Source organism: Ochlerotatus camptorhynchus, unplaced genomic scaffold, assembly GCF_037179485.1.
Source record: "Ochlerotatus camptorhynchus isolate MF236.1 unplaced genomic scaffold, CSIRO-AGI_Acam_v1.1 ptg000379l, whole genome shotgun sequence".
Taxonomy (NCBI): domain Eukaryota; kingdom Metazoa; phylum Arthropoda; class Insecta; order Diptera; family Culicidae; genus Ochlerotatus; species Ochlerotatus camptorhynchus.
Genome location: NW_027040867.1, coordinates 3,941,573 through 4,192,169, shown reverse-complemented (window position 1 = coordinate 4,192,169; position 250,597 = coordinate 3,941,573). Strand labels below are relative to the sequence as shown.

General features: G+C 37.0%; 5 protein-coding genes and 1 long non-coding RNA gene across 8 annotated transcripts in view; 4 read left to right on the top strand and 2 right to left on the bottom strand.

Annotated features, from left to right (window-relative positions):
- The first annotated feature begins 14,668 nt into the window (after nucleotides 1-14,668).
- LOC135710374 (START domain-containing protein 10-like) lies at nucleotides 14,669-81,844 on the top strand. 2 transcript variants are annotated; one of them, XM_065232932.1, is made up of 5 exons: nucleotides 14,669-15,265; nucleotides 45,210-45,557; nucleotides 73,508-73,646; nucleotides 73,732-74,002; nucleotides 80,064-81,844. In XM_065232932.1, exons 2-5 carry the CDS (start codon nucleotides 45,266-45,268, stop codon nucleotides 80,457-80,459), a joined length of 1,098 nt encoding a protein of 365 aa, XP_065089004.1. In that variant the 5' UTR covers nucleotides 14,669-15,265; nucleotides 45,210-45,265; the 3' UTR covers nucleotides 80,460-81,844. The 2 variants fall into 2 exon arrangements, with proteins under 2 accessions (XP_065089004.1, XP_065089005.1); XM_065232933.1 differs by lacking the exon at nucleotides 14,669-15,265 and having other exon boundaries at nucleotides 44,864-45,557.
- On the bottom strand, nucleotides 49,464-212,701 carry LOC135710379 (uncharacterized). The gene is made up of 3 exons (XR_010518416.1): nucleotides 212,308-212,701; nucleotides 157,647-157,683; nucleotides 49,464-49,500 (listed from the first exon to the last, which is right to left on the bottom strand). It is a non-coding gene; the product is annotated as an uncharacterized LOC135710379 (long non-coding RNA).
- Nucleotides 117,713-164,700, top strand: fusl (fuseless). Of its 2 annotated transcripts, XM_065232924.1 has the most exons (5): nucleotides 117,713-118,229; nucleotides 133,412-133,566; nucleotides 163,459-163,611; nucleotides 163,732-163,915; nucleotides 163,979-164,700. In XM_065232924.1, exons 1-5 carry the CDS (start codon nucleotides 117,812-117,814, stop codon nucleotides 164,350-164,352), a joined length of 1,284 nt encoding a protein of 427 aa, XP_065088996.1. In that variant the 5' UTR covers nucleotides 117,713-117,811; the 3' UTR covers nucleotides 164,353-164,700. The 2 variants fall into 2 exon arrangements, with proteins under 2 accessions (XP_065088996.1, XP_065088997.1); XM_065232925.1 differs by lacking the exons at nucleotides 117,713-118,229; nucleotides 133,412-133,566 and adding an exon at nucleotides 151,447-152,275.
- On the top strand, nucleotides 189,379-212,306 carry LOC135710378 (acylphosphatase-2-like). Its single transcript, XM_065232945.1, has 3 exons — nucleotides 189,379-189,778; nucleotides 200,072-200,198; nucleotides 211,700-212,306. Exons 1-3 carry the CDS (start codon nucleotides 189,709-189,711, stop codon nucleotides 211,812-211,814), a joined length of 312 nt encoding a protein of 103 aa, XP_065089017.1. The 5' UTR covers nucleotides 189,379-189,708; the 3' UTR covers nucleotides 211,815-212,306.
- A 17,511-nt stretch (nucleotides 212,702-230,212) lies between the features above and the next one.
- Nucleotides 230,213-234,256, bottom strand: LOC135710343 (fibroblast growth factor receptor substrate 2). Its single transcript, XM_065232864.1, has one exon. The coding sequence runs from the start codon at nucleotides 233,957-233,959 to the stop codon at nucleotides 232,199-232,201; it is 1,761 nt and encodes a 586-aa protein (XP_065088936.1). The 5' UTR covers nucleotides 233,960-234,256; the 3' UTR covers nucleotides 230,213-232,198.
- Nucleotides 234,257-241,993: 7,737 nt separating this feature from the next.
- The window catches only part of LOC135710366 (TBC1 domain family member 20), a 14,812-nt gene continuing 6,208 nt past the window's right edge, over nucleotides 241,994-250,597 (top strand). Inside the window, exons 1-2 of the mRNA XM_065232922.1 lie at nucleotides 241,994-242,526; nucleotides 242,592-242,711. Of these exons, the coding sequence (XP_065088994.1) occupies nucleotides 242,259-242,526; nucleotides 242,592-242,711 (388 nt within the window). The 5' untranslated portion in view covers nucleotides 241,994-242,258. The remainder of the gene's footprint in view (nucleotides 242,527-242,591; nucleotides 242,712-250,597) is intronic.

Below are 250,597 nucleotides of genomic sequence, written 5' to 3'. Positions count from 1 at the left end.
TATGATGATCCATAATTTACTTTTATTTGTTTTAATTCAACTTCTTACTATAGCTAATCCTAGTACTAATCCTTATTTTATTAAAATACTGTCGTATTATTTTTCGGGCGATAACAATACTTCAATCTAAAAAGTTTTCTTTTCTAACCATTGCCTTGTTGTTTGGCGAAACATAATGCAACTGATCAGTAAAAAAATCCGCGAAAGTTCATTTACTGTGATTATTGTGAGTAATTTTTTTTTTGCTTTTATTTCAGCCAATTTAATTTTTCCCGAAAATTTTCAGCAAGCCATTTTGCTGGACGGCGTTTGCAGAATTTGGCATGGACATTAACTTATTATTATAAATTATATTCAATAGAAATTTACCTGAAATATTCTTCACAATCGTCACGGCATAGCCTCAAAACCACCTAAAATTGTACTCAGAACTCTCCTTACATTTTACTTAATGCTCTTCTCACAAACACCCTGGAGTTCTTTTCAATATTGCCTTGAAGTTCTAGTCAAAACTCCCATGTCCGTAATCCAGAAATACCTTGCTGATATCCGTAGAATTCCTTATAAATGCTTAAAATTCTTCAAAGTGACATAATCCTAAAAATTCAGTTTAGCCCAAGGATATACTGCCGTTCTACGCATATCAGTCCCATGTTTAAAAAGTTGCTTGTGAGAAAATCGCGAATAATGTTTCGAATCATTTCTGCTCATTGGAAGAAATATACGTTAAAATAGGTTACCGCATTGTTCACATTTCAACAGAATCAATATGTTTAAGTGAAAACTACAGAAATTACCTTCAATGAAATCAGTTAAGCCTATTTTTATACGAACAATATTTAATGGGACTGTTATGCCTAGAAATTTGCAATGAAGTAGGATATTCCACGCATGTTTGTCCCACTAGAGACTGTAACTTTCAGTGTTGCTTTGATGGCAACGTTGCGTTTGACGTCTTTACTCTTGTGCTTGCATGAGCGTGCTTGCGTTCTTCGCGAAGTTTTGGAAGATCCTGGATAGTTTGTATAGCTTTCCATCATTAAATTATACCAACAATAAATTTATTGACATTGCTACTTGAGCTTGAGCTTGAGCTTGATTGACCGCCCACGGTTGCTACTCTGTTATTGCCAGATCAGCTGTAATTACACAGAGAACCAATAGATAATGCTTGGGACTAGCAATCATCCTCAATGTGTAAAAACTGGTGATCTTAAATTAGGCAATACCAGCGCCGGCCGAGCCCGAACACAGGTCAAGAAAGGAATGGGAAGGGTTGTGTTGACATGACACTCGTTTTGATGGAAGCCGAGAACACCTCTGCACTTCCACGAGGAATCACTGGGATGTTGGATAAGAGGGTTGGGTTTGCAGCAGGGTTCGTTTTGGTAAACGATAAGCTGAATTGATGTCCTAACGATCATATAACGCGAAGGAGCTTGGGACTAAACCCACGGTCTTCTGCTCAGTAAGCAAAAACGTTTGCCACTAGGCAGACGAGCACCTTTTTAATCACCGAGTTGCTGTTATTACCATGTAGTCATATTAACAAATAAAACGATTGACGAATCTTGAATGTGGATGGGCCTGAGATTAGACTCATGATGTTCTGCTCAGTAAGCAAAAACGGTTGCTCTAAGGCCACCGAGCCCCTCATATCACATAATACCGTTGCTCAAATTTTTGTATCCATTCAAACCCGGAACTAACGACAACAACGAGTTTCGCAAAATACACGATACACAAGCGATTTTACCATAAATCTCTTTGATATGTAAGGACATGGGACCGCGTTTTCCTGCTCAGTAAGCAGGCCACTGTAACCGACGATCTCTCAAATCCGAAAACTAAAAACTACGAAAAAGTACTTAGGCCTTCATTAAGTTCCACTTTCACGCGATGTTCAATGTTTCAATTTGCTCTTTACGTATTGTTCAGGCTATAAATAGGCCCTTTTCAAAAGTTACGCGAGAAATACGCACAATCGTCGCCTACCTCGCAAAACTGGTTTCAAACGACAACAAAGGCATAAGCAACGATGGATTGTTGAACTTTGCTGGCTGGTGTAGTGCACAGCAAAAAAAAAAAAAAAAAAAAAAAAAAAAATGTAACATCGATCAACGCAATTCAAGCTGATGTATGAAATAATGATGTAATTGTTATTTTGTAATTTATCAGCACACACCCTGGTCGACCACTGTAAACCAATCTGCCGTTAAGCGAGTGCGAGTACGAGTTAAGCGAGTTATAACGACCTTCTTCCACTAGCAGATCTGTTTCTGTTTGCACAGACAGTCCCACTAGTTTCCGATACATTTATAGGGGATAGTCGGAGATTAAAAGAATGGAGAAGAGTTATAGAGGTTTTTTTGTAGTTGTTTTGCTGAAAAGAGAGAAACAGAACTAAACGAAATTACACCTGCTGAAAAAAGATAAGTCTATTATTTTGGTTAGTGATTGTTTGGATTTGGGTCACCCCACGTTGTGTTTAGGTTAGTATAAATAAATAATACTATATAGTCATATAAATCACCACAGCTCATTATCTTCAGCGTTATCGGCGTTTCTGGATCTTTAGTTGCCTCTGTGATATACTTACTTGCGGCATACTATTTTGGGAGTGTATATGAGCGTGTACCATGTACGGTAGCTCATCTCTCATCGTGATGGTGGGACATAGTAGACAAATTAGAGAGAAAACAAGAAGGTATTAGTATTAGTTATATGTAAACAAACAAAACAAAAGAAGAGAAGAGGAAAGAAGAGCAGAAAAATAAAAAGGGGATAAAGTAGATAACAAATAAAAGAAACGTAGGCAGATTATTAGAAAAGGCATTATCCGAGACTCGGCAATCAAATGTCACTCCCGCCGAGATCTCAGCGAAACCCCCTTCCCGCCGAGACCCGCACAGCCGAGCTCGGTAGAAAAAACTAAGTGTGTAGGGTAGAGAACTAGTTCGGCCTAATCGCCCATTTTGGGCCTATCGAGCAGAAAACTTAAAATAAATCCATGATTTCAGAGTTTACAAGTCAATTATGCGTTTGGTACGATACTTTACTTAATAAGCTACGGAATGAAGCCAATGAGAACGCGTGATATGAAGATTTGCACCCATTATTCCCAAAAACAAAAGAAGCACTCCGATCGAATCAATTTTTATCTTCATCCGATAGGTCGAAGTGAATTCATTGGCGTTTCAATGGCGTTCCAATGCGTTAGGCCGAGTTTAGAATCCATAGGCCGAGTTTGGCGTCAAGAAGTAGTGTTAGACTTTTGACAATATCTCAACGATTGGTTTCTCTTTATCAAATCTTACACGTACGGAAAGGTAAATAAATTTGGAAGCCATCAGTAATAATAATATTCCTTTTGGTGATAAACTGCGCTAGATTAAGAAAGACTAAGTGCGGGTTGTGCTTAATAGGCCGTAAATGGGATAGTTAACCCTAGATAGATTAGTAGGAAAATAAATAAAACTACTTTATGACTCAAAGTGCAATGAATGAGAGTTAGTTTCGGGATCATTTCAGTGTTAGAGTTATGTTAGTTTTGATCCGTAATCAGCCCTGCCGACCACTCAACATTAGTTGCAGGTAGTGGTTGTTAGATAATGCGGCACTGTAACTACTACTATTTTAGAGGTATGATTCGTCAAGTTTATACAACTGAATGTTTCAATTGAGGCAAACTATCTATCTTACTATTACAAAAGCAAACCTAAACTTACAATTATATGCAAATGCAAAATGAAACTTGACAAATCATCGTCAATCCCCTTATTACAGGGCAGGGCCTGACGATTTGAATCTAATTTTGATCAGTGAACGGGCACCATATGGTACATTTTCTCACCATGAACCTATCATTTCCAGCCTATCTGAACTATTTAATAAATGGAAGCCATAACATGGGTTACGCTCCCCCTAAGCAGGCCCTCCGCATCCTGTCTCTGTCTTATCTCAAATACAAAATGCCAATGGTATGAATGTATCTATATATAACTTGGAAATGACGTACAATCAAATAAACCCGTAACCCACTCACTTGGTCAGGCTTCAGAATCGTCCAGTGGGCAGTGCGCTCTACACGCCAAGTTACCTTTTTTTTTTCAAATTTACCGCAAATTTGATATTTTACCCATTAAGTGTTGATTAGTCACAATGAAACATTGTGAGAGAAGTTGAGGTTACTAGTGTATTAAATAATCTAGGCTCACCCTAATCCTAAACCTGTTCTAATCCACCTGAAATGACTAACGAATGGAAGACTTTGACTACCCAGCCATGCAATAGTCTCATTCCGTGCCTTATGGCAACTTGATGATTCTATTGCGCTCATCTTCTGGCACCACCCAGGGGAGACTTGGTCCTGTACCCAATGCTTAACTTATCTCCATTCCACTCAGCTACTCGCAATTTCTTGTGATATAGTGGGCGGAATATTATTATATGAGACAATTCAATGCAGACGTCTTTCCAAATTTGGCAGATCGACAGGTAATCGGAGTTACCACGATAGTTGCTATTGAACAACTCGACAACGTTCCATCGTCAACGCATGCTATGAGAATTTCCCATTGCAGACGCCAACGAAATGACGTCATCGAGCTATCGATCAACTACCCTGGTTATCGCCTGGTACCTTATAGCACGATGCTAGGAGGCGAACCGGAAGAATCGATGAGCTACCTCCCCCAATAAATTTGTTGACATTGCTACTTCTATAAAACTAGAAACTAATGATGAATGCACTATTTAGAACATAAACTTCTTAACATATTGTACTACTCCTTAGCAAGATGAACGTAGGCCTAAAGGAGATTGTGCTTAATCATTTTGAGTCCAACCATAGATTTATGGCGGCTGACATGCTGTGGACAAAAGATCAATACGCTACACGATCGTGGATCGTGGGCTTCGATGATTTCAAGAAATACTTTGGATGAGTTGACATGCACATGCAAATTTCTTCCGTACGGAGTTGACCTTTATGCTGCGAATTATCATATTATAAAAGGGGCTTATCATGAAACACGTAGACACTACAGGGGGAGTGTGGGGGTGGCGAGTGTCTACGTTAGCGTCTAATAATGCAGTGTTTGAAATTAGAAACTGGTGTTTTAATATGAAATCTCGTTTTTCTTAATATTTATCAACATAAAATAAAACTTCCACTTCCTAAAATGGTTCATACCGTTTCTTTTGATTATATAAATCCTGTTTCAATAATTTGTGTACACAAATCGATTCGTTAATGATAGATTCAGTCAAGAAAATCTTTGTGGGACAATTATGCGTAGAATTTCAACATGGGACAATTAGGCTTGATATTGTTTTTATACAAACCCAGAACAAATTATATGTTTTTCTATTTTCATTCCCAAGTCTACCTAAAAAAGTACTGTTTTATGAACAAAAGTGAAGAACGTCCAAAAATAACATGGGACAGATATGCGTAGAACGGCAGTATAGGAAACATTCATAGGAACAGAATCTAATGTTTACTCCCAAGTGAGGACGTTTTGAAACTATATTTCTTCCCAATTTAAGAATTAAAGAATTAAAGGACTTTTCCCGGGTTTTCCCGGTGATTTCGAATTCAAGGATTTTTCCCAGTTTTCCCGATTTCCTGGTTCACTGGTCACCTTGATGTAGTTAAAACATAGTGGGGGAGAACGGATTGTATTTTTTTCAACTGAAAGTTTCACAAGTAATTCCTGCTCAAGAAATGACTATTTAACACTCTATTTAATCCTTATTTTAGATATGAAATAAAGAAACAATAATTGAAAATATCTCACTCCTTTTTGTTCTCAATGTACAGCTTATGTTTCTTTCAAGTGGTGCATTTTACCCCAATGTTGTGGTGCATATTGTACTAGGAATCCGGTGTTTTACCCCGCTGTCATTTTGGAATCGAACCAAAACATGTTTAAAATATCATGAAAAATCATTGTTTTGGAGTTTGATCACTTGATCTTTGTAGAAACCATGTTATGAACCATACCCCAATTACATTTTCATTAATTTTAGCAGTTATACACTAGCACTTCACGATTTTGCTTAAACGGTGCCATTTGCATTACCGTACCCTACTGAATCAATAAATTTATTTGTAAATTTTAAAGTTTTACCAAATATATTTTTATACGTATCAAACAGTTGAATACCTGTATTCGAACACTAGCATAGCACATTCAAAAACAAACGACAGGATTAATTACTCTCACTTTCAATGAGTTGACTATCAGTTTACGAAACATGTTGACACAATCGTAATAACAGCTGTCGACGAAGACGTTGTATTGAATAACATCTTGGCACTTGCATACTTGGAATCAAACTTTGATGTTTGCTTTTCGTAGCACAACGAGAGAGAAAACGGAACAACAATGTCATGGGGTCACTTGTGCAAACATTTTATCACCATAGCTATCGAATAATGTAACGAAAAATTTACTCAATCTAGCCATAACTACAACGTTCAAGTTCAAGATCAATGCACCATATAAGAACTCTGACAAATATCTTACTTGTATCGTCGGAAATCACTAGGCAAATTAGTACTGGGAAGACCAATGGAATAGAGTGTTTTCATCCAACTTATCGATCAAAATATACTAGCACTGAAAGGTGCACAGAGCACAGAGCGTGCGCCGTGTAGTCTAAGCAAAATTGTTTACGAATGACCGTGAACTGACAACCGGCGGCATATGCACGGTTGCCAGGCACTTGGAAGAAACTCTTTCTTTTGTGTATCAAAAAATAAATTAAGCATAATACGGCGTGATGCTGGTACACAAGAGCCGTGATTATGATGTCTTTATGAGTAAGCAGTGAGTGGCATAAATTGCCACTAAATCTATAGCTGACCGAGCGTCTCCTCCGCATCGCATCGGTACAACGGTTTTATATGGCACTATAGCTATAGCTGTACCTCGTGCGAGCGTTGCTACGCTTGGAACTAAATGAACGAAAATTTAATAGAATAGTTATGCAGAAATTTCTGTTTCATTTGTATGCCCCCCCTCCTTACAGAAGACAGACAGAAATTCATTTATATATATATATATATATATATATATATATATATATAGATGACGTAAAACCTAAATATGTGTGACACATTCTACCAGGCTGTATTCACGTTTTTGTCTGATATTTTGACGGATTTTGAACTGTAACTGAAAAAATAATAAATAATCCCACAAATATTATTCCAGATGGAAAATTTTCTAAAAGAATTAATTAAGAGTTTGTGATATGAGTAGCTCAAAATGATATGGGGATCGGATATGTTGCGTGACGTTACACCAGTGTACCAAAATTGATGAAATTTTGGATTTCGGTTCTATTTGTGATGCAGATTACATTTACCTCAATACCCCTAAAAAACCCAATGGATCACATCATTCGAGCCGTTTAAAATTACTTTTTCTACCATTCAAACTTTGCAATATTATTTTGAAAAAAAAAAAATCTAGAGCTTCGAGAAAATATGGTTCCATTTATGCTAAGTTTGTAAAATCTGGAATTTGTTGCTTCATTTTCTCACAATCGTAAGGTCGTCCTAAAACTGCTCGACAATATGAGTAACACTAGAAATACTGGGAGCAAAATACTAACGCGGAATACCAGGTTCACGAATCACTCGGTCCTAAATGTTCAACCAGCAACCAATTTTCAAAATTATTTCAACAATGTCTTACCCATCTCATCTAGTTTAAAACTGATCATTTGTAGTCCTTAAATGAACCATTAACCATATTGGCAACTCCGGGACCATCGTGATGCCCTCAGGAGAACCTATAATAGGGGACAATTGAAATATTTCTCCAAAACATGCCTTTCCACGGCTCTATCTTCATATCTTATTTAATAATTGAGCTTTTTAGGTATTCTTATAATTAGACCCGACGAAAAATTGTAAAACTCTCCATTTTAACATCAAAACATTACAGGCGAGTGGATATAATGTCCGTCTACTGTATTCAAATTGGGTCTATAAATGGATGCAACTTCGGCCTATCGTAGATGACCCTCGATCTACAAAAGTTCGGCATGTATAATCGCACTTCTTTTTCACTCCTTATCATTCATACGTAAACACATTGTAGACGCCACCTACACTTCTCGTGTAGGAACTGATGAGGATGCAAGAGACAGTGTTTTCTTTCCGGTTGAACCAGATAACATAACCACGATGCTTTTATAATCAAAAGCCAAAGCCAAATAGAACATCTCAAGACCACACATGTACCGAACTGACTAGTCAAGAGTTTTTTGAAGGGTCTAATCAGAATTGTAATACATGGCCGATGAGATCGACTCAGAATTGTGTGATTTTTCCTCGCTTTTCCTGAAAAATCTGATGAGGAAAATCATTGAAAATTTTACTCAGTCTAGGAGTGTACTAATAGACTTAGTGAAACCGCTCTCGATTTTCCTCATAGCATGAGCATGAGCATGATTGACCGCCCACGGTTGCTACTTTGTTATTGCCAGATCAGCTGTAGTTACACAAAGAACCAATAGACGATGCTTGGGACTAGCAATCATCCTCAATGTGTAAAAACTGGTGATCTCAAACTAGGCAATACCAGCGCCGGCCGCGCCCGAATACAGGTCACGAAAGGAAGGGTTACGGTTTTCTGCTCAGTAAGTAAAAGCGTTCGACACTAGGCAAACCAGCTCTGTTTTAATCATTGAGTTACTGTAATTTCCATGCAGTCATTATAACAAATAAAATTATTGTCAAATATCTAACGTACGTCATATATTATCTAAACAAATTTTTGTCCGTACCATTCAGCCCGAATTATACCAGTATTGGTTTTTTACAATAGAGGCCCGGGATAGATCAATTCAGGCTTGGGTGCTAACCCATGATCTTCTGCTCAGTAAGCAAAAACGGTTGCTCTAAAGCCACCGTGCCATTTACATTACACCGCCGATATATCAAGCCCGGGTAAAAAATAAAATGACGCCGCCGAAAGCAAACAACAATGCTTTTCAAACCGGATGAAGCAATTAAAACATCCTTTCCCAGCAATCTAATCTAATCTAATCTAATCTAATACAAACTCAGCCAGTACGAGAAAGCATCCTGGAAAACGATTAGGTTAGATGAGGTCTAATCATTTTTCTTGTCTAATTGATGTTTACAGCTTATCTGAGATATCATATAAACATCAATACGGCCAGGTCTACTGCATTGTATTTGCCGCAAAGATGATTCTTGGAAATGAATTGGAACATTTCTTGAATCTACAGGGGTGGAAGGATGCGTGGACATACCGTACCAAACGCTCCGAGTTACTAGGTGTAGTTGTGTGTAATGTGTAAATATTTGTACAATATTGAAGAATCATAAAATAATGCAATGGAAGGATCTTACAGAATTTTTTCCTATGTTGGTAATGATTCTTTTGCGCTTAAAAGTTTCGTTGGATGCATCCGACGCTTTTTGTTTATCATGGGGTTTGGGATGCAGTTCCTCGTCATTGCTCCTCGTGGTTATGTTTAATGATGTGATAGTGATCATTTCTTTCACTAGAAACTACTACTCCTGGCTGATCCACCAGCCTTGCATCGAGCTGGAACCGCAAGCAAGCAAATCAATTGCCTCCTCGCTTGAATCCTTCGTTGTGAGTGGTTCCGATAGATACGCGCCCATTTTGCACGAGAAAATTTGCACGTTCGATATCACCGTTACCTCCTGGACTTATTTTGTAACTTCCGGCTTCCGTATCGTTATGCACTTGTAACTAAACCCAAACGGACACGATTCAACAGCGTACATTATAAAATTCAGCGGAGATCTGCTTGTTCGCAACGTTTCACGACGGCGGCGAAGGAAGAAAAACCCGGTTTGTTCACTCGCGGTAATCTTAAAAACTCGATCATTTTTTTTAAATAACCAAACACAGCACTAATAAACACACGCGAAAGTATTGAAAAGGTTTTCAGGTGTCCAAAATGCACCAGCTAAAGGACTAAGTCTTATTCCATTAAATTTTCAATAAACATCTCGGAAAATAAAGCAGCTGCAAATTCAAAACACGTTAGTTTCAATGCACGGCCTACCTCGATCGACCAATTGAAACATCCTTTCCCAGCAAGACTCAAACATGTGTATGAACCTGGGTCGAGCAAAAGTCATATTCTACCGAAAATATGTGGAATACGGTTTTGTATTCCACATTTTTCCAACAGTTTGTCCGCACGTTCGAAAGCAATTTTATACCTCATTAGTACAATAATACATTATTAATGAAACTTAAAACTAAGCCTTAATACAATTAAAGCGTAGCACACGGATCACACGCGACTGAAAATTTACAAAAAAATAATACTACACAACGCCCTACAACGCATCGAAATCTAATCGACCGAGTGTCAAACCTGCATGTTCGATGGCGGCGATCACGACATCACACACGTCAAATTTTACAAACCGATCAAACGCGCGCCGGGAAGCAAACGAAAATCATGATACAAACCTCAACTGGAACACACTCATCAAATCAATACATGTATGTATCCCGACCACATTGGGGAAACGCTCCCACAGCTGCGGCACGTCGGAAGCGCTAGGCTCCTACAGTTGTGTACCGAGTCTCCATACACAACTACAGGAACCCAACGCCTCCAACGCACCACAACTATAGTAGCGTTTACCCTACTGTCCGGGAGCGTATTCCAGAAGCATATTTTCCTCCAACCAAATTCACAGCTGCACAGCAACTTGGTAGATCAAACCTTTTTTCCTCTCGGCACGCACACCTTTTCCAGCACACACCACAGCACCGATCAATCAGATCGGCTCCCCTAACACAGCATCGACAAATCTTCACCTCACGCCACCCTCACAAAGCGACATGAAAACCATATTTTTTTTTCGTTCGACTCCAACCGCACAATCACATATGATAAACTTCTCATCCATATAACTTCATTTCTCCCGACTGGCATGCTCATCACCGATGAGCCACACACACTAAGATTTTGTTTCCGTGTTCGGTAAATTTTACCGAAATCAGAAAAGCTGAATGTTCGGTAAAACTTTAACCTTCATTTTAAAGGCTATTGAATTTGAAAATAATATCAAAACATGTTCAACCTTGTTTAAATGAGCAATTCTTGTCATTTTAGTGAAGATTTAGTTTCAAAGTAGCTGAAAAGCAATTGAATTGAATTGCATAAATTTTACCGAAAAGTTCAGCTGTTCAAATTTCAGTAAAAATTACCGAAGTCGGCGATAATTTCTAAGTGTGCAGACCAAGCTCAAACAAGAGCATTTTATTCCATTTTCCCTTCAAACCACTCCGTGCACAAAAACAATGCTTATCGCAATAACCCAACAATAGATAAGCGCGATCGAGTCACACCGGCAACAAAGAGAAGCAAGAGCACACCAAGCACCCAAGCAACAGGGGGAAAACAGCTGCACAAATCTTTCCAAATCAAATCACCGCGCCCGGGACACAAAACCAACAAAATGCGAGCACCGAAAAACTCCACGCCACAAAGACAGGCTGGACTAAAATAATTTTTTTTTTTTTTGTTTATTAATTTATTTGATAAGGCTCAACCGAATTAACTTTACAGAGCCGAGGATTCTTGGTCTCTATACAATACATCTTAAAACTATAGTCAAAAGGTACAACACAATAAACACTTTATCTTCCGCTATCCAAAAAGCCTCCTCCATCAGAACTGGAGCCGCTTCCAGTAGTTTCATTGTATGGCAAATTGTTGTACGCCAACGAGGGTCAGAGCGCGTCCATTGCAGCCATGGACGCAAAACGTAGTCAGCACTCACACACTCATCACGAAACGGTTGCTTTCCAAAGTCGACGACGCATCGACCGAAAGAACTGCTGATGAAGAACAATGAGGAGGACCACACAATGGTTGCTGCCGAGAAAACAGACGATCGCGTAGCACACATCAAGAGTGGCTTGCTTTTGTCGACAGCCGAGTGAACACTGAGGACTAAAATAATAAATAAAACAAAATAAAGGCATTAGCGGCGCCGGTGGTGTAGGGGTAAGCGAGATTACCTCTAACCCAATTTGAGTAAACGGAACGCAAATATGAGGCAAAGTCAACGACCATGTGTCTAATGAAGTTAAAGAATATTTCGAAGACACATTGATTAATTCTACATCATGTAAAGTTATGTTGAAAATATCGTTCCTTTCTGCCGGCGCCGGTGGTGTAGTGGTAAGCGTGACTGCTTTCTAACACCCCAATGGGTCTGGGTTCAATCCCAGCCGAGGTCGGTGGGATTTTTCTGAGGCATAAAAATCTCTGGTCACGTCTTCCTTCGGAAGGGAAGTAAAGCTGTTGGTCCCGGCCCATGTGTGTTGAATGGGTGCGATATCCTACGCAGGTGTGGAAGCTGCCTTCCTGCACATTCGATTGCCGTCAATGGATGGCAATCGATGTCCGTCGGTGATTGGCACTAGATTGCAAAACAGAGACCGACGTTAAATGAAAAAAAAAAATATTTCCTTTCTATTAATATTAATTTTTGGAATAAACATCACTGTTACGGTTACCCAGTGAGTGGCAATGATAAGAGGGAAAAGGATTAATATGTTTTAACAGAAGGTTAATCTTTTTGTCCTTAAAAATCAACCGGGCAAGTAGGCCTATTAAGCATAACCCGCACTTAGTATTTCTTAATCTAGTTCAGTTTAGCACCAAACGGAATGTTATTATTACTGATGGCCTCCAAATTTATTTACCTTTCCGTACGTCCCGTTTGATTTGAAAACGAAAAACCAATCGTTGAGATATTGTCAAAAGTCCAACACTGCTTCTTGACGTCAAACTCGGCCTACGGATTTTAAACTCGGCCTAACGCATTGAAACGCAATTGAAACGCCAATGAATTCACTTCGGCCTATCGGATGAAGATAAAAATTGATTCGGTTGGAGCGCTTCTTTTGTTTTTAGGAATAATGGGTGCAAACCTTCATACCACGCGTTCTCATTGACTTTGTTCGGTAGCTTATTGACTAAAGTATCGTACCAAATGCATAATTGACTTGTTAACTCTGAAATCATGGATTTACTTGAAGTTTTCTGCTCGATAGACCCAAAATGGGCGATTAGGCCGAAGTAGTTCTCTACCCTACCCTCTTTTGAACAGCAATAACACACTGTGAAACTCTCCAACACCCTTCCACCAGTGATGATTACTAGAGGCGCACAGGAATTATAGTCATTAGGTATAGTTCATTTTACGCGATGACAACAGTTTGCCGGACATAACTGATAATATTGTTGTCAATTCTCTCAGCGGATAGGTAGCTAGCCTCAGTGTTCACTCGGCTGTCGACAGAAGCAGACCACTATCAATGTGTGTCACGCGATCGTCTGTTTACTCGGCAGCAACCATTGTGTGGTCCTCCTCATTGTTCTTCATCAGCAGTTCTTTCGGTCGATGCGTCGTCGACTTTGCAAAGCAACCGTTTCGTGATGAATGTGTGAGTGCTGACCACGTTTTGCGTCCATTGCTACAATGGAAGCGCTCTGACCCTCGTTGGCGAATCTGCCATAGAAGTAAACCACTGGAAGCGGCTCCCGTTCTGGAAGAGGAGGCTTATTGGATAGCGGAAGATAAAATGTTTATTGTGTTGTACCTTTTGACTATAGTTTTAAGATGTATTGTATAGTGAACAAGAATCCTCGGCTCTGTAAAGTTAATTCGGTTGAGCCTTATCAAATAAATTAATAATAATAATAGGTAGCTAGCCTCCTGAAAAATTTCATTCATGAATTGAAAAATCAGTTGATCGAGTATTTTTTCCCTAGAACCTATGAACTGAATCATATTTCAATCAATTTGCAAAACATTGCATTACTTCCCACAGTGCATTTTAGCAATTCGTAGCTTGTAGCAATTTTGTAACCACTACAAATAATGTTTGCATTAGTTGGTCATGTTGTTTATTGCGTCAACAGCTGTCGATCAGCTGCATGCATACATGACGAATGTACACATATGTAGTTTTATTTGGGGCTTGTCACGGTCACAGCGCTTCAGAGGAAATTTGAACACCACTAAAAACACAAATGTTTAGTAAGTTTCATCTAGATGAGATGGGTAAGACATAGGTTAAAGAATTTAGGAAAACTGGTTGCGAATCCACCGAGATCCAGCTGGTTGGTCATTTAAGACCGAGTGATTCATGAACCTGGTATTTGGAGTTAAAGGCGTTTGGTTGGATTCCTGTAAACTAGGGGAAATGGATGTAATGTCGGCCTAAATGCCCCTAATTTGGGCCCATACATAAATTCACCAATCGACTAAATTTTCAATAGCGACCAAAAATATCCATTAGTATCGTCCCGATGACGCGTTCATCTAGATAAAATTGATAGATAGCCGATTTGGATCCATAGGCCAACATTAGAGCCATTTCCCCTACATCTGTTTTTATGAAAATCGACCAAATATTTTTCTGTGTAGAGTTAAAAAAAATTCTAGCCATAATTTATTTGTTCTTCTGGTCACTCTAAAGTTCTGACAAAACTCGATTCTGGCCGCTCGTGTGACTGTGTAGTGGTGTGCCAGAATTTTTCCACCGCCCCAAGCAACCCCCCACGCCATAGCGTCGAGCGGAAAAGCGACTCCGTGCAAGTGAAGATATGTACCTACGTATCTGAAAAGTGCCCACCTCGTGCTCGTTGTGTTCGGTTCCGTTCGTTCAGTATCAATCCAGCTTCACTCCTTGCTTGACGCGCCGATCCAGGCTCTCTTTGGTTGATAATTAGTGGTATACTCGCCCTGTGCGCGTGGCAGCTGTAATAGCTTTTTCGGTTTTCCCTTGGTATATCGTTGCCAGATTGCAAAAAAACTCATTTGTGATTGCGTTAGCGAAACTTTCCCCAAGCGTTGTTATTCCCTGCGTTCGCGGTTTGTTCACGTCATGGTAAATTTACATCGTAATCGTAGCGCCCGCAAGGAGTTTTAAAGTTCAAATCGAACCATGCAGCATCAGCTGGATGCCTACGTTGAGGAGTTTTTCTCGAACGATAAAGTGAAATCCCTGCAGAGAAAGCTCGTTGGTGATATTGCATAGTAATGTAAAAAGTTGAAAAATACGGCATTGGAGTGTACGACACAGTGCATTGTAGTGCAGAAATTGCAACGCTTTGAATGTGTTGGTGTTGCGCTTTACCGAACGAAAGAAGAGAGTGAAAATTCAGATCGTTCGAACACCTAGAGAAGCAGTTAAAAATATCAAAGGTAATAAAAATCTCAGGGAAGTGGTTCTTCTTAGTCATACTACAAATATTAGGGGAAAGTCGCATACTCATTGGATTGCTGCATAACAGAAAAAATAGAAAAAGCATGGTTTGTGAATGAATAATGTGAATCTAGTCTAGTGTTAGTGCTTTAGTGTCGTGTTCGGCAGAAGAGGTGCACACATGCACGTTCACGCACTGAGCTGTTGTGCTATTTCGCTATTTTCACAGAGCAAAAGCGATGAGGCACGAAACGACCGAATGTTCACGTGGTTTGTTTTGTTCTTGCTTCACACATCTTTCCGAACGTAGGTAGAACAGGGTAGAACCTTTGCGCTGGATGTGCTGCACAGTTCCGAGTGAGAAGAGACATCAACAGTGATGTTCGGAAAAGTTTACACATGTGAACGAGGAAAAACAATGTTGTTAGACGCATGAGCTGGACTAGACTGGAGAAGCGGTCGGTGTAGTGCCTTGTGATAATCAGTATGCAAAGTAAAGTGCTCAAGAAAATATAAAGCGATTGAATTGAAAATAGGTCTATGGATGCTTGCAACGGAACGGAGACAGCGACAGAGGAACATGTTTATAGCAGGCAGAAGTTAATTGATATGCTAACGAATTCATAGCTTTTAACATATACTTGAGACACGAAGTATATTGATTTAATTTAAAGGGTAGTATATATTAAAACTCATACATTTAGCTGCTCTATTATATGACTACAGACTTATTTTCTTGCTATGAATACCGTCAGACTAGTCTTATTTAAAAAAAAATGTATGTATCTTTACTGTCTACTATTAATCATACCTAGAACATAGAACAAAGTAAATCTTGAAAAGCGAGTATTTTGTTCTCTTTTGACGTGGTTACTTTGAAAACTCATGGAACAAGAGTGTTAAAATTGAGTGTTTATAAACAGTTCCTTACCGTTTTTGGCAACACATGATTATTATCTTTATTGCTTTTCTATAAAATCCATCCATATCATGAATAATTGTCCAGATTGCTCTACAAATAAATGATATTTTTGGATATTAAGTGACAAAAGCTATTTTCAATCTATTTCACACAAAACTATGCTGTCCATAAATGCATAGCAGTTATGCTTTTATGGGCAGTATGTAATGTATTAATTAATGAGCGAGGGGGAACGGGCTCGGTGTTATGGTCAGCATCATGCCACTCACGTTAAAGGTCACGAGTTCAATTATCATCTTCAGACAACTTACCAATGACCTAAAATGTGAAGTGACTTTAATAATAATAATTATAATAATAACCATGTTAAATCTTATGTTTCCTTGAGATATTATTTTTTGGTAGCATGTTGCATTAAAAAAATGCTCCGAAAATCAGTTATAATTATACAGGTTATGGTTGTTTGAAATTTTCCAGTGAACACAATTAAAAACGTTTGTAAACCTCATATTTCATATTTTATGATCAACTTTTAAACATGAAAATAATAATTAATATTATTTTAGGTGTAGGAATAAGTACCACTACTGCACTAGACTGATGCAAAATTTGAAATTTTCGCTCCACAGTGCTCAAACGGTGTCAAATCAGGTCCTGATTAGCCTCCCAAAATGTAATTTGGTAAGAAACTGACTTGGCACAAACTATTCGAAGTTTATTTGGAAATTACTATGGGAAAACCAAACTTCTTGTTCATTGTCCATTTTCCATATTGCTTTTTCGAACTTTTTCTATAACTATTCTTACGGGAAATTTTCTAAGCTACAACTTTGCGGAATATCGTTTTTAAATCAAATGTCAAATTAAATTGTTATTAATTGTTTAAGAGATTGCTAATCTTATGGCATGATCGAGCAGCTGTTCTGTGGGCAACACTGTATTCTACAGTGTGACATAGTAGCCATGATATTTGTGCTCTATTCTTCGCACCAGAAACACCAATGTTGCCTGCCGAACAGTAGAATGAGCATGATCATACGACATTAGTGACTTGATTCATTAATAACTTTTGTTCCTTACATTTGATTGAAAAGTAATTTTCAACAAAGTTGTAGCTGAGAAAATTTGCTACAGTCACTGCTATAATTTTTAAAACCAAAGGTTGTGCCAAGTCAGTTTCTTACTAAAGAAGTTCAAATTTTGGGAGGCTAAGCAGGACCCAATTTGGAACCTTTCAAGCTCTGTGGAGCGAAAATTTCAAATTTTGCATCAGTCTAATGGGCACCCTAAGCAGATTGATCATGTTTATGGAAAACATAAGTGTGTTCTGGGTATCTCCTTAGACTGAATGTTATTTTAAATTGCGTCCCTTGATACCAATCACAAATATTAACATAGAAATAGCATAGAGTAGAGTGCTACTTCATCGTTATTGCCTACATACCTTCTATCGAGTAGAAAACATCAATAATATCAAAGATTTCACCGTTCTCAAAACATTAATACGTTTATTCCGAAACTTTAGTTCAAAAGCTTCAATACAAAGCTTATTATAACGTCTAGTACGAATAGTTACACTAATTGTTCTCAAAAACAAAAGAAGCACTCCTATAAAAATTTCCTGCTTTCATACGTATGACGTTTCAACGAGTTTGAAAGAAACTGAAACTTGTAGGATGAATTTGGAATCACGAAGCAATGTTATATTTAACAAAATATAAACAACTTGTGATTGTATATCAAATCTAACGGTATAAATCCAAAAGTCGTATTTAGTAGAAATATTCAATTGTTATGTTCAAATTCATTTGTAAAAGAGAAGGAAAGTACAAGTTGTAGTAGGACGGAAATTATTATTTTTTTTTATTTAAAACCAAAAATGCTTTCTTATTGTACATTCAAGTCTTTTTTATACGAATTTTTGCGTCGTGTAATTAAACGGGTTTTTTTTAAAGTCGTTTGCACAATATACAATTTACATGATACGTTTTAACGATTCCTCGGAAATGATACAACTTATCGAACTAACTCTAATCATATTATCCCTTCTGAGTCATGGATAATACTATGTCATGCTTAAAAAAAAATCACAATTTTTGGGTTTAATACATACATTTAAAAAAAATGAGTATATGAACCTCGCATGCTAATATCAAAACTGGCATCAAAATTGAAGCGTTTAAAATATTGAAGCATGTGAATAATCAAAATCTTGGTAGGTTTTTTTTTTACACGGAAAAAACCTGAGTGTATTTTCTTTGGCAGCAACCACCTAAAGGACGGAAAACTCCCATAGTTTAAAACAAAATTACCAATAAACCTGCTTGGTCAGGAGCAATAAACTTTTGAAAATAAACAATAGACAAGTGGAAAGTAGCAATGAAAATAAAAATTCACCGGTAAAAACGCGAAAATAAGTAACAATAAATTTAAAAGTTGAAACAGAAAGTTCAAAAATAGCAATAGAAAACATATGTTTGAGCAATAAAAAACTTCGAATGATCCATAAATAATTGATGAATTCTCTATTAAAATAATAAACAAAAACTGAAGATGATGTAACTTTTGAAGATATTTGAAGTTTTTTTTTTGTGGACAACCCCGCAGCATGAGCATAAGCATGACTGACCATCTGCGGATACTACTCCGTTATTGCCAGATTAGCTGTAATTACACAGAGAACCAACTTATGATGCTTGCACAGTTCGAAAAAGTAGTGAAATTTTATGTTCAATATGATACACATAAATGGAGCGTCGCATATCATACAAGTCTACATTGTAAATCGTGTAAAGTTCTGAGACATTTCATGAAATGTTGCAAATATTGTATACAAAAGAAATGAAACACAAGTTTACGTGAATAAATGTGATGTAACATTTAAAATTCAGAATTTTCTGCTGTGTGGGACACACAATCATCCTGAATGTGAAAAAAAACTAGTGATTTAAAATTATACAATGCAGGTCAATAAAACATTTCGTAGGAATGTGTTGACATGATACTCGCTTTGTTGGAAGCCGAAGAGTTCTCTGCACTTCCACGAGAAATCACTGGGATGTTGGATAAACGGGTTGGGATTGTAGCAAGGTTCGTTTTGGCTAACGGTACGCTGAAGTATAGAACAATCGAAACTTAGACCTTTGTTTCGTTAGCGCTCAGGACACTGCTCCAGTTATCTCCACGGCACCTTATCCACAAGTTCCTAATCATCCTCTTTTGGTTGTCATTGTCCAAGATAGTCACGTTCGGGATTTTGAAGACATTTCCACAAACGTGTCATACGATTTTCGGAAAGCTGATCATAGTAGTATCAGCGACGTGCTGTCTAGTATAGACTGGGGAAGCGTCCTGGACTCTGATAACGTTGAAACCGCTGCGCAAACTTTTTCACATGTCTTGGCGTATGTCATTGACAGACACGTTCCAAAGAGAGTTCACCGAAAAGGGTCACACCTTCCTTGGCAGACGCTCAATTGCGAAAGTTGAAATCGACCAAGCGAGCGGCACTAAGAAAATTCACCAAGTATCGTACGCTGTCGCTGAAACATCATTACGTTAGGCTCAATCATGAGTTCAAGCGAGTTAGCCATCGATGCTATTCGCGATATCAACGTGGGATTCAGCGTACACTCAAGTCACACCCGAAGTCCTTCTGGAATAACGTTAACGAGCAGCGCAAAGAGTCTGAGCTACCATCGTCAATGATGTTCAACGGAGAAGTTGCTTCCACCTCTCAGGAGATCTGTCGCTTGTTTTCAGACAAGTTAGCCAGCGTATTCTCTGATGAAATATTAACCGACGACCACGTTACCCTAGCAGCTAGTAATGTACCACTCTCCGGTCAAGCGTTGGGTGCAATTGACATCGACGTTGAGATGATTTTCACTGCCGCACAACAACTTAAGTCGTCCTTACCCAGGACCCGATGGTGTCCTATCAGTATTTTTGAAGAAGCATATTGCCAGCTTGCTGACACCGTTGCAGCATCTATTCCGCATGTCCATCTCGAGTGGTATATTTCCATCTTGTTGTAAATTTGCACATATGTTTCCTGTTCACAAAAAGGGAAACAAACGGGACGACGATAATTACCGTGGAATCACATCGTTGAGCTCAGTTTCGAAGTTATTCGAGTTAGTCATCATGGAGCCCCTGCTCTCTCATTGTAAGCAGTATCTAAGTAGTGATCAACACGGCTTCGTTTCCGGTCGTTTTACTACCGCTAATCTACTTTGTCTGACATCGTATGTCATGGAAAGCATGACAGAACAGGCTCAAACAGACGTAATTTACACCGACTAATCGACCGTATTCGATAAACTGAACCATGCAATTGCGATTGCTAAGTTAGATAGACTCGGGGTAAATGGCAACCTCCTGCGATGGTTTCGCTCATGAATCTGGTCCTCGAAGGCTCTCGTCTATCGTATGCAAATGATCTTAAAATCTATATCCGGATCCGTTCTATCGATGACTGTCACTTTCTCCAATGCCAGCTCGAAGCGTTTGCTAACTGGTGCAACTTGAACAGAATGGAGGTCAACCCCGTGAAGTGTTCAGTTATCACCTTCTCTCGCAAGAAGATACCGATCATGTTCAATTATGTACTTCAGGAAACAACTATCAGCCGTGTCAACCACGTAAAAGACCTGGGAGTTATTCTGAATTCCCAGTTAACCTATAAGCAACACTTCTTCTTCTTCTTCTTATTCGCATTTTAAACTTATTGCTCAGTGCATATTAGCTTATAGCGTGCTCTCAACTTAGTGTTCTAAATGCACTTCCACAGTTATTAATTGAGAACTTTCGATGCCAATACCAATGCATGAATTTGTATATTGTGTGGCAAGCACAATGATACTCTATGCCCAGGGAAGTCGAGAAAATTTCCAACTCGAAAGATTCCTTCGACCGGACCGGGTATCGAACCCGCCGCCTCCGGCTTGGTAATACCATGCCTTTACTGACTAGGCTATAAGGCCCCCTGTAAGCAACACATCTCGTTCATTGTGGACAAGGCGTCAAGATCTTTGGGATTCATTTTCAGGATTGCAAAGATTTTTTCCGATATATATTGTCTCAAATCGCTATACTGTTCCCTGGTGCGGTCCACCCTGGAATATTGCTCTGCAGTATGGAACCCAAGCTATAATATTGGTGCTGAAAGAGTTGAGTCCGTTCAGCGTCGATTTCTTCGATTTGCTCTGAGGAAGCTGCCTTGGAGAAACCCTTTTCGTCTACCCAGTTATGAAAGTCGATGTCAACTGATTGATCTGGAGCTTCTACGTACTCGGAGAGACAATTCGCGGTCCCCCCCCCCCCCCCCTCACAGCGGATAGTTTACAGGGTAGAATTGATTGTTCTACAATCCTGGAAAAGATCAACGTGAACGTGCAACCCCGAGCGCTGCAAAATAACACTATGTTAAGATTTCCTCCTCATTGCACTAACTATAGCATGAACGGTGCTATAGACGGCCTTCAACGTGTGTTCAATCGAGTTTCTTTAGTTTCAACCTGACACGAGAGATGCTACGCCGGCGCTTTTCCCGTATTTTCTCTGACGCAGTAAACCGTTGAATGACCATGTATTTTATTGTATTGTGAATTTTAGTAAGCTGGACTATGTATTTTAATGTTATTCACTTAAACGTCATTGGGGCTACATTCAGCCTGTTGATGTAAACTAATAATAAATAAATATAGTAAAACAAAATAGGCAATAAAAGCAACTGCATGGTGAAGGGCACGAGATTGAACTTATGATGTTCTGCTTAGTAAGCAAAAACGGTTGCTCTCAGGCCACCGAGCCCCTAGTATCACGTTACACCACTTATTTATTTATTTATTCAGTCTTCGACGACTTCACACAGACTAATATTAACCTATCCTATTTACTCTTAATCTATGTTCAAAACAGAGCCTAGTAATATTAAAATCGAAGTCGTCACAAACAGCACTACAAGCTCTAAGGCAGGAACATAGTGGATTGTTAAACCCATAACTAGTCATGTGGTCATGGTGTCCAAACCAAAGCAGCAAATTCCAGAACCTTGCGCACTAAAGAGTAAATAAGTGACTTCAATGCGTACACATCGGTTAGATGAGAAGCATTACGACGAATGAAATCGAGTACGGAAAAAGCGCGGGTTTTAGAGGCCTATATGTATAAATTATAAATAATATTCGAAATCTCGAATTCGAAACTCACCCCATTGAGGCAGTCTCTGCGGTGATTTTCATTGATGGTTCAAGCACTGATGCCGATGCACGAGAGAGCATTTGTATTGCACTCGAGTGAGGTGAGCTGTATGCGTGAGTGCAATGTTCTTTTCATCTCCATACTTTGCTTAAACTGAGGAGAATAGCAACTCTGATTGTAACACACCATAATAGCAACCTATAGTCATAACTGGTACACTTACTCTATTTATATTGAAATGATATGATATGATATGGAACTACCACTCACTGTAGCAAGACAACCGTCGGTAGAATGTGGGACTATCCTCGCCGTTCGACTTGATCAAGTTTAATAACCTCTAATTGTTCAACCTGCCATTGTATGAAGGGCCAAAAAGGGTTTCAGTTAATCCGAGGGCAACATCGCCCACGTGCATCCACGGGATAAATGAGAATCTCCTTCCAATAATAGGATCATACAACCAGTCAAAAACCAAGCCATCCAACAGGAGGATGTTCCAATGAGTGGGAAGAAGAGCCCGTCCTCTTTTCACGAAATTTTAAAGACAGGGAGTTGGCATTTTCACTCTTCCCATCCATTTTGCTTCAATCGTCCCGTACCCAGCATATAATGTTTCAATTAATAATGGAATGAAATTTAAGAGAAAAATAATGGAAAGATCTCACCCGAAATGTTGCAACGGATTCCATGACATCCCGATGATTTCGAAGAGCTCCCATAGATATGCTGCTACTTCTTCAACCTTAAAAACAGCACGCTCACCTTTCGTTCCTCACACATCAGCGTAAACCTCCATCAACCACGAAACACACTCTCACACACATCATCAACGCCATCAAATGCACACTTCAATTGTACTCCATTTATATTAGGCCAAAACTAAAAACCAAAGCTTTGTCCCTATCGACCAATCCCCCGTCTCCGGGGACTAGCTTCCCCTTTATGCCGATTTTTTTAATAATTACTTATCTCTGGAACCAATAAAGCTACAATCAACATTCGGTACCCTTTATGAAGGATTTTGAACGTACAATCAAATTTAAAGATAGTTATCTTAAAATCAAATATCTCAAATTGTACACACTTCTTTTTAAATTTTATGGCGCCAAAGTGTTCAGAAAACATAAATAAGAATCACTTAACGAGAAATAACAATATGTTTAGTTTAGAAGATCATGAATTTCAAAGATTGCAAGTTTTTTTTTATATGTTCCATTACACCAAAACACTTAGATTTAGAATGTTATTTAGAACGATCAAATCTGTAAGTATGCTGAAGATCTGACCTTTATATCTTATGGTACCGGAAAACGGGGTAACTTGGATAGTTTTTACAACAATTAATGTTCTTCAAATATTATTTTTGAAAAAAATAAGTACTGAGGATCTGACTCTACGATTCGCTAGTAATATGTTCATCGAAAATTAATTCATTTGAATTATTTTTGTTGTTTTGTTACAAAACATCAGTTTTTTTGTTATTACTCGATAAATGTAGAATACTTGATGAATGTAGGAAAACATCCGTGAATCTCAAACAATTTAGGTCAAGAAATATTAAACATTGAATGAGTATATAATCAGAAACATCATAAGCAATAAAAGTGCAACATTGAATTTGTGATGACTATGTCGCAAATACATTTAATGAGTGGTTGTTTGAGTGACAGATATTTGGAAAATATGTAAAACATACTACACAGACAAAAACCTGAATTTTACTGGTCATGTAAACATCTATGCATGCATGTAAACTTCCTTTTCACGTAAATCAGCAACTTACAAGAAATTTCTAAAAATGTGTTGGTTTAAACCATCCAAGAATTTTAGAACCTCGAAAAAACAGAATTATTCGGCTGGTGCAGAATTAGTCCCCATAATTGTCATGGAAACTAATTAAAGGGTGATACGGTCAAAATTTGGTCAAGGGAAAACGCGTGTAAATCGGTGAAATCGTTTATTTAAAAAATCAAATTAAATTTCTTTTTCAAGTTCAATTAGTATAAAATTCAGGAAAAATATTCAGTTAGGCTTCCGCTTTTCCAAATCCGAATTGCCGGGCCTTACGCTTGACCCCTGCCATCAGATTTTGTACAGCCACCTTGTCCACCTTCTTCGCCGCAGAAAGCCAGTTTGCCTTGAACTGCTGCTCGCCCTTAGCAGTTTTTTTGGTCTTCTTTAGGTTCCGCTTGACAATAGCCCAGTATTTCTCAATTGGGCGGAGCTCTGGCGTGTTGGGAGGGTTCTTGTCCTTGGGAACCACCTGCACGTTGTTGGCGGCGTACCACTCCATGGCCTTTTTACCGTAATGGCAAGATGCCAAATCCGGCCAAAACAGTACGGAACAACCGTGTTTCTTCAGGAAAGGCAGCAGACGTTTATTCAAACACTCTTTCACGTAAATTTCTTGGTTGACAGTCCCGGAAGCTATGAAAATGCTGCTTTTCAAGCCACAGGTACAGATGGCTTGCCAAACCAGATATTTCTTTGCGAACTTTGACAGTTTCATGTGCTTGAAAACATCTGCTACCTTTCCCCTTCCTTTTGCCGTATAAAACTCCTGTCCCGGAAGCTGCTTGTAGTCGGCTTTGACGTAGGTTTCGTCGTCCATTACCACGCAGTCAAACTTCGTCAGCATCGTCGTGTACAGCCTCCGGGATCGCGCTTTGGCCGTCGTATTTTGTTTATCATCGCGATTTGGAGTCACTACCTTCTTGTAAGTCGATAGTCCGGCTCGTTTTTTGGCTCGATGCACGGTTGTAGACGATACACCCAGCTTATTTGCGGCATCTCGGAGAGAGAGGTTAGGGTTTCGCTTGAAACTACCGGCAACTCTCTTTGTCGTCTCAGCGGCTTCCGGTTTTCGATTTCCCCCCGATCCAGACTTCCTGGCTGTCGACAAACGTTCCCCAAACACTTTAATTACATTTGTAACGGTTGATTTGGCAACTTTTAGCGATTTTGCCAACTTTGCGTGCGAGTAGCTCGGATTTTCGCGATGCGCGAGCAAAATTTTGATACGCTGCTCTTCTTGCTTGGACGGCATTTTGACAACTGAAGAGTGAATTCCAAAATCAAAATAGGAGCAACATTCTACACACACACACCTTCAAAATGAGGGGTGTTCAGGTTTTTTAAATGCAAAATTGAAAGAAATACGTCAAGTTGATATTGACCAAATTTTGACCGTATCACCCTTTATTACTCAAAAATGTCGTAAAATTTCAACTTCTTTGCTATGTACGAATGTGAAATCCTGAGTGGTTAAATCCAGACAGAATAAAAATTACAATTCATATTACCACATATGTGAAAAATTTCTCACAGGTATGTCCATTTTACCCGATCGATCAGACAACTCCAAACAATCAAGGCACGTTCAATATGTCCAATTCTGTTAGAGATATTCCCCTCAAGTGAGCAAAAAGTAAATACGAATTACCGTTTTTCTTCATTAATGAAGCAGAGCCATTTCTCGAACACCATTTCCATAGGGATAGTAAATACCTCTGGATATCGACACTGAATGACAACGACGGCATACGCACGTTGCTCTTCAACCGCCCCCACACGTTTCCTGCAGTACGAGGTGACATTGAATCAACAACCTCCCACCAGGAGCCACACAACTGTGACTAATTAGTCACCATTCACCATCAACAGATAGTCAGGAAAATTTTCAGAAAGCAGAAAATGTGTTTGACGTGACAGCAAGACAAATACCAATAAGGAGCTGGATGAATTGTTGAACCGCTGTGCCTATTTACTGTCGATGGTGGTACGGTTGTCCGAGTGTCCGTTCACTCGCCGGATCACATTGAACCGAACGATGGGTACATGAAGAGGGATAATCGAATTGGTAAATAAGGGAAGTGCACCAGTTTTGGCACTGCGTAAAATTTGGCCATGTTTACATGTACCAGTTATGGCATATGATTTAAATGGGGTAGGGCCAAAACTGGAAGCATTGCGTTTATAAGAGATTATGCCATTACTGATACAGGTGCCATAACTAGAACACTTACCCTATGGATATTTATACAATGTGTTGGCGGCATTGTTTCGATTATTGAAAGGACATAAGTAGAGTCTAGGGACGATGGGGGAAAATTTCCCAGGCTATTGCCATTGGCGTAAACCTTCGTTTACGAAGTCTTGCCCAAGCTTAATGAAGTTTCAAAGTTTCAAAGAAACAGTATTACCAAGCCGGAGGCGGCGGGATCGATTTGCGGGTCGGTCGAGGACTTGCCACAAAATTTACAAATTCGTGCATTGATTAGCATAGAAAGCACTCAATTATTAACTGTGAAAGTGCATCGAGAACACCAAGTTGAGAGCCTTCTAAACGCTCTCAAAAGAAGCGTAAAAATCCTAGCAGAAGAAGTTAATGAAGTTTCAAACAATTCATCAATGTTTCAGCTGATTAGCATTATAAATACTATTATTATACTAGACCAAACTAGAACATGCCTGCCAGCAACCGTCGAAACAATTGATTGGATTGCAATTTGTGAGGTGACTCCATACAGAAGAGACATACATAGGACAATCACATCGAAACGGAACTGCTGCCAGGAGATATTTATTGAGAGAGTCGAAACCTTCCAGAAGTAGAAAGATACCAATTTACAGCGAGTGTTAGCGAAAGCTTGCTTCAACAAAACTTTGTCGTTCCGAGCGGGAAAATTATCGATTTTGTATCCCTAACGCAGTTGCTTATCATAGCCCCGCGCTGAGAGCTGGGTCGAGGCCACCATGATCAGTTTATCAAGCAACACGCCGCGCCGGTGGGCAGACATGCATGCATGGAATTCACGATAAAGCCTTATGTATGTTGAACGATTTATACAAGAGTTGAAATGTTGCAATGTGGAAGCAGTTATTCATGAGCTATAACATTGGATTACTGGGTGTAGAGAATCATATGAGAATAAACGTGGAACCATAATTCATGCTCGAAATTATAATGGTCGTACCAAGCTTGAATTACAAACTGACTTGATGAGGGCTGCATCAAAAAGTAAGTTCAAACATTAAAAAAAAGCAAAAGCGTCCTGAAATATCACAAATTCTTAGCCTTACTTTTAGATTATAAAGTTTTTATAATAGTCCAACAGAAAAATTAAATATATCCAGATAAAGCTGAAATAAGGGCGTAACAGAATTTGTAAACGATTACTTCTCTCGATATTTTTTTGGAATCCAAGGCACGCCCACACAAAGCACAAAGTCTTCCCCTACCCGGTGGTGATGTTGATTTGCGTAGACACACGGTGCACGGCACGAATATGAATAAAGACGGTCAAAAATATTTTCTACACTTTTTCGACGTTTTAGAGACCTGGTGTCTTGGGAGAAGTTGCTCAAAATTATATCCCGCATCTTTTGAAACACACACCTGAATAATCTTTAACCTAGTATTATACATCCAAATTCTAACTTTTTCCAGTTACGAGATAATGGTTCCATGTCTTGGACAAAGTTGCAGAGCAGCTGATTTTATGAACATTTGCTAAAGACACCAAATTTCTACATTATAATTCTGTAAATTTTTTTTTCAATATCGGCGTGCTCAAAATATCAAAGTTCAGAATATACAATTGATGAACAAACCCATTGATTACATTTCAAGATAATGCATTTTTTACATAGTTGTAAATTTTAGCATGAGTAAGTAGCACACTCGTAGCACTCATTGGTTTATAACTTGAACTAAATATTTCTAAACGAGATTTGACTAGGTTCCCCTCGGTACCCAACGCTCAAATTTTCAGAAGTACTATTTTATAAGGTGATCTTCCAAATACAATCAGTTTTCGGCAACATCAGGGCCCACCTACCCTATTTTCGGGCCATTGAATATGACGTCACAAAAATGCAGGATGGGCTACATATAACATTGACTATTTCGACTCGAGATTTGACCCCTGGAAACCCAGCGCTGAACTTTTCAGGAGTACTATTTTATAATGTAATCTTCGAAATTCAATCGGTTTTAATCCCTGCCAGGGGCCGCCTACCATCTTTTCGGGCCGTTCAATATGGCGTCACAAAACCGTCCGATGGGCTGTATATAATATTGACACTTTCGAATCGAGATTTGGCTTGGTACCCAAAGCTGAAATTTTCAGAAGTACTATTTTAGAAGGTAATCTTCAAAATACAACCAGTTTTAGACCCCGCCAGGGCCCGACCACCCTCTTTTCGAGCCGTTGAATATGACGTCAAAAAAACGCTTGATGGGCTGTATATCACATTGATGTCAATGAATAACATTGGTGTATTCATCAAAGTTGTATATTTTAATGATGCCAACAATTTCTTAGAACATGATAAATTGATCAAATTTGAAAAAAAAAACACTAAGGCCGTTCGCAATGCTGAGTTTCAAAATTGTTTTAAACTACTCGTCAATTCTATAATTTGAAACTGTCAAAAATAAAACTGCAACACGATCAGCGCAACGCACAGTTCTAAAAGATGTTTGTAATCATCAAGTTCCATAAACTTTACTCTATGAAGTTCTCCGTTTTTTGTTTGTGAAGCTCTTCGAAACATCTTTAACGCATCCAAAGAAATTTGAAACAGAATTCCATTCGTGTTTCAAACTCGCTCAGAAATAAAACAGAATAGTCGAGCAGTTGCAAATCTGGTGCAAAATAGTGCTCGAATAATGAAACTGCAACCCAGCATTGCGAGAGGTGCGTTTCTGTTCTAGTTTCAAATTGAAACAGTCCTTATAAAATACAACAGCATTGCGAACGGCCTAAATAACGCAAAACACACAGTATTAAGGTAGTCTTAAACAGAAAATCTATTGTAGCTCTAAATAGTTATGATACAGAAATTTGGTGTCTTTAGCAAATGTTCATAAAATCAACTGTTCTGCAACTTTGTGCAAGACATGGAAACATTATCCCGTAACTGGAAAAAGTTAGAATTTGGATGTGTAATACTAGCTTAAAAATTATTCAGGTGTGTATTTCAAAAGATGCGGGATATAATTTTGAGCAACTTCTCCCAAGGCACCCGTCTCTAAAATGTCGAAAAAGAGTAGAAAATATGTTTGACCGTCATTATTCATATTCGTGCCACTGTGCAGTGGTGAGACCACCCAACCTTCTAATTTGAAAGTTCTGATTGACCATTAGCGGCGCCGGTGGTGTAGTGTTAAGCGTGTAGTAGGCCTGGGTTCAATCCCAGTCGGCGCCGCCGGAATGTTCTGAGGCATAACATCTCTGATCAAGCCGTTGGTCCCCGGTTCATGAGTTGATGGGTCGATAGGTAGGGTCCAGGTGTGGAAGCTGCCTCCTTGGCGTCGGTAGCATTGCACCTCAGCACGGAAACAAGATCGCCGGAAAACAAATCAAGAAAAAATATAGATGAATAGCTATAAATAAACAACAATAATATGGATTTATTATTTCTAATAGGGTAAATGACGGCTTCGACAATTCCTTTATCTATTATTGTTTGAGCACCCAAATAAATAAATAATTGGAACACCCGCACCGATTATCAATTTATGTGTTAAAAAGCTAAAAATACTCTAAGCTGCACTTTAATTTATTGAGATAGAAAAATAATATTGATCGGAGACCTTAACGTATGTATGGCTTTCCTAGGTTGTGAATCTTGGTGTTATTTTGGGACACAGCGCTATCATGGCTGTCATCGCCGCATACAACCGAATTATCACCTCAAAGGTCCAATTTTTAATTCAATTGAAAACTTTGTCACTGTAATCGGATTGAATGGAAAGTTTCTTCTCACATTCCCTTCGAGGTCTGATATGCAGTCCCGATACCTGAAAGCAATTAAACAGGGCATAAATCAAAAATGGGCCAGTATACGAAATTAATACCTTCATGCCTGCACACTTGTGATGTGGGCCATTAATTAAATCACCATGCTGACATTGGCTGTAGCACAAATAATTAATATTATCCTGGAAACATCTGCATCTATGTAACCCTCCCCGATGCTTTCGTTCGTCTCATACCGCAATAGTTATAGAAAGAAGCTGAATGGAATTGCTCGCACATAGGCCTATCTTTTTTGTACTGTCCATCTCCGGAAATCATGATGTCTTCTTATGTCAATGTTACTTCGTATGGATAGAGGATATATGTTGCGACTTCAAAATACCACCGATAGCCATAATTGTGAAGTGATGTGTTATAATTATCAAGCTGGTCGGCGGATTAAATTTCCCGTTTGGTCGATATGTTTTACCATTGGGAATTATTTTCGACTTACCTGAGATATTGTGCAGCGACGTAGGGAGGAAAGTGGCCCTTACCAAGAGCGATAAGACTAAGACAGAGGAATGAACTACAAGAATTTCTGCCCAGCAACATTTTCACGATACTAATTTCGTTAAAATTTATTCAACCATGCGCATTCGGCAGGGAGCTCCTAGAGAATTCTGGAAAATATTCCGTGAACTGTTTCATGGTAATCCTGAAAAGAATTCATACTATGGTTGCATCGCCTGCTTAAGCGAATCCTGATTCATCTCCTACCAAACTATCCAACTCCGTAGCATCTATGGGGGCGTCGGTGAGCTGGCCTCCCGTTAAGTAGATGTTACATCTACAATATCCTTGCTTTCCCCGTAATTGAGAAGATGGGCGTGGTCGGCAATGGTAATGTTCATGCTTTTCCTGTTCTGAACTTTGATTAGAGAATTATTCACTCCCAAATAGTTTTCCTTAAGCAATCATAATAAGAACGTTAAAGTTCATACATGACAGTTGCCAGTTTGCAATATATGAATTACTCCGTTACACACGTAACGCACGCTCGCACACAACGCATCAGCATATTTCCTCATGGACTAACCAATGTTGAACTTCAAGTATAATATGAATAATCCATCCATTAAAAATCCAGAACGTACTTGAAACAGTGGATTTATCGATAAAAACAACAAAATTACATCACATTATATAAATATATATATTTTACAGGTTATTTATCTTCATGCAGGACATAATTTAGATGAGATTGGATTCCCATTTTATTTTTAGTCATGTTAGTTATGCATCATTTTTTTTTTCATTCTTGAAAAATATCAAGTATCATTCCAGCTAAAAATATTTATTTGCATAATATAACCTGGAAATGTCAGTGTCCACCTTATATTGGGAGCTGAGGAGCTGCATCTTATTGTATTTAAAATAATTATTATTTTCATTGCAGAATACCAGTTTTTTATACATATAAATGTATTTTCATTATTTCGTATTTTAATGTTCTAATATATTTCATTTCTCCATTACATATAGGGGAATTTACGTATTCTCGGCAACCTAAGCAGCGACCTTCTTTCTATAGCCTTTTTCTCTAAAGAACGCACACATATGCAGTATTGGTTTGTATTCAATCTTTTGCTGCCAGCTGCTCTAACAATTTCAGTCGAAAGAATTGTCAAAAACTGTTTTGAAACGCTTTTACAAAGCTCCAATCTTCTCTAGTGAGAGCGAGTATTGTCGGCAACCAGTTTTTCTTCGGCAATCGTTCCATTTGAACTGCATGTAAATCTGCTGTTCTATTATTGGCAACTCGAAATCAGCTATAATTTGTAGTGCGTGTGTTGCATTTCAAGAAAACCTTGCTAGATTGCTTTTTCTCAGTGGTAAAAATATAGTCAAATTGAAGCTGAAAGCATAAAGAATCGTTTGCATGCATTCTGCGAAGTGTTTTCGTAAGAAAATCCAGTGAAAATAGTGTTTCAATTTGTGTTGCCGAAAATAGTCTGCCATGCCGAAGCCGTCATTTCCCCTATTTACTATATATAAATAAATACTGGGTTGAGAGGGAGCATCATTTGACCTGGAACTTGACGATGGAGTGTTATGACAACCAAAGTCTAGGAAGGAATAAACACTATCATTTTCTATATCCTACCGATTCGATTGTGATGGTGTGAATTTTACTCCAACACTTTCAGGGAAATTGACGCGCCCTTCTTAAAAAACCATTCTGTAGGAAGTTTAATAAGTATTGCGAATTGCGTTATTCGATTTGTTGGAATGTATCGTTGGAAGGAGATTCTTAAATTCCCGTGGATTTCGCGTAAGTGCCTCTGCTTACGGGTTCACCCCTCCGTTTTTGGCCCTTCATACAGCGATATTGTGAATTCAGATCGATAGCACAAATTGATCTTGCTGTTAAGTGGAGCTGCATACAATACAAGATCTTTGAAGGGATGGTCGATACCTTACATACATTTTGCTATCATGGTGCCTTTTTACGTCTATAATGTTGCAAAAAATAAAAGTTTCATTCACTCCAAGAATTTTCAGCTTGCAAAATATAACACACGAATTTATACACATCAATAACATCATCGATTTGAAATCTAAAACTAAAGAAATGTCTTATCCTAAGCTGACATTTGCACACACTTTAAAACAAAATTTCTAAGACTGCGACTTGTAAAATCTCAAACATGGATAATTTTCGAGACATTGGATGTACAAAAAGATTATTGCATTCTTCTAACAAAGAGAAGAAGACAATTGTGTGTTTCTGAGATACACCAAAACATTTTTTAAACATTTAAACAAGTCGAGAAATATTGGAGAATGCGATTTAATGAAATATCAAAGATTTGTGACTTAGAAGTAATCTCATATTTTTAAAAATTGTCTTCAGTGTCAGAATCCTTAGGATCTACGGCAACTTTAGGTTATTCAAGCCTCAATAGAGAAGGAGTGTTTGGACTTCCAAAATCTTTTATTTTCCCTTGATTTGTTTTCCGTCGATCTTGTTTTCCGTACTGAGTAACAATTCTACCGACGTCAAGGTGGTAGCTCCCACACCTGGACCCTACCTATCGACCCATCACCTCATCGATCGGGGACCAACGGCTTACTTCCCTTCCGTAGGAAGGCGTGATCAGAGATTTTATGCCTCAGAAAATCCCGGCGGCGCCGACTACGATGATCACCTTAACTCTAATTTATTTACATCCTATTTTCTATTTATCTACACTTATAAAATCTCTTGAGTAGGTAAATATTCATTAATAATTTACCTCCAGAAATCATACTGATAACAAAAATGAATTCGTGCGTTCAACCTTCATGTCCATTTTCTTCAGTGACAGTTACTCCGCGTCATCCTGTACACGGGAAAAAAAGAGTTCCCATATTCGTGAACCACAGCCGTGAACCATAGTTCACGGTGTATATTTGAGACAATTTTGTTCTGGATAGCTGGCCGTGATTTTTAGTTCACGGTCCGTTCCCGTTTTCGGGAACGGATTTTTTTTCCGAGTACATATCGAACCCATCAACACATGGATCGGGAACGAACGACTTTATCTCCCTTCAGGAAGAAGATGTAGCCCGAGATTTTTCGTCTGAGAATATCCCCCAACACCCGACGACCAACGACGAGGATTAAACCGCGACCCAATGGGATAAGAAAGCAGTCACGCTTACCGCTCAACCACCGGCAACTTCGAAACCTGGCTATTGATTTTATTTTAATTAGGAAAGGGCCATCATTTTCACTAATTGCCAAGGGTGCAGTAAATTCTCACCACGCCACTGGTAATGTGCTATCCAAATAATTTACAAATTCATCAAGAATTTACAAATTCATCATGAATTTACAAATTCATCAAAATTTTACACTCAATGCCATTTTTACTCATTATCAAGCGCCAGAGCTGGTACCGGCTTGGAAAAAGTGCTTCTCATTTATGGAAATTTAATATCGCGCTTTCGTTTCGCAAACTTTAGGTACTTGATAGGACAGCGGATCAAGAACCGGAGTGGAGTGACCGTGTGGGACGAAAATTATGCTCTACGTCGCCGGTCGGCTACTGGAATGAGCTTCCCGTTTCCCTTACAGCTATAGCAGGCAGAGACACATTTTAATATGATACACAAATGGAAAGCCTTGGGTACAGTAAGATCATCCGCTTTGTATCATGCTATCCCGAGGGTGGAAAATGTTCAGCCGTATGCTCGTGCGTGTGTATGTGTGCGTTGGGTACATTGGCTACGGTAAAACTGACAACTACTGTGGCTGGTGTGTTGAATTGAAACTGCTGCACAAGTCCGCACGATGACAACATCAGACGGAAGTTAAGGCGTTTGTCTGTGTTGGCTATATAAGCCAAGCCACCCCCTTCGCATAGCTGCTCGCAAATGCAATATCGTCGTGCTAGCTACCGTTATGACTCAAATTCCGAACACTGAATTTTTATTTATGGAAACCTATATTGCAATATTTTTTCGGAATCATTTCAGTAAAGATTATAAGTAAAGTAAAATTTAACTGTCACAAATCATATGCATAAGTCAACTGCCCATTAGAAATTTGTCTCAAAGCGGTACATGGGACCGAAAATGCATAAAATATCAAGCTAGATGGCGCGGCGTCTGTCAGATCGGGGCACTATTAAAACAGACAGGGTGGAAAATTAAAATGAACGGTTATGGGCATGGGAGTACAGTTTTATGGAAAGTAAACATTTGTGCGGTATAATCCTTTGTGTCTGATGTGGATTTTTGGGTCGTCGAGGATTCGGTACCTTGTTCAGTATAAGTGAGAGATTCACAGGCAGAATCCGTAGCAAACAATGAATGTTTTCCACGAACTATTGGGAAAGGGCGATCTGTGGTAATATGCTACTTGCGGCGTCACCTGTTATTCAGGCGTACTGTGAGTGCCACCAAGTGATGGTTTGATTCCCGCGCGAGCCGTGTGAAACTTTTCGCATCGCGAAAATTTCTCTACTGGTCTACTGGGTGTTGTACATTCTCCATTGTCTAGTGTTAAATGTTCAGTCTGTGCAACCTTTAGGTGAAGACACTGGATGTATAGAGAGTCAATTATCTTTTTGACGTAGGACTACGTCTGTGTTTTCTATATGGGGGTACACTTGGTGAAAACCGAAAATGGAACATGTAACGAAATTATGAAAGATTTTGAATGTTAATAACTAAGCTGCCCCTGGACCAATTTCAATAATTTTATCACTAATCGATCAGAAATATTTCTACAGATCGATAGCAATGCTTTCGACTGTTGATTTTCAACAAAAAAAAACTATTGTCCAAAAGTGTCGAAATAACTAACAAATCCACCAACTACGTACATGTAAATATATGTTGCTTCCCAACACAGTTATCAGAGAATCGTTTCTTGACGTCTAATCATGTCGATGTTGCATTGCTGCTTCTCCAACACTGTCATCAGAGAGTCGTTAGTAGACGAAACAAGTCGAAGTGGCGTTCGCTTCCGACCTCCGGCGTATGTGAAGAGGGAGGAAGCAATTACGTAAAAGTACTAATTTATCTGACCAGGCATAGAGAAGAACCATGGCGTGAAACAGGATCACAAATTCGCCGAAAAAAGTGTTAAGCGTCTTTCTGCTAAAGGCTAACTTGTTGAGATAAGGAGTTTAACGAGAAAAACTAAATAGGAGCTTTAGCTGGGTGGACACTTATATTCTGAGGCCTTCCAAACTGTCGCAGACACCAATTCAACCCTTGTCCAGCGAAGACGGGTCGAGACTCTTGCGAGTGCCCAATCATTAAACCGAAGAATATGGGATTGTCCGGTCCGATTTGCTGATCCAGCTCCCAACACATTATCATCTTCTTCCAAAGGCTTTAAGCCTGTACTATCATCGACACTTTTCAGGGCCACCAAGATTTTTCATTAGTTAAATTTCTGAACATGTCCCAACTAAAATTCATATTAAAAGGTTCTTTTCAGAGCAACCATAGTCATACTAAATAGTATAAACAGAGAGAACCTCACTCAAATTCCTAATCCTACACAAATCACAAGATCCTGCTGCAGTTAACTAATAACATATATTATATAATACCACGTAGTCCTACGTCACCATTGCGTACAACCCTATAGGGCTGTCCCTTGTAGTTTTTTATTTTTTTTTTTTCTCACGATGGGATTTGACTAGTGACAGCTACGATCTACGTAAACACTAGGGTTTGGTACCATAATAACATCATGGAACAAAGGGCCTAAATAACTGAGGGCCTATCACACAAAGGGCCTCACACTGTCTACGTAGCTTATGGATAACCTCTTAACTGATTAATAAATTTATGGGTCAACATAATTAATAACTTTACCAACAAACATGCTGTGTATTACAGGGTCCGGTTATTGATATGAAACTTAATATTATGGTCATTACTTGAAAAATGTGAGGGTTTCCATAAACTATTTGAAACTCAAATCAAATTTTAAAAAAATCCCGTGGTCAATAATAATTTAGCACACTATTAAATTAATGTCAATTCAAACCCGTTATAGCGGCGCCGGTGGTGTAGTGGTAAGCGTGATTGCCTCTCACCCCAGCAGGCCTGGGTTCAATCCCAGTCGGCGCCGCCGGGATGTTCTGAGGCATAACATCTCTAATCACGCCTTCCTTCGGAAGGGAAGTAAAGCCGTTGGTCCCCGGTTCATGAGTTGATGGGTCGATAGGTAGGGTCCAGGTGTGGGAGCTGCCTTCCTGGCGTCGGTAGCATTGGTGCTCAACACGGAAAACAAGATCGACGGAAAACAAACCAAAGAAAAAAAAAAAAAAAAAAACCGTTATAATTGTGTTGATTATTACTAGATGACTTCAAGTTGAATTTATTTCTACTTGTTCTTCTTTCCTTTATTTAACGTCGGTCTCTGTTCCGCAATCTAGTGCCAATCACCGACGGACATCGATTGCCATCCATTGACGGCAATCGAATGTGCAGGAAGGCAGCTTCCACACCTGCGTAGGATATCGCACCCATTTCAACACACATGGGCCGGGACCAACGGCTTTACTTCCCTTCCGAAGGAAGACGTGACCAGAGATTTTTATGCCTCAGAAAAATCCCACCGACCTCGGCTGGGGTTGAACCCAGACCCATCGGGGTGTTAGAAAGCAGTCACGCTTACCACTACACCACCGGCGCCGGCTAACTTGTTGACCATTTGAATTACATGTATGCTCTATTTACCTTAACGCGGCGGTAGTGAGCATTTGATCTTCTTTTAAGACCTATATCACTAGATCCTGGCTATCTGGGAACTCTTCGGATTAAATGTCTTCGGTCAAATTAATCGATACGTCAATGCCTTCCGGATGGTGAACAGAAAAGTTTGAAATTCTTTCCCAACATGGCGCCTGTGTGCATGTGATTTTCTGAAACATTATGATCTCCTTGAACTCCTGATCATCTAGAAAGTTGCATTCTTCAGCAAAGCTTAATCTATCCAAAGTAAATCACTTAGGATGTAAGCAAGCCGGCAAAAGAGCTCCATATAGCCTATCTTTGGCATGAGTACAGTCCGCAGCAGGTGAAATTATCCAGCAGGGGAGGATTTGGCAAGTATCTACGATAGTTTATGAACAGTATCACATTTCTTAAAAGTGATAAATTAGGACTTTCCTTTGGTATGTTCAAAACGTTTGACGGCCATATTTAATTTCCACTACACCCAACCGGGGGATGTAAGATTCACTTAAATTATGTGGGATTTATCATCAGAGGATGTTAGTGAATGTTAGTGAAGACCGCCTGAACCGAGGATGCGATATACCTAGCTGCGGTCCAATGCAAGAAAATTGGAGATCGAAAAATGTAGAGTGTATTAGTGAGGTAAATTAGTAATGTCGAAAAAAAAAGGGAAACAGATTGCCGACTGGACACGAACCACGAACGTTGCGATTATCAGACCTGTGCTTTCTCCACTGCTCTCTCCATGCTTCTGAATATGGATAGCCTAAAAGCAAACATGGAGCGCTCATTTTCTCGCATACTCGACTTCGTATGCTTTTTTTGCTGGAGAGATTCGAGGCAAGTGTGTGCGTCGTTCTACAATATTCTAAAATGTGCGTCGTTCTACAAGCTTTCTGTTATAGTCAAAAGCGTAGATAGAACACGAAATAAAAAAGACAAAAAACCATTACATCGCCTGCATGGTCAATTTCTAACATTCGTCACGATGTTCATGAACAGAGGATGATAGGAAATCGAACTAACATTCATTGTAATAGATTTTTGGTTTGCGTGTGTATTATGGATTTAAGAAAAATGCGTATTTCGTAGGCTTACCTCCTACCGGTTCTCAAAAGAAGCACATTTTTGGAAAGGGCGATTTTTTTTGTGTTAGGAAAATCATGTATCATGTATTTTTGCTTGTGCTTCTATTCCTGCAATGAAGTAATATTCGATGGACAGTTCACACATTTGTTTTAGCATATTTTAGCATTTTAAAGTACTCAATCTTGACATTTTTACAAGGCCCATATCACCCGCTTATGAAAAGACCTAAATGTGAATACAGCCAACCTTTGCTAAAAAAAATTGCTTTATTGCAAATTTTACATGGGGTTATTTTTTAAGTTCAACTATATTGAAAACTAGTCTGGAAATTAGTTAACATCAATTAGACACATCAGTCTCCCGTCTACTACATTACAGACTCTGTATTAGCGGTTATTTATTACAAATCTTAGAATCTTGAACAGCCCAGTTAAGTGTTTTCATATATTAATCATTGAATACTCAGTTTTCCCCGAAAATTACCAGGATTTCTCGGGTCACAAACCACCCTGGCAACAAATTGTGAGCCCCGTATCGTGGGTAGATCACCTATGCCTTGTTGATAGTGACAATACTCGGATTTAGCGGCGCCGGTGGTGTAGTGGCAAGCGTGATTACCTCTCACCCCAGCAGGCCTGGGTTAATGGCGCCGCCGGGACGTTCTGAGGCATAACATCTCCGCCTTGTCGTCCAAAATTAGCACTGAAAAAAATCCACGTTTGCTGAATTTCTAGCGTAAAACCGAGCGTAAAACACACGAACAGCAAACCAATATAGCAAATAAATGCCGTCGAACCGTAGAACCCCTTTAGATTGAACAGCTAAAATGGCACTTACACGGCGCTCATTTAGAATTTGTTTGACTGGCCGTTGGTCCCCGGTGTTTAAAGCCGTTGGTCCCCGGTTCATGAGTTGATGGGTCGATAGGTAGGGTCCAGGTGTAGAAGCTGCCTCCCTGGCGTCGGTAGCATTGGTGCTTAGCACGGAAAACAAGATCGACGGAAAACAAATCAAGAAAAAAAAAGACTCGACTTTGTCCACCGAGGATGATCTTGAAACAAGGAAAAAATGAGTTAGTTAGTCTTCATCTATGTGATTCCTTATCTTCGTTGTTCCCTAGATTGAAGTGGTTAAGACTATGTTTCTGATGCATGGTCATTATCGGTGTCATTCCTTAATTTTGTGGCTAAGAAATCCAATTTTGACTTTCAAAGGGTGCTTCAACACTCCGAAGGGTATGAACAGCGGGACCTTTCAATTAGAGTCGGATCCTTGCGATAAATTTAAGAATGACAACTGTAAAAAAAATCGAATACTCCATCATTTCTCAATAGTGATGGAGTAATACGACATGCACTAAACTAAGGACACGGTATAAACTTACAATAGATCAAATTACTGGTCGCAGTGGTGTTAGGTCCCGAACAGAAGAAATTAACAAATTGGGAGATCTGACCCTTCATACTTATTCAAATTCCGACAAAATTTCTCAAGTCCGCATTTAGGGAAGAGAAGTATGATAATTCTTAAATGAAAGAATGAGTTCATGCGATACGTTTTCACTCATGCCAGATTTTTCACCATGGAACCATAACACATCACATGCCGGTTATTACACTATTAAATATCCAAACAGCTCAATATGATTTTCTTCAGCAAGCAATGCCTCAACTATTGATATGGTCTTCAATGATTCATGTCAACTTTGTAGACAATTGGTTACCCATGCTGACGGATCTGATCACCTTCGAGTAACTTTAGAAATTTCCCAACAAATAATTTCTAATCCAAACAACTCTACTTTCAATTCCAGAGCTGATTGATCTGACTACTTCTACACACTAAGAAAAAATCATGTAAATTTCGGTGCTCTGAGAGTGATATACGAGTGTCAATTTTGACATAAATTTATGTCATAACAGACGCGAAATATAGCTCAATCAAACGTACTTTTCATCGAGTAACGAACTTTTCAGTCTCGGAGCACTTAATATTACATGACATGTTTGTTTACGTCTCATCTTTTATGTCAAAGACGGATTCCGTCACGTGTAAAATTAGTTATTTCTAAGTGTGTATAGTTGAAGCAAGAGCTGCTTCAGTACCAAAAAGCGAGGTTAAATTCGATTCACTAATAATAGACGACGATCTTCAGCTCTTGATCCGTCTGAAAAATGTTCGTAGGAGGCAATTTCAAGGAACACACAATCCTGCCACGAAAGATATCTGGCGGGATTTGCAAAAACAAATTAAAACGCGATTCTCTACCCTGAGGAACATAACTTTTGAAAATAATGTTTCAAAATTATACCCAAGTTCCAAACCCTTTTGGAAGTTCACAAAAATTAATAAAAAAAAAACAAATTTAACCAGCGTATGTTCACAAATTACGTATCGCAATTGGGGGAGGACGGTAAAGCAGAAGTGTTACAAATTGTTACATTTTGTTGAGAGGGAAGGAGGTGCTTGGTAGAGTTACGCGTAACAATTATATTTTAATAAATGTTGTATGTAGGCAAAAAACTGATAAAGCGTTTGATTTTGAAGAATTTCTTAATTTTTTTGCATTTTGTAGTAGCTCCTTCGTGATTGATCATAACTCTTTTTTTAAATTTCAAAAGCTGATTTATGTATTTTATTGTTTAGACTTATAAAGTAGGTTTCATAAGTCAAATTTTTGACTTCCATGGTAAATCAAAACATCATAAATGGTTCTAATGTTTGTTTTGCTTAAGGTGAAAGTGGATCGGTTTAGAATGACTCACTTCATTGATTTTATACAAAATAACGCAGTGCTCAATCGAACAAACTCTTCCGTGCAATATTAAATCACTAAAATGTCTGAATATCTCTAGCAATTTTTACAAGATTGATTTTTTGTTTAAATTTTCTAAAAACCTTTTCAAAGTTCAATTTTAGTCCCACAATCATAGTGGTCGCTAACTTTTCTCATCAACTACACAAGTATTACGTTTGAAAAGTCACATTTCACTCCCACACCATGCAAACCATTTTTTGTAACGGAATTCCAAGCATTAGATTTCGTTTTCCTAAGCAATCAACTGGCTTTTGCATGTATCTGTGCGTAAGCATGCTCCAGGTTGAAGAACAATGTGATTTGGAACCCTCGCAAAAAACAGAGAAGTGAAAAAAAAGCCACATGACGGGGCGATCCATGAATGAATTAACAAGAAAAACCATCAGCACCGTCAGCAGGATCATGCTCGCACGTTTTCCATTCGCAATAATTGATGCATATTTAACAATTGTATTAGATTAACGCCTCATTGGGACGGTACTAATGGATATTTTTGGTTGCTATTGAAAATTTAGTCGATTGCTGAATTTATGTATGGGCCCAAATTAGGGACACTTACGCCGACATTTCATACATTTTCCCTATCTATCAATTCGAAATACTTTGCAAAAATTATCGATAGTTGAAAACGGATGCTATTCGGCAATGTCATCTATGAAAGTGCATGAAAATAAATAGTAAAAATATTTCTAAATTGAGAGCAAGTCGTGTTGAAAACGTGTGTATTTGTTAAATAATAAAAACAATTCAAGTGTGTGTATGTGTAAGCTAATTGAAGGATACTCTGTGAATGTTTCAGCCTATTTAATGGAGGTTTTCTGATATATCTGGATATTTTTAAAGATAAATGGAACTATTTTAGAATCACCCACCTTTGCCATTGCTAAAAGTAATTTTTTTTTTTCAAATCCAAAGGTTCCTCAATTTTCACATGTTGTTTCACAAGTATTTGAGGATATTCTGCGAAAATTTCAGCCTATTTGATGAAGTTATGATGTTGATGATGTTATATCTTGGTATTGTTAAAGATAATTAGATAAATTGAACTATATCTTCAAATATTGTAGAAATCATCCACCTTTCCCAAGTAGCACAATTCTGTCCCAAAAAGTCGCTGCAACTTGTTTATAACTGAAATAAGTCGAATAGAAGTTTTCAAGACCAATTTATAACACGGGTGCTGCAAGTGTTGCCATTGATCAATAAAATGTTTTTTAAACCAATTTGATCTTATAATTTATCAAGTTATATCACAAGTATTTGAGTATATTTTGTAATAATTTCAGCCTTTTGATCAAGGTATTCTGATATATCTTGGTATTTTTAAAGATCATTAGATAAATTGAACTATATCTTCAAATATTGTAGAAATCATCCACCTTTCCCAAGTAGCACAATTCTGTCCCAAAAAGTCGCTGCAACTTGTTTATAACTGAAATAAGTCGAATAGAAGTTTTCAAGACCAATTTATAACACGGGTGCTGCAAGTGTTGCCATTGATCAATAAAATGTTTTTTAAACCAATTTGATCTTATAATTTATCAAGTTGTATCACAAGTATTTGAGTATATTTTGTAATAATTTCAGCCTTTTGATCAAGGTATTCTGATATATCTTGGTATTTTTAAAGATCATTAGATAATTTCACGAACTTCGGCAGAACTTCCCTGAACTTCGGCAGAACTTCTCTGAACTCCGGCAGGACTTCACTGAACTTCAGCAGGAGTTCCCTGAACTTCGACAGGCCTTCCTTGAATTACGGCAGGACTTCCCTGAGGTTCGGCAGGCCTTCTCTGAACTTCGGCATGAGTTCCCTGAACTTCATCAGGACTTCCCTGATTTTCTAGAATTGAAATGAAAGGACTCCCTGAACTTCAGCAGCCCTTCCCTGAACTTTGGCAGGACTTCCCTGAACTTCAGCAGGATTTCCCTGACCTTCGGTAGAACTTCTCTGAACTTCGGCAGGAGTTCTCTGAACATTGGTAGGACTTCCCTATAGTTCGGAAAAACTTCCCTGAACATCCGCAGAACTTCCCTGAACTTCAACAGAACTTCTCTGATTTTCCGCAGAACTTCCCTGAACTTCAGCAAGACTTTCTTGAACATCGGCAAGGCTTCCCTGAACTTCAGAAGGACTTTCCTGAACTTCGGTAAGACTTTCGGCAGGGCTTCCCTGAACTTCATCAGGACTTATTTATTTAATTGTACAGATATTTTCTAGGCTAGGTGTCGAATTCTATGTCTGTAAGTAGACTTACTAATGTTAAAATCATATACATAAACGTTTCATTAAACACACGACAGCACAAAGTCCACGGTTCGTTGAATCCATAGTTGGTCCGATGGGTAGGTTGCCACAGAAGCAAGTAACTACGTAGAACTCTTTGAGGAGCATTGATGTAGATTTGGCTCACAAGAGAGTTGCAATCCACGTCACCGTTAAGCAATCCAAACACGAAGAGTCGCTGAAGTAGTTTCCTCCTTGCTGCCAACGTGTCCAGGTCAATCAGCCTTCTTTGTAAGAATGGTAAAATAAGGGTGAGCTAAACTTGTACACTTTTTCATGTTGGTTCATTATCTATCTCGCCATTTGTCTGTTTTCCAAAATTCATGTCTTTAAAAAATACTAGATCATCCAGCAGAACATTACCATCATGAACCGCTCTAGGCGTTAGCTAAACAGAATCATGAAAAAGCGTACACGGAAAAACAAAACTTACTATTGAGTTGTGCCTTCAATTCGCTCTCACGTTTGGTGTGAAAAAAGGAAGAGCAAAACCTCCCAATAGGGATCTTCAGCTCTCACGTTTGGTGTGAAAAAAGGAAGAGCAAAACCTCCCAATAGGGATCTTCAGCTACGGGAAGTTAATTTTAATTAAGTGATGCACAACGCAACATTGAGTAGTTTGAAGTTGACTACTTCAAGCCGTTTAACTCAAAATTAACTTCCCGCGCGCGAATGGAACGGGTGAATGGAACTCAATTACAGGTACTCTATTTGTTCCGTGTATGAATGCAAATGTAATTAATATAAATTGCCGAAATTCCATCACAATCTTCCGATATCCAAAGACCAGCTTGCTAGCCAATACAAACGATGCGAAGCTTGGTTACCTTTCTTGTCATCTATTCCTTCTGTTATTATCGTCATACATATTTATACCACCTATTGAGTCTAGGAGGATTTATGCCTAAGCAGCTCACGAGTAAAGCTATAAGGATATTGATTTCCAAAACAGCTTTCGGCAATTCGAGACCAACGACATGGTAAACATGAATGGTATATTAACTATGGCACCGTTGAGTAATAAAATCCGATTTATGGAAAAAAAAATATTTATGAACCATGTGGGTGAAAGTCGTATCATATGTATTCTTCATGTAATGAAACGCCTCATATTTTCCGCTGCGACTGTAAATATGTTGAAATAAATGGTAAAATTGAATCAACACACCATCATCAACAAGACATGTCAGTCATTTTCCTTTACAAAGTAATTACATAATTTCAATCAAGTAGCCATCAGACTATGTTTTCAGCTTTGTTATTAGTTTTCCTCCCTAAGCTAGCGGCTCCATGCTGCTCTGACATTTCGGATGTCCAAAATTCATCGAAGAACAAAAAAGTATGTGTAAGTTTGATGAATCATGAAATGGTCTTTAACTACGGCCGTCACCGAACCGGAATATGATGACCGTGCAAAAAGGCCAGCAAATATTCGAGACCTTTGCCTTCCGGGGGCAGTGTTTATGTTTGTATGAATTTGTGTGCGCGGTAACACTCGTCCCAAATCACGTTTTTCCGGTTACCACCATAATTTGATTTCGTTGTAATACCCTGCGGATGTCGTATAAACGAGAGTAATCACGAAGTAAATGTTTGTTGTCGTCTCCCTATACCTCTTTTGCAGTTTACCGAGACCAAATCTCTACAGTACAAACGGAAGAGTAATCATCTGGCAAAGGAATGGCACGGGTAGCTGAGGACAGTGACTTTGAGGCGCTGAAGCGACTAGTGGACGATCACGAGGGTTGGACGCTGGAGCTTTCAAAATCTGATACGCAGGTGTACACACGTCCGGTTCCCGGATGCAACTTCAACATGGTGAAAATTCATACCGAGTTCGCTGACGTAACGGCGGATATCCTATTCGACGTGCTGCACGATCCGGATTACCGAAAAGTCTGGGACTCTCACATGCTGGCTAGCGAGGAAATTGGCATTCTCAACGTGAACAATGACGTGGGATACTATGCGAGTAAGTACCTATTTATGGTCCATATCTATATGCTTCATGCCCGGTTTACACTTATGCTGGTTCAGTAGCGACGATAATTTTTCTGCTGCCAAAAAGCACCATCAGGATGAAGTAAGTGTTGACACAATGCGAGCAGCTGACCATGCTGGAAACCAAAATGTCAGTTAGCTTGCAAATTCAGGAGCGCCTAAAACTGGCGTGAAGATAAAAATAATTTTCCGGCAACTGCTGAATTTTGCTGGTGACCATTTTTGCTAGCAGCTGGCACTAATGTAGACCGGGCGTAACGAAATTTTATTGAACTGTTATAAGCGAGTGCTGTACTGCCGTTATACGCAAAAGAGTCCCACGGTGCATAAGGATTGCATGGAACATGGGACAGTTATGCGTAGAACGGCAGTGTAGAAGGTGTTGGTTTTGCGTTGGGCGTTGATACTACTAAAACACTCCTTTCATTTTCGTTCGTCAAGGACGATAATCAAATTATCTGCCTGCTACAAATCAATCACGACAAAGATGTGTAACAAACGATGATAACAATTTCCGGATACAACGTGTTCCGACACATTACTGGAACCAACTCAGAAGAACGAGACGCAGGGACGTGGCAGTGTAAAAATACGACGGAAAATTCCATCGAATTCCGAGAAGAGAGTGAACTTCTTACGTTTGATATGCCTAGTAGACTATTGAGCATTAATTTTGTTTTTCGTTTTCCTATGAAAACACTTTCTACCAACTCTCGTTTCAACCGGTCTCGCGATGGTATTTATATGAAATTTCACACCGTTAAGGGTATTCATAGGAACAATTAAATTTAGAAAGCCACTCGAAAAATGAAAACAAAGTATCCACTTTAGGAAGCACACTCAGTCCTGAACCTGAAAGTACCACTTTCTCTTGAACTGTGTCGTGTGAACTTCGCCTTCACCACTTCTCAGACAGCGAAGAAGAAATGGAGAATGTGAAGGACACTGGAAACGGCTTTTGATCAATCCTCGTTGCCTCCCATGGGATTCGAGCTGCGCTTGTTAAAAACACAGTGCCCGTCAGTGCTATATGGTTGGAAAATGTTTATCCACCTGCCTGACGGTGATCTGGCTTCTCAGAAAAGCTAAAAAGAATGAAATATACCTTACAAAAGTGCTTCAAGGCAGTCTGCGAGAGGAGTTGGTAAGGTTTTCCTTGAACCAATTTAAAAATTTAAATGAAGTACTAATGCAATGAAAACTATTCAGATAGTTGTATTGTTTACTAGGAATGATTGCAATTCTTGTACACCCAACGGTTAAACGTAAGATTATATTACAGTTATGTACCATCTACAGAACTGAAAGGTTTCACCGCATGAACAGAATCTGTATTTGTGGTTGGCGGAAGGGTTTTTTTTAATAATTTCGTAAATTTATGTTCGGTACATTTTCGAGTGAAGTATGTTTCTTTTCAATGCACTACAACTGGAAAATATAGATAGAGCTGGAATTAGGGCCCAACAGTTTTTGTAAACAATGACTTTTATAGATGATTAAATCATTTTAGAAATTTTCTAGAAATTCAAGGCTTGCCCACGCAAACTAACATCCTCATCAGGTAGGGAAAGACTTCCCCTATCCGATGGTTATTTTGGTTCCTAGAAGTCATTGTTCACAAAAGCTGTTACGCCCTAATTCCAGCTCTATCTAGACTTTGTATAGGTTTGACGAGATCCGGGTCGTTTTCTGCCATTTCTGAATCAAATTAATGCAAAAGTGGAGCAATTTAAATTCATAATGTATGAATTCGCTACATTGGACATCGATCATGAATAAGTTGGTGAGTTTGTTCCAGTTGAAAAACATTCTTATAAACTTATTATCATTGTTCTGGATTCCCGTTTGTTACCTGGAGGGATAACCTCAATCGCGCCTGATCTGTTGTTGCTAGTAGGTACGTGCTATGAGCAAACCGAATAAAAAAAACCCATAAACGAACGATAACCTCTATAATAGTACTATTCCACAAATGGTTTGGATGATACTCGGAACACGTCGTTGAGAAAAATAACCTAACAATTTTATTAGGGAAGGAATCAAAAATATCTCCAAATGACAAGCGATCAACGAACCGAATGATAACGCAATGTCAGAATTGGAAAGCAATAATGATATAATATTCTTCCTTTTTTCATGACAAGCAGCCCGTGCGACACAGCTCACTCGGGGCGGTAGCTGCTTCACGAAGTAAAGCCGAAGATGATACACGTGTGTTAATGGTTTTTTTTTTTTTTTTTGTCTTTTATCGATTCAGGTCAAGCTACCTATGTCCTCATCCGTGTATATTGCAACAAAGCAGGCAAGCAATATATCATTATCCTTCTACCACTAAGATCGAGCTTTGTTACAGAGCGAGTTTGTCATGGTAGTCGTAGCAACCTTTTTGGCTGTATCGTTGGTTGCTTTATGTGTTTGGATTAGCTGGTTATGAGTTTAGCTTTTGCTCATAATTCGAAATCCCGTAGAGCGTGGGAAAAGTTAGAAAAATTGGTTTTTATTTTAGTCAATCCTCGATCAAATGATGGTAAAGCAGGTGGTATTTTAAGTCGATGTGTTTGAATCTGCATCATTAGACTTATTAGACGCCATTGATTTAAATTAGTTATGTTTAGTTTCAGCTTTTAGATAAAGGAAATCAGTCATTTAGTTGATTCATTGTGCAATTTTACTAGTTTTTATCAATCACGTAGTAGCAAGTCATGGTATGTCTCCAAACAAGTTGATGATTTTTCCCATACAAATTTCAACCTGCTTTAAAAATGGATATATGTTGACCAATTTGACTCAAATTCGAACCAGAGACTCAGGTTCGCATAGGTAACTGCTGCTGCTCTGTGACACAGATGATTGTTAAAAAAAGTGTCAAAATCCTGGGCACCCTACTGTTCAAGCACATAACGATTAAGGTATATTTATGATCTTAGATTTTGCTCCTCTTATAAATTTTGCACACTGTGACAACATAGTTTTTCGAATTTTCTGCACCCACAGTACGATATATTTTTACACTATTTCATGATCTCAGTAGCCTTAGCAATCTTGGAAAAGGTTGTGGAGTTAATGCCTCTTTTAAAAATTGTTTTGGCCTAATTTGATATCAAATTAATTAGCGGCTGAAAATTGGAATTTTCGATTTTTCTGAAAACGACATCAAGTCAACTTACTCGCAACTAAAAGTTATTGAATTCTGACTGCCGATACTGAGCGTCAGTTATAAACAAAATATACAAATGGATATTAAGACTTCTAGAATTATGATATAGTTAAAACACAGTTGCTTGATCATGTCATAAGATTACCAATCTCTTAATTAATTAATTAATTATTAACTATTTCATTTGATGTTCTAGAATGTTCTAGATCGCTATATTATGTCCAATCGATGCTCTGGATTATGACGTATACTAATGCAAAAAATGAGCGCTCAGTGACTTCATTGTCGATGTCGTCATTTATCATACGTTTTTATTTTAGCTCCATTTTACGTCAAAATTTTTAATTCAGATCTATGCACTGAAATCCAGACACTTAGTCTTTAAAAGTTGATCATATATGCCTACCATGCTCAAAGTAGCACTTAAATTGAAACATGTCACCTTATGTCATCGTTCATAATCATCACACATGTTTATTATGTTGCAAATTCTTGGCCTAAATCCTGTGATCCATTAATAGCTAGCCAGATACCCATATATTGAGCAACGTTTCACAGCTTGAGGCTATATATAATGAAATTAACAAAGCGCTTATAAATACCGTTACTGCCTTTACTTGCGCAATGTACAGTGAATATTAGAAACCCATTCTTTATTTAAGTTTTAAGTATTTAATGTTTGCTATACGCGGAAAATTAATAAATGAAAATACAACTAACCGTTTTACACCACGAGACGGGATAAGTCCTTTACAACCTGTAACGAAAAACAAAATATATTTAAAAAATATTCTTTTCCATATAAGGTACACCGGGGCAAGTTTAAATGCGGGGTAAGTTAAAATGGAAATCATAACTATATGCAGAAGTGAGTTATCACTGAATTATTTTAACAGTAAAATATAAACTTAAACGAATCCTATGAGTGTGAAATTGAGTAGTTACAATTCATAACTTACAAACAGCTAAGCGTGCTCCTCAGCTTTGCTTATTTTAATTTTATATGAAATTTACAACACATTATTTAGGGTTGGTGTTCCAGTAATAGTGGTGTACCTTTAGTTACGGTATGAAGGTTGTGCCTGAATAATGAGGGAAAACTGGATAACGTTATATTTCATCGATAGCTCACCTAAAATAAAGCATATTTGCATTTATCAAACATAAAATTACCCCAAAAATCACGGAAAACAATTGATTTCCCTTAAGATTTTGTCTCCTTTGCACCTATAGTTGCAGTAGTGGAACCCATAAGAAACCAATTCGTTCCACTATTATAGGAACCAAAGTTAGCAACTACCACTACTACTGGAACCGTGTTCCCATTAATCGAGGACAAGTTTTCGAAAAATGTATACAATTTAATTACGATGTGCTATTTTTCTAGCAAAATAGAGATTGAAATCTATAGTTTGACGTATAAAAATTGTATGTACATCGTTTATTTTTTTTTAAATAAATTGTCTTAGTTCCTCCACTACTGGCTCACCCACCATACGCATTGCTTCGATCTTCTCAAAAAAGTTGACTTTTCTGTATTTTACCCATCTAGGGAAGCAAATGGAGGCTAGTTGGAGTGATGATATAGAAAAACCAGGGGACAAATGAAGTTCCAAAAAATATAGTCAGCATTTCAGCTTGCCCCCCATTTTTGCACGATATGGGGCAAGTTGAAATGGTGTATGTTCCATTATCAGTGAAATAAATCATTTCAATATGTTGAAGCACATTAAGCTTCTTTTTTTCCTTTGGTTTGTTTTCCGTGCTGACCACTACTGCTACCGACGCCAGGGAGGCAGCTCCCACACCTGGACCCTACTTATCAACCCATCAACTCATGAACCGGGGACCAACGGCTTAACTTTCCTCTGATCAGAGATGTTATGCCTCAGAACATCCCTGCGACGCCGACTGGGATTGAATCCAGGCCATTTGGGGTGAGATTCAATTACGCTTACGACTACACCACCAGCGCCGCTTAACTTAATAATGTAAATGTATAAATAAATTGACTACTAACCGAAATTGATAAACTAATGGTATTAAAATCAGCGGCTACGTGTCTACATCGTTCTTCCTGATTACTTACCATATTCATGATAAAAGATCCTTTTACGAAACTTTTGGTGCAAAAACATCCGGCTCATGTAACTTTATGATTATTCCAGAGGGCCTCAAAGTTCAGCTTTATTAAAACCGTTTCAACTTGCCCCATTAGTTAGGTCTATACATTTTCCAATCAACCGGCCGATGACGATTGAGTTATCAGAAATCCAATTAGGCACGCTTTTCAACCAATCTGTCTCAGGCGATCTGGCTTGCGAGTGAAGCGTTTTTGAAAAAAATCAATTGATTTCAACCAGTCATCAGTGACAGACGAGTGCACCATTCGTGCATTATTCATGGTGGCTACAATGGCTATTCCGTGATATTGTATTTCGACAGTGAGCATTCATAAGGGCGAATACGCGATGATCGATTCTCTTCATCGATTTTCTCTTTGCATTGCTACAGCTAGGCGAAACAATTTTCTAGAATTTGTTCAATGCAGAGTAATAACAGGTTGTATTGGCTATCAAAAGCAACAGCAAACGCAACGAGAAACGTTAAATCTAGCTAGTTATTAACAAAAGAGAAAATTGACGAAGAGAATCGATCATCGCGTATAGGCCCTTATGCATGCTCACTGTCGATTTTATCTCAACACTGTCCGTTATTAGTTTCAAGCTTTCCGATAGCAGAACATAAGCGGCGGTATAAGTCAGGAGAATTTACAAACGTACCAATTGACAAGATGAAACCATACCATGATGACCATTGTGCATAGCCCCCGAAGTGGGAATACGCAGATATGGAAGATTACGTTCTCTGTCAACTGTACGCTGTTAAATGGAATACCCATGACAACCCTCAGACTGGCATGGAAGAAAAATTGAAAATTCCATCATTTTAAGTGTCTCTTGTGAGTTTGTTATCTACCTACCGAAGTCTTTCGAATATTTGAGTAGCAATATATTTGAAGGCTACACCGGAGGCAACAAGTCACAAAACTGACAACTCCATTCAAATAGCCGTTCATCGCATATAACAATGAGCAAACCCTTGAAGAGATTGACATTAAATTCGCTCGGGTCTTAGAGCAGTAAGTGACCAATTTGTGTCGGTCGAAATTATGATTAACCAGTTTTTTTTTTTAACTAGTTCATTTATTTGGAAGGCTCAATCGCGTTAGCTTTATGGAGCCAATAATTCATTGTTTATTGTTTTTGCCAAAATTCTATCTATTTCTAGTAGGAGTTGGGCCCAATACTCGCGGCTTACCCGAGGTTAAAGGGGTACATTGTTGAAGGATAGGAGAGGGTAGCTTAGGGGTGGGGTTTCGTTGTCTCATCAGAGCGTTGTCAGTATGAACGGTAGTGCGGTTCTAGCTTCGTCTGGAGTTCGACCAGGTATGGTGACCAGTGGGCGACGATGAGATTCATCGAAACGGTGGGGATGATTAACCACTTTAACCATAGTTTTTGGACAAATATGAGTTGGCAACTGAAGTGTACCAGATGGTGTCTGGTTGATTTTCCGATATGTTTGAGCAAATTCAATCAACTATCACAAAACACATTATTACTGCCCAAGCGACATGATTTTACGGACAAATAAAATGTAGAGGTAAGGAGCACGCGACATAAGATATATATCCGTTGCTTATATATTTATTTCATTGTTTATGGGGGTGATGATGCCACTAAGAAACTTTAATTTGACCGTTAAATACTTGTTCGATGAACAACATGCGAGTGTTATGTATGTTTTTCTGTGTCTGAAGCATAGGCTACCCAAGCATCGCAAAATAGCTGATAGATCCTCCCGGAAATTGGGAAATATTTTTATCTAGCGACCAAGGAGTTTCTTTCAATGTTCTCCGCAAGTTTCTTCAAGCTATCCTCGGACATTTATATCAGCTAGCCACTAAAATTTATACCAGATCTTCCTAAAAGTTATTTCCAACTTATCCAGAAAGATGCATCTTATTTTCTCTATTCTGATATTCCCCGGAAATGTCCTCCAGCTTCCCCGGAAATTTTAATATTTAATTTGGGATGTTTTGAATATTTATCTCTATTTCGGGATGTTTATTCCAAGTTCCTCCAGAAAATATATCCAACCCGAAGTTCCACAGTCTCTTCTTACGTTACGTTAGGCCTGAAAGTTTCAACCAAGCTTCTCTGGAAGCTTTTACAGACGGCATCCAAATAACCAAGAAATACCTTAGTTGCCTTCTTATCACCCTTTTTGCAATGTATGCAAACATTATATAAGCCGTATGGTAGAGTTCAAGACCAACAATTGAAATGGCCTTAACTCCATTTTGTAAACAAACCTTGTAAGGCCATTTTCTCGTGAACCGAAGTCCGCAAAGGCAAACCAACATAATGAACAGGTAGGGGAAATTCTCCTCAACCCGATTGTGGTTTAGGTTTGCGAATGAAGGTTTCGGTTCGCGAGAAAATGGCCTTACAAGGTTTGTTTACAAAATGGAGTTAAGGCCATTTCAATTGTTGGTTGTCATGATAAACTCGCTCTGTTACATATCAAGACTTACAATTTAAATAACCCTAACTCCATTTTGTAAACAAACCTTGTAAGGCAATTTCGCTCTTTAATAAAAAAAAAAAAAAAAAAAAATGAAGATAAAGATATAGAGTTATTACCACGTTTTAGAGACACTGTGCTTTTAGTAAGTCAACTTATGAATGTTATGATTTCAGCAAGAAATATTATGTTAATGGACAGTAACGTTTACCAGTTTTAGGCCTTGGTAGTCATTGGATTGGCCCTATCTTAAATTTAACACTTTTACATTATTTTCGAACATATGTTTTGCCATACATCGATGAAAATAAAACCATGCCAATTTATTTCAAATTTGATGATCTGGTGGGGGCGACCCCAGCGTAGTGGTTAACATCCATACCTCTCACGCCAAAGTCACGAGTTCAAATCTCACCCCGGACAAGTCACGAATGACCCAAGAGTGTTAAAGTGACTATAATAATAAATAAAAAAAAAAAAAATTCAAATTTGATTAGGGTCCTAGGCCTAAAAATTGGATCACTAATGTCAAGACTAGTACACTAACCCTACGTAAAATATATCCAAACGATTACTTCCCCATCCAAGCCTCTTTGGTGCGAGTTCTCAAAATTGAGTAATGGAACCTTACTTACTTTTGGCATCCCACACTTTAGTACCTAGGTGGGTGAAATAAACTTAATTTTGGGTTGTTTTTTCTTAGAACTTCATGACTCGGGGAAGTCTTCCCCTACCCGATGGTGATGTTGGTTTATGTGGCGCTTTTTCCAGTCTAATGAATTGGATTTTTATTCTGTACATGTACAAGATTGAAGGGGTAGAAGATACATCGATTGAAAGGCCTGTGTGTTAAATTTGATGATTGACATTTTGATAAATAAGCCTCAAAACACATCTATTGTTCATTTTGCCCTCACTTCCTCTACCTATTGATTATTATCCATGCTGAAATGAATACAATCCACTGCAGACATTTAATGATTCAATTAAGAAAATGGGAGATACATATATCTGAACGAAATAACTGAGCTTCAGCGAGAAACAATCTTTGATAAATTATGACAGCATCTGGAAAATTTACGAACAAGCAACCCACGCGTCAATATGATTGAATTTATTTTATCATTTGTCATACTGTTCAGATTGATCCCTTGGGAATGAAAGGCACTCTTTTTCTTACTCGTTCGTTTTTGTTGATTGTATCTACACTTTGTAATGATTCTTCTGAGAAACATAAATGAAGGAAGTTTGATTGTTTCTGAAACTTGAGCTTCGTTTTCGTGCATACCTCTAGCGACAGTATATTAAAGCTGAGAACTAGGCACATACTCATGGTTAGATTTGCAATACCGCTCTGCTCCGTAATGCTAAACGTGATAGGTTGATCGTTGAAGAGGCCTACCAGTCTCCAGATTAAAATGTCTTTTATAAAACAATAAGTAATAAGCTTTGACGTGTTTTATTAGTACATGCCTTTTCAAAAAGTACTAAAAATAGACTTTACACGAGATAACTTCATCTGACTTGTATTCTTACCAAACTTTGAAATCCTTGAATATCTAGTTCGTTTATTTGGAAAGCTCAATCGCGTTATCTTTAAAGAGCCGATAATTAATTGTACATTGTTATTAACAAAATTCACTTATTTCTACATATGTCTAGTAGGAGTTGAGCCGAAAACTCGCGGCTTAAGAAATCCTTAAATATTTTCTAGCTGAGGAATAATTTCAAACCAATTTTGAGAATATTTTTTTCCCTTCAAAAATACATGTCCAACTGACCAGACTTTCCTCGTAATTTTCACTAAATCACTCAACATTGCTCTCATCGTGCTAGAAATGAAATCCCACTTGCAATTTATACACGCAACTACGCTTGATGGCTGAGGAAATTGAATGGACGCTGAAACCATCCCTGACGGAAACCGCAAAAGAAAACCATCTAAAATGAGTGATTACCACCTCCTGTGGATAATCATTCTTTTTCGGTACGTCCCATTCTGTCAGGAGTCAGGACTGTCTGTGATGCAAAACATTAATGAACTTTTAACTTTTAATGGATGTACAGGATAATGTCGCCCATCTTTTGAAGTGTTTTATTTAAAATCAATATAAGCGTCGTTGTTACATGTTTAGTGAACTCCACTCGATTAGTGCTGTTTCCGAGAATCTAAAAATGTAGATAGCAACCAGTATCGATCTTCTCCGCCAAAGTTCAAACAACATCTTAAATTGAATGTATCCAATCGATGCCAGGACCGGAAGCTATCTCTACCAAAACACATTTCCATTTCAAAAAAATAACGTGCACCATATTACTGGAAAATCCCATAAGAATCAAGCCCCAAAAGCACGAAGATACGCACTTTGAGTAAACCCTCGTCAAACTGTTCACCAAACTTGACACAAAACAAACTTGTATCCTGGAAAAAGAAGTGGACCACATCACCAATCCATTATGATGTCGGTCAAAAGCTATTTATTTTGAATGCTTTTCGGTTCTTTGAGTACCCGGACCAGACGCATCGTTCGGTGACCTCTTGATCTTTGATGCGAGAGGAGCAACTTTTTCCGGCTATTTTTTGTGGCTTTGATGTGATTGGAGGAAAGAATTACGACAAACGGCTCGAAGTTGACGGTGCGGATTATTCCAAATATGTTCGGCGGCAAAGTTTCGAAATATTTCACTTGAATAAGTTGGTACACAATGGCAAACGTATAGAGGTCAATCCGCGCGAAGTGATCACGGTACGTGCAATCGACCTGGGTCAAAATATTGAAAGTTTATTTGATTATGCTGGTTGGACCGCCCCTCTGACCAGGCACTCATACCTCATTTTCTTAATTTACAGAATAAATTGAGCTGCCGAAAATTTTAGCGGCTATTTTCAGCTTGAAATTTAGCAAGGAATCTTAAAAAATATGGTCTATTTTTAGCAGTGTGCCGGCCCCGTGTGTGTCACGAATGGTTTTGGTCACCTTTCTCACCGAGAGAGGGTATAACTGTTGCATCTTTTCTGAAACATATGGGGATTCGGGAAGTGACTATATTGTTAATTTATTATATATGCTTTTATCCAACGGGGTCCCCTGAGGATTCAAGAAATGCTTTATTGTTTGAATGTTTTTATTTGAACACGAATCATTTCCAAGAATCATCTTTGCGGCAAATGCAACGCAGTAGGCCTGGCCGTTTAGATGCTTGTATCATATCAGGTGTAACATTTGATAACGGCACAAAAGCATTTGTAAACAAACTTTCTAAGGCCCTTTACACGCTAATCAAAGTACGCCCACGCACCAATACTACTTTCGGAAAGGTGAGAGTTGGTCCTATCCGATGTTGTTGGTTTGCATGAGCGTACTTCGGTTCGCGTGTAAAGGGCCTTAAAAAGCTTGTTTACAAAAGCTTTTGTGCCGTTATCAAATGTTACGCCTGATATTATCTCAGATATACTGCCAACATCAATATTGACAAGAAAAATTATTAGGCGTCATCTAACCTAATCATTTCCCAGGATGCTTTCTCGTACTGGCTGCGTTTGTATTAGATTAGATTAGATTAGATTAAATTAGAGATGCTTTTATCCAACGGGGTCCGGCAATTTGGCTCAATGCCGTACACTAACTACGTAAGGGAAAGGGAGAGGGAATCTTGTAAAATCTTACAAAATATTACCTGAGGGGGAGGAGGTGGGTTGATTCCTTCTTACGTAATATTATTTCAAAGAATGACAAAGTTGTATGTTTTATAATGGACAGTTGTTCACGTTTAGTTTATCAGCTTTACATCGATTATTACAAAATTCTTTTAAAAAAATCACGACTGTAACATCTAACAGGTATTTTGCACTCAAGCGGCTGGTGGTGTAGTAGTAAGCGTAAAGCCTGGCTTCAATCCCAATCGGCGCCGCCGGGATTTTCGGAGGCATAAAATCTCTGATCATTGGAAGTAAAGCCGTTGATCCCCGGTCCATGAGTTGATGGGTCGATAGGTAGGGTCCAGGTGGCCGTCCTGGCGTCGGTAGCTTTGGAGTACCAAAGCATTGGAGTACGGAAAACAAGATTAGCAGAAAAAAAAATCAAGTTAAAAAAAGGTATTTTGCATTTTGCGTGGAATTTGCGTTTGGTGCGGATTTCGCAGAAAGCTTATCAAAAATTTCAATCCTTGTTTACATCTATTTTTTAAGTCTACAATGTTTCTGAAACTGATTTGGGCATATTTTCATTCAAGCTTCAAGCAACTATCAGTAGATGTTATCAGTAGGTTTTTTATGAGATTTATCTCCGGAAAAACTCCATGTTTAAATAAGTTTTATGAGATTTTAATGTTGTTTTTTCGTCTTAGCAATCTTAAAGAAAATCGTTGATTACTGTTTTACGTTTCATATTTTATTAAACGTTTCACAAAATTTACTAAGGGAGAGTTGTCCACATATAGTTAAGAGTAAGGAACGTTTTCAGAAAAATTCATACAAGGAATGTTTAAAGCATACAGTAATCAATAATGGTACTCGTATAACTTCGTAAAAGTTCTCAATTTTGAAAGATTATTGAAACTTTAAAATTTTATATTTGAGATATTTCCGAAGCTCTCTATATCGAGTTAATTTAACAGATATTCTTGCAGCAGAACTCTAAAATCCCCGCAACTTCTAAAAGTGCTGGGCCGTAAAAAATTAAAAGTATTAAAAATTTAAATAACTTCCAAAAACTCTTAATGTTTTTTTATAATTCCGATGATGCCTTCATGTCAATATGAACCCCGGTAATTTTCAAAATCTTGATTATCCATAAAACTTTTTTTTTGTCAAGGCCGATTGTACCTGGTTATGTCTAATTGATGTTTTAACACTTATTTGAGACCTTTATGATTTTCATTTAATACACGTGAAGAAATTTTTCATTAAAATTCGCTTGACTGTTGACGTATAGACTGGTATTGCAAAAGTTTCCAGAATTTAAGTAATTTTATCTGGATTATTTCAGAAATCCTGGAATTTTGTGAGGTGCTTGAAGTTTAAGAATTCCCAAACAAACTATTCCTCCGGAAGATCTGGAACACTTTTAGTTGAGACAAAAGAGTTTAAAGTTTTGATCAGAATGTAGATCCGAGACCAATCCCGAAGATCTGGGATTAAATAAATTGATTCTAAAGCGCAAAAGGTTCTTTCTTAAATTTCATGAATTCAGTTGCTCATTCCCAATACACTACACACTACGAAAACGGCATGTAAATTTCAGTGCCCTGAGACCGACACATGCAAGCGGCCCATATGACATAAGAATCAGTTCAAAGAAAGGAGAAAATCAATTCAATCAAACGCAATTTTCGTCGAGCTGCGTATGTTTCGATTTCAAAACATTTAATTTTACATGACAATGTTTGTTTTCGTATCATAATTTACGTCAAAGATGCATTACGTCTCGTGTAAAAATAGTTATTTCTAAGTGTGTACATAACCAAGCAATATTCAGAAGACGTAGAATGGGAAGAATTAAAAGACGTGGATAAGCTTTCTATGACCATATTCCGACAGTTGATGGAGATTATCGTTCGACACAAAAAAAAATATTTTCTATATTTGATTGTACCGAATTCGTTTCTTTTTTAACATGGCGGATTTCAAGATTCTTACTGCACCAAGATATTTAAATGATAGCTGAATACCATTGTACTAGTCACACCAAACTTGTTTGCTTTATGTTTCCATATCATACTGGTAGCGGTTAAATATTTGAACTAATTTTTTTTTTTTCAAATCTTGGTTTTAAACAAAATTTGGAAAATCTTAGTAAGATTTTGAAGGAAGGGTATTCATCAAAATATTGCAAAATCTTATAATGGGAAAAAAAAAATGATAAAATCCCTTACGTAATTAGTGCACGGCTCCTTAGCCTACTTGGCGGAATAGTTGAGAAGAGCTTATCAATATTCGAACAATATTTAAATTTATGAATTGAAATATAAACCTTTCTTATGAACAAAACCTGAGATTCAATAGCCCTGCCAATTTAGAATCGATACGTTTTCAATCGGAAGTATCTCAGAATCTGCTTGGTTTAGAATAAAACGTTATTAGAAAAAAAAGTGATGTGTCGGGGCGACCTTGGCGTAGTAGTTAGCATCCATACCTCTCACGCCAAAGTCACGAATTGAAATCTCACCCCCGGACAAGTCACGAATGACCCAAGAACGTTAAAGTGACTATAATTGAAAAAAATATATATGTTGGGTAAATGACGGTTTGCCCCGTAACGTGGGTAGATCAACTTTTCGTGGCACGTTACGGGATGTAAGATCTACCACCGATTCCTAGTCCTGACTACTTCAAACTAGGGGAACAGGATTTTTAAGTAATCCAAGGAACACATCTTAGTCCTTGTTACTTTTTATGCCTTGTTGATAGTGACAAGACTCGGCTTTGTCTACCGAGGATGATCTTGAAACAAGGAAAAAAAAATGAGTTAGTTGTCTTCATCTATGTGATTCTTAATCTTCTATTCATTGTTCCCTAGTTTGAAGTGGTTAAGACTAGGGTTCTGATGCATGGTCATTATCGGTGTCATACCTTAATTTTGTTGCTAAGGAATCCAATTTTGACTGACAAAGGGGCGCGCCTTTGGAGGGTGTTTCAACACTCCGAAGGGTATAAATAGCGGGACCTTTCAATTAGAGTCGGATCCTTGCGATAAATGCAAGAGTGACAACTGTAAAAAAATCGAATAATACTTCATCATTTCTCAATAGTGATAGAGTAATACGACATGCACTAAACTAAGGACACGGGATATACTACAATAGATCAATTTACTGGTCGCAGTGGTGTTAGGTCCCGAACAAAAAAAATGACGGCTTTGGCAATACCTTATTCTATTTTTTGCGCAGGATTTCAAGAGAAAGACATTTTAAACCATTTTCTGTCAAAAGATGCCAAAACCGACCACTACTGTACAAGACAAAAAGGAGTGTACCGATTCTAAATTGCCAGGGTTTTAGATTCCAAGTCTAGTAAAATTGTACGATCCGAGACATAGAGACATTTTAAAGTTCCTTGACTTTTTACAATTCTGGTTGTTCGATCGCACCATCGGCGAGGGGGTCTACTGCATTTGAATATGCCAAGCAAACAGAAATCAATGCCCCCGGTCAGATGGTAGTAAAGCCCGTCATACTGTAAGAACAGTAACTACCGTTTCGCTCCCCACCGTGGTATTGGTAATGTATGCCATTCAATGTTATTGTTTACATTTTGTAATGGTTTTTTTTGTAATTGAAATTAGGGGTCGTCCATTAATTATGTCACACATTTAGGGGGAGGGGGGGTTTTGAAAACTGTGGCGAGCTATACAAAAAAATTAAGTGAAGAATGTGACAAAGGGGGGAGGGGGGTTGAAAATGGGCCAAATTTGCGTGACATAATTAAAGGACCATCCCTTATAGTAATTGTTCAGTGTCAGCTTTTAAAGATGAAATTTAATGTATAGTTTTTAAGTAAACGTACTACCTCCGAGCAGGCAGGATACCTCTCGGAGGCAATAAAAAGTAATATTGTAGTTCCGCCAAGTGAAGTTTGTAGTTTATTGTGTGCTCTGAAACAAAATCCTCCACCGCCTTGAAAACACAACGTAGGGCCGCATCCTGGCCAAAACACTGGTATTTTACAAAATTGAGGATTGGAAATTGAACACTCTATTGTGTAAAAATTAAAATACATGAATTATACTTCTAAAAATTTAAAAATTAAGTTTCATAAACAGGAGTACTTTAAAAACGAAACTGCTGTCAAAACTGACCACTACGAGTGCAGCTTTAAAATAAAGTTTGCGTCAGATTTTAACTGAACCATGCTTTAGTCACATTGAGTTCGATAAGTGATTATTTTCACGTCTACACCGTTCAAAAAATTCATGTAAATTTCTGCGAAATATAGCGCACATTAAATTAACGCTAGATTTGGCATAAATTTATGCGATATTTCGTGTAAATTTAAGCGCAATATCGCATAAATTAGCAATATTGTTTGCAAGCTTGTAAACGATTTCGCTGTTTATGCCAAGTATAGCTCAAAATTATACGAAGGAAGATTTTACGCGATAGTTAAAATTCAGAATTTTTTTCTTCGCATGGTAGAAGTAAAATGTATCAAATGCCGAAGTAAGCACAATAATACAATTTCGTTCGAATAAGATCATCTATAAGTTTTAAAATTTTGGACCAAACATATTCAAGGTATTGTCAGAATTTCGTTGGATTCTCGAGAGTGTTGATTACAATCTCACGAGATGATTGTCTGCTCATTAAAAAATTCTTAAATCCATCGAGATAGTATCAACTACAATAAATATTTTCATATACTAACACTAGAAGCCTTTCGTCTTCTTCTACTTAAGAAGATTGCTTCTTGCACACATCACTTGATTTCGCTCAAATGTTTCAACAGGTACGAACAATTCCACCATCAAGGCCAATTTAACACATATTTTCATTATGTCATTATCCCATCTGCAGTCACAAAGTGGAAGGATTCTGACGCGTGTCTGATTCATGACTTCACGTCCGTCAGCCTGAATACGATGTAGTTGATTTGTTGGCACGTGACAAAACGGTTCTCTCCATTACAGCTTTCACCTTCGCTAGGAACTATTTATACTGACGGATGTATAACTTGCAGGTTTACATATATATAAACCGTTGATTGGAATGAAGGCAGCAGGGCCACATCAAGTAGCTCAATCCACTTTAGTCATGTGTATACCAAAAGTTGTTCAAAGAAGCCCGGCACTAAAATGAAGAGGCAAAGCTCGCATTCACCAGTAGAATGCCTTATGCTTGAACTCCTTCGATGCTAAGCTGTTACTGTTTTGTTGTTTTTGCTTTTTCTTACATGGCAGTTCAACTACAGAGCCTTTGCTTCCCACTTGTCACAGTATGTTGTGCATCCTAGTACATTCTTAAAATGCGTACATGTTCATATGAGGAATATCAGGAGCAGTGGATAGAAGTACTGGAGGGCTTTCAAAAATCTAATATTCCACTGATGCATGAGACTAACCGGATTTGTGTATGTGATATACAAGATTGTTGCTGAAGGTTATGGCTTCGCTGAAGCGTTAGTCAATCAACAGATAACTGAGGTAATCCATGTCGTGTTCATGCTTTCAGCAAATAGCAAAGCATATTTCAATATACAGTTTTATCGAAAATTCGTTATTAAAATTTTATTGTGGATGAACTAACTTGAGATGATATTTTACGATGTGCACTAATATTTATTTGTTTTGTTCAGAAAGTACCACAACTAGGCTGCAACATCCATCAGAAACGAGGGAGTATAATCAATTTTTCAACAAAATTCATCTGTTTTATCAGATGGCTGATTTTAGTGAATAAATAATGCTCTATAAATTGGCATCAACTCTCATATAGTGTGATATAATCAGGGGCATATCCCAAGCAACAAATCTAGAGCTACTTGACTATATTCAAAATTTATAAAGGTTTTATTGCAGCTGCAACCATTACCTACAGCTTTATGACGGTCATATACAATGCAAGTCATGGAACATTCTCATAGCTATCTACAAAACCCCTATAAAGCTAATAGCTATTTTCACTTATGAAAGGTTTTATGATTGCCTTGAAGTATAAAAAAATCAATATTAATTGCCCTTATAAAACCCAAAAATAAATCCTTTTATTGCTATATAAGTAAGCGCAATAAAACTAGTTGGCCATGAAACAGTTATTTAAAAACAATTATAAGCATTCAGTTGCAACTTGTCAGAAGTGTAAATGGGCGGTTTATTTTTACAATATAGAAAGTATCAAAACTTTCCGGTTGTTCCAAGCGGAGCGCAAAGAAAATCAACAAAATTTTTAGCATGAGCCCGTTTATTTGCTACAGTCAGCAGCAAACCTTCGTGGATAACGCCAACCAAGAAAAAAAATGCCGCTGCATTTTATGCAGATGTCACAAAGCAAGCTGTAAAGAGTGTGCCTCCTCACCATTCTGAACCATCTTCACTTCGAATGGACACATTGCTACACCAAAAATGACTCATGAAGAGGAAATATATAATTATCTGATGTCGGAGGATGATACCTATGCCAACTTGCGTCTCTTATCAGATTAACAGTCTCCATGATCACAACAATTCCACAATAAGCATTGAAAATTTTCTTTCCATTTCTTTCCTTTTTTATGGGGTGACACTGTCGAATCTTGGTCGAAAACATGGAATGGTGACAGTTCTAGGACAAAAAAGTTGAAATCACGCATAACTTTTCATAAAGTTTAATGTACCATTCAAAACTTTTCCAAATGTTTGTAAAATTCATCGGTTGCACCCGTAGAATAGGAATATACGTTTACCCTCAAATAAAAAAAAAGTGAATTGCTCTTGTAAAAAGAAAATAGTGCTCGAAACAAAATCATGCATTATGCTTTTCTGTTCTGCTTCCATCCAATGTAAGCATTAGGGAAAATCTCTCTTAGACATTTTAAGAAATTGCGCTTGGTGTTTTTCTTGCCTGCTGTCCTCTGTCGCCATATTGTCATTATGAAAATCCCATTAGCCTTGGAATAAAATCCAAGAAATTGCAATAAAATAATGGCTAAATTAGAGATCCGAACTGATTTCCAGTGTGCATTGGTATGAATTTATTTATTGAGATCTATTTTCTGTAAAATTAAGATGTTTCCATCAAATTAATTTGATTTCTTAAACAATCTTTTTTGTTAACTTGAATTATTTTTATACACGAAAAAATTTCAAGCGCATATGTTTTGGAACTTCTAAAAAGTTATATATTTTCTTTAAGATTTTCACTAATGTCGCCATGAAACAAAATTGATTGCATGGTGATCTTAACACCAACACTCAAACCTATTTTTACAGCTAAGAATTACCATATGGAAAAAAAAGTTTCAGCAGAACAGAACAAGAACAAGCTAATTTGTGGCGGTTTAAATTAAATTGGATAACTGATTTTCACCAAAGCGTAATAAAACTGCTTGGATACAATATTACTCTTAAAGAGGCTATGAGAACCTTTTGTAGAGTATGGGGCTTTTTTACAAAAGGTTTTAAGACAGCTTTATTGTGATTCTCAAACATGATTTATAAACCTTATCAAGAGTGGTCCACTAAGCTGGAAGACGATCTTATAGCGGTTATCAAAAGGTTGTGCTGGAGCTATTAATTTTATTGACGGTTTTATAAAATTGATCTCAAAAACCACTAATAGAGTGCAATAAAACAAGAAATGATACAAAATTTTATAGTGACAAACTTTTCCACAAATTCATTAAATTCAGTTTCAACAATTAATAGTACAGAAATTAACAGTGTACTGATGCTAACGGCGAAAGGTACGTTCCTTGCCTCCTTTAATTTGCCCGCCTTTTTTAGGCCCATCGATGCTCAAAGTCAATGTTCTACTCTCTACAGCCATTGCCTCAAGCGCCCTATATGAGAACGAATGCGCCACCCGTGAGTATTTGTTTATGAAATTATCATTAAATATTGCATCGATTTTATCTGGATCAACTGGACTGTCAGACAATATTTTACAAAAACTGTAAAACGACGCAGTGAACATAGCTGATTGCCGTGGGCAAAGTTATGACTACGGTGCTAATATGGCGGGGAAAAAGAATGGAGCCAAAATTTACCAAATTAACAATCTAGCCCGTTTTGATCCTTGCGCTGCCCATAGTCTAAATCTTGTTCATGCAGCCAGTACTTCACCTACAATGATAACCTTCTTTGGAACTGTACAAGAAATATTCAAATATTTGGGTAACTCAACTACGCGATGGAGTGTTCTTAAAGAACATTTGGAGGCGAACCAGCCCAAGGCTGAAAGCCTCCCTAATAAAGAAAAATTAATTAATTCTTAAAGAGTATTTGGGAGTACCGTTGAAAGGGCATTCCGATACAAGATGGTCGTCTAAGCGACAATCTGCTCTAAAGCGATCTATTTGTTTCGTGTTTTCCGTCCTAACCGACTAAACTGAATTGACAAAGTATAATAGTGCCACGGTGCACGGTGCTCAAGTTCTTTTAAAACAAATAGATTTTAAGTTTCTTTGTCTTCTCGAACTATGGGAGAAAATTTTGAATAATATCGACAAAGTAAACGATAAATACCATTACGATAGACATGGCCAGTAAACTTATCAGAGGTTATCATTTGAGGAAATGAAAACAGCTGGAGTCGTGCATGCGAAGGAAAAATCCATTGAACTTGGCATCGAAAACAACTTCCAGTTGACACGACAGCGGAAAATGTAAAAGATCGGTGGACATGGAACCACAGATAATCGAGCTCCTCCATCGATTGAAAACAGCTTTAAGCTGAAAGTTAGTTCCGTATTCGACAAAATACTCCAACAGATGGAGCAGCATGGAGAAGCAATGGCGGATATAGCTTTGGAATTTTCATTTTTGACAGGACACGGACTCGCATCTATTAAAGAATGAAGGCGACATCTTATCTATTTGACAGGTCTTCTGCTCGATTGGAACAACTTTTTATATGTCTTTGACAGATAAAATTCAGCCTCTTTAGCATCTATGACTATACAACAATTGAAGCAGGTCGCGACAGACTTAAGGCTAAAGTAATCTACTGACAGTGATACAGTAAAGCTGGTATCAGAGGTAGTAATTTTTAAAACGCAGATTAATGAACTGTTGCCAGACCTGAGCTTTTCGACTCCCTTACACATCATGGACTACTTGGATATTCTGTCGAAGAAGTTTATCCTAACATCGAAACGGCTCTTCGATTTATTTTTTTATTTTTTTACGCTTCCAGTACAGTGGCATCGTGTGAACGTAGCTTCAGCAAGCTGAAAATAATAGACTCTCTGGCTTGGATATTCTTTCGATAGATAAGGAATCTCTCCCAGAACTTGATTTAGATGTTATTGTGGATCAGTTGGCTTTAGCTAAGGCCGTAAGGCGAAATTTTGAATTGATTTTAACTGACAACTGATAGTGGTTCAACAGTTATGAGTTTAAAAAAATATGCCATTTTTGGAAAAATAACGATTTTTTGGATCACCCTTACATGTAAATGGTCACCCTAATGACAAAATAAAAAAATAAAGGTCTAATATTTTGCGATAAGGAACAAAACTACCAATTTATATGAAATTCAGAGAACCACTATATCGTTTGCTATGAAATGGATGCTGTAATATGTTTTCTATTGTTGCATATTGTATAACACAGAATGTTTTGTAAATTTATTGTGGGACCAATATGATAATTTGACCAATAATATACATTCATATGTAATAGGGTTAATTGTCAACAATAGAATGTATTGTATTTTATTGCTATTCCTTTGCGATTTCAGGATTTTTTTCTGAGAGAACTGCACTACCCAACGCGCAATTCGGTGGATGTCTGTGTTCCTTCAATTGGATGAATAAGAAAATTTATTTTATCCATAAATATAAATTAAAATGATTGAGTATTACTATCGGAAAACTCCTGTAATATATGTGTTTCAACTTACCCCAAGACGCTTTAACGAAACTTAAGATGCGAAAGCATATAGTTTATGTAATTTTATAATTTTGTTCTCAGAGCCTTAAAGTTCATCTTTGAAAAAAGAGTTTCAATTTTTTTATTTATGTCGTCAATCAATCGTAGACCAATTACAATGAGTACTTATTAACTATGTCTTATACATTATTGCCTGCCTAACCTTGAAAAGAATGCTTTTTTTAGTATTATTTTATTCATTGTTACATTAATTGATTGGGAATATGCCTTATAGCAGGACATAATTCTATTCAAACTGGTTTGTCCCGGTGTTTATATGCCACTAAAATCTGTCCACTATGAAAAATAAGTTGAAAATCGTGTGCTTTACAAAAATTACTCTAACTCCATACAGGCTCCGCCAATAAATTCCAAAACTATACCGATAATGTATATTTAGTTAATAGTTAATAAATAGTAGTTCAACCACCTACCAAGATTTAAAAAAAAATCTATCTATTCACAGCGTTTCAATCCAGGTGTCCGTTAAATTTTGCTAAATACTGTATATCGCAGAAATTTACATGTATTTTTCGAACCGTGTGATTGCAACAGAAGGAGCATAATAAATAGAATGATTGTACGAATCAGTTTTCCCAGAACGCCGGTCAGTTTACTGATGGTTATGATATAATTATTTTATGTATGGGGAATAATGGTTTTGTGTAGAAAAATATAAACGAAAAGGGATTTAGTTTTACAAATAAGAGTACATTCAGTAAGCCTTGAGAAAAATATAAAATTGCCTTTTCATACCAAATGTTAAAATTTAAATATTCTAAGGATTAATTTGAGCGATTTTTTCTATGGGTCACTTTTCGTTCAATCTATTCATACATAATTTTGTATGAAAAATATCGGTAAAATAGTACACTGGTGTAATTCACCGTCAGTACTAGGATTAATTACTTACACACGTAGGGCCAGCTCGGTCGGTAAAGGCGTAGCTATAAGGCAAGACCATGCGGAAGACGGCTCGATTCGATTCCCGGTCCTGTACAGGATTTTTTCGGGCTGGAAAATGTTTCGACTTGCCTGAGTATGATTGTACATGCCAAACAATACAATACTAATGAAAAAATAGTATATTGGAAGTGATCAAAGAACATAAAGCTGAGAGCCGACGTCATGTCCCAGTTGGGACGTAATAAAGCTAAAGCAGAAGCATAGAGATCATTTCTACATGCAATACTTGAAAAAAACTGCACTTTTCTTGCAATTTTTCCAATTTTTTTTCTCTTACATCCAATGTAAGAATGGATTTATTACATCCACTGCATATATTTGTACAAGCTAGTTTTTTTTCAGAAACTGTTCATCATGCTCCATCACGAGATTATTTTCTAGGCGCAATTCATTTGCATAATGATTAAAAAAACATTACAGAATCTGTTCATGTCACGAAACATTGCAAATTCTGCATAGTTGTCATGCAAATCTGTAATAGAATCTTACATTTCGCGAGGTTTATCTAGTGTGTTTAATTAGCTAAGGATCCAGTACTTGCCAGTAAGGACAAAGGAAAATCTAATCCATTTCCATGTAGGGGAAACAGCCCTATTGTTGCGGTACGTTAGCAGCGTTAGAAGCCTACCCAAGTAATATTGCAGGTTTTACAGCATTCTACAAGCCTAAATAATGAGAACCCTCATAAAACCAAAATTGTTACTTGGGTATTGTTGTGTATGGAGACCTCCATACACAACAAAAGGCTTCTAACGCTGCTAACGTACCGCAACAATAGGGCTGTTTCCCCTTATATAAAACCTGCTATCTACATACTTCATTACTGCTAGTGTTGAACCATATTTATGCAACAGTGGTAACATGTACCTATACACCACGTTCATGTTGCTCCAATGACTAAAAAGAGACCGCTTCTTAGCGCTGCTTTTATTATTCATTCAATTTGAAAACAATTTACAATCGATGATAATTTCATGTACGTACTACAGCAGTTTGAGATTTATATAACCATTAGTTTTAATTTACTATATCAGTTTTTAATTAGCTTAGACCCTTCACAACGTTGTTCCAATTGGATTAGTGTTTTCTTATCATTTTAAAACAACCCATATAGACTAAAAGGATAGTGTGGCAAATTTCATTGTTTCGGTAAAAGCGATTTTCCGAATATCTGCTATATCTCAATCACAATTTTAAGCTCAATCAATCTCACGACCTGGTTTTTTGATGGTGGGAAAGATAAAGCGCGATTAAATCGAAAATCTAATGTACCTAGTTCCTGGCACGGAAATAAGCAAAGGAAAACCGCCGCTCGTCAATTGTACTAAAGCCTTGTAATAGTAGACTGGTTCAAAACGATAGAAATCATTTTCAATAATCGAATGCCCTTTTTAAAAAAGTAAATTTGTTACACATACAATGAAACAAAAAGCAACAATATTTTTAGAACATTTAGCGACATTTATTCATTTTCGTCAATCAGTTAATCGGAGACTACATTGTTATTATCTTATTATCTAGTGATTCGCAGAGTTTTGAAATACACAGATAAAAATTCTGAATTTTATTTGTCATGTAAACATTCATTTACGTAAACTTGTATTTCATCACACGCAACCGAGCAACTTGTAAACAATGTTGTTTACAAAGATGGGCTTTTGTATACAATATTTGCTACATTGCATGAAATATGTCAGAACTTAACATGATATATAATGTAAACTTATATCATATGTGACGCTCCATTTATGTGCATTATATTGAACAGAAATTTACACTACTTTTTCGAACTGTGTATGTTCACAAGTTTGCCTTTGACATGTTTAGATCCTGATGAATGTGGGCGTCTTAGTGGAATACCTGTATAATGAGAGAGAGAAGGATTAGTATTTTCCATTTAATTCCACTACTTTATTTGCTTATCCTTGACAGATACGCGTATTTCGTCTACAATGTGCAGACTTCTTCAGTGTCTTGTACTTATACTCGAGTATTAGTTCAAGACACTGAAAAAAGTCTGCACATTGTAGACGAAATACGCGTATCTGTCAAGGATAAACAAATAAAGTAGTGGAATTAAATGGAAAATACTAATCCTTCTCTCTCTCATGTTTAGATCGATCATTTCGGACTGTTTGTTATAGGCAGACATTATCTGGTTAAGCGGTTCAAATTCAGCATAATTAGTGCGATGGTGATCTACTGTGAACAATTTTTGGTTACATAATTGTCGAGAGGGTGCGCAAAAATTTAATCTAGACAGCAAATATTCTGAGTCAATGCGGTGTGAAATAATATTATTCACAAAAGAAACCATAGCATGTTCGCAACGCTCTCTCAGTGTTTGAAAATCAATAAATAAACATTGCGCTTCATACGACGGGAGAGGGAATACTGTCCATCCTAACTTGCGCAAAGCATATAACAAAAATTGTTTTTGGATTGACTCTATTCGTTATTCATGTTATATGTGGTGACCAAACAATACTACAATATTCTTATATTTGCCTCACGTATGTAACATGAAGGGATTTAATCGTATAACGATCTTTAAAATCGAAACTAAAGGACTTTATAAAACTAAGCATAATGCCTGCTCTATGTATTGTTATTCTATTCACAAATGTTAATTTCACTTTAACACTCTTGGGTCATTCGTGACTTGTCCGGGGGTGAGATTTGAACTCGTGACTTTGGCGTGAGAGGTATGGATGTTAACCACTACGCTGGGGTCACCTCACCTAAATATCTTATTTTGTTACATCTCTGAACATATTGGTTTCCTAATATAATAAGAGTACTTGGTTTAGATAATTTTCTACTATACGTTATGAGATTACATTTTTTAACGTTCAATTTCAGCAAATTTTTGCAGCACCATGTTTGGAAAATATGAATTTCATTCTGAAACACATTCAAATCATTTTCTTTTTTTATTTCTTAAGATAACTTCATGTCATCGGCATATATAAGAACCCTGAGATTTCTTATTATTAGTGAGATGTCATTAACATATAAAAAATAAGGGGTCCTCAATGCGATCCCTTGGGGGACTCCTGATGTAACATAGCTCACTGACGATTAGTTAAGTACGATTTGAGTTAAGTAAGTTTACCTCAATTCCTAGTTTTTCAAGTATGAAAATTAACATGGGAATGTCCAGCTTATCAAAAGCCTTGCTGAAGTCAGTATAAAGAGCTCCAATTTGGTTACCTTTATCCATCATTTAATGATAAATGAACAAACTCCAGTAGGTTTGTGGTAGTTAAACGACCCTTAAAACCCCCTATTGTGCTGTTGTTATTCTGTTTTTTTTTTTATTTGAATGAAGATATTTTTGTTTATTACAGATTCAAAGAGATTGTGTATACACGAGATAAAAGATCCCCCGGTAGTTTCTTATATTAGATTTATTACCAGATTTATAAATGGGAATTAAAAACGATTTTTTTTTTCATTCTGTTGGGAATATTTCAGTTTCAAGTGACATATTGAACAACTGCTGAGTTTTTTATTAGAGCTGGCGGCATTCCGTTTGCTCCTGAGCCATAATGGAGTCAAGATCTCTCAGGCCTGTCAGTATATCTTAAACATGAATGTTATTGATACCAATATTTCTTGAAAAATCAGGATAGTATGAAAAATATGCATAATCGCGATCTTCGTATGTATAGTTTGTATATGTTTCTTGAAAAAAAAAATGACAAAAAGATTACAGATATCTTCCAAGTAATTACCCTCTTTGCCATCTAAATTCATTTTTGATGATTTATTTACTTTTAGTTTTGACATTATTGAAGAAGTTTCTTGGGCATGTTTTTATATTATTTTCCGTTTCAATATTGTAATCCAAAAGTGCCAAAGTGTATTAAGCTGAACGTAGTTGGCTTTAGGTACTTTTCCAAATTAATTTGAATCATGTGTTTTTTTGTAGATTTTGTGAGCCTTTTGTATCCGATTTTTTAAGGTTATAATTTGTGTATTGTGCCAAACAGAATTTTTAGAGCAATAACTGCGTGTTTTTTTTTCGCTACAGGAACTTCCTCCTGAATTACTTTCATCAAGTGTGAATAAAAAACCTCTATCGCACATTCAATATTTTCTTGATTCCTCAAAATGCATTGCCAATTTACTCTACCTAATTTATACTTAATGTTATCGTATTTGGCTTTTCTATAATCAAAAACATTCTCGAAGTCGTAGTCGTTGGGATAATGGCTTTCGTGTACAAATATAGAATACTCGATTGCTGTGTGAAACGCTGTATTTTTCCAAAGTATGTTTATTAATAGAAAATCAAGGAAGCAATTCCGTTCATTTTTTACATAATTAATTTGGTTTAGTCCCAAAAATGCAGTTTTATCATAAATGAATTGTCAAGTTTCATTACCGCCAACGACAGGTAGTAGAATACTCTCATTTGCTGAGTCAGGGATGAAATCAGCATTTCGTTGATTATAATTGCCATAAATATATGTTTTGGATTCGGGAAGAAATCGAGACATGATTTCTTCATTTTTTTGAAATAGGATTTCATAAGAAGATTTGCATGCGTTTGCTGGAAAATATACTGTTGCGAAAATATGCGTTTGGTCCGCTAAGTTTGTTTTTACCCACACACGCTCAAACTCTTTGAATTTCGATGAAGTTATAAGTTCCGAATTAAATTTTTATGAAATTGCAATAAGAACTCCACATCCCGATGTTCTATGGGACAAATTTAAATCTCGATCACGTCTGAAAAAATATGTTTTTTTTTCCCTTGATTTGTTTTTTGTCGATCTTGTTTTCCGTGCTGAGCATCAATTCTATCGACGCCAGGGAGGCAAGCTCTCAAACCTGAACCCTGCATCGACCCATCAACTCATGAACCGGGGAGATGTTATGCCTCAGAACATCCCAGTGGCGCCTACTGGGATTGAACTCAGGCCTGCTGGTAATCACGCTTACCACTACACCACCGGCACCACTAGAAAACATTGTATTCATTTCCAAAAACTTCTTCACTCCTAACGGTTTCGTTGCAACGTTCCCAAAATAACTGAGAAAGATGAACTTAGAATATTTTTATGAATTTCTATTATTTTAGATGCACTCTTCATGCGATTAAATTCAGACAAAAGATTAGAATTTCGGTAGAATGTGCTTCAGAAGAAGAAGTTGGAAAAGTTTGCCATACTAGGCCTAAAATGAGCATTTCAAAATCAAAACCTGTTAAAGAAAAGCAATCAAGTTTTCATCCCTTAAGTGTCTAATATGAAGCTTAAAATTAGCTGGAAGCTAGTTTCGACTGCAATTGTTTGTTTCTATCTCACTTCAAGCCAGTCTAACTTTACGTGAAAATGCCACAGGTACCGCGAGAGCGGAGTAATACGATCAATTTATGTCACCTTTCATCACAGGAAATTCAAATCATTTTTCACTACGGACGGTGTGATCATAGTGTTCGCTGTGCTGTAGCACTTCGTAATCATTTACCCTAGGAGGGGGAAGCTCTTGTGGTAAACGACTCTAGAGGAAAAGGAAAATTATTGAAAAATGAAATGTTTTCCAATCAGAAACGAGATTTTTATCGATGACAGTCACTACATCATACAATCATGATTTTAATGGGTTTTCTATTCTTTCCTTTTATAACGCTTGCAGTGTCCTGCCCGCCGCCGCTAAAACCGAGGGATTTCGTGCTCCAGAGGTCATGGCTCGACACAGGCCCTCGAGGAGAACAAATGTTACTTTCCCGCTCGGTACCGCACAGGAAATATCCCCCCAAGAAGGGATACGTTAGGTATTTATTTAATTATTTCTGCTGCCACAAACATTGCAAGATATTCCCCAAAACCAAAATCAAATAACATTTTTGTTGTTTACAGGGCAATGTCCTACATTACAGGGTTTGTTCTCAAAACCGATGAAAACATAAAGACTGGATGCACACTGAAGTACGTGGCACACTGTGATCCCCAGGGGACGCTTCCGCCGTGGCTAGTGAACAAGGTTACCCACACTCTGGGCCCTCGGATGGTTAAGGATCTCAAGAAGGCGGCACTGGGATACGTTACCTGGAAGCAGACCCAACCACATCTGCGGAAACCATGGCGCTACCCAGAGGAGATTAGCTGCCCTAGAATAGCGATGGAAGATGTAAGTATTTTTATGAAATTAAGGAATAGTAAATAATCAAGCCAAAATTTTGAGATTTTCGTAAAAAGTTGTACATTAAGTGGAAAAATGTTATTGCCTTGAACATTTTTCCGAATCAGTTGAATGATCGGAACAAAATCTATGGCACTTATCGACTAACAAAATGGGATCGGTTCTGTCATCTCATATAAAAGCAAAGTATATACTTTGGGTCAAGGTTGCAAAGACTCACTTCAGCTAAAACAATGTTTTTCTAAATTATGAAATAATTAGATGCCATGATCAAATTTTGAATTGGTAGGATACAAGAAGAGGTTGCAAAGAATGTGTTTGACATATTAAACCTGTTTATTTCACTTCATGAGAGTCACAATCAGCGATTTTTCACAAAATCACTCACTCACTCACTCACTCACTCAGCGATCAGCAAATCGCTGATTGTGACTCATAGAAAGCAAAATTTACAGGTTTTATGTTTCCAACGCATACTTTGTAACCTCTTCTTGTAAGTTACAAGTAAAACATGCCATCATACCATCTTTTGGTTTTATTATTCCGAAAAACATTATTTTAGCTGAAATGAGTCTTTGCAACCTTGCTTTGGGTCTTGCAGATAAAATTCTTTTTTCGAGTGTTCTTATAACCTGACAGTATACCTAGCTATACGAAAAAGGCAATCTCGGTTTCCAGATTGAGAAATAGCTAGTTTTTCAAGCCATAGAGTGAAGTGGGACTTGGCATGAAGTGTGGTCCAGTTAAAATCAGAACGCATGAAACCGTTTCATTCTCGCGATTGATTTGACGTAAAAACAAATGTTAATACCGTGGTTCTCCGGTAATCCGATTGTTTTTAATCTGACGACTTCTAATTTGAACCCCGTTAATCTAGACGCCGTACAAACTAACACAGCAAAAAATAATCTTAATATAACATAAAAGTGGATGTACTTGAATCGAGTCGAAAATATGGTATGCTCAAAATGACAAAATTATCATTAATACAGTGCATGAACTGACATTACTGCTTTTACTGCATTTGTTTATTGTTGTGGTCATAAAAATACATGAGATTTTCGACAGGATTAAAGTGCATCCTCTTGGATGTAATAATAAAATTTATTTATTGCTGTAAACATATGCTCGTCATTTACCACATGCGAAATGAAACGTTATGAATCAAAACACCAGCTAAGGCTACCAGTCATATGTCTTAATGAAGCTCATAATGTTTGGGTAAGGTGGGGTAATACGTGCCCCGCAATTGCGCTTATTTAAGTGTTTTTCAAAACAAATTTTATGTATTTTCACCCAGAATCACTAGAAGAGCTGCTAAACTATCACCTGGGAAACTGTTTATATCAATTAGTATTTTAATAGTACCAGAAAAAACGCAGTTTGTGATATTAGCCCGGGTCGCGTATTACCACACCTTACCTTACCTACTCTAAGATCAAATTGAAAATGACACTTCGTCGGGGGTAGTCAAACGAAGCACTTGCGCTTCCATAATATCAGATCAATTATTCCAGCTCGACAAAATCACGAACTTTCTTTAAAATTCGTACCATAATCCGCTGCACAAGAGTCTGATGGATCTCAGAGGACAGTTCCCACAATTGCATCCCGCGCTACCTTACCGGACTTATTTAGATATTAAACTCTGCTAATAGTTTAGTTCGTCATACTGTCTTGGTAAAACTTTAGCATCAGCAGAGTGAGTTATCGGTTGGTCTGGTAATTGTGCAATTTTTATGTTATCGTACTTGGTTCAAAGTCTTCATCGATGTAGACTCCAGGATTAATCGGCTTAATTCCACGCGCTTTGAATGCTTGAACCGCTGTACCCACTAAGCTCATCTTCTACCGCACACAGTAACCAATTGTTCTACGCAGTGATGCAAAATATCACGCACTCACGCGATAGTCTCCAGCGCATCAACCAACGATCAAAGCGAGAACGTTTCATCACGCAAAACGAGCGCAATTGAATGCCGTGAATCTCGGAAATGGCCAGAATAGTGAGACTCACTGTCCAAGGTGACATTCACCAGTTGCTCTTTACTTATTTCATCAACTAGATAGATGCTCGTGGTTGGAGCTTAGTTATCTTGAACTACTATAACGTGTGTTTTTTATGCAGACAGCGTAATACTCATCTAAAACAATTTATTTCATCTTACCGCTTTGATCTACAATTTTGATGATGTATTATGAATAATAAAAATATAAAAGGATTTCACCAAATGAATTCCTTCAGAAACGGTTCTAAAATCTAACACCACTTGTCGATTCCACCTACCATACATTCAACCGAGCTGCACAAGATAAATTAAGATGCGATTTTTCTCTTGGCACACTTTGATTCGAAGATATTCCATTGAAACTAGAAATACTCAGAGGGAGAGATGAGTGGAGAGAATGTTTTGAGCAAAATGAACTGTCTAAATCTGAGCCAATCGAATATTCCCATTAGAATTTTTCCTAGGATTTTTTATTCTTACTTACTAATTTGAGAGTATTGCAATCGAACAGAAATTCAATCACCTTTATGTTTTGTGTGCTTCTCAAATTCAACTAGTTTTTGGAATCAAAAACAATATTCTAACTCTCTTGATAAGTTGATCTTCGTTGGAAATGTGCAAAATATTGCGATGCAATCAATTTTTATTTTGCAGTAATAGAATCAAAAATAAAAGTCATGTGAAATGCTAGCTTCTAGCAAGGGATGTAAGATAATTAAGGTACAAATCCCTGCTGCCGAATTGTATTTTGTTTTCTTAGCCTATTTCTCCCTCTGAGTATTTCTAATAGAAACCAAACCACTAATACTATCACATCCCTACAGCTCTTTATACCCCGTACAGACTCAATGTCATTTATATAAGGTCCGAGCCAACAGGCTTATTGGTGTTAGTAAAATGTTCAAATGTTTAGTGGTGTTCGTATTTCATTGCAATGTTTATCTTTTTACACGAAACAGCTGTTGTCAGTGACGTAAATCTTACTGTGCGCAGTTTGGAATGTTATGGTAGAACATAGATGCCAGATTTACAGACATGTCTGTGAATTTACAGACTTTTATTGTTTACGTAGACATTTTTTCGTTACAGACATTTACAGACTTTTTAGTTTTTTCACAGATATTTACAGACTTTTGTAATCAAGAAAAAAAATTTAAAATTAATTATTTTACACTGTTTTACATCTTTAATGTATTTTGCAACACGCATTAAAAATTCGTACGTTTGATTTATATTGATTCATCCGATATAATCGTGCTTAAATCTCTAAAAACAAATAATATTGATTTTTATCGGTCATATCTCTTATATCGGGTCATATCTCTATAAGTATCATGACAGGTAACGATGACACCCGTTTGTTTATAAGAAAGGAACGTCGTCGTCAACCAACAATTCAAAAAGACGGATCAGCTTTTGTAATCAAATCTTGTAATGGTCTTTTCTCGCCAATCGAAGCTCACCTTGCCAAATCAACAACACCGTCGGCTAGGGAAAATTCTCTCCTATTCGATGGTGGAATTGGTTTGCGTAGGCGTGCTTCAGTTTGCAAGATAAGGTCATGTTTGCTGATCCACTCTTTAGTATTGTTGGTTGATAAATCTGTTCGAAAATCATATGTTCAAAAATCATTTATTGTGACTCCTTGAAGAGTCCACAAATTGCACTTCAAGTGTTCTAGAGAACAAGTTTCGGACACAGTTGTGATATCACTCATGAAGTTGGAACTCCCTGTCTGCTGCATCAGATGTGAAGTTCCAGTTTCATTGTTGTATGTTTTGTGGCAGCTGTGCTCTTGAAATTTTGAGATGATAGTATAGCGCATTACACACATTATAGGAAGTACGGAAACGCATATGTCACGAATGGGAATTCTCCGATATCTCCAAGGACATTACTGATTTCCATCACTACCTCAACAGACTTCCCCAATCTCAGGCATTCGGTGACGATCAGCATCGATGGCACCTATCGTTTGGTCTTGCGTTTGGCCATCAATTCTGTTGCCAAATCTCCGGGCAAATATCATTGCTTCCTACATTTTGCAAAATGTAATGAATATGTTGCGTTTCAGCAACCCTGATCTTGATTCATCAACATTTTTTGAGCACGAAGTGTTTAGAATCGTACTAATAAGCTTCTAAATTTCTCTTTTGATTGTCGATTTTTCCATATTTAGGTGGTGAAAAGTTAAATCTCTCACTAAGATGTGCTCGTTCCCCCATTGCTGGCGTGCAAAAGGACCAATAATAAGTAACTAACGGATTTCCACACTACATAACATATGAGAGTTTAAGATTAAATTACTCAAACTTGTAGAATGAGTAAAATTTTCTGAGCCTCATATTTTTTTTCGAATATGACAAAAATCGACGAAAAATTTACTCATTTTAGAAGTACACACTCAAAGAATAAATCACATATCCAATGGAAAATATTCATTAGAATTTCACACAACTTTCTTGGGAATTGTACCACAAAATCACATGAACATTTTGTGTCAAATGAAATTTAAGTGATTTAACATATAGAATTCATGTGATCACATGAATGTTATGTGAAATTCAGATAGATATCATTGGTTTTGTTAATGGAAAAATGTAATGTGCATTCTCAATGGAAACTACATGAAAACTTTTTTCCGTGTACTAATTTCATATGTACATCAAGCTGTTGATCAACTTAGAAATAAATTCCTGTAATATCTCGTAAAGTTTTACTCAGTCTATGAGTTTACTACGTTTTCAAGAATATGAGTAAACTAATCTCAACTTTGAGTTGACCTCATTTGTCGTGTAATCGCAATTTATATTTTTATGAATTGCTTTTAACGTTAATGGATGCATTACTAATTACAATTAGGTTCAATTCGTTAAAAGCAGGTCATTTTTGCTCGAACATGACTTTTACAGACACTTCAAATTTCGCATTATACATTATACAGTTTACAGACATTTCTGAAATTCACAGACATTTTTCGACTACTGAAAAAAAATCTCTGTGGTAGAGTGACGTCGTCATTTGAGTGCTCATTGGTACAGACTATGGCTTATATCATGAAATATAGGCTGTCTTGCAATGAGCACTAATACATCTAGTTTTCACTGGAAATTGGGTGGAATTGCAATTGACTTGAAGGATTTCAAGCGAGAATGGAATTTGGCAGCCAAACAAGTGGGAACAGGGCTCGTGCAAAATATGATGGGCCGTGTACGAAGAAAATTTCGGACAATCTATGGTAAGAAGGAAGACTAACACAATGGTGTTACAATAAGCATAATATTTACTAATGTATACCTGTTACATTGAACTATGAAAAATAAAACGCATTTTCAAACCCCAACAACATTTTCGTGTCCGGATTTTTTCGTGTTTAGCTAGTTTGTAACTGGTAACCGGAAAACGGCCCAGAGCACATCGGCGGGCTGGTGAGCAAGCGAAGAGTACATTGAAAGTCGAGTCTGCTAGAACAAGATCGATTTATTCATCCAAATGGTTTATCTTAAATACTAGTGTTTATGTCGCATCCTAGATGCAGCAATTATGGCGTACAGCTTTGCCTTAATTTCTTTAGTCTAACCTTATGTCGGTGAGACGCCTGGAATATATTAATGTATTTCTCTGAATCTGTGGAATGACATGGAAACAAAGTAATGATTCTATAGCGGCTATCGATACGAGCTACGTACGATGCGCTCCGGCATACGGTGAATTAAAATGGATCCTTACACACGAATCGGAGTTGGGAGTGTGGTTATGTGTTTTACTGCAAGTAGGTAGACGGCTTATCATATTATGTAACAATTGTGTGCTTTATGCAGTGGATTGATTAATTAAATTAGGGAACAACTGGGTACTGGCAGGCCTACGACAGTGATTTAAATAAGACAGTTTCCAATACAATTATCAATATACTCTAAAAGGCAGACGCAGTGCTCAATTGCGTTCCATTTAATTTAAGAATTATATGTATTTATTATTTTGTTAAAAAATCAAGCCTGATTTCAGAATTTACACGATTTTTTCCATTTCATTCTCAGTGCCTGGACATCGTTGAAGTTCCGGTTGCACGCATGCTTCCACAAACTCCAACTACACAATCTGCGAATGGAAAAGTAACGAAACCCACATCCGCCACGACACCAAGCTCACCAGCACCAGCACCACAAAACATACAAACCAACGTTGCCAGCAGCTCCAGTAGTACCAGTAGTAGAAAGGAGGAAAAGAAGGAAAGGAAGTTTTTTGAAAGAAAGGAAAAATCAGATTCGAAAGCAAGCTTAAATAATGCAAATGGTTGTAGTGGCAACAATATTAGCAATAAAAAGGAAGACAAGAAAGCCAAAAAGGAGAGTAAAGATGATAGCAGTGTGAAAGAGAAGAAGAAAGATGGTGGTTTAAAGAAACGAAGATCGTTGTTGAGTTTGAAATTTTAGATAGTCATTATATTCAAATTCTATAGTTATGCGATACTACAAAAAAAAATTACATCCACGCACACACAGTGTGAAATGATAAAAGCAGTGAATCACTTTCGAGTGATTCCAAAGGTTACAATTTTACCAATGAACACAAATCAATCATATCAAGTAACTAGATATACTCTCCAATATGTTTTATGAAACGTGCAACCATTTAGTCCCCACTAGCGCATAGCGGTAGAACAACTAACATGATCTATCAAAATGCACAAAATCTGTTGAAGACTTATCAATGGGCTGCATCGAAAGCAATTTTTTAATAATTGAAGTAATCGTGATACGGTTGTGCTACATTATGCCGAATGCCATAGCCCCAAATGTCACTTCCTCGAACGCCATTACCCCGAATGATATTCTGCCTTCTTTTGACTGTGCTCGTTCTTTCCACTTTCGGGGTTTCCTGGTAATGGCGTTTGGGGAAGTGACAATCGGTGGATCGGCATTTGGAGTAATGCAGCACAATCCGTGATACTTGTACAATGTTACGATTTGTGCATAGGAAACCTGTATATAAAGTTGTTGCCAGACCTATTTCGAGTTGAAATCAGTAGTTGTGTAGTTTTTTTTAAAACCACACCCGAACTTCCAACTATGTTTCCATTTTTAAAGAATAAACACAATCTTTTCCAATAGACAGCTAAATACTTCAGAACGAACAATTTGATACAGTGATCCGTTCCAAACAAAGAAAATGTATGAATTCTTTCAACTTCCGCTGTACTTATTTGAAAAAAAAAACTCTGAACATTTAATCCTGAGGCCTTCCCTAGCTATTTCTCTAATCAAACAACAATCGACTTAAAGATCAATTGTATGACGTAGAATAGTTTAGTTATCAAATTCGTACATACAATAAAGAAAGAAAATTTACAATCAATTATAGTAAAACCGAATAACTATTAGTTAGAAATTGACGCTCCTTTTGTACCTATTATGTGTTAAGCAGTATGCGATTAACTAATGAGTGTTGTGATTTATTCCTACAAATACGAGCAGTAGAATGTAAGTAAATGGTACAGTAATTATTTGCTGCGCGTATTTATACAGTCTCAATCTGGAAGATGTGCAAAGCACGAACAAAGACTATCCTAATTTAAACTCAAGCGTTGCGAAAAACCGATCGTTAGGAAGAAAGAAATATTACTACTTAGTGTGTTACAGTTACAACATTGGATGAGCTTGCAAGGCAGATTCGTTTACGGTTTTAACGGATGAAGGATGAATTCTAGGATAGAAGGATAGAGTTATTATGTCAATAGTTGTAGCGTTGATCTTGTGCATTTAGCATGATAAGTGAAAAAAATATTTATTGGAAGTTGAATCAACTTATTTCCGTTGCTATTGGCTGAATCGTTGAATAAAATGTTTTATATTGAAAAAAAGCCTTCCCTTTTTAATTGTCACAATTCCACTTGAATACCAGCGTTTACTACACATTTAGAATAGATCACGGAATTCTGTGAAAAAAGTACCGAAGTTGATCTGTGAACGAAAACTTTAAAGATTTTTCAGTAAAATCTATGTTTTCTACTGTTTTTTTTTTTTCACAAACTTGCCGGAAGATCGGTGAAAACAAGCAGGTTTATAAAAAGCTGTGAAATAATTACGGATAGTTCGGTGACGTACCTATTTTTTACCGAATACTGTGTTTTTATCCGAACTTCTGTAAATACAGTACATTTATAATGTCATCCGTTGAAAGTGTAATAATATGGAAGAAATTTTGGAAACTATACAGGAGCATAACTAAAAACTCGTCAGTATGTTTAGTAAGTATGATAAATTTGTATTATTAACACTATGTTTTGTTCAGGTTACCGATAATCTGGTTTACTCCCGCGTCAAAGTTCCCGGTTATGTGAAGCGTTTTCATCGTCACATAAACGATCATTTGAAGAAAAACCACTTCTGCCCGAGGGATACCTTTTCCAAAATAAAGGTTTTACAAGTGATTCTTTATCACAAATTTTTCATTGCAATAAAAAACGTTTTGATTGCTTGTAGAAAAAAAGTATTGTTCGAAATGTTAAGACTGCGTTGCGGAAGTAAACGTGTGTTTATCATATATGTACACACTAAGATTTTTTTACAGGGGTCAGTATTTTTTTACTGGGTTTTTGAATTGCTGAAAAAGTCGGTAAAATTCAAATGACCGTTATTCGTAAGGAATCAATGAAATCTAGAAATTTTATTTTCAATCATTAAATGGGGTTAACAGAACTATGTATGTACAAGTTCAGAACAAATTTTCTCATTATTAATTTTCCACAGATTTTTAAACTTTTACCGAACAGTTCCGCAATTCAAAAACTCAGTAAAACCGTACTGACTCGATTAGTGTATACTTCTTACTTTTGGACACCAGTCAGAAAATTTTGATTTTCAGTATTTATTACATTATGTCAGGGTTGCTTCACATGCTATAAAAATATTTTTCGGAATTATAAAATCATTAGATGTTATTATGATATTTTAAAAGAAGCTGCAATTTCCAAACGTACGACTGGATGCCTTCCTTCAAATAACAACTGGAGTGCGGTAAAAATCGGTGAAACACATCGTTGGTACTTGAGCGGTCGGCGATCATCTCTTTTTCCCAGTGGTGGTGGGGGGGAACAGCAGCAGCAACTTTTAGTGTATTTGAACAATGTGTGCAGTGATAGTAATTGACACTATTTTTTTTTTTTTTTATGATCATTTTAAACTCAATACATAGTGTTGCACAAGAGAAGTATTTTTCGAGTATAATGCTTCTATTCCACGTTCTATACAGCTCTTGTCAATCGGTTTAACTGAGGCGCTATAAAAGGTATCGTAAGTCTTATGACTATATAGTTAAACCAAACGCAAACAATCATTCAAAAACGCTCCACGCAGTTTTTAAAGCTTTCAACCAAATGGCAATGCAACAATATTCTTGTTCTACTCTAGGAGCTATTATTTAACGTTTGATCAACTCAGTTGTTTTATAAGTGTTCTTTTTTTTTTTTTTTTTTTTATTAGTCTATGAGCCAACTAAAAATCGTTGATTTCGTATTGATTGCTGATAAAACCTTGAATTTTTTATAAAAATCAAAATTTCATCCACAGGAAGTTAGTATCTCAATGCTGTTCTGAAAATTGTAAACAGAAGTGAAAACAAATGAATATAATTATGTATATTAAAAAACAATATTGATTCCATGTAAAATTGCAAATTTTATAAGGGTTTAAATGATTCTTGAAGACCAAATTATGGCCTACAAGACTATGATAAAACCAAAATTGTTACTTAGGATGAGTATACAATAACTTTCCCGGTGCGATTTAGGTTTTCCAGCATTTTTCTCGGTTTTTTCTCGGCAAATCCGAATTCATGATTTTTTTCCCGGATTTCCCGGTTTTCCCGGATGGATGGACACCCTGTGTATGCCTACGTTGAAAAATTTTGTTAACTTATTTTGAACATGAAGTAGGCCATATGGCCAATTCAGGGAGCGCTAGTTCCATAACTGGCACACTTCCTAGATTTACATTATCGATCATAAGTTTGGGTCACCCTTTAAAAAACACAGCAAAAAATTCTGAATTTTAGTTGTGATGTAACGATACATTCACGTAAACTTGTATTTCATTTCACGCAAATGAGCAACTTTGTACGTTGTATACAATAATTGCATCATTTTATGAAATGTCTCAGAACATTATACGACTTATAATGTAAACTTATATGATATGTGACGCTCCATTTATGTGCATCGTATTGAACAGAAATTTACACTATTTTTTCGAACTGTGAATATGTAAATATGTTTTGCTCATGTCTCTGCCATTTTACGACCGATTTTTGATCTTTATAGGTAATTTGAAATGCATTGACTGAATTATACATTTTACATTTTTTTTGTATTCGTTCGTAAAACATCTCCTAAAGTTACAACATTTTCCAAATTTCACACTGAATATTCATGAATGATTTTGGGTCAGCCAAATTTTGAAATGAATGCGGTAGTAGAACCCTTATTCTATACCCATCGAGATACGTTTGTGAAAGTCTGGTTGATAATTTTTGAATATGCTTTAAGTCAATACAATGGTGGTGTTGAGTAGTTGGCACTGATGAAGTCTGCAAGTAGTAGACGAAATATGCCTATCTGTCAAAAGATAAGCAATTATTCCGTTAAGAGGTTCACCAAAATTAAAAGATCAATAAAATAGTTATTCAAGTCATCGATCAAAAGTTTGGGGTCACCCCACAGTATGGTTTGCCGCTGTTGCAAGTTTCATTAAAGTTCCCTTATAATATACTCCATAATACTCTTGAAAATCCACAATTCTCATCAAATTATTAATAATTCATGCAGTATTACCTAGGAGATCCCCGGAGATTTCTTTTGGAAATTCAATTGGAGTTCTCCTCAGCATTCACTTTGTATTCTTCAGAAATTCCTATGGAATGATTAGGAATTCCTTTTTCGTGCTACTCAGGAGTCTCTTAAAACTCTCCTTTGAATTCTCTAAAATTTATCACCGGAATAGCCTTGCAATTTCACTGGAACTATCCTGGGCAGCGAATCCAAGCACATAAAGCAACCAACGATACAGACAAAACGGTTGCTACGACTACCATGACAAACTCGCTCTGTAACATAGCTCGATACGAGTGGTAGAAGGATAATGATATATTGCTTGCCTGCTTTGTTGCAATATACATTGATGAGGACATAGCTTGATATGAATCGAGAAAAGACATAACAAAAAAATTCCCATTAACACACGTGTATCGTCGTCGGCTTTACTTCGTGAAGCAGCTTGCCAACAATTTGCTCGTTTCCTTCTACCGCCCCGAGTGAGTTGTGTCGCACGGGCTGCTTGTCATGAAAAATAAGGAAGATGATTAAATCATTATTGCTTTCCACTACTGACTTAGCGTTATTATTCGGTTCGTTGATCGCTTGTCATTTTGTCATTTGGAGATATTTTTGATTCCTTGATCCTGGGAATTCAAATCCGTTTAGATTTTCCTCGGAATAACCTGAAAATGCTACTCACTAAGAAATTCTTTTGAATTATTCTCAGAATTTTCATTGAATTCATTTCAGAATGTCCTTTGAATGTTCCTTCCATTGCAAATCTACTCCTTTTGAAAAATTTCTAAGAATGCTTGCAGTGAATTCAGAAATTCATTAGTTCTCTCATAAAAAAATGGCATTCATGTCAGACTTCTCCTGGAATTCTTTTCCTTTCATTTTGCAGCGTTTGGTGGGGCAATGGGAGCGCAAGTCAATCCAAAGCCGATGATAAAGGACGGGTAATGGCTGAATAGTCTATGCGGACCACTTGAACGCCATGGGAAAAGGAAGGGATTGAAGAGGCCGGTTATTGGGGGGTTTTGAGGAAATGACACATAGTGATGCTAAATGTAAAGAAACCGAAAATCCATCTCCCACTGATTCATCCTTTCACATATATACCAAATTGATATTTTAAAGCAATAATAAAAAAAAACAGCCAATACATGAAAAGGCTAGTTGCCAGTTGCTTTAAAGGATAGTTGCCTCCCTAAGCGGACCCTCCGCATCCTAACTCTTCTGTTAATCCACTTAATGCTACTAGGCTGTCTAAATTTTCTTATTTAAGTTCGTTTGATGATTATGATATCTCTAGTCTAATTTAATAAATAATTGAAACCTCTAATCTACCTACCATACTTTATTAAGTACCTGCACTTGTGAATGTAATCTAAAATGTAACGTGTTTGAAGTTGTTTTTGACTTTGACCTATATTTAATATATATTAGTTCGTCCCAGGTGACACCTTCAAGTGACTAAAATGCTTCACTTTGAAGTTAGTTTCCTAGCTGATTTTTAAATTACATAGGGTATATGCTGCAACTACGCTCACACGTTTCCACTATGTCGCACCACAAAAATAAATATGGGTATGTCACAATAGAAGCACGCCACAGTGGAAATCCCGAGCCATAGTTCAAACACTTATCCCAAATCAAAATGAAGCACATATAAGATTAGTTGCAATACCATGTACAAAAATGGTGTTTAATATTGTTCCCTGAGTAACACCTCAATGAAAACAACAACGAAAGCTTGTCACGCAAGTAGAAGGAGCACTGTTGGGCACTTTCTGAAATATTTTAATAGTATAATTACCTTGCAAACCCAAATAAATCTATCTGCGTAAAAATAAATGAAATAAGAGTGATTTGCGGCAAAACCCGCCAGTATCGCACCCAACGTCAGTGCCTATACGTAAGCATACTACAACGCGGCTTTTAAATAAAGGAGTAACAAGTGTGATACTATCACTTCAGGCTAGAACTTTGGTTATCTTATGCAAATGTTCATCAGAGAGGGGAAGCTCAGTAATCCTCATCGCATGCTCATGACGCTATTCTGTCACGGCAAGAGCCAACGACGCCGGACCTAAACCAACCGTCTCCAACGCTCCACTATGAAGCATAAGATTAGGCCCGCCCACCAACGTCCAGGTTAAAAAACTAGCCAAGGGGAGGGAATTCAGAAATTCCTTAGTTCTCTCATAAAAAAATGGCATTCATGTCAGACTTCTCCTGGAATTCTTTTCCGAATTCTTTTGAAGTTCTCCTGGTATTATTCTTTTATATAATTGTAATTCTCTTTTTTGCGTACTCCGAAGTATTCTCCGAAAATTGCCATTGAATTATGCTCCGGATTCTTTTTCTCCACGAAACTTCTTGTAATTTTCCTCAAAATATCTTTTGAAATTCTTCTTTGGATTGTCTTCGAGTCCTCTTCATGATTCCTACGGAATTAACCTCAGAAATTCCTATGATTTTTCACTATAACTTCCTGCGTATCCTCTTCAGGGTTTATTTTGAATTCTACTCAGAACTACCTTATTAAGGGGTTACGCCTACCTGCAAGACCGAAAAAAAGCGGATTTTTTTTTCTCGAAAACGACGCAACATATTGAAAATCGGTTTTCTGCCGTTTATTGAACACACATTAAATGGTACATTTATCAGTCGATGCTGTAAAAACGAGGTCCTGGTGCCCCGCACGGCTGCTCCCCGTGGACGATGTTCTAAAAAACGCTTTTTGCGGTGCCAACTGCGGTTTGTGAGGTAAACCATACCAAATAGTTAAGCATGTGTTAAACTAGTCCTTGATCGTTCGGTTTTTTTTTTAATTTTTTTGACAAAATGGCGGCCTTGCAAAGTTGAAGTGCCGATTTTTGATCCTTCAAATTTGTCTTTGATCGGCTGTAAAAAATCGAAATTAAATGATAGACGAAATCCGAACGATCGTGGACTGCACAAAATAGTACTGAACAGAAATCAAAACGAATCGGACGAATCGGACGAATCGAATGTATACATTTCGAGAAATTTTTGGCACCGGTTTTGAAAATATGTTTCCGAGATAATCGCGTTTAAAGTTTCAAGTTGGGTTTAGTCCACTATAAGTGAATATTTTTGTACGTCGCATAACTTTCACAATTTTCATCGGATCAACTTGATCTTTTGAGGAAATATTCTTGACTTTATATAATTTCGATTAGGACAATAAAAAAATCGATTTTTGAAAGTTTGCAGGTAGGCGTAACCCCTTAAAATCCACAGGATTAACATAGTTCTGGAGTTCCTCAGAACTACTTCTAACGCAAATTGCACTTGATGTTTCCTAACTGTTCTTCCCAGAGCTCCAAAGGAGTTTTAGGACAAATTGCCGAATGACAAATGGCCGAATGGACGAATGGCATAAAGAAAGAATGGCCCAAAGAAAGAATGGCCCAAAGGACAAATGGCCTAATGTAAAAATGGCCGAATGGACAAATTACCGAATTGACGAGACTGGACAAGTGAACTTATTTCAATTTATCGGAATGATAGATTAATTAAATTAATACCCTTAATCAACTTGACAATTGCTAAAGATACATTTTATTTTAATGTTGTACATTGAATTAGAAAACAGTCTCAACAACAACTGGTTAAGTTTGTTTCCTAATTAAATGAATTAATTTTAGATCTTAATAAATAAATAATATATATTTTTAAATAGAGATTATTCCTTCTTTGTTCTTCCGAAATATGTTTTTGTTGTTATTTTTAGCCTTTCGAATTAATATTTTTATAGAGATATTTTCTGCTTTTAAACATGAGCTTTTCTTTTCAACTGTATTATTAATATCAAATAATAATACAGAACTTCATATTGCCTTCACGGCCTTTAAGGTTTGAAAGAAAGTATGTAGACTCATAACAAAAATTTGGGCATTAGAGGGTTTATAGGACAGCATGAATTTTTCATCTATTATGCAATTATAAAAATTAAAAGTGTAGATTTTTTTTTTAATTTCATAAAAATACACTAAAACCTCAGTTTACATCCCTCTTTTTACGAAGTAAATCCCAAATAACGAGTTTTTTTTTTGCGTAGTAAATGCTTCATAACGAGTTTTTTTTTACGATTTTGGGAAATACTGTGAAATATTCCACAATTTGGGTATTTTTTGGAATCGGAGTGACATGTATGGACCGGAAATAAATGTCTGACGCCATTTTGAAATCCAAGATGGCGGCTTCCGATTAAAGAAAAACATAGAAATTCTGTCATATACCCCACAATATGGGAACCTCGTTGACTTCACGCAGAAGTAATACAAAACATATAGTCAAAGTACATAACTCTGGATGGGAGCTTACCATCAATTACTGTCATTGGTCAAAAGGTACAGTAGCAGCACCTACCCTACCCGTGTCCCTCGAGATCGTCAAGTCGACGATGACAGAAGCACATACAATGGTAGAGGTAACAATAGCTGCAATTTCCAAACCTTCGACTGGATGCCTTCCTTCAGATAACAACTTGAGTGCGGTAAAAATCGATAGAACTGTTTCAAACACATCGTCGGTTCACGAGTGAGTCTGCGATCATCTCTTTTTGCCAGTGGTGGCGGGGGGGGGGGGCGGATACCTCTCACCGCCCCTTACCAACGGGGGAGTTTGGTAAAGAGAGATGATCAAACCGATTTGCACCATCCTAAAGTTGTCCTTGCTCGCTTTCTACTCTCTATATGTAATTTTCACACTACCGTACTCTAACGGAACTATAAATTCTATGCTTTCATCTCCTCATCTATCGTATAAAAATAACCACTTTAGTCGGTTATTTGCAATTAGCATCTTCAACTATGTCAATCGTTAACTTTACGCAGAAGTAATACTAAACATATAGTCAAAGTTTTTTTTATGTTTTTATGTAACCGGAAGTCGCCATCTTGAATTTCAAAATAACTTCAGACATAGTTTTCAGTTCTTATACGTAACCTCAATTCTAAAAATACCCATATTTGACAGTATTTGGGTATTTGACAGTATTTTTATGATTTTCTAAAACCTGAAGCCACCATGTTGAATTTCAAAATAGCGTCAGATATCGAGTTCCGGTCCCTGCACGTCTCCCCGATTCCAAAAACATCCATATTGTGGAGTATTTGACAGTATTTCCCAGTTGTTCTGTAACCGGATGCTTTAATATTAAATTTCAAAATGGCGTCAGACATCAATTTCCGGTACCTACACGTCACCCTGGATCCAAAAATACCCATATTGTGGGGTATTTAGCAGTATTTTGACACCCGAACTTCCAACTATGTTTCCATTTTTAAAGAATAAACACAATCTTTTCCAATAGACAGCTAAATACTTCAGAACGAACAATTTGATACAGTGATCCGTTCCAAACAAAGAAAATGTATGAATTCTTTCAACTTCCGCTGTACTTATTTGAAAAAAAAAAACTCTGAACATTTAATCCTGAGGCCTTCCCTAGCTATTTCTCTAATCAAACAACAATCGACTTAAAGATCAATTGTATGACGTAGAATAGTTTAGTTATCAAATTCGTACATACAATAAAGAAAGAAAATTTACAATCAATTATAGTAAAACCGAATAACTATTAGTTAGAAATTGACGCTCCTTTTGTACCTATTATGTGTTAAGCAGTATGCGATTAACTAATGAGTGTTGTGATTTATTCCTACAAATACGAGCAGTAGAATGTAAGTAAATGGTACAGTAATTATTTGCTGCGCGTATTTATACAGTCTCAATCTGGAAGATGTGCAAAGCACGAACAAAGACTATCCTAATTTAAACTCAAGCGTTGCGAAAAACCGATCGTTAGGAAGAAAGAAATATTACTACTTAGTGTGTTACAGTTACAACATTGGATGAGCTTGCAAGGCAGATTCGTTTACGGTTTTAACGGATGAAGGATGAATTCTAGGATAGAAGGATAGAGTTATTATGTCAATAGTTGTAGCGTTGATCTTGTGCATTTAGCATGATAAGTGAAAAAAATATTTATTGGAAGTTGAATCAACTTATTTCCGTTGCTATTGGCTGAATCGTTGAATAAAATGTTTTATATTGAAAAAAAGCCTTCCCTTTTTAATTGTCACAATTCCACTTGAATACCAGCGTTTACTACACATTTAGAATAGATCACGGAATTCTGTGAAAAAAGTACCGAAGTTGATCTGTGAACGAAAACTTTAAAGATTTTTCAGTAAAATCTATGTTTTCTACTGTTTTTTTTTTTTCACAAACTTGCCGGAAGATCGGTGAAAACAAGCAGGTTTATAAAAAGCTGTGAAATAATTACGGATAGTTCGGTGACGTACCTATTTTTTACCGAATACTGTGTTTTTATCCGAACTTCTGTAAATACAGTACATTTATAATGTCATCCGTTGAAAGTGTAATAATATGGAAGAAATTTTGGAAACTATACAGGAGCATAACTAAAAACTCGTCAGTATGTTTAGTAAGTATGATAAATTTGTATTATTAACACTATGTTTTGTTCAGGTTACCGATAATCTGGTTTACTCCCGCGTCAAAGTTCCCGGTTATGTGAAGCGTTTTCATCGTCACATAAACGATCATTTGAAGAAAAACCACTTCTGCCCGAGGGATACCTTTTCCAAAATAAAGGTTTTACAAGTGATTCTTTATCACAAATTTTTCATTGCAATAAAAAACGTTTTGATTGCTTGTAGAAAAAAAGTATTGTTCGAAATGTTAAGACTGCGTTGCGGAAGTAAACGTGTGTTTATCATATATGTACACACTAAGATTTTTTTACAGGGGTCAGTATTTTTTTACTGGGTTTTTGAATTGCTGAAAAAGTCGGTAAAATTCAAATGACCGTTATTCGTAAGGAATCAATGAAATCTAGAAATTTTATTTTCAATCATTAAATGGGGTTAACAGAACTATGTATGTACAAGTTCAGAACAAATTTTCTCATTATTAATTTTCCACAGATTTTTAAACTTTTACCGAACAGTTCCGCAATTCAAAAACTCAGTAAAACCGTACTGACTCGATTAGTGTATACTTCTTACTTTTGGACACCAGTCAGAAAATTTTGATTTTCAGTATTTATTACATTATGTCAGGGTTGCTTCACATGCTATAAAAATATTTTTCGGAATTATAAAATCATTAGATGTTATTATGATATTTTAAAAGAAGCTGCAATTTCCAAACGTACGACTGGATGCCTTCCTTCAAATAACAACTGGAGTGCGGTAAAAATCGGTGAAACACATCGTTGGTACTTGAGCGGTCGGCGATCATCTCTTTTTCCCAGTGGTGGTGGGGGGGAACAGCAGCAGCAACTTTTAGTGTATTTGAACAATGTGTGCAGTGATAGTGAAGCGCCCATACTCCGTTGCGCATCCATGTTTCACCCCCGTGTTGAAGTGCCCAACGTAGAGCAACAACTCGCGTGGTCTTTCTTTCTCCGTAAAATGAAAGACAGTGTAATTCCATTTCTACTGTATGGAAAAAGCTCTTTGATGAATCAGTTATCCTGAGGTTGGAACTGTGCTCGTCCGCACCTAGCAAACCTCGGATAATAACTCATCAGAACAACTGCCCCGATTCTTTATTATTCGAAACCTTTTATACATGAATTTGTTACTTAAACTCTACACAATAGTTTTTCTCCAGTATGTACATATAAAGCGAGACAGATAGTTTTTCTCTTGGAAAGAAACAAGAATTAATGCTCCTCGCGGTAGGAACGGCTATGTATGATGCTTACTCACCAATGTTTACTTTGACCTTTCTCGAAGCACCTAGTTAAGCCAGCGCGCATCGCTGACGACGCGGTAGCAACTGTTTATAAACAACTGACCCTGGAAATGTGCAACATTGTCACTGCTGCTGTTAAGTTGTGTATTTTCTACTACCGTATGGGGGTCTATTACTGGTTAATTTCTTACTCAGATTGATATTGGATTTTGAGGCCTTTGCATCCCCTCTTACTTAACCAGCTTGAGAATAATATCGAAGAGATTCTTCTCAAGGATATGCGCTGGTAACTATTTTATATTTGCTAAATTTTTTTTTTTACTGGATCTTCTTATTATGGTTCTTATTCCTACTGTGCCTTTCTTAAGACACTACTTTGTACTATTAATAAACTTATTCAGTCGTTCATACTTTAACTAAATTTTGTCATTTAACAAATCATCTGTGTCTACAAGTTTTATCATGTTAGCCTCTAAGGACACCTTATGCAACGTTTGTTTGATTCGAAAAAAACGCGTTTTGCTGATATGAAAATTTGCCTAACTGACTTACGTTAATTATGCGTTTAGTTGAGTTATACCATTCTTGTTGCAATTGATATTTAATGTTAACATTGTATAGAACCATTACGAATAATTCAATATAAGGATTGATGTTAGAATTTGGGGTTGTTGCATCCCCCCTTACTTACTGAGCTTGAGAATCATTTTTCAAAAATTATTATCAATAAGCTTGAGTTGGTAATCTTCGATTTGAAAATTTCGTGCTTTCTTGTTGCCATATTACTCCTAACCTTAGGGTGATCCTCAATTGTACCTTTCGTAAAAGCTCCTTCATTTCTGCTCGTTCATCCATGCAATTGAAAGCTGTTCCTGACTCGTCATTTGGTTGATATCAAATATCAGGTGTGGGTGTACATATCTGCCATTCCCCGCCATCTATGATTCGTTGTTTGCCGCATTCAGGTTAATCTTCATCGTCTTTCATATCTATGTCTTGTACTGATCGCATCTCGTCATAATGTATGTTTCTGTTGGAAACTTTTTTAGTGCTTATTAGAACTTCAACTTTCTCTATGGTGTAGTTTGATTCCACATCTTCGATGATTTTCGTTATAAGATGTAAACTTGTTTTGGATTATATCCACGACTGTTTTCTATCTGTGTTTATATATGCAGCTAGTCAATTTATTGTTCGTGCCATACCATGCGTTAGTTGTGTACTTGATTGTGCTTCATTGCCATTTTTGAGTTTGATGTTTAATGATGTCATATCAAACGTTACGTTGTATGTTCTGTAGTTTTTTGATGATGTTTGCGAAACCGTTGCTGAAGTAGTTTGTCATTTTAGATGCTGTGTGATGAGCTTATGCCAAAGATCTCATCTATACAGTATAATGTGTTGATCAATTCTGTTATCCTCGATAAACCATTCGATTCCATCTTCCTGTTCCTTGTACTTTTCCGATCATCCTACCCAACACCGTCAATCTTCAATCTTCCGCATGATTTGTCTTTCGATTGTCATCTAGCCATTGTGAATGTGACTCTTCCTTCGCTGTTGACGGTCTCTTAGATTCGCCACCTGGTACATCCAAGGATATCCAAAATCGATTTTCCCTTTCTCACTGTATCACCAATAATTATCTTTTGGATATTTTTTTTTTATCAATTTCACTCTAAAACATTAATTAAACTATAACTTTGGTATATTCAAATTATTTTCTACTCATCTTTTGAATCAACTATAATATTTTTTTTTAACTTGGTTTACATACTTTGATATCATTGACATGATATGATTAATAATATTCTTCGTTAGTTGCTTGCTGCTCTTATTTTTTTCAATTTCATATTTCCATCCACACAATAAATAATCAGTATGCTATCTATTTTCTGCAAACAAATTCAGAATTAATTACTTTAACTGAACATTTTTATCTGATTGTCGATATTACACTTCTTGTTTTACTCTTAACTTTGTTCCTTTGTGTCATACTTCTTATTCTGATATCTTTCATCATGTTTTGCTAGTATTTTTATTTTATTACCCTACTTTTTCTGTTACTTCGTTTAACTCTTTTTGTCTGTAGTTGTAACTCACCAATTAATCAAAGCATCTGAATGGCTACGTCATGAAATTGCAGCAAGTACTCTCTTTCTTCTAATGAGGTTTAAAACGGCATGCATCTGTAATTCGATTCATTTATGCTCGGTTCCAGGTTCCTCTGGCCATACGTTTAACTTTTTATTTAGTCAATTCAATTAATGTCTTGTAAGTGGCCAAATTGCTGCAAGTGCTCGTCTTCGCTAATTGAGTGGAAACGGTGGGTATCTGTAAGTGAACTTAAATTTCAGTTAACCTCATTCATAAATTCTCGTGCATTCTGGATTCCGAATGCCATTGTTCAATTGTTCATCTCCACATCTGTAGCGGTCTGTAAAAAATAAAACGGCCTTTAATAAATTGTCAACCATAACATCATTTACGACTCTGGGATCATTTACAGTATATTAATTCTGTGTTTTGACGGTATTTTCCGTTCAAAATTGTTTTGTATTCAATCTCGCTGTGAGATTCTAGTACACAGTTAGTCCAAAGCGCTTTGTAGGTACAATCTTCTTGTCCACTTTGATCTTGTTTGTCACCGTTTTTTTTCGTCATTGTCATTATTTTTCAACGTGTTAATTTTTTTTATGAAATAATTGTATAAATCTGTAACTGTTTTTCAGTTATTTAACCCATATTGTGTGCTGTAATGTCAATCCTTAGCTCTTCGATCCATTCAAAATCGTACTGCAAAATATTTTGCTCTTTTTTGATGAATACATTTGTTTTATTAGCTGAATCATTCAGTTACTATATGCATTACATATAGGTCGAAATTTTTTGTATCTCTTTGAAATGTTTTCATCACATTACATATAGGTCGAAATTTTTTGTATCTCTTTGAAATGTTCTCATCACTTTCAGATTAGAAAATACTGTTTACTATTATTAACTATATATGTTTTTACCTTTGTTTTCATTTTCTTGAAACTTTATCTGAAGCTTCGCTTTTATGTTTCCATCTCCATATATGCATGTTTTGAACATTTTGTTCAATTCCTTATTAATCCCAATTGAAATTTTATATATACTTTTTCTTTACAATTTTCAATTGTCTCTTATTATCATTCTGGTTATTCCATAAATTCATTTTCATATAACAATACTTAATTTTATATATACATACCCCGGGGTCATTATCATTTAGTCAATAATATCCATTCGATTTTTATTCTTATTATTTGTTTATATTACTATTCAATTTAATCATCACCATATACATCATTCGTTCCGGGAACGTCTTCCCTTGTCTAACGCATAACATGTATCCCTCTTATACATTAGCTACAGTTTATCACTTCTTTTTTTTCACTAATATTTTTATTATTTGCTCGCAGTATTCTTTCCATTTTCATAGCCATCTCCTGGAGTAACATCCAAATTTTAATTGTTATTTTAATATGTGTGTCTCTCTGTTCTTAATTATAATATAAATATTATGTATATAATAATCGATAAATAAATAATTATTTGTCGGTACTGACGAATTTGTTCCGCGTACTTTTCATTGTTCATTGATTAATCATTGTATCGCTTTATACGATTGACGTGGATTTTTTCTAATTTCTTCCCATTCTGTATTACCACGGTTTGTTCACTAGGAATTTCCATTACTGTGTATGGGCCACGCCACATACTCTGTAGTTTTTGTCCTACCCCCATAGGGTTTGATTGCACTAAAACTAAATCTCCCCACATTGGTTGCCATTGATTTGAATTTTTGTCATATTGAACCTTCCGCTTTTCTTTCGATATTTTCAAGTTTTCTCTTGCGTTATAATGAATGTTGCTCAAAATACTCTTCATTTCACCAACGTAATCATGATAGTCCATTGTGGAATTACCTTTTCTATAAATGGATGTGGGAATTTTTGCCTTTCGTCCATATAATAACTCAAATGGGGTGTAATTTGTTGAAGAGTTTATCGTTGTATTGTATTCAAAGTTGAAGTATGGTATCAATTGGTCCCATGTTCTTTGATTCCCTCCAATAAATTGTCGTAAATAGGTTTTCAACTCTCTGTTTGAACGTTCCACTAAATTAGCCTGTGGATGGTATGCACTTGTGTTGATTTTTTTAATTTTCAAAATTTTACATATGTTTTTCGTGAGGTTACTCATGAAGTTCGCACCTTGATCTGTCACTATTTCTTTTGGACACCCGAATTTGCAGATCACATTTTCGACAAAAGTTCTTGCTACTGTTTGTGCTTCCTGATTTTCCATACATGCGACAATTAAATATCTGGTTAAGTCATCTTGAACGACTAATCCGTATTTATTACCCCATTCCGATTCGGGTAAAACAACGATATCCATAAATAATTTTTCAAACGGCTCTGTAGCTGTTGTAGTAATTTTCATTGGTATTTTGTTGGACTTGCAAATTTTGTTTTTCTGACACGAATCGCATTTTCTTACATAATCTTCAATGTCTCGTCTCATATTTTTCCATGTAAAAAGAGACCCAACTCTCTTTCGCATACGTTTTGCTCCTAAATGTCCACCTAGGGGTGCGTCATGAAATTCTCGTAAAATTGTTTCGATTTCTTCACCCTCTATTTGAATACGTTCAGAGTCTGCATTGTACAAAGAAATTTTCTTATCAAATTTCAATGATATGAATTGTATCATTTGTAATACTTCAAACTGTTTTATTTTGCGAAATGATAATATATGGACATGTTTTGCTTGCTTTAGATAGTCAGGACCTTCCATAAAGCTCCTATTGAGTTTCTTTAGGAAACTTTTACCATTGAGCAAAGAGTTATTTTTCCCCTCGATAATCAATCCTGCAATCTTTTCGTTTGGTATATTTATAATTCCATTTTTGTCATAATCCTTCAATCCATGTGGTAAATTACACAGAGTTGAAATTTCCTTGTAGGCTGATCTACTATTTAATATAACTAATGTAGCATCTGCTGAGTCATTAGTTAATTTCCCTGAAATCAAAAGTTCATCTGTGTTTACTAATGATTGCTCTACGCTTGCTTTAAAATCATTGTATAAGTTGTGGTTATCATCTTTCTTTGTGGTGTTTCCATTGTCACTTATATCCATGTTAACTAATTCATTAAAAACTGAGTTCCTTTGAGGTTGGTCAGTTCTCAAATATTGGTCAGTGGAATCGCTTGATCGCTTGTTGTTTATTTCTGTTTGGGTTGTCTGCCTCTGCATTCTTTGCTGCTGTCGCGTAACGACTGCAACTACCTGCTCTTGTTCTACCGACGTATGTTGTTGATTCTTAATGTTTACGTTACCTTTTTTACAATTACAACGTTGTAACCTTGATTGCCCCTGACAATAACTTGTTGGTTGAATCTGGTTGACGTTTTTGTTTTCCTTCGTGCATGGTAGCCTTGACAAAAAGTCTGCAACAATGTTCTCTTTCCCTTGTTTGTAGCGTATATCACATTTAAGACCTTGCAGCTTAAGTCGCAGTCTTGTTAATGTGGGTGACGTTTCCTTTAACCGCCAAATTGAAATTAGAGGCCTGTGATCTGTGTAAACAATGAATTTTTGATCAAATATAAAATGTCTAAAATAGTCAACCGCCCAAACGATCGCTAATAATTCTTTCTCGATTGTGTGGTATCTACTTTCTGCACCTATTAATGTCCTGCTCGCAAAGGCGATCGGTCTATCGACAGTTTTCTCATTAGATAACACCGCTCCTATCGCGTAATTGCTAGCATCTGTGGTGATGACAAATGTATCCTCATAATTAGGCCTTACTAACAAAGGTTCAGATATGAGGCATGTTTTAAGCATTTCGAAAGCTTCCTCACATTCACGTGTCCATACAAATTTTACATTCTTCTTCAATAAATCGTTCAAAGGTTTCCTGTACTTTGCAATGTTTGGAATGAATTTTCCATAAAAATTAATTGTACCTAAAAATGATCGAACATCTTTCACTGTAGATGGACTTTTCATCAATTGTATACTTTCTACATTTTCTTTGGTTGGTTTGATACCATATTGATTTATTATATGACCAAGATATTTGATTTCTGTTTTCAAAATTTTGCATTTTACCGGTTCCAATTTTAAATTATGTCTGCGTAGTCCTTGCAACACTTTATATAAGTTTTCATTATGTTCTTCGATTGTTCTTCCTGAAATGATGACATCATCCAGATAAACAACGGCTCGAACATCCCATAGGCATTCTTGTAAATTCAAAGTGTCCTTTTGGGGTTGAGAAGGCTGTTTTAGCGGCATCTTTTGGATCGATTGGGATTTGATAAAATCCTGATTTTAAATCCAATGTTGAAAAATATACACTATCTCCAAGATTATCCATGATTTCATTGATGAGTGGAATTGGATATACAAAAGGCTTGGTTATCAAATTTAAAGCCCTAAAGTCCACTACAATTCGATATTTCTTATTTCCAGCTGCATCCAAGTCCCTTTTTGGTATACACAAGACTGGTGCATTCCATGGGCTTTTACTTGGTCTGATGATACCTTGCCTATACATTTCTTCGATTTCTTCATTAATTTGCTTTTTTGTTGCTTCTGGGAATCTGTATTGCCGTTTGTTAATGGGTACGTTCGTTGAAGTTTCTATTTCGTGCACTGCCGCATCTGTGTGGGTCAGTTTATCACCCTCAAGAAAAAACACATCACTAAAATTACTTAAAATTGATTCAATTGATTCTAAAGCGCTTCGTGATAAATGATCAAGTTTGATCTGTCCGAAGATTTTATTATATCGTTCGTGTCCTTGAAGCATTTTAATATTTTTGTATTTGACAATATCGTAGTCTATGTCAGCATTTAAGTCCAACATTTCTCTGTCGTCATATTCACTTTCTTCTTCATTATATTCTTCATGATAAAAATCATTTTCCGACGGGTCATCTATTTCCATTCCATTGAATGTATGGACTTGTGTAAAATCTTTACACTCGTCTTCTTTATAGTTTTTCTTGCAAGTGTCAAGCTCAAAAATGGCGTATTCAAAATTTCTTCCAATTTGTGCTACATGTTTTCGAAGGAACTCTCCTCCGAGTATACATGGTACTAATAAATGTGTCATTAAATGAAATTTTGCTGGGAATACTATGTTTCCTATGATTAAACCTATATTAACTGATCCCATTGTTTTTGTATTTCCACCAATTCCTGCTATTGTTATAGTATCATTTGTATTTACTTGGTCTATTCTTAGCGATTTGACTGCTTCATATCTGAGCAGATTTACTGATGAACCTGTATCGAGTAAACATCTCAGCCTATATGCGGGGTTATTAGATGTAGGTATCTCGACAAAAAATAAGTTATCTCTAGAATAGATTTTTTTAAGTGCTATTTTATTTGATATTATATTATAAAGGGGTGATTCGCTGTTATTATATTGCTTATTTTTATTTTGTTTCCCCATTATTGCATGAAAATTAAATTCTATTTCATAACTATTTTTACTTGAGAGCTCCTTATTTCTCTCAATTATATTTTCATCCGCTGTGATTCCTACCATGTCCTTTTTAAAAACGTATGGTTCAATTTCCACATATCGTTTAATGTCTTTCACACTACTTTCTCTATGTATATAATCAATATATTTTTTATTTATAGGATGAGAGAAGCTTTTGAAGATTGCAAATCTGAAGCTCCCACCTATACTTTCAATATGATCTCTTGCGAATGCTGTGCCTATCGTGGCTGGTACAGCTAAATTATGAACTAAGTTAAATTTTATTGGTATGTTACTTCTGCCTATTTTTAAATTGACCCAAATGTCTCCAAATGATTCTTCTTCTTCTCCGTCTATTTCTGTATATGCCACACTAAGTGGGTTTATCAGTTTTGCTCCCACTTTTAATGCTATACTTTTATGCATAAAATTTTCGGTTTTACTTGTGTTAAAATAGTATCTGCAAAAGAACTCCGGGTTTTCTGCTGTTGACATATACCAGTAGAAATCCCCGTTATTTCCGCCGAACATTGGATATTTATGCTTTGTTGTAATGATTGGGTCAAATTTTATCCCAGCGTGAAAACATTGGGAACCTGTAACATGTGTCTTTCCAGGATTCCCGAATTTTAGTTTTTTATGTCTTGTGTTGAAATTATCTCTGATACTGAAATTCTCTCTGCGGTTTTCGTCATTGTATCTATTGCTGTATTCACGTTGGTAATTTCTGTTGTAGCTTCCGTTATCATTCCTGTTGTAATTGTCTGACCTATTCGGTGAATTATTGTTGTTCATATTTCTGCTAAAATTATTATTTTTTTGGTATTCGTAACTCGTGCCCCTGTAAACAGTTTGATTTCCATTGAACGGCCTTTCATTAGACCTAACGAAATTATTCGGAAAATCTCTATGAGATCCGAATTTTCTATCAAACGAATTATTTTGTTGATGGTTTCGTTGATACTGGTTAAAATATTTGGGTTGATTAACATGATTATCCCAATTATTTCGGTTCCTTTGTGATTTTGATTTTTCAGCTATGTGAATACACTGAAGTCTTTTTTCGATATCCTCAATTTGTTTGTCGTAGATACACTCTTCCTGTAAACATTTGACTAGTTCATTGAAGGTGTTATTTTTCTGTGATTTTGCCATATTTTTCAAGTTCCTATTTTTCAAACCTCCCAAAAAATGTATCCTCAAATTCCGTAGTGCATATGACTCTCTGCCTTTGGCATTATTTTCTTCATATTCATCCACGTGTTCTTTTAATGTTAATGCCCTATCTTTGTAATCTTGAAAGGATTCGTTTGGTCCTTGTTCCAAAGTTTCGATTTTCTGAAAAATTTCTTCCAGCTTAACATCTGTCCCAAATTCTCTTTCGAGATTGGTTCTCACTTCGGGCCATGTTTCCGCATAAATGCGTTTGAAATACCCTGATGCCGGATCTTTCAATTTCATCAAAATTACCTGAATTAAAGGTTCATGCGATTCTTCTACAGGCAATTTCTTAGCGAAGAAATCGCACTGGTATAAAAACGATCGTAATTCTGAGGCCGCGCCTCTGAACTCTGGAATGCATTGAATAGCTCTTTCAGTTGGGAACTCTGCCATTTTTTTGTTTGTTTTTCGAAGCAAACGAGAAAAAATGCGACTGTTTCTCAGTCCCTTATTAAATTATCGATATTGCTATTATCTTGCCTTTTCGCGAATTTAATTGGATCAAAAACGCTTTCAGCGTAAATTCAAGACAATTTTTTTTTCATGTTTTGTGTTTTGTTGATCAAATTTGCCTGTTGGACTTTTAAATTTGTTTAAGTTAATTTAACGTTTCTTTAAAGTGGTTGATTAAGCATTAAGCATCTAGCAATAAATGTTGCTTACAAAGATGAAATGTATACTATTTATAATATTGTATGCGTAAGATATTTATAATACGGTAATGTATCAGAACTTTACACATTTTTTTTTTTTTAACTGTGTACTCACACTATCAGGAGCAGGATCAGGGTTATTCCTTGTTGAGTCTGCGATGAAGTTCCCAGATGAAGTCCCCATATCTTTATAGTGGACCAGATGTGCACCAATGTGCTGTACTCTTTATTAATCACTAGTTCACTTTTTCCTTTTTTTGTAATTTAATCAAAGTCACTTTTTGGTTTTTTAACACTTACTGATTTTAGCCAGTCGAAATTTTGGCGTTCCAACACTTGAAAATAGCGGTTTAGTTTCCGCTGTCACCAGATGAAGCGCCCATACTCCGTTGCGCATCCATGTTTCACCCCCGTGTTGAAGTGCCCAACGTAGAGCAACAACTCGCGTGGTCTTTCTTTCTCCGTAAAATGAAAGACAGTGTAATTCCATTTCTACTGTATGGAAAAAGCTCTTTGATGAATCAGTTATCCTGAGGTTGGAACTGTGCTCGTCCGCACCTAGCAAACCTCGGATAATAACTCATCAGAACAACTGCCCCGATTCTTTATTATTCGAAACCTTTTATACATGAATTTGTTACTTAAACTCTACACAATAGTTTTTCTCCAGTATGTACATATAAAGCGAGACAGATAGTTTTTCTCTTGGAAAGAAACAAGAATTAATGCTCCTCGCGGTAGGAACGGCTATGTATGATGCTTACTCACCAATGTTTACTTTGACCTTTCTCGAAGCACCTAGTTAAGCCAGCGCGCATCGCTGACGACGCGGTAGCAACTGTTTATAAACAACTGACCCTGGAAATGTGCAACATTGTCACTGCTGCTGTTAAGTTGTGTATTTTCTACTACCGTATGGGGGTCTATTACTGGTTAATTTCTTACTCAGATTGATATTGGATTTTGAGGCCTTTGCAATAGTAATTGACACTATTTTTTTTTTTTTTTTATGATCATTTTAAACTCAATACATAGTGTTGCACAAGAGAAGTATTTTTCGAGTATAATGCTTCTATTCCACGTTCTATACAGCTCTTGTCAATCGGTTTAACTGAGGCGCTATAAAAGGTATCGTAAGTCTTATGACTATATAGTTAAACCAAACGCAAACAATCATTCAAAAACGCTCCACGCAGTTTTTAAAGCTTTCAACCAAATGGCAATGCAACAATATTCTTGTTCTACTCTAGGAGCTATTATTTAACGTTTGATCAACTCAGTTGTTTTATAAGTGTTCTTTTTTTTTTTTTTTTTTTATTAGTCTATGAGCCAACTAAAAATCGTTGATTTCGTATTGATTGCTGATAAAACCTTGAATTTTTTATAAAAATCAAAATTTCATCCACAGGAAGTTAGTATCTCAATGCTGTTCTGAAAATTGTAAACAGAAGTGAAAACAAATGAATATAATTATGTATATTAAAAAACAATATTGATTCCATGTAAAATTGCAAATTTTATAAGGGTTTAAATGATTCTTGAAGACCAAATTATGGCCTACAAGACTATGATAAAACCAAAATTGTTACTTAGGATGAGTATACAATAACTTTCCCGGTGCGATTTAGGTTTTCCAGCATTTTTCTCGGTTTTTTCTCGGCAAATCCGAATTCATGATTTTTTTCCCGGATTTCCCGGTTTTCCCGGATGGATGGACACCCTGTGTATGCCTACGTTGAAAAATTTTGTTAACTTATTTTGAACATGAAGTAGGCCATATGGCCAATTCAGGGAGCGCTAGTTCCATAACTGGCACACTTCCTAGATTTACATTATCGATCATAAGTTTGGGTCACCCTTTAAAAAACACAGCAAAAAATTCTGAATTTTAGTTGTGATGTAACGATACATTCACGTAAACTTGTATTTCATTTCACGCAAATGAGCAACTTTGTACGTTGTATACAATAATTGCATCATTTTATGAAATGTCTCAGAACATTATACGACTTATAATGTAAACTTATATGATATGTGACGCTCCATTTATGTGCATCGTATTGAACAGAAATTTACACTATTTTTTCGAACTGTGAATATGTAAATATGTTTTGCTCATGTCTCTGCCATTTTACGACCGATTTTTGATCTTTATAGGTAATTTGAAATGCATTGACTGAATTATACATTTTACATTTTTTTTGTATTCGTTCGTAAAACATCTCCTAAAGTTACAACATTTTCCAAATTTCACACTGAATATTCATGAATGATTTTGGGTCAGCCAAATTTTGAAATGAATGCGGTAGTAGAACCCTTATTCTATACCCATCGAGATACGTTTGTGAAAGTCTGGTTGATAATTTTTGAATATGCTTTAAGTCAATACAATGGTGGTGTTGAGTACTTGGCACTGATGAAGTCTGCAAGTAGTAGACGAAATATGCCTATCTGTCAAAAGATAAGCAATTATTCCGTTAAGAGGTTCACCAAAATTAAAAGATCAATAAAATAGTTATTCAAGTCATCGATCAAAAGTTTGGGGTCACCCCACAGTATGGTTTGCCGCTGTTGCAAGTTTCATTAAAGTTCCCTTATAATATACTCCATAATACTCTTGAAAATCCACAATTCTCATCAAATTATTAATAATTCATGCAGTATTACCTAGGAGATCCCCGGAGATTTCTTTTGGAAATTCAATTGGAGTTCTCCTCAGCATTCACTTTGTATTCTTCAGAAATTCCTATGGAATGATTAGGAATTCCTTTTTCGTGCTACTCAGGAGTCTCTTAAAACTCTCCTTTGAATTCTCTAAAATTTATCACCGGAATAGCCTTGCAATTTCACTGGAACTATCCTGGGCAGCGAATCCAAGCACATAAAGCAACCAACGATACAGACAAAACGGTTGCTACGACTACCATGACAAACTCGCTCTGTAACATAGCTCGATACGAGTGGTAGAAGGATAATGATATATTGCTTGCCTGCTTTGTTGCAATATACATTGATGAGGACATAGCTTGATATGAATCGAGAAAAGACATAACAAAAAAATTCCCATTAACACACGTGTATCGTCGTCGGCTTTACTTCGTGAAGCAGCTTGCCAACAATTTGCTCGTTTCCTTCTACCGCCCCGAGTGAGTTGTGTCGCACGGGCTGCTTGTCATGAAAAATAAGGAAGATGATTAAATCATTATTGCTTTCCACTACTGACTTAGCGTTATTATTCGGTTCGTTGATCGCTTGTCATTTTGTCATTTGGAGATATTTTTGATTCCTTGATCCTGGGAATTCAAATCCGTTTAGATTTTCCTCGGAATAACCTGAAAATGCTACTCACTAAGAAATTCTTTTGAATTATTCTCAGAATTTTCATTGAATTCATTTCAGAATGTCCTTTGAATGTTCCTTCCATTGCAAATCTACTCCTTTTGAAAAATTTCTAAGAATGCTTGCAGTGAATTCAGAAATTCATTAGTTCTCTCATAAAAAAATGGCATTCATGTCAGACTTCTCCTGGAATTCTTTTCCTTTCATTTTGCAGCGTTTGGTGGGGCAATGGGAGCGCAAGTCAATCCAAAGCCGATGATAAAGGACGGGTAATGGCTGAATAGTCTATGCGGACCACTTGAACGCCATGGGAAAAGGAAGGGATTGAAGAGGCCGGTTATTGGGGGGTTTTGAGGAAATGACACATAGTGATGCTAAATGTAAAGAAACCGAAAATCCATCTCCCACTGATTCATCCTTTCACATATATACCAAATTGATATTTTAAAGCAATAATAAAAAAAAACAGCCAATACATGAAAAGGCTAGTTGCCAGTTGCTTTAAAGGATAGTTGCCTCCCTAAGCGGACCCTCCGCATCCTAACTCTTCTGTTAATCCACTTAATGCTACTAGGCTGTCTAAATTTTCTTATTTAAGTTCGTTTGATGATTATGATATCTCTAGTCTAATTTAATAAATAATTGAAACCTCTAATCTACCTACCATACTTTATTAAGTACCTGCACTTGTGAATGTAATCTAAAATGTAACGTGTTTGAAGTTGTTTTTGACTTTGACCTATATTTAATATATATTAGTTCGTCCCAGGTGACACCTTCAAGTGACTAAAATGCTTCACTTTGAAGTTAGTTTCCTAGCTGATTTTTAAATTACATAGGGTATATGCTGCAACTACGCTCACACGTTTCCACTATGTCGCACCACAAAAATAAATATGGGTATGTCACAATAGAAGCACGCCACAGTGGAAATCCCGAGCCATAGTTCAAACACTTATCCCAAATCAAAATGAAGCACATATAAGATTAGTTGCAATACCATGTACAAAAATGGTGTTTAATATTGTTCCCTGAGTAACACCTCAATGAAAACAACAACGAAAGCTTGTCACGCAAGTAGAAGGAGCACTGTTGGGCACTTTCTGAAATATTTTAATAGTATAATTACCTTGCAAACCCAAATAAATCTATCTGCGTAAAAATAAATGAAATAAGAGTGATTTGCGGCAAAACCCGCCAGTATCGCACCCAACGTCAGTGCCTATACGTAAGCATACTACAACGCGGCTTTTAAATAAAGGAGTAACAAGTGTGATACTATCACTTCAGGCTAGAACTTTGGTTATCTTATGCAAATGTTCATCAGAGAGGGGAAGCTCAGTAATCCTCATCGCATGCTCATGACGCTATTCTGTCACGGCAAGAGCCAACGACGCCGGACCTAAACCAACCGTCTCCAACGCTCCACTATGAAGCATAAGATTAGGCCCGCCCACCAACGTCCAGGTTAAAAAACTAGCCAAGGGGAGGGAATTCAGAAATTCCTTAGTTCTCTCATAAAAAAATGGCATTCATGTCAGACTTCTCCTGGAATTCTTTTCCGAATTCTTTTGAAGTTCTCCTGGTATTATTCTTTTATATAATTGTAATTCTCTTTTTTGCGTACTCCGAAGTATTCTCCGAAAATTGCCATTGAATTATGCTCCGGATTCTTTTTCTCCACGAAACTTCTTGTAATTTTCCTCAAAATATCTTTTGAAATTCTTCTTTGGATTGTCTTCGAGTCCTCTTCATGATTCCTACGGAATTAACCTCAGAAATTCCTATGATTTTTCACTATAACTTCCTGCGTATCCTCTTCAGGGTTTATTTTGAATTCTACTCAGAACTACCTTATTAAGGGGTTACGCCTACCTGCAAGACCGAAAAAAAGCGGATTTTTTTTTCTCGAAAACGACGCAACATATTGAAAATCGGTTTTCTGCCGTTTATTGAACACACATTAAATGGTACATTTATCAGTCGATGCTGTAAAAACGAGGTCCTGGTGCCCCGCACGGCTGCTCCCCGTGGACGATGTTCTAAAAAACGCTTTTTGCGGTGCCAACTGCGGTTTGTGAGGTAAACCATACCAAATAGTTAAGCATGTGTTAAACTAGTCCTTGATCGTTCGGTTTTTTTTTTAATTTTTTTGACAAAATGGCGGCCTTGCAAAGTTGAAGTGCCGATTTTTGATCCTTCAAATTTGTCTTTGATCGGCTGTAAAAAATCGAAATTAAATGATAGACGAAATCCGAACGATCGTGGACTGCACAAAATAGTACTGAACAGAAATCAAAACGAATCGGACGAATCGGACGAATCGAATGTATACATTTCGAGAAATTTTTGGCACCGGTTTTGAAAATATGTTTCCGAGATAATCGCGTTTAAAGTTTCAAGTTGGGTTTAGTCCACTATAAGTGAATATTTTTGTACGTCGCATAACTTTCACAATTTTCATCGGATCAACTTGATCTTTTGAGGAAATATTCTTGACTTTATATAATTTCGATTAGGACAATAAAAAAATCGATTTTTGAAAGTTTGCAGGTAGGCGTAACCCCTTAAAATCCACAGGATTAACATAGTTCTGGAGTTCCTCAGAACTACTTCTAACGCAAATTGCACTTGATGTTTCCTAACTGTTCTTCCCAGAGCTCCAAAGGAGTTTTAGGACAAATTGCCGAATGACAAATGGCCGAATGGACGAATGGCATAAAGAAAGAATGGCCCAAAGAAAGAATGGCCCAAAGGACAAATGGCCTAATGTAAAAATGGCCGAATGGACAAATTACCGAATTGACGAGACTGGACAAGTGAACTTATTTCAATTTATCGGAATGATAGATTAATTAAATTAATACCCTTAATCAACTTGACAATTGCTAAAGATACATTTTATTTTAATGTTGTACATTGAATTAGAAAACAGTCTCAACAACAACTGGTTAAGTTTGTTTCCTAATTAAATGAATTAATTTTAGATCTTAATAAATAAATAATATATATTTTTAAATAGAGATTATTCCTTCTTTGTTCTTCCGAAATATGTTTTTGTTGTTATTTTTAGCCTTTCGAATTAATATTTTTATAGAGATATTTTCTGCTTTTAAACATGAGCTTTTCTTTTCAACTGTATTATTAATATCAAATAATAATACAGAACTTCATATTGCCTTCACGGCCTTTAAGGTTTGAAAGAAAGTATGTAGACTCATAACAAAAATTTGGGCATTAGAGGGTTTATAGGACAGCATGAATTTTTCATCTATTATGCAATTATAAAAATTAAAAGTGTAGATTTTTTTTTTTAATTTCATAAAAATACACTAAAACCTCAGTTTACATCCCTCTTTTTACGAAGTAAATCCCAAATAACGAGTTTTTTTTTTGCGTAGTAAATGCTTCATAACGAGTTTTTTTTTACGATTTTGGGAAATACTGTGAAATATTCCACAATTTGGGTATTTTTTGGAATCGGAGTGACATGTATGGACCGGAAATAAATGTCTGACGCCATTTTGAAATCCAAGATGGCGGCTTCCGATTAAAGAAAAACATAGAAATTCTGTCATATACCCCACAATATGGGAACCTCGTTGACTTCACGCAGAAGTAATACAAAACATATAGTCAAAGTACATAACTCTGGATGGGAGCTTACCATCAATTACTGTCATTGGTCAAAAGGTACAGTAGCAGCACCTACCCTACCCGTGTCCCTCGAGATCGTCAAGTCGACGATGACAGAAGCACATACAATGGTAGAGGTAACAATAGCTGCAATTTCCAAACCTTCGACTGGATGCCTTCCTTCAGATAACAACTTGAGTGCGGTAAAAATCGATAGAACTGTTTCAAACACATCGTCGGTTCACGAGTGAGTCTGCGATCATCTCTTTTTGCCAGTGGTGGCGGGGGGGGGGGGGCGGATACCTCTCACCGCCCCTTACCAACGGGGGAGTTTGGTAAAGAGAGATGATCAAACCGATTTGCACCATCCTAAAGTTGTCCTTGCTCGCTTTCTACTCTCTATATGTAATTTTCACACTACCGTACTCTAACGGAACTATCAATTCTATGCTTTCATCTCCTCATCTATCGTATAAAAATAACCACTTTAGTCGGTTATTTGCAATTAGCATCTTCAACTATGTCAATCGTTAACTTTACGCAGAAGTAATACTAAACATATAGTCAAAGTTTTTTTTATGTTTTTATGTAACCGGAAGTCGCCATCTTGAATTTCAAAATAACTTCAGACATAGTTTTCAGTTCTTATACGTAACCTCAATTCTAAAAATACCCATATTTGACAGTATTTGGGTATTTGACAGTATTTTTATGATTTTCTAAAACCTGAAGCCACCATGTTGAATTTCAAAATAGCGTCAGATATCGAGTTCCGGTCCCTGCACGTCTCCCCGATTCCAAAAACATCCATATTGTGGAGTATTTGACAGTATTTCCCAGTTGTTCTGTAACCGGATGCTTTAATATTAAATTTCAAAATGGCGTCAGACATCAATTTCCGGTACCTACACGTCACCCTGGATCCAAAAATACCCATATTGTGGGGTATTTAGCAGTATTTTGTCTGATTTTCCAAAATTGGAAACCGCCATGTTGAATTTCAAAATGGCGTCAGACATCGACTTACTTTCCCTACACGTCTCCCGGATTCCATAAATACCAATATTGTGGGATATTTGACAATATTTTCAAAAACCTCTTTTTACGAAGTAAATCCCAAATAACGATGTGTTTTTTAAGAAGCAAATCCCAAATAACGAGTTTCTTTTCACGAAGTAAATCCCAAATAACGAGACTTTTTTTTACAAACAAATTCAATATACAAATCCCCGGTTTGGAACGTAAATGGAGGTTCCAGTGAAATCCTTGGAGTCTCGTCCATTCGGTAATTCGTACTTTCGGCCATTTGTAATTCGGCCATTCGTCATTCGGCCATTTGTCATAAGACCCTCCCAAGGAATAAGTTCCTTAGGAACTATCATCAAATTTCAAAACTATTGAAAATTATTCAAGGTCCCGTATAGTGATGTTTTTCAAATCCGTTATTTTGTAAAATAGCAAGAAAAATACTCAATGTCTGACATAATGAAAATGTGTCTTTATTTTAGGTTTTTGAAAATTTATCCAAGTACACCCAACCGTGGGATGTAATATTTGCTTACAATAATGAAGGATTCTTCATCTTATGATATTAGTGGAGACTGCATGAACGTAGGAATAAATATACTTAGCTGAGGGCCAATGCAAGAAAATTGAGACCGAAAAATTTGGAGTTTATTACTAGTTAAATGAAACATGTCGAAAAAAAAAATTAAAAAAGGACTCGAACCACGAACGTGGCGATTATCAGACCTGTGCTTTCTCCACTGCTCACCCCATGCTTCGGAGCATTGAGTTAAAAGCTAGTAAGAAGCACTCACAGTCAGGCATGGAAAATCATTTACATTCATTTCATGCAATCATTTACATTCATTTGTCTCTAACTTTTTTCATCAACAGCAATCCGCAAAATGATGTAGAGAGCTTTAGTAGGTTTTGTTATTAGCTACAACTTTTGACCATAACTCAAATCTGTATATCTTATGCATCACGAATTAGAGCGGGCAGAACTTGTTACTGTTTTTCAGTGAATGTAAAATACATTCACTGAAAAACAGAAGTGGCTTCTGTTCGCTCTGGTTTTTCATACATAAGACATACGGATTTGAGTTCTTAACAAAAATTGGTATGCCGTCCATACATTATTTTGTGGAATTCTGTAGATGAAAAAAGCTAGGGGCAAATGAATGTAAATTAATGCACGAAATGAATGCAAATGATTTTCCATGCCTGCTCACAGTACGATAACTCGTATGATTTTTTTGCTGAACGGAAAATGGAGAGAATCGTGAAATTTCTAATCCCAACAGCTCTACTTTCAATTACCATATAGCTGATTGGAAGCAATATCCAACATTTAAGGACTATAATTTCGATCCAAACATGCCTTTGAAAACCAAAAATGATATTCATTATGCTCTTGAAGCTATGACTAAAGGGTGATACGGTCAAAATTTGGTCAAGGGAAAACGCGTGTAAATCAGTGAAATCGTTTATTTAAAAAATCAAATTAAATTTCTTTTTCAAGTTCAATTAGTATAAAATTCAGAAAAAATATTCAGTTAGGCTTCCGCTTTTCCAAATCCGAATTGCCGGGCCTTACGCTTGACCCCTGCCATCAGATTTTGTACAGCCACCTTGTCCACCTTCTTCGCCGCAGAAAGCCAGTTTGCCTTGAACTGCTGCTCGCCCTTAGCAGTTTTTTTGGTCTTCTTTAGGTTCCGCTTGACAATAGCCCAGTATTTCTCAATTGGGCGGAGCTCTGGCGTGTTGGGAGGGTTCTTGTCCTTGGGAACCACCTGCACGTTGTTGGCGGCGTATCACTCCATGGCCTTTTTACCGTAATGGCAAGATGCCAAATCCGGCCAGAACAGTACGGAACAACCGTGTTTCTTCAGGAAAGGCAGCAGACGTTTATTCAAACACTCTTTCACGTAAATTTCTTGGTTGACAGTCCCGGAAGCTATGAAAATGCTGCTTTTCAAGCCACAGGTACAGATGGCTTGCCAAACTAGATATTTCTTTGCGAACTTTGACAGTTTCATGTGCTTGAAAACATCTGCTACCTTTCCCCTTCCTTTTGCCGTATAAAACTCCTGTCCCGGAAGCTGCTTGTAGTCGGCTTTGACGTAGGTTTCGTCGTTCATTACCACGCAGTCAAACTTCGTCAGCATCGTCGTGTACAGCCTCCGAGATCGCGCTTTGGCCGTCGTATTTTGTTTATCATCGCGATTTGGAGTCACTACCTTCTTGTAAGTCGATAGTCCGGCTCGTTTTTTGGCTCGATGCACGGTTGTAGACGATACACCCAGCTTATTTGCGGCATCTCGGAGAGAGAGGTTAGGGTTTCGCTTGAAACTACCGGCAACTCTCTTTGTCGTCTCAGCGGCTTCCGGGTTTCGATTTCCCCCGATCCAGACTTCCTGGCTGTCGACAAACGTTCCCCAAACACTTTAATTACATTTGTAACGGTTGATTTGGCAACTTTTAGCGATTTTGCCAACTTTGCGTGCGAGTAGCTCGGATTTTCGCGATGCGCGAGCAAAATTTTGATACGCTGCTCTTCTTGCTTGGACGGCATTTTGACAACTGAAGAGTGAATTCCAAAATCAAAATAGGAGCAACATTCTACACACACACACCTTCAAAATGAGGGGTGTTCAGGTTTTTTAAATGCAAAATTGAAAGAAATACGTCAAGTTGATATTGACCAAATTTTGACCGTATCACCCTTTACTTCTATAGTTGAAGCATTAGCTGCGTCAGTACCTAAATGCGAGGTTAAATTCGATTCAATTATAATAGACGACGATCTTCAGCTCTTGATCCGTCTGAAAAATGTCCGTAGACGGATATATCAAAGAACATGTAGTTCTGCCATGAAAGTTATCTGGTGGTATTTGCAAAAACAAATTAAAACGCGATTCTCCACCCTGAGGAACACAACTTTTGAAAATAATGTTTTTTAATAAGATCCGAGTTCCAAACCCTTTTGAAAGCTCACAAAAATTGAGAAAAAAACCTCAAAAACCTATTGCAGCGCTTAAAGAAGGTGGTAAAATTTCGATCGTAAATTCGGAAAAAGCTCAGAAACTTGCTAGGCAATTCGAGAGTTCCCATAATTTCAGATTGGGTCTTGCTAGTCCTATTGAGAATCAGGTTGCTCGTGATTATCTGAATATTTTCTCTAGGGAAAATATTTTTGATGATTCCTGAGGGGCTGATTTGGACTAGTAAGATCTATAACTAAATTGTTTCAAAATTTAAAAAAAAAACTTAATTTTTGTAGATGAGCAGTTTGGATTTTGTCATGGGCATTCAACTACTCATCAACTCTTAAGAGCTACCAATTTAATTCGTTCAAACAAATCTGAAGGCTGCTGAACTGGAGTTGCTTTTCTAGACATAGAAAAAGCATTGTATAGTGTTTGGCATAAAGCCAAAGCTTTTTTTCATGATTTGTTTTTCGTCGATCTTGTTTTCCGTGCTGAGCACAAACGCTACCGACGCCATAGAGGCAGCTCCCACACCTGGAGCCTACCTATCGACCCATCAACTCATGAACCAGGGACCAACGGCTTTACTTCTCTTCCGAAGGAAGGCGTGATCAGAGATGTTATGCCTCAGAAAATACCGACGACGCCAACTGGGTTGATCCCCGGCCTGTTGAGGTGAGAGGTAATCACCCTTACCACTACACCACCACCGGCGCCGCTGATTGCCAAATTGAAAAATAAAATTTTCCACTCTAAATATATTATAAATATAGTTCAAAACTATTTAAGGGGTTACGCCACCCTAGAATACAGAAAAATGCACCAACTTCATTAATTTTTTTTTTTTGTTATTTAATAAAGTCACATACTAAATTAACTTATATGGGCTTATAGTACACATAATTAGGGGTGCTTACAGTATTTTTTCGTAAGGGGCAACCATGTGTGGCAGTTGGCAGCACTGCGAGTTCCTGGCCCTGCTTTTCGTGTAGTGTTACACGGCCCACACTTTCTTCGTCGTAAATATGAACCTAGAACAAAAACGAGTGGTTTTTCTTATTTTATATAAGAATACCTAGAGAAGTACATACGGAGATGAAAATTTTTTAAATTTTACGCAAATGAGACTTGTTTTTGCAAAAAATCAGTTTTTTCGCCTGAAATTTGTTTCTAAAATTGTTTACCACAATTGCATTTTTTGATCAATTGAAAAGTTCGTATGTACTTCTCTAGATAATTAATCAGAAAATGCAATCGTCAAAGTCTAGATCAAATTGAGTCAAAATTGCAGATGCTATCGTGTGGGCCGCGGAGAGAAACGTACATTTCGTCGCCTGGCGGCCCGAACCGTTCAGGTGCGTAATGCAAAGTTTTGTAATTTCGCTTATAACTTTCGGAATTTTAATTTGTTCGACATGGAACCAATTGTCCCTTATTCTTGACACTTCAGAGTACCTTTTTATGTAAAAAAAATCGTTTTTTTTTGAAAATCCTAGGGTGGCGTAACCCCTTAACTAACAGAACTCTTCACTTCGGACCTCCCTTCACTTCACAAATCTTTGTTCGCCGATGACACAGGCATTTCCGCTACAGGAAGAAGTCTTCGTGTTATTTGCAGCATACTGCAGAAAACTTTAGATATTTTCTCTTCTTATTTACAAAAATGGAAGATTTCTTTAATATTCCCACACAAGCGTAGAGCTTCTTTTTTGAAACCTAAGAGTAGTCAGTGAACGGAGTTCCAAATTCCTGGTCAAACCACGTGAAATATATTGGACTAGTACTTGACCAAATATTAACCCTTAAAGATTTTTTTCCTTGATTTGTTTTTCGTCGATCTTGTTTTCCGTACTAAGTACCAATGCTACCACCGCCAGGGAGGCAGCTCCACCACCTGATAAGAGATTTTATGCCTTTGAAAATCCCGGCGGCGCCTACTGTGATTGAACCCAGGCCCTTTGGGTGATAGGCAATCATGCTTACCACCACACCACCGACGCCGCTTATCCTGTATGATGATTTACGGAGCTCTTTCAGAGAGTTGACAAAGTACTAATATCTTAAAACTCTTACAACTTGAAAAAAGTAGATAGAAATTTATTATCACCATATATTTTTCATCTTTCAAAGATAGTGAATGATAATTAGAACATTGGTTATGGAATGTTTTAGGATTTTAGATACTTTTCATGTGATTTGTGTAAACAAATTATACATTTTTTTTACCATTTTATGCAAAATTCAGCCACATTTTTTTTCTCGACGCCATTTCACAAAAATTCAATGAAATTCTATAATTTATATTTCATCGAAAGTTCGATATGACTGGTCGTTTTTCGGCACACAGCTTAACACATTTTGTTCTAATTTAGTGATCTGACAAGTTCACAGGATAAGGGCTTTAGTCTAAATGCTTCCACAAATATTCACTTGACAAGAGAGAGAGAGATAGAAAATATTTTTTTTTTTGTTTTTTGTTAATGCGTTTTTTGTAACAACTAACTTTGAATGTGCATTAAAAAGTTATGAGTTTGACAATCAATAATTTAAGCATTACATAATTTTGTTTTGTTTCACATATCTAGAATAAACAATACGGATCCGACATAAAATAAAAAACCTACGGGCATTTTTCGGTGTCCATTTTATAAAGTGAACAGTTCTTAAATGAAAAATGAAAAAGAACCCCAACATATTATTGCAAATTTGAAAAGTGCGATAAACTACCTATACAAATTGATCAAGAATTTATCATTTAAGTAGTTCAAAACGATTTGGTGAGCGGTTATGTTGCGTGTAGTCACAACTTTTTACACTCCTCAACAACTACTCACCAAAAAGTGTTGAGGTATTCAAATCAGAAATTCTTTATCAATTCATGTAGAAAACACAACGCACTTTACAAATATGCATTTTTATTTATAAGTTACTTTTAATTTTATTCCGTTACAGTTCAAAAACTGACAGAAGACAAAATGTGTCAAATCCTGATTTAAAGTGCTCTCAATCACCAACTGTCGAAGTTATCAAGAAACGCTAGTTGAGGGCAGGTGCAAAGGTTCAGTTTGAACGAAAAAACCATGGAAAACAAGGACCAGCACTTTGGTTAAGCATATACCTATGATTTCCATTACATTTGCTAGCAAAAGTAATAAACTTGAATCCGTTGGAAGCGTGTGTTTAACTGTAATCAAAATACTTAAGAATAATCAGCAATTTACCGATAGCTTAAAACTTAAAATTTGTGTGCTCCTCCAAAGTAGAATTCCATAAATTAAAAATTCCAGATTTTTTTTTTCATTTTGAACATAATTTTCAGGATCATGAAGTCACCCCGAAACCGACTATGACTCACAGTCCCTTCTGGAGGTTCCCTACTCAACACCTCATTCACAGTCCCTTCTGGAGCAAAGGACCTTTTGTCCAATGTGGCCTGAGAAACCCAATATCAATCAAGACTTTCAATTGTCTTGTTTTTTAATTATTAACTAACTGAAACAACACACGTTTTTCTCTGCTCTGCTGTGATTTAATGACTCCTTTGGTATGCTTATACTAAAAAACTAATTCTAGGCATTTTTCGGGGGCATTCGGTACTCCATAGTTAGGGTTGATGCATATATTATGTCACGCTCTAGGGGGAGAAGGGGGTCTAAGATTTTGCGACAAGCAACGCATTAGGTATAGGAAAAACGTAACGATAGGGTGGGCGGGTAAATTTCTCCTCGGTTTAGCGTGACATAATTAATGCATGGGCCCTTAGCAAATAGGTGAACTCTCTACCCCACCTTTGAATTTAAATTCAAAGTATTTTCAAAATGAAAAGGTTTCTTCAAAATCCTTCAACCTCATCAAAACTTGTGGGTTTTTAAGATGGATCGATAAAAATTTGTTCAGAAATGACAGAATTATGATAGTTTTAGCTTTTTTCAGTATCAGACGTTGAGTGCTAAAGGTCAACTGTTGATTTTTATCTGTATTTTACTTCCACTTTTATCTTGAATATCACTATGGAAGATCTTCAAATGCAATAGTTTTGCATACTTAATACACTTCCATAAGAGGCTGACACATTCCAATCATGTCTATGTCCATACTATACCTCATATCGTGAAATAGTAAAAATACACTCATTGGTTGAACTAATAGCTCACATTCATCACCGCCATTCTAACGCAACAGTTGGTCGATCCTAGTCGGGACCTTTGTTCGAGGTGATTACCATCGGAAAATGCGCCTGACAGCAAGACATCCGAGGCATAGTGCGAATTGGAATGAGTCCATTTACACCCATCATCATCGGTATTGCTGTTTTGACTTCCATCAAGCGGATAGACATCAGTCCTCTAGTCTAACTATCCATTTGACACATTAGGAGCTTCAGTTTCAATATTCAACCAGCAGTACCGCACCGACAGGCACCAAGTCCGGATGTATCCTGTGGAGCTGGCTAGGAATAAGTATAGCAGCTTTAAGGAGATACTCCCGGTCCTTGAAGCGAGTTTCACTAAAAAACGACAAATCATTGCAATTATATGAGCTAAATCAACGCCCTTTACCTAATTTACCGTGAAATAAAGTGTAAATTGCTTAAGATAGCATCCAGTTCCACTGATTATATTTGACTGCAATATTAACATCTGAAACGACAGCCGTAAAATGTTTATTGCTTTAAACATTATCACCTACAACAAGCTTCACAATTAGAGCGACGATTTGGCTAAGTAATCGCACAGTGGATTTTAGTGATACTGTACTCCTCCAGCGAGAATGATCTGCTCCAGTAGTGCTCCAGTCAGTGATTGGTGAAGTGTAGTGAAATTCTTACTCAAAAATGGCGGATCTACCAAAGAATGATTCGATCATATTTATGAATCTCAACAGTCACCACCATCATGAAGAGCGAAGCACATGCATGAAAAGGATACTTCATGTCAGTGATACATTGCTGTCGTTGTTCGTGATAAGCCCACTGGCAGTCAGCCACTGGCGCGGAACCTGGGGCTACATGGATCAGAAGCAGGAGTACTTTCCGGCTTGGCATTGCTTCCTGCTTGGATCGGTACTTCACACGATGTTTGCCATACTTCGAGAACCGTTGCAGGCTGAATTCTCCAAACCCAGCAACGGAGTGAAAAATCGCTGGAAAACTGTTCTAAGATTTGTGGTGACCAAAGTGTACACTTACGTTTTTAGCATTAGCTGCATCATGCACTGGCGCGGTGGTTGGGAAGTGATGAAAATGTACTTAGGTGGGTATCTAATGTTAGGCACATGGAAAGAGCTGTTATCATGATCATTATCAATCCACAACCGTGCTTCTATTTATAGGCTGTTGACTAAAATGGAATAGAATATGTCACATGTTAAATGTGCTAAAGACTTTCCCGTCAAAATATCATGCACATATCGCACAAAAAAACGAATCAACAAACGGAGACGGTTAACAAACAGCAGAAATTTACGTTCTTTGAACCTACCAAATTATGTATTTGGATATTAGCGGCAAAACACGATTTCAAAACAATCTGGACAATCGGTCTGTTGCAAAGCACAGCATAAAATTTCAAATTTAGTTTATAGATAATACCGAATCTGGATTCATTTAATTTTCTGGAATAATTGAAGTACATATAACCTACAATTTGAAAAATAAAATGCAGCAATAAATAATAAATATATATCTATTTTGCTTTCTACAATGCAATAAATTTGAAATAAAATCCAGATCATTTTCCCATCGTGTACACACTTAGTTTTTTTCTACCGAGCTCGGCTGTGCAAATCTCGGTAAAAATAAGTTTCACTGGGATCTCAGTAAAAGTGACATTTGATTGCTGAGTCTCGGATAGTGCTTAGCTGAATCTCAGCAAACAAATGAAATGTTTGCTGAGATCTCAGTAAAACTTTTTTTTTTTTTGAGATTTGCACAGCCGAGCTCGGTAGAAAAAACTTAGTGTGTAGGTTCATTTGCTTGCAAGATTATTTAGTACTGGCCATACTCAGCTGCACCCTTTTCACAAGTGAAAGTAGGTATATCAATGCTCTCCGTAATTAAAATTTACCTGTTTCGCTGGGGTAGATTTACCAGTCATGGCTATATGTTCCTATGAGGTGTGTTCTAAACAAGTTTTAGTTTGTTTCTTCAAATCCGACAGATGAAGACCGCGTGTTTATGTATAGATATTTTCAAAAAATTGTCGATTTCTCTTCAAACATTGTTTTATGCGGTGAGAAAATGTCTACATTTTTATCTTTTTAGAAATAGCGACATTTTGCAGGAGCCTCAGATAGCGTAGTCAGTGAAAGCATGGTATTACCGGCGGGTTCGATTCCCGGGCCATTCTGAAATATCTTTCAGATTGGAAATGTACTCGACTTCTTTGGACATAGAGCATCATTGTGCTTGCCACACAATATACAAATTCATGCATGCCTAGAAGAAGAAAAATAAGAACAAGAACACATTATATAAGAGTCATTCCATCTCAACTGACCGAATAATTCCATCGACCCACTCGGATTCAAACCAAAATTGGTGGGGCTACTACTTTTAAAAATAAACACCAATTTTCATTTTCACATATCTCTGGAATCACGACATTAGGTAACATTTTTGAAGCATTTTGAACGTACAGTTGTACAGTGTTGCAAACTCTACAATTTTGTCATTTGTAAAATTAAAATGCAAATATCTCGAAATGTCTTCACTTTTTTATGTGCCAAAGTGTTCTCTTTTTTCTCGAATTTTATAGCTTTTACTGCAATTTAATTCGCCTGGTACGTATTTATTTACTGATCATTGTTTTAGTTTTGTAAGATATTCAGTTTTTTGAAAAAAAAAAACAAAAAGTTAGTGAGCTTATATATTGCATATTGTTCACTTTTATTGAAAATATTTTATTAATTTAATTTCATGAGTCTGAGATGAATTTTGACGCATATTGAAATTAATCTAAAATTTTGTTAGGTATCTGAACATGACACCATTTTCAAAACAATCCCGTTATCGGTTGTAGATGTTGCTGAATGCTTTTCACGATTTCCAAGTTTTTACACACATCCCAAGTAACCACAGGCACGTTATTTTGCCTTTATTGGCCATATAAAGGCCTCATCAGAACTTAAAAATACTGCAGGGTGGCAAGTGAATTTCTGATTTTAAATTCCTGGTTTTTTCCCGGTTTTCCTAGTTTCTTCTACAAAAATTCCTGGTTTTTGAACAAAGCCTTAAATCTATCAGTTTTGCAGATTTCCTTCAATTTTTCTACATGAGAGAAATGTCTTAAGTACATTTTATATGTATTTAGTGAAATACTTCAAATTATATGCTTCGTATGCAAACTAAACTTCAAATTATATGCTTCGTATGCAAACTAAAACAGAAGTAAAATAATTATTCCATTACGTATATTCAACGTTCGCTGAGTTGTGTCAACTTTTCTCCAACCAAAGGACAATCGCTAACTAAAATGCATATCATTTTTCAAACCTGATAATAAAAAAATATTTAAAATACATCAGTGAACCAGTGGGCACTCATGTCAACAAATTGAAATTAAATTATGACAGATAAATATCCATTAACTGAGTATTTGTTTCAGTCCAAGGTTTTCCACTTAGCTAACGTCTACTGTAATCAAGCGGCTTAAGGCCAATTTCTTGACCTCCGCTCAAGACTTAATCCTGGTTTAACTAAATGGGTACATTGATCCTTATTGGCGATATTGGCATTTATATGTCATCAACACTCCGAACCCGAAGCATCGGTAAAATATGTAACGGCAAACTTGCAATGTTTGAAAAATCATAGCTCAGCCATTTATTGACCAATTTCAAGTTTATTGGCACCATCTGAAATTAAATACATTAAAAATTTATTCGGTATCAATAGATTTAAAATCCATTGATAAATTGTAGAGCAATTATTTTTCAAACATTGCCAATTTTCCGCTACACATTTTACCGGAGTGATAAAAAAGGGTAACAGTTTTCATTCATCAACGAAATCTAATGAAAGCTCGTACTATCTCTTGTCAATCACGTATCCAGCACCGATAGACCAGTGCACGTAGATGTCAAATTTGACAACTTCGGGTGGTTTGTTTTGGTTCACATTCGTAGTTATCTGTTCCCATCACTTTTACTCTGCTGTTAAGGTGATTCCTTGAAGAGTCCACAAATGGCCGCCACGTAGACTATACATGCACTTCCACTTCGAATTTTCAATTACACAAATCTCGGAAAAAAGTACCCCATTTCACCTGAAATTGCTACTTCATGTATGCTGCAGTGCAGCAAACGTATAGTAGCAATTTGAATGTTGCACGTGTCGTAGATGCTGATATTTGTGCACTTAAAGTTTCGAAGTGGTTCCGAGAATAAGGATGTCACAGCAATTCACCTTAAATAAAAGGAATACAACAAGACCAAATTGTGAGGTTAGGGACCGTGCACTGATCTATATGAGCTTTCATAGTGTTTATACTGAGGCTGTATTCCATTTGGTGAATTTTCACTTAAATTTAACAGAAGGAAAATTTTCAAACAAACCTGCTATTGTACCAGGCTTATTTCTGACCGACCAGGAATCAATTTTTACAAACACCTTCTCGAAAATAGGAAGGTCAACAACAGAGGGATTTTCGAACATCTTAATTTCTTTTCGAAGTGTCAAATTTAAATGAAAATTCACCAATTGGAACACAGTCTGAGAACATCGAGCAAAGTTGCGTTGTCATGACAGATGATCAGATTATCAAAGTGTATTGTATTCACATATATCTTAGCCATCGACATTTCACAAATAAGAAGACGCAACATCCGCAGCTGTCAAACATAAACACAACCGGATAGTAACTATCATTCTCCGAAGCCTCGGTTGAAGACAGATCGATCCCTCTTGATGCAATCGACCCGATCCGCTGGATTATCAATTGTATCAATACAATACTGAAACCACATGTAACCCTAGAATCTACTAAATAATTGTGGAGAAGGTGTCCTCATGAAATGAAATAGTGTAGTAACGGGTGTTCAATAAAAAATGAGAATGATTTCAGTGCCGTCCAGCGCTCTTGTGATAGCAGCGCGACTAAGTTGCTTCGTATGGCTGACCAGGGCCCCTTCTCCAATATTCATTGACGGTTTTTTGAAGAATAAACATTATGTTTTTAATAAAAAAATACTGAATTCGTTGAAAAAAAAAATTTTTTTGCGAGCTAGGGGAATTTACGTATTCTCGGCAACCTAAGCAGCGACCTTCTTTCTATAGCATTTTTCTCTAAGGAACGCACACATATGCAATATTGGTTTGTTTACAATCTTTTGCTGCCAGCTGCTCTAACAATTTCAGTCGAAAGAATTCTCAAAAACTGTTTTGAAACGCTTTTACAAAGCTCCAATCTTCTCTAGTGAGAGCGAGTATTGTCGGCAACCAGTTTTTCTTCGGCAACCGTTCCATTTGAACTGCATGTAAATCTGCTGTTCTATTATCGGCAACTCGAAATCAGCTACAATTTGTAGTGCGTGTGTTGCATTTCAAGAAAACCCTGCTAGATTGCTTTTTCTCAGTGGTAAAAATATAGTCAAATTGAAGCTGAAAGCATAAAGAATCGTTTGCATGCATTCAGCCAAGTTTTTCGTAAGAAAATCCAGTGAAAATAGTGTTTCAATTTGGGTTGCCGAAAATAGTCTGTCATGCCGAAGCCGTCATTTCCCCTATATGACTGAAAAAAATCTCATTTTTTATTGAACACCAATTAGTCCATAGGTTACTTCTTTTTTTTTTCTTTGGTTTGTTTTTTCCGTCGATCTTGTTTTCCGTGCTGAGCACCAATGCTACCGACGTGCCAGGAAGGCAGCTCCCACACCTGGACCCTACCTATCGACCCATCAACTCATGAACCGGGGACCAACGGCTTTACTTCCCATCCGAAGGAAGGCGTGATCAGAGATGTTATGCCTCAGAACATCCCGGCGGCGCCGACTGGGATTGAACCCAGGCCTACTGGGGTGAGAGGTTATCACGCTTACCACTACACCACCGGCGCCGTTGGCCATAGGTTACTTGGAGGATCTTATTTTGCCAATGCGCTGAAAAGCAGTTTTAATTTATTTTTCTATTCAAATATTTCTAAATTTCTTCAATTTATCTTGCGAACTTCCACCTGAATTGTTGTTTTGAATGTTTCCTTTCATATTTTATGTGTTGTCATGCGAACAAGGTCTTCAACTCGGTCTTCAAGGAACGATTTTGGTTCAGTGTTTGAAAATCCCAAAAGCAGCTGTAAGTGACGATTGTCAATTTCGGTTGTCAAATTTGACGCCAAATGCTAATTTTTCTCTGAACTGGCAATATACAGATATATTATTTTGCACGCATCACAAATAAATAGTAACGTCGTCATTTCAAACCGACATGCATCTGTAAATTATTATTTTCCTGGTTTTGCTTAAAAATTCCCGGGTTTTCCTGGCAAAACAAAATTCCTGATATTTTCCTGGTTTTCTTGTTTTATTTGCCACCTTGATACTGGTATGGCCGCTATTCAGCTGTATATGACCAAAATGGTGAAATAACGTGCCTATGGTTACTTCGGACGGTTTTCAAACAAAACACTGACCAGAAGTTTGAAAAGATCCCATTCATGAGATGAGAGCCGAGAGATAATCTAATAGAACACAACATTTTCTACTAGATGGTAGTGACTACAAACCTAATCTGAGTATATTTTGACACACCTCAGGTTACTTCTTTCATGGGTTCCAAAAATTGATTTTCGGCATCCTTATTCCTTGAAGAATTTTGTGTCAAAATGATAATTCGATACACAAAAGTCGTTACGAAGAAACAGTGGGAAATAGGGGACCTTGTCCGAGCAGGTATAAATATAACTCATATCAAACGCGTTTTTCTCAAAACCAATTTGTTTACCTTGCGGGATATCATAATACCACGTTAAACATTTTTTAATGTAATACCAAAATGTTCATACTTCAAGTGATAACTTTTAGGTGGATTATTCAAAATACACATTTTTTTTATCTAATAAGCTTGTATTCAGTAGAGGTTTCAATCCCACTCATAATCATTAGTCCATCATTTTTGTTTATCTGCCTTTCGAACCAGTGCATACTTTTGCCGCCTGTGTACTCTTGCTCCACTTTACTCTACAACCGTTGCTGACTATTTGAGATCAAGGCTAATTACTGTCTGTTATAGGCAACGCTGTTTATGATTCTATGGCCACAATTTTCCTTGTCAGAGGCCGGCAAGGTGAATGGAATTTTGGTTCGACATTTATTTAAGAAAAGTGCAGAGGACTGTACGACCCCTCATAAATGTCACAAGAATTTAGAAATTGTTCTTTGGGAAGGAAAACCATACGACACGCCCACCGGGTTGGTGAATTGACATATCATAAAATTTATTTAAGAGTCTTGCCTTTCAATGGAAGTTTTGTTCTACCTATCCTACCTATTCGATCTATATTTTGTTCCCTTATTTCTTTATTTTCATTACTCGAGGATCCTTTTTAAGCATATATGTTGAGTCCTGATATGAGGACGAACAAACACGGAATAAAACATGTTTGAATTGAGTTATATATTGTGTTCTGTTACAGCTTTACTGAAATGTTGTGTTGGACCTATCAATATTGTACCAAATTCGTATATCACATAATGGCAATTCAATCATGAAAAAGATATAATAAATTTATGAATATCACAAAGGTTATGCTATGGCCCATTAGGCTGATGCAAAATTTGAAATTTTCACTCAACAGTGCTCAACTGTTCCAAATCGGATCCTGATCAGCCTCCAAAAATGTTAACTCATTTGGCTAGAATATGGCTGCTAAAACCGTAACTTTTTACCTTCTCCTATATTTCTCTAGAAGAAAGATTGATAACTAAATTTACCAAGCTAAAACTGAGCTGAATGTCATTTTTCAGTCAAACTTCAAATGAAATAGTTATTAGTTATTTAAGCGGATTGTAATCTTATGACATGATCCAGTCGCTTCTTTGTTCGCCACACTGTATTCTGCAGTGTTACATAATAGCCATAATTTGCGTGCTCTATTATACGCACCAGAAACACCAATGTTGCCTCCTAAGCAGTTGATTGAGCTTCATCAGCGTCTTGAATCATTATTAACTATTACATTTAATTGAAACGTGGTTTTCAGCAAAATTGTAGCTGAGCAAATGTGTTTGGAGGATGATCAAGGTCCAATTCGGAACACTGTGGAGTGAAAATTTCGAATTTTACATTAGTATATAAGCACATTTATTAACAAATCTATTAGAGGAAGTGCACCAATTATGGCACTTCATAAAATTAGCTCCAGTTGAGGCATGTACCAGTTATGGCCTATGTTATTTAAATGGTTAGGGCCTTGTACTGATACTATTGCGTATATGGGGCTGTTTCATCATCTCATGATACTTTTCGTAGTTTTAAATAAAATTATGATTTCAATTTGATGTTGATAGCAAAACTTGTGTTCATTTCAAACTCCACTACTTTCCCATCCCAATATCCGAGTTCAATTCCAACAAAGGTCATTGGGGTTTTGTCAGGCAAATAATCTCTAGTCATGTTCTCGTTCAAAACCTAATTAAAGCCATTACACCCGACTCATGTGTTGATGTGTTCGATATGTAGCTGGAGTTGTCTGGTGAGGGGATTGGCACACGCAACAGGAACCAACGGAAAATATACAAGAGTACCGTAATGCACCGAAATCCTGACAAAGACCATAAATTCGGACATTTTTTAAAGTTGAATATTAATGCCTACCAGGTAAATTTTATCATGACTTCAAGTCATCGTTCAGAATCATCACTCATGTTTATTATGTTGCAAAGTAGACGTTATTAATTGAAAATGAAAATGTCCAGTTTAACGGGTCTAGTAAGCCAAATACATGTGTAGTAGGATGGTTCATCATTATCATTTTCCGGAACAATGTTTTTTAGGTTCCATTTGTGCAAAATTTGGGAACGATTGGTCGTAACCCGGCTTTCCGCATTGCATTTAAAAATTTTATGGAAATTAGTATGAGAAAACCTACTTTTTTGCATCTTTATTACTAGGGACCACAATTTTGCAAAAACCACGCATCTAAATACGTTAAAGTATAGCCCAGGAACTGCCTAACAACTTTGCTCAGAGGGGGCGACCCCGGCGTAGTGGTTAACATCCATACCTCTCACGCCAAAGTCACGAATTCAAATCTCACCCCCGGACAAGTCACGAATGACCCAAGAGTGTTAAAGTGACTATAATTAAAAAAAAAAAAAAAAAATTTGCTCAGAAATGTATTGTGCTAGAATGCCCATAAAAAAGTTATAGCTGTTCAAAAATCAATGTTCAACACTGCAGGTGTACCAATGAAAGTCAGACTCCAAATTCGAAGTTAATTATTTTATCGTTTTGGTATGTTCAGATGAAATATTCAAAAACAATAGATCTGTCTCATATGCGTTGTCGGAGGGGGATGGGGGGTTCACTCATATATATATATATAGAAGTAAAGTTTCAAAGTGAAATAGCTTCGGAGTTTCTTATCTTATCGTTTTGGTATGTTCAGATGAAGTATTCATAAACAATTTTTCAATTTCATAGGCATATTACGAGATGAGGGGGGGGGGGCTAACGTTACCCCCACCCCTTCACTCGTATAAATATAGGTAAGCCTTCAACTGCAATAACTTCGGTGTTTCTGATCTTGTCAAGTTGGTATGTTGAGATGTATTCAAAAACATGTGCTCCATTTAATAGGCGTAGTTAGATATTGGGGGGGGGGGGCTTACTGTATGCTTTCCGGCCTTCACTTATATCAATGAAAGTAAAGAAAAAGACAAAAATAACTTCGGAGTTTCCCATCTCTCGAGTTGGTAGGATGGGTTATTCAAAAACATTTGCTTAATTTCATAATATCAGTTGTAAAGCGAGTACTACCATTCTCTTCCCTACTCTGTTGGTGCAATATAAAATGTCAGATATATTCATACAAATATCATTGGATTGTAAAGATTATATTTCATTTTAATATATTCTACGATTTCTCAGGGTACTCTTTTCGATGTTGTTCTATCCCTTGAATCAAATATTGCTGTTGAGCTAGGTCTCGGGTGGATTTCTTGATAAGACAGAAATTAGCTTCACCCCTCATTCGGCCATATCGTTGACAACCATCAAGGAAGCAACTCGTTGTATCGCATTGAAATAATCTGTATCCTTACTCCACTCGTTTGCCGGTTTTTGCATGAAGCCGGTCGAAATTTCGAAAAGGAATCAGCACTGTAAGAAGTGAAGTTTGGCTTGGGAGCCCAACTGAAACTTAGCCCACTTAAAGTTAACCCAGCAAGCAAAATCCGACTCTACCTGTGTCTGAGACGAAACTGGTGAAGACAGTTTTCTTTTTTCTTTCGCTTTTTTTTTTGTTCTTGATGTACGACTACTTCTGTGTTTTCTATATGTGGGTGGCCCGAAAGGCAGCTCAATATTTCAAATAAAATCTTTGTTTAGAAATTAAAAATTTTCCAGCTGCTAATAATACAAACAACATTTCCTCACTAACAAATGAACCGACAAGTGTATATTAAATATTTATACTACAACAACTTTCTTTTTAAAAACTGCATACAGTAAGCCCTTCACCCTCCCCAATAGCCCCCCCCCCCCCTCCACCCACTGTCTAACAACACTTATGAGATTGAGCAAATGTTTTTGAATAATTCATCCTGAACATACCAAATCGATGAAATAAGAAACTCCGAAGTTATTTCAAGCTGAAACTATTGATTTGAGTGAGGGGGTTGGGGTATATTATTAACCCCTCCCCCCCCCCCCTCTTCAACTACACATATGAGATAGAGCAATTGTTTTTGAATAATTCATCTGAACATACCAAATCGGTAAGATAAGAAACTCCGATATTATTTCAGTTTGGAATCTGACTTCCATTGAGGGATTTTTGGTGTTTAATTCAAACCATAAATATTTGAATTGCTATAACTTTTTTTAGATACATTATAACACCGTACTTCCTGTGGAAAAGTTGTTAGGCACTTCCTGGACTATATTTATACATGCACGGTTCATGCAAATTTGTGGTCTCTAGGGATAAAAATGCAAAAAAAAGTTGGTTTTCTCATACTAATTTCCATACAAATTTCAAACGCAATGCGGAAAGCCGAGTTACAACCAAAAAAGGGTTGTTCTCAATTGGGGCGTTAAAGTTTGCGTTTATCCATATAACCCACTCTATTGTGTAGCCATGTAAAGAAGTAAGCTATCTTTCAAAAACCAACGAAAAATATGAGGGAAGGAGAAACATAGTGGAGTGTAAGGAGCATCCTGTACTTTAGCCTTAAATTTCTAATTGTTTATAAAACAATAATTGTATTATAGTAGGATCAATAACAATGTGATAATTAACCTACTATCAATCAATTTGTTTTGAACAATTACAAGATGATTTTACAAGTTGATTATCAAGACCAAATTTGATTCAAATGTCAAATAAAAGTCATGATGATGCAATAGTGTCACCTTTGTTCATCTCTCATGATTATTATTTTGCCAAGTGCATGTGATATTTAACTAAAAATGAAATGTCTTGATTAAAGACTGTCCATTAGACTGTCTCATTTTTTCGCGATGTTCTCAGATTTTTAATCCCTATCAAAAATGTACATCCTATATACCCCAATAGTCTCCCTGCAAAAAACACTGCACTTCGTGAAAAAAAAATTCTGTAGAAATGTCCATTACCGATGGTTTTTCCGGGAAATAAACCCTAAATATTCCGGAAAAATTAACCACTCAAAATTGTTTCAATTTTTTGATTCATATAACTATAACCAAAAAATGTCATTACATTCTGAAATCTTGCCGCCCATTTTGTCCAATAATTAAAAAATCATGTGATCCGGTGTAAAATAAAGTTGCTCTGTAAATCTTATGTAAAATGGGATATTTATGCGTGTAGAGTATAAGTAAAAAATCAAAATGGATTTGATATGTACATCTCTAGCTCAAAATTCACTCACTTGACACAATCAATTCATAAAAGTTCAACACAACACTGCATGTTGCATTTTTAAATATATTGTACAGCAAATATATGTTTCTAGTTGCGCAGAACTGTTGTTGAATAACTTAAAATAGAGCACAATTTCAAATGATCGATATACATGTTGTTACCAGCCTTCAAGGTTCAAAATTGATGCAAGTCACCCCGTCACATAATTCCCTTTAATTCTTCTCAATATTGCATTGGAATTCTCAATATTGCATTTTCAGAAGTCTTTATAAAATCTCTTTATAATTAACTTAAAGTTTACCTCGCAAATTCCTTGAAACAATCCTCAGATTCACTATGCTTAGAATTTTCAAAGAATTGTAGTCAAAATTTCCTTGGTGGTTTCAATAAAATTCAATCCAATCCTTAGAATTCTCCCCAGAGTTTCATAGATATTCTACCAACTCAGAATTTCTTTTGGAATTCTCCTGGATTTCTCCTTACAATCCCCTTGTAAATAAACTCATAACACCCTTAAAATTTGTCATTTAATTTTCCAGTAGTTCATCTGGCAAATCCCATGGAATTATATTCAGAACCTTGGAATTCCAATTGCCAATTTTCTACAATTAAGGAACTGCTTGTATACATTATGGAACAGTTCCCAGCGTGTTAATCAATAGGAAGTGTTCCATTATTGTGGAGAACGGGATCGTAGAAATTGACTCGTAGCATCATGTAACTTTCTTAAAATTGTATGTACACTATTATTTGCTTCAACAATAAACAATATCTCGTTCAACAATACTGCACTCTAGCCCAAAATAGCAGTTTGTCTGGAATCATCCTCCAAATGATAGTTAAGTGTGTTACAAAAAAAAACAATTGTATGGCGGTAACTCTGAAAAAACGTGATGGTAGCAGCGATGAACTTTGTGACGTTCATTTTCCATAGTCATTGCTAAGACATATTTTTAGCGGCGCCGGTAGTGTAGTGGTAAGCGTGATTGCCTCTCACCCCAGCAGGCCTGGGTTCACATCTCTAATCACGCCTTCCTTCGAAAGGGAAGCAAAGCCGTTGGTCCCCGGTTCATGAGTTGATGGGTCGACAGGTAGGGTCCAGGCACGGGAGCTGCCTCCCTAGCGTCGCACGGCAGCTGGCCAGAAGTCGTTTCTCAAAATAAGCCAAAACAGATTATGAATACATGCATTGTATACTGCAGAGGTAGGGTAACAATGCCCTGTACTCATTATTTCTTTTTCTAAACTCACCGCCTTGAGGCATCAGTTCAAACTTGCCTGTTGTTGAATCGTGTTGGTTTGTTAGAAAAAATCGTTCCGCAGTGCCATTGTTTTCGTGTCTCTACTTGTTGTTTGGATAATCACATTAATTTGCAAAAATGGATAGTGATCAAGCAGTTATTGAAATATTTATTCCACATGACATCAGCTGATTTCACTTAGTTTTGACTTCGTAGAAGCAGATTATGAAAATCTTGTCTTTAAGTGTTATTTAAACTATAAAATAAATATATCGTGATAAAAAAGTTGACTTATTCTGAAATATCCTGTAAAGCCGTATATGAGGCATTATATATATGTACATGCACAGATAAAAATTCTGAATTTTAATAGTGATGAAAACATTCATTCACGTAAACTTGTATTTCATTTAACGCTACTGAGCAACTTGTAAACAATGTTGTTTACAACAATGGGCTTTTGCATACAATATTTGCTACATTGCATTAAATGTCTCAAAACTTTACATGATATATAATGTAAACTCATATGATATGTGACGCTCCATTTATGTGCATCATACTAAACAGAAATTTACACTACTTTTTCGAACTGTGTGTGTATAGAAGATTATAGCAAAAAATCAGCTGCGATTATTTGCGATCTTTCGAGAAATTGGAAAATGAAGATGGCCTGTCCATATTGGTGAAATTATCAAAAAATGTACACAAATGCAGTTATTGACATTTTCATTCATTATATGGCGGTAACCTAGGCGGTCAAGGCCATGTATTGGGAGGGTGTGGTTTGTTTTTCTGGTATATTTTAAACAACTTTTTTTATTGTTTCATAATTCCTGATGGATATGGATTTGGATACGAGTGTGTTCCAAAGTTCATTTGTACCGTTGAGAATAGTTTGTGGATCCAATAAAAAACCCAACACGATCTTCACCTCGTTACTGTCGCCCAATTCGCATTGGATTTATCAAGGAATCATCTGATGTAATAAATGAAGAGATCAGATGTATTGAAAATGCAATTAATTCGCAACGGCCGACAAAACTTGCAGTAAATGGCGAACAGTTCACTATTAGACATACTTTTATGATCACTATGGTTTGTGGGAAAGTGTGTAATGCTGTAACTGTAACGACATCAACGATGAAATGTTATATATGTGGCGCAAGTTCAAAGGAATACAATAATCTTGGTGTTAAAAAGGAAATCTACACAGATTCTCATTAATTCAAATTATCCATTCTTCATGCCAGCATTCATATTTTCGAGACAATTTTAGATCTTTCTTAAAAGTTGCCGATCAAAAAATGGCGGTTAACTGGCAATGAAAAGGAAATCATCAAAGAAAGAAAAGAACACATTAAGTGTCCTTGTAAGACTCCTTGTAGATTCTCCAAAACCAGGCTTTGGACATTCGAATGATGGCAACACTAGTCGAAGATTCTTTGCTAATCCGGAAACCACTGCTCAAATAACAGGTGTTGATTTTAATTTGATCTACCGGCTTAAAGTTATATTGGAGACACTAGCTAGTGGTTCTAAAATTTATACGAAAAAGTTTGGAAAATTTACTCAAGAAACAGCGGAGATATGAGATAAGTCTCATATCTAAATATAAATATCTTGTTCTGTTTTAGCTGAACTTATTTTACAATGAATGATTGTAAAACGTAAAAAAAAAATCTTAAAGTTTTTACATTCTTATAAATTTTGAACTACTTGGCCAAACTTTTTGAAACTCCTGCCGGAAATTGGCGATATGATTAAAAATGTTTAATATAATATCATTTTTTGAAATTCGAAATATTTCAAGATCCTTATTTTAAATTATTTTTCGTACACGCAAAATTCACCATTGAACAGTGGGCAAAAATCGACAAAACCACGAATTTCTCGGCTCCCAAACGATTTCAGTCAACATGTTATACATATTCTCAAAGGAAAAACTCTGCTGAATCGATTGGTGGTGGTCTCAGACTTTTGGCCGGAGACTTTTGCGTACCGAGATAGAGGGCCGGGATCAACCCGAGTTCCCGGTAAATGCCACTATCTATCGACATAATTTTACACATTACTTAACGTATATTACTGGAAATTGGTAGTACTAAGTATATATGGTGTAAAGACACCATATACGCCCTCAGGGTAACTCTACTGGCTTAAAGGAGGATCCGGAACGACCGATAAAGTGGCCACATATATAAAAAATGTCCTAGAACCTTGTGATTTTTTCTATGTTGTTCAGAATCAAGAGATCAAAGCGCATTCAATATGGAAACCATATTTTTTTTTTTGGTATAGTGGCCATTCTGCGGATAATCTGGATTCACCGATAAACTGGACACATTATAAAAATGATCCTAGAACCTTGCGATTTTTTCTATGTTTGTCCAGAATCATGAAATCAAAGCGTATTTAATATGGAAACTATATTTTGGTGTATAGTGGCCATATTCTGGCTAATTAACTTTATTCAGAGTTACCACACGCTGTTTCCGAAATGGAGGATTAATCAACTATCATGTACATCGGGTTTTTTTTTTCGCCAAAAGTTAGTTTGGATCCTCACATTCCTAAATCGGTTCTTTTTGTAATATTCTGTATGAAAATTTGAATTATTCAATTTAATCATAATTTACCATACAAGTAATGTAATAGGTTAAGCTCTGAAGAGCCAAAATCTCCCCATTCAAAAATGCACCGAAAATTTCCTCCGACAGAATATTTAAAACTAACCGATTTAGGGTCGGAAAATCGGATATACTTGAAAGTTGATTCTTCTGTCACTTCGGACACGGCTTGTACCACATGTTTTTTTAACACCATTGATTATAATTTGGCAGATGAGCCCCCAGGATTCCAGACAAGGTGTTATTTTGAGCCACCCTACTGCACACACACACAAAAATGCTAACATCAACAGCCTACTTATTCGTGACACCCATCTTAATTTCGCAATCTCCCAAACCATCAGTTACAGATTAAACATTTTATATACCTCGTCATCTAATAAGGGATTACCGTTTTCCCCGTTGAGGTGACAAGCTACTTATATGTATGCCTATTTTAAATGCCACATGCTAATACTACTCTTATTTATTCTTCTTTTTTTTATCGAAAATCATTTTCCAGACTACGATTTGTGGCCCGCGTTGACAGTGTCCGCAATTTGCTTCATTCCGCTGGTGCTGATGAAATCGGTTCGTAATCTACTGGCCCCACCGTTCGTCATACTCACCGATCATAAGGAATCTGTATTCAGCTTTCCGACGCGGTTTCGAATCGAGGTAAATATTTTTGGAAATTTTTCTATCACTCGTTTGGTGCGTGAGAAGTGCCAAGATTATAGGGGTGGTGCTGTTATTCTTTAGTTTTGATTTGATGGTGATACTTTTTTTCCCTAGTAAGTAAATCAGTGATTCCATTTTTTGTTAGGAAATCAAACCATTAAAAATAATGATAACCAAGAAAAAAGGTATGATTTTATCACAGCAACCCTAATGATGATAATTTATGAAAGTAAGGGTTAGTCCAAGAGGCGATGTAGACAAAATAACAAATCATTTCTACACTTAATTACTAGCGTAGCCTATCAGCAGCGGAGATACCATTGATATGGTTTGTTTTGATGATTTAACAACCAATAAAAATCACAGGCATATCGGTTTACTTAATGACACTGCTATAATAGGACCTTTTGATTTTAGCAAAATATTTGAATGGGCCACAGCAAAGAGAGGTTTTTTTTTCTTTTGGTTTGTTTTCCGTACTGAGTACCAATGCTACCGACACCAGGGAGGTAGCTCCCACACCTGGACCCTACCTATCGACCCATCAACTCATGAACCGGGGACCAACGGCTTACGAAGGTAAGCGTGATCAGAGATTTTATGCCTCAGAAAATCCCGGCGGCGCCGACTGGGATTGAGCCCAGGGCTTTTGGGGTGAGAGGCAATTACGCTTACCACTACACCACCGGCGCCACTCAGAGATACCAGATCATACAATTTGAGTTTTTAAATCTAAAAGTAAAGCAGTAATCGCACTAATATATATTTAATTCTGAATGAGAACTAAACATCATGAAACAAAAAAAACTATCAGGTGGAATTAAACCTGACATAACTATGTCCCTAGCTGTCCCTTAAATATCAAAAAGGGCACATAATAAGAGCACTTATAACGAATCGTCTTGAGTTATTACGGAGCACTCGACAAAATGATCCAAAATCCACACAAGTAGCTAATTCCATTTCACTGCCAATACAACGTCATTGTCCGAGACACATTCTCTAAAATTATTCCAATCACCCACATCTAAACAACTCGTTCGCTTGAACATATGTAGCCTCATCCGCCCGTTGCGCAGGCGGCGGTGGCGTGGGTAAAGCTGCGTCATGGAACCTGGTCGTCACGCATTGATAACACTGTCCCCCCAGACGATGATAACCGGTAAGAATGGGCTCAAAGTAAAAGACACTGACAGCTGTGTGATGGAAGTTAATGCTACTGTATACAAGCGTGGAATATTGTGCTAAATCCCTACGCTTTCAAGCACATCCATGGTTTCGGCTGAATCCAGATTGGCTAATGCCGCTGAGTAGTTCACAACTTCATGACCTCTCAGTATATAACCTACGCCAACACAAAACAAAAACAAACAGTGCGTTCTTATCATCGGCGTTAAGATTGAGGCTGCCTTAGTAACTACAGACTTAGTTTTTTTTTTGTCAAGATTGGCTTCGCCGACCAGCTCGGCATTTATTTTTACTGAGATCTCAGCCAAATTTATGTTTGTTAGCTGAGATCTCATCAAAATGCTCGTTTGTTAGCTAAATCTCGGCAGGTTTTTCACTGATATTCAGCAAAATAAAAAGCAGAGCTAGTCGGTGGTGCCAATTTTTGGGCAGAAAAAAACTAATAGCGAATTTGTTTATTTTTCAGTTACAACCTGGATCGGGTATCAAGTTTGGATCTGCTTGTTTTCTGACAAACGTCAGTTTGATCGTTTGTTTTTAAAACCTACATCAGGTTGAGGTTCGCACTGACAAAAAGTTCGGTTTCGCAATATAATAAACAAATTCGATATAAGTGTGTAGGCTACTATATTAGAGCTATGCCAGGGTTGTCGACTCAATGATGAATAAAAAATTGCCTGATGGAAACGTTCTCCGTAAAAACCATCCACATTTTTTACATTCCAAACCAAAAATACTGACTAGCAATGAAGTAATGAAATTGGGTTGTTAGCGGAATGCTTAAATAAAACAGCAAAAAAGGTTATCTTCCATTTAATTCCACTTAATTAATTTCGGTATCCATTATCCACGTATTTCGACTACAATGTGCAGTCTTCATCAGTGTCATTCCCACGAAAGAACTTATCAAAATCTAACACCCTTAAGTACTCATCCCTAGGTAAAAAAGTCAAGATCATAGGTATAAAAATGAAACTACAATGTGTTGAATCGGAACCTACCTAACTAATAAAAACCAAAGATTTAAGTTTTTTTTTTTCTTTATTTTTGTGATTTTTAGCCGTAGGCTAGATCATCACAAAAAAAAAAGATTTAAGTAAACTAAAGGAGAAAAATCTATACAACTCTCTAATAAGGAAAATCCCAAAGGCTTGGTAGCCATCATAATGAAGTAATGAAATTTGCACATTGTAATCGAAATACGTATCTGTCATGGATACCGAAATTAATTAAGTGAAATTAAATGGAAGATAACCTTTTTTGCTGTTTTATTTACTGACTAGCAAGCCTGCTAGCTGACACGAACATCGGTCGTAGATTAATCCATCTCCGACGATACTCGATCTCACTGACACGTTAAAAGTCGAACCTTAACAAAGCCATGAATTATTTTCAAAATCGTTATCGCTATCCATTCAGTTAGACAAGGCTTACACTTCCCACAATTAAAAAACACCATTAATGTCTCGTTGTAATTGAAAATTTAGATTTTGGAGCGAAGACTAAAAAATAATATTACATCAAAAACGATGCACTCCAACCACGTTGAAGATAAGGTGTACTTTTTAAGTCCGCATCGCGCTCTCTTGCCGTGCGGACCTATTTGCTTTTTGCTGAAGGAAGTGTTACTGCTACCTAAAGCTACAACAAATTTAAACTGCATTTCTCAGTGCCAAATATAACCTGTAAATTGTATACAATGTTCGATTCATATTCCTCTTCGATCCTTGTTTGGACCCTACCGGCGGTAATCCTGCTTGATTAAAGATTTGGAAAATTCCTCTTAGATCCTTCGGATTGTTATAGCCGCCATGGCGCCTAAACGCAAAAGAAAGGCGCAATCTCTTGACCCCCATTCTGATGTTGTTTATTTGAGCAATCAATTTCATATGCTCAGTGATGCTCACGGATGATGAGAATGATCCATCATCCAGGCAAAATTCCATTAAACATTCCCGGCTTAATTCCAAGAAGGAAAAGGTCCCCTCTATTGTGATAACCACCGCATTTGGTGTAGAAAACATTTGACTTGGATGCGATGAATAATATTCAAATTAAAAAAAAACATTCCACTCTTATTCCAACAATTACATTCAATGCTCTTATCTTCAAAATAGAGGGCAAACTATAGCACCGAAAAATGTGCTATTTTACTGTTTACCCCGTGGTGAACCTCCATAGAATGTATGAATAAATAACGCAGTGTAAATCCTTGCCATCCAAGGCTAACGCATGTTCGATCATATTTCTGTCAAGAAAAGTCGCTCCACGAGGCAAGTGATTTAAATTCACGTCACCACGTCACCTTGACATAAATGCGAATACAAAAAGTTGGACATCGACCAGCTTTCCGGTCGCTCATTCTCAAGTAACATTGCAAGTTTTATCAAGGTTACAGAACCCTCATAAAACCAAAATTGCTGTGTTGTGTTTGATAGTACAAAGTTTGCAAATCTGTTCAGTAAGTTTTACGGAAATGCTGTACTTTATTGCTGTTTGTTTTTGTAAAAGATTATTTTTACAGTACATTCGTTACAATTTTTACAGAATTGCGGAATCGCAGCCATTTACAGTTTCAATCAGCAAATTTGATTTACAGTTTTCGGTAAATTTCTGCAAATTACAGAAATTCAGCAATTATAATTGCAGAAAATTGGTAAAATAATATTGTTTACAAAGCATTCGGTAAAAATGATATTTCACCGAACAAATTCAGCAAAAAAAGTACCGAACAAGATTTAAGAAATTTGGTGTGTAGGTACATTATGGTTGTCTGGGCGGTTGGTTGGTTAACCAACGATGTTGCACAATCAGTGAATAAAGATTTCTATTATCGACAAGAAAGCACTTGACCTCAATCTGAAAATATGTATGTGTTGCTTTTAAGGTACTTGCACAAGCCTTTTTATTACGGTTCTCCTTGTTGCACGTTAAAGTCACGATGCCATATTTCTGCTCTCAGCAGTCGTCAATATAATATTGAAGCAGCTGGGATTAAATGAATTAGTCTATAAAAAAAGAACACAAAGGATGGGATCGATGTCCACTTCAGTTCAATAAATCCCTGACTATATCATTGACCCTTTCATTTTTATAAAATATTAAATATTTACTAATACGATTTTTAAACTTTAGGCTGATCTAGGTGATTTAAGCTTTAATTTTCAATTTCTTTTTAACACATACTCAGTTTAGCAATTAAGGTAGGGTACGCTATTCCACTGTTAATTCTGAGATTGTTTGTGCCGAAATGCTAGTTTAAGTACTAAACTAGCACTGTGGCTTGTCAAATGTATGAATTAAAAACGAGAATGAATGGTGCATTTCGGACTGTTTTCCCGTGTAGAGTTAAATTTGCACTCTTGTGGGCATAACGCAGAACCTACTAACCTTAAAAGACATGGAAAAAATTTCGCTATCGTGTTTCCCCGTGATTTAACGCGATAGCTTTACCACCATAACCAGACCGTGAGCTTTCAGAACATTGAACCGTTTAGGCAGTTGTACTAAACTAACCGGTTTACCGGTAAGGAGAGTGCGGATTTCCATATCGTGACGCAAAAACTAAGTTGGTAAGTGTGTGCAATGGTTGCCGATTGAGCTGCGTACCAGTCCCGATCATATTCAAGAGAGCGTATAGGGGCAAATCCAGAAGGGTCATGTCAGGCGGTTTTCGATTCAATTGAAGTCGCGAACACCACTTCAACGACCGGAGCAATCCCCGTATGGTTACACGGTGTATGAACGCTCGCGCCACTGCTGGAACTATACTGCCGCTGGGTTGGCGGTCTCGATTGATAGCGTTGTGTACTCGAGAGTTTCGTTCCTACTCGCTCTCTCCGGTCCCGTAGCTGGCCATTTGCTGATTAGAATAATTCCAATGATAACAGTTTCTTTCTGATCTACGACTGATTCGGATCATCCTCCCGTCTGTAATCGGCCTAATTTGTGGACCTAAGGAGAACCGAAATCGTGATCGACCAGATAGTAGGTCTGCAAGTGACGCGGGTGTCGGATCGTCGACGTTCGATTTTTTGGCCAATTTCGACGGCGACAGCACGACGGAAGTTATCGATCGCGGTACAGTGCATGCTAAGTGCATACGAACAAATAGTGATTCAGCGGGAAGCTTCCGAGTTGTACCGAAACCTGCAGTCAGTGTTTTAAAAAAATGAAAAATTTGCCAGCGGTAGTGATCTAGTTGCGGAGCGGTCCTAGATATTGTCACCATGTTCAGTGGCCCTCACCTCATATTTACTACAGGGTTGACACTTTAACGCGCTATTAATCAGATTATCAATCAATTTAAAAATGTTATCCACGCAATTTTGAGTGATTTATTCAAATTACGTTATTTGAATAGTGACTTTCTAACTAGGGGAAGTAGAAGAAGCGATTTTTTTTTTGACGGCGTGTGCAGGTCAGGCGTATACCTTTGGTGACTGAAAAGAGATCTCCAGCTTGGTTTCTCGCGGGTGTGACAATTGCATATATAATAAATCTAATTGTACTGCGTACTTGCGGCGGCGATAGTTGATTGTTCTGATGGTGGTGATTCTGTTTCTCGCGTCAATGAGGAAGCATTGCTTTAGCCAGACGTTATTGTATACATATGTTATTATTTTGAGCCAAACATAGGCTAGGGAAATGCTGCCTGGGTTAATCGTCAACATTGTCTATCAATGCTCACTTGAGGCATGGCTCAAAAGTCGTAGGAAAATTTACTTCGAATTCAAATAATAAACAAGAAACGTAAACACTACTATTAAGAAGATTGAGTACAAACTGAAAAGCACTGTAAAATGACTTGATGTGACGATTGAAACCCCAGATTGGTAGCTCGGAACCTATAATCAAACGATGCTTCGTGTATTACAAGTCTATGACACCAAATCAAGCATCAGATACCCAGTATACCATAGTATGTTACTGCCTTCAAAAATCGACAATTTCTCATCCTTATCAAGTTAAAATTATTCTTGCGAAGAAGTTTTTCCTTGGTACCAACGATGTGTGGAAAAGTTATTGAGAAAATTTTCCATTCTGTTTGAAGTATGAAGTTTACATTATAATCAGGCGTGACATATTCTCAAACGAAACGTCGTTCAGCAGCTTCCACCAGTACCAGCACACTGCTACACTTGAAATAAAAGGAGTTAGCCTTGAGTGACTGAATTGATTATCTAAAACTATTAAAATGTTTAGATTACAGCTGGATTTTTTAAACTTTCAGTACCCATAGCTGTCTTTGCAGTAAGGATGAGGTGGGCTAAAGTCAGGGCACCTAAATTAGAGGACGACCTTGGGCAGTGCCGTAGTGAGGGTTTTCTGGTTTACAGGATTTTACAGCACCGGTTGTTGAGTGGTAAGTGTGACAGTCTTACCATCCCGTTCAATAATAGCCGAGGTTGTTGTCGTGTTATCTAATATTCTAAATTTAAGCTAATCTCAGGATATCATTTTTGTTTTCTAATTATGATTACTCGAAAAAATGTATGTTCCAAAATGTGAATTGCCCAACAGGGGTATGTCGGAACAATCAGAAATTAAGTCGAACTACTCATTTCAGCGGCAAGTATTGCTACTCAAAAGTGAGTAGACGCACTTTTACTCTATTTGAGTGTTCTCGCGTAAACTGAGTAAAACCTACCCAGTAATATTTGGATGCTGAGAGGTTTCTGAGATGATTTTTTTTAACAAAAATTAAAATTTTTCACTCCGGATTCATTTTCCTGGAACTGAAAACGGTTGAATGCATTTCCACCGGTTTTTAGCTATAATTTCGCCGTCTTCTGGAGTGGCATTTTTGCATGTCCCGGATTTTGCTGATTGTGTGGCTAATAATCACTTTAAACAATCTATGACATTCTATACTGACGTTACAGCGGTTTTTGTCTGTTTACTTTCACAGTGTTTGTACTGTAACTTTTCAAAATAAAAGTAACTCCTAAATATTATTGAAGATATGGAAAGTGCGTTAAATTTCCTAAAATAATTGATTAAGAGTTTTTTTTTATTTGAGCAGCTCAAAACGATTTGAAGAGTAGTTGTTGTGTAGTGTTGTTCAGAAAATGTTAAACGTTTTCACGTCATGCACGAAAGTGACTCGATGATTCTGACACTAAGGACATTTTTCAAAAGCATTAGATTTCTTTAAATTACTTAGTCTCAAACATTTGATATTTTTAAAAATCGCAATCTCAGGGAACTGGAGCCGGTGTAGTAGTTAGCATTAGCACTCTAAAAGTCACCAGTTCAAATCTCATTCTGGACAAGTCACGAATGACCTAACAAGCTGCGTCTCTATTTTCCCATACAAATTTTACTCACGTTCGTCAAAATATTAGCATTCGCATTCGCATTCGCATTCGCATTGAAGCACAAATTCGCAGGTGGTATAAATCCTAGACCATTTTTTGGAAGTAGCACTACCTCCAAAAATCGAGAACTGTTCTGGGCACGTCCTTTCAAACTCTGCTGAGGATGGGCAAGATCGTTAGTTGGACACTTACTTAAGGGGTTAGGTCAGTGTAGAGGGGTCAATTTCACGAATTTTTTTTTTGCGAACAGAAACACTTTAAAAGAATGCGGTTTTCAGCATTTTATTGAAACCATTTTAAATAACATTTTCCCAAATTTTGGTTTTTCAAATGTGCAGCGAGGTGGCGAGTGATGACATGTACGGCGTGAAGCGGTTTGTGGGCGGAAACAGCCGGAGGTTGTCTTAGAACAGAATGGATAAAAGTTTCAAAAACTAGAATGTTAAAACTAGTGAAGCTGGCCGATTGTAAAAATATTGATTTTTGACAAAATTGCGCGCTTTTGAAAAAAGTGGTCTGATTTTTTGGCAAAAAATATCAAATATAATTATAAATATCATATATAATTACAAAAAAAAACTCAGGGACCGTAAAACGGGGTAACATTGAGAATTTTTTAAAGTATATTCTAAATATTGTGTACAGCAGTTCATGTTTTAAAAAATTTAACTTTATTAAAACAAGTACTGATAATCCTAGAGTCAATTCGTTAGTAATATGTTTAACGGAAATTAAATCATTTGCACAATTTTTTTAGTCTTGTGACCGAACATCAGTATTTTGATTTGGGGTTACTTTGATAATGCTCGATGAATGTAGGAGAAAATGCGTGAAACTCTTTTGTTCTTGATACATGAAACATTGAAAGAGTATGTAATCAGAAAATATCATAACCAATAAGGATTGAGTGCTTTTTCAAACAGGCAAAGAACAAGAAAATTGCTTTTTAATTTTGTAATTTATGTAACACAAACTATATCAAAACTATATACCATATCAACGGAAATACTCTAAGCTACAATATGGAACCAATGTTTATACTTCGGAAAAATTACAGAAACTAAATTTAATGACTATATTTTACTATCAAAGTTATCCGCATTATCAAAGCTAACATGTTTTACGGTACTTCACTAGAAAAAAGTATGTAGAATAAGCTACAAAAACTATCAAGTCGATTAATCAATTAGAAATACGACTTCCGTTTCCACCCGACTTGAAAAACATGGTTTCGAGAAAAACGCGATTAATGATAAATTTTATGACAAGAACGCACAGGTAGTCCCCTAGTCTCCACACCAAAATAATGCGAAACAAAGTGTTCCCGGGTATAAAACCAATTGTCCCATATTCTTTATAAAAAAAAATCCAGTTTTTAAACCCACTACAATGGCCTAAGAGAAAAATGCAGACAACTCTACGACCTCTCCTAAGCGTCACCGGATTTTGGAAGTTTGTTAGTGGGGTGGTAGGGTTAACTACCCGATTTCCGGCCTATTAAGCACAATCCACACTTAGTCTTTCTTAATCTAGCGCAGCTTAGCACCAAACGGAATGTTATTATTACTGATGGCTTCCAAATTTATGTACCTTTCCGTGCGTACCGTAAGATTTGATAAAGAGAAACCAATCGTTGAGATATTGTCAAAAGTCTAACACTGCTTCTTGACGCCAAACTCGGCCTGCGGATTCTAAACTCGGCCTAACGCATTGAAACGCCACTGAATTCACTTCGGCCTATCGGATGAAGATAAAAATTGATTCGGTCGGAGCGCTTCTTTTGTATTTGGGAATAATAGGTGCAAACCTTCATACCACGCGTTCTCATTGACTTCGTTCGGTAGCTTATTAACTAAAGTATCGTACCAAACGCATAATTGACTTGTTAACTCTGAAATCATGGATTTATTTGATGTTTTCTGATCGATAGGCCCAAAATGGGCGATTAGGCCGAAGTAGTTCTCTACCCTACACGTTCGGTAAACATTGTTGGCAGATTTATGATAGCAATGGGGATAGAATAAGGCATAGTGAAAATTGCAAGGAAGTGGACGAGCCTGGGATTGGACTCCCGTCTTCTCAGTAAGCAGCTAAGCTACCAAGTCCGTCTGTCAAAAACGCGAAAGCGAGTAAAATTTGTATTTCGACGAAAGCGAGTAAAATTTGAAATTTCTAAAATGCCGGACTTTGAAAAATGTTGTAGATGGTGAATGTTTTTGTTTCTCTCAGAATCACGCAAATTTCTCCGTCTCATTATTACTTACTGGTTTGATTTTCTATGCCCAGCGTTATAGAAAATGTTCCATCTCACAAGTCTCAGTTCCAGAGTGTTGAAAAAATCTAGTCCCAAAATCTTGACGATATATTTAACTCTGCATTCTCTTAACAAAATTATTAAGGTATTACAGAAAAGGGAGAAAAAACAACAATTTTGCAATTACCTTAAAGTCATTGCAAATCACAGGTTTTTTTATGAAGTTTTCATGGAATTGTCTTCCCATTAAAATATCCTACTAGGTCTATACTAATTCGGCTGCTACTTTTTACTATATTTTAAGTATTTTAACATTTTATGCACTCTGATTTTACAACATTATTGTAAATATTTTTATACTTGATAATTTATTATTAGGCTGATCTTTCGATATTTTCGGTACTGGTAGCACATTGTTTGTTTCATAGATATTAAATTTAAAAATTCCATGCAACATTTAAATGTGACTTAGAGTGCGTGAGAGCGATAAATAAAGTGAAATAAGTCAATTGGATCTGTTTGCCTAGATCTTAGGATCTCACAGACACCGGTATTTTCGTTATTTGGGTCGGTACTGGAGTCCGTGAGCTCCCAAATTGAAATAAAGTTAGATTAAATTGACATATTTTACTTTATTCATCACGCTCACTAACTTTAAATGACATTTTAATGATTAAGACAGTTTAAATTTGAGTTTAAAACAAACTGCCAGCACCAAAAATAACGAAAAACTAAATAAATCTCAAATTTTGTTCCAAACCGATAGCTTATATTACTTTAATGATGTGCGACGTATATTGCCCATAAAAGCATAACTGTCCAATATGGATTTTTGTCAGAAATGAGTTACCCATTAGAAGCAATTGTAAACTACCGGTATTTTACACTGCACACTAAAAGATACATGTTTTAATATCGTCAAAAATACCAAAACTAGGTTGTCCCATCCATAAGAGCCTACGGAGGGATTAATTTTCAACAGCGTTATTCTCGGCTTGCTGTTTTCCAGATCAGACTGATATGCTTTTATGGGCTTTATAAAGTTTATATTGTTTAAAGGTCATAAAATTCCAAAAACTCCATGTTTGAAGTTATTTTCTTAGTAGACTGAAATCTAATTTTTTGTGTATCACAGGGTTTTGAGAACTTTGGCAACATTGCTCAGCACTATTAATATGCACAACTTTACCGAAGAAACCATCATTTTAGGATGCTTCGTTCAAAATATGCAGTGCGACGTAAATATGAACTAACCAAAAACCGTCAAAAGATCCTTTTTTAAACTTAAGAGATAAACTAGCTTTCGGTTTAAAATCTCTAACATAAAGATTAAAAAAAAAGCTTTCTTTGGAACTAGTGCACCAATTTTAAATCTTTTTTTATGAAAATGAAGCTAAATAAATTTTCTATCGTTCACTAGAATATTATGTCTTTATTAAAAATTTAATTTTGAAGTCATTTAAAAATTTACAGCATTTTTTTTATTTTTCCTGCGAATTTTCCATAAAAATCTTATTTCAATCAACATTTTAATGGGATAAAAAGATTCAAAAAATCATTCCATAATTTATTCTTAAAGTCCATTCAAAACCGGAGAAAATGAGCCTTTAATGGATGAAATCGGTTGAAAATTGTCGAAGTTATGAGCATTTTTGTAAAACACTTAAAAATGTTGCTGAAATACAACAGCTTTAGAGTTCCTTTTCTAAGTGTCGTTTTAAGCATCCAAATCGCATGTAAAGTTTTCATGGGAGATTCTTTTCTCTTTTTTTAAAACCGAGTTGATACAAAAGAAATTTATTTAGGTGTTATTAAAAATGATTGAGAATCGAATGACTTTGTCTTCGATGTTTTGAACTTGTTTCTCGAATCAGAAACCAACAATAGTCACCCATCATTGCTTCATCCCAAAACCCTTGGTAACGACGTTCCATCATCTTCATTTGTTGTTGAAAACGTTCGCCGTGCTCATCACTCTCGTCACCAAGATTTTCCGGGAAAAAATCCATGTGAGAATGTAGGAAATGTATCTTCAAAGACATATTCACACCTGTGTTCAGTGAAATAAAAGGATTTGAAATTAATTATATGTAACAAACACAATATTTTTGATTTATACCTATTTTCTCATAATTTTTGAGCAATTCATCGACGGCTTCCTCATAATCTGGGCTTCTGAAATTTTCTAAAAAGGTTGTGACAAGTTGTCACTGACAACCAGGCATGGAAAATCATTTGCATTCATTTCATACATTCATTTACATTCATTTGCCTCTAAATTTTTTTTATTCAACAGCATTCCGCAAAATAATGTATAGAGCTTTTTTAGGTTTTGTTATTGGCTACAACTTTTGCTCATTACTCAAATCTGTATCTCTTATGCATCACGAACTAGAGCGGGTATAACTTGTTACTGTTTTACAGTGAATGTAAAGTACATTCACTGAAAAACAGTAGTGGCTTCTGTTTGCTCTGGTTCGTCATGCTTAAGAGAAATGGATTTGACTTGTTAACAAAAGTTGTAGCTAATAACAAAACCTACAAAAGCTCTATACATCATTTTGCGGAATTCTATTGAAGAAAATAGTTAGAGGCAAATGAATGTAAATGAATGCACGAAATGAATGCAAATGATTTTCCATGCCTGCTGACAACACGCTGGAACGATTTCCACGCTTCTTCCTCATCTGGTGTCAAAACTGTATTGAATGCGGAATCATTGAGCAGTTTTTTGATCTGTGGGCCAACAAATACATCTTCCTTTATCTTTGCGTCAGATAAATTTGGAAATACTGATTTCAAGTACTGGAATGCCGGCCCTTCTTTTTGCAACGCTTTGACGAAATTTTTGAATAGCCCAAGTTTTATATGTAGTGGTGGAAGTATTATGCGTTCTTTTACCACAAGAGGATCATTTTTAACGTTGTCTTTACCAATTGTGAAATTATCCCGTTTTGGCCAATCTTTTCGGACGTAGTGTTCCTTACGAGCTCGACTGTCCCATTTACACAAAAAAAAAACACATATATTTTGTGTATCCCTGCTGCAATCTAGTCAACATGGCAACCACTTTAAGATCGGAACAAATTTTCCAATTGTGTTGATTGTAATTTATCAAATTGAGCAATAGAGCCATTGATTCATACGTTTCCTTCATATTAACGGCATGAGCTAATGGAATAGAAGGTTTCTCATTCCCTTGATGCAGTAAAACGGCTTTCAAGCTCAACTTGCTGCTATCGATGAATAAACGCCATTCAGCTGGATCATATGGCTCACCAAACTCTTCAAACAAGCCGTTTACGTCATGGCAAAAACATGCCTTGTCCTTTGTAGAATAATATTTGTCAAATTTCTTGTGACGATTCCTGTGACAAGAAATTTTGACCTCCTTGCTCAGCATGTTGTGTTCTTTCAAGCGTGATGCCAGCAATTCGGATTTCTCCTTCGATAAGTCGAGATCTCGCACCAAATCATTAAATTCGGATTGTGTAAACAGTTTTGGGTTTCTTTCCAATTCCACCTCGAAGTCTTCCTCGCATTCCTCCTTTAATTTTTTCTGACCACGGTATTGAATTCAGCATAGGATTTTGCATTAGAAACGTTGGTCAACCACTAAAGTTCACACTTTTTATGTTGTTTTGTAAACTAGTGTTATCAGTTGATAACTGTTATGGATTATACTATGAGTTGATAACAAGTTATACCGTATGTGTGATAATTTTTACACTATTAAACACTGTGAAAACAAACAAAAATTTTCGGAGTGGAAAAAAATATTGTATTCAAAAAGGTTATGTTTGTAAGAACTTAATCGTCGATAGAATTTCCATTTGCCGCAATTACGGCCTCAACACGCTTCCGGAATACTCGACAGGTTCTGATAATATAGTCCGGATCCATATCTCTCCAGGCGCAGGTCAATGTTTGTTCGAAGCTTGCTGTACTGGAGTGGCGTTTGGCAAATGCATTGGCCTTCATGACGCACCACACTTAATAATCAAAGGGGTTAAAATCGGGGCTGAATGGCGGCCATTCATCTTTCGGCTAGAACGGGAGCATTCAGCCAATACTGCGTGCGGGTCGAGGTGTAGCATGGTTCCCCGTCTTACTGAAAGACCACATTCGGCTCTCCATATTGCTAAAGTTATCAACCGAAGGACATACTTAATAATAATGCCGATATGCACCTTAGAGACAAACTAGCCTATGGCTAAAAATCTCTTAAATAAAGATTTAAAAAAAAAAAACAAAACGATATGCACCTCCGTATTTTGTATTCGTATATGATGGTGCAAACATTATCATCCATACGGTAGATTATGGCTGAACCTTGGCGCAATGGACCGAGATAAGGTGAAAATTTATAGTCTGACGTTTGGTTCAAAATTAGAAACAACCAGTTATCAGATCATCGACCAAAGGTGGCATGAACGTGTGGAAATATTGAGAATACGATACATGGAAATATTAGGGCCGTTAGATCCATCGACTTATGGAAAATATCGAACTATGAAAAACTGACCGTTGACCAGAGTTAGTTTATATGCTATCTAACATGAAGCTTTGGTGTGATAATTTATTAGCTAGAAAACGGTTTTAGAAGAGGGTAGGTAGATAGTTCCGTTAGAGTACGGCAGTATGAAAATTGAATAGAAGTTGAAAATGAGCGAAGGGTCATTAATGCAACAATACAAGTTAAACACACACTTCTTTGACTAACCCGTACGCGGAGATTTGCAGGCAAAAAAGTGTGCGCTTTACTTGCTCATATACTGTCTGCGGCTGTGGAATGGTTCTACCGACGTTTCATCACTACCTAAAGCCCCAAGTTGCCGAAAGCATTTCCAGTCGATGGTGTGTTATAATGCAATTCTTCTTTACCCAACTATTGTGTTGCTCCTCTCGTCATGACAAACTTAGTCATCTCAGAGAGAAAGCAGTAGGGTGGTTGTTGCGTGGTATACCCTTAGCTCAGTCGGTAAAGGCACAGCTACAAAGCAAGACCATGCTGGAGGTGGCTGGGTTCGATTCCCGGTCCGGTCTAGGAATTTTCCGGGTTTTGGAAATTTCTCGACTTCCCTGGGCATAGGGTATGATTGTACTTGCCACACAATTATACTAATGCAAAAACGGTACAGGCATCGGAAGCTCTCAATTAATAACTGTGGAAGTGCATCTAGAACACTAAGTTGAGAGCACGCAATAAGCTAAAATGCGATAAGCATTAAACTTGAAATGTGAAGAAGAAGAAGAAGAAGAAGAAGAAGAAGAAGAAGAAGAAGAAGAAGAAGAATAAGAAGAAGAAGAAGTAGAAGAAGAAGAAGAAGAAGAAGAAGAAGAAGAAGAAGAAGGTTGCGTGCTGTACCATCATCAGCATTGTTGACGGCTACTCCCACCTTAAGTTGTTACATTCAAAGTGTTTTTTTCTTACTGTCGCATTAATGGCCCTTCGCTCATTTTCAACTTCTGTTCAATTTTCATACAGCCGTACACTCAAAAAGTAAATCACATTTGTAATGGAAAATATGCATTAGAATGTCACATAACTTTCATGTGACCTCATAATTGAGAATCTCACTTCAAAATCACAAAAACCTTATGTGTCCAATAAAATTTATTTGATTTATCACATAGAATTCTTGTGATCATATGAATGTGATGTGAATTTCAGATAAAAATCATTAATTTTGGTGTACTCTAACGGAACTATCTACCTACCCTCTTCTAAGACCATTCTCTAGCTAATTAATCATCACACTAAAGCTTCATGTTAGATAGCATTTCCAACCAACCCTGCAAATCTCAAACTTCGCGTATGAAGTAACATAAAAACACTTTGAATGGCTGTAAATAGCTTTGGTAGATGCAGCTACGGGGACGCACACTGCCGAATAATTTTACGAATACGCATAGAAAGTGATGATTTAGGAACATAAGAAGAAGCAGGAACAAATAGGATTGTTGTTTATTGCCCCTCAGCTATATGTAGGGGAAAATGGTACAAAACGCACCCCGGGGTAGCACCCATTTTTTTCATTTTATTTAGAGTTATTCTTGGTATTTTTAATCCCATTCTATGACTCATTATGCAGCATTTCGAGATCAGATGCTATGCTAGAAGTGCTACCATGAAAAACACAATTGAAAGACAGCTGCGGTCCACCCAGGAGGTGCGTTTTGTACAATTGTCCGCTACCTACAAGAATAATGTAGAATTGCAAGTTTATCGCCAGATTGATGGCCTAAGTCATTTTCCAAAAGAACTTTTAGCCTTTATCCATTGAGATAGCCAAGCTATGTTTGACTAGAACTATTATTAATTCATTACTGATAATCACATGACGTAGTCCATCCAAACTATTCTGGAGTTGATATTTAAAAATCTACGAAGTATTTGACAATGGTCTCACTATCAAAAGATAACCATATCATTTAGGAGACAATGCAATGTTGATGAGACGTTCTTGGTACGTATAATTTGAGGGGGAGGGATGGTTCAGATGTGACCGGCCATGTAATTAGGTACCTCCCTCCACCCTCAAATGCTACGCCATTTAAGCATGTTCCCTAAAGACCTGTTTACCTAAGTAATACCAAGATCCTATCACCTGAATCTTTGTTAAATTTCATGTCAGATTATCAAAAACTAGCTAATCTAGCAGTTGTTCTCTCGAGCAAACTTTAAAATTCTCACCTTCTACTCTTTTTTTTCCTTGATTTGTTTTCCGTCAATCTTGTTTTCCGTGCTGAGCACCAATGCTACCGATGCCAGGAAGGCAGCTCCCACACCTGGACCCTAGCTATCGACCCATCAACTAATGAACCGGGGACCAACGGCTTTACTTCCCGTGATCAGAGATGTTATGCCTCAGAACATCCCGGCGGCGCCGACTGGGATTGAACCCAGGCCTGCTGGGGTGAGGGGTAATCACGCTTACCACTACACTACCGGCGCTGCTTCACCTTCTACTTGTGCTAGGCTTTTGCGCTTCTGAAGAGACCGCTTTGCCGGCTCTCAACGTAGTATCCTAGATCCACGTCCACAGTTATTTATTGAGAGCTTTCTATGCCAACCAATGCAAGAATTTGTGTATTGCGTGGCAAGCTCTATGCCCAGGGAAGTCGAGAACAGTTCTAACCCGGACCGGGAATCTAATGCGCCGTCTCCGGCATGGTAATACCTTGTCTTTACTGACTAGGTTTTCCGAAGCAAAAAAAACTTTTCACCACGTAAGCTCCCTTTTTTCACTGGGTGCACTCGAGTACGTTCTCCGATGAATCTTCAGTCAAATCACGGCTCTGAGGTACCGAAATTTTTCAAATTTTATCAGGAAAATACTAGTATTGATCAATCTATTTTTGGACATTTCTAGAAATTGACTGCATTCGATTTAACAATACGTTCATTCATGGTATAATAGAATGAACGATGCACCAAAGTGCGTTAACATCTCTACTTGTAATTGTTTGTATTCTTATCAATCCAATTTCAAGCCGATATTTTGAATACCATTGTGTTCTAGTATCAGACGTTACTTAAAAGGCCAACTTTTCACAACAAACTAACAACAGCATCTAATAGAGGTTTCTAGCCGTTATCTCTAGACACCACTGATTATTTGCGTATATTGAACCCTTGTAATGTTCAATCAATTCAATGTGGTAAAATTCAATGAAGTATTCTCGGTAATTTGATTAGAAAAAATCAAATATTGCCGACGCAATAGTAGTCATCGATAGTGCTCTAATAAGGTAGACACAAAAAAAGCATCTTCTTTATCTATTTGGTGGGTTGCTCCTAATCACGCCCACGCGTCTGTTCAACACGTGCATTGTTTTGTTTATAATTATCATGCTACCGTCTTATCATCTCAAAAGCCGCAGAATCATTTTTTTGCGAATCCCATCAATCAAGAGCAATCACCAATGGGCCAAAGTAACAACTAAACCACACTCAGAACAATCCAGACGCCAATACTTTAATAGATAGCTGAAGACTCTTATCTTGAAAACAATTTGCATAGCTGCATGCTTAAATTTATCACCATATAAAACAGAACGCCTGACGCTGAATATATCCCATTCAAGGGAAGATTGTCTCCCGATCTGATTCTATAAACAAAGAAACTTATTTTGCAGCACAGAATAGAAAAATGCTGAATTCCACCGTTTATTGATTATAAGTAGCAAAACTTAGTGCGTACAAAAGGAAATGAATCGGATCAGGCAGTTTTACCGAGCAAGGCACCCGGAGTGACAAACTTAAACGAATTACCTAATTTAGTGCCAACGTGTTTTCACTGTACAAAGCAAAAGTGTCTGTGTGATAATATTCATGCACTTGCATTCCAATAGTTTTATATGAAGAAACCCTCCGAACGACACAAGTCGAAACATTATGCGGGGCAGTATAGTTGGAATAGAGGATGGCCTCAGCAATCCAAAGCCCGGCAACATGCACGGGATGCTGCTAGAACTACTAGACAACCTGTTTGCATCATTCATCGTAGGACCCCTCGTGGTCGGTTATTGGCGTGGCACGTGGAATCTAGCTGGCGCATACATTTATCCATCAGATCTTCCAACTAGTCTTTTCATATCGTTGTCCATCGGCATAGTAGGGCACCTCATATTCAACATCTTCCAAGGGACCATCCGACGGCACCTAAATGCCGACAAACATCGGTTACTGTTCTTCATCGGATCAAGACTGTACACCGAAATCTACGGCACGATATGCGTCAACACATGGCGCGGAGGATGGGAGATGATTAATCTCTACACCACACACGACGTAGCCACTGTCCTAGTGATTACGCTAGGTTGTGCTCTTTTACTGGCAATGCTGAAAGGCCTACGTAATATCACAGCATCACCATTTTACGTTGTCAACGACCACCGGCGAGAATACTTCGATGTTCCAACCTATTTCAAATTGACGGTAAGCAATAAATTAGCTTTAATTGATCTCAAACTGCGACGTCATAGTCTTACCAATTTGTATCCAAGCTTTCAATGAACGCACTTTTATCATTGCCTAATTAAGCTGCAATTATGAACGCTAATCGGAGAATTATTGGCCTTAGAACTGTTTTCGCTTGTAATGAAATACGGCAACCGGAACTTCCAATTTATTTCCCATTTCACATAGAGCTACAGATAAGGATAGTAGGTATTAACCAAATAGAATATTAGTTTCAACAATGCTAATTTGCTCTAAGAAATACAAAATCATAGGCCACATAAGGTTTTTTTTTTCTCCTTGCATAAACCGGATTTCAGCCATATGTATTATTCTACTGGATGAATAAGTGCTGTTTTTTTAAGTAGCCAAATTGGCTAAAACTAAGGGATGCCAAATGACGATTAAAGCGTGTACGTACAGAGGTGTACGTACGATTATTTGCAAACAAATTATGTTGATAAATATGATGCTTGCGATCCACACTTGAACTATCCGTGCTGAATGGTAAAATGCTGAATAGATTAACCGACATGTTTCTAACTCTTAGCGAGAAATGTAACAATGTATTACCACAGACAACCAGACGTAACTAGTTGAATAAGTTTTTCTTGAAAACATTGTTCCTAAAAAATAGGACATTAGTAACGAGCTTCTCGCGGAAAACAAGCTTGTATGCTTAGTCGCAAAGAATGTTGCATGCAAGGTAAACAGAATTTATAGAAACGTCGATGAATATCCAGAATGAAGAGCTGTTTGTCTACACGGCGAATGAGAACGACCCAAAGTTGAGTTTAGTTCACTCATAATCGCCAAAAGTGCAGGAAGTGAGCGATGAGTAAATTTACTGAGTGAATCCAATGTCTACTTTTCTCATATTCGGGAAGTTTTTCCTCGACAAACCTGAAAATTCATGAGGCAAATTTACTCATCACTGAGTTCCTGCACTTTATGCGATTTATGAGTTAACTAAAACGTTAACTTAACTTAACGAAAACTTAAATTTGGGTCGTTGTCGTTGTCAGTCGCCGTGTATGCTTTACCTTTTCATTCTGCGTTTCGACCCTGTATGAAGACTTTTTTTTTGGTTATTGAAGGTTGCCGCTCGTTCTTCTATAAATTGCAACTATGTTGAACTCCTTGAATTTTGTTTTGAATGACTTGTGTCTAGTGCAGCATCTTTTTCAAAAAGGACAAGCTGAAAGCGTACACACTTTTTTCCTTGATTTGTTTTCCGTCGATCTTGTTTTCCGTGCTGAGCGCCAATGCTACCGACGCCAGGGAGGCAGCTCCCACACCTGGACCCTACTGTCGACCCATCTATTCATGAACCGGGGACCAACGGCTTTGATTTCCTTCCGAAGGAAGGCGTGATCAGAGATGTTATGCCTCAGAACATCCCGGCGGCGCCGACTGGGATTGAACCCAGGCCTGCTGGGGTGAGAGGTAACCACTTAGAAATACTTAATCTTACACGTGACGGGATCCATTTTTGACATAAAGGATGAGACGTAAGCAAACATGTCATGTAAAATTAAGTGCGCCGAGACTGAAAAGTTCGAAAGTACGTTTGATTGAGCTGAATTTCGCGTCTATTATGAATCAATTTTATGTCAAAATTGACGCTCGTATATGTCAGTCTCAAAGCACCTAAATTTACATCAAGTTTTCTAAGTCGAATAATGAACTTTTCAGTCTCGCAGCACTTAATATTACATGACATGTTTGTTTACGTCCCATCCTGTATGTGAAAGATGAATTCCGTCATGTGTAAAATTAGGTATTTCTAAGTGTGTATGTAGGACAAACCAAAATTGACCACACTAATAGGGCAGACCAAATTTGATCTACACAGCAAAAAAATAATTTTGATATCACATCAAAGTGGATGCACTACAATCATGTCGAAAATTTCATGTAATTTTTATGACCACATAAATAAACAAATGCAGTAAAAGCAGCGTAATGTCAGTTCATGCATTGTATTAATGATAATTTTGTCCTTTTTAGCAAGTAATATTACACCATATTTTCGACATGATTGTAGTGCATCCACTTTGACGTGATATCAAAATTATTTTTTTGCTGTGTAGAAACTTTTGATAACACACAGTTTTGTCGAAAAAACTAAGTTTCTATCTCTTTTTTTTTTGGAATGTTATATACAAATATCGTGAAAAAATTTACCTTTAAAAAAAAACACGTTTGGAGTTCTTTTGCAAAAATGAGCGCCATGTAAAGTTCATAAAGTGCCAGAGAGAGAAATCAATGTATAAAAAGTTACTGTTGAAAATCCGATTTATCAGGGGTCGAGAAAATGTTTTCTGCAATATTAAGGTGATGCAATCCAGCGTCCACAAATCATAGGCACTTGCACTGCCACTTCGAGTTTTATAGAGAGGTAATCTCATACACTATTGCGATTTCAGGTATTTCATTTGCATTTCCATATTTGCCGGTTGTCCCTTGAAAAATTCGAAGTGACATCAGAGCTCAGGCTGCTGGATCTTATCGCCGTAAAGCGTTGAAATACTCCTTGGAAACCTGGAAAAATGCTCTTTCACTGCTAAGCTACTCAGATTTACTGTCCTGTCCGTATTTTTTAGTCAGAGGAGCGAAGCGACGGGCAGCGGTCTAGAATAAACTTCTAAAAGAAGATTCTAAAGAAAAAGCATCTAAAAGAAGCTTCTAAAGAAGGTTCTACAAGTAGCTTCTTAATATTCCTCTTTTGGAAGCTCATTCTAGACGATTGTCTGTCGCTCCACTCATCTGACTAAAAACATGGGCAGGACAGAACACCTGAGTAGCTACGTAGTAAAATACCATTTTTCCAAGGTTTATGTGGTGTTTACATCTGTGTTAATTTGCTAACGCTAGTGTACTAGAACTGTACTAAAAAGTAGCCAGCATAATGTAAACAGGGCGTCAGGATCTACCAGCATTTGCTCCAGTTGATCTCGTTTTGTATATATTAACGGTCAACACAGCAAAAAAAAAGAGCAAAATTTTACTCTGTTGTTGGAAAACTAATCCTGCTTTCAATGAATTCAATTTGATTTCTGATTTCTATGCTTCTCACGCTGAACGATTTGAGTTCAAATCTCACCCAGGACAAGTCACGAATGACCTAAAATGTGTTGAGCAAAACAATAATCGTTAGTCAACGACAGATAAAATTAAATTAAATTTGCAACAAGACAATAGCAGAAAAACTTGCAGTTAAGTTGCTTTTATTTTGAAAACTAGTGAAAGCTTGATATGATATCAGACTTATTTCGCAATTGGAATCAAAATGAATTTGTCATTATGATAGCAACAGCAAACTTTGATATCGATTTGCTTTCAATTTGTTTACCGACTTTGCTTTTACGATGGGTAAGATTTATACTTGCAAACAATTCACAACGCTTTTTAATAAAGGTGTCAATTGTATCGCTTGCGAAGGCTATAACCAAATATTATAAATTAACAATATGGTCCACTTATCCCCACTATCCCCAAGATATGATTTTCCACGACACTAGCGCCACCAGTGACACGAAAGGTGACAAGTACACTGTAAATTGAGCGCTTATCAGTGGACAGCTCAATATCAACAAGGCTATCGAAACTCACAATTGAGTAAAATTTCACTCAGTATTGTGATAAAATAGACTATAATTATTCACCATAGCGGACAATGCACTACTTTTCCAATGATTGCACATAAACGTCCAGTTCACAACACTCAACTTTATCGTTTTTGTTTTGACGTATGATGAAGGAAACTAGTAACTAGAGCAACAATGTGCCAAACGTAAACAATGACTTGTGAATATAGACTCATTATCGAAAACCGACAGCAACATCTGAGAGAAAGTTTGCTCTATCGAATGTTATAGCTAGTTAGTGTGAGCGTGTTGTAATTCGTGAACAATCGACGCTAAAATGCATTGTTTACGTTTGGCTTGCATGTCTTTTTCACATGTTGGTGAACTCAAATCTGTGTACACGGCCACTCAGAATAACTCAGACAGAGAGTCACTTCTACTCAGTTATATGAGAAACTTCTAAAAACTGCAGTTTTTAGAAATTTCTCCATACTACCTCTGAGTAGAACGGTAGAACTGACTCTCTATCGGGGGTATTCTTAGTGGCCGTGTAAATCGATTACCCAAATTAGAGTTAACGTTTTATAGTGTGTTGACAGTTTACTCCTGTCAGTTGTCGATCTGGAAACAAGATGAGGCAACCAAAATTTGAGTTCAGTTTACTGATAATCGCAAAAAGTGCAGGAACTCAGCGATGAGTAAATTTGCCTCATGATTTGCTGTGGGAAACCTCAAAAATATGCCGAAAATGATGAAAATTGACGAAAATTTTACTCAGTCTAGGAGTAGTACCAATAGACTGAGAGAATCCAATCTTTACTTTTTTCGGAATGGGTTTTTTTTTTCATGGAAAAATTTGGAAAAACATGAATAAATTTACTCATCGCTGAGTTCCTGCACTTTTTGCGATTATGAGTAAACTGAACTAAAATTTGGGTAGATCTTATTGGCCCACATGCACAATCAGAGGGATCTGAAGACATTCGAAAACTCGAATTGAAAGTTGTTGAATGCATCTTCGAAATTCCTTGCTTCACTGACGGGTGCTTGTTGCGAGGGACTAGGGTCGTTGAGGATTGAGAGCACCGCAAAATGTGCGAGTGACACAGATTTGGCCCCCAACTAAACGTACGATTGATGACAGCCGAGCCAGAATCAAGTTCAATGATTGATGATTGTTCGAGATCGAACGGCGAGTTCCGACAAGCTGAACAATACCATTCCACTTTAGGGAAGTTACGCAATGCTTTATGTTGTGAGGCCGACAGGCCGACAGCAAGCTTTTCCGTAGATCATTATGGCGAAGGGTAGTGAAAATTCTTCTTCTTCTTCTTCGCTTTTTAAGCTTATTGCATATTAACTTATTGCGTGCTCTCAACTTAGTGTTCTAGATGCACTTCCACAGTTATTAATTAAGAGCTTTCGATGCCCGTACCATTTTTGCATTGGTATAATTGTGTGGTAAGTCCAATCATACTTCTATGCCCGGGGAAGTCGAGAAATTTTCCAACCCGAAAAATTCCTAGACCGGACCGGGAATTGAACCCAGCCACCTCTAGCATGGTCTTGCGCCTTTACCGACTGATTTTTCCTGCGCCTTTACCGACTGAGCTAAGGGAGGTTCAACCCAAATAGATCCATACAACAGAACCGGGAATTCAACAGGCTTTCCATTAGCGGAGAAAGTGGGTTATTTTTCCTCCACTAATGGAAGGCTTCTATGATAAAATTTATTTTCTATTGAATACATAAACACTCACCTATTAACACTGAAACAAAAATAGTATCCAAGAAGATCTGAAACAGAAGAATATAAATTATTATAATAGTTATAAAACATATACGTACATTGCATAAGTATGTGCATAATTAGTGATTAATAATATAATTTGCAGCTACATTTCGCCCAATCAAATCAACTATAAACCAATAACATTTCATCCATAGGTACATATGATTATCATGTGGTTTTGTATAAAAGATTTATAGTAGGTAAGCAAACTTTACAACACCCTTATTCCCCCTGCTTTTTTATATTTGTATTTAAGCCCCCAATAAAGGGTGATACGGTCAAAATTTGGTCAAGGGAAAACGCGTGTAAATCGGTGAAATCGTTTATTTAAAAAATCAAATTAAATTTCTTTTTCAAGTTCAATTAGTATAAAATTCAGGAAAAATATTCAGTTAGGCTTCCGCTTTTCCAAATCCGAATTGCCGGGCCTTACGCTTGACCCCTGCCATCAGATTTTGTACAGCCACCTTGTCCACCTTCTTCGCCGCAGAAAGCCAGTTTGCCTTGAACTGCTGCTCGCCCTTAGCAGTTTTTTTTGGTCTTCTTTAGGTTCCGCTTGACAATAGCCCAGTATTTCTCAATTGGGCGGAGCTCTGGCGTGTTGGGAGGGTTCTTGTCCTTGGGAACCACCTGCACGTTGTTGGCAGCGTACCACTCCATGGCCTTTTTACCGTAATGGCAAGATGCCAAATCCGGCCAAAACAGTACGGAACAACCGTGTTTCTTCAGGAAAGGCAGCAGACGTTTATTCAAACACTCTTTCACGTAAATTTCTTGGTTGACAGTCCCGGAAGCTATGAAAATGCTGCTTTTCAAGCCACAGGTACAGATGGCTTGCCAAACCAGATATTTCTTTGCGAACTTTGACAGTTTCATGTGCTTGAAAACATCTACTACCTTTCCCCTTCCTTTTGCCGTATAAAACTCCTGTCCCGGAAGCTGCTTGTAGTCGGCTTTGACGTAGGTTTCGTCGTCCATTACCACGCAGTCAAACTTTGTCAGCATCGTCGTGTACAGCCTCCGGGATCGCGCTTTGGCCGTCGTATTTTGTTTATCATCGCGATTTGGAGTCACTACCTTCTTGTAAGTCGATAGTCCGGCTCGTTTTTTGGCTCGATGCACGGTTGTAGACGATACACCCAGCTTATTTGCGGCATCTCGGAGAGAGAGGTTAGGGTTTCGCTTGAAACTACCGGCAACTCTCTTTGTCGTCTCAGCGGCTTTCGGTTTTCGATTTCCCCCCGATCCAGACTTCCTGGCTGTCGACAAACGTTCCCCAAACTTTTTAATTACATTTGTAACGGTTGATTTGGCAACTTTTAGCGATTTTGCCAACTTTGCGTGCGAGTAGCTCGGATTTTCGCGATGCGCGAGCAAAATTTTGATACGCTGCTCTTCTTGCTTGGACGGCATTTTGACAACTGAAGAGTGAATTCCAAAATCAAAATAGGAGCAACATTCTACACACACACACCTTCAAAATGAGGGGTGTTCAGGTTTTTTAAATGCAAAATTGAAAGAAATACGTCAAGTTGATATTGACCAAATTTTGACCGTATCACCCTTTAACTGTGACAAATTAAAGCAAATTTGGTTGCGATTTGGGTCTACGGAAGAATTTTAAAGTTAGTATGGGAAAAGTATGCGTATGTTAGTATGCGAAACGTTTAAAAAGTATTAGAGATGAACTAGCCTAAGGCTAAAAATCTCTTAAATAAAGAATTAAAAAAAAAAAAAAAAGTTTAAAAAGTATTAAATTGCTATGTTAAAATCCACACATTGACCAACATTGACTTTAAAACCGTCCCGCAAATCCAAATTTATTCAATTTTTCACACACAAATTTATTCAAAGAGCAGCAGGGAACCCGGGATTGCAAAGTTAACCAACCCTACTCAAGTAATACAAATTCATAGATTTAGGTTGATTAATCTTTTATACAACCAAAACCAGTTATACAAAGGTTATTTAAACTGCTAAAGAGCATGCGTGTTGCTTGGATTATCACGCGTATTGCAGGACCAATAGAATGTAACTCTAATGGTGGTAAGCTCCAACCGGTACTATCCTCGGATTAAATCCTAATCAAGACTGTCCGGCTGCTTTAATGTCGACATCAGAGTTAATCAAAACGACTCTAAGCAAACACTTAGCAGATCATCTAAACAGGGACGGTATTAAAAGTTAATCCGAGCTGGAGCTTACCACCATAAGTGACACACTTTGGCTCGGGCAGGACTTATGAACCAGGACAATTTAGATTTCATAAGACACTTATGAGCAAATTTTATAGTTATTTACAAAGTATTTTGCATTTATTTTTTTGTATCAGGTCAGAATTAGGTATTCATTAGTTATTCCGGGTTTTGACTGCGTTTAGATTGCTTTTGGCGGTACAGCAGAAGTGCAATAAATACATTTTAGCCGATGTTGGGATCATCAAAATGGCATTGTTTGACCGTTCAAAACCACTTTTATTTATTCTAGCAGGCTTCTTGGACTGCCCCGCACCTGTAGATAATGCAGATTCTGGGTTTTTACTGCGTTTAGAATGCTTTTTGGCGGTACAGCAGAAGTTCAATAAATGTATTTTAGCCGATGTTGGGATGATAAAAATGACATTGTTTGACCGTTAAAAACCACTTTTAATGATTCTAGCAGGCTGCACTGGATTGCCCCGCACCCGTAGATAATCCCGAGTAGCACACTTTCATCACAATAAGTTACAGCAACTTGTTTATGACTGAAATAAGTCGTATATAAGTTTCTACAATTGATTTGTGACAAGCGTGCTACTAGGGATGCAGATTCGGGGTTTTGTCTGCGTTTAGAATGCTTTTTCTGTACCGCCCGAAGTGCACCACATGCAGTTTTTACGGGGATCATCAAAATGGCATTGTTTGACCATTACACAATAAAAAATATCACAGTTCTGAACATCAAAACAAATCATCTCAAAATGATCATTACTAACGAAAGAATCACAGCGGACAATTCTGAAAACGATAATGCAATTACCATCTTCGATCATTATCATCAATTTTCGTAACTGAAGATTTCCCATATAAGGCGATAATAATTATCTTATCTCGAGATTCCACCCATTTAGAAAGAAGCTCTTCGGCAATGTTGTTTGGATATCTGCCTTTCGAATGGCGAGAAGATTAGTTTAAAATTTTACTACTACGTGTCGCTAGTGTACAAAATGTGTTAAATTTCGAAATGTGCTATATCTCGAGGTCCTAACTAATTGGACAGGTTAGTTGGAAGTTTACTCACTATGCGTCGTGTGTGTGCATATGAACTTCCAAATGAACACCATGAAGGTATGAAGGACATAATGAAACCACATGTTTGTGCCCAGATATTGTTAGAACTTGGTGAACACCGTAATCCACTCAAAAATAGTGTTTTTCCACAATAAGTTCGCAATTTGTTCGAGGTTTTTGTCACAAGCTGCTCCATTTATGATTGTTTAGAGTAAAAAAATGCGTTTTAGACATTTCTAGATAAAAATTTCAAAAGGTCCTATCTGCATTGATCGATTCTCTTCATCGACTTTCTCTTTCGTTACTAACTCAACTGCAAAACCTTTTCCTGTTGTATTTGACGTTTTGGATGCTAGATAAGAACCTCCTTTATCAAACTATACGATACAATTGGCGCGAAATCTGTTTGCATAGCAGTGATTATAAAAAGAGAAAGTCGATGAAGAGAATCGATCAAAACAGATAGGACCATTTGAAATGTTCATGGAGATTTGTGAAAGATTACAAGGGTTGAAAACGCAATCATGCCCTGAAATAAAATAACTCTTTCACTATTGAATTTTCTTGTTGTTCGCCAAAGTTGGTACAAATGTTACAATGTGTCGTCCCAAACACACTTGTACATATAACTCTACGAAAGCACCACCAATTTGTGAGATTTTCGGTGGGAAAGTCTGGCCCTAAATGACCTGCCAGACAAGTGTCAAAACAATGAGTTTTATTTATGCACAGTCGTCGAAAACCTCAAAGCGAAATTTCATCTTACTCGAACTTTTGCCCTATCTTACTCTATACTAGCACCGCATAGTGATAGAATACTGAACTAATATACTCGCCATTCGAAAGGTTTAGGCTATCTGAACACTTTTGCCCAGGACAGCAACTTCCCAGGTAGGCAGGATCTCGAGATATTAAACTTTTAAACTTAACAATCACACTAGCGCTGCAAAGTGTCAGAATTGTGAACTTACATACCAACTAAGCGAAAGGTTTGCGTAATCTGAACAACTTTTCCGAAGAGAGCCACTTCCCAACTGGTTAGAATCTCGAGACATAACTGGAATTGGAATTGGAAGCTTACATGACATCAACTGACGAATCGATCAAGCTCGACCCTCTCCGAATTCCACAAATTGTTCGCTAGGGACAATAAACCAAGTTTGTGCTGGGATTCGGCCATTTTGACTCGCGCTTATTTTTCAAAATGGCGTATTTGATAACATAGCACGAAAACGGTTCATCTAATCGAAATAACGTACAAAGTTGTTGGAAACTGGATTGGCCTTTCAGAAAAAAATGCACACTGTAAAAAATCACAAATTTTGATCAACAATAAAAAACAGTTGAAAACTACAATAGCGAAAAAAAAACTCAATCTTTAATTTTTAAACTTTAAATCAAAAATGCTAACTTTTCTGAAATTGGCCCCAATATCGGAAGCGTATATTTTTATATCACGCTCTACAGAGAGAGGGTGCACGATTATGTGAAAAGCAAAGCATTAGGTGTAGGAAAAACGTGGCGAAATAACTTACAAAGAAGGGGTTACAATTTTCCTAAATTTTACGTGACATAATTTAGGCATTGCCCTGAATGTTCAAATTATATTATTCATATTTTCTGTTGTCATTAGAAGCTGCCTAAATCTAGAGAATGGTTTTCTCATCTAAAGGCACAAATCTACAGGTTGGCCCGTGGAAAATTAGAACTTTTATTTTTGTGGGCTAGTCTGCTCAACAGGCACAATGGATCCAGTATGTTCTCTAAATTCATAAGTCCTGGGTCGACACTGCGGGATTTGTTTGATCATAGTTTCATATTTGGATGTATGCTTATGAAAACAGGGCCCACATTATGTAACCAAGACTCATGCAAGCGTTCATACGAAAATCGCTTCGATTCGACTTCTCCAATGAGACCCCTTCTGATCTGAAAAATTTCAACCTATATTTATTACAAATTGCTCATAGCTTTCATCACACTTTCTTGCCAATCTAAGAAATAAAATCTTTTGCCATTTTATATTTAGTGTGTGGAGAATTCAAGTTGGACATTGCATTAGGTCCTAAGTAACATTGACAGATTCTCTTCGTCGACTTTCTCTTTGCATGCTTACGGCCATTCTCAGCTCTTTTCAGCACACAGATCAATGAAAGAAGATAATATCTTGCTTCTAATACGACAAACACGTCAAGAAACGGTTCTAACGAAAGAGAAAGTCGATGAAGAGAATCGATCAATGTTACTTAGGACGTCAACTTGAATTATGGTTTTCAACTCTGCAGTTTTCAGCTAAAACGAAACCTTCTGCGAGAACCGAAAACCATCTTCCAAAATCTTAGAATACCCCTATTCAAAAAACTAAACATTTTTATTTTCATTCTTCAGTGAATAAATTTTGGGATAAATATCGTGACATACATTTCTCCCCCACCTTACCCCACCATCAGTTCCATGTTTCGAACCAGAAAATGTTACTAATATTAAAATTTCATTTATTCTTCCTTTCAGGGTTCCAAAGAGCCAGGACTGTACGTGCTAGATTGTATGTTTTCGGTGCTAGTAATCGGATCGCTAGTAGTATTTGTGTGGCGAGGCCTCTGGGTTCTTCTAGATCTGAAACTGTTCCCCGAAGATCACGCACTCTCCGCATGGGCCTCAGTGGTAAGTTAATTCAATCTGGCAATCTTTTTGTACCACTGTTCATTGTTGTCGTCGAATCAGACAAACAATATGAACATTGAAAAGATCAATTGAGCGTTTGTTGCTAATGCCCCTTTGTAGTTGATAGGTTACGGTGTAACCGCTGTCATCTTTTCCCTCCAACCCCTGATGCGGTGGACGTGCGACCGGCTGTCAGGAATATGGCGTGTTATAGTCGCCGATCTGTTCCTTTTCTTCAGCTTCCTTGCCACAATCAACGTTTGGCGAGGAGTCTGGCATCTGCTGGATGATTATTTCCTACCAGGTATACAATCTAGGAATTAACCTCCGGAACACAAATTGAAACTTTTACAATCTAACTTTACAGAAAACCCGCTAATGAGTAACTGGATCACTCATGGTGTGTCGCTACTGTTGTTGATCCTCTTGAACTGCTCGAACTCGGTGCTAGTTCGAGGAGTTTACATCGACGCCGAGGAGCCAGCTGGCCAATGCGTCGTATTCCCAGTATACTACATCCGGTTATTCTTCCAGAAGGAACGAACGAAGAAACAGAGAAAATTACTGGAATCTCTGGGAAGATCCGAATACAACAACATCACCAGCGTACTACTGGACAAAAAACCAAACAAGGTTGAGCAAAACCATCAAATCAGTCGAAACTTGGAAGCCGTACCATTAACGATAATCGATAATCCGAAAAGCAATGGTGATCACAACATACACGACAACAGGCAATGACAACGTTTCTAATAACCATCGGAACCGACGCTAATTGCACTCCCTTCGGAGTGAGAATTTAAGACAGTTCAATCTTCTATCTGAGCCACTGAGAAAATATACTGCAAACTTGTGGAGGTCTGCTTCGAACTTCTATGATTGGCTACTTGTGAGAATATTTTTTTTTATTACTCTTAATTTCTACGATAGCACTAGGTGTATATTAACTAGCGATAAGTATTATTACCGATAAGATTTTTGAACACAACTCTGAAAATGTATATATTGCAGCTCGTTGAAAACATTCCATTAATTTATGAATACGTTTTCGTATGTTTTAGAATAAACAATGGTGACCTTAAACAGAAAGCAGTACGGCGTTTTTCTAAATTCAGTATCTCCGGGGTTCAGCAAATGTGGCGATTGATTGATGCTTGTGGGTTTGAACTTGTTGGCCATCGGTGCCTACAGGTTTCGACTCATTAAAGGAGCACAACTTTATTAGGGTGGTTCTAAATATCGATATTGCTCCACCAAGGTCAATCGATTCCCAATCAGGTCCTGATCATTCTCCTAAATGTTTTTATTTACGACAACTTTCAAAATAACGCGGTTTTTTTTTCAAATAGCATATTTTTTACAATTTTTTAAATAATGCTGTTAAAGAGCAAAAAACTTGTGTTTTCTGATGAAGGGAGCAATGGACGGGTTTGTGAAAAACTTAAAATATAGGTATTTTCGGAACGTGCATATTAGGGTGTTTCATTTTGAAAAAAGTGATGAATTTTTGATAGGCCACCCTCCAGTTCGATTCATAGCCCCAAAATATGAACCTGTGCAAAAAATGGTAAAGATTGATGAAGGTTTAGAGGTCGCGCCAATGATTTGGATTTTGTATGGAGATTTTGGTGAATTAGTATGGGAAATTATTGATTTTCGTTTACATTGCTCTAACTTTGGTTGTAGTTGTCCAAACGTTGAAAAAAAAAAATATGTGGTTGTCATGACAATGATCAACAAGCCTGTTGTTGTTGCGATGAAATTGGCGTTGTTGCCTTGTACATATTCATCTGTCAATTTACCCTATTTTGCCATTTTTTCACATTTTTATAATTCTTGATACGCTGCAAAACTGAGCGTAGCAACTGTAGGCTTTTTGTTTATTGCCATAGCAATAACATACTAAATTTTTTCGACATTTGGACAAGTAGAAGCAAAGTTATAGCGATATAAGCGATTTTTTAAATTCTTCCATAGTAATTCCCATACAAATTTCAAATCATTGGCGCGACCTCTAAACCTTCATCAATCTTTACCAATTTTTGCACAGGTTCATATTTTGGGGCTATGAATCGAACTGGAGGGTGGCCCATCAGAAATTCATCACTTTTTTCAGAATGAAGCACCCTAGTGCATATTTTATTGATGGATTTCAAAGATCAAGATCAGACAGACTGATCTCCGTACAAACTGATGTGACCGCTCCAAAACATCTGCAACGTGGCGAGCGTGAAAATGGCCGAATTCCAGCACAAACCTAGTTCATTGTCCCTACGGAACAATTGCAATTGTATTCGAAGTTTCGTAGAATTCTGAGATGAAATCAGAAAATCTTTTATTTTTTTGCTATTTGGCGTTGGCACACCCGGGCGTCGTCATTGACGCTGTTTGGCACCCATGGTTACAATTTTTATGATCTTTAAAGTTACTGGCAACACTAACCTTTTTTTGAGCTTACGTCAAAAGTTGTTATTGATGTTGCCACAATATAATCAAATTATTTTCAAAGCAACCGTGAATCTCCACCAAGTCTCGCCATGGATTCTCAAAATCGTTACACCCGTGACGGCAGTCGCATCCACATTTCCTCCCAGACGAAGAACAGCTGACAGCGATATCTTGACCTGACCGAGGTTTCCGGCCATGGCTACACGAACTAGCGATGCAGCTCCCACGGCTGCTTGCATGCTGCTGCTGGTCCGTCTTTTTTATGAATTTTAGAGGAGACGGACCAGCAGAAGGAACAGCAGCAGCAAGCATTGGAAGCAGCCGCAGCCGTGGGAGCTGCATCGCTAATTCGTGTAGCCGTGGCCGACGCTGGAAATCTCGGGCCGGTCACGACAAGCAGTGCTTGAGTTTTAATCGGAAAGTCAACAACCAAACAAAAACTATACCATTCGAACTGCTCGAATACATCCATGGCGGTTACTGCTACACCAACCGTTCCATCGTCCAACGTGTTGGAGGACCATCTTGGCAAAATTTCAAATAGTTCAACACATTATTTGTACTCTCCTGCCTTTTTGCACTTCCAACTAACACAATAAGAAATTATATTTACGAATGATAACATTAACTACACAGAAAAAGGAAAATCCTTTCTTTTCTCAGAAAAAAAGGAAGCTAACGTGTTTTCGATGTTCTCGTTGCTCCACGCACCGGTCATTTTCTTGGAGGAGGATAATAAACGGAAATTTTGTGCATTTGTGATCGATCGCGCTGTGGTTGTACTTCATGATGGCATTCACCACCAGGGCTACGCTCGGGTACTCGACCAATCCGGAGGAGGAACGTAGATATAGAATTCATACACATATGTATGTACCAAGCTTTACTGTTCATTATTCGGAAGACCTTAGCTACGGGAACAACTCTGTTGAAACCAGCCGCTTTCAAGCTGGTTACGATTTCCAGATACAATACGTTAGTGTTTACACTTCCGCTGCGTTGTGAGAAAATTCCGAAATGATCTGAACTGATCATCCGGAAGCGCTTGACCTCCAGATGAACTTTATCAGGAGCAAAAATGTCTAGGTTTTCAGGACTTAGAAGTTATGGCAAATTTTTAAATAACAAGGATTATTTAAATAGGGGAAATGTCTCTAATGTTGGCCTATGGATCTAAGATTGGGCCCATCTCTAAAAAACTGCTATTTATCAATTTTATCTAGATGAACGCGTTATTGGGACGTTACTAATGGATATTTTTGGCTGCTATTGAAAATTTAGTCGATTGCTGAATTTATGTATGGGCCCAAATTAGGGACACTTAGGCCGACATTACGTACATTTCCCCTATATCGCGGTTTTTTATATAGAATACCAGAAGAACATCATCTTCGTAATAAATTTAGAATGAATTATCCTGGCGATCAATTGAAATGTGGTCGTGAGCAAAGCGTTTTTTGTTCATTAATTCATTGGATAAGGCTCAATCGAATTAACTTTGCAGAGTCGAGAATTCTTGTTCACTATGCAAAACATCTTAATCCTATAGTCAAAAGGTACAACACAATAAACACTTTATCCCCGCTATCCAAAAAGCCGCCTCCATCAGCAATGGACGCAAAACGTGGTCAGCACTCACAAACTCATCACGAAACGATTGCTTTCCAAAATCGACGACGCATCGACCAAAAGAACTGCTGATGAAGAACAATGAGGAGGACCACACAATGGTTGCTGCCGAGTAAACATACGATCGCGTAACACACATCGAGAGTGGCCTGATTCTGTCGACAGCTGAGTGAACACTGGTGAGCAAAGTTGTAGTGCGGAAAATTTCACATTAGTACAGATAGTAAACTTTGCCGTTTATCATAACGGTGAAAGGCTAGAACTTTGCGAACAAAGAGTTCACATTTCCCATAGTAATTCCCATATAAACTAGAAAGGGCCAGTGCTGTATGAGTTCGCATCCAAATGAGCTCAAATGTTGAGAGAATTATCAGGACCTGATAAGAAAAAGATTGATCAACCTTAATTCCGCGGGCCGCACTTTGGCCATCACTGGTCTAGACCAATATTAGAGTTATTTCCCCTATGTGTTAGCAGTAATATCAACAATCAATTCGAAACTAATGATTTTAAATTGGCTCACTACTTGACTAGCCTATTGGTCCTAAGCAAATCGATTAACGTACCCCATTCTAGTATAAATTCCAGTAGTACCCAACTAACATTTTCAACTTTTCCAGCGTTGTGCTGTAAAGTAGCTGAAATAAAGCTGCAGATACAGCTACAAGCAGAAGCAAGCAAAATAGTTTTGGAGAGCGTTTACTCAACTTTTTCACAACCATTATTCAATTTGTCAGTCGCACTGAATAACATCACCCAACAAACGTTAATGTCACTTCTATGCAAATATTAATCAACTTTAAACTTTTAGGTTCAAAACAAAGCTAATAAAGCTAACATATTACTTATTTGATGGCTTCTACACAACCAACCACTCTTGCTGAATAACATATACATCAAAAGTGCTTTTTCAACAACTAAACAACCTGTTCTGAACTAATAAACTGTGTTAGCGTTACTTTGGAAGCTATTTTACAGTCAACTAGGTTTATTTTTAGACTTGTGCAGTTTTACAGTTTTTACTCTGCTTCTTTACAAAGATGAAGTAACTAGTAGAGAAAAGTGATTCATGTGTACTACATATTATAAAGCCGCTACTCAGCGATCTTGTTGTAGAAGGGCATGTAAATTTGTTTACGTCAGTTCAAAGTGTTGGTGTTGCAAAGTTGGTAGTATCAAGGTTCGCCAATGCGGTCGTTTCGAGTTCGATTCCAGGTTCCGGTACATTGTAAATAATTTAGTGGTGTTGCTTCGATTCAATTTGATTCGCAGTATAATAAACATGATAAATTTCTCCAACAAAAAGAAGCGTAAACAATATTTAACCTGGTGTCAAGAGAATGCTGTGTAGAGATTATTGGATAAAATCGGGTAAAGGTTGAGTAAGCGCCTTTCAAGTTCACAAATAACTAAACAGCAGGATAACAGCTGTATAGAAGCGTAAAAAGATATGCAATAAGAGCTGGTCCCAACCGTCCCAACAGCAATAAGTAGCAGACTAACTTCGCCAGATTTGCTTGTATACACACTTAATCTAGCTCGGTTAAATCACCAACAGCCGATTACCTCGGCATTTACTTTTGCTGATATATCTGCAAAATATCTGTTTGTTAGCTGATATCTCAGCGAAATGATGTTTGTTAGCTGAGTCTCGGCAATTGTTTTACTGAATCTCAGTAAAATAAATTGCAGAACTACTCGGCTGTTGGAATCTCGGCGAAAAAATTTAAGTGTGTAGAGGTTGAGTAAAGGTTTCCTCGTATTGTATAATATTTGAATACAGCTTGAGGCTGTATAAATGAAATCAGTGAAGCGTTTACATTACGAAAATTGTTAGTTAGGTACACTATGTTTGTTTTGATTCGCTATGAAAGTTTGACAGATAAAATGAGGAGTTCGTGAATTTTTTTATGTTTCGAGGGGTGCATCGATTAGCTTGGGACCGAAGATAGTACTAGAGCTGAGCCAAAAAATTGAGCTCGTTTCTTCGGGATCTTCTGGTCTTAGAGTTACCTCTATGGTAAGTGCTACACTTGCATACATCTTCTTTTTCTATGCTTTTTACGCTTCTTTTGAAAGCATTTCGTCAACGATGATGTTTCTGGTTTGCATAGGCTAGCTCCGTTTCACGCATAAAGGGCATTAGAAGTTTTTTTACACAAGCTGATACGCTCTTTTCAATTGTAGGGCATAATTCACAAGCTTTGCCAGTCAATAACAAAGCCTTGAGTGTTCTTTAACCATTTGCTCTTAACAACAAGTTTTTATTATTATTTTATGGCCTTCTGTACGGCTTTTTTAAAACCATAACAGAATCATCAATCATTTTGTAATATGGATTTGAAAGAAAGCTTGAAATAGCTATTTTATATCCCTTAAATTTATCTTAAAACAGCTTGATTTGCATTAATACTGTAAAGTTTCATTTAGTGACGAAATGATTTCCGATAAAGAAAATTATAAAACCATTTAAAAGCTAATCCAGAATGTGTCAAAATAAATGATTACATTTTTCGAAATTTTGGTACCGCTTCTGCATGGACACCGAATCTCCTTAGATCAATCGATGCGCTCTCAGTTTTCATCAGAATTGATGTCCCCTACTGAAATAGTTTTGCCGAATTGTTCGCCGATAGCTTTTCTCCCAACACCCACGCACAATTGTATGGCAATATTCGCCTTTTTAAATATTTTGTACATACGGCATCCAAGGTTGTAAATGCTCATTTCACTATCAATTTTTTTTTTCCAGAATGATGAAATCGTTATGTTCTGATGATTCTTTCTTCTTGTAAGTTACAAGAACAGGTTTAAAAGTATGCATTTGGATCATAAATCTGACTATTTTTGCATTCAGAGAGGCACATTCAGTGATGATACGATCGAGTTAGTGAGTGGAAATGATAAAACTGAGTGAATACAGAAATTTTTGAAATATGTCTATATGGACCATAACATGTTATAATTACAAATAGTATCAAAATCCGATTTTTTTAAACATTTAAGCATGTGAAAAATTAAAATCTCGGTAGGTTTACACGGTACATCTCCCCCGTGTAAAAAAGACCAGTGTACTAGTACAATAATTGTTATAGCTAAATGAGTCTAATCAAGCTTAGCTCTGAGAAGATTGCAGCATAGGCTCATCGGATGCATTTTTGGCCTGCGAATCCAATTAGGGACACTGAAGGCTTTGATGCCACAAGCAAACTCTTGTAATTGAATGTCAGAGAACAGCACAATCCTCGATGGCTGCAGCGTTTTCTCACGTCCACATGTCACTGAGCAACAGCAAAATTATTTCCTTAAGACACACTTGACGTCTTGAAACCGTATGGGACTGTCAAACTGATAAAACCATGTTGCATTTAAATGAGCTTTTTTTTAAACAATTACACCATTTTCAAAGCAGAATGGCTACGCATAAAGCCACGTTTAGTATCGAATTGAATTATTCCACAGCTTATAATAAATTAGAGTCTGGTGCGAGTCATAACGTGCAGGTGAAGGAAGCCACGAGTTAGTCACCATGTCAAATGCTTAGGGAAAAAATTCCCACGCTAAATAAACAATCATATTTTTTCTAAACGGCGCCGGTGGTGTAGTGGTATGCTTTCACCCCAAAAGACCTGGGTTCAATCCCAGACGGCGCCGCCGGGATTTTCGAAGGCATAAAATCTCTGATCTCACCTTCCTTCGGGAAGTAAAGCCATTGGTCGCCGGTCCATGAGTTGATGGGTTGATAGGTAGGGTTCAGGTGTGGCAGCTGGCTCTCTGGCGTCGGTAGCATTGATACTCAGTACCGAACGGAAGATCGACGGAAAACCTACTGTCACTCAGATGGCTCTAATGTACTTACTTTTCACCCTTGGATTCACTCAAAAGTAGCAGTAATTAAAGTCAACTGTCCAGTATGTCTTGAAGTAATATTGGTGAATCTGTAATATTAAGTGACCGAAAATTTAGCTGCGCTTGAATTTGTAATGACAGTAAGGTAGTCGTCAATTTTGGATTTACCATGCAACGTACAATACTTATTGCAGCTTTAAGCGTGCTAGATAGTGTTTGCCAAAAACATGAAAGAATTTAAGGTGATACTCTAAGGAAGCCTAACACACTTAAAAAAAATCATGTAAATTTAGGTGCTCTGAGACTGACATATACGAGCGTCAATTTTGACATAAAATTGAATCATAACAGACGCGAAATTCTACTCAATCAAACGTACTTTTCTTCGAGTAACGAACTTTTCAGTTTCGGAGCACTTAATTTTACAAAACGTATTTGTTTACGTCTGATCCTTTATGTCAAAGATGGATTCCATCACGTGTAAAATTTGTTATTTCTAAGTGTGTAGCGTGAAACTTCAAAGGCACAAATGTCAGCAAATGTCAGTCAAAACATACAAATTTGAAATTGCTACTCTCTGTTTGTAGTAGCACAGCAAACAAGGAGTAGCAATTTCAAATTTGTATGTTTTGTGGAAGCTGACATTTGTGTATTTAAAGTTTCACGCTAAGGCTTCCTTAGAGCATCACCTTAAAGTTTCTTAGCTTGTATATTTATTAAACTGTTATGTCGCTTTTTGTTATTAAACATTGCATATTTTTTAACAATATCTTTAAAAATTTCAATATTTTTTAAGCACATAATTTGTATGTCCTTCTTCTTCTTTAGCTTTGTTCCGTCCCTATTAGGATTTTACGCCAGCTTTCAGTGTTCTTTGAGCACATCCACAGTTGTTGATTAAGAACTTTCTAAGCCTGTACAATTTTTACATTAGTTTTATTGTGTGGCGAAAAGAAAGTCGAAAAAATTTCCAACCCGTAAAATTCCTATATCGAACCGGTAATCGAGCCCGGCCGCCTCCAGCATGGTCTAGGTAGAATAGAGGACAAAAATCATGGCTACTATGTCACACTGCAGAATACAGTGTTGCCCACAATACAGTTGCTTAATCTTACCACAAGATTATCAATTTCTTAAACAATTAATAACTATTTAATTTGACGTTTTGCTGAAAAACCGATTTTCTGCAAAGTTGTAGAGCTCTGATAAAAATTCCCATAAGAATAGCAATAGAATTTTTTAACAGAACAGTATGTAAAAAGGCTAGAAGACAATGAACAAAAAGTTTTGTTTTCCCATAGTAATTTCCATATAAACTTCAAATTGTTTGTGCCAAGTCAGTTTCTTATCAAATGAGTTTAAACTTTCGGAGGCTAATCAGGACCAAATTTGAAACCGTTTGAACACTGTGGAGCGAAAATTTCAAATTTTGCATCAGTCTAATGTTGCATGCATGGATGTTTGCATCACCAGGCACACGGTTTATTAATAAAAAAAAAAAAACAAAAGAAGGAAAAGCATAGAAGTATGTAAATTATTATTGTTGAATAAACTGATAGAATGACTAGTTAAAATATCCTGGGCTAGGTACGTTCCACATGTTCATACCAAAATTCTAATAATTTAATGAAAATTGAACATCAAAATAGTTTAGAGATTGAGCATTAAAATAGATTAGAATGACGTTTAATATCACGGAATTCTTGTGGAACTCATATAATTACCAGCAGCAAGATATCGTCAACCACTTTCGGAATTCATTTAATTTATAGGTATGCGATGATTGTGGAAGGTCGGATCCCGTACAAAGAACGATTCACTGTCCTCACGCGCAAAGTCATAATATTTGCATCCTAGCTGACACGAGGTCACACAGCAAACAATTCCGCAAGCCGTAAACCTCATCTCAACTATATAATTATATCAGTAAGCACGCGAGGTATGAGCCAATAGTAAACAGCAAACTCTAATTGTGTATCTCCTGTAGAGAAGGAAGTACTCGTTATAATTTGTGCAGTTTACAGACAGTTCCACGGTTGGGAAATTTTAACTCAAACATCTCCCTATAACTGTTCACGGACGGCCAGTAGCATTGACTGTAGAAACACATAACTCATTCATTGGAATCATGCTGGCACAATTCATTGATAAATTAGCAGAATTCAAGCGAAAAGGCCACACATAAAAAGTCACTAGCAGAGACACATCCGCTACATGACCACGGTTATCGTAATTTTTTCCACACGGTACTCATTCTATACCCGGGGGAAATCTGCATGGTAACGACAAAATAAATGACTTAATTCGTGATTAGTAGTACTACGCACGGTGAGGTACCATGCGTCCGCTTGACATCCATCGAAAGTCACATGTATCATAACTTGGTATTTCCATCTTATTAATCCACTTCTAGGTCTGTCGTCTCGTATCGATACATCGGTACCGACCGGAAGAGTAAATATTATACCAAAGAAAACACGTCAACACGATTATTCCCGATCGCGAGCGAGCACCACCCCCCCAAACACACAGGATGACGTCGAAAGGAAAACAAAATCACACATTACAATTATCTTATTAGCGATTTAATCAACTCACGTTGTTCCATTCCGTTATATGAGAACGTTGACCAAGTGGATGGATACGAGCGTGGCCGTTTGTTATTTTTGTGAACGCTTGCAATGTTTGGCGGAGATCGCATTATCGTGGAATCGTGAAGGAGGCATGTAGCAATAAAAAGTTCATTTATAACTTTCGTTTGCTTTCATTGATGACAAAGGCCCTGTCCACGAGAAGATCGGTCCAGGGATATTTTTGTTTCGAATTTTGCGTTGGATTCTTTTATATTCGTGCTGCCTGCGGTAGGCTACGTTTCTTGGGAGCAGCTTGGAAACACTCTGTCGAAATTATGAATATTCACGAATGTAGCTACAATAATGAATGATTAGGTAAACGCAATTTGCAGTTTGGCGTATTGTTATCTTTACCCGCGCAGTACAAACATGTTAACCTACAGAATGACAGAAACGGCAACAGGCAATTTGTCACGAGTCAGTCAAATGCAGCAAGTTCTCAGCCTCCACCGATCTCTGGTAAGCGTGTGTTAGCGGGATTGAAAGCTGTCAAAAAACATTGCCAATCTGATGTTGTTTGTTCATGTGTGTTGAAAGGCCATAGACAAAAACCGTCTGATTTGGAAGCTGCTGTTAAGATGGATTTCTATATACTTTCATCTCATCATCTATCGTATAAAATGTCCACTTTAAGTCTGATAACGTTTATTTGATATTTTACAAAATATTTCAATAATTGACTAATAGCAAAACAAGATTGTATATCGCAAGCAAACAAAAATAAGGTATCATACCTCTAAGATATTTGTATGTTCACGGATACGAATTTTGTTCATTTAAAACAAAAATATAAATGTTTATATTCTAAACATATGAATTATTCAAATTAAATTGAAAGCATGTTTAAAACTAAAATATTTATGTTTGAATAAAATTCAAAAGCATGTTTATTTCAACAATATAGGATTTGGGTAAACGGTTTTTAGCGTGTCATGCCTTTTTATTTCCTTCATGATACATTCAGAAAAAGTTGCCAAAGCTTTGCTCTACCTCAACAGAAAACGGTTATCCATTCCGAATCCATTCCGGATCCTCCTCCGACACCGAACATAGAAAGAAACCGGTATGAGGACCAGTGGCAGAAACCGAGGCAGAAAAGGCAAAACGACGCCAATAACACAAATTTGCACCGGTTCCACTGAACTGGAACCCCCGGACACCCACCCCGATGGGTCCTCGCATCCTGGACCAGGATCCCAATTCCCACAGGTCACTTTTAATCGCACCCAAAAAAGAGCAGGAATTTTGAAGCCCTGCCCGAAGATCTTATTTTATCATTTCTTTGCAAACCGTTTTATTTTGCTTTACCCTGCACTCAAATACTAAAATAATTTCAAAATATGTGTGTTTATTTTAAACATGAGAAGCATGTTTAAAATAAACATATTTATTATTGTTCGCATAGCTGTCAAACCAAACAAAAACAAATACGTTTATTTTCAACACGAATATTTTTGAAATAAACGTAACATTATTTTTATTTTAAACATTGATTTCACATGACTTCAAACATGGAATACGTTTGAAATCAACCTAATTTATGTTTGTGGCCAGAACAAACTGAGTTTACGTTTGAATTTACCTCAAATATTTTTGTTTCGACGATAGTTTTTTCTGCGTGTTATCGGTTAGTTATCGGCTCTTGCTCAGCTTCGGATAGCTTGAGTCGTTCCTGTGGCGGGCGTCGGTACCGGATGTTATTGACAACGGAAAGTCGTTGGTGCACTTTTATCATCACAAAGGTAGTGGTCCGAATCGATGTTTGCACTACGATAGGTCCAGACGTCGATAATATCTGAAAAGTGCCTTCCATCAATCAAAACGTGGTTGATTTGCGATTCTGTCTGTTGCGGTGATATCCCAGGTGTACGGAAATGAGAGGCTGTGCTGGAAGTAGGTACTACCTAGGGCGTCACAATATCAGCTTCAATAGACAAAATCGATGCGAAGAAGAAACTGCTAGCATTCTTTTTCGGGGAGCTTCACAGCATTCTAGCATCTCAGTCGATGTCTACAAACAAATGTTCATGTCATGAGCAAAGTTGTTCTGATAAAATAGATCTATTCTACGATAAACTCAGTTTCAGTTCAGTCCAGTAAACAATTCAGTTTAGAATTCACTCACCAGAAAGCGCTAGTGTGCCATTCACTATTAGTTTGGTTTAATTCTACATCTTAATTAGGCAGAAGGTTCTTGCCTTCGGTAATTTTTTTTTCATATTGAGTAGGCCTATTATATGTTAAACATATCTATTTAGAACTCACTCACCAGGCGTTGCTAGCATGCCATTCATTTCAAATTTACATTGACTTAAAAAATAAAATAAAATAAAAGATTCCTGTCTTTGGCAAAGTTGTTCGGGACTAGACCTATTCTAGGGTAAACAATTTAGCTCATAATTCGCTCACCAAGCATGCGCCATTTATTTTTTATTTGCTTTAACTCAAAATCTTGACTAGATAAAAGGTTCCTGTCTTTGGCAAAGTTGTTCATTACATTATGGCATTTAGTCCCGGCCCATGTGTGTTGTGAATGGGTGCAATATCCTACGCAGGTGTTGAAACTGCCTTCCTGCACATTCGGTTGCCGTCAATGGATGGCAATCGATGTCCGTCGGTGATTGGCACTAGATTGCGGAACAGAGACCGACGTTAAATAAAGGAAAAAAAAAGAAGATTATGGCATTTAATCGACAAAATTTGCGATCAAACATAACGTTATTATCAATCTAGGCTAATAGAAAGATTGAAAATTTTATGACGAATAACTTTTCCGAAGGAAGTATGTAAGTTCTATGTTTAAATCTCGTTGAGATTTTCACAATTAACTTTAGAAGGAAAACACATTTTTGCAAGTTTTTTTATTCTTAGTTTATTTTCAGTGGAAGGTTTTGTTTATCAACCTGATAAACCTAATTATTATTTTTAGCTGATAACTAATCAATGACATATTGACATATAAACGACAGCAACCTGAGTAATCATTATCAGAGACAACACAACATCAAATTTAGTTTTCAATTTGATCTCAGACTTTGCTCGGGAAAACGGACATATAATTTATGGTAATAGAGGAAATGGATGTAATGTCGGCCTAAATGCCCCTAATTTGAGCCCATACATAAATTCAGCAATCGATCAAATTTTCAATAGCGACCAAAAATATCAATAAGTATCGTCCCAATGACGCGTTAATCTAGATGAAATTGATAAATAGCAGATTTTTAGCGATGGGCCCATTCTTAGATCCATAGGCCAACATTAGAACCATTTCTCCTACATAATTTAGTTTCGTTTCTTCAATACATTTCTGAAGTATCCTTAAGTAGGGTTAACCACCCCATTTCCGGCCCATTAAGCACAACCCGCACAGTTTAGCACCAAACGTAATGTTATTATTACTGATGGCTTCCAAATTTATTTACCTTTCCGTAAGTAACGTAAGATTTGCTAAAGAGAAACCAATCGTTGAGATATTGTCAAAAGTTTAACACTGCTTCTTGACGCCAAACTCGGCCTACGGATTCTAAACTCGGCCTAACGCATTGAAACGCCATTGAAACGCCAATGAATTCACTTCGACCTATCGGATGAGGATAAAAATTGATTCGGTCGGAGCGCTTCTTTTGTTTTTGTGAATTATGGGTGCAAACCTTCATATCACGCGTACTCATTGACTTAGTTCGGTAGCTTATTAACTATAGTATCTTACCAAACGTATAATTGACTTGTTAACGCCGAAATCATGGATTTATTTGAAGTTTACTGCTCGCCCAAAATGGGCGATTAGGCCGAAGTAGTTCTTTACCCTATCTGAGATGATATTTTAAAGTAAATATCAAAACTTTTCGAAAACAATTAAGAGTTGTGTCCAAGCACAATCACATTATTGACTGAGAACTACGAGGTTGTCTTTTTTGCTTAATAATTTAATTAATTTAATTTATAAATTTTATTCTAAAATAAACAAACATTCAATTCAAAGTTTTAAAATTGGGGGACATTCAATAACATTAATTGAATTCAATTTTTCATATTTAAAAATTCAGTTATATCCCATTCAAAATTATGTTCCAAACATGTGCAACCAATTTTCAGGTACTTACTGAATAATGTTAATTTACAGTAACCGAAGTGAAAATTTGCTATTTAAAATTCATTTGATATAACAAATTTTAATGTTGCAAAATTATGACAGATAATCTGAATCTCATTTGAGTTTGTCCTTTATATGTGTTCTATCAAATAGTGAACGCTGTAATTCAATGAATTTACGTCAATTAAATTGTTCCATATTAAAATACTTTTGAGAGTTTGAACTGATCTATCCTCGTTTACACAAGACATTATGGTACAATTGTGATAAGTCTTAGTCCGGCTTTGTTTCACTGATGTATGCCATGAAAATTGCACATCGTATACTGACAAATCAATACGTTACATTCGTGTAATCTCCATCTCACAAATAACGACGGTAGTCCCAAAACAGCAGATGAAATGAAAGTTAAAAATAAAAACACCAGTTGGGACGTAATAACTATGAATAATAAGAAGAAATTATCAAAATTTCGATTTAAATAATTATTTTTTTCAAATGCACCTTTACTTCCCTGGGACAGAATTCTGAACTAATCTGTGCACCATCCAGGTATTGTGCATCTGAACAATTCGGCCAAAGGTAGCAAGTCAATTCGTTCACTGGTGAAGAAATGTTCAACTAAACTGGCCACCATACAATAGGGTCTTATAAATATGATCAACTTTGTCAAAAAATAGCAACCATCTTTCTAGTTGAGCTTTCAAGTTAAAGGAAGTCAAATCGTATACTCGCCGGGCCTGGTGTAAGAATTTAGAACTCAGAACATCCCGGCGGTGCCGACTGGGATTGAACCCAGGCCTGCTGGGGTGAGAGGTATTCACGCTTACCACTACACCACCGGCGCCGCATGCAATGAGATTTGAACTCAAGTCTTTTAGCGTGAGAAGCATGGATGCTAACCATTTACGCCAGGCCGGTATTCAGTTAAACATTATGAATTCAAAATCAGTAATCAAATTGATTTAATTAAAAGCAAGATTAGTTTTACGTTTCATTCTAACAAACAAAGTAACAAATTGTTGAGATATTGTTTAAAATCTAATACTACTTCTTAATTCTAAATTCGTCCTACGAGTTTCAACTCCGTCCTAACGTATTGAAACACCATTAGATTTTCTTCGTCCTGGATAAACGTAGAAAAAGGGGATTTGCTTGGAGTGCTTCTTTCGTTTTGAGAACAATGAGCGTAAATATTCATACAATGTGATCTAATAGGATTTTTGTTGTAGCTAATGAACTAACGCATCGGAACAAACCTATTATTGATTTGTGCACGTTTAAATCAATGATATTATTGATCTTTCTGATCGATAGAACGGAAATGGGCAATTACGACGAAGTAGCGCTCTACCCTATTACTATGAATTTCAATACAAACGAACGGTAGGTATAATATATTGCATACAATTTCGTACATAATTTCGTATGAGGTCAGTAGTAATTATATTGAGGATTTTTCTGCGCGGCAAATGAACTTAAACTTAAAAGTTGTCCCCACGTCAATGTGTGGTACCGTAAAACGGGGTAACATTGATAGTTTTTTAAAGTATATTCTAAATATTTTTTACAGCAATGACTGTTTTTTTAAATTTTATATTTTTTAAACAAGTACTGTTGATCCAAGAGTTAATTCATTAGTAATATGATTAACGAAAATTAAAGCATTTGCACTATTTTTTTAGTTTTGTGACCGAGCTTCAGTATTTTGATTTGAGGTTACTTTGATAATGCTCGATGAATGTAGAAAAAAATAGTGAAACTTAAACAATTTAGTTCTTTAAAAATTAAACTTTGAATGAGTATATAATCAGAAAACTTCATAAGCAATAAGAATACAACATTGAATTTGTGATGGCTGTATCGGAGATACATTTCATAAGTGATGGTTTGAGTGCTTTTTCAAAAAGGCGAAAAATACGAAATTGTTTTTTTAATATTTTTGTAAAATATTATGTGTTACATATAATATATAAAAACTATATGCCATATCAACGGAAATACCCTAAGCTACAATATGGAACTAATGTTTATTATTTGGAAAAAGCACAGCGAGTAAATTTATTCTTTATATTATACTATCAAAGTTACCCGCATTATCAAAGATACCCCGTTTTACGGTACCTATACTAAGAAAATTAGACTAATTAGTATTTTCAGTATTGCTTTTTTATATTTTGCCTTACATCTTTCAGGGACCTCAGCGTTTTTGAAGCACTTTGGCGGCAGTTCCGATTTCTATAAAAGAAAATTTTAAAAAGAGTCATCTTGCTTGTTGTTAAAATACTCGTGTCTATTTTAAGATTTTATCTGATGTATTATGCGATCAAAACAAAAACAAAAGTTAATTCTGACACCTACCCGATCAGATTATATCTTGCGGAGTGCTGTTAAAGTGGATATCAATAAAGAAGAAGAAGCAGAAGCCAATTTCAGTGTCTACAAATGCAAATAAAGTTGTAGACAACAATGGAACAATCCGATTTAAATTTTACTTACGAGTTTGCGAAGCCTTGTGCCACGTCGTGAAACTGGATCCGCCATCTTGTTTTATATTTGCACTGTCTTAATAATGTTCATACGATCATCGTATGATATTTCGCCATAAGCTACGTCAAAATAGTTCATACGATTAAGATACTTATGTTATACTATTATACTTAATTATATCAAATTATAAGATACTTATGATACAAAGATACTTATGAAATTGGTTCGACTTATATTTCCATGCGTTCAAACGAGGTATTTTATGAAATTTTTACGAATAATTTCCACAGTGTACGTACGGTAACAATCACTCATTTTATCTAATTTTATTGTTTATATAATATAGGTGTATAGGTATTTGAAAATACAATTATTAAGTGTCCGAAATATGAATCAGAAAGGTATGATTTTGAAGGTTTTTATTCTCCCACCAACTATAATGCGCGTTCTGCCGGTTCATTTTAGCCTTGGTGTTTAAATAACTTTGCAATGCTACAGTTGCTAAATAACAGTATTTTTGTTGTATTAAGGTTAAAATAACTTTGATGCATTTTCAAAAAAATCAAAATCATTGTTTTTTCGACGCATCATTTCAGATTGCAAAAAACCCACCTTTCTATTGGATTAGATTGATAAAACATAGTGTTTGATACCCACTTTTGTCGATGAAATTCCATAATGTATATAATGTATATCATAGTTTTAGAGAATTAGCGGCGCCGGTGGTGTAGTGGTAAGCGTGATTACCTCTCACCCCAGCAGGCCTGGGTTCAATTCCAGTCGGCGCCGCCGGGATGTTCTGAGGCATAACATCTCTGATCACGCCTTCCTTCGGAAGGGAAGTAAAAGCCGTTGGTCCCCGGTTCATGAGTTGATGGGTCGATAGGTAGGGTCCAGGTGTGGGAGCTGCCTTCCTGGCGTCGGTAGCATTGGTGCTCAGCACGGAAAACAAGATCGACGGAAAACAAAAACCAAGGAAAAAAAAAAAAAATAGTTTTAGAGAATTAAAAAAATATTTACAAAAAAGTTTGACACAGAACAACCGTGACATCTTTTTTCATATAGCTTGGACCCTAAGGAATGTGTAAAAAAAATATAAAAGGGTTGAAATCTGAGCAATTTAAATAATAAGAAATATTTCTTTGATATAAACAATAAAAGAGACTTTAAAAAATCAAAATTGAAAACTTTAAACACCATTTCCCAGAGTTTGCGTAATACTAAAATTTGATTGTAACACCCTTAGCTATAATTTTTAGGTGTTCCCCCAGTTTTCTTGACAAAATGCTATTTTGAGACACCCTAATGGCCATGCACTTGGAGTCGGTGAAATCGATAAGTCCATTGACGTTCGTAAGCTGGTGTGCACTGAACTTTCCAATAACCGGTCCAAATTCCTCCTCCTGGCCAACAGGAGCATTGAGATCTCCGATAAAGATTTTTACGTCATGACTTTGGCAATTAAGTATCGATACTTTACAATCGATACTTCTCCAATATCGATACTTTTATCGTGGTATCGCGGTATCGGTATCGAATCGGGGCTAGGATGCATATGGTCAGCATGGCAACTTCTGTTCCATGCGAGCGACTCTTTTCAAAGGCTGGATCTATAGTTACTGAGACCAGAAACCGATTGTCAGCTAAATATTTACAGAAACTAATATTTCTAGCAAGCGTCGATGATGCTCAATGGTTCAATTAGTTGGTTTAAATGCTTTTGTTTTTAATAAAATGATACAAACTGTTCGTTATTGATCTTAAACATGGACTTTCAATTTAAATTCAATCCATTGCTTTTTTATCAAATGATTCGATACTTAAAAGTATCGATACTTTGTTTCGATAGTATCGCAAATATCAGCATCAGTTATTCGATACTAGTATCGAATCAAGTATCGATACTTTTAAGCATCGCAACGTCCCTAGTTGTCGTATGCTCGTTCCGGCTGCACGTAAAAATCGTCTTTACCGTCATCGTCACGTCGTAAGAAAACGACCCGTCTGGAACTATATGAATCTGCCCGCAGCGGCCAGGAGAAGGCGACTTGAGTAGCCTCCGCAGACCACGGGGTTGGCGACATACAGCCATGTATCATGTGGAATAGAAACGACTTATATATACAGGAAAAGATAACCAGGCCTTATACTGTTTGGTAAGATAAATGGCTCATTGAAATTATCATTACGGCCAATTACTGGTGCACATTTAAGTTCAAAATTAGCTCATTGGGGTGAATTATTTTTTTTATGAATTAATTTATTTGTCAAGGCTCAATTGAGTTAGCTTTGCGGAGCCGTAATTCAATATATATTAACAATATGTCCTATGACTAAAGTTAGTAGAACGTTTAAATTATTTGGAAATACTTTTTGTTCACCCTACCCAAGAAAAGTCAAGCGTCAAAATGAAAGAAAATCGAAACCAAACTTTGATACCAACATCAAACTGAAATCATAATTTGATTCCAGTTTACGCGATTGACAAATTTGATAACAATTTTAGTTTTCATTGTGCTGTACATTTGCACTTCAAACGTATGTTGTTGGAGTTTAGTGTTCATTGTCTCAGCAGAACATCAAATTGAATACTTGAACTACTGAATTAATATCAAATTGAGTTTTCAGTTTGCTCTCACTGATAGAAGAATTAGTTTTCAATGTGATGTCACAAGAAGATTTTGTTGCTTTCAATTTTGATATTTTAACCGTTAAAACGACCAAAACGACAGCAATCGGAGTAATCAATTATCAGCGACATCATAACATCGATTTGATCTCAGACTTTGTCAGCTTATTGCACTACATATCCCTTGATATCTTAATGATATACATACCATGATATTTTCTAAGCTAATCGCGGCACCCGATCACCTATTCGTAATCAAGGGCTATTTTTAATCTTACAAATTTTATTTCCCATACTGGAAAATCAGCTTCCACATGCATTACTTGCGAGGTATGTACACTATTTACAACCGTACAAGAGCAAAATTTGATTTGGCATCAACTCAAAGTACAACCCACACGCTTACTCAATCGAACTCAGTTCTCACTCGTGGCGGAATAAATCATTGGCGACACAATCTGTTGCTTCTAATTTCCGCTTTTTGAAAATTCATTTGATGAAATATGGCACGTGTATGTCGCCTTAGTTACTACAAAGTGAAAATGCATACTCAATCCCAAGACGATTTTTTTTTAATTATGTGAGAAGATGATAGGAATCACACACACACAAAGTGTAAATACTGGCCAAAAACGTAAATATTTACACTATATGCAGCGAAGAATTTGGTAGTAATTCATTTTCAGGAACAGGAACCGCGGCAATTACCTATATACGACCGGGCGAAAAATGTTTACCTATTGCTCTCTAGTTGTGTTCGCTTGTTGGCAAAGACTTCAGGTTCATTTTCAATGTAGTGATGTTTCTAGGCAACTCAACCACCGCCGGGTATTGTCGTTGGTTGTGTTGTTCAATAAAATTTAATTTAAGATGTTCAGAAGTTGGGATTTCTCTATTTTAATTACCAACTGAAACGCCGTCCTAAGTGGTGTTTGTAGTAGACTTTTGTGACAAAGCACAAAACAGTCTAGACGCATCATCTGCAAGTTACAGGCATTGAATAATTGTGCAACTCAAAATGTTTCCGTGAGTGAGGTCGTTAACACTCACGAATATAAACAGAACAACAGTGTTGCTTTCCTAATCGAATTTTTCATGTCCATGCCAGCGCAATACCGAGTTATCTTGAAGGAAGTATCAAGTTTATGAATGTTATCCAAAGAACAAATTACAAAACTACCCCGGATCTCCTGATTTAAACTTTTCAAGCATCTGGATTAACTGACTCTCTGAGACCGTGTCCTTTATTTCTACTTTTGTCTTCGGTTGTTTATTTACCTAAAGCTTGCACCGCGATAAATATAACACCCTTGTTGATATGGTTATCACTGTCTAGCTATAAGACAGGTTAAATCGTTAAGTATAGATGCACGTTTTCCTGCTCTAGCGCTGCAAGACTTTTATTAGAACTTTGGAACTAGGCCAACAAGAAAGTCAGCAGAAAGTAGCGTGAACCTTTTCGCTACATTGTGACATTGTTGTTTACCCACCATACTTTTTTGTTGTTGTAGATTTACACATCCCGGTAACGGTTTTGTGATAATGCATCGAGTGTGCGCCAAGTTCAAGATGTTTTCTCGGATGAAACGTGCAAAACGTGGCTTCCTCCTTCACGATTCGCTTTCAATGACAGCCATTTTCGCACGGGATGGGGTCTTGCATGGTTGTGCCTGGCCTGGCACTACTTATAAACTCGTTGACCTTTGGCAAGGGTTCTACTGAGGAATGTTCTCCTCGCCTGTCATCGCGGCGAAATTTTGTTAGATATGTCTGGCATTTTTTACACAAATAACTAGCCGGAACGTGAATTCCCACTTTGCTGGTTTCTTTCATCAATGAACACGGCCTCGCTGCTGAATCTTCGGCAATAATCTGCGCTTTTGTGTGACGGTATGGTTGTGTTATATGCTTTGATGAGGTCCAATCTAATAACAAAACGCTTTTTTTTCTTCTCTTTTCATAGGTATATCAGAATATGTTGGAGTAAGTTGTGTTGATGAATTTATTTTTGTGTCGGTTACTGGCCATCATCGACGCATACGAGTGCCATAAAAATAGAACGATTTGCGTAAGTTTGACTGAAAGTCAAATGACGTAATTTTTTGGGATAATTTTGTGTCGGCGCTAGTGACAATGCCTTGAGAAGTACATCACCTGTTTGTCAGTTTTGGGAACCGTCAGAATGAGCCGTTAACAACTAGTAGGTCGAATTGATAACGGTCAAGATGATCATTTTTTATGACTGATGGCATATTTAGAAAGGAAGGGCAAGGAAACCACTCATAGAAACCAACAGGGTTGTTAAATTGAACAAATTTACATTTTATTTTATACCGACGGGTTCGTTTTGGGTACGGGTATTCACAATTTTTTGGGTTCAGGTTGGGTACAAGTTCTTGAAAATTTTATCAATCGGGTACGGGTTGGGTTCGGGTATTTAAAATTACATACTCCTAAAATAAAGCATATTTGCTTATATCAACTAAAAAATTCCCCAAAAATGACGGAAAATAATAAATTTGGATTTCCACTGCTTTGCACCTATAGTTGCGGTAGAGTTCATATAATAGTGGAATCCATACGAGACCAATGCATTCCGCTGGTTCCTATACAAGGTTAGCAACTACCAAGACTACTGGAACAGTGTTCCTAATCATGAAGGACAAGTTTTCTTAAAATGTATGCAATTTTATTACAATGTAAGATTTTCTAGCATGAATGCTACAGATTGACGTATAAAAATTGTATGCACGTCGTATATTTATTTTAAATAAATAAATCGCCTTTGTTCTTCCACCACTGGCTCACCCACCCTACCTACGAAATGGGCTCGACTAGTGCAAGCAGAAAATGAATATACGCCACTACACGGCCGGTGAGATTAACTCAAAACTGAGTCGAGTTTAACTCAAAATTTCAAAAAATGATCTTACTCAGTGATTGAAATTGTCCTCGTTTTTTCTCCAAAAACGGTTGGAATATGAGGATAATCGAGGAAAATTTTAAGAGTATTTTCATAGATTGAGTAAGCGTTTCATCGATTTTCCTTATATTCAAGCCGATTGTTTAAGAAAATCGAGGAACATTTAACTCCCTCACAGAGTAATCCTAATTTTCTTTTAATTCGAGAGCTGAATTCGACTTAATTTGAGTTACTCTGAATTATGAAATTAGCCAGTAGTTCGAAATGTTCACACTACGTGGCGTTAATGTATACGTTAATTCCCTGTATAAGCTTTATCTTGAGATCTTGACCACTACGTGGCACTAGTGTGCATGTGAACTTCTTGTATAAGCTATACCTTGATATTCTGATCCTAGATGGTCAGGATTTTGAGGTATAGCGCATACTAGAAGTTAATATGCATACTTGCACCGCATAGTTAGAAATTTTTTGATACATTTGTCTATTATTCAAAAAGCGTTGGTCACTTGAACCACTTTGCCAAAAAGAAAAGGCAACTGCGCACAGTGGGGTAGCTAAAGCAAAAACCTGGCCAAAAGTTAAAAACACAAAAATGCTTAAACTCAAGTGCATATAGCTTCAACTTAACGTTATCCATACCGGATAACTTGCCAGCAAAACTTGGAGTTAATGTTTTGTTTACATCCAATGGCAGTCCAGTAGACTTGGTGATTTCAACACTTATTTTTTCTGCACAAGCAGCAGTTTTTACAGTGAAGGATGTTTGATCAGTTTTTTTTTAATAATATTATTTAGTTTAGTTTCGTTTAGTTCAGTTTAGTTCTAAACGTGATGAAGTGATGAAGTGAACGAGAGATGAAATTAGAGTCAAAAACAAATGTGAGATCTTATTTTCATAATTCCATTTCAAAAAAGAACTCATCTGAACTCGTCTGAACTCCAGGGCTAGATCGTTTTGAAGTTATAGTGGATTATTTATTTAAAGGGTGTATTCGATAAAAATGGCACACATATAAATAGCTGTAACTTTTTACCTATTATACCAAACAAATTTAAATTTTAACAAAATTATATAGAGATAGAGTACTGAACGAGTAAAAAATATGTTAGAAATCAAATACGACCTTTGACTTGGGTTTTAATCACGAAAACAAAAATTTGTCTCAAAAATGTTGTACAGTGGTGAAAAACTGCATTAAGCTAATTTTAACTTATTTTTTCCATTCCTTGTTCAACTTATTACTGGATTATGAATCTTAAAAGTGTGATAGAAGATACTGTTTTTGTTTGGTGATTTTTCATTTTAGATTTTTAGATTTTTATGTCAAAATGAACCAATATTTCGAAGTATAATTTCTGACCAAATAAACGATATTTTGAAATATTATATTTGGAAAAAAATAATCTTGTTCCATGAGCAGCATTCTTGTTTGTGGATGATTAAAGCTACAACATATTTTATCAGTTCAACTTTTACAAATATTTGAAATACTTGTGGAGTCAAAACAAGAATTCAGAAACAAGATGTTCCGTTCCGATTCATATTTCGAACACTTTATAATTATATCTTAAAATACCTATATAGCCATCAAATGTATTCATGATTTCTACGTTAACGAGTCAACTATGCATTTAGTTCGATACGTTAGTTAAAAAGCTACCAAAGAAAGTCTATAAGAACGCATAATATGAATGTTTACACCCATTTTTACTAAAACAATCGGACCGAATCCATTTTTTTCCTCATCGGTAGGACAAAGTGAATTCAATTGTGTTTCAATATGATAGGACGAAATAAGAATTCGTAGGCCGTGGACCCTAAACAATATCTCAACAATTTGTTACTCTTTATTAAATCCAATGGCACACGTATGGAAAATAAATAAATTTGAAGTCATCTGTAGTGGAAACATTCCATTTTGTGAAAAAAAATCCGCTCAATAAAGAAATGCAAACTGCCGGTTGTGCTTAGTAGACCCAAAATAAGATCTATGTACTACAACACTTTATTTTTAATAATCATTGTTAAACTTTGAAGTTGAATTAATGCTTTATTATTTGTGCATTTAGTTATCTTTAAGAGTCTTGCGATTTTTACCGGTATCCCAAAAAATAAATCATCGAATCCCAGGGCCCTCTACACCAATCATGCCAAGAGACGGGCTGGCCATAGTGGTTAGCATCCACTCACGATAAAGATCACGAGTTCAAAACACATGCCCGGACAAACCACGAATCACATTAAATGTGATAAAGTGACCATAAAAAACCAAACATGTCAGTCAAAATGGAAAACCAAGCCTCTATATTACATGTAACCCGATCTGTCAAGTGCACTCAACAGTATTTAATTTACGTACATACCACAGAGAAAACTCGCTGTCTTCAAATTCAGAAGAAATAACACGTAATACATGTTATTGATGCATCTTGTTAAACAAGAAAATCATTCAAAATAAACGATATTTGCAACAAAACAGTAACCCCCAAGGGCACATCAATGTTGTCGACACCTGACTGCACTTCAAACATTTAAAATTACACTCGCTGACTGTAAACAAGCAAAACAAAACGTCGAATGCGTAGGTAAACTTCACAACGCAATTCGCACAGATGTTGTACGTCAAAAATACAAGAACGCCGTATTTTCTGACAAAACATTAAGATAAGCGAACAATTTTAACGATCTCTGGAAAACTCTACAACTTTCTGCGTCATTACGTGCACCGCTTGTTGCTACAATAAATTTAAATCTGAAGAAGGCCCGCCATCGGCATTAATCTTCATCACGATCATGCACGCTCGATCGACTGTAGCCGTAATTTCTCACCACATTGATTGAGCCAAAATCAATTAAAAATAAATCTCTCTAAAGATATAAAAAAACAGAACACAACCGACGACAATCGAACTGCAAAACAGACGCGCGCGGATTTTCTCTCCCGTTCTCTGTTGTGTACATATTTTCGGCGATCGATCATGTGAGTGGTGTCGCTGTCGGAAAAGCCGTGAGAGCTTCGGGAAGTCGATCAAACGGATTGCGCATCCTCAGAAAGTTAAAGGAAAAGCTAACAAATTCTAATTACCGCACCGGACCGGCAACCAGTCGCATTTTGGCAGTCGTAAGCGTTCGACGATCGACAGAAGGAAAATCAGTTCGGTACTATCTTATCCGACGGTGGAGCCCATCGATATCGGTGATCAGTGAAAGTGCAAAAGAAAAGATATTTTTAGTCCGTTTGAAGACACTGCGAAGACAAAAAGGACAATCATTCGGTGGCGCAAACGTTCGAGAATCTAGTGCATCAAGTGGATTGTTTCTAGAACATTCAAGCGATTGAGCTTGAGATTATTTCAAGTGCAAACAGAACTTCAGTGAACAACAACACAACACATAATGGGTGTCCAGGACGTCCAGGATCACGTGCCTGTGCAGTGCGATTTCGAAATTTTCGGACAGGTGCAAGGTGTGTATGAAGACGAACTCTCGAAGACAACCGATGCCGTAATACATGTGTCATAAATTACTTTGGAGTGTCTCAAAATGTATATTCAAAAAATGAAACAAACGATAATCCCCACTATTATGAAATGATGGATCAACTAAAAAAAGTTAGGTCACATATCTTCATCTTACGTCAATGTTCAATCTTCTTCTGAAAAAGTTTCACCCAGCAAGCGGACACAACATGATGTAGATCGAATCTCGCTGCTTGTGGACGGCGATACAAAAGAAAATATTTTTAAAAACCGATTGTTCCACTTTGCTCGGATTGTTTTCCTCGGACTGTCCGCTTGCACCCCTTTGGGGAACGAGGGTACAACAGAAAAGATTGAACTCCTAGAGCAAATTTAGCATCACACGAAGCAGCTCAGCTATGCGATAAAGTAATATGTTCTGTCTGCTACTGACACCGCAAAGCCCAGGGCGATCACATTTACTTGAAAATGCTACAAATTCCGAATTATTTATGAGTATTTTATGTTTTTCACTCATGATGCTATTTAATTAATATCTCGAAAAAAATTAATTGATAACCTATATGTGAATCATTTCACTTTTTTCAACAAATCATCAGTTTGTTTAAAACTTTATGATGGAACAGAGGTACGAACCGAGAACCATGAACTTGAAATATCTATCCCTTAGTTCACCTGAGCTTCTCAAGGGTATTCTTAAAAAAAAATTTTAAAAATAAACCAAACAACGAGCTCTATCGAATACAATAATTTTGTCTTTCAAATAGAAGACTTTGACCTTCGTAATCCAAGTGAACTTTGAGTATTGTAATTAAAAGATAAGTCCTAAAGCAAAAAAAACTATAATAAAACTTCAATAGGTCGAATGTCAGTTACAGTCAACTCTCTACAACTCGATATTAAAAAATACAATTGACACCGTCTTCAACCATAGGCTGCACAGATTTAACACTAGAACAACGGACAACACACAATACCCAGTAGACCATTTTCGGGTTGTGAAAAGTTCCACTGGCTGGAGCGGGAATCGAACCCTCATTTCGTGGCACTCACAAACGCCTGAATGACGGGGGACGCCGCTAACCGCACGACCACGATACAGGCATTGAAGAGACCACCGAGTTGTATTTAAAACACCAATCCCATAGAAAACTTTTGACAAAACTCAGGTAATCATGACATATCCTGACGCAGTAGGTTCCTTTTTTGCATTCGCGTTGTATTCAAAGATCAAAATGTCATGATTACTTGAGATTTGTCAATGATGTAAATATTTACACGTCGTGCATTGAAGAATAACTCGATATCGATATTGAGTTGTGAGTTGAATGCTTAAGATTTTCAGCGCAATACGATGCTTGTGTGGCCAATACATAATTTTTCATAGTATAAATTACGCAGTAGGTTACAGTGCAGTGAAACATTATTCATGTTTAAAAAATCACCAGGAAATGATTAGATGAGAAAACTGCTTGCGAAGGGTCTCCATCAAAATGTGGTGTGATTTTATGGTTGTTTTTGAGTTAGTTTAGTAACACTTTTTTTCCTCTGTTCGGAACCCAAAACCACTGCGACCAGTAAGTTGATGTATTGTAGTATATCCCCTTAGTTTAGTGCATGTCGTATTACTCCATCACTATTGACAAATGGGGGCTTATTACGGATGTCACTTCACGGTGAAAACTTGTCACTTGTCGTCACGGTGAAGTGATTCCCATTTGATTTGTACGGCAATCACGGCTCTTATTATGAGTATCACTTCCTTATCACCGTGTAGTGACACCCGTAATAAGGCCCATGATGAAATATTCGATTTTGTTTACAGTTGTCATTCTTGCATTTATCGCAAGGATCCGACTCTAATTGAAAGGTCCCGCTCTTTATACCCCTCGGAGTGTTGGAACATTCTCCAAAGGCGCGGCCGCTTTGTCAGTCAAAATTGGATTCCTTAGCAAAAAAATTAAGAAATGACATTGATAATAACCATGCATCAGAACCCTAGTCTTAACCACTTCAAACTAGAGAACAACGAATAGAAGATTAGGAATGACATAGATGAAGATTAACCAACTCATTTTTTCAACAAGGCATAAAAAGTAACAAGGACTAAGATGTGTTCCTTTGATTACTGAAAAATCCTGTTCCTGTTCTAGTTTGAAGTAGTCAGGACTAGGAATCGGTGGTAGATCTTACATCCCGTACCACGAAAAGCTGATCTACCCACGTTACGGGGCATAACATAATAATAATGAGTTTGAAACTTGTTTACAGAAAAGGACTGAGTGAAAACAACATTGGCGGGATAATTTGTAGTGCATTAGTCTAATACGGTGTGAAATGCGCAATAAATGATTGGGTACATGGTACATACACCGTGGACTTCCGGTAATCTGACCGTGTTTAATCTTAACATTTTTTAGTTTGAACCCCGCTAATCTGCACGCTGCGCAAATAAAAAAAAATCAAACGTCATTTAGCACATGGAATGAAGAAACGCGAAATGGAACGATGCGAAACGGACCGCAGAATCAAAACAAAACATCAAATAAGGCTACCAAAAACTCGCTTTTCTGATGATCATAAGATTACAAGCAGCAAAAATGAACCCCGTTAATATGCATGAAGTGTCGTTAAGACTATCGGGGGTCCACGGTAGTAGGATTTTTAAGAGGAAGTTAAAAAAAAATATGTCAAATAGCAATGACATTCACTTGAAATGCATTCTAGTGTACATTTGACAAATAATTGCCATTAACTTGTATCAGTTAGCGGACTTTTGGTTAAAAGGTTTTACTTAGCGAGCGTTACATGAACATTAAAAAATTATCCAATATAATTTATTGGAGTGGTAGGGCAAGTCAGCTGTACTCTGAGCTAATATATTTACATTGAGTAGCTGTGAGTTACTTGTATTTGCTCGAAAAATAACGAAGTAGCCTCAATTTTACTTTGTCCAAACTGTCATATTTACAAACACTTCTTCTTTTTCATCATATTTCAAGCTTATTGCTTATCGCATATTAGCTTATTGTGTGCTCTCAACTTAGTGTTCTAGATGCATTTCCACAGTTATTAATTGAGAGCTTTTGATGCCTGTACCATTTTTGCATTACTTTAATTGCACAGACAAACAGACATAACTCCTTGAATGAGTTTTTTTTTCTTGAAAACATAGTATCTCAAAACATAGGACCTCAGTAACGACATCTCTCGGGAAAAAAGCTTGCTCGTTAAGTCGCAAACAATATTGCATGGAAGGTAAATAGAATATATAGAAACGTCGTCGTGATCCAATGCCAGCGTTCAGCGAGTAGTTCGCGGAAATGATAATTTTCAAAACAATCGTTAAATGCGCGAACGATGATCCAGATTGAAGAGCTACGTCTGTTTGTCTGTGGTAATTGTGTGGCAAGTACAATCATACTATACTCTATGCCCAAGGAAAACGAGAAATTTTCCAACCCGCAAAATTCCTAGACCGGACCGGGAATCGAACCCAGCTACCACCAGCATGGTAGTTCCTTTGTAGCTGAGCCTTTACCGGCTGCACTACCCTAATAAAAATTGTATGGTTAATTTGCTTAACGACGTGTTCTGGGTATCATCCAAACCATTTGTGGAATAGTACAATGATTTGGGTTATCGTTCGTTTATGATTATTTTTATTAGGGTAAGGGAGACCTCTCATTTACAAGCACGCAAACGGTAGCCATTATGAGCAGTTTTTTTTTTTTTAATTTCAAGTAAGGTATTTTTCTATCGGTAAAACAAATGCAAATGATCACTCTACACAGTGTGCCAACAACAGGTTTGGCACAGTTCTGGCAGACGCATTGACACTGTTGGGCATCCTAAGACATTCACGTCAAATTTCGGGAAAAAAACTGGCAACACTGTTTCAACTGTTTCTGCGGAAAAAAAAACATATCCATGGCAACTTTTACTAGCAGACATAATTGTGACATAATTAATGGACGATCCCTAATGAAGGATAACAATTTCACTAATTATTTTTATTTCTACTTATTATAAATTGTGGCATGATTCTTTTTCAGAATATTGTCATAGAGAACCCTTGAGAGATTAACTATTGGATTTGCTCTCCCTGATGTTCTTGGAGGAATTTGATAATAAACTCATCACCGCAGATGGTCCAGCTCCTTGAACACTTACCAGATTTACTGTATTTACCACGGATAAAGTATCTTGCAGCCGTTCTTCAAATCGATTCACCATGCAGCCGGTAGTGCAAATCAATCTGGTTCTCCACATATCCACATATTAGTGTTGGTGGACACACAATGTCCTTCATGGTTTTGGCGAGAATAGGTCTGCAATGGTGCCACCTGGTAGCAAACGATGAACCATCGTAAAATTTATATCTGGATCGAAGAAAGAAATGGTTCACAAATCGAAAACTCAACAAGAACTATGCAAACATTTGACAAAAAAAAACAAATACAAAGAACTACTCACCTTGGATTCCCTTTATAGATTCCATAAAACTGGTTTCGAAAAAATATTCTTTTTTCAACGATTCAAAACGGTTTTTCTTCTCGTTCGGAAGCTGATATCCTGCGGCCAGCTCACATTCTTCACCGTAATGCTATTTCCTATTTGTTCGAATTCCAATGCCTATTCCTATTCGTTCGAATTCCAATGCCGTTCAATCACTTTTGGCTTAAATTTTCCATAAAAAATACACTTTGTACCACGCATACAAATTTCACCATCTCGTTTCGAAACAGAAAACAGAAAACAGAAAACAACAATCGAGATGATAATCTACTATAGATTACTTTCTAATCTAAGCACTGCGTATGGAGAATTAATCAGCAAATGAATAGAATAGGGGAAATGACGGCTTCGGCATGACAGACTATTTTCGGCAACACAAATTGAAACACTATTTTCACTGGATTTTCTTACGAAACCACTTCGCTGAATGCATGCAAAAGATTCTTTATGCTTTCAGCTTCAATTTGACTATATTTTTACCACTGAGAAAAAGCAATCAAGCAAGGTTTTCTTGAAATGCAACACACGCACTACAAATTGTAGCTGATTTCGAGTTGCCGATAATAGAACAGCAAATTTACATGCAGTTCAAATGGAACGGTTGCCGAAGAAAAACTGGTTGCCGACAATACTCGCTCTCACTAGAGAAGATTGGAGCTTTGTAAAAGCGTTTCAAAACAGTTTTTGACAATTCTTTCGACTGAAATTGTTAGAGCAGCTGGCAGCAAAAGATTGTAAACAAACCAATACTGCATATGTGTGCGTTCCTTAGAGAAAAAGGCTATAGAAAGAAGGTCGTTGCTTAGGTTGCCGAGAATACGTAAATTCCCCTATATTGATTCTATTTTAGAATAACTATTGTCTTTGAGTGGCTCGATCAAACCAAAACATTCAATTTGTCAAAAATACCGGGTTTCCAAACATGCCATAATATTCACACTAAAACGCAGCCTGCTTGATGACAGGCACTGTTGGTACAGCCGGTACATCTGCGGCACACTGAGAAAAATAGTGGTACAAAACAAGTGTGTAGAGTGTCCACCCCTTGATGCAAATGCAAGCTGAAAACGTTTGTCTATGTTCTCACATATATCAAACGAACATTAACAACTAATATGGATTTAAAGGAATTATTGTATAGTTCGACATCCTTTTCGGTAGTAACGAGAAGGATAGTGTTATAATTGATACCGTCGTTAAGTTGTACCCTGATCAGCGCTGATAAAAATCATTCCTTCTAAACTCAACTTAGCTGAAAATGAAGACAACATTAATATATAGACCAAATACCTGCATGAATTTGAATTTTCTTGGAATTTTGACATAAAAGCATTCTCTTGATCAAAGCAACCTCTGAGTATCGAAGTCAACGTTTTTGTTCATTTGTGGCTAGATGTTCATTATTGCTTGTGTCGTTGTCAATATTAATATTCGTCTTCATATTGGAAGGGATGATTTTGAGGATCAAATGCACAATGATTAATTAGATAGAACGTGTTGTGTAGATTTTTACACACAGATCGATTTGGGTTGGATAATTAAGCACCGATTGAACCACCTGCACATCCCTATGAAATAAACATCTATCGAAACAGTTCCAGTACAATCTCAGAATTTGAACATATTTTTAAAATAAGCTGACTCATATATACACATCAATTCGTCTTTTAAATGCGTTCATTATGTCACCATTGTTGAAAAATTTGTACTTATATGCATTCGCTTCTTTGAAACTACGTAGGCAGGGAAATGGATGTAATGCCGGCCTAAATGCCCCTGATTTGGGCCCATACATAAATTCAGCAATCGACTAAATTTTCAATAGCGACCAACATATCCATTAGTAACGTCCCAATAACGCGTTCTTCTAGATAAAATTGATAAATAGCAGATTTTTAGCGATGGGCCCAATCTTAGGTCCATCCTTTTCCGTCGTCCAGGTTTTAGTACGAACTAAAACCTGGACGACGGAGAATAACGAATAGCGAGCAAGGGCGCTATAACCTAGGCGAATACAGCATTCCCTCCGTATAGGTTACGTCCGCACACCGCTCTCTGTTGTCCTTCGACTGAGGTCGGCTGGATCGATTGAGGGATGGCAGTGGGTGGGCGGTGCCGTCCACGCTTGTACGGAGGGAGGACTGTACGCTCGAACACAAGGGGTAAATACCTGTGTTCCATCCCAGGAGATCGGACAACCAAGGAGTGTACATTAACTTTCTTAGCTCTGTCACTCCCAACGATTTATATAGCCTATTTTCAAATCCTGCATACGGAGCGGTTGGTACGGTATGTCCCCGCTCTTTGATTACCTGTGGATTGAATGTTAACCACTGTCTATACTTATTAAGTAGACATGGTAAACATTCACTTCCACAAAAATTAACTAAACGCTACACAGTAGGCCTGGCCGCTTTATTGTTGGTTTCACATCCTTGATGTGCAGCAGGCATTAATAATGACAAGAAAAATGATAGATGTATCATTTTCCAGGATTCTTTCAAGTACTGGCTGTGTATGTGTAGACTAGACTAGACTAGAACTAAAACCTGGACGACGGAAAAGGATGGACCTAAGATTGGGCCCATCGCTAAAAATCTGCTATTTATCAATTTTATCTAGAAGAACGCGTTATTGGGACGTTACTAATGGATATGTTGGTCGCTATTGAAAATTTAGTCGATTGCTGAATTTATGTATATACACTGCGGTGATCATCAAAAAACCTGATAATTTCATGAATTGAAAGGACTTACCTTTTTGTAACTAACCTAATAAATTAATATCACACTTTTCACTCTTATTGAGAATTTAGAATGTTTAACGCTTGTTGCACTTTAAAACTATGGACCGAACATAATGGACGTAATTTTGAGACGTGTTCCTAATTATGGCCTTCGAACTTGATTTGATAACTTTGTTTTGGTATTGGTGAAACCATTCGACAGTTGACGACGACTGTTCACTACTATAGGAAAACCCCATAAGTAAATGTCGAATTTCGTGAAACGTTGCGTATGGTTTCTAATCCTTTCACTCCACTGAAAAGCCGGCGCCGGTGGTGTAGTGGTAAGCGTGACTGCTTTCTAACACCCCGATGGGTCTGGGTTCAATCCCAGCCGAGGTCGTTTGGATTTTTCTGAGGCATAAAAATCTCTGGTCTCTTCCCTTCGGAAGGGAAGTACAGCCGTTGGTCCCGGCCCATGTGTGTTGAATGGGTGCGATACCCTACGCAGGTGTGGAAGCTGCCTTCCTTTCCTGCACATTCGATTGCCGTCAATGGATGGCAATCGATGTCCGTCGGTGATTGGCACTAGATTGCGGAACAGAGACCGACGTTAAATAAAGGAAAGAAGAAGCACTCCACTGAAAATCCCGAAGGCAAAATGTTAATCTATTCGTGAAAGGACGGGTCGACACGGTATACACGCTATTTCTAAACAACCCAAATTTGAGAAGGAGCTACTCATATTCGTCAAAAGTAGGGTACCCCAAATTAAGTAAACAAAGTTTAGACTTACAAGATGACGAATGAAAAACATCGACCTGAATCCGGACGATGTTGTTCATTAGTCATCTTGTCAGTTACAACATTGCTGGTTGAATTTAGGGTAGCCTTTTTTACGGATATGACCCGAAAAAAATAATTATAATTAAACAACGAAATTACAATGATATTTACTGTTGAATTTTGAGTACATTAAAATTTATTGTTAAATTATTGTACGGGAGAAAAAATAGATTTCGATTTTTAACGATACAATGCTCTAATAACGAAAATTAGTATGATGAGATCAAATTTGTTCGAGAAAAATCACTTTTTTATATTGTTAAGATGCTTAACCACTCCCCTTTTTTACTGTAAATTTCTCAAAGACCATGATTTTGATTGTTGTGAACCGTGAATTTCGTTGTGATTTTATGGTAATGGACAAAAATTTCCAATGCTTTGACAGTAAATGTCATGGTTACAATGACAATGAAAATCATTGTATTTTTATTGGATTTTTTTACGGGGCGTAGATCCTACTCCAATTTGGGTTGTTTATAAATAGCGTGCAGTCAATTCTATTACCGTTAATTCAAACATGACAGCAAATGAGACTGACTCATATTTGAATACGTTCAGTCAAACTCGTAAAAACGTACACGAAGAAAAAATGCTACCTAAAATTTGAGTGCTTTTTACTTAATATTGAGTTCAGCCTCTCACTTGCACTCTTTATTGTTTTCAAAAAAGGAACGAGAGATTGGACCCAACCAGTTTCTTTTGAGTAAATTGCATATTCTCAAATTTACGTGAATTAAACTTAATTTTGGGTAGAATATAGGGGAAATGTTGGCTTCGGCAAAAGCTTAACCTATTATCGTCAGATGGGTAAACAAAGTCCTAGAGCACTCAAATTTGGCCAATAGTTGCTCTGAAACACAATGTATCTACATGCCAAAATTGAGCTCTCAAGAACGTTGTTTACCCCCTGACGATAATAGGTTAAAGTATTGCCGAAGCCAACTTTTCCCCTACTTAAGAGTAGATATTTTGTTTGCTGGTTTTAAATGGAAACTACTTTCAAAGATGCGATTATGCGTTTAACTCAAATTTGGGTTATTGGGCTGAACCCCGGAATTGAGGGAAAAGTATTTAATTTTGGGTAGTTTTTCATCTCCATGTAGGTCACTCGTAGAATGAGTAAATTTTTATAAAATATGAGTAAATTTCACTCATATTTGTGTGACATTTACTCATATATGAGTGACATTTACCCATATGTGAGTAAACATTTACTCATTACATGAGTGACCTACGTTTTGCGAATTCTAGTGAACGGGATTCAAATATGAGTTAGATTCATTTACCCAGGCCCTTCGAAAAACTATCAAGTCGAACAATGCACCAGGTCATCTTCAATAGGACGAAGTTGCATCTATTTTGGGTCTATAAATGATGTCTATTTAAGTACAGTAGATAGACATTACATCCACGTACCTGAAATGTTTTCATGTTAAAATGATGAGATTAAACAATTTTCAGTCGTACCTAATCAATATCCAATTAATAATAATATCTAAGCATACATGTTGACAGTGAAATAATGACTGCAGTTCAATTATTACATAAGAAACTGCTCGAATGATATGATCAATTTAAATGTTATGCAAACCCAAAAATTTAATTGAATTGAAATCTATGCACATTACGATAAAACTGTTTAAAATAAATTCAAATGTTTAGGTTACTATAACTTTTTTTCAAATAAGAGTTTTACATAATCTAATCGGTTAATACATTCAAAAAATTATAGTCAAAAAATTGCACAAAAATTCAAAGCAAGGTGTGATTTTGCATGTGGATTAAAGAAATGTATTGACTAGAAGCATATTTCTTGCTATCATCAATTTAGAAAAAGTAACGTGAGTTTATTTATGGTCGCCCAGGTTTTAGTACGAAACTACAGTCATCTTGGAAACAGTGAGATCCATCAACTTCGACAAGGCAAGCAATTTGACCGGTTGCTTATTTTTAGCAAACATCAATTACTTAATTGCAGCTTGGAACCTATCAAGTTGCCAACTATAATTTATTGCTCGCTTCACTTGACCATCGCATCGGTTGTCTTCCAGCTGACATGTAACATTATCAACGTCCTGTAACAAGACAGACAAAAAGCACTCTTGCCATAGTCTCTTGCGTCGTATAAATTTAATAACTTCCTTTTTCTCACTCCATTCTGTTTGTTTCTATTTCCCGCTATTGTTGTCAGGATGTGGATTCACAAAACACTGCAGAGACAACTGCATAGCACTCGGCATCAAGGGATGGGTGAAAAACTCCAAACAGGGCACAATCATGGGCAAAATGCAGGGAGCCAAGGGAGACGTCAACAAAATGTAAGTATACGATTCTTTTCAGCCATGTCACCTACCCTACATCGGAAACAGCATCATCGCCATTAATTAGGTTAAGGTTAAACGGAAAGCCTATTATCTAATTTAAAGCAGAGCAGAGACCATATCAACAACCGAATACACATAATAACGAGAACACTTCGTTTCATTGCCTCCTACTATTGGGGCGGCGTGCTCTCGTAATTTGCGTGTCTGTAAGCGAGATCTATTTTTTTTTTCTCTAGAAGCTATTAATACGTGAACCGCGCAACTCGACTGATTGCATCAAGTTGGCAGGCGTCTTGGCTTGTATAGGAAAACCGGCGACAAACGGCCCCTCCTGTCTTGTTCCACCCATCACCCGCAAAAGAAACGGGCAAACACAGTCGGTCTAGAAAATTCGTCAAAGAGATCAACCAACCCACTTCGCGTTCACTGACATACCTACGATGACGGTGCCGACGATGACAGAAACGGTGGTTTCGAATTTCAATTTTGTTTGCCTATCTCGTGCCCCTAGGTGTAGTGAAAGGCTATAATATCAATCGAAAATTAATTTTTCGTTCCAAGACCAAAAGGTTCACTTTAAGCCCATTTGATGGTATTGACTTTCATCTTGATCGAATATTTGGTTCCGGAGATATGACCAAAATAGTAAAAACTTACGCTTTTATTTCACATTTTTTTTACTTGAACGATGTAACGGACCTAAACCGAGAAAAATTACGATTGACTGAACAGAATTTCCCCTTAATTTTTTCGTAGTTTGCCGTTGCTAGCGGTTGTTGGATCTATCTGTGATTTTTTTCTTCCTACGTGTCCTCTCTTCTCAGTTTGTACCGTAAAACGGGGTGAAGTTGATTATTTAGGTGCAGTTGATCACTACAACGTTCAATTTTCGTTTCTCAACGATAATTTTTTGATGATATAGTTATGCGATAATTTGTTTAGTATTTCATTAAGTAGTTTAAAATAGTACTTTTGAAACATTTCCTCTAAAAAACGATGCATTCTACCACTCTAAATGTACAATTTTGTGAAAGTGATGAAGTATGAAACTTTTAACTGTTCCTAGAATCAGATTTTGTTTAAATGTTTTTTTTTTTATAAAAAAAACCTCCAGTTTGAGGAGTTTCAGCAAGCATGATTCAAAGTGCCCAATTTTGCTTGGGTATTCATAACCCTAATAAAAAATTACCATAAACGAACGATAACCCAAATAATAGAACTATTCCACAAATTGTTTGGATGATACCCCGAACACGTCGTTAAGCAAAATAACCATGAAATTTTAATTAGGGAAGCAATCAAAAATGTTGCACGACCGTACACTACCCTACATTTGAGATGTTTTTACATAATTTTTAGTTGATCCTCTCACTTGAACTCGTAATTGATGCCAAAAAAACCCAACGATATTTTTTTCTTTATTTAGAAGGCTTTCAGCCATTGGCTGCTTCGCATTGGGGCCCAACGATATAATTCAGTCTAATAAGTTACTTTTGAGTAAATTGCATATTCTCAAATTTACGTGAATTAAACTTTTTTTTTTTAGTTCCGCCAACACACCCCCACACCAAAGAGCTCGCACTGAGAGCCCCTTGGTAGTGGATTCCTCGATGATATTTTTTAACGTTACAAGAGAAAACATATTGACATATAAATACAACATAACTAATTTTAAAGGTGTGTGATGCAAAACAACAATTATTAACAAAGTTAGGGTGTACCCAGTGGAACAAAGTTCCTTTGAAGGGATCCTCAACTAATAAACAATTCAATTAATTAATATATACAATTTAAATATCTTAAGCTTAGCGTAAAGAGTGTAAATTTGATAATTATAAATCGATAGTTGACACGAATTTATATCAAGAACCCGTTGAGTTGAAGAGTGGAAAACAATTGTTGAAGGTGATAGATGATTTTTATGCACCTATTTTGCAATACTTGGAATTTTTTAGTTTAGCCTTGCAAGCATGTCCCCAAACGATGATTAAGTACTGCAGATGAGAATGAATACAGTCATGATAAAAAGTTAGAAGTGCGTTCGTAGGCAACACCATACATTAGGCCACATAGAGATGATACTTTGCGTTGTACATGTTTTATATGATCCCCCAAGAGAGCGTAGGATCTAATACCAAGCCCAAATATTTAAAACTTGATACTTTCTCTATTACGTTAGACCCAATTGACGGACTGTTGTATGGAGAAATTTTTTTCCTCGGTGAGTGGAACACCATATATTTAGTCTTTGATAAGTTTAACGAAAGTAAATTAGTATCAAAGTATCTCATGAGTACCTGAAAATCATCGTTAATGCAGGAAACGATAGATGCAGTATCCTGATTTGGGTAAAAAAGTGCTGTATCGTCAGCAAATAATTCAGCTATTCATCTATCGTAAATATATATGGTAAATTTCCTATATCGTTTATATAAATAAGAAATAAGAGAGGTCCAATCTAATCGGAGAGAGCTCTGTGCTTATTTATATACCACACACTGTTTCCTATCACTCAAATAACTACGTATAATGTCATCAGCCAATCCACGTATGTCATAGCTTTCTAATTTTTGCAGAAGAATATTGTGATTCCGGGTATCAAATGCTTTTTTTAGTTCAATAAAGAGGCCTCCTACGATACATTTATTATCAATTTTATTCAATAAAAAATCAACTACCTCGACTATTGCTGTAAAAGTACTACATCCTTTCCGAAACCCGTATTGAAATTTATACAAACATTAAATTTGTTCAAGAAATTGACTATTTACTAGCAATTTTTCGAAAAGTTTATTGACTATAAACAGTGTGGAAATAGGACAATAATTACAAGGATTAGACACATCGCCGGCTTTAAAAATAGGCACCACTCTTGCTACTTTGAGACAATCTGGATACTTCCCTTGTCTCAGTATACAATTGAAAAGTTGAGTAAAAATATTTGCAAACTCATTGAGGTTATGTTTGATGATACTTGCCAATCTTCCAGGGCCACAGCTTTTTTTTTAGTATTTAGATCATTAATCAAGGAAGAAACCTCAATTACATCAGTAGGTTTGAGAAAAATAGTATGCTCTAGACGACTTACAGTATCCAAAGGATTTAAGTTATTTTTTCGAATACTACCAGCAAGATTAGCTCCAATGTTTGAGAAGAATTGGTTGAACATTTCACAAATTTCTGAACTATTTGATGTTTTATGTCCATCATATTGAAGTTCAATATTTGGAGCATGTTTTTTCCTTCCCAATATGTATTCCATTTAAATTTTTCCAAACCTTGGCACTACTTGTGTCCTCAAATAATTTTATGAAATAATCATTTTTACATCTTTTTTTAGCAATATCAGTTTTTAGTTATATGTTTCAACATTTCTTTCAAATGATCATTATAAGGATTTTTCTTTACTTTTGACGTAGTACTACGTCTTTGATTTCTATATGGGGGTACACTTTGTGGAAACAGAAAATGGAACATGTAACAAATTATGAAAGATTTGGAACGTTAATAACTCAGCTGCCCCTGGTCCAATTTCAATAATTTTATCACCAATCGATCATAAATATAGCTACGCATTGATAACAATGCTTCCGAATGTTGATTTTCAACAAAAAAAAACTATTGAAAAACTGGTAAATGTCCAGAATTGTCCAAAAGCGTCGAATTAACTAACAAATCCACCAATTACCTACATGCATTTGCTGCTTCCCCAGCACAGTCGTCAGAGAGTAGTAAGTAGACGAAACAAGTCGAAGTGGCATTCGCCTCCGATCCTCGGGCGCGTGCGAATAGGGAGGATGGAATTGCGTAATATTTTGCACACTCATCGCCATACTCAGAACCACACGCTCCCAACGACCACACCACTGTGTGGTGGTGTTCGGTCGTCGAAATTAGTAGCAGCAGTAGCAGCAGTAGCAGTGCTTTCGGCTTGTGGCGTTGAAAATTGTTCTCCAGTAACAACGAAAGGCTGCCTGCAAGCAGCGAGCTGCAGAGCCCACATAAGCAACCATCAAAGAAGGAAGAAGCTGCACCGCTATGCTATGGATCGGAATCAGTAGCTCTTCGTGAGTCGCTGCGGGTCGGTCATCTATGCCAAGCGTGTCACCCTCGCTCCAAACGACATACAGCTCGACAGCCTCATCCGTGTTGAACACCCAGCTCAGAATTACTCAACCATCACTACAAAACGGTCCTTTTCAGGACCACCATAAATTTGTATTATTTGGACATTTGTCAAGGTCATCAGCTCCCGCAAGCAGCTAGCTATCAAGGCTCAACCTGGTCTCTATAGAAGGTGTGGAATTGTAGGCCCGAATGTATTGGTGAGATTAATTATCGTCCGACCATTTTCCAGAACACGCTGGTAGGAAGTGTTATAGAATTTAAGAGAAGTGGGAATAATTCGCTTTGGGTGTATATTCAGTCCCCAGAAAGCCAATAAAATCAAATTTGTGAGAAAATTAGCTCTCACGAGTTCAATCTCTCGAAGTCCCTCCTTTTTTTACATATTCTGCACAAACGATACTTTCCGCCCGCCCCATTCATATAATTCGGAAGGAAATCCTGTGAGGGGTTAATTGAATACTCTTTAATACCAAAATGCACAAAACTTAAAAATTCATAAATAACGAAAAATTCAAAATACACCTTTTAAAGTCGGGTAAATGAATCGAAAATACTCAAGTTGACAGTCCCTTGGATTCTCTTCATCAACTTTCTGTTTGAAATAAACACTACAAATTTGATACGCTTACAAATAAAAAACGGAAAGAGTTAAGATAGTTGATGATTGATCAATTAAAAGAACTAAATGTTCACATTTGTTCCGTCCACTAGCGGTCCTACGTCAAGCTTCCGTTCGTGCCCCTAAGCACAGACCCTTCTACTTTTTTCAAATATTTGTTTTTAAGTTTGCCACGTATAATAGTTAAGCCAAGGACAATGTTTAGTTTTAACATTCACTCGTTCACTTTTCAACTTGGTGCATTGTGCTAATTATAAGCCGTTTTATAGCGATAATGGATTCATTAACATCTTCGGAGAAAACGAAACCATTTAAAAAACCAGTAAGGAGTTGATTAAGTTTGTAGTTATCTACATTTTTTTTGGTTAACACGACATGTTCTTTTAGACTGCTTATTCTGAAGGATGAAACAATTACTAAGTGATCACTGAAATCCGAATAAATTGTAACATTTTTTGTACAAGCAATATCCTCTTTTCGTCCAATAACATGGTCTAAAATTTTATTACTAATTGGGCGAGTTGTATATGTATTCGAACATAATATAATCATATAATTCCAATAAACTTGTATAACGACAAACAATATTATTATTAATTAAATTTATTGGAATATTCAAGTCACCGACAATAAAAAGCGGACGTGAACCCTTAGTTGCCAACAAACTCTCCAGCTCATTATGAAATTGATTGAAATCGAAAGAGGTCTGTAAACTCCTACAATATCGTAGATCAATCCATTTATATTAATTTCAATATGAATTAAGTGCATTCATCAATAGAGATGTTTTTCTTTACATTAAAGCTCAACCCATTCTTGGCATAGACTGCAAGACCGCCAGAGGATGTATCACGACAAGAAAATATTTATATTTATTTGATTTAGTAGAGGATATGTATAAGGGTGTCCCAAAATTGCACTATGCCTGGAAATCTGGGGGCTCACCCTCCAAATGATAGCTAAGGGTGTTACAAACAAACTTTTGTATGGCGGCAACTCTGGGAAATGTTGTTTAGAAGTCGCCCCGACGAGATTTTTGAAAAAATCCATTTTATCCAATAAATATTTTTAGTTCTTTAAATTTCAGCGAAATCTCACCCCTTTAAAATTTTTCGCAGATTTGCAAGGGTCAAAACTATAAGAGAAAAAAATGTTACGGCATGTTCTGTGTCCAATTTGTTAGTTACAATTTTTCAAATCCTCTAAAATGATGTTTTTTGTTGTACATCACTGCATTCAATCATCAAAAGCTATTATCAATCAAATGCAACAGAAATATGGGAAATTTATAAGCAAAAACTTTGCCGAAAACACTTTCACCTCATTTCTAACCGTTAAAAAGTTATTCGTGATTTACTGTGGAAAGAAAAGTTCCGAATTTCAATACTTGCAGTATGTCCACTAGCAAATCAAACTATCATTGAAATCGATGAATACAAATCACCTATTTTGTTGCAAATCACTTGATAACATTTGTTTCGAAGTTTCTAGAATTCAATAGGAGGATATATGAGCGGAGAGGGATCACACAATTTATTAGTTTCCATTTGATTGCCGTAGCAAGCAGAACCAAAAAAGAAAATCATGTCACCAAAAACCAAGCTCAAGTCGGATCTCATCACCGGTATTGCGAGGGAGCATTTGCCCAGAAACCGTTTGCCGTTGGAGTTGGCCGTCATCAGGTATTTTCGATTCAAGCATGAAACCCAACAATTTTCAACCGGAAAAAGCATTCAAGTTGTGGCTACCAAAGTTGTGGAGATTTGGAATCAAGCCGGACATATTTCTGTTGCATTTGATTGATAATAACGCTATGTTTAAAACCCACTTTTGATGATTGAATGCAGTGATGTACAACAAAAAACATCATTTTAGAGGATTTGAAAAATTGTAACTAACAAATTGGACACAGAACATGCCGTAGCAATTTTTTCTCTTATAGTTTTGATCCTGGGAGTCTGCAAAAAACATAAAAGGGTGAGGTTTCACTGAAATTTTAAGAACTAAAAATATTTATTGGATAATAGCTATGAAAAATAAACTTTTTTCAACAATCTCGTCGGGGCGACCTCTAAACAATATTTTCCAGAGTTGCCGCCATACAAAAGTTTGTTTGTAACACCCTTAGCTATCATTTGGAGGGTGAGCCCCCAGATTTCCAGGCATAGTGCAATTTTGGGACACCCTAATATGTATGTAATGTCGGCCTAAGTGTCCCTAATTTGGGCCCATACATAAATTCAGCAATCGACTAAATTTTCAATACAACCAAAAATATCCATTAGTACCGTGACGCGTTCATCTAGATAAAATTAATAAATAGCAGATTTTTAGCGATGGGCCCAATTGACGAGTGCACGAATAGATTTGAGTTCACTCACTCGACAAAAAGTGACACAACAGCGGGGCCCTGTTTACTAAAAATGAACACATGAATAATACTCACGTAACATTTGAAACGGGTCTATCAACTTATGTACACAAAACTTGTTGAGCCTTTTTCGCACGAACCGAATACGCTCACGTAAACTAACAACACCATCGGGCAGAGGAAATTCTCCCTTTCCCTATAGTGCTCTTGGTTTGCGTGGGCGTACTTCGGTTCTCGTGAAAAGGACCTAGCAAATTATTTACAAAAGTTGATAGGCCCTTTTCAAATGTTACGCGAGCATTATTCATGTGTTCATTTTTAGTAAACAGGGCCCCGCTGTTGTGTCACTTTTTGTCGAGTGAGTGAACTCAAATCCATCCGTGCACTCGTCAATCTTAGATCCATAGGCCAACATTAGAGCCATTTCCCCTATCATAAAAAATGATTTTATGTGAAAAACTGATGTTAATTGCCTACATTTAGGCACATTTTTTTAACTATTTTACAACAGAATATGCAGTTTGTGTGTAAACTACGATTTTTGTTCAAATGTTAACACCAGTTTCTTCTTCAATGAACACAATGAAGTACAAATGCTAACCTCTGAATATTGCATTGTATGAAAAACCTGCATTATCAACTTCGACCCAGAGTTGATAATGTGCATTTTAATTCTAAAAAATAAACCAAAACTAAATTCGTACATTAGAAAAGCATTTGCTAGTAATGGTTTGAGAGGTATTTGTCTGTGTGCAAAACATATGGTTGGAAAAATATTCAGATTTATCGATAAAAAGTGATCAACGTCCCCCCGTTTTACGGTATTAATTTAATAGGTTGTTGGCATCGTGGTCGAAATTAATCACGTTTTCGAAACCGAGCGCACAATCTTTCGAGGCAAAAGTTTCAACGAGCTCTATCTAACGATATTGATATTGACATAGAGGAAAAATGACCTCGTGAGGTCGTATTTATATCATAGAAATGACCGTGCATACGATTTAACGAATCTGTGAAAGGACTAGGAACACAGGTTTCTAGTAGCGTTTGTGGGCAATGAAGCTGCAAAAGTTAGAGGGAATAAATCCTACTGATTCTGTAGGATCTGCATTGCATAAAATGAGAGCAAGACGATAGACAATACATGCGATAGACATAATTTACGATAGGCACAATGGACGCAAGACTAAATTGACAATAGGCATAATTCACATTTAACCCTTTGTCTTTATCTTGGAGTCAATGCAATCTTGATTATTCATCAAAACGTTTTTTTCCTCTGACATTTTTGCATGCTAAAGCCTTCTTGATAGGGGAAATGACGGCTTCGGCATGACAGTCTATTTTCGGCACCCCAAATTGAAACGCTAATTTCACTGGATTTGCTTACGAAAACACTTCGCTGAATGCATTCAAACGATTATTTAAACTTTTAGTTTGAATTTGATTATATTTCTAGCCCTGAGAAAAAGCAATCTAACAGGGTTTTCTTGAAATGAAACACACGCACTACAAAATGCTGCTGATTTCGAGTTGCCGATGAAAGCACAGCTGTTTAACACGCAGCTCAAATAGAAAGGTTGCCGAATAAAAAGATGTGACGATAGTCTCACTAAAGAAGATTGGAGCTTTGTAAAAGCTTTTCGAAACAGTTTTTGACAATTCTTTCGCCTGAAATTGTTAGAGCACTTGGCAGCAAAAGATTGTAAACATTATTTATTACCCGTTTGGAAGGATTTTTGCAATGAACTTAGCTTTATTTTAGAGGTACAGACAAAGGGTTAAAGTTAAATGAAAAATCACAAAATTATCCATTCTTTTCCTCATAAACTGTTCTTTGAACATAACCTTCGGACACATTCTACGTGACGTTACATCGGTTTTTACCTGATTTTTCCAGTTTTTGTACCGTAACTGAAAAAATTAAGAGTAACCCTTAAATATTATTGCAGATGTGGAAAGTGTTTGGATCAAAAGTAGCTCAAAACGTATTCGTGAGCAGTTTTTGAGTAGTGTAATTGAGAAGTGCAAAACGTTGTAACGTTACGAAACATTGTAGCTCAACAAATTATGTTGATCTACTCAAATCATACACTATTGGTCAATTATAATACTTTAATTATTTTGTTTGTATTACTTCTGCGTGAAGTTACATAGTTGTGCGGTACAATCGATAGAACTGTTTCCATTCGTCGTAGGTACATTAGCAAACCGGCGATCATCTCTTTTTGCCAGTGTTTGGTAAAGAGAGATGATCAACCCGATTCGTACCTTCCTCAAACTTGTGTTGTGTTTCAGTTACTGTACAAAAACGTGAATACATCCAGCTCTCATTTGAAGAACAAAAGAGCAAAAAAAAATCATCGGCTGTCAAAAATAACCGTTCAGAGATAATCATATAATTTCTTGAGCAGTGAATTTTGCAAAAAAATATCAAGGAACTTCGTTGAAGACTTATATAACTTTAGAGAATTTCTCAAAACTTTAGGGACGTCGTAGAACTTTGAACATGATAGAAATTCAGAAAAGATGTTAGAAATTCTGGAAAGATAATTAATACAAATTTAAAAGCATAGTGATTTTGTAGTAGTGCAGAGAATCTAGTAGCAGTTCGAGAAACTTCATATAACATCAAAAAAGTGCAGGGAATTTCATTAAAGTTAATTTAACTTCGTAGAAGTTTGTCATACTGATCAGAAGTTCAGTAAACTTCATGAAAGCTCAGGAATTTTTGGAATAGTTCAAATAACTTCTTAGGACTTTAGGAAACTTCGTATCAGTTTTTCAGAGATCTTACTTTTTCTATACTTCTTGGAAGGATCTGAACTTTTTGGAATTTTAGGAAAATTCCGTTTAATCTCAGGGACCTACCCAGATTTCCAGGAATATTCGTACAAAATGTTAAGTATCTTCCCGTATGTTTGAATAGGTATCTTTCATAGATCGTCAGACATCTTGTTGGAATTAAGAGAGTGTAGCAACATATGTAACTTGGATGAATTCGCGGGAGAAAAATATCTACACAGAATTCCAAAAGTCTTCAAAATATAGACATGTTATCTGAGGCATGTATCATAATGAAACTACAAAGACTTGATCTTGAAATTCCCATTTGAAAGACATTTTACAAGTTACAAGTTCTTGGAGAATTCATTAGGTTACAGGCCCCTGATTGAACCAGAACAGGGTGTTAACTTGTTACGACCCCATTTTTTTACATTATTATCAGACTAGGCACAACGTTGCAAACTTTATAGAGGTTTTATAGGATTCTTCAAGCCTAAATCATGGTCTACAAAATCTTACTATGTGACCAGCAATGAAGTTTTTGTCCTTTTTGCATGAAACATGCGTTCGTTATCGCTATAAAAAAATTTCACGAGTTTTTATACATCATCTGAAAGAGCTTCGTTTTCTGACCACAACGATATTTTTATCGATCCCATAGACATTCATCTCGATTTTTAAATCATTAAATATTGACAATATTTTTATGTATTTATATCATCAATATTATAGTCAATAATTTCCCTCCGCGTCAATACATTGATAAGTGTGGGGTTCGCTATAATATCACATTAAACTGCAATTCTAGCTACAAAATGACATGAAAATTATGTGTCAAATTAAATCTTTATAACAAATCATATAGAGTTCATGTGAAATTATTATGACAAATCAAGTAGAACAATGGATGAGGTAAGGGTGTGTTCCATTTGGTGAATTTTCACTTAAATTTGACAGATGGAACATTTTCAAATAAACCTGCTATTCGAGCATACTTATTTCTGACCGTACAGGAATCAGTTTTGACAAACACCTTTTCAAAATCGGATCAACAAGAGAGGGATTTTTGAAAAGTATAATTTATTTTCGAAGTGCAAATTTAAGCGAAAATTCACCAAATGGAACACAGCCTATGTAACAATGACAGATTTTCTCCGTCAATTTTCTCTTGGCATCTCTATGGCCATTTATAGACATTTACAGCTACACACAGTTCGATAAAAGAAGTTAGCAGCTAATACGGCAAGAACGGCAAGAACTGGGTTTGAAGCAAAGTTATTAACAAAAGAGAAATTCGATTAATATAATTGATCAATGTTACTTAGGACGTAACCATTTTAAATAAGGTGACAATTTTCATATAATACACAACACGACCGTCAACATACACCCTTCTTTGTAAAATTGACTCTTCTTTACTAAATATGTGAAGCTCTGACCAAGCCACATACATTAGTTTTGGCCTAATTCATCCATCCGAAAATAAATATTAGTATCACAAGCAAAGTTGACATGTTTCCGATGCGTAATTGTTGTTAAAACAAAATAGTGTTCAAACTATTAACTTTACATATGCTTTCTTCTTCCTAGGGTCGACTGGCTATCGAAAACCGGCTCACCTGGCTGCAAGATCGACAAAGCGGAATTCACCAACTGGGGCACACTGTCCCGGTATGCGTTCACAGACTACGCTATTAGATTCTAAGGACCCCCGAAAATCCGCTTGGCTTAATTTTAAAATAGAACCATGATAGCAACCGGCAGCGTTAGGACGATGTCTGGTGCTAACTTGTGCAAACAAAACTGTGGCTAATAATGTAAATGTCAATCTCCAGATGAAATGATAAATATTGCTAATTAGTATAGCAACTGATAACATTAATAATTGCTATCATCGAGGGATTTTAAACTAAAACTGTGCTGTAATTGTATGTATATTTGTCACAACTAGAACATATTTTTCTTTATTTACGCGTGTATAAAGCAAACCAGCAAAACCAAAACATCGATTAATCGATTCGAATACCGGTATCGGAACAGGCAGTGAAAATGAAAGGCTTTATTACCTAATTCAACACTTTTTTCGGGCCCGAAAGAACCTTCTAGATGACAGCGCTGTCTAGCTTTTAAGTTCGACATATTTAATTTACCATAGAGGATGAGATTATTAATAAATACAAAGATCTATTACAACTTACCGCTTTGCTTTTTCTTTGACCTTGATCTTGGTTAGCAGTGAATGAGGCTCAACAGGTGTGTTTACGTTGTCCGTATTTGCGCAATCGAACTTATTGTGATATTTAACCGATATTGGAAACGGCACTAATGAACTCGATTGGTTTACAGTAAAGAGCACTAGAAATACACTTCAATTTCCGAAAAAATAGTTCACAATTGAACGAAAACCGGCAATGTAAATCGAATAGCGTGAAGGAAAGGCGTAGGAAGGTTACTGAGAAAATGTAAATAAACATTCTGGTTGAAGCGATTTGTTTGACGTTTGTCCTCGTCGCCACTCTGAAGGCTGGCAGTGCTTCCGATAACATTGACTGATAGTGCCAGTGGGAAAATATTTGAGATGTTACCATACCCCTCGTCATTTTTCGATTTGTCGGATTATGTAGTCGCTCATCAGTTGATGGTTACTTAGAGCGATTTATTGCGCGTTAAGGCCTGTATAGGTTCTTTTCATGCACCATCAATGTATAGTGCGCTAGCCGATTTTGAGAGGAAATGTCATCCAATTCATTTGTTTACATCATGACGACGATTTTCAAACCTCAAAATAAGGTACATTTTATTGCACAACTGGCAAATTGCCATCGGGAGTGGTCTTACAAGGTCTTACATACATACATGCATACATTTATTTGTACAACATCACATTTAAGATAAGACATAATCAACAATAGTACGCCACAATACTCGGTTTGCGGCTGCCGCTCTCCATCCTCGGTCATGCCCAATGCTCGCTAGATCATGCCTCTACCTGGTCCGCCCATCGTGCTCTCTGCGCTCCACGCCTTCTTGTGCCAACCGGATCAGTATAAGCCGAGGGGCACGCAATAACCTTTAACTCCTACGCAAGCCTTTTTTAAGTACAATAATTACAGTTAACTACATGATTAATTACTTCAATTACGATCGTCGGAAATTTTTTGATTTAATTACTTTTAAGTACAAATTTCAGTTTTAATTACAAGTCGTATAAATTAAGTACATTAACTCGATTAATCTACAACGAGAAATGTACTTAAATTTCCCCCAGCGTACCGTTAGACCCTTTCGTAATTGGCCCGTGAAACAAAAATTTCACAGGCCCTTTTGCTACGTTAAGGATAATGTTAGTTGGTGATTGGTGCCAATTCACATACAACGATCGGTTCGTGATTGGAAATGTAGTCGGATTTCAATACTGCCGAGGTGTTGGCAGGGTAATGAACTATATCCTGGATCACGCCCCTGTAAAAGCACCGGAGTATGCGACAATGAAAGGAATGTTTGTGTGTGCTACCTGGTTCAACCTAAGAAATAACGAATTTAATTTGGAGGATGCGAACGAAAACAGAATTACAATAGAAAATTATGTTAACCTTTGCGTGCCTAACGTCTTAATTTGCATAGATTTCAAAATTCAATTAGCTATAAAAACATAATTTCTCAATATTTGTCTTTCCAAATAATTGAATTTTGTCTTGAATCTATTGAAGTTTCTGAATACATCTGAAAATATTTTGATCAATTCATGGTTCCGGAGTTATTTCGGTTCCCTGTGGGGTCGCTTTTTGGTCGGCATTCGGCTTTATTGTTCTGTAATAAGTATACACACGATGAACATCATGTTTTTTTTTTCTCTCAAACGATGTAATTGGACCAGTGGCAGCTATTTCGATGGTTCACAATCACATTGGGCATCCCGAAAATGTTCCGGTGCCCCGTGGAAGTGGCCAATTCTCAACAAGAACCAAAACCCATCATGCGACATATCAAACAACATGATTTTACAAATCTTGGCCAGTAATGGCCTTATTGAAAGTCCATGGTCACACTAGCCCTTCCGGGAATGTTCCGGTGCCCCCGGGGAAGTGGCCAATTCTCAACAAGAACGAAACCCATCGTGCGACATATCAAAATTCATGATTTTCCAAATTTTGGCTGGTAATGGCCTTAACGAGACTCGACGGTCACACTAGCCCTCTCGGGCATGTTCCTGTGTCCCCGGGCAAGTGACCGATTCTCCACAAGAACCAAAACACGTCATGCGACATATCAAACTTTATGATTCTGCTGAAGTCGGCCAGTAATGGTCTTTTTGAGAGCCCACGATCCCATTGGCCCTCCCTGGCATGTTCCAGTGTTCCCGGGTATATTTTCAATTATCGACAAGAACCAAAATCCTTCGTGCGACATATCAAACTTCATGATTCTGCACGGCTAATAATGGTCTTAGACAGTCCACAGTCCCATGTAATTGTCCCCCCCCCCGGTTAAATATCCAACTCCCAATAAGAACCGGAACCCCTCATGTGACATATCAAACTTCATTATTTTACGAAACTCCGTCGGTAATGACCATATTAAGAGTTCAAATTTGCTATCCCAGACAGCTGAACGGACACTGGAGCTGGTGAATACTTTGGACATTCACACGCTGAGCTACTTCCGGGAAAAAAAGCTGGTATGCAATTGTCTTCCCAGCACGGATAACTTGAGTGTGTCAAGTTGATCGGTAACGATCATTTCGTGTCCTGTGCACATGGGACTCATCGTTTCCTATCGGTTTGGAGTTCTGCCCATAGTATTGTTTAGTTGACCCATGGAAAGACGAACAATGGGGAGGCGAATTTCATAAATGCTATCGCGTCAATTCTGAATACGGATGTGATCATATCATGGCGATAATACAAATAAAAGCACACAATTGGTTTGAATCATCTTAGTGTCTGCAACCAAAACCTGATTATTATTTTTTTGTTAATGAACCCTGCCTTAAATCTGTTAATTATTATTAGTATAATAATATTAACTTTTAAAGAAATATTGAAATAATCGAAGAATTCACGCGTAACATCAGAAAATTAATGCAAATGCATTTACATCTTCCATTGAATCTGTTAATTCAGGCACAAGCTAATATCATCATCTGTCGAACTGTGCTGCGAACATGGCTTAAAATTCGAACATTTTTTGATCAAGAGGAAATTTGCTCGAGGAATTGCTTGAATTTAAGGAAATGTAAAATTTCAAGACTTGTCGTCACAACTAAGAGATTCCCATTTCATTTGTATGGCAATCACGGCCCTCATTATGAATATCACTTCCTTTTCACTGTATATTGTCGCTAGAGTTGTAAACCGATATAACCCACTTGTGACAATCGATTTTATTCTAGTTGTGCATTAAAGCGCATTATTCAACGAATACAGTGCACTAGATACAACATTATGTTGAACGTACAAAACGAAAGTGAAATCGATTGTCGCGAGTGGATTATTTCAGTTTCCAACTCTAGCATGGTGCTCCAAGAAATTTAGTATAAGTATTCGCAGAATTTGTCATGTTTGTAGTCTAGTAAAACATTAATATGCGTATTTCAGGGTGTAAGAAGAGTTTTTGAATAAATAAATTCATTCGAGTATGTGTTAAGGGTTTTCTTCATTTTTTAAATAGTTCAAGAATAAGGATTTGGGTACGTTTTTAATTACATTTGTGTAACTTTAATTACATTAATTACAGAAAATTAATTTTTAATTACATTAATTACGTAATCAAATTGAGGTACGTGTTTTAATTACAGTAATTACACTGGCACTGCTTTGATTACGCGAAATTAAATTTAATGACATGAAATACTTAATTTTCATTTTTAATTACTTAATTACATAGTTAAACCATAGAGGTAACTCTAAGACCACTGGGTCCCGAAGAAAATCATTATAATTTTTGGCTCACTCAGTACCAGAACAACGGTCCCAAGCAGTCCCAAGCTATTTCACTCACCCCTGCATGTTCTGCATGAATCCACACACCCCTGATGTTATCTGTCAAACTTTCATAGCGAATCAAAACAAACATAGTGTAGTAATAGAATTTCAACTAGAATAGGGTACGTTAATCGTTTGCTTGGGACCAATAGGCTACTAAAGTGGTGAGCCAATTTAAAATCGTTAGTTTCGTATTGATTGTTGGTTAAACACCTTGTACTTTAAATCCAACGCAGTCAAAAAGGCTATTGCATGCCCCTCGGTATAAGCTATAGCGAACACCAACTTTGCAGGGTTGTTGTCCAGCATTCTTGCAACATGCCCTGCCCACCGCATCCTTCCGGCTTTGGCCACCTAATAGGGCTAGGACACAATCTGCGCTGGTAACATAAACTATGTTTTATTTTCTTTGTTTTTTTTTTATAAAATAAATAAATAAATTTATGTTTTAAACATGATACAAACTTTAGTTTGGCTACTTTTCTTAATCTTGAAAATCATTAATATGATAATATTTAAAATTCAATATAAAAAATATATTGTTATAATAAAAACAACTCTTTTCGAACTGAAACAGTTTGCACTTCACTTTGAAAGCATCGGCACAGACAAACAGACATAACTCTTAAAAGAAAATTCTTCGAAAAATATCGTCAAGCGTATTTTGCATGCGCACTAGCACCATCTATCATCCACATGCCCAAGCATTGTTTTGCAACCGGAGCATTCCTCGTTCGTGAAATTTTTTCACTAGTTACTTTTCCCTCGTTCTGTCAACGCGTCAGCTGTGTTGAATAAAAATAAAACAGATGGAAGTCAGTGATGTCGGTTCTACGAAATTTTCCGTAGATCTATAGAATTGATTGAATTCTGCAAAAATACGGATCCATAAGAAAGTTTCACAGAACCTCACTTTTTTTAAAGGGATTTGTTTTGTTTGTTAAGTGTGCTTTTTTTCTTTTGCTGGAAACAAATTTTTAAACGAGGTAATGCTTCACTAATTAGTGCCCTTTCTACCACCGCTCATCACTTTAATGTGTACACAGAAAAAAAGTATAATATGTATCAATCAATGACATTCATGGTGAAGTATTGAACATCAATAATTGGTAAAAGTTGATAGCATATTACAGTCATCAGATTGATTTGTTCTCAAATTATGTGTACATCGTACAGCGTAATATCATAGAGGTAACTCTAAGACTAGTAGGTCCCGAAGAAACGCGCTCAACTTTTTGGCTCAGCTCTGGTACTATCTTCGGTCCCAAGCTAATCGATTCACCCCTCGAAACATAGGAAAAACCAATAACCCCTCATTTTACCTGTCAAACTTTCATAGCGAATCAAAACAAACATTGCGTAGTACTAGAATTTTGACTAGAATGGGGCACGTTAATCGTTTGCTTGGGACCAATAGGCTAGTCAAGTAGTGAGCCAATTTAAAATCGTTAGTTTCGTATTGATTGTTGGTTATAACATGTTATAATGGTTGTCAAATAATTGCAACACGGAGACCACCATCAAGATAGCGCTATAACATGTTTTAACTCTGTAGTCTGTACGTACTATAAACCACAAACGAAGTGACAGACGGAGCGGCTCGAAAACTTTGGTGACTAACCTGCTATTGCAATTTTTCAGTGTACCACATGGCAACACCACTACTACTGGATTGTACCATAGAGGTAACTCTATACACCAAAACTTAGATTCAAGTTCCAGCAAACTGAATTGCCGAATTGGTTCCAGCAAAACCACATTTCACCGACCATCCAGCATTCTGAAATGTTTTGCTGGATACTCAGTAAATTGTATTCGATCTGTCAAATGAAATGCCAGTTCTAGAAAATTCCAATTCACTCGTCGTATGATTGGTTACCAACTAAAATATTCGCAACTAATTTGCTTAATTCTAGCAAATTTGCTCTTGGAAATGATGTTTAGTGTACCACCAACAAGTAAGTGCAACATTTTTCAAGTTTATTTGTAAAAATCCATGCTGAATTCAAGAAAAAAAAAATATCGTTTTTTCCCTATGTTTGCAGCTTGAATCAAAACCGCAAGATGACAGGATCAGAGACACGTTTGTCTGCTTTACTATAGAAAATAATCGAAAAATGCGTGTACCATGTACCAGTACCATACCGTATATGATTAGCTTTGAATAAATAAAGATAGAATGATTTCGTGACATCCAATGAATTCCAAACTAAAATTTTCCATTCCCTCCCACTGTAAATTAATTGCTGCTTCTATTTGCTGAAGCATCAGCAACATTTTGCTGGGTTTTCAGCGATGTGCTGTCACTTAATTGACAGATCATTTTACTGGTCATCCAGCAACAATATTTTGCTGGAAGGATTACTGAACTTCCAGCTCGGCAAAATCCAGCAAAATGTTGCTGGTTTACGGCAATAAAAATTGGGTGTGAAGACCAGAAGGTCCCGAAGAAACGAGCTCAACTTTTTGTCTCAGCTCTGGTACTATCTTCGGTCCCAAGCTAATCGATTCACTCCTCGAAACATAGGAAAATTAACGAACCTCTCATTTTATCTGTCAAACTTCCATATCGAATCAAAACAAACATAGTGTAGTACTGGAATTTTGACTAGAATGGTGTGCGTTAATCGATTTGCTTGGGACCAATATGCTAGTCAAGTAGTGAGCCAATTTAAAATCGTTAGTTTCGAATTGATTGTTGATTGTACCACATGGCAACACTACTACCAACAATCAATACGAAAATAACGATTTTAAATTGGCTCACTACTTGACTAGCCTATTGGTCCCAAGCAAACGATTAACGTACCCAATTCTAGCGGAAATTCTAGTACTACACAATGTTTGTTTTGATTCGCTATGAAAGTTTGACAGATAAAATGAGGGGTTAGTGGATTTTCCTATGTTTCGAGGGGTGAATCGATTAGCTTGGGACCGAAGAGAGTACCAGAGCTGAGCCAAAAAGTTGAGCACGTTATTTCGGGACCTTCTAGTCTTAGAGTTACCTCTATGCTACTACTGGATTGAACTAGCATTTTCACCAAATATACTAGAATGTTTTGGTTCTATCTCTTTCACACTACTCAAAACAGAAATGCATAAAAAAAATGACAAAATGATACACTCTTTGCACACTGTCAAAGAATCATTGTACACAAAATCAACTTTGAGCAAAACCAAAACAAAAATACTATCCCATCTGGTGGATGATGGCACAAGCTTCTAAGAAAATTCTATTACTGCGAACCACATTATTTTAATTGATTTCTTCGCCAGTTAGTCGTTTGTCACTTCGTTTGTGTTTAAATTATGTACACACAAGAAATCCGGAAGATGTGGTTATGAGGCACTATTCTAATTTACCATTTTTCTCAACAAAAATATTCTTGAACACCAGCAGGATCCTTGCAAAACCGATACAGAATGAAATTTTTAAACTGTAGATCAAGTTTTGGGGCATTTCTGATAAATCAATTTATCAGGAAAAGTGAAAAAGTTTTCCGCTTCCTATGTCTCTCTTTTTGACGTTCTCCTATACATCACCAGAGGTTGAATCGATCGCATAGTTTCTATTCAAAAAATTTGTCACATAAATTTCACTAGAAAAAACACGTAACCTTCAGATATTAAAAATAATCTGAAAGGTACATGACGTTAATAAAATTCATTACAAACCATATTAAAAGCAATGTGATAAGCTTTGAAATTTAGATGAAATATATTTAAATTTCAAGTGAATTTCATGTAAGATAATTTCACTTAGATTCTACATGAATTTATAGTGTGAAAATTTCTGAGTGGTGATGGCACAAACAAAACCTAAAATGGAGTCCGAACGGTGCATTACTGATGACCTGTTGGTAGATTTACAAATACCGTTGGATTTGCTGAATTTTCTGACAGGTAAGTTGTTTTATTTTCGTCATATACCTACTAATCATATATTTTTTAGAACGAGGAATCGACGAATTTGACTTGCTTACCATCTCACCCGGAAGATTGGCAGAGGAAGTCCAGCTGGCCGGGGGTGGCTGGAATACACAAGAAATGTATACTCAGCTTTCTGCCTGGAGAACTCGTAATGTAGGTGGTAAAAAGTTTTTCGATGACGGCCCTATATACAATTTCTTTGTTTAAATTTCAGAAATTGGCAGTCCTAGGCCTACTGAGAGCGCAGCAGTTCGATGTTCAAAGGGACTTAATTTCAATGAAGGTGCGTAGTTTCAGTGTTTTTAAACAAAACCCGTTTCTAACTGAATTATTTCTTTCAACAGTGATAATCCAACCCGAACTTTCTAAGCCGCTCTTGCCCGTGGAACAACCAGTTGCATTACAATGGATTAAAAGTAAGTTTTTTATTCGTGTAAAAATAGCTTGAACGTGTAAATAAGTTAATTTAAGTTTTTTTTATAAGGGAGGCCGTATAAAAAGATATAAGAAACCATCTGTATTAAGCTGAAAAATAAAATAAATAAACAAATATCTATCCAGTTATTTTTATTATATCGAAAAACCATTTTAGAACGCCTAACAACAGTTTGGATGCTACGAAGAAATTTAATATAATTTAAGTGAAAGTGTAATAAAATTCACTTAGAAAGAACTATAACATCTATATTGCTTTCTAGTGGATTGGGGAAAGATCTGTTCACTTTGAGTAATTTTCACTTAGATTTTACATGAAAATAAAGTGAAATTTACTTCAAAATCCTATATTACCTATTACAGTTTTATGTGGATTGAAGTTAAAACTTTCGAACCGATCTACATATGAAAAACGTAAAATTTACGTGAAAAACTAGATGGAAAATATCTATATATGTTTTCATGTAACATCTAAGTGAAAAGTTTTCTGAGTGTATTAAAATGGCGTATAGAGATTACTGAGGTTTATCGTACGCACACTACACAGCAAAAAAATGTAATATCGATCAATGTAATTCAAGGTGATGTAGGAAATAATGATGTAATAGCAAAAAGCAGATACAATTTTACATCAATGGATGTAATTTGGTTCGCAAAACCGATGTACATCGTACAACCACAGACAAACAGACATAACTCTTAAAATAAAATTCTTCGAAAAATATCGTCAAGCGTATTTTGCATGCGCACTAGTACCATAGAGGTAACTCTAAGACTAGTAGGTCCCGAAGAAACGTGCTCAACTTTTTGACTCAGCTCTGGTACTATCTTCGGTCCCAAGCTAATCGATCACCCCTCGAAAAATAGGAAAAACCAATAACCCCTCATTTTATCTGTCAAACTTTCATAGCGAATCAAAACAAACATTGCGTAGTACTAGAATTTCAACTAGAATGGGATACGTTAATCGTTTGCTTGGGACCAATAGGCTAGTCAAGTAGTGAGCCAATTTAAAATCGTTAGTTTCGTATTGATTGTTGCTAGTACCACAGAGAACAGACGTTCAAGTACGGTCAGAAACTTGTGTAAAATAAGTGGGAACGTCGCCGTTACGTGGTGTTAGCATCTCCTGATTTTCTCTATAAATTTTCCACTTTCGACCAATTTGGCGCTAGTATCGATAAATTATCTGTTGAAAATTGCCACTTGGCGCTACTAGCACTTAGAGTCTAGTGCAATTTGTGCAACGCCAGCACCATCATGTTGTCAAAGAGGGTTTTTAAGTGGGGAAGTCGCCGTTAGTGGCGCTTAAGTCGAATAGAAATCTTTACACAAGTTTTTAGAGAAATTTTGTTCGAGCCTCTATGTCTGTTCTCTGTGCTAGTACCATCTATCAACCACATGCCCAAGCATTGTTTTGCAACCGGAGCATTCCTCGTTCGTGCAATTTTTTTACTAGTTACTTTTCCCTCGTTCTGTCAACGCGTCAGCTGTGTTGAATAAAAATAAAACAGATGGAAGTCAGTGATGTCGGTTCTACGAAATTTTCCGTAGATCTATAGAATTGATTGAATTCTGCAAAAATACGGATCCATAGGAAAGTTTCACAGAACCTCACTTTTTTTAAAGGGATTTGTTTTGTTTGTTAAGTGTGCTTTTTTTTTCTTTTGCTGGAAACAAGTTTTTAAACGAGGTAATGCTTCACTAATTAGTGCCCTTTCTACCACCGCTCATCACTTTAATGTGTACACAGCAAAAAAGTATAATATGTATCAATCAATGACATTCATGGTGAAGTATTGAACATCAATAATTGGTAAAAGTTGATAGGATATTACAGTCATCAGATTGATTTGTTCTCAAATTATGTGTACATCGTACAGCGTAATATGGAATGTACAGCAGTTTTCAACAACTTTTTTTCTTCCAGTGAGATGCCTTGACCAGTTATTATTTTCAAGAGCTGACATATACTACCTAGACGTGAAAAAAAAACTGGCATCACTGATAAGTTCGAAATGTGGTGCCTTGCTCAATGCTTCAGTGGCGCCACCATGACAAATGCAAGCACATTTCCAACTAAAACACTATTTGCGATGAATGTGATTGTGAGTGTTGTATCTGTTTGTCTGTGGTACAACGTTATATTACACTACCGATGGATTGACCTGGTTGCATCAGTTTGGATGTAATATTCAACAACGTTTTTTCTGTGTACGTCACGTATACGTATACGGAAAATATTTTCATCAGGAAAAAAAAACTTTATAGCGGAAAATTTTCTTCCTGATGAAAACAAATCACTGACACAATCACATTTTAGCAATCTCTATTACACGGAACCAAAACAACGTGAACGTCTCATTCTATACACTCAGAAAATGTTTCACTTAGATGTTACATGAAAACATGCATAGATTTTTCCATCTAGTTTTTCACGTAAATTTTACGTTTTTCATATGTAGACCGGTTCAAAATTTTTGGAAGCCTTTTGAATTAACTTTCACTTTATTTTCATGTAATATTTAAGTGAAAATTACTCAAAATAAAAAGATCCCTACCCAATCCACTAGAAAGCAACATAGATTTTATGGTACTTTCACAGTGAATTTTATTATATTTACACTTGAATTTTAGTAAATTTCTTCGTAGCGTACACATTGTCTTTAGGTGTTCTAAAATTATTTTTCTAAACCGTACAAATAACTGGAAAAAGGATTTGTTTATTTATTTTATTGTTCATATTAGTTCTTATATCTATATCTATAAACTTATCGTCAATGCAACCGGGATGCTATCAAACATTTCAATATCCATATCTGTTTTGTAGATAGTACCTTTAAATTAAAGCATATTATTAATAAATTATGTATCATGTCGAAAAGAAAACAACTTACTTATCAGAAAATTTAATAATTCCAATGAAATTTTCAAATTCATCAGCAACTCGTCAGCAATGCACCGTTCGGACGCCATGTTAGATTTTGTTTGTTCCATCACCACCTAGAAATTTTAACACTATAAACATAGAGGTAACTCTAAGACCAGAAGGTCCCGAAGAAACGAGCTCAACTTTTTGGCTCAGCTCTGGTACTATCTTCGGTCCCAAGCTAATCGATTCACCCCTCGAAACATAGGAAAATCCACTAACCCCTCATTTTATCTGTCAAACTTTCATAGCGAATCAAAACAAACATTGTGTAGTACTAGAATTTCGACTAGAATGGGGTACGGACAAATAGTAGTGAGCCAATTTAAAATCGTTAGTTTCGTATTGATTGTTGCTATAAATTCATGTGGAATCTAAGTGAATTTATGTTACATGAATATCACTTGAAATTTATCTATTTTTCATTTAAGTTTTAAACTTTAGCTTACACATTGTGTATAATATGATTTGTATTGAAAGTTATTAGCATCATGTGGATTACAGATTATTTTTAATATCTGAAGGTTACGTATTTTTTCCAGTGAAATTTATGTGACAAATTTTTTGAGTGAGCTATTAATAGGACTGATCAACAACATTACAGTCGAGATTCACTTATTGGGCTTTTATTACTTGGGCTGCTTTTTACGGGCCTCCGCTGGTTGGGCCACGATCCAATTAAAAAGCAACTGGATGTCAAAATCTCTAGTCAAATTGGATTTGGCAATCAATAGTAAATTCTTCCATGGACTGCGAATCATATGTAATGAATGTGAGCGGCGCCGGTGGTGTAGTGGTACACGTGATTACCTATCCCCCAGCAGGCCTGGGTTCAATCCCAGTCGGCGCCGCCGGAATGTTCTGAGGCATAACATCTCTGATTATAAGTAGAAGTAAAGCCGTTGGTTAATGAGTTGATGGGTCGATAGGTAGGGTCCAGTTGTGGGAGCTGCCTCCCTGGCGTCGGTAGCATTGGTGCTCAGCACGGAAAACAAGATCGACGGAAAACAAATCAAGAGGAAAAAAATATGTAATTAATGTTAACAATTGGTATTTGCTCGAAACATTTGAGTTTCATTTGAAATTGAAGAAGAAAACAAAAACAAAAATTGTGCACATAATATGATGTTTTTTTTCCACTCAGCCTCAAGAAACTTGCTTCAGTTGGCCCAACTAACGATTGTATATCGAAATCCGCAGCACAGTATTTATAGTAGGTAGTTGGCGAAAACCGTACTCACACAAATTGGACTTGGTAGAGAAATAGAAAAAGAGGAGTAGAATGTACAAGCAGTCGAACACAAATTCGTAAAAGCATGGTTTAGTTTTCAATAAACCTAAACTTACCGTTTTCCGTTACTGAAATGAATGTTTGATTTGATTTCGACTCAGATTAAAGGGTTTTCTGGGAGAGAATTACAAAGTAGTTCAGACTAGAATTCCAAGATGAGTTCTAAGAAGAACTCAAGGATATTGTGCGGAGAACCTTAAAGAGAACTCTATAGTAGGTAAGATTAAAGTTCTAATGTGATTTTATGGAAAATTACATGAGAATTGTACTGCTGGTAGACGCCTAAAGTATCCCAAATTTATTCTAGACTACTCTAAGACTAATAAAAGTAATGTTCCCAAAAGTCCCAAAAACCAAATGGGATACTTATGCGTTGGCTGGTGAGGAGAATTCTAGGTCAATTTGAACGACGAATCCATGGAATTCTCTTGAGAATTCAAATGAAATTCTGATGTAAATTGAAGGTAAATTCTGAGGCGAAATTATAGGGAATTTTACAGGGAATTTGAAAGTTTGACCTGTTTGTTATAAAGCAAAATGAGTGCGTAACATTTAAATGAACGTATATTGTAGGTAATAAATTGTATAAGGAAAATGTTAGGGGTGCAATTCAACTAATCCGCACCGCTTGTTATTATTTTACTCGACTCCACTGGATTTATATGAATGTTTTTTTATGCACTTTAATAGAGGAGTTCTAACCATAAATGTAAAAAGTGTCTTAAAATAAGCTCGAGAAAAAAATTAACTGAAAGGTTTCATTCAAAAGAACATACCTGTTACAAAAAAGAACACACCTGAACAGTACTTCGGAAAATCAAAAACAAAAGCAAAATAGTTAATAACAATAAGTCTGGCACTCGAATGTGATATCGGTCAAACGGGCAGTAAACCCACAAGATTTGTAATAAACTAATGGTATTTATTTAGTCTCATAAACTTACTCCATAATGATCTTATACAATGCTGTACTTCGCTTCGTTCCTTAGATGCTTAACACTACTTTTGGCAAATATTTTACAATTCGGTCTTCTATAACGAAACTTCCTGTTTTCTTCGCTTCTACCTTCTCGCTTAGAATATACGTCGGTCAACGTCAACATGTGCTACGTAGAATGATCATGGTTATGTTTCTCTTTCTTCTTTCGTTTCCTTTAATATATTGTATATCTGGCTTATCGTAATCAATTCATTGTTGTTTTTGCTTAGAAACTATAAAACTTGCCATTCCTCCGAATGCTGCCCATACCGGCAAGCCATCAGGTGCCGGTAACATAAATTCAGCTAACACTGCTCAGCAATTTACAAACAAAGACCTGCACGGTAAATTTCGCTATTTTGAATACCTACTAGTAGCAATATAACTGTTAATATCATTTTGTGTAACTTTCGCCCTCTTTTTCGCCTCTTCAATCACTAAATCCTTTGGTAAACTTTGGCATACGAACCGGTCCGGCATCGTCTAACATTTATATTTTTTTACAGATATCATATTTAGAAAGAAGAGTTTTTGTGTTTTCTTTTTATTACAGCTTGAGGATTCAAGTAGGCTAAACAACTTAGTTGCCGTTGAAATTAGAGGAAATCTGCTTTATACAAACTTTGAAATGACTCATTCAAGGAGGCAAAACTTGTGCGGTTAATGATTTTTTTTTTATATTTTGAGACAGCTATCTCTTAACTTAAATTGCATAAAAATCACATATTCTTTTTCATCGTTATATAAATATAAAGTCAACTTCAATAAAATCTATGGAAATTTAACCTACCTTGGCTGTTTATACTTTGTCTAAAATTTCTCGTACTTTTAACGCTTAAAAAATTGTGCTCTCTGGTTCGTATTTCTTAATTTCCGTTTTCAAAACATTGTGACTGCAAACATGTGGTGTAGAATTTGTAAAACTATGAACAAAACAAACTAATGACATTGTTCGTTTTACTAATCTCAAAAGTGTCTGTTTTATGTTGCATCAGATAGAAGTGTCTTTGGTTGGGTCTATGAACCTTGTATAATATTATACAATGGAGAGAATATTTACTCAATTGTGCATCTATTTGCCATCATTTAGTTTTCAGTAGTTCCAAACAGGAATAATAGAAACTTTGTCGGTGCCTTAAGCAATCTTAATGATTTCAAATTTCTTCGATATCGTGAAACAGATCAACTTTGATCCCTGCGTGTATAACTTTGTCAAATGGTTTTGAACAACCACAAGCCAGACTTCAACAAAACGTTCATTTTCATGCTCTGTCACAAGGATAATTAGGAAAGGACAGATCCAAACACTTTGCTTCCAGAAGACTATCTAAAACGGAAGAAGGATGCCCAGTAGACTGATGCAAAATTTGAAATTTTCGCTCCACAGTGCTCAAACGGTTCCAAATTGGGCCCTGATTAGCCTTCCAAAATTTGATCTCATTTTGTGAGAAACTGACTTGGCACAAATCATTTGAAGTTTATATGGGAATTACTATGGAGAAATCATAATTTCGATTCATATCTATCACAAAATTCACCAGTTCACTCTACTTTAGAAAAAGATGACTGAGCATGCTCAGCTACAACTTTGTTGCAGACCAGTTTTCGATCAAATGTAAGGAACAAAAGTTATTAATGATTCAAGTCACTGAAGTCTTATGATTATGCTCAATCATCTGTTCAGCAGGCAACATTGATGTTTATGGCGCGTAGAATAGACGACAAAAATCATGGCTACTATGTAACACTGCAGAATACAGTGTTGCCCACAATACAGTTGCTTAATCTTGCCATAAGATTATCTATCTCTTAAACAATTAATAACTATTTAATGTGACGTTTGGCTGGAAAACGATTTTCTGCAAAGTTGTAGCTGATAAAAATTCCCATAAGAATAGCAATAGAAGTTGTTAACAGTACAACATGACAAAAGGCTAGAAGAAAATGAACAAAAAGTTTTGTTTTCCCATAGTAATTTCCATATAAACATCAAATGGTTTGTGCCAAGTCAATTTCTTATCAAATAAGTTTAAACTTTCGGAGGCTAATCAGGACCCGATTTGAAACCTTTTGAACATTGTGGAGCGAAAATTCCAAATTTTGCATCAGTCTAATGCCCAGTCCCTGAAGGGGAAATGCTAGCCATTTTTTGGGCGTTACAAACCTTTAGAAATGATGTGCATGATACGAAATTTGTCACCTAAAATGCAAATGCAAAGCTTAAGCGATGGAAGGAAACAATTACATTTACAAGCCAGGCAAAACGAACGTTGGCGCGGATGCTTTAAGCAGAATTGTGTGTTCCATGACAGGAACCTAGCAATAGCGATAACCTCTATATTGCGCTCGATGTATTCCGCAACCAGGTTATAAACAAAAAAGAACCTGATACTAAAAAACCACTTCAACTATTCTAGAATAAACGGTCTGTTCACGAAAATACAATGAGAAAGACCCAAGGGCGTAGCCAGGTTTCGAGTTAGGGAGGGGCGAAAGAAATACTATAGAAAATTTAGCCGAATGCCATTTCACCGCATGCCATTTCACCGAAAGCCTCTGTGTTGCGAGTTTAGGGGGGGTAGTTGCCCCCCCCCGTCCCCCTCTGGCTACGTCTATGGAAAGACCCAAGAAGGTACATATATAAGAAAAATGGTTGACAACAAAAACTGTTAACTATTCGGTTTACACAGAACATGCTTGAGGACGTGATGGAGGAGGACAAATAGTGGGACATCATCCGCACCGAACAAGATAGAGCACACAGAGGTGCACAAGAAAATAACCAATAGATATTTCGAAAATACTTTTTTCAAAAATTAAGCCAGAATGTGGGAGATTTTATTGTAAACTGTCAAATATGCACACGGCGAATGAGAACGACCCAAATTTGAGTTTAGTTCACTCATAATCGCCAAAAGTGCAGGAACGCAGCGATGAGTTAAATTTGTCTCATGGTTTCCTGTGGAAAACCTAAATCTGCCGGAAAATGGGGAAATTGACGAAAATTTTATTCAGTCTCGGAGTAGTACCAATAGACTGAGTGAATCCAATCTTTACTTTTCTCAAATTCAGGATTTTTTCCCAGGAAAAACCTGGAAAAACATTAGGCAAATTTACTCATCGCTGAGTTCCTGCACTTTTGGCGATTATGAAGTAAACTCAAATTTGGGTCGTTCTCATTCGCCGTGCAATGAATGTAAATATGACAGGAAACCGGCAATATGTCCTCTTCAAGAAACACCGATTTTTAAAGCTCCCTTCAAAATTGCACATATCGATATAAAGTTCCTAGAAAGCCTTCACTTTCTAACATATAACCACCGACAAACCGACATGAAACTAAAACTTAACTCTTGATCGAGAATCCATAACGGCGGATTCAAATGTGCAGCGATCCCATCTGTCAAAACCATAGAAATTTGTTATCTAGATAAAAATAATTTGCCCGGAATAGATTAGACACGAACCAACTCAAACATTTAGTATGTGTGTTCGTGGCTAGGATACACATTTTTCACGAACACGACGGCAGATGTCATTGGGCTTTGATCAGAAATTTGATGATATTTTGTATGATCATTCATGTCGGTTTGTCGGTGCTAACAGACCAGACGAGCAACATCAAAGCAGCGTTTATCGACAGATCAGCAGAAATCATCAGTCACGCCACCGAGCTTAGTCCAACACCACGAGCGAGCGACACCACCGCCCGACCAACCATTCGTGAAACTTCTTCAAAGTTCTTTAAACAAAAATAAAGATTTATGTCGGTAATTCTTTACTTTCAAGTTTCTTCGACTTCGATGAATATATTAGTTATGAAAAGGATTCCATGAGCCAATCTGAAGCTTTCATAAACATTCGACAGGGGAGCCGAGTTCCAGGACAAGACGCAACGAAACATATAAACACACGAAGGGACGACGCAAAGCTACCAGTAAGCAACATACGAAAGGACGACGTAACGCTACAAGTAAACAACACACGAAGGGACGATGCAACGCTACGAGTAAACACACGCAAGATGGAACCATATGGACTGGAACGGAATGACGCAACACCACTGAAGCCGGAGTGGTTAAAGCTATAGCTAGGACAGGGAAATAGGAAGGAAGTAGGATAAACAAGATAAATCTTTTAAATAGAAGTGAAATAGGAAATAAACATCATTCTTGGTTTATTGTCGAAAGCGATAACTTTGAGTTTGATACTTTTCATAAAACCCCCGAAACCCATTACTTAACTGGCGCAGTCGGCTTAGGCTTGCTTTTAGTTTCCGCGAGTGGAAGTTTCTTTGTGCTACGTGAGCGTTCGCGAACGAATATAGCGGATTTAGGAAGGAACCGGACGGAGCGAGGCACGGATCAACTCATCTTTAAAGCATCCCAATCGAGTGGAAATCGATCAGAGTTGTGCGAGGTGAGTCAATTTTAATGATTAACTAACTCTCATATTCCGACGAAAAGTAGACTAACTTGCAAAAGTGTAATAGTGAAAGTGCAATAGTGAAAGTGCAATAGTGAAAGTGCAATAGTGAAAGTGCAAGAAGTAGTTTAATTTTGTATGAGCAGGCAGCAAAAGTTCGATAAGAACAGAAAAATGAATCATTAAATTGCGTTGCAGCAGCGGCTTGAGGAAGCTGCCCGGCAACTTCATGAGCGAGATGCTCAAATAGCTCAATTACGTGAGCAGAATTTTGCATCGCAGCAAATTAATGCTCTGCAACAGCAGATGCAGGATTTGATGCGCGAAATGCAGAGTAGAGATGCACAAATTACTAATCTACAAGGACAAAGGCGTCAGCATAGTGTGATTGACCGTTGTATAAAAGATAATCAGATACCTGACACGATGACGCTGAATTATTGGCCACGTGGCTAGATTCGGTAGACAAAGTATTAACACTCTATGTCAACGTTCATCATACAGAGCCATATAAAATTTGGCTAAGCCAAATTAGAAACAAAATTACTGATAGAGCTAACAAAGCTCTTCTAAAAAACCACACTCCTCTAGTGTGGGTAGACATCAAAGAAACGTTAAAATCGTATTTCGGCGACAAGCGAGATCTATCCACGCTTACAGGAAAAATACCTTACATCAGACAAAAGGACAAAACCCTCGATGACTACTATCACGAGGTAGAGGGCCTATTTGCGGATATTAACGCAAATATTCATCTAGATCCAGACAATGCTGGTGTGGTGCGACAGCCTTTTCCCACGTTTCAATTCTTCCAACATATGTTTGCAATACACTTCTTGGTGCCAATCGATAAATCATTGACACCCCACAAAGTGCATCGCACCAAGTTAAGAACGTAAGCAAAGAGTCAGATTACAGACCGACTTGCTAGCCCGATGGACCACCGTGCGACCAGAACCACTTTACACACATGTATCATTCTTACTATGTAATATGTTCTATCAAGGGAACCAGAGCTAGAGAAGTAACAATAGGACGAAGAACGAAAACAGGATGAAGGAATCACGACCAGGCCGAATATCGGTCTAGTATCAGTTTGACTAGTAGTTTGTACGCAGGTGTGGTGACCGGATGTGAAGAAGTGATGACCCCGTAGGTCGGAGAAAACAGGAAAGGGATAACAAGTGAGCGGAAGCCAGGAACAGCAGCGACCGTTTTTCGACTACCGGAAAGACGCAACGTACTTAATTACAAAGGAGCTGTAGAAACATCAACAACGCAGTGAAGAAAGTTGCGGCTGCGGGAGAAAGTATACAGAAAGGGAAAAGACCCTCAATTTGTTTCCTAAAAAATCTTTGCGTTAATCGACTCCGTAGAGTTTTATAAACATTTGAGCCTAAACAAATAAACGAATTGATAAAAAATATCAAATCGGAGTAATTGAAACAGGAAGTTTGGTTGACTTTGAGGTGAGCCTCAAAGGCGTTAAATTCAAAAATGTTCCTTTCTTAGGGATGATCTTCATAGATTTTGTAGAACTTTACCGAATTTCTAAGAGTAATTAGGAGGAATTATAGGAGAAGCGCAGAGAACTCCTAGCGAATGTTTGAAGGACTTCTAGAGAAAGTCCAGGGTACGGAAATTAAACGTCTATTCTACGAAGAGTTTACTGATCTTACAAGTCTATAAAACTTCTTGTGAAGCTTCCAAGTAATATATTTCGCACATCCTTCCTTAGTCTCCCGAAATTTCTCCGAAATTTCCTCGACAGATCATGACTTGTCTATCAATATCAAATGACATAGACGTTAACAGACACCCCTATTAATTTTTTTTATCGAAACGGATGTTCCATACAAACAAAAATTTGTATGAGAAATCCGTTTCGATTGAAATTGGAAATAGGGATGTGAATATAGACAACACGTTTTTTTTTTGTAAAACTATAGTTCGGTTCCCAACCAAATCACTATCCACCTGGCTTATCAATCTAAACGGACCGAAAACAGGCCTGTAGCAGCAAACGACGTTTCAAAATTTAAAAACTAGAGAAATAGCCCTACTACAACTGTACAAACCAAAATAAAAATAAGCTGCCATCTTACCAGCCTCCGTCCTAATCGCTGACCGAGTTGCTTTGCCGGATCAATGGCGTAACGGTGGAGTTGTGTCGTGTCTTTCGTGATCCTTCGCTGTCCAGCTCCGATGACGGTGTGATCGAGTTGCTCAGGGCAAATGTCTTGTTGAAATCGATCGTGGCATAACCGAGGGATGCCTTCTTTGGACTCTCCGGTGGTAGCAGAGCAGCGCCACCGGTTACATTAGGGCCACCCTGCGACAATGGTCCCCTTTCTACGATGGAGGAATCGTTCGGATTGTTTAGATTCACAGCCGCCGGATTATTGTTATTGTTGGCAGTCATCAAAGCACTGCCACCCGTCGTCGGTGAGGTGACCGTCGTTGCCGTAGACGTGTTTTGCGACTTGTCCAGATCCAGTACGATGTAGTTAACTTCCCCTCTGGCAGCGTTCGGTGTGCAAGGCTCGGGATTGTCTAGCGGAAGATCCACGTTGGCAAAAATATCCGGCTTTGAGTAACGACCTCGTAGTAATACAGATTTAAGCTCTCCAGGTTCCAGGTTCTCGTATAACGGTTGCGTTGGATCTATGGAATAGCTCGAGTTCATCCGCAAATGAGCAAACATGTTCGGACCGATCGAGGTTGGTGTTTTCACGTTTTGATACTGGTTCTCATCGAAAGAACCGGTATTGTTGTTGATAGAAATTAGACTAGAATTACTTTTACTGGCTGGTTTCGTTTTTGCTTTTGAAACACTCTCCGGCATGCAGGCAATGTTCACATTCATATACATTCGCGAGGGATCAGTAGCATCTGGCGTTGTTACCGGAAGCTCTAGTGGAAGCGGGTTGAGATCGGGTTTACTAGTACAGGAACTAGATTCGCCGTCAGCAATTGGTGCCGCTTCCTGAGGTGGGATATCCAAGGACATACGATTCACAGCACTGATACTTGCCAAGCTAACACCGTGGCCAGCTTCTTTCACCGGAAATTCCTGATATAAATTACTAACCCCGTGATGAGTACTGCCTACTACACTATTCGATGGCAAAGGATTCAGTGTTGTTACCTCTAATATGTTACTAACACTATTGGGCGATCCCGGTGATGTTACATCAGGACTAACAGGACCACTACTGACAGAGCTTAATCGCAAACCCTGTTGAAAACGCGTCGTTATCGTTTCCGGCTGCCCACAAGGTCTGTTAGGAGTTGGTTCCAAATAATTTGCCTCTATTGGAAGAGTATCCGTGCTTCGACTTTGGTTCGAATTCGAATGGATAGTTCCGTTGGGACTTAGGGATTGACTAGTGGCCATTCCGGCACGGTTTACTACATAACTGCCCGTTCCGGTTCCACCCGGCTGCCCACTTCTGGTCGCCGTATTATTCTGTGAAACACTCCTACCGGCTACTGATGGACCAGTCGAGGCCATCGGAATCGGATGTGGATCATTCGGGTTTGTCGTCTCATCGCTGAATATCCGCCCCTGAATGTAGGACTGTACCGTGTAGAATAGCGTTTCCGCTCGTCTACACTTGAAGGCATAGATTCCTTCCCCCGTCGTACACCTCCGTCCTGCTTCGAAACTAAACTGATCCACATTAAAGCCATACCTGCGTAAACACTTTAGTGGCCACGTCGTTGGATCCTTCCCTTTCCGGTACAACGTTAGCTCCGTTCGTGACACTTCCAGTTGGCCACTCCACAAAGCGGTGCCGTCATCGTCGATGTTGATTACATAGAATATGTTGGGATCCACATCGTTGATATCTTTTTTCGAGTTGATACACCCCATCCTGAGAGCCACCAGCAATTTAATCAGGAATTCAAATCATTTTGCGTCGAATTAGATCCAGCAAAACATTCCTATGTAGGTATTTCAACAGCAACAGCAAGAGCACCAGGATCTTCCCTTCCCGAGGTTTATGATGGCTCGTCTCCTACACGTACACGATGAACGGCACCATTTCGACCGAAATATAGACCATTTTTCAACGGCACTTGAATTTGGACACACTTTTCAACTATTTTCAACCTTTTCGAGAAGGTTTTCAAGCAATTTTTCGATAATTTATCGAAGGTTGATGAAACGGAAAATTTTATTTTTATGAATTTTCTACTATTTTTTACAAAGTTTTCTTCTTAGCCTTCTTCAAGGTACATCACCTATCAAAAATTGACAAACTTGCACCCAACCCCATGTTGCGTTCAAGTTGTACTAAACGCGGCTCGTTTACACGGTTTACACCTCGGTTAACACGCTCCCGAGTCGTACCTATTTATGGGTACCTACCCATCAGACTGAAGCTCACTGGCGCCAATGACGTTTATATAAGGTCTGGGCCAAAGGGCTTATTGGTGTTAGTGAAATGTGCAAATTCTTAGTGATGTTCGTATTTTATTGCAATGTTTATCTTTTTACACGAAACAGCTGTTGGCAGTGACGTATTTCTATCAGCTGTTCTCAGTATGTTGGAAGTGACGTATTTCTTTCGCAGATGCTCAGCAATGTTTACAGCATTTTTTCTTCTAACACCAGCAAAGTGCCTGGTGGCCCAGACCTTATATAAATTTTATTGCACTGGCGCTCCCCTAATAAAAAATTACCATATACACAGCAAAAAAAAATGTAATATCGATCAACGTAATTCAAGCTGATGTATGAAATAATGATGTAATAGCAAAAAGCAGATACAATATTACATCAATGGATGTAATTTTGTTCGCAAAATCGATGTACATCGTACAATGTGATATTACACAACCGATGGATTGACCTGGTTGCATCAGTTTCGATGTAATATTCAACAACTTTTTTTGCTGTGTATGGAGATTGCTAAAGTACGATTGTGTCAGTGTCAGTTTTCATCGGGAAAATTTTCCGCAATGAAGTTTTTCCCGACGAAAACATTTTGCGTATACGTATACATACGTGACGTAGTGTGCGTACGATAAACGTCAGCAATCTCTATAAACTAATAACCCAAATGATTAAAATATTCCACAAATTGTTTGGATGATACCCCGAATACGTCGTTAAGCAAATTAACCATGACATTTTTATTATGGTCGTCATTTTTGTTCACTGGTGCCCCTGGTTTTAGTCTATCGATCGCACAGCGCTCATAGAGTTCTCCAGATTCACAAAAGTGTGCGCGAGGCCGCGCGCTACCTTTTGAAGTAGTTGTGATATCACAATACCTTTTTGGTTCTTCTTCTTCTTCTTCTTCTTAATTTTTATATATGGTTGTTGGATTTTAGTGTTCGTGAGATTACGCTTGGAGATCTCTATCCAGCTTTCCATGCTCGGTAATGGCGGCCTGTTTGTATGAATAAATGTATCCTTCACTGTGCTTTTTGACACTATCTGGATGTTCGAATTTCAACCCCTTCCCTTTCCCTCTCCCAGGAACAGTAGAAAATGGAACAACATACGCCCTCCAGTTAGTTTCAAAAAGCACAGTGAAGGATACATTTATTCATACAAACAGGCCGCCATTACCGAGCATGGAAAGCTGGATAGAGTTCTCTACCACCGTTAGTATTAGTGAGCAGTTTCACTAATAAATGCACTAATATACTGCCGACCCTCGCATAACTGTCCCATATGAATTTTCATCATTTTTGAGTTAACCTTGAGAATGGTGTATATTTTCGTGGAACTTTAATAAATAACACTGAAAATTACATCTTTATATGGGCAAAACATAAAAAAAAATACCAAACTAGGTCAGTCCCATATTGAAAGTACCCGCATAACAGTCCCATTTGTCACATAAAAATAGATTGAAGTAAATTTTCATTTGTTAAGGATTGCACAGTCACGTATCGTGATTTTAATATTTTTTATTGTTAATGAACTATAAAAAATATTCCGAGTTAGTATAAAGTGCGTGTATTTGATCAAATTTCACTTAACTATGCTTAATTTGCCTTAACGGTTAAACGTTCCCAGAACAACTTTTGCTCCTTTGCGATGAGACGCAACATTACATTAAGGAGCGTGTCCTTACGAGAGGCATCCAGTCCAGCAGGATTTTCTTGGATTTTTAAAGAGTTTTCCAAAATAAATCCTTCAGCGGTGGCCAGCTTCTGCCGCCATGAAAGTATGGTCAGACTCAAAAAATTTGAGGACTATTTCGTTCGTCTGAATTGATGGGGAGTTGACCAACAATATCAAATGAAGAAATAGTCCCCAATTTTTGTTTTGAACGGGGCAGTTATCAAGCCAAAATGTTATTTTCGAAGATTGGCCAAATGGTTGATGACTCGATGAAAACAGCCGATAATGTCGTTTGCTGACCTGCCTACTACAGCTTCATGCCACAGGCACACTAATACTGCGTTGGACTTGGCATAGTTCCCAACTGGAGCGAACGTTTCGTCTTGAAACCTTCAAGTCGGGGTAACTGAATGACCTAAAACGAATATTTTGAAAAAAAAAGCTCTTATATTATTGGAAAATTTTACCTTCTGAAGGTCCACAGCTAGCACTAATTCGTCTGGTTCAACTTGGTCGCCATCTGCGCGATACTGATCACGCGATTCCTTGGCGAGCCTCATGTGCTCTTCATGCTTCGCACAAACAGAGCAGCCACGTCTTCCATCTTCAGTTTTGTGTCCCAACAAATTCTGATGTTGCCTAGCAGCAACGCATGCTTCACATGCCTCGTGCCCGAGTTTAACAATAGAAATGTTTAGCTCTTTCACGACTCTGCAAAAGAATGTGTAGCTCACTTTCATTTCAGGGTGCGCTTCTTGGTACTCTTGGTACATTTGTTGCTCCGTTATATCCGTTGGTAGATAAAGCCTGTTTGGTGCATGTTCACGACGATAGTGTGAAATCGTCGGATTGTACAAGAATACATGAGCTTTTACAGCATTCTTGCGATCAGTGCTTCTTGAGTATTTTCCTTGCATTTTCTGGTTAGCAGATATGTTGTCCTCATCAGAAGGAAGGCACAGATAGATTATATTTCTGGAAATAAATACAATATAAATGTTTAAATGATCTTTTAATAAATAGCTTATATTTCTTACCCGCAATGTTCTCCGTAGCCAATGATATTGAGAAAAAATTTCCGGCAAACACGCACGACTCGATTGTCGGCCATTTCAAGCGAGAAAGTATACGAATGCAGTTTACGGGGTTCCTTGAAATCGTGACGGTGTGTACTTCTCCTTTTAACAGCAACGTGATCCACCCTTTCGCGAAAAAATGCAGTCTGTCTAGCGATATTTAATTTCCAAAACGCACGCTGAATGTGGGTTCGGTCGTCCTTGGAAACATTGTCCGGACAACCTTTTCGGCAACCACAAGGTACAAGCATAGAGGTAACTCTAAGACTAGAAGGTCCCGAAATAACGTGCTCAACTTTTTGGCTCAGCTCTGGTACTCTCTTCGGTCCCAAGCTAATCGATTCACCCCTCGAAACATAGGAAAAACGAATAACCCCTCATTTCATCTGTCAAACTTTCATAGCGAATCAAAACAAACATTGCGTAGTACTAGAATTTCTACTAGAATGGGATACGTTAATCATTTGCTTGGGACCAATAGGCTAGTCAAGTAGTGAGCCAATTTAAAATCGTTAGTTTCGTATTGATTGTTGGTACAAGTTTCGGTGGATGAGAAGTGCGACGTTTTTTTTCCACAACAGCTTTACGTTGTTCTTTTTTCGTTCTTTTACGATTTTTTCTGCGCTGTTCGACAAAATAGCTTCCTTCCGAAAAGATGCTTTCACTGGTCACAGAATCCTTTGCAGAGTTGCTGTTATCACCGATAGCTTTATCGTCATCAATCTGACCAACAGCTTGCTCATCTTCAATATTTGGACGAGTTAAAAACAAAGTAGCAGTGCGGGAAACTTCCGAGTACTGCTCCGATTTGTTGTTCCAGTCAAATCCATAGAATTCGTCTTCTGAACTCTCACTGTCACCACCGTATATTTTAATTGCTTCAAGAGCTGACATTTTTACCTAACTGTAAATAACTTATCAAGCAACGCGAAAAGTACTAATCCAATGCTAATTTCGAAATGCACTTCTTACATCTGAGGTAAACAACTCAAGCGATAGTGTGCAATGGGACTGGTATGCGAGTACTTTTGCGCTCGTCAACGAAAGTACTCGCATACCAGTCCCATATGATTTCGGCTCATTTTTCTCGTGATAAACAAAAGTGTTAATTATATTTTAGTTACACACGATATTGTTATGTTGTAATGCAACTAATTTCGGCAGTGGTGCTGTACTTGATAATTAGAATCAAGGAGAAAACAACAAATTATATAAATATGCAAAGTTGTCTTTTTCTCAACATGGCGATTTTTCAAATGGGACTGACATGCGGGTATGGGCAGTATACTGGTTGAAAATTAAAAGTCGTGGTCGAGTCGACCACTTTGACAGCTTATTTCGTGGTTGAAAATAATAAACAAATCGATTTTACACGGCTACACTAGCAAGGTTGTATTAGTGAGATCTTACGGCGAGAAGTCAATGGTGTGGCGACAAATCAAACATACCCCGCATAAACGCGAACCACACGCAGAAAAAACTATCATCGTAACAAAAATATTTGAGGTAAATTTAAACGTAAACTCAGTTTGTTCTGGCCACAAACATAAGTTAGGTTGATTTCAAACGTATTCCATGTTTGAAGTTATGTGAAATCAATGTTCAAAATAAAAATAATGCTACGTTTATTTCAAAAATATTCGTGTTAAAAATAAACGTATTTATTTTTGTTTGGTTTGACAGCTATGCGAACAATAATAAATATGGTTATTTGAAACATGCTTCTCATGTTTAAAATAAACATACATATTTTGGAATTATTTTAGCAGTTGAGTGCAGGGCAAAGCAAAATAAAACGGTTTGCTAAGAAATGAAAAAAAAATCTTCAGGCAAGGCATCTTAAAGTCCCAAACGCAATGCGGGCGGAAGCGGAACGGAAACGGAAAGTTTGACAGTTGTCACAAATGACATCAAGATACCTAACCGAAGTCGATTTGGTTCTAACTAGTTTTCAATCCGACAAGTAGGCTTACTCAGATCGGGCTTTTCCGCTGCCGCTGCCGTTCCGCTTCCGCTGTCATTGCGCTTGGGCCTTAATTCCTGCTCTTTTCGGGTGCGATTAAGGGTTACCTGTGGGTATTGGGGTCGTGGTCCGGGATGCGAGGACCCATCGGGGTAGGTGTCCGGGGGTTCCAGTTCAGTGGAACCGGTGCAAATTTGTGTTATTAGCGTCGTTTTGCCGTTTCTGCCTCGGTTTCTGCCATACCGGTTTCTTTCCATGTTCGGTATCAGAGGAGGATCCTGAATGGATTCGGAATGGATGGCCGTTTTCTGTTGAGGTTGAGCAAAGCTGGGGCAAACTTGTTCCAAATGTAACAAGAAGGAAATAAAAAGGCATGAAAACCCGTTTACTTTATTCCTATATTGTTGAAATAAACATGCTTTTGACATGAATATTTTAGTTTTAAACATGCTTTCAATTTACTTTGAATAATTCATAGTAATTCGAGTATAAACATTTATATTTTTGTTTTGAATGAACAAAATTCGTATCCGTGCATAACTTGACCTTACCGAAAATGGTTAAAAATTGTTTATAATCCCTGCTAAACTTTAACTGAATTGGTTATGGAAATTAACATGAACGATAATTTTAATTCTTGCAAATAAATTAATACAATTACAATTTTGAAACAATGATAGTAAACAACCCAAACAACCAACTACAGACAAACAGACGTACACTAGTAAAATTTCAAATATTGTATTTATGTGTCCCACACATGATTTTTTGCAATGTGATCTACAAATGATATCTATGTGTCGAACACATACTTAATATGTGTACACATAAAAGCCATGTGTAACCACACATACTATTCATTTGACTCATATATTTCATGTGTGCTTCTGGGTAGATTCAGTTTATGTGTTGTCACATGAAAATCATGTGGAATTTCACATGGAAATTCGTCAATAAAATGTGTAGAATTTTATTAGTGTAAGTCATTGAAAAAGTTTTTCTTGGAAAATGGTTAAAAATTGTTTATAATCCCTGCTAAACTTTAACTGAAATGGTTATGGAACTTTACATGAACGTTTGTGTGATGATAATTTTAATTCTTGCAAATAAATGAATACAATTACAATTTTGAAACAATGATAGTAAACAACCTAGTTTTTCTTGGAAACATTGTACCTAACAAATAATACCTCAGTGACGACATCTGTTCGAACTTCTCGCGGAAAACAAGCTAGCTCGCTACCCTAATAAAAATTGTATGGTTAATTTGCTTAACGACGTGTTCTGGGTATCATCCAAACCATTTATGGAATAGTTCAATAATTTGGGTTATCGTTCGTTTATGGTTATTTTTTATTAGGGTCCCGCATAAACAATAACCATAAGAAGCGCCTATCCACCAATTCGGGATCTCGTTGGGGATATCATCCCAACTTTATGTGGGATAGTCGTACCATCTATGATATCGTTAGAGTATGATACCCGTTTATTAGGGGTAAGTCACAAACAATTTTGTATGCAAGGTAAAGAGAATATACAGAAACGTCCAAACGTCGCTTGATTTACGTTGATCAATTTTACATTTTTTTTTGCTGTGTAGTTAGCGGAAATGATAATATTCAAATCAGTCGTTAAATGCGTGAACGATGATCCAGCATGAAGAGCTACGTCTGTTTGTCGGTGAATCAACACAGCAAAAAAATGTAATATTGTGTGTGGCAAGATAATTTCTCAAAAAGGGATTATACCATCTGTTTTCTGTTTATGGCCGTACGACTGCGCTTATTGATTTAACACACGGTGATTCTTTATCCAGGATTCGCTCCTCAAGCCACTGCCATAAAATACTATCAAAGTTACACACCTGTGTATAATCCTTATGGGCACCCTATCACGCTTATGAGCGGCGCGCTTCGACCGTAACCAAATGAGAATTTAACATAAGCGCGACAATAGAGTTCTCTGCCACCGTTAGTATTAGCAACAATCAATACGAAACTAACGATTTTAAATTGGCTCACCACTTTAGTAGCCTATTGGTCCCAAGCAAACGATTAACGTACCCTATTCTTGTTGAAATTCTATTACTACACTATGTTTGTTTTGATTCGCTATGAAAGTTTGACAGATAACATCAGGGGTGTGTGGATTCATGCAGAACATGCAGGGGTGAGTGAAATAGCTTGGGACTGCTTAATAATGATTTTCTTCGGGACCCAGTGGTTACCTCTATGGTATTAGTGAGAAGATTCACTATTGCATGCATTTTACTGGTTGAAAATAAAAAACAAACCGCTGTCAAGTCGAACACTTTGACAGCTGATTTCGTGGTTGAAAATAATAAACAAATCGATTTTGCACGGATACTCTAGCTAGGTTGTATTAGTGAGATCTTGCATCGAGAAGTCAATATCAATCAACGTTATTCAAGCTGATGTAATAGCAAAAACCATGTACAATATTACATCAATGGATGTAAGTTTGTTCGCAAAATACATATAAAAATGGAAATGATAGTTACGTCTGTTTGTCTGTGTGAGTACACACAAACCCAGATCCTCTTATTGATATTATTATCCTAGGATTAAATTCCAATCAAGACTGTCCAGCTGCTTTAATGTCGACATCAGAGTTAATCAAAACGACTCTAAGCAAACACTTAGCAGATCATCTAAACAGGGACGGTATTAAAAGTCAATCCGAGTTGCAGCTTACGTTATAACTGCTCCTATAGTTCGACCCTGATAGTTTAGTACAACGCAAATGTGTACTACAGTTTCATCAACACTAGTTTGACATCTGGAAGAAATTGAATCACTTTTGTTTTGATAACGTAGCGAAATGGAATAACACAGCAGCAGATTGGTGATAGTGACTGAAAATATTATTTTGAGCAGAAAATCAATAATCAATCAGTGCATTTTTTCACGGGCTGTCTGTGTCGTATTTCAGGGAATGTGAATTCGTTTTTCAGTGGTTGTTAAATTTTGGCGAGTGTACTTTTGACCTACTTGTTTGTTCCCCGTCCTGGCAGTGTGTGTAATGTGTAATAATGGAGCAGGTTGAACTTCTAAATGGATCCAGCTACGGTTCGGGGGAGGATCAGAATAAATCACTGACCTCGATCGAAGCTGATCGGAGCTTCGAAGAATATTGTGACGAAAACAACAGGCTGATTGAACTGAAGGACGATCCTGCGGAAGAGGTGGAAGAAATTGGCAGTTTAGTGGAGTCTCAACCATCCGGAAAGAACATTGCTTTTGTCCAGCCGAACAATCATCGCAGGTCCGATGAACCGACGGAACTTAGCTTTGAAAAGTGTATGTTAGAATGGCACGTTCAATAGTTTGAGTTCCTTTATATCAGTAAGTTTTATTGTTTCCAGTTCCAGAAAACCACGAAGAAAAGCTTAAGCGCATTCAAATCGAAAACGCCTTGGACGATACCAACACCACACAAGATGAATGGAGGAAGTTTGCGAAATCCGAGTACGGACTCATTAATGGTGAGTACATTGTTTATTGGTGCTTTTTGGTGTGGCATCGAAATTGTGTTCTGAAGGACGTTTCATTCTCTGCTCGCTTCCACATTTCGGTTCGATGGACCAAGCAAGGGCAAGAGGAGCATTAGTTATTGCATTGGGTACGTTGCAGTTGCATGTCTCTTCGGTGAAAGTAAATTTAGCTATCCTTTTGCTGTTTAGTATACTCTCTGCTGAGTGCTGATTCGCAATTCGAATTAAAGTGAAGTAGTGCTCAGTCAAAAGAAACGAAAGGCTGCTCAATGCATTATTAAATTACAACTCTATAACAACGATTTTTCGGTGAACTGATGCGAGACGGCCCATAAGCAGCATTACACAATTTAATAGCCATCGTTATCAAAACAAAAATGGATCAGTCACACAGTGAAGTAGCGTTTTCACGATGTATTGGAATGCTATACTGCAAATGAAAAAGTAGTATACACTAGACAGCACATTTTTCTGTTTTGATGTCATTTCAAAAATTTATAGCGAATTTGTTTGTGTGAAATCGAACTTTTTGTCAGTGCGAACCTCAACCTGAGGTAGGTTTTAAAAACAAGCAATCAAACTGACGTTTGTTAGAAAACAAGCAGAGCCGATCTTGATACCCGATCCAGGTTGGAACTGAATAATAAAAAAATCCCTAAGGATGTATGGCTAGGAGCTGCTAAGCCAACATTTTTCTATTGCTGCAGAACAAACACATGCTTTTTGAGCTCAGGAAATAGTTTCATACAACACGTATGGTATTCATAGCATGCTTATTAAAATTACATGAATCAAAATTCATTCCCATACCAGGGTGTCCATCCAACCGGGAAATCCGGGAAAAAACTGGGAATTCGGATTTACCGGGAAAAATGCGGGAAAACCCAAATTGCACCGGTAAAGATCACATATACTCATCCTAAGTAACAATTTTGATTTTATATCAGTCTTGTAGGCCATTATTTGGTCTTGAAGAATCCTTGAAATCAATCAACTTTATATCACATACACCATTATATTCTCTTGCTTACAAGTTTCATATTATTCTTTTCTCTCACTCGCAATTTGTTCCGCCCGGATCAAGCGGTGATTTAATCGTTGCTACGATAGCTAAATTTATAGAATTCGATATGGTGTCATTGGAATGCATATGGTGTCATTGCTTATTAAACATTAATTTCTGCACTGTGTGCTGACATCTTTGAATACCGAGGTTAGTCTGTAAAACAAGAAGATCTGAATCCATACCTCTCACTCCAAAATCATGAGTTCAAATCTCTCCCTGATAAAGCACGAATGATCCGAGAGTGTGAAAATTACTATAAATAAAAAAATCTTCCCATGAAATTTTGCTAAGTATTCTCAAATCATCCGCTGTAAAGATTCTTTTAAGCTTATTTCAAAAATCATTATTGGGATTTCGTTGGATTTCTCTTCTCAATTCCAATCCCCAATTGAGAATAACATATTTTGACCTTACTACATATCACGTACTGTATTCTTTGGGGTCATCAGTTAAGCGGAATAATAATCTATGCTTCAAGTTTGGGTTTTATCATGCGATAAAACTTGTGATGGTACTTGGGGTATTTTACCATATTTAGCTGTTTTAATTAAACTGGGAAAACTAGGCTAGACAACTGAAAAAAAAAACAAAACAACAGCCTTTAAAATTCTTAAATAGAATAGCCAGAGTATTTGCTTCAAGTCCGTTATCTTCAAGAAAAATTAGGATATACAATTTTTTCCATTGTATATGATCTCGAGATATCACAAATTTTCTGAGGTTTCGAAAAAATAAACTCTGGTTCCGATATCTCTTCGGCAACTTGAAAGTTTTCCAAGCCTAATATGCTGAAAAATGGTCTAGGAAACTTTCCAAGCGCTAGAGATTTTTTCAAAGACCTGAATTTTGATTAATCTTTGAAAGCCGGAAGCTTTAGTATCGGAAAACATCGATAAATCATGTAGCAGAAACTTCTTTCTTTTCAGAAGTTCTTTTCCAAGCGTATCAAATTGTATTTTCTACAAGTCAGGAATCAACAAATTTCCAATCCCAGATTTAAGATAAATTATGTGAAATCTTTTCTATACTTTAAAAACATTACATATTTCTCGAGCTGTTAACATATTCTTACATACCGTAAATTATTCTACCCTTTCTAAATTTGTTTAAATTAAAGATCGCGAATTACTAAGTACCAGCATTAAAAAAAAATGTCCAATATCTCTAAAATGTATATCAGAATCTTACAACTTTTCGATATCGAGATTTTTCGAGAAAATTTTCCCCGTTCCAGAACATGAAAATTTGTCTATGTTCGAAGTTTTACAGAAGTTTCTATATTCGAGAATGTGAATAACAATAACGATGTGAATAACAACAACGATAATACGGATGAAAAATAAGAAAGAGAAATATTATTACATTATTTTGAATAATTATTTCATTACTTTATTTTCATCGCCCAAATCTACTACAGAACCATTCATCGTTTCTTCATCCATATTCCTCCTGAATCAGAGACCTTGACTTATATTTGTTTTATATTACCGGCAATACTGGTCCACTTGATATTTAGAAATACTTACTACAGAAAATTAAAGTTGAAAGTACTGCGCACTATTCGCACAATCTTGTGCTCTATTTCTCTATTATATCTCTACTATATTGTTTGAATATGAATAAATGAATGTTTGATTTACTTACGATCTGCTATCCATGGCGATGTCTTGTGAGAACCTCTTCGACGTTTTGTGAATTCAATAAGTGGGGTCTCCTTATATCAAAAGACACAATCCACTTGTCCAGAACTGTGCTCCACGGACAAGAATTCTGTTCTAGCCACAGTATCGCTTCTTCTGCCACCGGATCTTTAGTACCGAATGGGTCAACTTTTGCTCTTATTGAACAGGTAGAAAAATAGTTTATCTAGTTCCTTGACACATTCCTTAGCAATGTCTTTAAAATATTGCGAGCTTCGCTTCCGCTGCTTTGACGTAGATGGAAAAATATCTTACTCACTGGCCATTTTACAAGTTTCACAGTGATTACCGCGAATAAACAATAATTAATGAACTCTTCCAAACAAAAACTAATAAGGCTGTCCACGAGACAGTTGCGAACAGCTGACTTTTTTGTTTACCAAGAACTTTTGACAGATCACAGTAGAACTGACAGTTCACCCTCATATGAATTTCTGCTTTGTTTATGTTTACATTCAGCACCATTAACACCAGATCACTCACACACTTTTGATTTCTAGCTGTCAGTTCCACTGAGAAACGTCGAGCGAGCAAGCTTGTTTTCCGCGAGAAGCCCGAGAAATGTCGTTACTGAGGCCCTATGCAGAGGTGGCAACAGTACATTTTTTGAAAAACCATCGTCCAGACCGAAACAAAACAGCCAGCACACGGGCGACCGTGTATAACTACATTCCAAGCGAACAGCGGAGATAGAGAATAAATAAAATCTCGCAGCCTGATTTTTCCAAACTGTTTATTGTAATGAAATTTTAGCTGCAGGCTTGCGTGTGACAGTAAATTACCAACTCCCTTATTTACGCATAATTTTAACATCAATGCTTATGAGTGGTCAGTCTTCATTCTTATCTTTTAATTCCATGCAATAAACATCAAATAAATGCAGTAATTAGCCAGAAATCAGCAAAATTCTACACGACATAAATTTATGTCGCGCGCGCCGCCGGTCTTGTCTGCTTATTTGTGCGAAAATGTTCTGTCGCTGGCAGAAAACAGTTTAGAAATGTCATGACATTTTTGCCGCTTGCCAGTTTGTTTTTGTGTGTCGTCACAATGGTTATCGCAAAAAGTATCAAATGTTAAGGAAAAAATGTTAAACTCCAGGACTTGTGCCACCACTGGCCCTATGTTTTGAAATACTATGTTTCCAAGAAAAACTTTTTCAAAGAGTTACGTCTGTTTGTCTGTGACCATACACTAACGATATCATAGATGATACGATCATACCACATAAAGTTGGGATGGTATCGCGAATTGGTTGTTGGGCACTTTTTATGGCTATTGTTTATGCGGGCTGCCGTACACCGAAATAATTTAGGGTGTAGATGTAGGATGCACCTTTGTTTACAAACAAATGATGTTGAGCTGTCAAAGACTCGCGCTTATTCCTGCTTACACTACACCGGTGCTACAACGCAAAAACGAAAACGACATATGTCAGAGCGCATGTAGGTAGAGAACTACTTCGGCCTAATCGCCCATTTTGGGCCTATCGTGCAGAAAATACAAATTAATTCCATGATTTCAGAGTTAACAAAGTCAATTATGAGTTTGGTACGATACTTTAGTTAATAAGCTACCGAACAAAATCAATGAGAACGCGTGATATGAAGGTTTGCACCCATAATTCACAAAAACAAAAGAAGCGCTCCGACCGAATCAATTTTTATCTTCATCCGATAGGGGAAAAGTTGGCTTCGGCAATACCTTAACCTATTATCGTCAGGGGGGTAAACAAAGTCCTAGAGCACTCAAATTTGGCCAATAGTTGCTCTGAAACACAATGTATCCACATGCTAAAATTGAGCTCTCAAGGACGTTGTTTACCCCCCTGACGATAATAGGTTAAGGTATTGCCGAAGAAAATTTTTCCCCTAGGCCATAGTGAATTCATTTGCGTTTCAATGGCGTTTCAATGCGTTAGGCCGAGTTTAGAATCCGTAGGCCGAGTTTGGCGTCAAGAAGCAGTGTTATACTTTTGACAATATCTCAACGATTGGTTTCTCATTATCAAATATTACGGTACAAACGGAAAAGTAAATAAATTTGGAAGCCATCAGTAATAATAACATTCCGTTTGGTGCTAAACTGCGCTAGATTAAGAAAGACTAAGTGCGGGTTGTGCTTAATATGCCGAAAATGGGGTAGTTAACCCTATGTGCCGTGTGAATAAAAAGAGTTGACTTTACTTTCCCGTGCTTTTCTTACGGGAAAAGTAAAATAAACGCTTTTATTCATACGACCTTATGCCTTCTGTGTGTCAGAAGTGACATCTGCCTCTATGAGAACTCGCACTTTAGATTATCACTTACATAAAGAGAAATTCAAGGATCAACCAATGTCAGCTGTCAACTAACATTGGTGATATCTCTCAGCACTGAATGTGATATTCGGCGATAACTCCAACCAGCTCCCGCTGGCTTTCTTTAAATAAAAGACCTCGCATACCTCACCTCAAAATTTCCTTCCCTGTTATTGTTGTGTTCAACAAATGAACCATCCGCATGGAGGCGTATCCTCCTGCGCGTACACCTCGTTAAAGGTGAAGAGGTCGTATCCCTGCGTAAAATTCACAAAAAAAATGTTATTTCGCCTAAATTTAATTATTATTGTCCCTACTCACGTCTTTCATGTTTATACATATAAAAATAATGTTTTGAATATCTATGTAGGGGAATTTACTTATTTTCGGCATACCAAGCAGTGGCCATCTTTCTATAGCCTTTTTTCTCTAAGGAACGCACACATATGCAGTATTGGTTTGTTTACAATCTTTTGCTCTTAGCGATACAGGCAAATAAAAGGAATTAGCTCACATTTTTTAAATCGCTAGACTTAATGGGTATCAAGAAAAAACAATTCAAGCAGTAATCGATACAAGACCAAGGGATCATTTTAGGCGTACTTTGACAACTCTTACACCAGTAACTGAGGGTTTAAAACGGTTATCGGTGAAACGTTACCAAACCATTGATTTCGAAGTTTAGAAGTTTTGCCCTAGATTTAGTATTCAGCAGCAGGACAAATCAGCTGAAGTCACTGTTAGGATCAACAAAAGATTCAATAAATGTCGAATTTTAAAAATTTATTTCTTAATCCACTCTGGACCTATAAAGTTTAATCTGCACTGAAACAAGGACCATAGTTACGAATACTATTTTACAGAAAACATTTATTTTCAATATAACCACGCTTATTACCGTTAAATCTACTATGAATTCAATATAGTTTACTATGAATGTTATCAATTTTACTATGATTCTGGAAAAACTACTATGCCTGCTCAAAATGCATAGTAATATTGATAGAAATAATAGTAAAATTAAATGAAAATGTTTTCTGCAAAATTCTATTGGTGAGGGTATTTAATTTAAACCAGCAATATAGTATTTTTGCCAATAGATTTTGTTTCAGTGTGTGCACTTTAGAAAATAGTACCAAACTTTGTTTAATTTTCAACCGAACCACTTCGGTTACTAATGAGAAACCGAATAATTCGTTAAAACATATTTTTAGGTGTATTTTTTGGGCCAGTGGTGCCAGATATACAGATATGTCTGTATTCATGCAGATTTTTGAAGTCTCGTACAGACCTAATCAAGAGCAAATTTTCATTACGTCGAATGTAACAAAGGTAAACAAAGTCGAGCTATCAGTGTCAATCGATGCTCCTGCTATTACACTATATACTGTCCGAATATAGGATCACATCCCATTTTTAAATTTATTTACCAGTCGAATTGCTTTTTGACGTAATCACCTTCCGATCAAAATAGTTTTCGATGTTACTTAAGTCATCCGATTTCTATGGAGATGCCGTTTGCCTTAAGTAACAGCACTGAGAAACCCGTGAAAAGTGTACTTTCGTCGTTTTGCTTTCTCATTATTAAAGTGAATTAATCGAACTGTTTGTTGCTAAGATGATTTCGGTGGTCCTAAAATGATGAATGGGCTGCACGTAAGGAGACGTAAAGGGTGATACGGTCAAAATTTGGTCAATATCAACTTGACGTCTTTCTTTCAATTTTGCATTTAAAAAACTTGAACACCCCTCATTTTGAAGGTGTTTGTGTGTAGAATGTTGCTCCTATTTTGATTTTGGAATTCACTCTTCAGTTGTCAAAATGCCGTCCAAGCAAGAAGAGCAGCGTATCAAAATTTTGCTCGCGCATCGCGAAAATCCGAGCTACTCGCACGCAAAGTTGGCAAAATCGCTAAAAGTTGCCAAATCAACCGTTACAAATGTAATTAAAGTGTTTGGGGAACGTTTGTCGACAGCCAGGAAGTCTGGATCGGGGGGAAATCGAAAACCGGAAGCCGCTGAGACGACAAAGAGAGTTGCCGGTAGTTTCAAGCGAAATCCTAACCTCTCTCTCCGAGATGCCGCAAATAAGCTGGGTGTATCGTCTACAACCGTGCATCGAGCCAAAAAACGAGCCGGACTATCGACTTACAAGAAGGTAGTGACTCCAAATCGCGATGATAAACAAAATACGACGGCCAAAGCGCGATCCCGGAGGCTGTACACGATGATGCTGACGAAGTTTGACTGCGTGGTAATGGACGACGAAACCTACGTCAAAGCCGACTACAAGCAGCTTCCGGGACAGGAGTTTTATACGGTAAAAGGAAGGGGAAAGGTAGCAGATGTTTTCAAGCACATGAAACTGTCAAAGTTCGCAAATAAATATCTGGTTTAACAAGCCATCTGTACCTGTGGCTTGAAAAGCAGCATTTTCATAGCTTCCGGGACTGTCAACCAAGAAATTTACGTGAAAGAGTGTTTGAATAAACGTCTGCTGCCTTTGCTGAAGAAACACGGTTGTTCCGTACTGTTTTGGCCGGATTTGGCATCTTGCCATTACGGTAAAAAGGCCATGGAGTGGTACGCCGCCAACAACGTGCAGGTGGTTCCCAAGGACAAGAACCCTCCCAACACGCCAGAGCTCCGCCCAATTGAGAAATACTGGGCTATTGTCAAGCGGAACCTAAAGAAGACCAAAAAAACTGCTAAGGGCGAGCAGCAGTTCAAGGCAAACTGGCTTTCTGCGGCGAAGAAGGTGGACAAGGTGGCTGTACAAAATCTGATGGCAGGGGTCAAGCGTAAGGCCCGG

Excerpts from the sequence above, each read along its gene's own strand:
- fusl (XM_065232924.1), top strand. The coding sequence starts at position 117,812 with ATGGCGGATCTACCAAAGAATGATTCGATCATATTTATGAATCTCAAC. Across the intron at positions 133,567-163,458 it reads CGACGCGGTTTCGAATCGAG|GGTTCCAAAGAGCCAGGACT; the intron begins GTAAATATTTTT and ends TCTTCCTTTCAG. Across the intron at positions 163,612-163,731 it reads TCTCCGCATGGGCCTCAGTG|TTGATAGGTTACGGTGTAAC; the intron begins GTAAGTTAATTC and ends GCCCCTTTGTAG.
- LOC135710378 (XM_065232945.1), top strand. The coding sequence starts at position 189,709 with ATGGGTGTCCAGGACGTCCAGGATCACGTGCCTGTGCAGTGCGATTTC. Across the intron at positions 189,779-200,071 it reads AATTTTCGGACAGGTGCAAG|GATGTGGATTCACAAAACAC; the intron begins GTGTGTATGAAG and ends TATTGTTGTCAG. Across the intron at positions 200,199-211,699 it reads AAGGGAGACGTCAACAAAAT|GGTCGACTGGCTATCGAAAA; the intron begins GTAAGTATACGA and ends TCTTCTTCCTAG.
- LOC135710343 (XM_065232864.1), bottom strand. The coding sequence starts at position 233,959 with ATGGGGTGTATCAACTCGAAAAAAGATATCAACGATGTGGATCCCAAC.
- LOC135710374 (XM_065232932.1), top strand. The coding sequence starts at position 45,266 with ATGGCACGGGTAGCTGAGGACAGTGACTTTGAGGCGCTGAAGCGACTA. Across the intron at positions 45,558-73,507 it reads TGACGTGGGATACTATGCGA|TGTCCTGCCCGCCGCCGCTA; the intron begins GTAAGTACCTAT and ends TAACGCTTGCAG. Across the intron at positions 74,003-80,063 it reads CTAGAATAGCGATGGAAGAT|TGCCTGGACATCGTTGAAGT; the intron begins GTAAGTATTTTT and ends TTTCATTCTCAG.